The sequence below is a fragment of the Mobula hypostoma genome, chromosome 5, assembly GCF_963921235.1.
Source record: "Mobula hypostoma chromosome 5, sMobHyp1.1, whole genome shotgun sequence".
NCBI classification, from domain to species: domain Eukaryota; kingdom Metazoa; phylum Chordata; class Chondrichthyes; order Myliobatiformes; family Myliobatidae; genus Mobula; species Mobula hypostoma.
Genome location: NC_086101.1, coordinates 6549384 through 6828706, shown reverse-complemented (window position 1 = coordinate 6828706; position 279323 = coordinate 6549384). Strand labels below are relative to the sequence as shown.

The window sequence follows — 279323 nt, the reverse complement described above, 5'->3', positions numbered from 1 at the left end:
TCTCAGATTCTCCTGTCTACCCATCCACACCACACCACCACCCTCACCACGCCCCACTAAAGTGTTTGCTGCATGTGATTCATATCCTTCCATCTCCTGTATATTCAGGAACTTATCTGATCTCTTTGTAATGAAAATAGTTTTAAAATACATTCAGTGTTCTTTTTTTTTAATTCCGATCCGCGTATCCGGGTTATGGGGATAAGGCAGGAACTGGAAACTGATAGTGGATGATCAGCCATGATCACAGTGAATGGCGGTGCTGGCTCGAAGTGCCGAATGGCCTACTCCTCCACCTATTATCTATTGCCTATTGTCTATTATTTACACATGCATTCGCAAACAAAGCAGCCTGCACAAGTTTTGAAACAAAGCACTTTGTTAGAACTCGTACGATGTTAATACAGAAAGAAAAGCAAATATCTACTGTAGTAGCAGTACATAAAATAATACGTATCATTCACTAAACAACCCGATCTCAGTGGTGGAGGGGAAACACAGATCCGACAACGTCACGCAGCCTGTTCTATCTCTCTCTCCCTCTCCCCCTAACGATGTGTCATTCGCTTCACTATCTTTCTCTCTCCTTTACAGGCACACACACTCTCTTTCTCTCTCTCTCCCACACGCCCTCTCCCTTGTGCACTCTCCACCATGCCAACTCCCTCGTGCGCTCTCCCGCGCGCCCTCTTTCTCGCCATGTCTCATTCGCTGTCACTCCTTCGCGCCCACTCCTTCACGATGTCTCATTGACTCTCACTATCTCGCTCTCTCTTTCTCTCTCTGTCTCACTCCGATTCTCTCGCGTGATGTCTCTTTCGTTACCTCCCCCACCGCTATTCCTCTTTCTGTCGCTCTCGCTCGCACGCACCCTCTCCTTCCAGCCCTCTCCCTCGCGCTCACCCTAGCGTCATCTCCATGGCACCCTCTCCCACGTGTGCTCCCCTCGCGCCCTCTTTCTCGCCATGTCTCATTCGGTGTCTCAGGCCTCGGGCTGTCTCCTGCAGGCGCCCCCTTTATCTCTCTGTCTCTCACAGAGCTACAAGTGAGCGTAACGGTACTTTGTCTTCAATTGTAAAAATGATAAAATTCTCTTAAAGGAAGACAGTTCAAGGTGGTAGTGAGAAGGAGAACCTATAGGGAGAGAAGGAGGAGAAAAAGAGGGTGAAGGAAAGGGCCGGTTAAAGCAGGAGCGGGAGTGGTTGATACAGACGAAAGTATATTCCAAGATCAAGCAGTTTTTTTTCGGAAACAGGAAGCCGGGGAAACAGTTCGCCTCAAGCTTCAATTGAACGGGACGTGAGGTGCAAAAGGGATTTTCCTCAGGTGGTGAGTACAGTGATGCCGTCGGGATCCCCTGTAAACAACTGTTTTGTAACATCTAAGGCAACACACACAGAATGGAAAAGAGTAAACAATTGACAGGACTCTGGTGAAGAGCTTCGGCCCTAGACGACGACTATTTACTCTTTTCCATAGCCGCTGCCTGGCCTGCTGACTTCCTCCAGCATTTTGAGTGAGGAAAAGAGTAAACAGTCAACGGCTCGGAGCGAGACACTTCATCAGGATCTGACTTTGGGTGCGTTGTTTTATAGTTCGGGCATTTGCAGATTTTCTTGTGTTTGTTTTGTAACTCTGTTCACATTGTTTCCATTTACCCACAAGTGGGTGGGGGGGGGGATAGAATAGACAGCTTGAAGGCAGCTGAATTGCAATACTTCACATCATTTATTTCTAACGTTTCATGAATTTCAAAATCCGATTCAGTGGGTATTGCACCGCACTCTTTAGTTCCTCTCGGAATTTACTCTGAGTCAGGGCGTAAATACACGTGTTGGTGCAGGAGCTGAGAATCTGCAGCATTGCCGATGTGCGGTCTGCGATGTATCGGGGATCCGTGACCGAATCAACATAACTCATTGAAATCCGTCTATAGATAAAAAATACCACATATGTTCCCCATAGCAATATGAAACTAGCGGTTATGCTGAAGAGCAAAACGATGGATTTGCGTCGGTTCTCCATCTCCCGGTCCTTGTCATTCTCTCCACTCTTTTGTCCCCGGAGCCCCCTGCGGGCTCGACTGGCCGCTAGAATCCGCTTGACAGTCAAAATATTGAACAGCAAAATCAGAATGAATGGGAGACAAGGGACTAAAATGCGATGAAATATCACGAATATCAACCATGCGGGTGAGGTTTTGTAGCTCGGTGTATAAACACAATCCCATGGAACACCATCAATTATTTCTCCAGGTCCGAATGCAAAACCCCAGGGGACAGTCTCCAAACAGGCCAGCACACTCACTGTCCCGATAACCACAGCCGCCGTTCTCTCGGTGCAATATTTTGTTTTCAACTTCTCACAGCAAATAGCCACAAATCGATCGATGGTGAAAGCAACAGTCAGCCAGACTGAGGAAGCAGTGATCGCAAAAACCAACCACATATCGAGTCTGCACACAGGAGTCATTCGCAGGAATGATCGGGGAAAATAGATCTCAGCAGTCTCCCACAGCAGCGGATCCGACATAACGACCAGGAGATCGGCCGCTGCCATTCCCACCAGGTATCGAGTGACACATTTGGAGAGACCGCACTTTCCTCGGGACAGGATTACAATCGCCAACAAGTTCGCTGGAAGAGGGACAGGGAACAGTAAGTTGACAAAAATGCTGAGTAGAAAACAATGCAGCAGCTTGAGGGGATCCTACAAAATTTCCACTTTATCGTTACATTTCGCGGTGGGAGGGTCTAGAGAGAGAAAGGGTCGAGAGCTGTCGGAGACAGAGAAGGAGGTTACACAGTGAAATAAAGTCAAAATGATCTGAATACGGATTCCTTACTGATAACCACAATGTGAAGTGGCAGCGGAAAGCTAAAACTGAGTAACTACCTCTTTAGGTCAATACTGGATGGAATATTATCTATCGGTGCCTTCCGGGTCTCGTCTGGATGAAATGAATAAATCCGGATGCTGATGGCGAGATTCTTCCATTACACAATCATCAACATCCCTGGCGATTGCTGTCAGCGACAGAACAGCTGAACGCAGAAAGGAAATGCTGGAAACACTCATCCAGGCAAAACAGAACATGTGGAAAAACAGATAAAGTGTCTCTTCTCAGAACTGTTCTCAGGCAGACCCCTGACACGAGTGTTAGCTGGTTTCTCTTTGCATACAAGCTGCTTGGGGTTTAATGTTTCCAGCATTCCCCGAGTTTGTTTCCAATTCCAGCATTTGCCACCTCACTGTCTTTACAACAGAACATTGCCTGATTCTAACAGATACAGCGCAATCAGACACAACCTCACAGACACACATGACGCCTCCCACTGAATCCATCTCAGGGAAGCAGGGGAGAGGAATTCAACGTCCAACAGCAAATTCGGTGCCGCAGTGCTATCCATCAACTGCTTGATGTTCAGTCATATCGCACACATTTATTGAAAATCCGCAACAGTTTTTTGTTACAACACAGAACTCCTCACATTTGCTACACTGTTACTACCAGTCAATGGTTTGATAGTTGCAACTAACCCAGAAAAGCACTCACGTGCACATGCAGGCAGTCAATTGGTGTAATCTCCGCCGGCTGTATAAACAGAATATTTGCAAGTGCAGAACAGCTGCTGCAAGACCAGAAGCAGAGCGACCCGAACATCCCATTATTGATCACAAACGGCTGGGAAAACGCTGCCTGACCCGTTCAGTTCCATTGAAGTTTTTGGATGTGCTGAATTCTTGAAGCGGGTTGTATTTAGATCCAGATCCCAGAATGCACATCCCGGTGTTTACACTCCATTCCTGAAATACGGAACACTGGGACTGGGCAGGTGACAGTGGAAAGCACCGACAGAACAGTCAGACCATTTGAATTAAATTTCAACTCCCACCAACGGCAGATGTCACTGAGGCTTACCAGGAATTCCAAAGGCTGAAATGAAAGGATAGTAAACGTCTTCTATCCGCCAGATAACTGGATACACCATTTCAGTGTGAATCCGTGATTTCTGTTGCTCCTGAATTCACACCTCTGGCAGTCACTTCGAACTGATGCATTCTAAGCGGCCCTTATCTATACAGAGGATCAGTCTCCAGAGATCCACTTACACCCCTGACTAACTCTCTTAGTTACGGCCACTTGAACAAACACCTTAATTTAATGCCAATCTTTGATGTAAATAACAAACAAGAGAAAAACTGCAGATGCAGGAAATCCAAGCAACACACACAGAATGCTGGAGGAACACAGTAGGCCAAAAACGTCGACTGTACTCTTTTCCTTCGATGCCGTCTGGCCTGCTGAGTTTTTCCTGAATTTCGTATCGGTTTCTCTGATGTAAATACTAGGCCGATGAAAGACAAATTCTTCGGGATTACCTCAGCAGTGACTCATCGGTTAGAAATAATGCCAGAACTTTCATTACGATGACTGAGCTTTGTCACGGGGCAGCCACATTTACAGATTTCACGTTTCTTTTTGGCTAAATATTCATCAATAAGCGGATTCGGCCGACTATGACCGACCCCTCACTTCTGTCCCAGCAGTTTCTAATTTTGAACTGCCCTTGAGTACTTCAACACCTTACTAGCCGCGCGCGCGCGTACACACACACACACACACACACACACACACACACACACGGGGTCGAGAGAAGGAGGTGGAGAGGGTTCATTCCATATCTTCAAATCTTCAAGTCTGTGGTACACTGTGAGTGTATGGGGTTCATTCTGTACCTGTCAGTCTCTGGTGCAGTGTGAGAGTGTGGTGTTCATTTTGTACCTGTCGGTCTCTGGTACAGTGTGAGAGTGTGGGGTTCATTCTGTACCTGTCATTATCTGGCACAGCGTGAGTGTGTGGGGTTCATTCTGTACCTGTCAGTCTCTAGTACAGTGTGAGTGTATAAGGTTAATTCATTGTTTTGCATTTTGTTCCATAACTTTAGCACTGAGTCGTCATATATAATTACCTGCATTTTTTGTTGAAGCTTCATTGTTCACAACTATATTAAACTAACTCCAGCTGATACTTATTTATTCTACCGAGTGACAGTTTGAATGAAACTAGTTACATTGGATTCGTACTTCAAATATCATTGAGACGGAAATGGAACCATCGACCCACAATGTATTTGCATATAACTGATTACTAATTTACACTATTGGAGTCTATTTAATTCTTCCAGTGACCATGGTTAAAGAAATATTGTACTGAGGTACAGGGAAAAAATGACTTTCAGACTGTGAATGCAGATCAATTCCATATTCCGTTCAATAATAGAAAGCAGAATAAAGTGGGGATTCCTCCTCCTAATTTTAATGTTGGTGCATCTCCATGTCCCTGTGGTGTAGTGACCAGGACTGTATACATTGCTTCGGATTTGGCCAGACTTGTGTTTCTATAGTTGTAGCTGAGCTCCCTGCTCTGGCATTTAGTACCTTCACCCAATGACGTCAAGTGTCCATCGATTCTTAACTGACCGACCGAACTAAGCCCTGATATTCCGAGATCTCTCAGCAAGCTGTCCAGGGTCCTCTGGCCTTCTGTATTTCCTCACATTCCACCATTTGTTATGTGACCCTTGGCCTTGGTTAGATTGTCCGCGTGTATCACTCCACGTCCCCATAGACATGTACCCTCTATATTTAAACAGAAGAGGTTCTCATTATCCATCTATGACCTCCATGAATCTTCAAAATCTCAAAAATCACTTTTACCTTCCTACGCTCCGAGAGTGAAGTCACCCAAAACGATAATTATTAAAATATTAATTCATATCTTAAAAACTGTCAATATGGAACGATCTGTCAATATGTGAGAATGTATTTCATCCCCTGTCCATCACACTGTATACAATGGTTGCACGGCTTCCATCACGTGGTGGTTGCACGGCAACTGAATTGTGGCTTTGTGCATAATGAATAGGTAGAAGCTGGCGGCCACTCCGAATTGATATCGTTTTTGTTAAATAGGGGCCATGCACAATCTTGGTTTGATGGAGACGGACGTGAGAAGTACGGAGGAACATCTGGAGAATCTTCTGAAATGCCTGCTTCGCTGCCGCTGCTACTCTGAGATCGAGAATATCCGGAGGGGAAGGCCCCAAATCCTCGGATTTGCCTATTGACTGTTGCCAGGGTCGGGGTCGAAGCGCTCAGCAGAGATGGTGCTCGGTGCTCGGTGTCGGAGGGCTGGTCGGAGGCTCGAAGTTTTCGGACGGACTCAGAGTCGGACTGTGGTCGGGTGCTTCCAGGACGCTGCATCGGCAAGTTTGCGGCGCTGGAAGCTCATGGCAGGGAGAGTTTTTCCCTTCAACCTTCTGGGTGAGATAATGGGACTTTCGAGAGACTTTGAGACTTTTTTTTTTTTACCGTGCCCATGGTCTGTTCTTCATAAAATTACGGTATTGCTTTGCACTGTTGTAACTATATGTTATAATTATGTGTTTTTTTTGTCAGATTTTATTTAGTCTTGGCTTGTCTTGCGTTTCTGTGATATCATTCTGGAGGAACAAATTGTATCATTTCTTAATGCATGCATTACTAAATGACAATAAAAGTGAACTGCGTGTCCTCAGAATCTTAAAAAAAAACTGCCATTTCCAGTGACCGGGGGTAAAGGGACCCTGAGATTAGCAAAGCAGCGAGTTCTGGTGAAATGTACATGTTGTGTGCGAAATCTATGCACCTCGTTCCAAAGTAATATGATCACTCAGGACTCTCCACGGTCATGGTGCTGTTCTTCAATTGACCAATCAGGAATTATGTATAATTTCAGTTCCACCGAGAGATCCCTCCCAGCCCGAGGACGGGATACAATGACCGAACCGCACTCTCTGTGTGTAATCGCGTTTCGAGTAAAAAGTTCCCACCCATTCACAGTGGAACAACTGCACTGGTCCCGGGATCGGTGAGTGATGCTCCTGGATTCTGGTACTGACTCTTGCTGCTCCTCATCCAGGAACAAAACTTGCATTCTAACAGTGAATTCGGACTTAGTCTAAGAAGGACGTAACTGTCCTGGATATGACCCTGCTCCTGACCACCGTAACTTCCCTGTCTCCCATCGCCTCTTTCCTCCTGTTGTCACCCATGTTCACAAACGACAATATCCAGTGGCCAATCAATGCACCATCCAGCTTGCCTTTGGTCTATGGAAGGAAAACAGTGCCGTCATCTTTTATTCCCCCCATTCAACACTAAGCCTGTGACCTGCTATCGGAGCTCTTCAAAGTCGGAGCATCACAGTTTTTAAGCAAGATCCTCAGACAGTCAGCCAAAGTCCACTGACTATATCGGTGAATTTTACCTGTACCGAATTCTGCGAAATTCTTTAATACGAGACTAAGAAATCCTGATGGTTCCCCTGTGTCCATTCCCCTCAGCAACATGTATACCTCTTTGGGTCCGGGTGACGACCCATCAGGGCACAGAAGCAGCAGCGGCACTGTGGTTGGCTCTGAGGCGCAGCAGAGGGAAAAGTCAGGCAGTGTGGTTGTGACAGGGGACTCAGTAGTTAGGGAGGACCGACAGGAGATACTGTGGCTGCAAAAGAGACACCAGGATGATGTGTTTCCTCCCGGGTATACCTGCAGCTGAATGACATTGTCAAGGGGAAGGGTGAACAACCAGAGGTCCTGGTGCAAATCGGGACCACTGACATTGTGAAAAGAAGGGAAGAGATCCCACACTGAGTATACAGATTCCGAAAGGGGAGGAGCTTAGGAGAATCAATGGCGCCTAACGGCGACTACTCAGATTGTATCTTCGGAAACAGTTCTATTTCTATCTTTAATATCGCTGTTTTCCGCTTTTAGGGTTCTTTTGAAAACCTTGACCTGGAGTTACCGCTGACTTCAATACTTTGTAAGAATGGGATCCGCTGTCGAGGTTTTACGACTGGCCGTTATTCGGCACTGCAAGAGCGCAGGGAAGAGCTTGGATCGGCTTCGGAGGTCCGAGGTTTCGTGGCCCTGGAGACGGGGGTTCGAAGCTCGCTGTCTGGGCTGGAGATCGGTGTGTCGTGGGAGTCGGAAGATCTAAGGCTGTGTACCCGGAGACCAGAGATTACAACTCCTTAACATTCAGTTTAGCTAAAGATAAGGATAGGTATGACACTTGTGAAGGGCTGTAAATTGAAGTCGGGAAAATTATGAAGGCAATAGGCAGGAATTAAGAAGAATTAATTGGGAACACATTTTCTCTGGCAATGGAGGGTGTTTACTGGTTAATTGCACAGATTATAGGAAGGAACTGTTCCTGTTAGAAGGAAGTACAGGGTTGGAAAGATTGGATGTCCAGGTAACAAATGAATGTAGACAAGAAGATAAAAGGAAAAACATGTAAAGAGACGAAAAGCAGGATCAAACAAAGCACATGACAAGTATAAAGAACCATATCAAGTCCCTTAGTGAATCCATATACACGAAATTCACTGCTCTAATTTCATTAATGTGTTTTACATAGTACCATTAATATGTTCATCCTTCTTCAATCCTTAGTTGCATCCATATAGCCTCAGCAGGCAAGTCTCCAGTACGTACTCCCTAAGCACTACTGTGACATTTTTCTTGATGAATTATGCCCCCCCCCCATACAACTCACGAAGAAGAAGAAGAAGAAAGCCCTTAACTCCGAGTGGAGTCATCGGGACGTCGTCGGCTGTATTCGAACTTGGGATCCTTCGCGCTGAAGTCCGGCGCTGCTGCCACTACTCCACCAGCCGGCAACTCACTCTATCATGTCCAAATCATTGGAAACTCAGAACATTGAGCTGCCAGTTCTACCCATCCAGTAATCAAGTCTCATTAATTGATAGCATGTAAAACAATACAGCACAGGAACAGGTCCTTTGACCCACAATGTTGTGCTGAACCAATTAAATTTGTAATAAAATGGACAAAAAAATTAATCCTTTCGGCCTTCTGAATACTTCACACTCCTTTTCCCTCTCCAAGCAGTCACGCGGCTAGCTGGCTTCTGCAACGTAAGTGTGTCTCCCTCCCTGTAACTCTTATCTATCAACCCTTCGGTCTTCTGAATGATCCAAAGGTTATTGAACTCCAGTTCCCTAACACGGTCTGTAAAAAGTTACAGCCGAATGCAGTTTTCACAAGTGTAGCTATCAGGATCATAAGAGGTCTCACTGACTTCCGACGTCCTGCGAGAGGAGCAGAGCAAATCTCTGGGATCCATTCCCACTGTTCTACCTGTGCAATAAAGAATGAAAGAGAACTTAACAGAACCTCATTGCCACTGCCCCGTGAAGCCAAATTCTCAGTTCTCTGATACCGACCCTTCCCAAAATGGCATCTCCGCGTGACTCTAACCTGTTTTACTGGCTACTGCCAATTAGTTATCTAATCAAATTATCAACTAACAATACACAGTTGGTCGTCTTTTACTGCAAAGAAACGGCTTTCCAAACTTACCTCTTTATATGGCTCGGACATCTTGCTCTAAGGTGTAGATTAATTTGATTTCCTGGACAGCACAGAAATCCTGGGCTGAAAGGCCTGATCCTGTGCTGTTCTGTGCTCCACCATTTACTGATGGGAAAAGAAAATCAAAGGAATAGTAAGGTGCAGATTATCAGCAAATTTAATGTCAGAAAGTGAGCTGGTTAAACAAAAAAAATGTAAAAATATCAGAGCTTGGGGGACCTTATCTGAACACAATAAGCATTTGTAACAGGATAGAGGAGTTGACAGCACAAATATTAACAACTGTGTTTGATCTAACAGCGATTTCAGGAAGAAGATTGTAGGGTAACGTGAGGGGAATACAGTATTCTAGGATATTCAATGTTCTGCAAAAGGAAAAGGAGGAGGGAGTTCTTGTTCACTGCATAGTGGAGGGGGTGGATATGGACGTAGGGGCAGTGTTGGAAAATGGGAATGTGTGGAGATTAATGAAAGGCAGGGAAAAGGAGACTTGGGTGAGAGTGCTCTCTTGTCCCGCAGTTGTTCCCTCTTAACGGGGCAAAATGCAATGAGGAAATATCAAAGGAAGGTGAGAGTGTATCTATGTTTGTCATCAGTGATTTAATCTGTACATCGATTAAATTAATCGAAGTGGCAAGGTACAGTAGAAGAGGAATTTGTGGAGAGGTCAGGTACTGTTTCTTCTGGTGCTTTGTTACAGCAGTGATCGAGGAACAGGCTGTTTTAAATGTGTTTTTTTTCCAATGAGTTTGTGCAATTAGTAAGATAACTTATGGTGAAGGATCCCGAGGAGGAAGCAAACACAACGTGGAGAATTCCAAACACAGTTTGATGGTGAACATCCAGGTCCATAACCAATATCCTAAACCTAAATAAAGGCAGTTGCACATGTGCAAAGGTGGAGTTGTTTGGGGTGGACAGTATACACAGGCTCAGCACAGGTCAGTGGCTGAGCAGTGGCAGATGTTTTAACAGCTGTATATAACACTGAGCAGACATTGCTCACAATTAAACTGCGTGATTCAGGGGAAAGATGAACTATCTGTGGTCAACAAATGAGAACAAGGAAAATATCAAATTCAGCCGTATCTGCTGTAAACTGAGTGACCAGAGATGGAGGTAAACCAGAGTTCCGGAAACTTTTCAGGAACCAGCAGCAAGTAATGCAAAATCTAAAGATATCATCGAAATGGCAGATATGGGTAGAAAAATAGATAATTAAGTTTAACAAGGCCAGAAGTGGGACGTTCCACTTTGGGAAACCAAACATAAAAGATCAGTCATTCTGGTACAGAGGGATAAAGGGATCCAAGTCCATAGCGCCCTGACAGAGGCCACATCAATTGATCTGATGGTCATGAAGATTAGTCAAGACACTGAGATCAATAGTCAGTCTGTTGTACAACATAGAAGATAGAAATTTTCAGCACATTACAGGCCCTTTGGCCCACAATGTTGTGCCGACCATGTACCCTACTCTAGAAACTGCCTAGAATTTGCCCAGTGTATAGCCCTCTATTTACAGAGCTCCATGTACCTATCTAAAAGGCTCTTAAAATACCCCATTGTATTGGCTTTCAGCACCGCCGACGGCAGTGCATTCCACGCTCCTACCACTCTCTGCGTGTAAAACTTACCCCTGACATCCCCCTTGTACGTACTTCCAAGCACCTTAGAAAAAGCCTCTGCCTATCCACACAATCAATGCCTTTCATATTCTGATACACCTCTATCAGGTCACCGCTCATCCTCCGTCGCTCAAAGGAGAATAGGCCAAGTACAATCCACCTATTCTCATAAAGTACGCCCTCCAATCCAGTCCACACTCCTCTGCAGTCGCTTTCAATCCTGTGCATTGGAGCCTCCATACCAGACGGTCACGCAGCTAGTCAGAATGCTTTCTGCCATACAAGAGCCATTGCTGATATACCAAATCTCCTCAAACTCCTAAGAAAGTAAACCCCTTGGCATGCCCTCTTCATGATTGCATCAATAAGTTGGACTAAGATGCGTCCTCTAAGATGTTGATGCCCAGGAACTTGCAGCGATTCACCCTTTCCACTGCTGACACCCACCCCGCCACCCGCCCCACCAATGAAGGCTGGTGTATGTTCTCGCAATAACCTCTCCTAGTTACTATTTAGACTGTTGCTAACATGCAAGATTTCCCTCGGTCAACAGAAAATCAGACCATCACGGAAGGATTTGCATTTGCAATCACTGGTACCAGGTCAAAGACAGCATCCTAGTAGCAAACACAGCAAGGTCACACACACTGCGATGAGGTAATGCTTTTAAGATATGCTATCTGTGGGATAACCATTGACGCTGCAGGCTGATAAACAGCCACTGGGGGCTGAAGCCTGCTTTCTGTATCTTAGGTAACCTTTATCAAGCTGTCTCTGACCCTTCATCGAGTACAAATGGAAAGTTTTATTCCAAAGCAGTGCTGAAATACGGCAAAAATCAACTTGTTTAAGTTTGTTTTGTGGTAACTGCATCTGGCTGAGTGTGGATGGAAGGTCATTGACCTATGGTGGAATTTAAATAGTATTCTTGTTCCTCGGGATGTCACAATGTACAATTGTTGTCTATCCATTGGTTCAGATCGCTGCCCTTTGAGTTTCCTCCATCCTGTCTCCTCTACAAACTCCCATTGTTTTAAATAATGTCATCCACCTTCAAATAATTTATGCATTCATCATGCAGATCTCCAAATCAATTCATCCCATTTCAGAGCTCTTGACTAAATGAAATAAAAATAGCAAACCTTTCTTTCCCAGCTCTGATGCAGTTCCCAGGACTACAACATTAAGCGTTTCACTTTTCACAGGTGCTACCTGACCCGATGAGTGGTTCTGGGTTTTGCTGCTGTTATTTCAGATTTCCAGTCCTTGCAGGTTGTAATTTTATTTTCATCAGCCAGCTGTTTCCGAAGAGGGGACAACAAACAAGAATGAGCAGTCATCAGGCAGGGCAGGTGCTGCATAGCCTGGCAGGTTTTAGAAAGGCTATAAAAGCATCACACACACACCGTTCTGTGCATTGTGTTTACGTGTATATCGCTTTGTGATCACATTGATGCACATGCTCTATACGCGGAGCATATTGTGTGTACTCATCAAAATTAATCATTGTTATTTTCAGGAGTATTTCTGACAGCAAAATATCTTATTAATGTTGCAATAGCCGCGATACTTTCTGTTATATTTGTGACCAGTATATGCTTAAACCTCAAAGATGGAGCATGACTCCTCTTTCTAAGAAAAATTATAAGCTCTACTTTGGGTGTAAAGTTAGTGACCAAAACAAAGTCTGGGCTCTCATATTCGTTGTGCAGCATGCGCTGTCTACCTTAGAGCTTGGCTCAGGGGAACTCGGAAGTCAATGCCTTTCGCCGCCCTGATCATATGGCGAGAGCAGAAGGACCATGTGCGAGACTGCTACTTCTGTCTGACCAGTGTGTCTGCTTTCTCTGCTAAAAACAGGAACTCAGTTGAATACTTTAATCTCCCTTCAGCCATGAGACCTGCGCTGCTTGACAAGTCTTCCCGTACTGCAGCTACCAGAGACATGGAGTCTAGAGGAGACGGACGAAGATTTCATGATGCAGGAGCTAGGAATGAAAAACGACACTGATACTGATACAGATTTTGAAACATTTATGTCGAGTGAGCCTCATCTTATAGTCTAATGACATCCTTTCTGTAGCTGGGCGTCCAGAACTGTGCACAATACAGTATGGTCTCACTTTGACTATTACAGTTGTCATATAGACATAGTCATAGTCATAGTCATACTTCATTGATCCCGGGGGGAAATTGTTTTCGTTGCAGATGCACCATAAATAATTAAGTAGTAATAAAACCATAAATACTTAAATAGTAATATGTAAATTATGCCAGGAAATAAGTCCAGCACCACCCTATTGGCTCAGGGTGTCTGACCCTCCAAGGGAGGAGTTGTAAAGTTTGATGGCCACAGGCAGGAATGACTTCCTATGATGCTTTGTGTTGCATCTCGGTGGAATGAGTCTCTGGCTGAATGTACTCCTGTGCCCACCCAGTACATTGTGTAGTGGATGGGAGACATTGTCCAAGATGGCATGCAACTTAGACAGCATCCTCTTTTCAGACACCACCGTGAGAGAGTCCAGTTCCATCCCCACAACATCACTGGCCTTACGAATGAGTTTGGTAATTCTGCTGGTGTCTGCTACCCCCAGCCTGCTGCCCCAGCACACAACAGCAAACATGATCGCACTGACGACCACAGACTCGTAGAACAGCCCAAATCCTGTACTCAATTCCGTGACCAATGAGGACAAATAGACTAATCACCATCTTCACCATCCTGACTACCTGCGTTGTTACTTTCAGTGAATGATGTTCCTGTATTTCATAGACTTTCTCTTCTGCAATCCTCTCCAAGGGACAAGAATTTACTGTGCCGGTTCTACCCTGGTTGGTCTCATAATTCATCACCTCACATTTGTCCAGGTTAACACCTTTTTGCTGTTCCGTGGCCGACATCGACAGATCATCTTGATCGCACTATACTCTCACATAATCTTCACCGTTCACTCTACCGCCAATGTTGCTGTCATCTGCACACTCAGTAATGACGTTAACAACAATGTCAGAGAAATTGATAACATCGAGGTCAAATAACAGTACCAGCACCGATCCCTGAGAACGTCACTGGACAGAGGCCTCCAATCTGATTAAGAAGCTGCCAGGACCACCCTCTGTCTCCTTCATGAACCATTTGGAAATCTGGTATTGGAGGAAGAAGCTGTTCCTAAAACATTGAGTGTGGGTTCAGGCTCCTGTACCTCTTCCCCAATGGTAGTGAAAAAACGAGGGCACATCCTGTATGGTCCAGTGGGCAGACCAGACATGGACCTGACATGGGAGGTTTGAAGGGGAAATTTAATCTATTTAATGCCCTGGTAAAGCAGATGGACTTTGAGATTTGATCAACAGAAGACACGGCCTTTTAGATGAGAGTGATAAAAGGCTCTATCATGTCTGCTTCCACCACCGAACCCAGGAGCTCTTCCCAGGTACCTACCACTCTGGGTAAAACAAAACAAAACAAAACGCACATCTCCTTTAAGCTTGATGCTATGCCCTCCCGTATTTGACATTTTTACCCTGTGGGAAACCCAACACCACTTCGTTGATGTCAACGTGCCCGGACTATTACCAGTCTACACAATGCCCGCTGGATCACCTTTGTCCTTCTCCTTGGTGAATACTGATGTGAAATGCTTGCTTCGTACCTCACCCATATCGTCATGCTCCAGGCACAAATTCCCTCTTTATCCTTGAGAGGTCTGACTTTCTCGTAAGCAACTGTCTTGTTTTGAATGATTGTATAAAATGTCCCAATGATTTCCCGGGAGGGGGGAGAAGATGGCGGCGCGCAGCCATTTCGGTGATGATATCTGTTATCTGTCAAGTAGGGGACCGTGCACAATTCTGATTTGATGGAGAAGGACATGAGAGCACAGAGGAACATCTGGAAAATTTCTGAAATGCCCGCTTCGCTGCCGCTGCTACTGTGTGGTAAACGGAATCTCCGGAGCTGAAGGCCTCGAAATCCTCGGCATTGCGTGTTTCAGCGGCCGGGGAGAGGTCGGAGGCGCTCGTCAGAGGATGGCGCTCGGGAGATTCTATTGGACAGGCTGGTCGGAAGCTCGGAGTTTTCGGACGGATGGACTCAGTGTCGGCTGTGGTCGGGTGCTTCCATGGTATCGGCAAGTTGACGGTGCCTGGAGGTTTATGGCAGGGAGTTTCTCCCTTTTGCCGCCGCTATCGGGGACTCGGGAGTCGATCGACTCGGGACTTTGAGACTTTTTTTTATTGTGCCCATGGTCTGTTCTTCATCAAGTTATGGTATTGTTTTGCACTGCTCTAACTATATGCTATAGTTATGTGGTTCTGTCAGTGCTAGTCTTTGGTCTGTCCTGTTTTCTGTGATATCACTCTGGAGAAACATTGTATCGTTTCTTAATGCATGTATGCATTTCTAAATGACGATAAAAGAGGACCGAGTGTTCTCATAATCTAACGATTTATTTATCCTACTCATCAAGGAGCGTTGAGGAGAAGTGTGAGCAGCCAGAAGATGTTATTTACATTGATACCAATGACATCGTCAGGAATGGTGACAAGGTCCTGCAAAGTGAGTTCAGGGTATTAGGTCCGAAGTTAAAAGATCAGGACCTCCAGAATGGTGACCTCAAGATTACTAAACGTGCCACGTGCGAGCGGACAAAGTAAAAAGAGAGTGCAGTTTAACATATGGCTAAGGAGATGGTGCAAGATGGAAGGCTTCTGAATTATGAATCATTGTGCTCTTCTCCAGGGATGGCAGGGCCTGTACAAACAGGACATTTTGTATCTGAACGGGAAGGGACCAATATCCATATGTGAAGATCTCCTAATGGTGCGCTGAGTCGGAGTTAAAAGTAGAGTTTCGGGAGGTGGGAACTAGAGTTCCGGAGCAGCAAGTGGAGTGGATCAACATTCCCTCACTTTGTTTTTTACAGGTGCGCAGACCAACCATTGCTCTAAGCAGAAATACTTAACACGACACTTTCAATTAATACAAAAGAAAATTCCGGGGAGAATTTCAGTTACTGCATGGCCATGGACCAGCGCAGCTAAGAGAGAACAGTGGAGTGGATGTGGGGAAAGTCGATGTTAGGCAAAGATAGAAATTGACTGGTTGATGTGCTTGGTGGGGCGAATGTTGGAAATATGACGTTCTGTTCATGAGTGAGACTTGGATGCAGAACGGACAGGACTGGCAGATCACTGTTCTGAGATTATAATGATAGAGGCGAGATAAAGGCACAGGGATAGCATTACTAATAAGAAAATGTCCGGTGAGTCTGTATGTCCCTGTGGTGTAATGACCAGGAGTATATGCAGCACTTCATTTTGGCTGAACTTGTATTTCTATAGTTCCAACAGTACTTCCTGCTCTGGCATTTTGCAATTTCATCCAATGAAGTCAAGTCTCCTTCTTAACTGACCCACGAAACTAAGCCCCTATCTTCCGAGATCTGTCCTCATTCTTTCCAGGGTCTCCCTGGCCCTCTGTATTTCTTGTCATTCAACTATTTGTTTGCTATTTATCCCCTGGCCTTCCTTAAATTCTCCTCCTGCATCGCCCGACTTCCCCATGGACATGTACCCTCTAGATTTAAAGAGTTTCCCATTGTCTATCTCTGACCTTCATGAATATTTAAAATCTCAAACATCACTTTTACCTTCCGCCCCTCCAAGAAAATTCAGTCACACAAGACGAATATTATCACAATATTAATTCATATCGTAACAGGAACGGTCTGTCAATATTTGAGAATATCATTCAGCCCCTGTCCACACGCTGTATACGATGGTGGTTGCACGGGGCTTGGATTGTGACCTTGTGCATGATGAGCAGGCAGAAGCTGCGAGTTACAGTGACCGGGATAAAGGAACCCTGAGATCATGAAAACAGCGAATTCTGGTCATTTGTACCAACTGCCAAAGTACGATGACGCTTCAGGATTCTCCACGAACACGGTGTTGTTCCCTAGTGGGCTGCTCAGGAATTAGGTATACTTGCACTTCCACAGTGAGTTACTCCGCAGGACAGGACACAATGGCAAAACCTCACCTTGTGCGTAATCGCACTTCCAGTAAAATATTCCCACCCAACTGCAGTGGAGCGACTGCACTGCTCCCGGGATCGGTGAGTGACCATTCTGGAATCTATTGCTGACTCTGGCCGCTTCTCATCCAGCAGCAAAATATGAATTCTCACCTTGAATTCGGGCTCGGTCTCAGAAGGCCATAACTGTCGTGGATATGCCCTGATCCTCACCACTACAATTCCCTGTCTTCCATCTGCTCTTCCTTCCTGCTATTACCCATACACAGAAAGGACAGCATCAAATGGCCAAACAATGCACCATCCAGCTTGCTTTTTATTCCCACTATCCAACACTAAGTAGGAGGTCTTGAAATGGGAAGGAGAAAAGCCAGAGGCTGTGGTACCTGTTGGTACCAACGACATAAGCAGGAAAAGGGAGGAGGTCCTGAAAGAAGAATACAGGGCGTTAAGAAGGAAGTTGAAAAGCAGGACCTCAAAGGTAGTAACCTCAGGATTACTGTCTGTGCCAGGTGACAGTGTGTATAGGAATAGAAGGAGGTAGAGGATAAATGCGTGGCTGAGGGATTGGAGCAGGGGCCAGGGATTCAGACTCTGGATCATTTCGACCACTTCTGGGACAGGTGTGACCTGAACAAAAACAACGGGTTGCACTTGAATCTCAAGGGAACCAATGTCCTGGGGGAGATGTTTGCAAAGGTTATTGGGGAGAGTTTAAACTGGGGTGGGGGGTTGGGGTCTTCCTACCTTCTGTCCAAGACCTAGTTCAGAGTCGATGCCTCCAGAAGACACGGTACATCATTGAAGACCCCTCACACCCTCTCCATGGACTGTTTGTTCTTCTGCCCTCAGGCAAACGTTACAGGAGCATCAAAACTAAAACCACGAGGCTACTAAAGAGCTTCCTCCCCAAGCAGTCAGACTGCTAAATAGCTGCTCCACCTGACTCTGCTTTGGACACTTTTAACTTGCACTGGACACTTATAAACTTGATTTTAACTGACATGTGGCTGTTGTGTTTTACTATTTATTGTTATGTTTATTATTTAGTATTGCGTTTGTTATGTTATGATTGCACTGCTCCTGAGAAACGCTACCTCATTCTGCCCTGCAGCGCTGATGTACGGTTAGAATGACAATAAAGTTTTTTTTTAAATCTATTAAATCTCTGTATCTTTTGAATTGTTAACCGAACTGAAGTGACGGAGGAAAATGAGGTTGCCTCACGAATAGTGAACGCTGGGAGAGAGTAGAAAACGGAAGATAGGCAGGTGATAGAGAAGACATTCAGATCCATGGTTTGAATGTGACTATTTTAATGTGGGGAGTATTTTGAACAAAGCAAATGAGCTTAGAGCGTGGATCAGCACTTGGAATAATAATGTCGTGGCCATTACAGAGACTTGGATGGTGCAAGGGCACCAAGTGACAGGCTTTGATGTAACAGAAAGGACAAGGGGGGAGGCAAAAGAGGTGGGGGAGTGGCACTGTTGATCGAATATAGCTTCACGGCTGCAGGAAAGGAGGAAGTCATGGAGGAGTTTTTTATGGAGTTTCTGTGGGTGTAAATTAAGAATAGGAAGTGGTCAATAACTGTACTGGGTGTTTTATAGAGAACCCAATAGTAACAGGGACTTCGAGGAGCAGATATGGAGACAGATTCTGGAAAGGAGTAATAATAACACTTATTGTGGTGGGAGATTTTAATTTCTAAAATATTGATTGGCATCTATCTAGAGTAAAATGTTTATATGGGGTTTGATAGGTGCATTCTGGAGGGTTTCTTGACACAGTATGTAGATAAACCAACAAGAGGAGAGGTTGTTTTGATCTGGAATTGGGAAATGAATCTGGTCAGATGCAGGTCTCTCGGTGGGAGAGCATTTTGAAGAGAGTGATCACAATTCTATCTCCTTTACGGTAGCATTGGAGAGGGATAGGAAAGACAAGTTAGGGAAACGTTTACTTGAAGGAAGGGGAAATATGAGGCTATCAGGCAGGAACTTGGAAGCATAAATTGGAAACAGATGTTCTCAGCCAAACGTACGGAATAAATGTGGCAAATATTCAGGGGATATTTATGTCGGGTTCTGCGACGATATGTTCCAATAAGACAGGAAAAGGATGGTAGAGTATAGCAACCGGTGTTTACAAAGGCTGTTGTAAATGTAGTCAAGCAAAAATGAGGAAATGTAGAAATGAAGAGATTATGGAAGGTTTAAAAACTAGGCCATGACAGAGATCTAGTGGATTCTAAGGCACGCAGAAAGGAGTTTAAGGATGAAATTAGGAGAGCCAGAAGGGGCCATGAGAAGGCCTTGGCGGGCAAGATTAAGGAAATCCCAAGGCATTCTACAAGTATGTGAAGAGCAAATGGATAAGACGTGAGAGAATAGGACCAATTAAGTGCGACAGTGGAAAAGTGTGTATAAAACCGAAGGATAAGGCAGAGGTACTTAATGAACACTTTGCTTCAATATTCACTAAGGAAAAGGATCTTGGCGATTGTAGGGATGAAAAGCTTGAACATGTAGATATTAAGGAAAACGCTGTGCTGGATCTTTTGGAAAGCATCAAGTTGCATAGGTCACCGGGATCGGACAGGATAGAAACATAGAAACATAAAAACCTACAGCACAATACAGGCACTTCGGCCCACAAAGTTGTGCCGAACATGTCCCTACCTTAGAAATTACTACGCATACCTATAGCCATCTATTTTTCCAAGCTCCATGTACCTATCCAAAAGTCTCTTAAAAGACTCTATCATATCCGCTTCCACCACCGTTGTCGTCAACCCGTCCCACGCACTCACCATTTTCTGAGTAAAAACCTTACCCCTGACATATCCTCTGTACTTACTCCCCAGCACCTTAAACGTGTGTCCTCTTGTGGCAACCATTTCAGCCCTGGGAAAAAGCCTCTGACTATCCACACGATCAATGCCTCTCATCATCTTATACACCTCTATCAGGTCACTTCTCATCCTCCGTCGCTCCAGGAGAGAAGGCCGAGTTCACTCAACCTATTCTCATAAGGCATGCTCCTCAAGCAACATCCTTGTACGGGTACTATGCACCCTTTCTAAGGCTTCCACATCCTTCCTGTAGTGAGGCGACCAGAACTGAGCACAGTACTGCAAGTGGGGTCTGACCAGGATCCAATATAGCTGCAACATTACCTCTTGGCTCCTAAATTCAATTCCACGATGTACGCCAGGCTACCGTGAGAAACGAGGGAGGAGGTTGTTGAGCCTCTGGCGATGATCTTTGCATCATCAACGAAGAAGGGAGTGGTTCCGGAGGACTGGAGGCTGTTCCCTTATTCAAGAAAGGGAGTAGAGACAGCCCAGGAAATTACAGACCAGTGAGTCTTACTTCAGTGGTTGTTAAATTGATGGAGAAGATACTGAGAGGCAGGATTTATGAACATTTGGAGAGGCATAATATGATTAGGAATAGTCAGCATGGCTTTGTCAAAGGCAGGTCGTGCCTTACGAACCTGATTGATTTTTTCTTTGAGGATGTGACTAAACATGTTGATTAAGGTAGAGCCTAGATGTTGTGTATATGGATTTTAGAAAGGCATTTGATAAGGTATCCCACGCAAGGCTTATTGAGAAAGTAAGGGAGGCATGGGATCCAAGGGGATATTGCTTTGTGGAAAAAGAACTGGCTTGCCCACAGAATTCAAATAGTGGTTGTAGATGGATCATATTTTGCATGGAGGCCGGTGACCAGTGGTGTGCTTTGGAAATCTGTTCTGGGACCCCTACTATTTGTGATTTGTATAAGCGACCTGGATGAGGAAGTGGAGGGACAGGTTAGTAAATTTGCTCATGACACAAAGGTTGGGGGTGTTGTGGATAGTGTGGAGGGCTGTCGGAGGTTACAGCGAGATGTTGATAGGATGCACAACTGGGCTGAGAAGTGGCAGATGGATTTCAACCCAGAAAAGTGTGAGGCAGTTCATTTTGGTAGGTGCATTGGCCTTCATCAATCGTGGGATTGAGTTTAAGAGGGGAGATGTAATGTTGCAGCTGTATAGTACCTTTGTCAGATCCCACTTGGAGTACTGTGCTCTCTTCTGGTCGCCTGACTATAGGAAGGACGTGGAAAACATGAAAAGGGTGCAGACTGAGATTTTCAAGGATGTTTTCTGGATTGGGAGCAAACCTTATGAGAATAGGTTGAGTGAACTTGGCCTTTTCTCCTTGGGGCGACGGAGGATGAGAGGTGACCTGACAGGGGTTTACGAGATAATGCGAGGCATTGATTGTATTGGTATTCTGGGGCTTTTTCCCAAGTCTGATATTGGTATCACGAGAGGGCATAGTTTCAAGGTGCTTGGAAGCAGGTGCAGAGGAGATGGCAGGGGTATTTTTTTTTCCACGCATTGAGTGGTGAGTGCGTGGAATGGGCTGCCGGCTGCGGTGGTGGAGGCGAAAAAGATAAGGTCTCTTAGGAGACTCACCGATGGCTATATGGAGCTTAGAAAAAATAGAGGGCTATGGGTAAAGCCTTGGTTGCTCTGAGGCAGGGATATGTTCAGCATAACTGTGTAGGCCGAAGGGTCTTTATTATGCTGTATGTTTTCTGTATTTCTATGTTTATGTTGCTGGACTTGGGGGCCTGAAGTACGAGAGAATTGTATACTCTCTGGAATGTAAAGGATTGAGGGGTGATCTGATGCTGGTATATCAGATCATGACAACACTCACAACATGCTGGAGGAACTCAGTAGGTTGTGCCGCATCAGATCATGAGTAGCATGGATAAGGTAAAAGCATAGTTGTTTCCCCAGGAAGGATGTCTTTAAAAACAAGAGGGCATCAGTTTAACAACAGAGGTGAGAAGGTTTAAATGTTTAAGAGCTGAGATATTTAATCAGATTACCTTTGTGTTTTAGGATTGCAGATTTTTTTAATGGATCCTGGAGATCTTTCTGTGCCAGCAGAGAGATGGTCCCATTGAGTATTGGTCACGGAGGTATGTAAGGTATCAATGGATGAGAACTTTGGGACTCGTCAGCACAGAACACAAGATGTTTCAAATCAGTTCTGGGACAGGAAGATGGGTAGTCTAGAAATTATGGCTCATTGCGTTATCACAGACAGCATCTGACAAGTGTGGATGAGAAGAAGTTGCAATGCCTTGAAAAAGTATTCAGCCCACAAGCCTTGCTCACATTATTGTGGATTACAACCAGAGATATTGCTCATTTTCACTGCGAATCTTTATTGGTCAATATTATGCTCTTACTTATACAGTAGAGCACAACAACAGGGAAATTGTAAAACATGAGAAACTTTTTTTTAGAAATGAGGTATTAGCTTTTTAAAAGTATTCATCCTCTTTGCTCAGCACCTCGTGGAATCATCTCTCACTGCTATCACAGCCAGTAGTTATTTTAGATAACACTCTCTTTGTTTTACACAACATGATGAAGCATGACCTATCAATTCCTCTCTTTAATATTGCTCAAGCTCTTCCGAGTTAGCAGGACAACAATTCTGAGGTGCTGCCAGAGATATCTCGGTTAAGTTCAGGACACTGACTGGGCGATTCAAGGAAATCAAGCTTTTGTCCATGTGAATCCACTCTATGGTTGCTCTGGCAGTGTGCTTCAGATTATTCTCTTGCTGAAAGACTTACTTCCTCACCAGTTTAAGCATCCTAGCAGGTTTTTTTTTTTATTTTTTATCCAGGCTCTCTCAGTATTTGGCAGCATTTATCTTCCATCAATCCTGACTAGATTTCCTTTCTCCGCAGGTGAGAAGTATCCCCTAGCATGATGCTAACTCCACCGTACTTTACAGTAGGAAAGCTATTACCTGGCTGATGCGCAGTATCAGATTTACATCACACTTACCGCTTAGAGTTGAGGCCAAAATATTCCACCTTAGTCTCATCAGACCAGCATAACGGAGGGCTGGTCGGATGCTCGAATTTTTCGGACGGACTGAGAGTCTGTCTGTGATCAGGTGCTTCCAAGATGCTGCATCGGCAAGTTTGCAGCGCCGGAAGCTCATGGCAGGGAGAATTTCCTTCTTCTACCGTCTGCGTGAGATTTGGGACTTTCGAGAGAATTTGAGACTTTTTTTTTTACCGTGTCCATGTCTGTTTTTCTATCAAATTACGGTATTGCTTGCACTGTTGTAACATTATGTTATAATTAAGTGTTTTTTGTCAGTTTTTCAGTCTTGGTCTGTCTTGTGTTTCTGTGATATCACACTGGAGGAACATTGCATGCATTACTAAATGGCAATAATCTAATCTAATCTAATTTATTCCACATCTTTACAGTATCTTCTAAGTGTCTCTTTGCAAAGTATATTATTTTTTAAACCAGAGATTCCTTCTTGCCATTCTTCCATTAATAAAATATTTCTTCAGAGATAGAGATTGTGAAACCAGGAAATCCATCTTCAGTTGCAGCCATTGACATCTGCACTTCACTCAGAGTGACTGTTAGTGTCACAATGGCCTCATTCTTCTCCAGTGACAAAGTTTAGAGGGGCGGCCTGACGACCGCAGTGTGGCTTGGTTTCATATATTTAACAATTTTTATTTTTGAGATGGTCTTGTACCCTTCCTCAGATTTGTACTTCTCTATCATCATTTGCCTGAACTGGCTTGAATGTTCTTTTATCTTCATTTTGGTTTGGTTCGTTGAAAATCTACCATACCTTGGACTTTACAGAGAGATGAGGTGTTGATGCTTTTGAACTTGCTGCAAGCAGGTGATGCTCCAATTTTCCACATCAGCAAATTGGGTGAGTTGTTTAGTTAAAACAGTATATTGCAGCTAAGGAAAGTTAGTGTTATAATTACATTGGACATGGATACGTTTACAGCTTAAAAGTATTGGTTTTATTGAAAGGTTTTTGGAATTTTTTATTTCATTTTACATAACGAACACTTTTTGTCGATTAGCTCAAAAATCCTACTTCAATATATTGAGAAAATGAGGCAATAACATGTGAAAGTAGCTGGGCAGTCTGAATACTTTTTCAACATACTGTCCCTGCAGGTACATCTACATTGGGGAAATGAGAGCCACTTCAACGTGAAGTACTGAGAGTTTAGGATCACTGAATCCTTGTCAGCAAGAAGGACAAGAAAAGCAGGTCCAGGGAACTCTGGATGTCAAGGGGTGTTGATAGATTGACTGATATAGTAATAAGCATGTGGTAGGGAAAGAGCACTGAAGACTGCAGAGGTCACTCAGTAACATCAAGAGTGTACAGAGAGGTTGAGCGAAGAAATAAGAAGGGCAACACAAGTTACAAATTATCAGTGGCAAATAAGATTCAGGAAATGATCAATAATGATAATGGCATGTAACATGATGTAAGGATTCACTGCTAATGTAATGGCTTTTCTGTAATTTTTCACTACTAAGACTAATTAAATGGCTTCTCTGTAATGTTCACTGCTGAGGTAACGGTTTCTCTGTGGCAGCAATGTTTGGCTTATGGCTGGAGACAACAGGACGGTCGTATGCATGTTAGATAATCAGGAGGTTGCTGCTCTGTCCTGTGAATCTGGAAGGAGAGTTTTTGTGGTCCTCCCGGGGGAGAGATGAGGAGAGAAGACCCGATGGGAGAGATTTGGTAGACCGCCGGACGGGGTAGAGGGCCCGAAGGACAGCGACGATCGGAGGAGGTCGATGGTGAACGATCGACTTATTAGTGAGATCCAACTTTGCACAGCTGTAGAGTTCTGCCGGATTTCGGCGGGACTCAAGTGCGGACCAATGAATACTATTTCACCAGGATTATTATGGAGCACAAAGGCAACAGTCTTTCAAAAACTGAAAGCAGGCACGAATCCAAAATGGCAGGCAGAGGTCTTAACCAGGAAAGGCAGTCAGGCGAGGGCAGGCAGACCAGCGCGCACAGGCAAAAATCAGGTCCAAGAACGGGCAAAATCCAAAACACAGAATCAGGAAAACTCGGTTGACTGAAGTCGCAACGACAGGCTAGAATGACACAGGTCAGAACTGGGACGAACTGGCAGAGAACGCTAGTCAAGGCGGGGGTTAAATGACCAGGGCAATGAGTGAAAATTAGAAACAGCTGGGTGCAAATGAGGAGACAAGCAGGTAATTGGATGAAGTCCAAAAAGGAAAGGGGCTGGGCCAGAACCCACATGGCCAGGTGAAAGAAAACAGAAATTAAAGACTGTCGTGATCCAGAGCTACCAGCAGAGGCTCTTCGACCCAGTGTTCAGGCCGGATCCTTAACAATGAGATCCCCCCTCATTCTCCTCAACTCTAGGGAATACAGTCCAAGAGCTGCAAGACATTCCTCATACGGTAAGCCTTTCATTCCTGGAATCATTCTCGTGAATCTTCTATGAGCCTTCTCCAATGTCAGCATATCCTTTCTAAAATAAGGAGCCCAAAACTACACACAATATTCCCAAGTGTGCTCTCACGATTGCCTTCTAAAGCCTCAACATCACATCCCTGCTCTTATATTCTATACCTCTCGAAATGAATGCCAACATTGTATTCGCCTTCTTCACCACCGACTCAACCTGGAGGTTAACCTTTAGGGTATCCTGCACAAGGACTCCCAAATCGCTTTGCATATCTGCATTTTGAATTCTCTCCCACCTAAATAATAATCTGCCCATTTATTTCTTCCACCAAAGTACATGGCCATACACTTTCCTACATTGTATTTCATTTGCAACTTCTTTGCACATTCCCCTAAATTACCCAAGTCTCTCTGCAGGCTGTCTGTTTCTTCAACACTACCCGCTCCTCCACCTACCTTTGTATCATCGGCAAATTTAGCCACAAATCAATTAATCTCACAGTCCAAATCATTGACATACATTGTAAAAAGCAGCTGTCCCAACAGCGGGTCAGTGGAACTCCACTGGTAACCGGCAGTCAGCCAGAATAGGATCCCTTTATTCCCACTATGTGTTTTCTGCTGATCAGTCAAAGTTCCACCCATGCTAGTAACTCCGCTGTAATTCCAAGGGCTCTTATCTTGCTAAACAGCCTCACGTGTGGCAGCTTGTCAAAGGCCTTCAGAAATTCTAAGTACACCACACCCTCTGTTCTATGTTCAATGTTGGAAATATCACAGTCAGGGACCCAGCAATTTTTTCCCTGCATTCCCATCATGTCAGAGGACACACTGGGTCAGACTCTCGGCATTTATCAGATTTATGTGTTTAAGCTGGCCAGGCTCCTTTGTAGCGCCATTACGTTCCTGAGGATTAATATTCTCCTCCCTGATTTCCCCAGCTTCTCCACAGTAAATACAGATGAGAAGTATTTATTTCAGGCCACACCGTCTGCTATGTAGTTATCTCCAACATTGATGACCTCTCCTTTGGCAGGATCTTTTTTGGAATCTCCTTTGGCAGGATTTTGAGGACCTGAGTGACAGAGAAGTTTGAATATGTGGGGACTTAACTCCCTGGAGCTTAGGTGAATGAGGAAAGATTTGATAGAGATATACAAAATTATCAGTAGCGCAGTACATATCGGGGAAATACATGCAGGCTTTTCCACTGTGTTTGGATGAGACTACAACTACATTTCATAGGTTAAATGTGAAGAGTGAAATATTTAAGGGGAATGTCTTCACAGAAACGAGGAACAGGGAAATCGCCATAGTATGAAATGAGCTGCCAGTGGAAGTAATTCAATTGCAATATTGAAGTTTGGATAACTACATGCATAGGAAGGTTATGGTGACATATTGTCTGCGTAAAGATCAATTTGACCAGGCAGAATAACAGTTCGACATGGACTAGGTGGCTGAAATATCTGTTTCTGTGCTTTAATGCGCTATGTCGGGTTGCAGAAATTGCCTTCAATTGCACATTGATTGCTTGCTGTTCTTCACGTAGATTTTTTCACGAATTACTATTATATTTGTTTATTTTGCTGTAAACATTGACAAGAATTTCAAGGTCGTACCTCGTGACATATACGTAGTTCGATAATACATTTACTTGGACTTTTGAACCTGCCCTTCCTGCAGTACCGGTTCCCAGCAGGAAAGAGAAACTGCTCAGATATTCCGGCTGCTTGTTAGCCCCCATCCGCGGATTGAACGCGGCACAGCCATGAACCGAACTTTCTCACATCCATCAGTAGGAATTGCGGAGTTCTGAATTCAGGACATCAACTACGGTTTTACAGAAGCACCAGAATATCACATCAGGCACAAATGTAGATGTTGGAAACTTCAATAAATTCCCCACTTTCACTTTAATCATAGGCAAGTCATCAGGTCTCACCAATCTCCCATGGTTCCACACAGACACTGATCATTTAGGGGAACTTTTATCTCCTCAGTTACACTTTTGATCTGCAGATCTTTCTAAAATCCTTTCTGGCTCACCTTTACTTTTGCAGACAACTCTGGGCGTCTGCAGGAGAAGGTGTATTTCCCTGTGCGGCCAGTAGGTGGGGGAATTGCTCAAGTTATTCGCTCTCTCACTCTGCTTTCCCCCCGTCGGGACGAAGTGTGTCAACAAATGATAAGTGCGCACTCACTTCTCCCCACTGTCCCGCAGGAGTTGTGGGGAATTACTCTGGTCCACACCCCCTGTCTCCTTACCAGGGAGGGGGCATCACAGACTGAGAGGGTAAAAGGTACATAAGTCTGGGAACACAGTGATTCAGCCGCTGCAAAGGAAACGGTCAACACTAACAACTGACCCTCATCTACAAGCAGAAGGGGGAAAGGGAAGACATTAGAAATTGGAGGCACATCTCTCTCCTGAATGTGGATTACAAGATCCTGTCCAAGGCTATCGCCAACAGGGTCAAGTCTGCTCTGGGACAGGTGATCCACCCGGACCAAACCTGTGCTGTACCGGGCAGGAAGATCTCAGACAGCCTCGCGCTGCTGAGGGACACCATCGCCTACGTGCAGGACAGGGGGCCGGCCGCCTGCCTGGTCATCTTGGACCAGGAGAAAGCCTTCGACAGGATATCACACACGTACATGGCGGACGTGCTCTCCAAAATGGGATTTGGGGAGGGAATCCGGAATTGGATCAGACTGCACTACACAGACATCCGTAGTGCATTCCAGGTCAACGGGTGGGAAACAGACAGCTTCTCCATCAGGTCTGGAGACAGGCAGGTCTGTCCCCTCTCCCCTGTCTTGTCTGTCTGCTGCATAGAACCCTTTGCGGAAGCCATCAGGAGGGATGAGGGCATAAGAGGGGTGACTCTGCCAGGCAGTGGAGGTACCCAAGTGAAAAGCTCCCTGTACATGGACGACGTCACCGTTTTCTGCTCTGATCCGAGGTCAGTTCGCAGATTGATTGGCATCTGCGAACAGCTCGAGCAAGCGTCAGGGGCCAGGCTCAACCGCACGAAGAGTGAAGCCATGCTCTTCGGCAACTGGCCAGACCGATCCAGCGTCCCCTTCACCATCAGGTATGACCACGTGAAGGTGTTAGGGATCTGGTTCGGAGGGGCCGAGGCGTGCAACAAGAACTGGCAGGAGCGGACTGCCAAGGTGAAACAGAAACGGGGACTGTGGGGAGGGCGCTCCCTATCGATAACGGGCAAGAACCTGGTCATCAGGTGTGCGGGGCTCTCAGGGCTGCTGTACTTGGCGCAAGTGTGGCCCGTCACCCACTCCTACAGTTCGTAAATCACCCGAGCTGTCTTCAGATTCGCCTGGAGATCCAAGATGGAGCGGGTCAGACGGGCCGTCATGCACAAGTCCCTCGACAATAGGGGCAAGAATGTCCCCAATTTCACCCTCGCCCTGATGACCAGCTTCGTGTGAGGCTGCATCAGGTTGTGTGTAGAACCCAGGTATGTGAGCACCAAGTACCACTATGTGCCCAGGTTCTACCTGTCGCCCTGGCTACGAAGGATGGATCTGGCCCCACGCCCGCCCAACGCCCCAGTCAGCTGCTCGTTGCCGCCATACCTGTCCTTCGTAGAAAAGTACTTCAGGAGAACGCCTTTGACCACAGGGCCATCAGGCAGTGGTCGGCACGTAATGTCCTGCAGGCGCTGCAGGAGAAGGACATGATGGACACAGTGGGGTGTTTCCCTGAGCAGACACTCCAGTTCATCTGTCAAAATGCCTCATCGCCAGATCTCACCAACAGGCACCAGGACCTCGCCTGGCTGGCAGTGAGAGGGGCCCTCGCAGTCAGATCCCTCCTGTACGCCCGGACCGTCGTCTCCACACCCCACTGCTCACGGGAGGACTGTAGTGAGGAGGAGTCTGTGACCCAACTCCTTGCATACTGTCAGTTCGCAGAGAGGGTGTGGAGGAGGATGGACGGTCTAGTGTCACGGTTTATCCCCAGCAGCTGAGTAACAGAGGACTCTCTGATCTAGGGGCTGTTCCCGGGGACGCACACGGAGACCAACATCCGGTGCTGCTGGCAGATCATCAACTCGGTGAAAGACGCTCTTTGGTCGGCCCGAAACTTGATGATCTACCAGCACATGGAGATGTCCGTGGGAGAATACTGCCGACTGGCAGATTCTCGGCTGCAGGAGTACGTGCTGAGGGACGCACTGAAATTTGGTGCACTCACTGCAAGAACCCGGTGGGGAGGACCACGGTGTAGGTTTCTTCACCCACGGGAGTGGGAGGGATCGGGTGGCGGGGAGTATACCCCTCAACAAGGATGTGGTAAGGTGAACAACTGGAGTGCCACGTGGGTGGCCAAAAGTATGGATATGTACTGACGATAATGGAAACGTATGTAAAGGATGGAAAGTTATTGAACGGTTTATTGTATACAATTTATTTTTGAATAAAGTATATTCTGAAATTTAAAAAATCGCCTGTGCATGTGAACTTTGAGTTAATGAACTCGGGCACAGTTCCTCCAGACCAACACCTTTGACCACAAGTCACCAGGAAGGACTCGATGTACACGGCACAAGACACACAAAATGCTGAAGGAACTCAGTAAGTCAGGGAGCATCCACAAAAAAAGTAGAGTCGACATTTCGGGCAGAGACCCTCCGGCAGGACTGGGAGGAAAAGCTGAGGAGTAGATTTTAAAAGTGGGGGAAGGAGAGAGAAATACACGGTGATAGGAGTAACCTGAAGCGGGAAGGATGAAGTAAAGAGCTGGGAAGTTGATCGGAGAAAGAGATACAGGGCTGGAGAAGGGGGAGTCTGATAGAAGAGACAGAAGGCCATGGAAGAAAGTATATGGGGAGGAGCACCAGACGGAGGCGATGGGGGACAAAGGAGATAAGATGAGAGAGGGAAACAGGGGATGGGGAATGGTGAAGGGCAGGGGGTTGGGGACATTACCGGAAGTTCGAGAAATCGATGTTAATGCCATTAGGTTAGAGGCTACTTAGACAGAATATAAAGTGTTGTTCCTCCAACCTAATCGTGGATTCATCTCAGCTGTGGAGGAGGCCGTGGTAATGCCCCCCACTTCTCCTTCACCATCCCATCCCCTTTTCGCAGCGGTGGGCAAGTTGTTGGAGAAGGTCCTGAGAGGCAGGATTTATGAGCATTTGCAGAGACGTAATCTGATCAGAGATAGTCTGCCTGGTTTTGTCAAGGGCAGGTCATGCCTCATGAACCTGATGGAATTCTTTGGGGATGTAACAAAACACAGTGATGAAGGTGGAGCAGTGGATGTAGTGTATATGGATTTCAGTAAGGCATTCGATGAGGGTCCCCATCCGAAGCTCATTCAGAAAGTAATGAGGCATGGGATCCAAGGGGACCTTGCTTTGTGGATCATGAATTGGCTTAACCACAGAAGGCAAAGAGTGATTGTGGATAGTTCGTATTCTGCATGGAGGACAGAGACCAGTGGTGTTCTGCAGGGATCTGTTCTTGGACCTCTTCTCTTCGTGATTTTTATAAATAAACTGGATGAATAAGTAGAAGGGTGGTTTAGTAAGTTTGTTGATGACACAAAAGTTGGGGATGTTGTGAATAGTCTAGAAGGTTGTCAGAGGTTACAGCGGGACATCGATAGGATGCAGAACTGGGCTGAGAAGTAGCAGATGGAGTTCGATTCAGATAAGAGTGAAATTGTTCATTTCTGTACATCAAATTTGAAGACAGAATATAATATAAATGGTAAAACTCTTAGCAGTGTGGAGAATCAGCGAGATCTTGGGGTCTGTGTGGATAGGACACTCAAAGATGCTGCGGAGGTTGACAGTGTAGTTAATAAGGTTCATCCACTGTGGGATTGAGTTCAAGAGCTGTGAGGTAATGTTACAGCTGTATCAGACCTTGGTCAGACCCCACTGAGAATACTGTGGTCAGTTCTGGTCATCTCATGACAGGAATGATGCGGATACTATAGAGAGAGCGCAGAGGAGATTTACATGGAATTTGCTTGGATTGGAGAGTGTGCCTTATGAGAATAGATTGACTGAATTTGGCTTTTTCTCCGAGGAGCCACGGAGGATGAAAAGTTACCTGATAGAGGTGTATATGCTGATGAGGGGCATTGATTATGTGGATAGTCAGAGGCCTTACCCAGGACTGAAATGGCTAACACAAGGGGACATAGTTTTAAGGTGCTTGGAAGTAGGTAGAAGGGGATGTCAGGGATAAGTTTTTCACACAGAGAGTGGTGGGTGCGTGGAATGCATTGCCAGTGAAGGTGGTGGAGCCAGGTACAATAAGGTCTTTTAAAAATCTTTTAGATTGGTACATGGAGCTTAGAAAAAATAGCGTGCTACGCTGTAGGGAAATTCCAGGCAGCTTCTAGAGTATGTCATATGGGGGGGGGGGCACAACGATGTGGGCCGAAGGGCCTGTAATGTGCTGTAGATTTTCTTAGTTCTATACTGGATGAACTCAGCAGGTCAGACTGCATCTATGGAAATGACATTTCGGGCCGAGATCCTTCTTCAGAACTGGAAAGGAAGGGGGAAGTCCCTAGAATAAAATAGGTGGGAGGAGGGAAAGGAAGATAGCTGGAAACTGATAGGTGAAGCCAGGTAGGTTGGAAAGACAAAGGGTTGGAGAAGAGGACTCTGATACGAGAGCAGAATGGACCAAAGGAGAAGGGGCAGGAGGAGGGGACGCAGGGGGAGATGATAGTCAGGTAGGCGAAGGTAAGAGGCCAGAGTGGGGAATAAATGAAGAGGGGAGGGCGACGGAATTTTTTTCTGAAAGCAGAAATAAAATTCATGCCATCAGGTTGGAGGCTACCCAGACATAATACACGGTGTTTTTTGTTCCAACAAGAGAAGGCCATGGACTGACAGATTGGATTGGGATTGCCAATTGGAATTAAAATGTTTGGCCACCAGGAAGTTCCATCTTTGGCAGATGGAGCAGAGATGTTTGACAATGCAGTCCCCGGTTTACAACAGGTCACATTAATGTAGAGGAGACTGTATCGGGAGCGGCAGACCAAATAAATGACCCCAGCAGATGAAGTGTTGCCTCACCTGGAAGGACTTTTTGGGTCTTTGAATGGAGGTGAGGGAGGAAGTGACTAGGGACTTTGGCCGCTTGCATGGGTAAGTATCAGGAGTGTGATTAGTGGAGAAGGAGAATGGACAAGGGAGTCATGGAGGGAGTGATCCCTGCAGAAAGTAGAGAAAGGAGGAGGTAAAGATATGTTTGAGGACACGAGATCAGTGGGGCAGAAGCACCCAGGAGCAGGGTCGGACAACAGGCCAACTGTTGTCTAGCTTTTCAGGAATTCTCCCTTTCAGTTCTGCTTTACACTGAACCAGGCACCGCGCTACGGGTTCATTTATGTTCAGACCTCTTTTATGTGTTCCTGTTCCCACCCTGACGTGGAAATTGCCGCGATTCCTTCCAGAGAACACTTGCAGCAACGTTATGTTCATTCCCGAGACTGCAGCGCGCCTACTGGACAATAGCGGACTGCAAGGGTTCTGCAGCACCCGAAAGTGAAAGGATCCTGAACCAGGAAGTGCCGTGAATTAATATGGCTTCGAAACGACAGGTCGAGAGTTTAACCGAGGAGGTAATCTGTCTCATTTGCCTGGATTTTTTCACCGATCCGGTGTCACTGGAGTGTGGACACAACTTCTGCCGCTCCTGTATCACACGGTGTTGGAAAAGGGAGGACAGAAACTCCTGCCCGGAATGTAGAGAGGAGATTGCAGACCGCACCCTCAGGGTCAATCGGGCCTTAGCAAATCTGTCTAAGAAAGCTCGAAAACGAAACTTGGATCCGAAAGGGAAGGAAAGTAAACTTCGCTGCGAGAAACATAAGAAAGAACTGAAGCTGTTTTGTGAGACCGACAGGAAACTGCTCTGTCTGATCTGTAGAAATACGCGGAAACACAAGTCTCACAACTTCATGCCGATTAAAGAAGCCGTTGAAGTTTACAAGGTAAAAATAACCCACTTTCGATCGTCTTTTTGTCTGATCCAAAAGTGTCATCTTTTTGCCTAATCCATTCACTCTTTGATTCCCAGAATCGGGTTAAATCTTCCATGGACTCTCTCACAAAAAAGAAATCGGACTTTCAGGAAATGGAGCAGCAACAGCAAGAGAAGATTTCCGGTGTTTGGGTGAGGCTTCCAGAGCAGAATTTCCAATATCGTTGTGTAGTTTTGTTCCCTTTAATGCAGAATAGCAGAGTATCGCAGCTCCAGTGCCCTGGGATCGATCCTGACCTCTGGTGCTGTCTGCGTGGAGTTTGCACGTTCTCTGAGTAACCAGTACCTTCTTTTAGCCGACATTCCATGGTTGAACGGTAAATTGGCTACTGTAATTAACCCTGTGAAGGTGTTTGTATGTGAATCAGGTGGGAGTTAATGGGTCAGTGAGGAAGACTGGGTTGCAGGGAAGTGTGACCGAAGATCTGAGAGCCACTTACTTACTGCCTGTTATGCCACTGGCGTTTAGGACAGCAATGACAGTCCTCCATCTCTGGCCGTGTTCATGTCTTCATTGAACATGTCAGCAGCTACTTCTCGGTTTTCACTACTGTCAGTCATGCAGGTCCTCAGTGGAGACTCAGGAATAACATGACACTCAGATGTAGAAAGACTTTTCACTGTTTCCGTAACAATTCTGTTTTACCAGTCAGTATTGTTAGCCCTGAGCTGAATCCATTAACCTGGAGGACCAGTAGACCACTCTTACTCTGGCCTCTACCCTTTGACCTGTTTGGCATGGGTGACCCCACCAAGAGTCAAAGCATAAAGCCCACATTCCAGCCAATATAGTTCTTTGGGTCACTGAGGCACACAAGCCTCCAAACCCAACGGCAAGTTTGTGGTCCTCTTGGAAGATAATGGGTGGATAGACCTTCCATATCATAAGGAAATACATCAGGGCCAAATAATAAACTAGCCTCTCCTTTCACTTGACAGGAACAGTCACAAAGTGTTCAGTCCCACATCACATCCCAGTTTGCTGAACTGCGCCGGATTATCACCGAGAAAGAGCAGCGCGCGCTCCGAGATCTCAGGGAAGAAGAGGAGAGGATTCTACATCCAATGGAGAAAAATCTTCAAGTAATTCAAGAGAATTTGAATTCCATCCAGGAGGAAATCTCAAAGTTACAGGAACAGATGGATCAACAAGACATTATCATATTCCTCATGGTGAGAGATTTCAGTTTGTTTCTGTAAAAGTTGTCACAAAATGATGTATTTTAACTCAGTGTGCGATTTACAAATACTGTAGTTGTAAACTGATTTAAACCAGACAGATGTTTTGACTGTTCCGGATTGTTGTTGTCCTCAAACTGGCCTCTCACAACATCTGTACATCACAGGACGGGCTGCAACCATCTCGGGAGTGTTCACTCTGATCAGAGCACTGAACCAGTGATCGGTTCTGTGATTCCCACGTATAATATCCCGAGACACAGAGTAACATCCCATTACATTCACAGACTGTGAGTGTGTCTGGTGCAGCCAGTTTCAATTCAGCTGCTAAAGAGGTTTCTTTTCAAAGTGTTTTACTGTTGTACTCCAGGGATGATCGGTTCCTCGGCCTGGCCCATTTTGTCTCTCATCCTTCACTGGGTGGCTTGACGATCAACTTAGCAGGGGAAACTCTGGGACGATGATATTCCCAAGAATCTGAAGTCTCGTCCAGTCCAGACGGGGTTTGGAAGGCAGTTGTCCTCCCTGAACAACATTTGTGAATGTAAATTGGCTTTTCCTGTCACATTGAAACATACAGTGAATTGGGCCGTTTGTGTCAATCACCAACACATTCTGTGTGCTCAGGCCAAGAGTCACCACGCTTCCGGCACCAACATAGCACGCCAACAACTTACTGACCCTAACCTACACATCTTTGGAATGTGGGAGGAAACCGGAGCGTCTGGAGGGAACACACACAGTCACAGGCAGAATCTACAAACTCTTTACAGACAGCAACGGGAATTGATCCCGGACCATTGGCTCTGTAATAGCGTTACTGCTGGGCTACCGTGACACCCAAATTGGGTGAGTTTTTACAACAATCCTGTAAAAATGTCACCGATGCTAGTATTTACTTAAGGCTAGATTTAGTTGATATTACATCCTTAGTCAATAGTGAAAAGGTTCAAACTCTTGTGTCAGATTCTGAAAGAAGAGGCGGAGGACAAGCTTGATCCCAGTTAGTTTTTACAATGCCTACTGAGACGGTGATGTGCCTCTCATGTGAGATGTGGCAGTCTTGGGGGAACTCCCCTCTCCCGCAGAGTCACATCTCCCAGAAGTGCACACGGCTGAACGATCTGGAAGACCATATAAGGAATCTGGAGCAGCAGCTGGATTACTTTCGACTCATAGGGGAGAATGAGGCAGTCATAGATGAGAGCTACAGGGAGGTAGTCATACCTAGGTTGTCGGAAGCAGGTCATTGGATCACAGTCAGAGGGGGGAAAGCGAAGGTGAGCAGACGGGTAGTGCAGAGCATCCCTGTAGCCATTCCCCTGAATAATAAGTTTACCGTCCTGGATACTGTTGGCGGGGACGACCGACCAGGTGTGAGACACGGTGGCAGGGCCTTCGGCACTGAGTCTGACCGGGTGGTGCAGAAGGGTGGGACGGAGAAGAGGAAAGCTGTCGTCATTGGAGACTCTGTAGTCAGGGGAGCAGACAGGAGATTTTGTGGACGTGAGAAGGACACCCGCATGGTTTTTTGCCTCCCGGGGGCCAGGGTCCGGAATGTCTCTGATCGGGTGCACGACATCCTGGTACGAGAGGGAAAGCAACCAGAAGTCGTGATACATGTAGGGACCAACGACATAGACAGGAAGAGGGATAAGGTCTTGAAGTGTGAGTTTCGGGAACTAGGCAGAAGACTGAAGAACAGGACCTCAAGGGTGACGTTCTCAGGACTGTTGCCAATGCTATGTGACAGTGATGGTAAGAATTGGAGGAGAAGGCAGTTGAATGCATGGCTGAGGAGTTGGTGCATGAAGTAGGGTTTTAGATTTTAGTATCATTGGGATCTCTTCTGGGGAAGGTAGGACCTGTACAGATTGGATGGGTTGCACCTGAACTCGAGGGGAATAAATATCCTTGCAGGTAGGTTTGCTAGCATGGTTCGGGAGGGTTTAAACTAATTTGCAAGGGGGATGGGACCCGGAGCAATAGAGCAGTGAAAGAAGTGCATGGAATAAAACCATATCTAACATAAAGAGAGACTTTGAGGAAAGAGAAGCAGAATAAACGGTGTAAAGACAGTAAGGCAGAAGGGCTGAAGTGTGTGTACCTCAATGCAAGAAGCATCAGGAACAAAAGCGATTAACTGAGAGCTTGGATACATACATGGAATTATGATGTAGTGGCCATTACAGAGACTTGGCTGGCACCAGGGCAGGATTGGATTCTCAATATTCCTGGATTTCAGTGCTTTAAAAGGGATAGAGAGGGGGGGAAAGGGGAGGAACGGTGGCATTACTGGTCAGGGATACTAGTACAGTTACAGAAAGGGTGGGTAATGCAGCGGGATCTTCTTTTGAGTCAGTATGGGTGGAGGTCAGGAACAGGAAAGGAGCAGTTACTCTATTGGGAGTATTCTATAGGCCCCCTGGTAGCAACAGAGATAGAGTTGAACAGATTGGGAAGCAGATTTTGGAAAGGTACAAAAATAACAGGGTTGCTATCATGGCTGACTTTAACTTCCCTAATATTGATTGGCACCTGATTAGTTCCAGCGGCTTAGACGGGGCAGAGTTTGTTCAGTATGTCCGGGACGGATTCCTGTCACAGTATGTTGACAGGCCGACTAGGGGGAAAGCCATCTAGTATTAGGTAATGAACCGTGCCAGGTGACAGATCTCTCAACTTTACAGTGGGTGAGCATCTGGAGGACAGTGACCACCGCTCCCTGGCCTTTAGCATTATCATGGCCAAGGATAGAAGCAGAGACGACAGGAAAATTTTTAATTGGGGAAGGGCAAATTATGAGGCTATAAGGCCAGAACTTGCGGGTGTGAATTGGGATGTCGTTTTTGCAGGGATATGTACTATGGACATGTGATGGGTGTTTAGGGATCTTTTGCAGGATGTTAGGGATGAATTTGTCCCGCTGAGGAAGATAAAGAATGGTAGGGTGAAGGAACCATGGGTGACAAGTGAGATGGAAAATCTAGTCAGGTGGAAGAAGCCAGCATACATGAGATTTAGGAAGCAAGGATCAAATGGGTTTATTGGGGAATATAGTGAAGCAAGAAAGGAGATTACGAAGGGGCCAAGGAGGGCAAGAAGGCCTTGAGAAGGCCTTGGCGAGTATGGTAAAGGAAAACCCCAAGGCATTCTTCAATTATGTGAAGAACAAAAGGATGACAGGAGTGAAGGTAGGACGGATTAGAGATAAAGGTGGGAAGATGTGCCTGGAGGCTGTGGAAGTGAGCGAGGCCCTCAATGAATACTTCTCTTCGGTATTCACCAAATAGAGGGAACTTGATGACGGGGAGGACAATATGAGTGAGGTTGATGCTCTGGAGCATGTTGATATTAAGGGAGAGGATGTGTTGGAGTTGTTAAAATACATTAGGACGGATAAGTCCCCGGGGCCTGACGCAATATTGCCCAGGCTGCTCCACGAGGCGAGGGAAGAGATTGCTGAGCCTCTGGCTAGGATCTTTAGGTCCTCGTTGCCCACGGGAATGGTACCAGAGGATTGGAGGGAGGTGAATGTTGTCCGCTTGTTCAAAAAAGGTAGTAGGGATAGTCCGGGTAATTACAGACCAGTGAGCCTTACGTCTGTGGTGAGAAAGCTGTTGGAAAAGATTCTTAGAGATAGGATCTATGGGCATTTAGAGAAACCTGGTCTGATCAGGGACAGTCACCATGGCTTTGTGAAGGGCAGATCGTGTTCTGATAGAGTTCTCTGAGGTGGTGACCAGGCATATAGATGAGGGTAGTGCAGTGGATGTGATCTACATGGATTTTAGTAAGGCATTTGACAAGGTTCCACACGGTAGGCTTATTCAGAAAGTCAGAAGGCATGGGATCCAGGGAAGTTTGGGCAGGTGCATTCAGAATTGGCTTGCCTGCAGAAAGCAAAGTGTTGGGGTGGAGGGAGTAAATTCGGATTGGAGGGTTCTGACCAGTGGTGTCCCACAAGGATATGTTCTGGGACCCCTGCTTTTCGTGACTTTTATTAACGATCGGGATGTGGGGGTAGAAGGGTGGGTTGGCAAGTTTGCAGACGACACAAAGGTTGGTGGTGTTGTGGATAGTGTAGAGGATTGTCGAAGATTGCAGAGAGACATTGATAGGATGCAGAAGTGGGCTGAGAAGTGGCAGATCGAGTTCAACTCGGAGAAGTGTGAGGTGGTACACTTTGTAAGGACAAACTCCAACGCAGAGTACAAAGTAAATGGTAGGATACTTGGTAAAGTGGAGGAGCAGAGGGATTTTGGGGGTACATGTCCACAGATCCCTGAAAGTTGCCTCACAGGCAGATAGGATAGTTAAGAAAGCTTATGGATTGTTAGCTTTCATAAGTCGAGGGATAGAATTTAAGAGTCACGGGTGTTGTTGCAGCTCTATAAGACTCTGGTTCGGCCGCACTTGGAGTACTGTGTCCAATTCTGGTCGCCTCACTATAGGAAGGACATGGGAGCATTGGAAAGGGTACGGAGGAGATTTACCAGGATGCTGTCTGGTTTTGAGAGTATGCATTATGATCAGGGATTAAGGGAGCTAGAGCTTTACTCTTTGGAGAGAAGGAGGATGAGAGGAGACATGATAGAGGTATACAAGATATTAAGAGGAATAGATAGAGTGGACAGCCAGCACCTCTTCCCCAGGGCACCACTGCTCAATACAAGAGGACATGGCTTTAAGGTAAGGGGTGGGAAGTTCAAGGGGGATATTAGAGGAAGGTTTTTTACTCAGAGAGTGGTTGGTGCGTGGGATGCACTGCCTGAGTCAGTGGTGGGGGCAGATACACTTGTGAATTTTAACAGACCACTAGACAGGTATATGGAGGAATTTACGGTGGGGTTTATTTGGGAAGCAGGGTTTAAGGATCGGCACAGCATTGTGGTCCGAAGGGCCTGTACTGTGCTGTACTATTCTATGTTCTATTCAACACTCAACACGCTGGAGGAACTCAGCAGGTCAGGCAGCATCGGTGGGAACGATGAGTCGATGTTTCGGGCCGGAACCCTTCGTCAAGACTGAAGAAAGAAGGAGGGGGAACGATTTGAAGAATGGTTGTAGGTTCACTTGAAAAACCAGTCATTTGAAAGACAAAGGGGTTGGGCGGGGGGCGAAGCAGGGACGTCATAGGCAGGAAAACAATGGGTAGTAGAAGAAGGAAGTGGAACCATGAGGGAGGTGATTGGCAGCTGAGGGAGGGGCAGAGTGACATAGGGATAGAGGAAGGGAGGCGGAGGGAATTAACGGAAGTTGGAGAATTTATGTTCATACCAAGGGGCTGGAGATTACCTAGACGGTATCTGAGGTGTTACTCCTCCAACCTGCGGTTAGCCTCATCATAGCAGTAGAGGAGGCCATGTATGGACATATCTGAATGGGAGTGGGAAGCAGAGTTGAAGTGCGTGGCTACTGGGAGATCCTGTCTGTTTTGGCGGACGGAGCGGAGCTGCTTGACGAAGCGGTCCCCCAGTCTTCGTCGGGTTTCACCGATGTAGAGGAGGCCGCATCGGGAGCACCGGATGCAATCCGTGACCCCAACAGACTCACAAGTGAAGTGTTGCCTCACTAGGAAGGACTGTTTGGGGCCCTGAATGGTGGCAAGAGAGGAGGTGTAGGGACAGGTGTAGCACTTGCGCTTACAGGGTTAAGTGCCGGGTGGGAGATCCATGGGATGGACGTGCGGATAAGGGAGTAGCGGAGGGACCGATCCTTGCGGAGAGCAGAGAATGGTAGAGAGGGAAAGATGTGTTTAGTGGTGGGGTCCTGTTGAAGGTGGCGGAAGTTGCGGAGGATAATGTGCTGGATCCGGAGGCTGGTGGGGTGGTAGGTGAGGACAAGGGGAGCTTTGTCCCTGTTGTGGTTGCGGGAGGATGGGGTGAGGGCCGAAGTGCAGGAAATTGAGGAGATGCGGGTGAGGGCATCATTAATGATGGTAGAAGGTAAACCACGATCCTTAAAGAAAGAGGACATTTGAGATGTCCTGGAACGGAAAGCCTCATCCTGGGAGCAGATACGGCAGAGACGGTGGAACTGGGAAAAGGGAATGGCATTTTTGCATGTGGCAGGGTGGAAAGATTTATAGTTGAGGTAGTTATGAGAGTCAGTGGGCTTGTAGAAGCTGTCAGTGGACAGTCTGTCTCCAGAGATCGAGACCGAGACATCGAGAAAGGGGAGAGAAGTGTCCGAGATTGACCAAGTGATTACTACCTTTGAGGTCCTGCTTCTCAACTTCTTTCCCAACTCCCTGTAGTCTGTTTATCCTCCCTTTTCCTACCTATGTCATTGGTAGCAATATGTACCACCACCTCTGGCTGTTCTCCTTCCCACTTCAAGATATCGTGGATGCGAACAGAAACATCCTGGACCCTGGCTCCTGGGAGGCAATCTGCCATCCGCGTTTCTTTCCTGTGTTCACAATATCACCTGTCTGACCCCCTAACTATAAGAGTCCCTTATCACTCTTCCTTTCCCTACCCTTCTGATCCACAGGGCCAGACTCTGTGCCAGAGATGCGACCATTTTTGCTTCCCCCACGTAGGCCGCCTCCCCCAACAGTTCTCAAGCAGGAATACTTATTGTAAAGGGGGACACCCACTGGGGTTCTCTCTAGTACCTGCTTCTTGCCCTTCCATCTCCTGACTGTTACCCACTTCTCTTTCTCCTGTGGTCCTGGGTGACTACCTGCCTATAGCTCCTCTCTGTCACCTCCTCACTCTCCCTGACCAGACGAAGGTCATCGAGCTGCAGCTCCAGTTACCTGACGCAGTCTCTAAGGAGCTACAGCTCGACACACCTGGTGCAGATGTGGTCGTCCAGGAGGTCGGGAGTCTCCAGGACCTCCCACATCTGACACCAAGCACAGAAAACCGGCCTCACACTCATACTCTCTCTCTTTATTTTAAACAGATAATCTACCTGGCCTCGACCCTTTATCGCCAAAGCCCCGTTGAGCCAAAGCCTTCCTACTCTGTCTCCCCCTGCTCTGTCACCCACTCTGTAAATCTGTCTTCCTTATAAACGCTGTTCTCACTGGTCGACCTCCACACGTTTGCACAGTCGTGCCCCGTTCAAACTGCTGAAGAAATAACCGTCACCTTTTCAACTCTGCTCGCTCTTAAACTCTTCCTGCTGTTCTCAGTGGCCGACCTCCACACGCTTCCGCAGTCGTGCCCCGTTCAAACGGCTGAAGAAATAACCATTGTTATTTACCACCATTAACCACTGTTGATCCGTGGGAACTGAGGTTGAATTCCAGAATGTGACCCTCAGATCAGATTTACCATCTATATCTGGTTTGTATCAGGTTCAGTGTTTTGGAGAATTTTGCACTGTCTTTTGTTTTTCAGAAATATTTTTCATCGGATTATATCCCATTTTCCATCATAGACAGGTCTTTCAGTCCATTCTCTCCTATCAGTTTCCCTGCTTCACAAGCCTCCTCCCACCTACTCACCACACCCAGCAACAGTGCTCCGGACTCCATGGTCCGTCATGTGTTTATCCTGTTTCTCCATTACATTCAATCTCTGCTACTCTCCTTCAACCTCTCCTGTGGCAGTGAGTTCCACATTCTCTTCACCACATTTCTTGTGGGATTTATTAACGACCAACTGTGTTATATCTTTGACTTTTGGTCTCCACACAAGCAGAAATATTTTCTGTCAAATCCATTCGGAATCTTAAATTCCTCCATCTGATCCTCCCTGACATCATATCCAGATAAAAATACACAACCTGGCCAGTCTCTCCTGTGAATTCCTTCTCTCAGTTATGGTATAATTCTCATAAGCATTCCTTGTACTTTCTCCCATGGTTCAATGTCCCTCTTTTACCGTTCGTGTCAGTGGGAATGAGTTTAGTGGGAATTTTCAGCAGCTTGTAGTAACTTGGCTCAGATTCCTGCTGTCGGGATGCCGATGGTCCATCTCAATCAATTGAGATCTGTGTTTTATTTATTTCAGGAGGAAGCTCGTCGGAAGAGGAGGTAGGTCATGGTCTTTACTGAAACACTGTATGAATCTGTAAAATAGTTCAAATATTACTGATGCTCAGTTTATAACTACATGTATAATATTTACAGGATTAGTGATGAAAACGTGACATTGTCAGTGACAGATGGTGCCCTACTTGTTGAAAAATTCGATCACCCCTATTTGCTTGACATAGCGTCGGAAGAAGCGATTGACAGCAATAAACAAGGTAAAACGCAAGATTCATTTTCCTTGTTTATGAGACACAACTAAGTTATAATTAGACACAAAATATGGCTGTAATTATAGGCTGAAAGGAATCTATAGACAATAAGACATAGGAGCAAAATTAGTCTCTTTGGCCAATTGCGTTTGCTCCGCCATTTAATCATGGCTGATCCTTTCTTCCCCTCCTCAGCCCCTCTCCACGGCCTTCTCCCTGTAACCTTTGATGCCACGTCCATTGTGGGAACCTCATCTGAGAAAGATGTGCTGGCATTGGAGAGGTTCCAGAGGAGGTTCACAAGGATAATTCCAGGAATGAAAGGGTTATCATACAAGGAGCATTTCATGGCTCTGGGTCTGCACTCGCTGAAATTCAGAAGGATGAGGGGGGGATCTCATTGAAACCTTTCGAATGTGGAAACGCCTAGACAGAGTGGATGTGGAAAGGATGTTTCCCATAGTGGGAGAGTCCAGGAAAATAAGGCACAGCCTCAGGATAGAGGGGCGCCCTTTCAAAGCAGAGATGAGGAGAAATTTCTTTAGCCAAAGGGTGGTGAGTTTGTTAAATTTTTTGTACATGCAGCTGTGGAGACCAGGTCGTTGGGTGCATTTAAGGCAGAGACTGATAGGTACTTGAAAGGACATGGTTTCAAAGGTCACGGGGAGAAGGCTGGAAACTGGACTTGAGGAGGAGATAAAAAAAAGGATTAGCCATGATTGAATGGCGGAGCAGAGTTGATTGGCAGATGGCTTAATTTTGCTCCTATATCTTATGGTCTTTTAAACTTTCTATATCTGAAGAAACTTTTGTTATCCTTTTTTTTAATACTGTATTTTCAAAATTTTCAAAAAAAAAATACAATGAAACCAACAAGAACACACCAGCTCAAACAAGTGTAAAAATGAAATAAGCAAGAAAAAGGGACATTACATTAGAGGGATGCCTATTGTACAAAGTGCTCAAAAATACGAAACATTAAATCTCAAATGAGAGGCGTGAGAAATCAGCTGGGGGGAAATGGTTCAGGTAGGCAAGAAATGGACCTCAGATAGCCGAATTTTTTTTAATTGAATTGGTTCTCAAGAACCTAAGTTTCTCCATCTGTATAACTGAGATCATGTCAGCCATCCATCTCCGAAAGGAAGGGGGAGAGGGTGAGTTATCCTTTTTAATATTATTGGCTAACTTAATTTTGCAATCCCTCTTTATCTTCTTAATGACGTTTTAGTTGCCTTTTAAAAGCTTCCTAATCCTCTAACTTCCCACTACTTTTTGCTCTGTTTTATGCCCTCTCTTTGGCTTTTATGTTGGCTTTGACTTCTCTTGTTAGCCACATCTTACTTTTAGAGTACTTCTTCTGTGGGATGTAGAAACAAAAAGACATAGAAAACCTACAGCACAATACAGGTCCTTCAGCTCACAGAGCTTTGCCGAACATGTCCTTACCTTAGAACTATCAGGCTTACCCATAGCCCTCTATATTTCTAAACTCCATGTATCCAACCAGGAGTCTCTAAAAAGAGCCTATTGTTTCCACCTCCACCACCGCTGCCAGCAGCCCATTCCATGCACTCACCGCTCTCTGCGTATAAAAAACCAACCCGACATCTCCTCTGTATCTCCTTCCAAGCACCTTAAAACTAGGCCCTCTGGTACGAGCCATTTCAGCCCTGGGAAAAAGCCTCTGACTATTCACACGATCCTCTCATTATCTTGTACACCTCTATCAGGTCACCTCTCATCCGCCGCTGCTCCAAGGAGAAAAGGCCGAGTTCACTCAAGCTATTCTTATAAGGCATGCTCCCCAATCCAGGCAACATCCTTGTAAATCTCCTCTGCACCCTTTCTAAGATTTCCACGAACTTCCTGTAGTGAGGCGACCAGAATTGAGCACAGTACTCCAAGTGGGGTCTGACCAGGGTCCTGTATAGCTGCGACATTATCTCTCGGCTCCTAAACTCAATCCCTCGTTTGATGGAGGCCAATGCACTGTATGCCTTCTTAACCAGAGTGAACCTGCGCAGCAGCTTTGAGTGTCCTATGGACTCGGACACCAAGATCCCTCTGATCCTCCACACTTCCAATAGTCTTACCGGTAATACTGTATTCTGTCGTCATATTTGACTTGCCAAAATGAACCACTTCACTCTTATCTGGGTTGAACTCCATCTGCCACTTCTCAGCCCAGTTCTGCATCCTATCAATGTCCCGCTGTAACCTCTGACAGGCCTCCACACTATCCACAACACCCTATCCTTTATGTCATCAGCAAATTTACTAACCCATCCCTCCACTTCCTTATCCAGGTCATTTATAAAAATCACAAAAAGTAGGGGTCCCAGAACAGATCCCTGAGGCACAGCATTGGTCCCCGACCTCCATGCGGAATACGACCCGTCCACAACTACAAGTAGATGAACTACAAGTTCAGCTACTTTGTTCCGTATACTGCGTGCATTCAGATACAACACCTTCAGACCTTTTCCAATTTTGTCCGCCTTTTACGTTGCAAATATTTCTGTTGAATACAATTTTGCCCTATCAACAGCCTCTCCTCACGATACATTGCCTCTGTTTGTAAACCAGCTCCCTCATCTTCATCACCATTATCCACCTTTCCTACGATACTTCTTGCATTGAAATATATTGAGCTCAGGACACTAGTTGCACCATGCTCAACCTTTTGATTCCTAACTTTGTCTGAGGTCTTACCTCCACAACCTCTCGACTAACTATTCTGACACTCTGGTTCCCACCCCCCTACAACTCCAGTTTAAACTCCACCGTGCAGCATTAACAAACCTTCCCACCAGGATATTAGTCCCCTCCAGTTCAGGTGCAAACTGTCCCTCCTGTACAGGTCCCAACTTCCCTGGGAGGAGCCCAATGATCCAAAATTCTTATGCCCTCCCTCCTACACCAACTCCTTAGTCTCATATTAAACTGTATAATCTTGCTTGTTCTGGCCTCACCAGCACGTGGCACAGAGAGCAATCCTGAGATCACAACCCGGGAGGTCCTGCCCTTTAACTCAGCACCTAACGCCTTGAACTCCCTTTGCAGAAACTCATCACTCATCCTACCCATGTCTTTGGTATCAATATGGACCACGACTTCTGGCTGTGCACCCTCACACTTAAGAATGCTGAGGACTCAATCCAAGATATCCCAGAGCCTGACACCCGGGAGGCAACATCCCATCTGGGAATCTTGTTCTCATCCAAAGAGCCTCCTGTCCTTTTCACCAACTAACAAATCCCCTGTCACCACAGCATCTCTCTTCTCTCCCTTCTCTTCTGAGTCACAGAGGCAGACTCAGTACCAGGGACCCGACCACTGTGACTTTCCTCTGTTAGGTGACCTCCCTCCCCCCGGACAGTATCCAGAGTGATATACCTGTTGTTGAGGGGGGTGGCCACAGGGGTGCTGGAAGGACTCTCTGGGGCCCTGAATGGTGGTAAGGGAGGAAGTGTAAGGTGTAAGCCCCAGACAGTCCTTCCAGATGAGACAACACTTCACCTGTGAGTCAGCCGGGGTGATATACTGCGTCCGGTGCTCCCGATGTGGCCAACTATATATTGGCGAGACCCGACGCAGACTGGGAGATCGTCTTGCTGAACACCTACGCTCTGTCCGCCAGAGAAAGCAGGATCTCCCAGTGGCCACACATTTTAATTGCACGTCCCATTCCCGTTCTGATATGTCTATCCACGGACTCCTCTACTGTAAAGATGAAGCCACACTCAGGTTGGAGGAACAACACCTTATATTCCGTCTGGGTAGCCTCCAACCTGATGGCATGAACATTGGCTTTTCTAACTTCCGCTAATGCCCAACCTCTCCCTCGTACCCCATCCGTTATTTATTTATATACACACATTCTTTCTCTCTGTCTCCTTTTTCTCCCTCTGTCCCTCTGTCCATACCCCTTGCCCATTCTCTGGGTTCCCCCCCTCTCCTCCTTTTCCTTCTCCTTGGGCCTCCTGTCCCATGATCCTCTCATATCCCTTTTGCCAATCACCTGTCCAGCTCTTGGCTCCATCCCTCCCTCTCCTGTCTTCTCCTACCATTTTGGATCTCCCCCTCCTCCTCCCACTTTCATATCTCTTACTAGCACTTTCTTCAGTTAGTCCTGACGAAGGGTCTCGGCCAGAAACGTCCACTGTACCTCGACCTAGAGATGTTGCCTAGCCTGCTGCGTTCACCAGCAACTTTGATGTGTGTTGCTTGAATTTCCAGCATCTGCAGAATTACTCGTGTTTACGTTTTTAGATGCCTTTTTTTTCTCTCTGTGTGAACCCTCAAAGAGCTGAAGCCTCAAGATCACCACTCTGACGATGTCCACTCAGACGATGGCTGCTGTGTTTGCCTGTCTTCCTTTAATTTGCCCTTCCTAATCAATCCCAGTTGCCGATTGGTCACTGGTTGCCCTGTAGCTCCCTTAAAAAACTTTCCCCTCTCACCTTCCCTCTCTGCCTTCTGGTTTTGGATCCCCCTTTATGGGAAAAAGACCGTGAGCCTACACCTTACGTCTGCCCCTCATGATTTTATATACCTCGAAAAGGGGTCAACCCTCAACATTCATCGCTCCAGGGAAATAGCCCCAGCTTATCCAGTCTCTCCCAAGCCCTCCAGCCATTGTTACAGCCTTTTGAAGTTTCCTGACCAGTGTAATGACATCTTCCCATAGTCGGGGAACCAAAATTGCACACAATACTCCAAGTGTGGTCTATGATCAACATCAAAGGCTTTACTTAAGATTATGTGGACAATGTCTCCCACCCTGTCCTGGTCAATGCTCTCTGTCACCTCTTCAACAAACTGGAACTTGTGAGACGTGATTTTTCATGCACAACGCCGTGCTGACTGTCCCTGACCTGTCCTTGTCTTTCCAAACGCAGCAGGCAGGATGCAGGGAGGATGTTTCCCCTGTCTGAGGAGTCGAGGGTCAGGGGTCACAGTCTCAGGATGAGGTGGACCCTCAGAGGATGGCCTATCTGGAATTCTCTGTACCGGAGGCTGTGGGGTCTCAGTCAATCAGTTCATTTAACTTCACAGAGTCATCGTTGTACAGTATTGAAATAGGCCCTTCGGCCCGTCACCTCTGTTCTGACCTATTTACCCATCTACACTCACCTCATTGGCCGGTATGAGACCAGTCTCCTTCTGCGCCTTGTCTATTGAAGTGTCGTCTTCTGAGTGCCTGGTAAACACAGCGTTTGTATTTGATTCCATCACCTCCTCTGGCAGCAAGTTCCAACATCAACCACTCACTGTTCAAATAAATTCACCTTTAAACTCCTTCCTCCCTCCTCAGACCTGTGACCTCTTGTATTTGATCCCCCTCCTGTGGGAAGAAGATTTCAACCATCTGCTCAATCTACACCCCTCCTAACCTTATATGATTCTGTCAGATCAACCGCTCCCCCACCCAGTCCACTTACCTGCATTTTGCCTGTATCCTGATAAATCTTCCCTGTCACCATTTCTCAACTCCTCTTCTGTGCCAGTTCCACGAGGCCCTCAATTCCCCCATGTTACAGAAGATGATCGACCTCATTTTCTACCACATTACAGAAGCAAATGTGCTGCAGGTCCTAAAATGCATAAAGGTCTATAAATCCCCAGGTCCTGATCAAGTGTATCCCAGGACATTGTGGGAAGCTCAGGAGGAAAGTGTGGAGCCCATTTTGGAGATACGTGTGTCATCGATAGCTGTGGGTGAGGGGCCAGAAGACTGGAGGGAGACTAATGTTGAACATTTATTGAAGATCGGCTGTAGGGAAACGCCTGGGAAGTACAGACCGGTGAGCCTAACGTCGGTGGAGGGTACATTAATGGAGAGGATTCTGAGAGACAGGATCTACATTCATTTAGAAAGCCGAGGACTAATCAGGGATACCCAGCTTGGTTTTCAGCATGGACGGTACGGTAGCATAGTGGTTAGCACAACGCTTTACAGTACCAGCGACACGGGTTCATGTCCCGTCACTGCCTGTAAGGAGTTTATAATTTCCCCATGACCACGTGGGTTTATTCCAGGTGCTCCGGTTTCATAGTCCGAACCTGTACCGGTTGGCAGGTTAACTGGTCATTGTAACTTGTCCCATGGTCACGCTCAGATTAAATCAGGGGTTGCTGGGTAGTAGGGGTCATTGTAAATTGTCCCGTGGTCAGGTTCGGATTAAATCAGGGGTTGCTGGGTGCTGGGGGTCATTGTAACTTGTCCCATGGTCAGGCTCGGTCTGAACACTCTTCCTTCAGTTAGTCCTGACGAAGGGTCTCGGCCTGAAACGTCGACTGCACCTCTTCCTAGAGATGCTGCCTGGCCTGCTGCGTTCACCAGCAACTTTTATGTGTGTTGCTTGAATTTCCAGCATCTGCAGAATTCCTGTTTGCGTTTTTAAATCAGGGGTTTCTGGGTGGTGGAAGGTCATTGTAACTTGTCCCATGGTCAGGCTCGGATTAAATCAGCGGTTGCTGGGTGGTGGGAGTCAAAGGGCCGGAAGGGCCTATTCCGTGCTGTATCTCAATAAATAAATTACAGTTGATGAAAGTGCAGTAGACATCGTCTTCATGGAGTTTAGCGAGGGATTTGACGAGGTAGCAGAGAGTTAGATCACATGGGATACAGTACGATCCGGAATAGGATACAGAATTGTCTGGGTGGAGTCCTGTGACCAGCGGTTGTGCTGCAGGGATCGGTGCTGGGTCCACTGTTTTTCATCATTCATATGAATGATTTGCAGAGGATGTAGGTGACATGCTTAAAACGCAAACACAGGGAAATCTGCAGATTCTGGACATTCAAGCAACACACGCAAAAAGTGCTGGTGAACGCAGCAGGCCAGGCAGCATCAACAGGAAGAGGTACAGTCGACGTTTTGGGCCGGGACCCTTCGTCAGGACTAACTGAAAGAAGAGACAGTGAGAGATTTGCAAGTAGGAGGGAGAGGGGGAGATCCGAAATGATAGGAGAAGACAGGAAGGGAGGGGTGAATCACAGAGCTGGAAAGTTGATTGGCAAAAACGATACCAGACTGGAGAAGGGAGATAATCATGGGACAGGAAGCCTGGGGAGAGACAGAAGAGGGGAGGGGAGCCCGGAGGGTGGACCGCAGGCAAGGAGTTATAGTGAGAGGGACAGAGGGAGAAAAGAGAGAGAGAGAGAGAAAATAAAGGGGGGAAAATAAAAAATATCAAATAAATAAATAAATAAATAAATAAATAAATAGATAAATAAATAAATAAATAAATAAGGGATGGGTTGTGAAGGGGAGGAGGGCATTAACGGAAGTTAGAGAAGTCAATATTCATGCCATCAGGTTGGACAGTGAAGAGGTTATTTATTTATTTAGATACAGTGTGAAACAGGCCGTCCCAGACCAATAACCTGCTCAACCCAGCACCCCAACTATTTAAAACTAGCCTAATCACGGGTCAATGTACAATGACCATTTAACCTACAAACCGCTATGTCTTTGTACAGGCGTCACTGAGTGATAGAAACTAACAGCACAGGCCCTTCAGCCCACCTGGTCTGTACCGAAACATTTAAACTACCTGCTCCCATCAACCTGCACCGGGACCATCGTCCTACAACTCCTACCATCCATGTACCTGTCCAAACTTCTCTTAAATGTTTAAATCAAGCTTGCATGCACCACTTGCACTGGCAGCTCGTTCCACACTCTCACAACCCTCTGAATGAAGCAGTTTCCCATCATGTTCCCCTTAAATTATTCATCTTTCACCTTTAACCCATGACCTCTGGTTGTAATCCTACCCAACCTCCGTGGAAAAAGTCTGCTTGCATTTACCCTATCTATACCCCTCATAATTTTGTCCACCTCTATCAAATTTCGCCTCAGTCTTCTATGCTACAGGAATAAAGTCCTAAACTATTCAATCTTTCCTTAGGACTCAGGTCCTCCAGTCCCAGCTACATCCCTGTAAATTTTCTCTGTTACTCTTTCAAACTTGTTTATATCTTTCCTGTAGGTACGTGATCGAAACTGTACACAATATTCCATATTAGGCCTCACCAGTTCTCAACGTAACATTCCATCTCCTGTATTTAATGCTTTGATTTATGAAGGCCAATGTGACAAATGCTTCTTTTTACCTTATCTACCTGTAGCACTACTTTCAATGAATTCTGGACCTGTGTTCCCAGATCTGCTGCAGAACAGAGTCCTCAGTGCCCGACCATTCACTGTGTAAGACCTACACGGGGGTCCTACCAAAGTGCAACAGCTCACACTTGTCTGCATTAAATTCCAGCTACCACTTTTCAGCCCATTTTTCCAGCTGCTCCAGATCCCACTGCAAGTAATGATGGTCTTCCTCACTGTCCACTCTCCCCAATCTGAGGGATGAATCAGGAGCACCCGGAGGAAAGGGACGAGGTCTCGGGGAGACGGTACAAACTCCTTACAGATGGTGTCGGAATTGATCTTTGAATTCCGGAACACCCCAAGGTGCAACAGTATTGTGTTATCCACTACAGAACCTTGTTGCTCATGGTTTATCCAAGATTACAACAAGATCTTGATTAATTGGGTCTCTGGGTCATTGGATGGAAATTGATTTTAATTCAGAGAGATGTGGGTGTTGCATTTTGGAAGGGAAACCAGGACAGGATTTATACAGCAATCGGTGGGGCCCTGGAGAGTGTTGTGGAACAGAGAGACCAGGAGGTGATTGCCTTCATCAGTCAGAATACTGAGTACAGCAGCTGAGACGTCACGTTATGAGTGTACAAGACATTGGGAAGGCCACATTTGGAGCAGAGTAACACACACAAACTGCTGGAGGATATCAGCAGATCAGGCAGCAGCTATGGATATGAATAAACAGTTGAAGTTTTGGGTCATGGTTTTGTGTGTGTTGCTTTGGATTTCCAGCATCTGCAGACTTTCTCGTCTTTATGATTTGGATCACACTGTACAGTTCTGGTGATCTTTCTAGAGGAAGAATGGCATTAAACTGAGAGGGTATGAAACAGATTTACAAGGATATTACTGGTTTGGTTTATAAGGAGAGGCTGGATATTCTGGGTCTTTTTTCCTGGAGCTCAGGAGGCTGCCAAAGGGAACTGTAGAGGTGGGTACAGTTACAATGATTTGAAAGACATCTAGACGGGTATGTGGGTGGGAAAGTGCTAAAGAAATAATGGGCAAATACAGGCAAACACGAGGAATTCTGCAGATGCTGGAAACTCAAGCAAACACATCAAAGTTGCTGGTGAACTTTGCCTCCAACTTTCACCTTGCCCTCCAGATTACCTGGTCCATTTCCGACACCTCCCTCCCTTTTCTAGATCTTTCTGTCTCTATCTCTGGAGACAACTTATCTATTGATGTTTACTATAAGCCTACTGACACTCATAGCTATCTGGACTATTCCTCTTCTCACCCTGTCTCTTGCAAAAATGCCATCTCCTTCTCGCAATTCTTCCGTCTCCGCCGCATCTGCTCTCAGGATGAGGCTTTCATTCCAGGACGAGGGAGATGTCCTCCTTTTTTAAAGAAAAGGGCTTCCCTTCCTCCACCATCAACTCTGCTCTCAAACGCATCTCCCCCATTTCACGCACATCTGCTTTCACTCCATCCTTCCGCCACCCCACTAGGAATAGGGTTCCCCTGGTCCTCACCAACCACCCCACCAGTCTCCGGCTCCAACATATTATTCTCCGTAACTTCCGCCACCTCCAACGGGATCCCACCACTAAGCACAACATTCACCCCCCCCCCTCTGCTTTCTGCAGGGATCGCTCCCTACGCGACTCCCTTGTCCATTCGTACCGCCCCCCCCCACCCCGCCCAACCCTCCCCACTGATCTCCCTCCTGGCACTTATCTTTGTAAGCGGAACAAGTGTTACACGTGTCCTTACACTTCCTCCCTTACCACAATCCTGGGCCCCAGACAGTCCTTCCAGGTGAGGCGACACTTCACCTGTGAGTCGGCTGGGGTGATATACTGCGTCCGGTGCTCCCGATGTGGCAAGATCCGCCGCAGACTGGGAGATCATTTTGCTGAATACCTACGCTCTGTCCACCAGAGAAAGCAGGATATCCCAGTGGCCACACATTTTAGTTCCACATCCCATTCCCATTCTGACATGTCTATCCACGGTCTCCTCTACTGTAAAGATGAAGCCACACTCAGGTTGGAGGAACAACCCCTTATATTCCGTCTAGGTCGCCTCCAACCTGATGGCATGAACATTGACTTCTCAAACTTCCACTAATGCCCCACCACTCCCTCGTATCCCATCTGTTATTTATAAACACACATTCTTTGCCTCACTCTCGTTTTTCTCCCTCTGTCCCTCTGACTATACCCCTTGCCTATCCTCTGGGTTTCCCCGCGCCCCCGTCCGTTTCCTTCTCCCTGGGCCTCCTGTACCATGATCCTCTCATATCCCCTTTGCCAATCACCTGTCCAGCTCTTAGCTCCATCTCTCCCCCTCCTGTTTTCTCCTATCATTTTGGATCTCCCCTACCCCTCCCACTTTCAAATCTCTTACTAGCTCTTCCTTCAGTTAGTACTGAAAGGGTCTCGGCCTGAAACGTCGAGTGTACCTCTTCCTAGAGATGCTGCCTCGCCTGCTGCGCTCACCAAATACAGGCAAATGGAACTAGTTCATTAAAGTGAGATGGTCAGCAGGAATGAATTCTGCCTTACCTTCTCTTTAAATGCCTCCGATGTTCAATCACCCCATCCTCATCTGGATCCAGTTGTTTCTCCAGTACTTCCTCATACCCGTTTCCACTGCTATCTCCCGTCTTTCTTTCCATTTATGAGGAAAGGTCTCGGCTTGAAATCTCCCTTAACACATGCTGCTTGACCCGCTGAGATCCTCCAGAATTTTGTGGGTGTTGATCGGGAAAAATCCGCTCTCCATGTCGAGGAAAAACCTCGGGAAGCTACTGGTTGTCCATCCGCTGTGTTTGGGTAAAATCCCGGGAAAGGGTCCTGTCGGCCACCCGACTGAGCCTGAGGCCCAGCGGCCACTCCCCCGGTCTTGGGGCCGCGCTGCCCGAGTCTCCCCATCGATCTCCGGGGACTCTCTAATTCTCTGCTTCTCCCCCCAGTCTCTGTCACCCTGGATGTGGAAACGGCATATCCGCTGCTCGAGGTGTCTGAGGATCGGAAGAGTGTGAGACCGACCGCGACCTGGAGGGATCTCCCTGACAACGGGAAGTGGTTCACATACTGGGCTTGTGTGCTGGGATCGGAGGGATTCACATCGGGGAGACATTACTGGGAGGTGGAGGTGACGGGGAATCGGTGCTGGAGTCTGGGAGTCGCCGCAGAGTCTGTGAAGAGGAAGGGATTGTTCACACTGAGTCCGGAGACCGGATTCTGGATCATCGGGCGGGTTAATGACGTGATGAAGGTTTACACCTCCGCTGTATCCTGTCTCCCTGCCGGTCCCATCCCCGGGAGGGTGGGAGTTTATCTCAGTTACCAGTCCGGGACAGTTTCATTTTACAACGCGGAGACCAAGTCCCATCTCCACACCTTCAATGGAAATAAATTCACGGAGAAACTTTATCCTTTCTTCGGGCCTTGGGCTGCAAACCAGTGGCTGAGAATCTGCTCCGGTTCCGCTCCGGGTCTGTAAACGGGTCGGGTCCGGGACCGGCGTCAGGAGTAAGTCAGTGTAAATATAAATGTGCGGAGAGTGAAATAAACACTATGTGAGAATTATCAGTCCATTAATTTTAACTCGTTCACCGCGTCCGTCAACAGAACAGAAACACCGCGGATTCAGCAGCAGCCGCGGACGGCGGGTCCTGAGCTCCCCGACTCCCCCGGGTGCTAAAGTCCACCGGGACTGACCGGGTAACTGGGACAAGTGGTGGTGGTGCTGACTGGGAGAGGGAGGTCACGGTGAATGTTGGTAACACGGGACATGTACTGTTGGTAACACACGAAGCGCCGGAGTCTCCCAGAGTGTCAGGTAACATACGTGGAGGGAAATGGACGGGTGATGGGTGGATCCAGGTGAGGGGTAATAGATGAGGGAGGGGTGGAGTTTGGAAATGTGTCAGAAATGGGAGGTGAGAGGTGACAGTGACAAAGGGCTGAAGATTTTGGAATCTGACAGGAGGGGAAAGTGGAGCCCGGAATGGAGAGAAGGAGCTGGGGAGGAGTGTGTGGGTGATGGGCAGATGGAGATGGTGGGGGGGGGGGGAGGGGAAAGTGATAGGGTGATGGGGCTGGTAATCAGCAGGAGAGAGACAATTACATAGTAAATATAACAGGGAAGGACTACCAGAAGTTTGAGAATTCAGTGTTGATGCTGTCAGGTTGACGATCACCCTGACGGAACATGGGGAGCTGTTCCTATAATTTATGAGACAACTGGAGCCGGGATCTCTACGTTAAATCAGATGTTCATTTTGGGACACAGTTCCTCTCAGGAAATGCAGAAAAAACACAGCAGGTTGGTCAGGATCTGTGGAGAGACGAAAAGGCTTCATGTTCCACGTCGGTGACTTCTCCCGAAATTGATTCAAACACTGCCTGCTCTGTTGTGGGTTTCAAGTAATTTCTGTTTGGTTTTACTTCTTCCAGCATCTGATTCAAGAAAAAAATGGGAGTGCAGTGTAATTTCCTCCGGAAAGGGGATAAAGAAGAAGGAATGTGCTCGGAGAGGGAAGTGGACCATCAGAGAAATTGATGCTCAGGCTGGAATTAGCCGGAGAGGTACGGTGAAGGTTAGGGAGACGTGGTCATGATATTTTGGAGCCGGAAGTGTGGCACCACATGCAGGCGGATCCCAGCACAATCCTCGGGCAGACTGTGTTGGTCATTGACGCAATGGAGATATGTAAATGGTGAAGCCCCCTTTGTGTATTTGTGTGTAGTGGAGACAGAGAGAGAGTCTGAGACTTGCTCCAGGCTCCCCAGGTAGATGCAGGGATGATGTTTCTGGTAACGGGGGTGTCAGGATGAGGAGACACAGTGAGGGGACGACCATTCAGAGGTGAATAAATGTATTTACCCAGCTCATAATCTAACAGGGCTCTGCACATTTACACATCAACTATGTTGAAGAGAAACATGGATAGAGTTTTGGATACAAAGGTTGATCCAGATTCTCCTGAAGCCCTTGAGCCCCGGTAACATTCCTGTGACTCTTGTCTGCACAGATTCCAGCTGAATGTCATCCTTTCTACAGCTCGGTGACCAGAACTGTACCCAGTACTCTGAGTGTGGTCTCACCAATGTCTTGTACAGCTGTAACATGACAAACCATCTCATGTACTTAATGCCCCGATCGATGAAGTCCAGCATACCATACACCTTCTTCACTACACTGTCTACCTGTGTCTCTACTCTCAGGAACTATGTACTTGTTCCCATGGGTATTTCTATTCTACAGCACTCCCCAGGGCCCTGACATTCACTGTGTACATTCTGTCCTGGTTTTAACTTCGTGAAATGAGTCACTTTGCATATTTCTGTGTTAAATTCTTTCTGCTATTCCTTTGCCCAGATTCCCAGTTGATTGAGGTCCTGTTGTAATTTTGGACAAACTTCACTGTCCACCACATGACCAATTTCAGTTTCTGTGCCTGTTCGTGGGCTGTACTGTTCTCTGTTCCCCGTTTAGAAGAATGAGAGGAGATCTCAGGGAAACACAAAACTCTTTCGGGGCTCAACAGACAGGATACAGGGAGGACGTTTCTCCTGTCTGAGGGGTTGAGGGTCAGGGGTCACTGTCTCGGGATGGAGTGAACCATCAGTGACTTCACTCGCTCCGGATGTTTTCAATGATTTCAAGTTCCCTGGCCCCGATCATCTTATTTTCAATATGGATGTCCAGTCCCTGTACACCTCCATCCACCAGCAGGAAGGCCTCCAACTCTCTGTTTCTTTCTGGACACCCGTCCCAACCAGTTCCCGTCCACAATCACTCTCCTTCATCTAGCAGAATCTGTCCTCACTCTTAATAATTTCTGTAATTTCCACCATGTCCAAGAGGATCCCACCACCAAGCACATCTTTCCCTCTCCCCCACTTTCTGCTTTCAGCAGGGATCACTCCCTACATGACTTCCTTATCCATTCGTTCCATCCTACTGAACTCCCTCCTGGCACTTCCAGGTGAGGTGACACTTCACCTGTGTGTCAGGTGCGGTCATATACTGTGTTCGGTGCTCCTGGTGTGGCCTTCTGTATATCAGTGAGATCCGACGTAGATTGGGAGTCAGCTTCATCAAACACCAGAGAAAGCTGATTCTCCCAGTAGCCACCCATTTAAATTCCACTGCCTACTCCCATATGTCCATCGAGGGCCTCCTCTACTGTCGCGATGAGGCCACACTCAGTTGGAGGAGCAATATCTTATATTCCGACTGGGTAGCCTCCTACCTGATGGCATGAACGTCGACTAATCGAACTTCCAGTAATGGCCGCCCCTCCTTCACCATTCCCCTTGCACTTTTCCTTCTCTCACTTTATCTCCTTGCCTGCCCATCGACTCCCTCTGGTGCTCCTCCCACTTTTCTTCCATGACCTTCTGTTCTCTCCTGTAGGACTCACCCTTCTCCAGTCCCGTATCTCTTTCACCCAATCACCTTCCCAGCTTCCGGTTTCACCGATCACCTCGTGTTTCTCCGCCCCCCCCCCCACTTTTAACTGTGATTTCTCATCTTTTTTTCTCCAGACCTGCTGAAGAGCTTTGACCTGAAACGTCGACTGTACATTTTTTCATGGATGCTGCCTTCCCTGCTGACTTCCTCCAGCATTTTGTGTGTTGCTTGGATTGAATTGAATTGACTTTATTTCTTACATCCTTCACATACATGAGGAGTAAAAATCTTTATATTACCTCTCCATATAAATGTGCAATCATAGTATTTTATAATAAATAGAACAGTCAGTGTAACATAGAAATACACTCAGATCAGTGTGAGTTAATCAGTCTGATGGCCTGGTGGAAGAAGCCGTCCCGGAGCCTGTTGGTCCTGGCTTTTATGCTGCGGTACCATTTCCCGGATGGTAGCAGCTGGAATAGATTGTGGTTGGGGTGTCTTGGGTCCCCAATGATCCTACGGGCCCTTTTTACACACCTGTCTTTGTAAATGTCCTGAATCATGGGAAGTTCACAAGTACGGATATGCTGGGCTGTGGACACCACTCTATGCAGAATCCTACGATTAAGCGAGGTACAGTTCCCATACCAGTCAGGATGCTCTCAATTGTGCCCCTGTAGAAAGTTCTTAGGATCTGGGGACCCATACCGAACTTCCTCAACCGTCTGAGGTGAAAGAGGTGCTGTCGTGCCTTTTTCACCACACAGCTGGTGTGTACAGACCACGTGATGTCCTCAGTGATGTGGATGCCGAAGAACCTGAAGCTGTTCACCCTCTCAACCCCAGATCCATTGATGTCAATAGGGGTTAGCCCCTCTCCATTCCTCCAGTAATCTACAACCAGCTCCTTTGTTTTTGCGACATTGAGTAAGAGGTTGTTTTCTTGACTCCACTATGTCAGACAGATGACTTCTTCCCTGTAGGCCACCTCATTATTGTTTGAGATTAGGCCAATCAATGTAGTGTCGTCAGCAAATTTAATTAGCAGATTAGAGCTGTGGGTGGTGACACAGCCCTGAGGAGCTCGTGTATTGAGAGTCAGAGCGGTGGAGGTGAGGGAGCCCACTCTTAACACCTGCTGGTGATCTGACAGGAAGTCCAGGATCCAGCTGCACAAGGCAGGGTCAAGGCCGAGGTCTCTGAGCTTCCTGTCGCGCCTGGAGGGAATTATGGTGTTGAATACTGTAGTCCAAGAATAGTATTCTCACATAAGCATCCCTCTTCTCCAGAACTGTAAGGACGGTATGTAGAGCAGTGGTTATTTATTGCATCGCCTGTTGAGCGGTTGTGTCAGTAGGCAAATTGTAGGGAGTCCAGTGTGGATGCTGCTGATGTAGTCCTTGACCAAACTCTCAAAGCAATTGCTTATTATTGAGGTGAGTGCAACAGGATGTCAGTTGTTCTGGCATGTTACCTTGGTCTTGTTTGGTACAGGGACAATGGAGGATAATTTGAAGCAGGAAGGTGCAGTACAGTTCTATCACTCTGAAATCCTGTCTGCCCTCTACCCTGGAGCCCATCAATTTGCCTATCGCACCAACAGGTCAACAGAGGACGCCACCTCCATGGCACTTCACTCTGCCCTGACCCACCTGGACAGCCCCAACTCTTACGTCAGAATGCTCTTCATTGACTTTAGTTCGGCATTCAATACTCTGATCCCCTCCAAGCTGATCGCCAAACTTCGCCAGCTTGGTATCAGCTCATCCCTCTGCAATTGGACCTTGGACTTTCTGACTAACAGACTCCAATAAGTTAAGTTAGACAACCTCTCCTCCTCCACTCTCAGCCTGAACACCGGAGTACCTCAAGGCTGTGTGCTGAGCCCTCTTCTATACACCCATTTCCTCTATGACTGCGTTCCTGTACATGGTTCTAACTCATTAATCAAGTTCGCAGACGACACCACGGTGGTTGGTCTGATCAGAGAGGATGACGAGTTGGCCTACAGGGATGAGGTCCAGCACCTGGCTGCATAGTATACCAACATCAGTCTGGCCCTTAACACCCAGGAGACCAAGGAGATCATTGTGGACTTCAGACATGCCAGGGGTCATACTCACGTCCCCATCTACATCAACGGAACTGTAGTGGAGGGTGTATCAAGCTTCAAATTCCTTGGTGTCCACATTTCTGATCTCACCTAGTCCCTGAACTCCTGCATCCTGATCAAAAAGGGACAACAGAGCCTTTATTTCCTGCGGAGCATGAAGAAAGCTCACCTCTGTCCCAGGATACTGATGGACTTTTACCGCTGTACCATTGAGAGCATGCTCACCAAATGTATCTCAGTTGGTACGGCAATAGTCCCGTATCGGACCGCAAAGCACTCCGGCGTATGGTCAAAACTGCCTAGCGGATTATCGGCACCCAATTGCCCACCATTGCGAACATCTACCATAAACTCTGCCTGGGCAGTTGGAAAAGCATTATCAAGGATGCATCTCACCCTGACCATGGACTTTTTACTCTCCTCCCATCCGGTAGGCGCTACAGGAGCCTCCTCTCCTGCACCAGCAGGCACAGGAAGTGCTTCTTCCCTGAGGCTGTGACACTGCTGAACCTCTCATCATGGCGCTAAGCAGTATTGCATCCGTATTGTACGATCTCGGTACTTTTATATCTGTGTGCTGTAGCACTTTTTTATTCGCAGTTATTTTGTAAATGACACTATTCTTTACATTTCTAGTCAGATGCTAAATGCATTTCATTGGCTTTGTATCTGTACTCGGCACAATGACAATAAAGTTGAATCTAATCTACAGTACTCTACACTGGGAGAGGGAGAGATTAACTATTTCCAGCATCTGCAGATTTTCTCTTGTTTAAAGTTTCACGGTGCAGGATCGCCACCTGCTGCTGGAAACCGGTACTGCAGGAAGAGCAGAAACACAATGCTGTAACTCGGCAGGAATGTGGGCATCGGTAGCAGGGCCAACATTTACTGCCCGCCTACGGCCCAAAAGAAAGTCGAAGTGAGGTACTTGTGGCCCACTCGTACACAGACAGATCGCTAAACCGAGGAAGGAATCAGAATCAAATCAGGTTTATTATCACCGGCATGTGTTAACTTAGCAGCAGCAGTTCAATGCAATACATAATATAGAAGAACAAAAACTAATAAGTAAATGAATAAGTAAATCAATTGCGGTATATGTATATTGAATAGATGAAAAAACGTGCAAAAACAATTATATTAAAAAAGTGAGGTAGTGTTCACGGGGTCAATGTGCATTTAGGAATCGGATGGCAGAGGGGAAGAAGCTGTTTCTGAATCGCTGAGTCTGTGCCTCCTCCTGATGGTAACAGTGAGAAAAGGGCATGCCCTGGGTGCTGGCCGTCCTCGATAATGGACGCTGCCTTTCTGAGACACCGCTGCTTGAAGATCGAGGTACTCTGTAGGCTAGTACCCAAGATGAAGCCGACTATATTTACGACCCTCTGCAGCTTCTTTTGGTCCTGTGCAGTAACCCCCCACCCCATACCAGAGAGTGATGCAGCCTGTCAGAATGCTCTCCATGTTACATCTATAGAAGTACTTGAGTGTATTTGTTGACATACGAAATCTCTTCAAACCCCTAATGAAGTATAGCCGCTGTCTTGCCTTCCTTATAGTTGCATCGATATGTTGACACCAGCTTAGGTCCTCAGAGATCTTGACACCCAGGAACTTGAAATTGCTCCCTCTCTCCAATTCTGATCCCTCCATGAGGATTGGTATGTGTTCCTTCGTCTTACTCTTCTAAAGTCCACAATTAGCTCTTTCATCTGACTGAGTGACGTTGAGTGCAAGGTTGTTGCGACACCACTCCACTAGATGGTATATCTTGTTCCTGTGCGCCTTCTCGACTCCATCTGAGATTCGACAAACAATGGTTGTATCATCAGCAAATTTATAAATGCTGTTTGAGCTATGCCTAGTCACACTGTCATTGGTATAGAACAGTAGAGCAGTGGGCTAAGCACACATCCCGGAGTTGCATCAGTGTTGATCCTCAGTGAGGAGGAGATATTGTCACCGATCCGCACAGACTGTGATCTTCCAGCTGGGAAGTCGAGGATCCAAATGCAGAGGGAGGTACAGAGGTCCAGGTCACCGGCATGCGTCATAACATTTGTATCTTATCGGCAGCGGTACGATGCAATACATGACAATATAGAAAAAAAGTAGATCTGTCACAGAGAGTATATATCTGTATTGAACAGTGAAATTAAAATATTGCAAACGCAGAAATAATATAGTAAAAACTGAGGTGATGTTCAATATCCATTTAGGAACCGGATGGCAGAGGGGAAGGAATTGTTCCTGAATCTCTGAGTGTGCGCCTTCAGGATTCTGTACCTCCTTCCTGATGGTAACAAGGAGAAGAGGGCATGTCCTGAGTGTTGGGGGTCCTTTCTGAGGCACCGCTCCTTGAAGGTGTTTTCAATACCATGGAGGCTAGTACCCAAGATGGAGCTGACTAATCTTACAACTTGATGTAGCTTCTTTTGAACCTGTGCAGTCGCACCCCCCGCACCTTCCCCAAACCAGGCAGTGATGCCGCCTGTCAGAATGCTCTCCATGGTACGTCTATAGAAGTTCTCAACTGTTTTAGGTGACAAACCAAATCTCCTCAAACTCCTAATGAAAGATAGCTGCTGTTCCGGTTAGACCAGATTTGACCTTCAGAGATCTTGACACCCAGGAACCTGAAATTGCTCACTCTCTCCAGTTCTGATCCCTCTTTGAGGACCGGTTCATGTACCCTCGTCCTACCCGGTCTGAATCCACAATCGGTTCTTTGGTCTTACTGACGGTGAGTGCAAGGTTGTTGCTGTGACTCCACTCAACCAGCTGGAATATCTCGCTCCTGTACGCCCTCTGGTCACCACCTGAGATTCTGCCAGCAATGGTTCTATTATCAGCAAATTTATAAATGGCATTTGAGCTACACCCAGCCACACAGAGAAAGTAGAGCTGTGGGATGAGCACACATCCCTGTGGTGTGCCAGCATTGATCGTCAGCTAGGTGGAGATATTATTACCAATCTGCACATATTGTGGTCTTCCAGTTTGGAAGTCAATGATCCAAATGCAGAGGGAGATACAGAGACTCAGGTTCCGTAGCTTATTCATCAGGGCTGTAGGAATGATGGTGTTAAACGCTGAGCTACAGTCAATGAACAGCATCCTGACGTGGGTATTTGTATTGCCCAGGTGATCCAAGGCCATATGAAGAGCCATTGAGATTGTGTCTGCTATAGACCTATTCTGGCGATAGGCAAATTGCAGTGGGTCCAGGTCCTTGCTGAGGCAGGAGTTGAATCTAGCCATGACCAACCTCTCAAAGCATTTCATCACTGTAGATGTGAGTGCTCAAGATCTGAAGGTCGTGGGTTCGAGTCTCGGCCAAGGCAGCGTGTTGTGTCTTTGAGCAAGGCACTCAACCACACACTACTCCAGTCCACCCAGCTGAAAAATGGGTACCAGCAAATGCTGGGGGTTAACCTCACGATAGACTGGCGTCCGATCCGGTGGGGCGGAGAGGAGGAGTCTCTCTCCGTACTCTCAATCGCTTCAAGCCACAGAAACCGGCATAAGCACAAGGCTTGAGACAGACTGACTTTTGAGATGGTCGTCATTAAGGCAGCTCACACTACTCTTCTTGGGCACTGGTATAATTGTTGCCTTTTTGAAGTAGGTGGAAACTTTGCACCACAGCAATGAGAGGTTGAAAATGTACCTGCCAGTTGGTTGGCACAAGTTTTCAGAGCATGACCAGGTAGTCCAAAGGGACCCGCTGCCTTGCGAGGGCTCTCGCTCCTGAGAGCCAGCCTGACATCGGCCTCCAAGACAGAGATCACAGAGTCACCAGGTGCAGCATGGATCTTCACAACTGTGGTTAGATTCTCCCTTTCAAAGCGGGCATAGAAGGCGTTGAGCTCATCTGGTAGTGAAGCATCAGTGCCATTCATACTATTGGGTTTCGCTTCGTAGGAAGTAATGTCCTGCAAACCCTGCCAGAGTTGACGTGCATCCGATATTGCCTACAACCTTGCTCGGAATTGTTTCTTCGCTTGGGAAATAGATCTCCACAAGTCATACCTGGATTTCTTGTACAGATCTGGGTTGCAAGACTCAGATACTACAGATGTAGCCCTCAGCAGACGACATGCCTCCTGGTTCATCCATTGCTTTTGGTTTGGAAATGTACAGCAAATTTTAATAGGCACACTCATCCACACAGGTTTTAATGATGTCGGCATTAAATTGATTATGAGGAACAAGGACATGGCAGACCAGTTGAATAACTTCTTTGGTTCTGTCTTCACAAGGTGGACATAAATAATCTTCTGGAAATAGTAGGGGACAGAGGGTCTATTGAGATGGAGGAACTGAGGGAAATACATATTAGTAGGGAAGTGGTGTTAGGTGAATTGAAGGGATTAAAGACAGTTAAACACCCAGAGCCAGATGGTCTGCATCCCAGAGTGCTTTAGGAAGTATCCAAGAAATAGTGGATGCATTAGTGATGAACTTTTCAAAATTCTTTAGATTCTGGACTAGTTCCTGAGGATTGGAGGGTGGCTAATGTAACCCCGCTTTTTTTTTAAAAAAAAAGGAGGGAGAGAGAAACAGAAGAATTATAGACCGGTTAACCTAACATCGGTGGTGGGGAAAATGCTAGAGTCAGTTATCAAAGATGTGATAACAGCACATTTGGAAAGCGGTGAAATCATCGGATAAAGTCAGCATAGATTTATGAAAGGAAAATCATGTCTGACGAATCTCATAGAATTTTTTGAGAATGTAACTAGTAGAGTGGATAGGGAAGAACCAGTGGATGTGGTATATTTGGATTTTCAAAGGGCTTTTGACAAGGTCCCACACAGGAAATCGGTGTGCAAACTTAAAGCACGTGGTATTGGTGGTATGGTAATGATGTGGATAGAGGATTGGTTGGCAGACAGGAAGCAAAGAGTGGGAATAAACGGGACCTTTTCAGAATGGCAGGCAGTGACTAGTGGGGTACCGCAAGGCTCAGAGCTGGGACCCCAGTTGTTTACAATATATATTAATGACTTAGATGAGGGAATTAAATGCAGCATCTCCAAGTTTGCGGATGACACGAAGCTGGGCGACAATGTTAGCTGTAAGGAGGATGCTAAGAGGATGCAGGGTGAGTTGGATAGGTTAGGTGAGTAGGAAAATTCATGGCGAATGCAATTTAACGTGGATAAATGTGAGGTTATCCACTTTGGTGGCAAAAACAGGAAAACAGATTATTATCTGAATGGTTACCGATTAGGAAAAGGGGAGGTGCAACGAGACCTGGGTGTCATTATACACCAGTCTTTGAAAGTGGGCATGCAGGTACGGCAGGCGGTGAAAAAAGGTGAATGGTTTGCTGGCATTTATAGCAAGAGGATTCAAGTACAGGAGCAGGGAGGTACTACTGCAGTTGTACAAGGTCTTGGTGAGACCACACCTGGAGTATTGTGTGCAGTTTTGGTCCCCTAATCTGAGGAAAGACATTCTTGCCATAGAGGGAGTACAAAGAAGGTTCACCAGATTGATTCCTGGGATGGCGGGGCTTTAATATGATGAAAGACTGGATGAACTAGGCTTATACCCATTGGAATTTAGAAGATTGAGGGAGGATCTTATTGAAACGTATAAAATCGTAAAGGGATTGGACAGGCTAGATGCAGGAAGATTGTTCCTGATGTTGGGGAAGTCCAGAACGCGTGGTCACAGTTTGAGGATAAAATTGAAGCCTTTTAGGACGGAGATTAGGAAAAACCTCTTCACACAGAGAGTGGTGAATCTGTGGAATTCACTGCCACAGGAAACAGTTGAGGCCAGTTCATTGGCTATATTTAAGAGGGAGTTAGGTATGGTCCTTGTGGCTAAAGGGATCAGGGGGTATGGAGAGAAGGCAGGTACAGGGTTCTGAGTTGGATGATCAGCCATGATCATACTGAATGGTGGTGCAGGCTCGAAGGGCGGAATGGCCTACTCCTGCACCTATTTTCTATGTTTCTATGTTTCTAACTGCGGCATACTCATCCAGATTCGAAGATGAATCCCTGAATGCAGTCCAGTCCACCGATTCAAAGCAGTCGTGTAAGCTCTCCCGTGCTTCCCTTGTCTGATTCTTGGTCCTCACTACTCGTGCTGTAGTCTTCAGTTTCAGCCTGCACTCAGGGAGTAGAGGTACAGCCAGGTGATCAGACTTTCCGAAGTTGGGTGTGGAATAGCACGGTAAGCTCTCTTGATCTTCGTGTAGCAGTGGTCCAGAGTGTTGTTCCCTCTGGTACTACAAGTAATTTGTTGATGATAATTATTTAGTGACTTTTACAAGCCGGTCTGCTCAAACTCCCCCAAGATATTGGGGAAAGCTTGAGGTTCTGCTGTTTCGTGCATGTTGATCACATCGTTCAGAACATCTGGAGCCTGTTTGACATTGTCCTGAGGTGGAATGTACAACGTGACCAATATGACCGCTGAGATCTGCTGCGACAGGTAAACTGGCCGGCACTTGATTGCCAGATATTCCAGCTCTGCTGAGCAGGATTGGGACGTTACCCACACAATAGTACACCATGAGGAGCTGATCATAAAGCATACACCTCCATCTCTGTTTAGCGAGACTTGACAGCCCTATCTTGACTATGTACTGTGAACCCGTTAATCCGAATTGCTGAGTCCAGTACGGACCGGACTGTGCTAACCAGGACTCTCTGAAGCAGAGGACGCACATGGTCCTAATGTCCCTTTGATACAGCACCCTAGCTCTGAGATTGTCAATTTTATTTACCGGAAACTGTACGTTTGTCAACAATATAGTTGCTACTGGAATTCGAAAGCATTCGAAAGCCTCGTTTATTTTAATGGACTTGTAGCCCCGAGCAACAGCCGTGCTTCCAATGAGGAGTCCGCCCAGCGAGGATATTGTGGCCGCAGCCAGCGTTATTTTCGTCTGTTTTACACAGCGATAAATTGTACAGTCGTATTAAAAATCCTTTATTAACTGTACAGACCTTGGATGCAGTTGTGATTGTCCGATATAGCGGCTGAAACAGGAATAATTAACCATGTCCATCAAGCTGAGCCGCCATGAGTTTGCCCTTTTGCCGATGCCCTGGAAGACTAGAACTTAAAGCTGCCTCCACACTTCGGACTACAGTCCTTTGTACGGACTCACAGAATCGCAGATATCGAGCTTCAATCTCCAGACCCCACAGTTTCGGCCTTCGACCTTTGGACCTCCACAACCAGATTTGCCAATCCTTGGACTTTGAGCTCTGGTTTCAACTCCAGATTTCGCCGACTTCTGGGTATACAACTCAGGGCTCACTGATCACAGGACATTGACGTTGGGGCACTGTTGCACAGTCGTGGACCTCTGAGCCCAGGACTAACCAATTTGGCCATCATTTGTCGGGTAGCTTCTATGGGAACACGAGAACAGTCGACCAAGTGCTCTCAAATTGCAGCCAGCCCCTGATCCATTTTTTAAACAGCAAGATCTCACTTTACCCCACTATGGTCGGTCCCCAACCCAGCTGCAAAAGGTGGTGGGTTGGAAATTGGGCTAGCAACCCCAGCTTGTAAAATCCCAGTGCAACAGAAACACCTGCAGAAGCTCCAAATACCTTAATTCTGGGAGAGAAACGATCTTCAAAGTTGGACTACACCTGGGAACAGCTTCAAAGACTGTCCCAGGGCAGAAGACTCTGGCAAACTGCTGTTGGTGGCCTCTGCCCCAGTAGGGGTGATGGGCTTCAGAAGAAGATCCCTTAATGAGCATTTCTAACTGAGACAAGAATACTGTCTGGGAGTGCGGTGAGAGCCAACCTTCTCTCCCACCCAGTCAGGAAGTTACCGAATACTCACCTGCACAACCCCTCGGGTTACCTGAACAGATCCCCTTGTCTGAGTTCCTGTTGAATCAACTTCTGTCTGGCCAACAATTTAGCACAGAATCAATTTCTTTCACTTCCATCATTCCCCATCCCCCCATTAAACTGTATACTGGCTGGTCTTCTCATGGAAACTATCCTCTGTTAAACCGCTCATGATGTGAAACTCATTTGTTCACTCCCCCTCATTCTTTCTAGTGCACTTTCTTCACTGCTTTGTATACTTGATGTAGAATTTCAGTTTCCTGCCATTGTCTGATTTTATTGCAACACATGAGCTGCTGGAGATGGTGGGGTGTCTGATTCCTCACCGGGTTTAGGGGTCAGGCAGCATCTATGGAGGGAGATGGACAGTCATCATTTCCCCTCGAGACCCTTCCTCTGAGCAGAACTGGACTGTCTGTTTCCCTCCACTGCCTGGCCGGCTGCCTTTCCTCCAGCATTCCGTGTGTTGCTCTGGACTTCAGCATCTGCAGCCTGTCGTGTCTCCAGACTGTCTCGGTGCCTTGTACACACCACAATAAATTCTGCATAACTTCACTTGATCTTACTTCACTTCGAGGACACCCCTCTTACATCCTCCCCAATCTTTTTGCACAATCAGAATCCCTCACTCAAGTAAACTTCCACAGATGTACTGCAGGGAGCATTGAGTCTGGGTCGATACTGACTGTGCGGAGGTACCATTGCACAGGATCGGAAACCATTACGAAGGTTTGAAAACTCAGCCAGTTCCAACATGGGCACTAGCCTCCCCGCCATTATGGATATCGTCAAATGAGGCTGCCTCAGGAGTGTGGAGTCCATCATTAAAATCCTCGCCATCCAGGACAAGTCCACTGATGCCGTCAGGGAAAGGTACAGGAGACTGAAGACACACTTGATGTTCTCGGAACACTTTGTTCTTTGTGCCATCAGATTTCTGAATGGACCATCAACAGTCTCACTATTCTGCACCACGTATTTATTTTCTTATTCTAACGTACAGTAAAATTATTTACTGCACTCTCCTGCTGCCACAGAACAATAAATTTCACAATATACGTCAATGACAATAAACCTGATTATGATTCTAATCCTTGACCCACACTGGGAAATCCTGTCTTCCTAAAATGCAATGAGTAGAATTGGAGTCCAGTCTCTATCGCCCAGCTGCGGAGACATTCCCATTGTTTGTAATTTCCCCTGCCAGAGTTTCTGTTCACTGCTTTTGCTCTCAGCTTTGCTTCCTTGTTCACCTGTCCTCTCTTTCAGAAGAGATATGACTCACCAATCTCCACCACCCCGTCACACATGGCGCTAATCTATTTTTCTCCTGTCCTCTGTCTCACCTAATAACTTGACATTCTAGTTGTTGATCATTACAGCTTCTTGTGTGGGTTAAGTCTGGTAACACACGACTGTAATTCCATCCCATTGCCTTCTCATTCTGAAACTTGACATCCTTCAAAAACTGTTGACCTAAATTTGCTCTTCACTCTTTGACTGCCAGTTTCAAGTCAGCTGCTGAACAGGTTTCTTTTCAAAGTGTCTTACTGTTGTACTCCAGGGATGATCGGTTCCCTCGCCTGGCCCATTTTGTCTCTCATCCTTCACTCCTGGGTCGGGTGGCTGAACGATCAGCTGAGCGGGGCAAACTCTGGGAAGATGATATTGCCAAGAATCTGAAGTCTTGTGCAGTCCAGAAGCGGGGAAGGAAGGCAGTTGTTCTCCCTGAGCAGGGCAGCAATGGCTTATACGAGGGGACATAATTTTAAGGAGAATGGAGGAAGGTCTGGGGGGTTGTCAGAGGTAGATTACTACACAGAGGTTGGTGGGCACGCGAAACGCTCTGAAAGGGTGGTGGTAGAGGCAGATACATTCGGGGAATTTAAGATACTCAGACAAGCACGTGGATGAAAGAAGAGTGGAGAGCTATGTGGAAGGGAAGGGTTATGTTTATCGTAGAGCAGGTTAAAATGTCAACATTGCATCATTAGCCGAAGCACCTGTACTGTGTTGTATTTATGGAGAGGAATAAAGAGTCGATATTTTGGGCCGAGAACCTTCGTCAGTATTTCAGATTATCGCATCCTGATGGATGGTCTCGACCTGAGAAGCTGACTCTTTATTTGTCTCCATAGGTGCTTCCTGACCTGCTGAGTTCCTTCGTCATTTTGTGAGTTTTACTCTGGATTTCTAGTATCGGCAGAATCTTGTGTGTTCATACATAACAAGCTGAAAACAACCAAAATAGCTCTTTTGTTTGGTGTTGTTTGTGTGATTAATATTGGCCAGGATGTTGGGGATGGCTCTGTGTTGCCCTCAATACCAGTACTCAAATTTCAGTAAAATTCATTGTCAAAGTACCTATTTGTTACCACGTACTACCTCGAAATTCTTTTTCATGCCGGCATTTACGGGGCAATAAAGAAAACAATAGAATTTATGAAAACTGTACATAAACAAAGACTGACAACGAATCAATGTGCAAAAGAAGATACATTGTTCAAATAAAGAAAAATATACTGAGAACATTACTTGCAAAGAGTTGTTGAAGGTGAGTCTGTAGGTTGTGGAATCGGTTCAGAGTTGTGGTGAGTGAGTTATGCACACCGGTTCAAGAGCCTGATGGTTGTAGGGTAACAGCTGTACATGAACCTGACGGTGTGGGACCTAAGGGTTCTGCACGTCCTGCTCGATGGGAGTGGAGAGAAGAGAGCATGGTGTGGATGGTTGGAGTCCTTGATGACGGTCGCTGCTTTCTTGTGGCTGAGCTCCGTGTAAATGGGCTCATCGCTGAGGATTAGAAAATTTGCAGATGATACCAAGATTGGGGGTGTAGTGGACAGCAAGGGAGACTATCAGAGCTTGCTGTGGGATCTGGTCCAGCTGAAACTGGACTGGAAAATGGCAGATGGAATTTAATGTGGACAATTGCAAGATGTTGCACTTTGGTAGGACCTACCTGAGTGAGGAGTGCAGTAGAACAAAGAGATCTGGGAATACGGTCCAACATTCATTAAAAGTGGTGTCTCAGTTTGATCGGGTCGTAAGGAATGCTTTAGGCGCATTGGCCTTCATAAACCAAAATATAGATTACAAGAGATGGGATGTTATGTTGATGTTGTATCAGTTGTTTAACGAGGTCTAATTTGGAGTATTGTATGCATTTTTTCCTACAGGAAAGGTGTAAATAAGTTTGAAAGAGTACAGAAAAAAATTGACAAGGATATCGCTGGGACTGGAGACCTCGGGTAATAAGGAACGGTTGAAAGACTTTATTCCGTGGAACGTAGAAGATTGAGGGGAAATTTGATAGAGGTATACAGAAGCCTGAGTGGTATAGATAGGGTAAATGCAAGCAGGTTTTTTCCACTGTGGTTGGGTGGGATTACAACAAGGTCACTGGTAAGGGTGAAAGGTGAAAAGCTTAAGGGGAACATGAGGGGTCACTTCTTCACTCAGATTGTGAGAGTGTGGAACGAGCTGCCAGCGCAAGGGGTGCAAGCAAGCTCGATTTCAAGGTTTAAGAGAAGTTTGGATAGGTACGTGGATGGCAGGCATATGGAGGGCTATGGTCCTGGTGCAGGTCGATGGGAGAAGGTATTTTGAATTCTCTCCACATCTAAATAGTAGTCTGCCCGAAATTTCCTCAAAGAATTGCAGTAGGTTTGTCAGACAGGATTTTCCTTTCAGGAAATGTTGCTGGTTTTGGCCTACTTCGCCATGTGCCTGCAGGTACTCCATAATCTCATCCCTAACAATCGATTCCAACAACTTCCCAACCACTGATGTCAGGCTAACAGGTTTAGTTTCCTTTCTCCCGCCTCCCACCCTTCTTTAATAGCGTCGTAACATTTCCAATTTTGCAGTCATCGGATACAATGGCAGAATCTATCGATTCTTGAAAGATCATCATTAATGGCTCCGCAATCTCTCCAGCTGCTTCCTTCAGAACCCGAGGGTGCATTCCATCAGGTCCAGGAGATTTATTCACCCACAGACCATTAAGCTTTCTGAGCACCTTCTCAGTCGTAATTTTCACTGCACAAACTTCACTTCCTTGACACTCTTGAATGTTCGGTATACTGCAGATGTCTTCCACTGTGAAGACTGATGCAAAATACGCATTCAGTTCCTCTGCCATCTCTTCATTTCTCATTACAATATCTCCAGCTTCATTTTGTATTGGTCCTATATCTACTCTAGTCTTTCTTTTACCCTTTACACACTTTAAAAAAAGCTTTTAGCATCTTCTTTGATGTTCGTCGATGGCTTCCTCTCATAATTCATCTTTTCCTTCTGATTGTCCTTCTTAGTTTCCTTCTGCATGTTTTTAAAACGCTTTGACCCACAACCGTCAGTAATAGGTGCAGGAGCATCAGGACTAGGACCGCCAGACTGGGTGACAGCCACATTCCTCAGGCTGTGAGACTAATGAATACCCTGTCACCACCAAGGTCTCGTCACTCGGACAACAAGTCGCTTACTGTTCACCTGTGCTGTGGTTTATTGCATGCATTTTGAATTAGATTTTATAAACTTCATTGTAATATAATATTTTCGTTAATGTGCTGTGTGTGATATATGTTTTGTGGATGCAGCGTGGTCTGGAAGAATGTCATTTTTGGTTGTATATATGTACAGTCAGCTGATATGAAACTTGAACTTGAAATTGAAGGGATATGCCAGACTTCTCTGGTCTCCTGAGGAGGAAGAGGCCCTTGGGCACTTTCTTGGCCGTATTCCCTGCACCATAAATACCTTCTACTGATTTCATTCGGTTACAAAAGTTTTCTCAAGCTTGCTTCACCATCTCTGGGGACAGAAATCTGGTTTGTCTGACTCATCCAGCTACTGTCAGTCACCACAAGGGGGCGATGAGGGACCGTTCTGCACATTGTCACGTTGGATTCGGCTCGACAACAGCGGGTCTGGGAGGCGACCTTGAAGGGAAGCCCCCTCCGAGTCTGACTGTGTCTGGGGGTTGAGGAGAGGGTGTTGGGTTTGCACCACAGGAAGTCGGCAATAGCGAAGCACCCTTAGTAAGTCAAGCCTGTCAGTAGGAAACTGCTGATGATGGGTTCCTAAAGTGAGAAAACGAGACGCTGACAACTGCGGATGATCCGCTATGTAGACGATGCACAGGGCAATTACAGTAGATAATTACAAATTCTGGTAATTACTCATCCTTTACTCTCCTCTCATTTTCCACTTTACGCACCTGAAAATTGACTGATTCCACAACCTCGGGACTCACTTTCAAGGAATCGACAACTCGTTCTCAGTGTTATTTATTACATATTTATTTATTAACAGTAATTGTTTCTTCTTGTAATCGCACAGTTTGTCTTCTTATGCACATTGATTAAATGTCTATATGTTTTTTGTTTGTGTGGACTTTTTCATTGATTCTATTGTGTTTCTTTGAGTCTACTGTGAATGCCTGCAAGAAAATGAATATCAGGGTGATGAAAATGTACTTTGGTAATAGTTTTGCTTTGAACTGAGCTCCTCCAGCATTTTCTGTGTGTTGTCAGGATTTTCAGCATCTGCAAGATCTCAAGAACAATAAGACCATGAGGCACAGGCACAGAATGAGGCCATTCAGTCCATCGAGTCTGCTCTGCCTTTCGATGCTGATCCAGAAGAAAGAAGCTGCAAGTCCTCAGGCCACAAAGCCCTACAGAGGATAGTAAAGACTGCCAAGAGGATCACTGGGGTCTCCCCCTGCCGCCGGGTTGTTACATTTACCGGGAGGTTTGAATGGAAAGGGACCAAAGCATTGTTGAGGAACACCACCACCACAATCTCTTCGACCCACGACCACCAGGAAGAAGATGCAGGAGCATGAGGATAGAAATGTCAGAGCGGATAACAATTTCTACCCTCAGTTTGTGAGACTAATGACGACCCTGCCACCACTAAGGTCTTGTCACTAGGACAGCGAGCTGTTCAGTATTTACCTGTGCTCCACACTTGATATGCATTTTGAATGATAGTTTATTATCTTATTTGTGGTAATATTTTGTTTTATGCGCTGTGTGTGATATATGTGTTGTGGGTGCTCCATGGACTGGAAGAACATTGATTCGTTTGTGTATATGAACAGTCAGATGACAGTAAACTTGAATTTGAGCTTGATGATGGCCGATGTACTTTCCATCTCAACCCCCGTTCTTCTGCCTTCTCCCAGTAAACCTGACAAGCTTGTTAACCTATTACCCTCCGCTCAAAATACACCCAACGGCTTGGCCTCCATAGGCATCGGTACCAATGGATTCCACAGATTCACCATCCTCTCCTAAACACATCCCTCCTCATCTCTGTTGTAAATGGATATCCTTTTATTCTTGGACCCGATGGGAAAGTGTTGAACAGCGACATCTATCTTGGAATGTTCTGTGGCAGATGGAACCGCTCCGCATTTCTTTTTTATGCAGAGCAGCGTACGATCTGCTCCCAACACCTGCCAACCTCAGCACCTGGTATGAAGATAAGACAGGCAGATGTGCTGCTTGTGCCGAGAAGGGAACACTTCAACATATTTTGACTGCATGAGAGTCAATCTTTCCAGCGGCATGTACACTTGTAGACATAACAACGTTCTCAAAGTTATAACAGAAGCGGCTGAGCACAGAGTACTGCAGCACAACTTATCTCATGCCCCATGCTGCACAGAACATCGCACATCATTTGTGAAAGAAGGCTCCAAGTCAAGGGTTAACAGCATAGGCTCACGATCAGCATACTTTCCTCAGCCAATGATTGGTGTGTCAAGGCTGACTTGGACGGGAAAGGCAGTTTCCCGGAGCAAATAGCTTTTACAACATTGCGTCCAGATATAATCGTATGGTCTGACACCAGTAGAGAAGCGGTTATTGGTGAACTCACAGTCCCCTGGGAAGACAACATCGATGAAGCCCATGAGCGCAAGTTAACCAAGTATGCAGAGTTGAGATCAGAGCGCAGAGACAGAGGGTGGAAGGTCTCATGCTATCCATTCGAAGTAGGCTGCCGTGGGTTTATTGCGTTCACTCTCCAGAAGTGGCTGCGTGATCTTGCCTTCACGACAAGAGAGATCAAGTCAATCAGCAAGGCTGTAGCTGAGGCAGCAGAGAAAGGATCAGCATGGGTGTGGACCAAGTATGTCCAGAGAGGCAGATAGTCAGACAGTGTACACATATCTTGCAAACCCTTCAGTAGTTGCATAGACACCTGAAGAGCAGACTATCTGTTGGATGGAAGTGACCAACAACTCTGAGAGAGGCAGATGCCAAGTTTTTAAACTCACCAGTGGGAGGTGGTGCTTTAGCACTGCTGGCCCACCACCTCGAGGGAGTCTTGATCATAAGCAAGCCAAAACTCCTGAAGACAGGTGGCAGATCAACTGATGATCCCACTGGTGATAACACAGGACAGTTAACATCTTAGTCCATGTGTATTTTGTAACTGAGGCTGTGCCCTCTGGTCATAGACTCTCCCACTACAGAAAACATCCTTTTTAAGATATGGCACCTAAAACTGCTCCCAATACACCAAATGTGGCCTGATCAATGATTTATAAAGGCTCATCATTACAGTACATCTTTGCTCTTATATTCGAATACCTTTGAGATGAATGCTAACATTGCATTTGCCTTCCTTACTACCGTCTCAACCTCCAAGTTAATCTGTAGGGTATTCTGCATTCGGTCTCCAAAGTCCCTTTGCACATCTGATTTCAGAATTCCCTCCCTTTTAGAAAATATTCTCTGCCTTTATTCCACGTTTCCAGAGAAGATACGAGCAGCTTTTATTTGTCACATCAAAACAGAGATTGAAATGTGTCGTTTGAGTCAATGTGATACCCTGTGACCACACTTTCCACTTTCATGCTGTTTTTGGTTCAAGTGAACGGGAAAGGACAAAGGGAGAAGAAGTTAAGCTGATATTAAGTGTCAACCAAGCCAAGTAGGGCCCAGAGGACCACAATATTCAAATCCCATCCCCAGCTGATCTCAGAAAGAAAAAGTTCAAGTGCGTTCAAATCTCTTTCGGTGAGGGACGACCAGCAAAAATTCTAATTATTTTCCACGTCATCAGACAGTGAAGTGTCAAACATTAAACCACACAGACCAGGAAATAAAATGAGAGTATTTGAGGAAACCATTTAGCCCCTTAAGATTGTCCTCTCTATCTGTGGGATCATGTCCTATCTGGATGCACCAAGGCTTGGCATGGCCACGGCTGTGCCCAAGAATGCCGGAAACTGCAGAGAGTTGTGGACACAGCTCAGTACATCACAGAAAGGCGTCTCGCTGCCTTGGTAATGGAGCGAACATAATCGAAGACCCAAAACACCCTGGACATTCTCTTTCTCCACCCCTTTCCTTGGGCAGAAGATACATAAGCCTGAAAGCACACACCATCAGGCTCAAGGACAGTTTCAAGTCTTATTGATTCTGCCCCTTTCCAGTCCTGATGAACGTTCATGGCCTGAATCGTCAGCTGTTTATTCCCCTCCATAGATGCTGCCTGACCTGATAAGTTCCTGCGACAGTTTCTGTGTTTAACTTGACTTCAATCCTGTTGTTATAAGACTGTTGGATGGTTCTCTTGATGAACTCTTGACTTCACAGTTTACCTAATCAAGGCTTTCCACCTTATTGTCTGCCTGCTCCGCACTTGACATCGCTTCAAGATTCAGGGGAGTAGATTTCGGACGGAGATGAGGAGGAACTGCTTTTCCCTATGGAAGGGGTCTCTTCTTTTATATTACTGCGTAGGCTAGTCAAAATGGCTTCTCTGTAATGTTAACTGCTGAGACAGTGGTTCCTTTCTAGCAGCTTGTTTATATTATTGATGGGGTGGGGGGCGTGAATGAACCAATGCGTGTCCATGTTATTCTTTTTGTGGGTGATATTCTGTCTCACAAGGCTGGGGTGTTTTGGGGGGGGGGTTTCAGGAGGAGACCGGGGAGCAGAAGGACGTGCTGGAAGCGCTCTGGTCGACCACCGTGGTTGGTCCCGAGCGGCGAGTCGGAGAGGATCGCAGGGTGAAGAGAAGACCCCGCTACTTGAGCTCCAACTTGTGTGCACGAAGAAGTTGAACTTTGATAAGCCTGGCGCCTTTTTCTTTCTTTTTTATATTGTTTCTCTATTATCTAACAGTCCCAGTCAGATTTATAAAGTGTAAACTGTAAGGTGTACATTGTGTGCTGTCTGATAATTGATGTGTGAGGTTGTACCAGGTGGCATTACACAGCACCGACGCAAACGGTGAGACACGGTTTGGGGGGCGGACGGGGTTTCCCCGGGATAAACGCGAGCCGATAGAGCTACACCTAGGAGTGGTGAATCTGTGGAGTTCTCTACCCAATGAAGGAGGGGAGGCTACCTCAGTAAATATATGTCAGACAAGGGTGGATAGATTTTTGCACAGTGGGGGAATTGAGGGTTATGGGGAGAAGGCAGGAAGGTGAAGATGAGTCCAAGGTCAGATTAGCCATGATCTTATTAAATGGCGGAGCACTCGATGAGCCAGATGGCCTACTCCCGATCCTATTTCTTATGTTCTTATGTTTATTCTGCAATCTGTTATCGTTTTCCCTTGTCCTACCTCAATGCACTATTGTAATGATTTGACCTGCAGAGGCATCGGGCAGAAGATACGAAAGCCCGTCCCACCAGGGTGAAAGACAGCTTCCAGCCCACTGTCCTCAGACTCTTGAACGGACCTCTTGTGTAAGAAGATCGATTCTCGGCACTTTATCTTTAACTTGCACCGCACTCTTTCAGTAGCTGCGACCCTTTATTCTTCATTCCAGTGAGATGGCTGTGTGTCCAGGTGCGGCGGCCTCTCCGGGGACAACCGAAGGTGGCTTGCCTTTTTTAATGTACTTTTTATGATCGCAAGCCAAGCTGGACATTAAGAACTTCAGGTACTGCACGTCAACCCCATCAGTGAGCTGCTCGTTGGTGGCGGAGCTGGACTTGGTGTGTTATTGTCTGCTACAGAAAGGCATTGGAGTCAGTGCATGAAGGCAGGATGTACTCTGACAGCGAGTGATTGCCTGCGATGTTTTACTTCAGATCACAAGACCCTGTTGGACGTTGGCAGTGTACGACACTGCCAGTCCATTTCCCTTGCTTATTGGTGAGACAGGTGGCAGGGAGCTGTGTGGCCTCCGTTGTAGTGATGTCGAGGCCTCAAGCTGCGGGCTCGCCAGGAGAGGAAACAGCGAAGGCAGTGTCGCGCGGCGTCCCTGGGGTTTGGGGTTGTCCTGCCCTGTCGGTGCTTCCAGCCAGTGTTCAAACATTGTCTACTGCCGTGCAGTGCAGTAATATGGCAGACAGAGTAACGCTTTACTGCGCCAGTGACCGGGGTTCATTCCACACCACTGTCTGTAAGGAGTTTGCATGTTCTTCCCGTGACCATGAGGGTTTCCTCCAGGTGTTCCAGTTTCCTCCCATATTGAAAAGGCAGGTTGGTAAGTTGTGGGTACACGATGTTGGTGCCAGACGCAAGGCAGCATAAGGGCTGCCCACAGCACAATCCTCGGACTGTTGATCATTTGTGTAATTGACACATTTCACTGTATGCTACAATGTTTTGATGTACTCCTGACAAAGTTTAAGATTTCTTTAAAAAATCTTTCTCAGTAAGTGTAAATCTGCAGAGTCATTCTGCAAACTAACCTTTAAGGAACCCGCAGAAGGACTCTCAAGTCACTTTGCAACTCAGTTTTTTGTATTTTCCCTCCATTTAGAAAATAGTTAGCCCTTTCATTTCTTCTTCCAAAGTGCATGACCATATACTTCCCAACACTGTATTCCATCTGCCATTCCTTTACCCACTCTCCTAATCTGCCTGAGTCCTTCTCTACTTCCTAAAAATTGCCTCCCCCTCCACCTATCTTCATTTCATCTGTAAACTTTGCAGCAGAGCCATCAATTCCATCATCCAAATCATTGACGCATAACGTAAAAAGAATCTGTCACAACACAGACCTCTGTGGAGCACCAATGATCACCAGTAGCCACCCAGAAAATGCTCCCTTTGATCTCACTCTTTGCCTCCTTCCAATCAGCCACTGCTTTATCCACACTCGTACCTTTCCTGTAATACCAGGGGCTTGTAGCCTGTTCAGCAACGTCAAGTGTGGCATCTCGTCAAAGGCCTTCCGAAAATTCACGTACACAACATCAACCAATTCTCCTTTGTCTATCCTGCTTCTTAATTAAGACCGTAAGACCATAAGACATACGAGCAGAATTAGGCCACTCAGCCCATCTAGTCCTCTCCGCCATTTTATCATGGCTGATGCAGGATCCCATTCAACCCCATACACCTGCCTATTACCATATCCCTTGATGCTCTGACCAATCAGGAATCTATCATCTTCTGCTTTAAATATACCCTCATTCTCGGCCTCTACAGCAGTCTGTGACAGAGCATTCCACAGATTCACCACTCACTGGTTAAACAATAAATTCCTTCTTACTTCTGTTCTAAAGGGTCGCCCCTCAATTTTGAGTCTGTGCCCTCCACTTCTGGATACGTCCACTGTAGGAAACATCCTTTCTTCAAATATTTCCAACATATTTGTCAGTCAAGATTTTCCCTTGAGGAAACCATTCCGACTGCGGCCTGTTTTATCATGTGCCTCCAAGTAATCTGAGAACTCATCCTTAATAATCGACTCCAACATCTTTCCAACCACTGAGGTCAGACTAACTGGCCAATAATTTCCTTTCTTCTGCGTCTCTCCCTTTCTGAAGAGTGGATTGGTATTTGCAATGTTCCTGTCTTTTGGAAATCATTCCAGAATCTATGATCCTTGAAAGATCATTCCTAATGCCTCCACTATCTCTTCAGCTCCCTCTTTCAGGACACTGGGTTCGACACAATCTGGTTCAGTTGACTGATCTAGCTTCAGGCCTTTCAGTTTCTCATCAACCTTCTGGTAATGGCAACTTCACACAATTCTGACCCCTGACACTCCTGAACTTCCAGCATGCTGCTAGAGTCTTCCACAGTGAAGACTGATGCAAAATACTTATTCACTTCATCCGCCATTTCCTTGCTCTCCCATTACTCCCTCTCCAGCATTGTTTTACAGCGGTCGGATATCCACTTTCTCCTCTCCTTTACACTTTATGTATCTGAAGGAACTTTTGGTATTCTCTTTAATATTGTCAGCTAGCTTATTTTATATTCCAATTACAGCTGAGCAGCTGATGGTACTGAGAGTCCTCTGCCCCCCTCAATACCTGTTGCCCCATCCTGCACTCAATCACACTCAACTTGCTTTGGCCCTTGGAGACCGGTGGATGCTCCATTCTAGCACTCAGAGGCCAACCAGCTCCTCGCCTACTCACACCTTCTGATTCACCGTCACCATCAGCTCTCCCAGCCTCAGACACAGCTGAACACCCCGCCATCAAGCCCCAGAGGCTAATTCAGTCAGGGAGGCTGGACGGGGAGAGATTGATGACCTCACCGATGAAAATCAATGCCACCTCATTTTCCCTGAACCTACGGGGTTTAGTTACCCTGGGTAGGCTGTAAGGAGAGAGGGAGAGGGTGCGGGCGATGGTCAGCGCGAGGGAGAGCGACAGAAGGAGACGTCGCGAGGGGGAGAGAGCACGGGGGAGCTGGCGTGAGGGAAAGGGCGCGAGGGGGAGGACACGAGGGAGTTGGCGCGAGGGGGAGGACACGAGGGAGCTGGCGTGAGGGAGAGGGCGCGAGGGGGAGGACACGAGGGAGCTGGCGTGAGGGAGAGAGCACGAGGTGGAGGACACGGGGAAGATGTCGCGAGACTGAGCGTGAGGGATGAGCACGTGGAAGAGACAGAAAAAAATGAGAGTCACAGCGGTAGAGTGAAGCGTCTCAGATATGGTGAGGGAGAGAGGGAGAGAGCGAGAGAGAGAGAGGAGGGAGGAAGAAGGAGGGAGGGGGAAAGGGGAGAGAGGGAAGAGAAAGGGAGAAAGGGAGAGAGGGAAGAGAGAGAGAGGGACAGAGAGAGAGAGAGAGAGAGAGAGAGAGAGAGAGAGAGAGAGAGAGCTGTGTGACATTGTGACATTGCCGGATTTGTGGTTCCACTCTATCACTGAGATCGGCATGCTTAGTTGATGTTAAGTATTATTTTGAATTATGTACAGCTACTACTGTAGACATTTGTACTTTTTGTTCTATATTAAAATCCTACGATTTCTAAAAAATTGCGTGGTTTCAACACGTGTGCAGTCTCCTTTGTTTGCGAATGCATAAGTAAATGGCCTGAGCTGAATCAAATGTCTCTGAGAAGGTACGGGCCATTCTGAAAGGGTCGGGTGAGCAGCCAGAGATTGTGATCCTTGTTAGAACTAACAACAGAGAGACAAGGTCCTTCAAAGAGAATTCAGGGAGCTGGGAAGAAAGTTAAGAAGTAAGAACTCCGGGGTGATGATTTCAGGATTAATTTCGGTTACGCACGCTTGGTACACAGATGTGTGACTAACAATCTGGTGCAGGAAGGAGGGCATCAGGAATACAGAACATTGGGCTCTCTTCCAGGATGAGTGAGAATGATGTTACACTGAATGGGAAATAATATTCTCACAGGGAAGCTTGCTGGAGCCACCGTGATAATTTTAATCATGTTGCATGTGGAGAGGATGTTGGGATCCAGAGCTACAGGTCAGTAGGTAGCATTGAGTGGAAGGAGGAGATGAGGTCGAGGAACCGCAAAAGGAAGTCAAGATGGGGCCACGTTAATGAGTACAGTGGCACCGAAGGGCGGAAGTGAGTTTATTTCAGAGCAGGGTGTAGAACAGTGAAAGCAGACGTACTTAGAGTCTGGATCAGTACATGGCACGGTGATGCAACCACTACAGAGATCTGGTTAAGAGAAAAGCAAGACTGGTATGGAAACATTCCAGGATTCATATGATTCAGACAGTCCAGAGGGAGGTAAATGAGGTTGGGGAGCTGCATTGCCGATCAGGCACAATGTCACAAGGTTGAGGCTCATCCACTAAGACAATGTGGGTGGAACTCAGAAATATAAAGGGTGCAATCACTGTGATGAGATTATACTGCAGGCCTCCCAATAGCCTGTAAGAGGGAGGAACAGACATGTTAGCAGATTATCAGCTGATGTAAAAACTGCAGGGTAGCTGTAGTTGGTAAATCGTCTCCCCAGAATGACTGAGACTTCCTTACTGCCTGATAATTGGATGGGGCATTATTTCTTCGTTGTGTTCAGGACCGTTTCCAGAAAGTGTATTGTTACGTACCCCGTAACTGGGTTGCCAAGCCAGCAGAAATGGATCACTCAGTTGGAGTCTGGATTACTGGAACTAAGAAAGTTTTATTAAAGAAATAAGCAACATAGTACTCTGATCGAAAGAATAATAAATGCAACAGTTCAGCAATGATAAACACACATGTCCACAGAATTAGGATAACAGGATCAATCAATCTCTATCGTCGTCTAGGGGTAAATGACCAGTTTCGAAGTGACGCAAAGTTCAGTTCAATTGAGTTCAGTTCAGTTCACAGTAATCACTGCCGTGCCGTGGGAGAGAGAGAGAGAGAGAGAGAGAGAATACTCAAAATCGGATTCCAAACAGACCTTCGATATTCCTCACAGTCAGCTTTCGGGCGAGCCCTTCGTAATGTCTTCTGAGGTCACCGACTGTGACCCCTCCGTTTCAGATACGATCGTTCCTCTGCAGTGAACCTGGCACCCAGGCAAAGGCGGACACACACCAGGTTCCCGCCGATCGTACCTTTCCACCCTGTGCGTCTATGGCCTGGTCCCGAGATCAGCCCTCCAAAAACTCCCACCGGCTTGTGGAAGGCGCACCGCTTCCAGGGTCTCGTTACCTCGTGGTGTCGTGTGTGTCCTTCCTTAGCGAACCTGTCCCTTTTTATCCCCCTGCTGGGGTATCGTCTGTCCATCACACTTCAAACAGTTCAGAGTTCAAAAAGGAGCCGATCTTGACAGTTCTCAGACCTAAACATGGCCTGCATATGTGACTACTCTGGAATAGTCAACATTTGACTACAGGGACAGTGAACTTGACCATATGTAGACCTTCACTACCAGGACACAGAACAATAAAACTCACAGCACTGTGCAGAGAGCACACGGTCCTGTACAGCACCGTTAAACACGAGAACAACCACAACACTTCAAGGACAGAGAACTGTACAACCGTGATAACGGACTACAATTCATGGACACTATCTATCCCCTCAATCCCTCAGAATGTAACAGAGAGTTGACAAAGGAGACTCGTGAATGAAACGGGAGGGACGTCCGGGACCGTGACAGACACAATCTTGGAGGAATTTGCTAAACTAAGGGCAAGCTAATGATGACCTTCCACCCTGTACTTCATGCTCACCTCCGACCTTCTTATCCTCACCTCTCGTTTCTTTTTTCCAGTCTTGTTAAAGGGCCTCTGCCCGAATTGTTGACAGTTTACTATTTTCCATAGATGCTGAGTTCCTTCAGCATTTTGTGTGTGTTGCAAGCTGATAAGAAGTATGTTAGGTAGGAACTGGGGAGAGCAGAGACCGGGAGCAGCTGTAACTCACACCTGATCTGTAAAAGTTATTTAATGATGAGTGGTTCGAAATTCAAATGGTTTATATGAGGGGAAAGACAAGAGTCCAGATCTAAGAACATTGCACGATCAGAGATGTTGTAAATGCAGTCAAAAAGGAAAAGCAATGATAAGGAATGTTTACAAAGTGGAAATTAGACAATGCCCTTGATGGATATGCAGCAATATGCATTTAAAAAAATAATCTGCAGTGCTGAAAGATGGTAAGGGACAGGGAATTATTTTGCTGAGCAAGCCTGGAGAGAACATCTTGTACGTACATTAAAAACAAATGGGACACTGCAGAGAAAGCAGGAATATCGCCAACTCAGTAGTGGAGGAGTAAAAGTACGTCTGGAGACAGAATAAGTGACCAAATCACCAAATGAATATTTCACGTCAGTACTCACCAAACAGAAAGTGATGGGGAAATAAGCATCAGGAAGGATACGTTGATATTTCGCGCACATTGCGAACAAATTGCTGGGAACATTGGGACTTTCGAAGAACACGAAGGTGGATAACTCACCAGGATGGCTAGAATTAATTCCAGGTTATTGAGTGAATGGGGCAAGATTGCAGATGGCATGGGCTTTCACAGAGATATTTGAAATCTATTTTTAATTACACATGTTGCTGCAGACACCTGCAGATGACCTAATAATGTTCGCCGTTTAACAAGACCAACCAGGAAACTGCATAATTGACACAAAAATTTGATACCGTTGTGGTTATTGAGGAAGATTGCAAAGGATTCAACAGAATCCTTTGGACAAAGGTGGGAGTTTATGCCCGGAGCCATAGTTATCATGCGAGGAACTCTTCACTCTCTGGATTCACAGTGTGACTTGTTCCTTGCTTCCTGTATGTTCCTCCACAACTCTGTCCAATTTCATCTTCCTCGTCCTTGCATATGACTCCTCTTACATTTTTAAACAAATATAATATTTCTCATCACACCAAAGTCCTGACCATCCCTGTCCTTCTCTACCCTCCTCACAGGGACTAAATTCTGACCGACTGGGCTGTACGTGACTCTCACATGTAAGTCATCAGCTCCATCCAGTAACAACCAGTAACATCAGCTCCCAGACTGCTCTCTATGACACCTGCTCAATTCTTCCACAAACTCACATTCATCCACCTTCAGGTTCAGCCTCATCCTTAATCAATAACGAGCTAAAACCATTCAGAATTATAACCCTTAAATCTTTCCCAGTGAAATTCCAAACATCTCGTTAGGCTCATTTACCAATACTATGTCAAGTATGTTCCCCTCCCTGGTGGACCATCTACGTACACTTTCTGGAAACGTTCCTGAACACAACGAACAAATAATGCCCCATCCAATTATCAGGCAGTAAGGAAGTCTCAATCATTCCGGGGAGACGATTTACCAACTACAGCTACTCTGTTGTATTTACATCAGCTGATAATCTGCGAACATGTCTGTTCCTTCCTCTTACTGACTATTGGGAGTCCTACAGTATAATCTCATCACAGTGATTGCACCCTTTTTATTACTGAGTTCCACCCACATTGGCTTACTGGATGAGACTCAAATTTGCAACATTTTGCCTGATCGGCAATGCAGCTCCCCAACCTCATTTACCTCACTCTGGACTGTCTGAAAGGATTCAACAGATGGCGGGACTGTCATATGTTGAAATATTGGAGCGACTGGGCTTGTATACTCTGGAATTTAGAAGGCTGAGAGGGGATCTTATTGAAACATATAAGATTATTAGGGGATTGGACACGCTGGAGGCAGGAAGCATGTTCCCGCTGATGGGTGAGTCCAGAAGCAGAGGCCACAGTTTAAGAGTAAGGAGTAGGCCATTTAGAACGGAGTTGAGGAAAAACATTTTCACCCAGAGAGTGGTGGATATATGGAATGCTCTGCCCAAGAAGACTGTGGAGGCCAAGTCTCTGAATGCTTTCAAGAAAGAGATGGATAGAGCTCATAAAGATGGCGGAATCAAAGGTTGTGGGGATAAGGCAGGAACTGGATAATGATTGTGGATGATCAGCCATGATCACAGTGAATGGCGGTGCTGGCTCGAATGACCGAATGGCCTACTCCTGCACCTATTGTCTATTGTCTATAGACCATCTGGAAATGTGTGCAGAGGAATGGCATATGATGTGTTGTACCCTAGGACGTGAATTTTTTTCCCCAATCGCTCTCCCTGTTGGAGTAGCAAGAATGGCAGTTATGCCACTGACACGCTCTGCCTCAGGATGTGGGAGATCAGGGAGTCGGTTAGTGACCCCTATAAATAAACATGAGGGACATTCACCAGCTGTATTTCCCGACTGACCGTGGGAAATAAATGGAGCTGGAGATCGACAGACCTGGGCTCATCTAGAACAATGACACCGGATGCTGATAAGTGTAGTAACCACCAGGAGAGATAAGGGAAAGAGTGAGACAGTGCAGGGTCCCCCAGTGGCTGCTGCCCTCACAACACGTACACGTTTTGAATACCGATGGGGGAATGACCTCTCAGGGCACACCAGCAACAGCCAGGCTGCTGGCACTGACAGTGTCTCAGATGCCCAGTCGGGGAGGACGAGGTCAGACTGGACAGTGTTTGAGAGAAGACTCAAGATTCTGTGGCTGTAAAAGAGATAGCAGGATGGTCTGTTGCCTCTTGAGTACCAGAGTCAGGAACTTGTCCGAGTGGCTGCCGAAAATTCTCAAGGGCTCGAGGTGCATATAATTTGGTAAAATGAGGGTTGTGCTTGTACGCTGTGAACAGAGGGAATTAGGAAAGAAATTAGAAAGCACAACTAAAAAACAGTAATCTCTAGTTTGCACTCTGTGCCTCATATTGGTGAGGTTAGAAATGGAATGATGATTCAGATGAATGAGCGACTGATGCAGGGGGAAAGATTCAGGTTCTTGGATCACTGCAATTTCTTCTGTGGCAGGGTGACCTGTACACAAGAGATGGATTGCTCCTGAACTGGAGGGGACCTAATATCCTGTAAATTTTTGAGTTAAGTTAATAAATCAGTTAACAAATTAAGGAAGTCTGCGATTAACTATACAAACCCCTAACAAGTACGTTTTTCAAATTCTGTAAAGTTTGGTGAAATTTTTAAGGACTTGAAAAGTGTTAACGTTGCCCCGGTATATAAGAAGGGCGACTGCACTGACCCTGGTGACTATGGGCCAGTAAGGCTAACGTGTATCGTCGGTAAGATAAGTGAAACACTAATGAAGACCGAGTAGGAAAAACAGCTGATAAGACCAGGCATGTTAGCAGAAAGCCAGCATGGGTTCAGAAAGGTTAAATCAAATTTTACTAATATGTTGCAGTTCTATGGGGAGGTAACTATAATTTATGATAACAATAGAGAAGTTGATATAATTTACTTTGATTATCAGAAGTTTTTTTTATCAGGGTACCCCACAATTTACAGGTTGCAGGTTGAAATATTTCTTCTCAATTTCTTTTGACCGTTGGCTGATTTGAGATGCTCATGGAAGATTATTAGATCAACAACATCACACACAAAATGTTGGAGCAGCTCAGCAGAGTTCCTTGTGTTGCCTCGGCTGTCCAGCATCTGTAGATATTCACGTGTTCATTTGTGACCGTTTTCATCCTGACCTCGATCTCTTCATTGTAGCTTTGGAGATACAATTCTGTGTTTGTGTGTGTGTGTGTGTGTGTTTGCGCGCGCGCGGTAAGGAAGAAACGAATGCACTGAAAGACAATTCAAGGTGGGAAACTGTAGGGACTGAAAGTCGTGCTCTGTCAGAGTCGCTGGCCTCCGGTCAGACATGAGTAATTAGTCAACAGAAAGATAAGATCTGTCCTGCTTCGAGACAAAGCTCAGTATTTGTAATTAAATCTGCTGGCCTTATTTCCACCAGAGACACGCCTGACGTAATTCCAGAGAATTCTGAAGTAATTGCTTTTAATTAGCTCAATATTTACATCAGACGCTATGAGGCTTTGAATTAAAGTGTTTGTTCCAATGAATGTAGACTGGAGACTGATCGTCTGCATAAATCAGCGCCGATTTCAATGCATCAGCTCAAAGTGTCTAACGGAGCTGTGAATCCAGGAAGAACAGAAATCACTGAAATGATGTATCCAGTCATATGGTGTAGTCCAGTTACTATCCTTTTATTTAAGCCTTTGGAATTCCCGGTAAGTCGAAGTTTCAGATACTGTTTTTGGGAGTTGAAGTTTAATTCCAACGATGTGATTTTTTTCTGTCGCTGGTTTCCACTATCACCTGTCCAGTGCCAGTATTCCATATTTCAAGAATTGAATGCAAGCACCGGCAATATAGATGCAAGGGTTTGATCTGAAGACCAGCCGCTGCAGGAGTTCACTGAATCCGCCAACTGCTATGGAACTAAGCGGGTCAGGCAGGTTTCTTCCAGCGGTTTGTGGTCAATAATGGGATGTTCGGGTCGCTGTGCTTTTGATCATGTAGCAGCTGCACTGCATTTGCAAATATTGTGCTTCTGCAGCCCGCTAAGTTTGTACCAATTGATTGTCTGCCTTTGCATGTGAGCGATTGTCTGAGCTACGTGCAACAGTCAGACTATCGACTGGTAGCAAGACTTCAGCAAATGTGAGGAGTTCCGTGTTAAAACACGAAACTGTTATAGATTTTTAATAAATGACTGTCCTATGACAGAATGCAGAGCAGTTGATGGGCAACACAATGAATTCGTTGATGAGTAAATTAACACAACCGACTCGGTGCTTCATAGTTATCAATACTGTGAAACTTATTCTATTATAATTACAACTGACACTGTTACAGACATCTGATAACGGCAGCGAGTTTGCAGCAGAACGATGAATTCCTCTCCCTGCTTCCCTGTGATGGATTCAATGGGAGGCGTCATGTCTGTCTGTGAGGTTGTGTCTGACTGCGCTGTATCTGTTGGAATCAGTCAATGTTCTGCTGTAAATTCAGTGATGTGGCAAATGCTGGAATAGGAAACAAACTGGGGGAATCCTGGAATCACTAAGCCCCAAACAGCTTGTATGGAAAGATAAACCAGATAACACTCGTGTCAGGGATCTCTCGGATAACAGTTCTGAGGCGAGATACTTTAACCGTTTTTCCACATATTGTGCTTTGCCCGGATGAGTGTTTCCGGAATCCTGTTTTTGTTCCGTCGTTCGGTTGTTCTGTCGCTGACAGGGATTGCAATGGAAATTGATTATAGTCTAAGGGAAGAATCCCGCCATCAGCGTCCGGATTCATTCATATCATCCACACAAGACCCGGAAGGTGCCGGTACCAAATATTCCATCCAGTATTGTCTCTGAGGAGGTAGTTACGCAGTTTTAGCTGTCCGCTGCCACTTCACATCAGTATGGAATCCGTGTTCAGAACATACAGACTTTATTAAACTGTGTAATTTCCTTCTCTGACTCCGCCAGCTCTGCGCCCTCTCACGAACCTTCCAACGCTAAATGCAACAATAAAGTGGAAATATTGCAGGATCCCCTCAAAGCATTGGCTTCTGCTCACTATTTTCTCAACTTGCTGTTCCCATTCTCTCTTCCAGCGAACTTGGGTGGTGATTGTGATCCTGTCTCGGAGAAAGTGTGATCTCTCTAAATGTGTCACTCGCTACCTGGTGGGAATGGCAGCGGCCGATCTCCTGGTCGTTATCACGAATCCCCTGCTGAGATTTGTTTTCCTCGATCATTCGTGTTCATCACCCACGCGTGCAGGCTCGTTTTCCGACTGACATTTGCGAGCACTGCGACCTCAGTCTGGCTGACTGTCGCTTTCGCCGTCGATCGATTTGTGCCTATTTGCTGTGAGAAGCTGAAAACAAAACCGAGAGAACGGCGGCTGTGGTTATCGGGACAGTGAGTGTGCTGGCCTGTTTGGAGACTGAGTCCGGGTACTTTGCAAACGGGACGAGAGAAATAGTTGATGGTGTTCCCTGGGATTGTGTTTTCGCCGTGAGCTACACAAGCTGTCCCTCATGGGCGGCATTTGAGATGTTTCACCGCATATTCTACCCTTGTCTCCCATTCATTCTGATTTTGCTGTTCAATATTCTGACGGTCAGAAGGATTCTAACGGCCAGTCGAACCCACAGGGGGCTGCGGGGACAAAAGAGTGGGTAAGGGTTGGGAAGTTCAAAGAGGATATTAGAGGAAGGTTTTTTACTCAGAGAGTGGTTGGTGCGTGGAATGCACTGCCCGAGTCAGTGGTGGAGGCAGATACTCTAGTGAAATTTAAGAGGCTACTAGACAGGTATATGGACGAATTTAAGGTAGTGGGGGGGGGGTTATATGGGAGGCAGGGTTTGAGGGTCGGCACAACATTGTGGGCTTAAGGGCCTGTACTGTGCTGTACTGTTCTATGTTTTTGATCCCCGTTACATCACAGAACACACGTCGGTAATGCTGCAGATTCTCAGTTCCTGCACCAACAGTTGTACTTATGCCGTGACTCAGAGCAAATTCCGACAGGAAATAAAGAATATGGTCAAATACCCACTAAATCGGCGGTTCCGGTGACGTCATCGCTCAGAATGGCAGCTTAAATCAATAGCTCCTCCGGAAAAACGCATATTTTGCCCCATTTATCCATCAAATAGAAGATCTTTTGAAAATATCTGAATTGATTGGGGGGCAAGGATGGGGAAAAGAATGGAGATAAAAAAGCGTCACTGCGGAGCTTATGGGAGAGAAAGGTGAAAGGTGGAGGCGCGGCTGACACGGGGCCTCGTCCGGGCGAAGCGGCAAATATGATAAGGATTTTGGAAGAGATAAGGGAAATCCAAAATGATATAAAACTTCAACTCAATGATATAAAGACAGAGCTCGCCAACGTCAATCAGAAAATAGCGGTGGCGGAGACTCGAATTGAGAAGGCGGAAGATCGCGTGCAAAACGTGGAACAGATACTTAGTAAGACGATAAAAATATTAAATCAACAGGAAAGTAAATTGCTTGACCAAGAGGGAAGCTCGCGACGGAAAAACATCAGGATTTATAATGTACCCGCAGGAGCGGAGGGATTGTCGATGATAGACTTTGTAGAAAAGCTGCTACGGGAGGCGCTGGAGATTCCCCCGACTATGGAGATTGAAATTGAGAGGGTGTGGCGACCCACTTTCCAGCGCACTCGAACCGGCTCACAAAACGCTACGCGCAGGCAGAGAGGCCGGCCCCAGAAAGGCCGCCAGGCCATCTTCACCAGCAGGGGGAAAATCCCGCGCGGAAAGGGTCTGCGAGTATGCATTCCCCACAGTAGTAAGGCTTTAAAGGAGGCCGCGAAGTTTGTATAAATCTCTTATTTCGCAACTACAACTCACCGACTACGTGTCGTTATTCTAGCGCTGTGTGTAGCACACCGCTGCATTTGGTGACCCCGACGGCCCAAACGATATTTGGACCAGAGATGACCGACGCCGCATCTGGTCACGCAGTTTCGTTAAAACTGCCAAGTTTCTGGACGCTGCGAGCTCGCCTATGGTTCGAACAAGCAGAAGCCGAATTCCACATTCGGCAGATAACATAGAAACATAGAAACATAGAAAATAGGTGCAGGAGTAGGCCATTCGGCCCTTCGAGCCTGCTCCGCCATTTATTATGATCATGGCTGATCATCCAACTCAGAACCCAGCCTTCCCTCCATACCCCCTGACCCCTGTAGCCACAAGGGCCATATCTAACTTCCTTTTAAACATAGCTAATGAACTGGCCTCAACAGTTTGCTGTGGCAGAGAATTCCACAGATTCACCACTCTCTGTGTGAAGAAGTTTTTCCTAACCTCGGTCCTAAAAGGCTTCCCCTCTATCCTCAAACTGTGACCCCTCGTTCTAGACCTCCCCAACATCGGGAACAATCTTCCTGCATCTAGCCTGTCCAATCCCTTTAGGATCTTATACGTTTCAATCAGATCCCCCCTCAATCTTCTAAATTCCAACGACAACCTCGGATTCCACTCGTTACTACTACGTGCTGAGCTCCCTCGACCAGGAGACAGCTGCACAAGTTGAGGAGTTTATAGAGTCGCTCCCGGAGGACGGCAGGTACACAGCATTCAAAGGCCTGCTCATAAGGACTTTTGGACTCTCACGGCGCAAGCGAGCTGTCGCTTACTGCACCTGGATGGTTCGGGAGACAGGCCGCCGTTGGCATTAATGAACGAAATGCTGGGCCTGGCTATTAGCAAATAACATTTGCTATTAGGCAAATGTTCAGGGAACATTTGCTTGGAGATCTGCATAGGTATGTTCCATTAAGGCAGGGAAAGGATGGTAGGGTTAAAGACCCATGGTGTACAAAGGATGCAGAAGATCAAGTTAAGAAGAAAAGAAAAGCTTGTGAAAGGTTCCAGAAACTAGGTACTGTTGGAGCTTTAGGAAATTACAAGTTTGCTAGGAAGGAGTTTAAGAATGGAATTAGGTGAGCCAGAAGGGGCCACAAGAAGGCCTTGGTGAGCAGGATTAAGGAAACCCCCAAGGCATTCTACAAGTATGTGAAGAGCAAGAGAATGAGCTATGTGAGAATAGGATCAATCAGGTGTGATAGGGAAACGTGTGCATGGGGTCGGAGAAGGCAGCAGAGGTATTAATGTATACTTTAATTCAGTGTTCACCAGGAAAAAAAAGACCTTGACAATTGTGGGGATTACTTACAGTGGACTGAAAGGCTTGAGCATATAGACATTGAGAAAGAGGATGTGCTGGATGTTTTGAAAAACATTAAGTCACCGGGACCGGATGTGATATACCCCAGGCTACTGTGGGAAGCGGGGAGGAGATTGCTGAGCACCTTGTAATGATTTTATTGTAATCAATTGGAAAGGAGAAGAACCGGAGGATTGGCGAGTTGAAAATGTTGTTCCCTTGTTCAAGAAAGGGAGTCTATAACCCAAGAAATTATTGACCAGTGAGCCTGACCTCAGTGCTGGGGAAGTTGTTGAAGATCCTGAGAGGCAGGATTTATTAGCATTTGGAGAGACATAATCTGATTAGGGATAGTCAGCATGGTCTTGTCAAGGGCAGCTCATGCCTTACGAGCCTGATTGAAATGTTTGAGGAAGTAGCAAAGCACATTGGTGAAGGTAGAGCAGTGGATGTAGTGTATATAGATTTCAGTAAGGCATTTGATAAGGTTCCCCATGGAAGGCTCCTTCAGAAAGTAAGGAGGGATGGGGTCCAAGGAAACCTTACTTTGTGGATCCAGGACTGGCTTGCCCACTGATGACATAGGGTAGTTGTAGGTGATTCATATTCTTAACATGGAGGTCAGTGACCAGTGGTGTTCCACGGGAATCTGTTCCGGGGCCCCTCCTCTTTGTGATTTTTATAATGACCTGGATGACGAATTAGAATGACGAAGGGTCTCGGCCTGAAACGTCGACTGCGCCTCTTCCTATAGATGCTGCTTGGCCTGCTGCGTTCACCAGCAACTTTGATGTGTGTTGCTAGAATGGTGGGTTAATAAGTTTGCTGATGACACAAAGGTTGGGGATGTTGTGAATAGTCTAGAGGGTTGCCAGAGGTTACAGCGGGACATGGATAGGATGCAGAACTGGGCTGAGAAGTGGCAGATGACTTCAACCCAGATAACAGTGAAGTTAAAAACGCAAACAACAAGAATTCTGCAGATGCTGGAAATTCAAGCAACACACATAAAAGTTGCTGGTGAACGCAGCAGGCCAGGCAGCATCTCTAGGAAGAGGTGCAGTCGATGTTTCAGGCCGAGACCCTTGGTCAGGACTAACTGAAGGAAGAGTTCAGTTAGAAGGAAGAGCTCTTCCTTCAGTTAGTCCTGACGAAGGGTCTCGGCCTGAAACGTCGACTGCACCTCTTCCTAGAGATGCTGCCTGGCCTGCTGCGTTCACCAGCAACTTTTATGTGTGTAACAGTGAAGTTGTCCATTTCGGTACGTCAAATTTGAAGACAGAATATAATATTAATAGTAAAACTCTTGGCAGTGTGGTAGATCTGAGAGATCTTGGGGTCCATGTCCATAGGACACTCAGAGCTGCTGAGCAGGGTGACAGTGCTGTTAAGAAGGCGTATAGTGTGTTGGCATTCACCAACCGTGGGATTGAGTTCAAGAGCCGTGAGGTAATGTTACAGCTATATGAGACCTTTGTAAGACCCCACTGCAGTACTGTGTTCATTTGTGTACAGGAAGGATGTGGATACTACAGAGAGAGTGCAGAGGAGATTTACAAGGATTTTGTCTGGATTGGAGGGCGTACCTAATCTGAATAGAATGCGTGAACTTGGCCTTTTCTCCTTGGAGTGATGGATCTTGTGGTAGTCAAAGGTTTTTATCCTAAGGCTGAAATGGCTAACATGGGGGTGGGGGGCATACTTTTACGGTGCTTGGAGATAAGTGGCGAGGGGACGTCAAGGGTATGTTTTCCCACACAGAGAGTGGTGGGTGCGTGGAATGCACTGCCGGCGACGGTGGTGGAATCAGATACAATAGGGGCTTTTAAGATCCTCTTAGATAGGTACATGGAGCTTAGAAAAATAGAGGGCTATGCAGTAGGGAAATTCTAGGCAGCTTCTGGAGTATGCTACATGGCTGGCAAAATGTTGTGGGCCAAAGGGCCCGTAAAGTGATATGGATTTCTATGTTCTGTGCCAAATTTCGTTGGACATCTGAGGAGGAAGAGGCACTGGTGAACTTTCTCAGCCGTTTTCCTTGTACCACAAATAGCTTCCACTGATCTAACCAGTTACTGTTGTTCTCTCAAGCTTCCTGCTTTGTTCACCATCTCCAGAGACAGAAATCTGGTTTATCTGACGCTCCGAATTACTGTCACTCACCACAAGGGGGCGATGAGAGATCGTCTGCCCATTGTTGTCACGTGGGGTTCGGCTCGACAACTGTGCGACCCAGAGGAGTCACTGTTGAGAAGCCCCCTCCGAGTCTGACTGTGTCTGGGGATGTTGGGGTGGGAAGGGTGGGGGGCGGTGGTCACTGCAGGAAGTCAGCAACAGACAAGCGCTTTCGGTAAGTCAAGACTCTCAGTAAAAATGTACTGAGATGCGTTTCCTAAAGTGAGATAAAGGGACATTGACAACGGCAGACGTACAATACACAGGACAAGTACAGTAGAGAATTACAAATGCTGACAACTCTAAATTTCTCAGGGTTAATATTTTGCATGTCCTGTTCCAGGCCCAGCACGTAAATATAATTGCGAAGAAGGCACAACAGGGCCTCCACATTCTTAGGAATTTGCAGAGATCCAGCAGGATATCTAAAACTTTAACGAAGTTCTGTAAATGTGTAGTGGAGAGTATATTGACTGGCTGCATCGCAGGGTGAGATCCAGTGGATCCAGCCCATTCCATCGTGAGTGAAGTCCTCCACTGCATTGAGCACATCGACATGAAACACTGTCGCAGGAAATCAGCTTTCATCATCAGGGACCCCCAACACATTGGCATGCACTTTTCTCACTGCTGCCATGAGGACGCAGGTACATGAACCTCAGGGTGAGCACCACCAGGTTCAAGAGCAGTTACTACCCCTCAGCCATCAGGCTCTTGAACAAAAGGGGATAACCACAGTACCCCATCACTGAATCGTTCCCATTACCTGAGGACTCACTTTGAAATAGTCTTCATCTCATGTTCTTGGTATTTATTGAATATTTATTTATTATTTATTTTGGCTTTTTGTATTTGCAGTTTGTTGTCGTTTGCACACTGGTTAACCGGCCAGGTTCGTGCGGTCTTTCATTGATTATGTTATGTTTGTTATTATTCTGTTGATTTATCGAGTATGCCCGCAAGAAAATGAACACCAGGGTTGTATATGGTGAGGTATGTGTACTCTGATAATATGTTTGCTTTGAACTTTGAACTGCCAGTCACCTCCCTCTGGTTCCCCATCTCCTCCTTCCCTTTCTGCTCTAGTCCTCTGTCCACTCCTGTCATACTCCTTCTTCAGCCCTTTAACTCCTCCAACTATCACCCCCAGCTTCATAATTCACTCCCTCCCCTCTCCCGCACACACACACACCTTTCCTCTCACCTTGTCTCACCTATCATCTGCAGTTTGTACTCCCCCCACCCCACCCCACCGCCTTATTCTGGCTTCTTCCTCCTTTCCAGTCGATGGAGTGTCGCCCCGAAACATCGACTCGTTATTCCCCTCCACTGGTGCTGCCTGACCTGCTATTGTCCAGTTGCACGTACATCCGCTGTGATGAAATGCTTTGAGAGGTTGAACTACCTCAACTCCTGCCCGAGCAGCGGCTACTGTCCAGTTTGCCCACTGTCGTAACAAATCCACAGCAGATGCCATTTCATTGACTCTTCACTCAGCCATGGAACATCCGGACAGTGAAGATGCAGACATCAGGATGCTCTCCACTCAACATTGTCATCCCCTCAAAACTAATCAATAAGCTCCAAGACCGAGGCCTCGATACCTCCTTGTACAACTGGACCCTCGATTCCCTCACTCTCAGACCTCAGTCAGTTAGGATTGGCAACAACATCTCCTCCGCCAGCACAGCGACTCAAGGCTTTGTCCCGAGCTCACTCGCTTTAGGACTCTGAGGGTAAACACAGCTTTGTCACATGGTGGGAGCAGAATTATCTGCAGCTTAATGTGAAAAAGACTAAGGAGCTGGTGGTAGACCTGAGGAGAGCTAAGGTACCGGTGACCCCTGTTTCCATCCAGGGGGCCAGTGTGGACATGGTGGAAGACTACTAATACCTGGGGATACGAATTGACAATAAACTGGACTGGTCAAAGAACACTGAGGCTGTCTACAAGAAGGGTCAGAGCCGTCTCTATTTCCTGGGGAGACTGAGGTCCTTTAACATCTGCCGGATGATGCTGAGGATGTTCTACGAGTCAGTGGTGGCCAGTGCTATCATGGTTGCTGTTGTGTGCTGGGGTAGCAGGATGAGGGTAGTAGACACCAACAGAATCGACAAACTCATTCATAAGGCCAGTGATGTTGTGGGGTTGGAACTGGACTCTCTCACGGTGGTGTCTGAAAAGAGGATGCTGTCTAAGTTGCATGCCATCTTGGACAATGTCTCCCATCCACTACATAATGTACTGGTTGGGCACATTCAGCCAGAGACTCATTCCACCGAGATGCAACACAGAGTGTCATAGGAAGTCATTCCCGCCTGTGGCCATCAAACTTTACAACTCCTCCCTTGGAGGGTCAGACACCCTGAGCCGATAGGCTGGTCTGGACATATTTCACAATTCACTGGCATAATTTACATATTACTGTTTAACTATTTACAGTTTTATTACTATTTAATTAATCATGGTGCAACTGTAACGAAAATCAATTTCCCCCGGGATCAATAAGGTATGACTATGACTATAACGTCATATTTAAGTTTTCTGACTATTGTTGTCGGAATCCAAGGTGGTGACGAGTCGGCATATAGTAGGGGGATTGAAAATCAGGCTGTTTGGTGAAACAACAATAACCTCTCACTCAGTGTCAGCAGAACCAGGCCGACTATCGTCTGGAGGAGGGAATAACCGGAGGTCCATGAGGTAGAACTCATCAGGGAATCGGAAGTGGAAGGGGTCAATGCCTTTAAATTCCTTGGGGTTCTGATTTCAGTGGATTTGTTCTGGGTCCAGCACATTAAGCGCCATTACCAAGAAGCGCCATTACTGCGATAGTACAGAATTTGCGCAGATTCGACATGCCATCTAAAACTTTGACAAACTTCTACAGATATACAGTGGGGATTGTCCTGACTGCTTGCATCACGGCCTGCTGTGGAAACACAAATGCCCAGAGTGAACACAGCCCAGACTGTCGCAGGAAAAGCCTTCCTCACCATTGAGCGCATCTGACAGGGAACGCTGCCACAAGAAACCAACATCCTTAATTAAGGCCATGTTCTCTCCTCGCTGCTGCCATTGGGAGCCGAACGTGCCACAGCAACAGTATCAGGAAAAGTTGCAGAGAGAACGGTCAGAAGGTTATCTCAGAGTCCGGGACAGTTTCATTTTACAACGCGGAGACCACGTCCCATCTCCACATCCTCACTGGAAATAAATTCACAGGGAAATTTTATTCTTTCTTCTGGACTTGGCAAAAAAAACAGTGGCTGGGAATCTGTTCCGGTTCCGCTCCGGGTCTGGTCCCGGAACCGGCGACAGGAGGAATTCGGTGTCAATATAAGTGTGTAGAGAATGAAATAAACACGAATTATAGATCCATTAATTTTAATGTGTTCACTGCATCCACCAACGGAACAGAAATACTGCTTATTCAGTAGCAGCCGCGAACTACAGGTCCGGGGCTGCCCGGGTCCTAAAGTCCAGCTTCAATGCGACGGGTTAAGTTGGACAAGCGGTGGTGGTGGTGCTGACTGGGAAGGTCAAGGTGAATGTTAGGGAATGGGCAGGCAACGTTGGAAATACACAAAGCGCCGGAGATTCTCAGCGAGACAGGCAGGATGGGAATGGGAAATGAACAGTTAACATTTCGGCTCCAGACCCTTCATCGGGGTTGAAAGAAAGAGGGGAGATGGTCGGTACAGAAAGGTGGAGGAAGAGCTGGCAGATGAGGAAGGGGTGGAGTGTGGAAATGTGTCAGAAGCCGGGAGGTGAGAGGTGGCAGTGACAAGGATGATGGAATCTGGTCGGACGAAAGTGGAGTCTGGAATGAAGGGAGGGAGGTGGGGAGGAGTGTGTGGGGGATGGGCAGATGGGGAGTTTGGGGGAGCAGGGGAAAGAGAGAGGGTGATGGAGGCTGATGGATCATGAAGAGAGAAAAATAAAAGGAAAATTGACAGAGGGGGAGCAACTACCGGAAGTCGGAGAATTCAATGTTCATGCCGGCAGGTTTCAGGCTGCTCCAGTGGACGATGAGGAGCGGTTCCTCTAATTGATGAGAAAATATCACAACGGATGCCCACGTGGAATCAGTTATTCTGTTTTCGACCCGTTTTATCCGCAGGAAATGCAGGAACAACAATAACAAGTTAGTCAGGATCCACGGCGAGAGACACGGAGCGTGCGTTCCACGTCCATAACATCTTCATTCAAACGCTGCCTGGCCTCTGCGGAGTTCAAGTATTTTCTGTTTATTTTTAGTTTTTCGAGCATCTAATTCAAATAAACAAACAAGCAAACAACAACAAATGGATGTGACACACGAGAGTCTGCAGACGCTGGATATCCCGAGCCACACAAAATGCTGGAGGAACTCGGCGGGTCCGGCTGCATTTATGGAAGGAATAAACAGACGATGTTTCCCGCCGAGAACCTTCATCGGGACTGGGAAGGAGGGGGGATAAAGTCGGAATAAGGCGGGAGAGGGTAAGGAGTACAAATGACATGTGAAAGATACACCAGGTGAGTCGGGTGGGGGATTGGGGGAGGGAGCATGAAGGAAGAAGCCCTGCAGTACCGGTTCCCAGCAGCAGGTGGGGATCCTCGCCGTGAAACTGATCTTTGCACAGCTCGCTATCCCCATCTCCTGGTTGAAAGCGGTATCGCTATGAACTGAACGTCCAAACATTTATCGGCCGGATTGGCGGAAATCCGCGTTCAGAGCATTAACAACGATGTCTGAGGTTGAGGGTCACATGATGGCGTACCCCTTTCCTCTCTTACCCCTCCTCCCATGTGATCCTCAAACTCAGACCTTTCCCCTCACTCACTCTCCAGCCCTGTCAAACTCACTGGGTGACAAAAGACCCCCATGCAGGTATCAAAGGTCACAAGCGGTTCTCAGTGTGGGTTTCTTTCTGCCCCTCCGTCACTCAGTTTTCCAGTGCCCCTTTCGCCCCATCCATCACTCAGCCTCGCTCACATGATCATTTGGGACAGTTGTGTCACCCGAGCAAGGATTGTGTCACCCACTCGGGTGGGAAGGAAAGCCCAATGCAGGGGTCACGGGAAGGTACCACGTAGCAAACAGGGTGCAGCAAAGGGAGGGGTGGGAAAGTGCTGGGGGCATGAGGTCTGAGGAAGGATGCACAGAAGGTAAGGGGCAGGGGAAATCCCGAGGGAGAAGACAACCGGGATCAAAGTTGAGGGAGGTTCGGATGAAACTGTGTGTAACTGCAAGTGAAGACAAGGCCGTGGATAAAGGTAAATGTCTGAGCTCACGTGTCTGTGCGTGTGCGTGTGCGTGTGGCAGAGAAAGAGAGAGAAAGCCTGAGACATCTTCTCTGCTTTCCAGGTAGATGCAGGCTCAGCACTGGTCCAATTTTTCCATCTGTTTCAAAACAAATAGAAAGATGCTCGTTGGGGCAAAGTCTTCCCCACTGACACATGAAACGCTTTGTCCGCAAAGGTAGTAATCTCGGGACCGCAAAGGTAGTAATCTCGGGATTACTGTTTGTGCCACGCGACAGTGAGAGTAGGAATGCGATGAGGTGGAGGATAAATGCGTGGCTGAGGGATTGGAGCAGGGGGCAGGGATTCAAGTTTTTGGATCATTGGGACCTCTTTTGGCGCAGGCGTGACCTGTACAAAAAGGACGGGTTACACTTGAATCCTAGGGGGACCAATATCCTGCAAGGAGATTAGCGAGGGCTACTGAGGTGACTTTAAACTAGAATGGTTGGGGGGTGGGAATCAAATTAAAGAGGCTAGGCGTGAGGAGGTTAGTTCGCAACAGGGGGACGGGAACCAGTGCAGAGAGACAGAGGGGTGTAAAGTGAGGGTAGAAGCAAAAAGTACAAAGGAGAAAAGTAAAAGTGGCAGGCCGACAAATCCAGGGCAAGCATTAAAAAGGGCCACTTTTCAACATAATTGTATAAGGGCTAAGAGAGTTGTAAAAGAGCATCTGAAGGCTTTGTGTGTCAATGCAAGGAGCATTCGTAATAAGGTGGATGAATTGAAAGTGCAGATTGTTATTAATGATTATGATATAGTTGGGATCACAGAGACATGGCTCCAGGGTGACCAAGGATGGGAGCTCAACGTTCAGGGATATTCAATATTCAGGGGGGATAGACATGAAAGAAGGGGAGGTGAGGTGGCGTTGCTGGTTAAAGAAAAGATTAACGCAATAGAAAGGAAGGACATAAGCCAGGAAGATGTGGAATCGATATGGGTAGAGCTGCGTAACAATAAGGGGCAGAAGACGCTGGTGGGAGTTGTGTACAGGCCACCAAACAGTAGTAGTGAGGTCGGAGATGGTATTAAACAGGAAATTAGAAATGTGTGCAATAAAGGAACAGCAGTTATAATGGGTGACTTCAATCTACATGTAGACTGGGTGAACCAAATTGGTAAAGGTGCTGAGGAAGAGGATTTCTTGGAATGTATGAGGGATGGTTTTTTGAACCAACATGTCGAGGAACCAACTAGAGAGCAGGCTATTCTGGACTGGGTTTTGAGCAATGAGGAAGGGTTAATTAGCAATCTTGTCGTGAGAGGCCCCTTGGGTAAGAGTGACCATAATATGGTGGAATTCTTCATTAAGATGGAGAGTGACATAGTTAATTCAGAAACAAAGGTTCTGAACTTAAAGAGGGGTAACTTTGAAGGTATGAGACGTGAATTAGCTAAGATAGACTGGCAAATGACACTTAAAGGATTGACGGTGGATATGCAATGGCAAGCATTTAAAGGTTGCATGGATGAACTACAACAATTGTTCATCCCAATTTGGCAAAAGAATAAATCAAGGAAGGTTGTGCACCCGTGGCTGACAAGAGAAATTAGGGATAGTATCAATTCCAAAGAAGAAGCATACAAATTAGCCAGAAAAAGTGGCCACCTGAGGACTGGGAGAAATTCAGAGTTCAGCAGAGGAGGACAAAGGGCTTAATTAGGAAGGAGAAAAAAGATTAGGAGAGAAAACTGGCAGGGAACATAAATTCTGACTGTAAAAGCTTTTATAGATATGTAAAAAGGAAAAGACTGGTAAAGACAAATGTAGGTCCCCTACAGACAGAAACAGGTGAATTGATTATGGGGGGCAAGGACATGGCAGAGCAATTGAATAATTACTTCGGTTCTGTCTTCACTAAGGAGGACATAAATAATCTTCCAGAAAGAGTAGGGGACAGAGGGTCCAGTGAGATGGAGGAACTGAGCGAAATACATGTTAGTAGGGAAGTGGTGTTAGGTAAATTGAAGGGATTGAAGGCATAAAGGGGAAGACTTTTAGGACCGAGATTAGGAAAAACTTCTTCACACGGAGAGTGGTGAATCTGTGGAATTCTCTGCCACAGGAAACAGTTGAGGCCAGTTCATTGGCTATATTTAAGAGGGAGTTAGATATGGTCCTTGTGGCTAAAGGGATCAGGGGGTATGGAGGGAAGGCTGGTACAGGGTTCTGAGTTGGATGATCAGCCATGATCATACTGAATGGCGGTGCAGGCTCGAAGGGCCGAATGGCCTACTCCTGCACCTATTTTCTATGTTTCTATGTCCCAGCCTCACTTACTGGGAGGCGGTCATCTGTAATCGCTTCTCCAGTCAAACTATCTACATATATCTTGTCAAAACATTATTCCGTCTGGGTAGCCTCCAACCTGATGGAATGAACATCAGTTTCTTGAACTTCTGGTAATGGCCACAGCCTCACCCTTCCCCATTCCCATTTCACACTCTCACCTTGTCTCCTTTCCTGCCCATCACCTCCCTCTGGTGCTCGTCCACCTCCCCTTTCTTCCATGTCCTTCTGTCCTCTATCAGATTCCTCCTTCTTCAGCCCTTTATCAATGTCACCAGTCTCTTTCCCAGCTCTTTATTCACCACTCCGCCTCTCCCGGTTTCACCGATCACCTACAACCTTGTATTTCTTCTTTCCCTCCCCTCACCTTCTTCCTCTGACTTCTCATCTTTTTTTTCTCCAGTCCTGACGAAGATCTGATCTTCTCTTGCTTGAAGCTTTGGTGAGGTCACGTTTGGAGTGTTGTGGAGACACAAGAGGCAGCAGAGACAAGGCTTTGATGCAGAATCTCAGCCTGAAACATCGACTATCACTTTTCCTGTAGAGATGCTACCCGAACTGCTGAGTTCCTTTATCGGCTTCTTTTTGTCTTTGGAGTACCGAGTATTTTTCTGTGCATTGGGTGTTTGATGGTCTTCTTTCTTTTGGCTTCCATAAGGTTTCTTTATTTTGTGGCTGCCCGTGAGGAGGCAGGAAAAGGGAGGCGGGGTGTGCGGGATATAGAGTGTATGGAGAAAGATGGGGTTAGTTTAAATTGGTCTCATGGTCAGCACAGACATAGTGGGACCAGGTTACTGAGAGAACTGGGAAAATACATTGTGAAGGCTCTGACCACAAAGAGTAAACAGGAGTGGATTCAACTCTCTGTGAGAAATCCCCGGTCAAGCTCTCTGACCCGAGGAGTATCAGACAGAGAGAGGAGTACAGTGAAGAGAGAAATCAAGAGGATAGGAACAGAAGACGCGATACCTCTGCAGATAATTTGAATGATAATTACAATCAGTTCCTGAGGATTGGAGGGTGGCTAATGTAACCCCGCTTTATAGAAAAGGAGCGACAGAGAAACCGAGGAATTATAGACCGGTTAGCCTAACGTCGGTGGTGGGGAAACTGCTGGAGTCAGTTATCAAATATGTGATAACAGCACATTTGGAAAGCGGTGAAATCATCGGACAAAGTCAGCATGGATTTGTGAAAGGAAAATCATGTCTGACGAATCTCATAGAATTTTTTGAGGATATAACTAGTAGAGTGGATAGGGGAGTACCAGTGGATGTGGTATATTTGGATTTTCAAAAGGCTTTTGACAAGGTCCCACAGAGGAGATTAGTGTGCAAACTTAAAGCACACAGTATTTGGGGTAAGGTATTGATGTGGATAGAGAATTGGTTAGCAGACAGGAAGCAAAGAGTGGGAATAAACGGGACCTTTTCAGAATGGCAGGCAGTGACTAGTGGGGTACCACAAGGCTCAGTGCTGGGACCCCAGTTGTTTACAATATTTATTAATGATTTCGACGAGGGAATTAAATGCAGCATCTCCAAGTTTGCGGATAACACGAAGCTGGGTGGCAGTGTTAGCTGTGAGGAGGATGCTAAGAGGATGCAGGGTGACTTGGATAGGTTGGGTGAGTGGGCAAATTCATGGCAGATGCAATTTAAGGTGGACAAATGTGAGGTTATCTACTTTGGTGGCAAGAACAGGAAAACAGAATATTATCTGCATGGTGGTTGATTAGGAAAAAGGGAGGTGCAACGAGACCTGGGTGTCATTGTACACCAGTCATTGAAAGTGTGCATGCAGGTACAGCAGGTGGTGAAAAAGGCGAATGGTATGCTGGCATTCATAGCAAGAGGATTCGAGTACAGGAGTAGGGAAATTCTAATGCAGTTGTACAAGGCCTTGGTGAGACCACATCTGGAGTATTGTGCGCAGTTTTGGTCCCCTAATCTGAGGAAAGACATTCTTATAGACAATAGACAATAGGTGCAGGAGTAGGCCATTCGTCCCTTCGAGCCAGCACCACCATTCACTGTGATCATGACCGATCATCCACAATCAGTATCCAGTTCCTGCCTTATCCCCATAACCTTTGATTCTGCTATCTTTAAGAGCTCTATCCATCTCTTTCTTGAAAGCACCCAGAGACTTGGCCTCCACAGCCTTCTGGGGCAGAGCATTCCATACATCCACCACTCCATGGGTGAAACATTGTTGCCATAGAGGGATACAAAGAAGGTTCACCAGATTGATTCCTGGGATGGCAGGACTTTCATATGATGAAAGACTGGATCGACTAGGCTTATACTCACTGGAATTTAGAAGATTGAGGGGGGATCTTATTGAAACATATAAAAATCTAAAGGGATTGGACAGGCTAGATGCAGGAAGATTGTTCCCGATGTTGGGAAAGTCCAGAATGAGGGGTCACGGTTTAAGGATAAAGGGGAAGTCTTGTAGGACCGAGATGAGGAAAAATTTCTTCACACAGCGAGTGGTGAATCTGTGGGATTCTCTGCCACAGGAAACAGTTGAGGCCAGTTCATTGGCTATATTTAAGAGGGAATTAGATATGACCCTTATGGCTAAAGGGATCAGGGGGTATGGGGAGAAGGCAGGTACAGGGTTCTGAGTTGGATGATCAGCCATGATCATACTGAAAGGCGATGCAGGCTCGAGGGTCCAGATGGCCTACTCCTGCACCTATTTTCTATGTTTCTATGACATTCATGAGGGGCTACAGGCACATTGAGATTTAAAGAGTAATTAGTGAGAGAACAGATTTCCTTAAGCACTGATGTAGTTATCAACCGGTGGATCAGCTCGGGAGGGGAGTGGTCTGATATCAATATTTCCCATCCCTGTTTCCCAGGGAAAACAGCATGGGATCCACGGAATGAAGGAAAATGAACATCAACATCATGGAAAATCTCACATTACAAAAGAGTAGGTGCTGATGATGTGAAAGCCAACTGAGGTGGATAAATCCCCAGAGCCTGATCAAGGGCATGCGAAGACATCAGGAGTAAGTCCACCCTATTACCACAATTTCTGGGTTACCAATGATAGAACTAAACCATTTAACCTCTTCAGCTCATCGGATGATTGCGTTTCTTACATTAATGGCTAGAAGATCCAGTTTGCTGAATTGGAAAGAGATCAATCCTCCCGCCAGGTTTCATTGGTTCTGTCAGACTATGCTGTGTTTAAACTTAGAAAAAATTAGAAGTGTAATTTATGATCCCTCTATTAAATTCAAAAAGACTTGGAAGCCATCTATTCAACACCTCCATATGATGTAATTTGAACTTTTCCAAACCTATTCTATTTCTTTTTAATATATGTCGAGATGAGTAGAGTCAACAACACTAATGGTTCCTTTTTTTTTGACGTTACACAACAGCCCATGTCTTTTTCTTTCTTTAGTTTGGGTGGTTACCATTGTTTAGATTAGTTTTTCTTTTGGGTATATATTATTTTTTTCCTTTTCAATGTTTTTTTTTGGTATATAATATTTGTATCTTGTACGATTCGGAGGTTTAATACCCGTGTGCCAACTGGGTTTATAGACAATAGACAGTAGGTGCAGGAGTAGGCCATTCAGCCCTTCGAGCCAGCACCACCATTCACTGTGATCATGGCTGATCATCCACAATCAGTACCCTTTTCCTGCCTTCTCCCCATATCCCTTCACTCCGCTATCTTTAAGAGCTCTATCTAACTCTTTTTTGAAAGAATGCAGAGAATTGGCCTCCACTGCCTTCTGAGGCAGAGCATTCCACAGAAACACAACCGTCTGTGGAATTTATATTTAAATATGTTGGGTTTCCTATGTTTCTATTAAAAGTGCAGCAAATTCAGAAATCAAAGGTGGAGAGAGAGGGTGCAGGGTGACTCAAGGCCACAACTTGAGAAGGGCTGGAAGGACAATCCGGGGAACTCCAGGCCGCTGAGCCTCACATCTGTGATGGGAAAATTTCTGAGAGACAGGATCAAACTGAGTTTGACCAGAAAACCATAGAACATCAGAGCAGAATCACGCCATTCGGTCCATCAAGTCTACTCTGTCAATCTATCATGGCTGACTTATTTACCCTCTCAATCCTATTCTCCTGCCTTCTCCCGACAACTTGGCACCCTTACTAATCAAGAACCCATCAACCTCAATTTCAAATATACTCAGTGACTTGGCCCCTACATCTCCCTGTGACAATGAATTCCAGTTTCATAATCTAATGACTAAAGAAATTCCCCCTCACCAATGTACAAAAGGGATGTATTTGTATTATGGGTCTGTGCGCCTTGGTCCTCGACTCTCCCACTATTGGAGACATCCTCTCCAACTCCACTCTCTATAGGCTATCCAATATTTGACTGGTCACAATGAGATAACTCATTATTTTTCTGAGTTCCAACAAATGCAGGAACAGAACCATCAAATGCTTCTTCTAACTAACCTCTTCTTTACCAGGAGCATTTTTCACAACGACCTCTGGACCCTCTCCAATGTCACCACATCCTTTCTGATATGAGGAGCCTAAACTGCTCACAATACTCCAAATGGAGTCTGACCAATGCCTTATCAAGGCTCAGCATTACATCTTTTCTTTTACATTCTTGTCCCCTCAAAATTAATGCTGACATTGCATTTGCCTTCCCGACCACTGACTCAGCCTGCATGTTAAGCTTTGGATAATGCTGCACTAAGATTCCCAAGTCTCTCTCCACCTCCAATTTCCCAATTTGCTGCACGTTTAATAGAAACATAGAAAACCTACAGCCCAATACAGGCCCTTTGGCCCACAATGCTGTGCCGAACATGTACTTACTTTAGAAATTACCTAGGGTTACCCATAGCCCTCTATTTTTCTAAGCTCCATGTACCTATCCAGGAGTCTCTTAAAAGATCCAATCATATCCGCCTCCACCACCATCGCCAGCAGCCTATTCCATGCACTCACCGCTCTCTGAGTAAAAACTTACCCCAACCTCTCCTCTGTACCTACTTGAAAGCACTTTTATTCCTTCGATACCTTTATTCCCTCTACCAACGTGCACGAACATGTACTTCCCGACACTATATTCCAGCTACCACTTCTTTGTCATTCTGCAATCTAAGGCCTAATGCAGACTCCCTGCTTCCTCAACACTACCTACCCCTCCAGCTATCTTTGTATTGTCCACAAAACCAGCAATTCTGCCATCTATATTACTGAGAAATAAAATGAAAAGAAGCAGTCCCAACACCAACCCCTGTGGACACCACTCGTCACCGACACCCGACCAGTAAAGGACCTCTTTATTCCCCCTCTTTGCCTCCTGAGAGTCAGTCAATATTCTATCCGTGCTGGTATCTTTCCTGTAATTCCATGGACTCTCAGCTTGTTCAGCAGCCTCATGTGCGGCTCCTTGTCAAATGTCTTCTGAGCATCCGAGTAAACAATGTCTACTAACTCTCCTTTGTCTATCCTTCCTGTTATTTCCTCAAAAAATGCAACAGATTGGTCAGGCAAGATTTTCCTGAAGGAAAAATCATGCTGATTTCAACCTATCATGTGCCTTTAATTACTCTGAAACCTCATCCTTAATAACAGATTCTAGCCAAACAGTGAAGTCAGAAGAAATCGCCTATAATTTCTTGTCTTTTGCCTCCCTCCCTTTTTAAAGACTGCCACTCGAGTGGCATTTGCAATTTTCCAGTCCCCCAAAAACACTCCAGAATCTAGTGAAAACTGAAAGATCAGCACGAATATCTCCACAATCACTTCAGCTACTTCTTTAAGAACCTCTGGGTCTCACTCATCTGCTCCAGGTGACTTGTCTACTTTCAGATCTTTCTGCTTTCCACGGTCCTTCTCCATAGTGACAGTGACAACACTCACTTCTGTGCCCTGACACTCTCAAAATTCTGGCAGACAGGCACAGTCCAGGCTGCAGGAGGATGTGCTGAGGGACACAGTGACATTCAGTGCAGCCAGTGCAAAGTCTCTGGGAGAGGACTACAGTCGAGAATCCTTCTGCTAGCACACAGAGAGGGCCTGGGTCAGGTGGGGAAGCCCCACGAACACTGAAATTTGCAACATCCCCGAGGCGATCTGAGTGACAATGGTTTAAACAGTGTCAACATTACTGACTGTATTGACCATATGACATTAAGAATGTCAAATATCATTTGAACTGTTTTAAACTTTTGTAGATATGTTATTATAAAGAAAGCTTAATTTCTTAAAACATAACTTTACCTTTGCAGCACACACAAAATGCTGGAGGAATTCAGCAGGCCAGGCAGCATCTAAGGAAAAGAGTACAGTCAACATTTCGGGCGAGACCCTTCATCAAGACCAGAGAGAAACAGATGAGGAGTCAGGGTTAAAAGTTGGGGGGGGGGGGAGGGATGAAACACAGGGTGATAGGTGACACCGGGAAGCGGGAAGGGGTGAAGTAAAGAGCTGGGAATTTGATCGGTGAAAGAGATACATGGCTGGAGAAGGGGGAGTCTGATAGGAGAGAACAGAAGGCCACGGAGGAAAGAAAAGGGAGGCGATGGGCAGGCAAGGAGGTTAAGTGAGAGAGGGAAAAGGGGACAGGGAATGGTGAAAGAGGGGCTGAGAAATCGATGTTCATGCCATCAGGATGGAGGATACCCACATAGAATGTAAGGTGTTGCTCCTCCAACCTGAGCATGGCCTCATCGCCACGGATTGAAATGTCAGAATGGGAATGAGAAGTTTAATTAAAATGGGTGGCCACTGGGAGATCCTGCGTTTTCTGGCAAATGGAGCATAGGTGCTTGGCAAAGCAGCCTGCCAATCTATGTCAGGTCTCACTGATGTACAGGAAGCCACACCGGGAGCACCAGACACAGTATGTCACCCCAACAGACTCACAGGTGAAGTGTCGCCTCACCTGGAAGAACTGTTTGGGGCCCTGAATGGTAGTGAGGGAGGATGTGTCGGGCCAGGTGTAGCACATGTTCCGTTTGCCAGGAGGGAGATCAGTGGTGGGTGGCGGGGGGGGGGGGGTGCGAATAGACAAGGGAGTCGTGTAGGGGGAGAACCCTGTGGAAAGCAGACAGCGAGGGGGAGGGAAAGATGTGCTTGGCAGTGGGATCCTGTTGGAGATGGTGGAAGTTACGGAGAATTATGTGCTGGACACAAAGGTTGGTGGGGTGGCAGGTGAAGACAAGAGGAACCCTATCCCTGATGGGGTGGCAGGAGAATGGGGTGAGAGCAGACATCGTGAACTGGAAAAGGTGCGGCTGAGGGCAGCATTGATGGTGGAGGAAGGGAACCCCTTTCTTTGAAGAAGGGGGACACCTCCAATTTTCTGAAATGAAAAGCCTCTCCCTGGGAGTAGATGCGGCGGAGACAGAGGAATTGAGAGAAAGGGGTGGCGTCTTTACAAGTAACAGGGTAGGAAGAGGTATAGTCCAGGTAGCTGTGAGAGTCTGTGGGTTTATAACAGGCATCAGTAAATAAGCTGTCTCCAGAGACAGAGACAGTGAGATCAAGAAAGGGGAGGGAGGATTTGGAAATGGACCAGGAAAAATTGAGGGCATGGTGGACGTTGGAGGGAAAGTTGATGAATTTGAAGAGCTCAGAATCGGTGCAGGAAGCAACACCAATGCAGTCATCAATGTAGCGTAGGAAAAGTGGGGGACAGACACCAGTAACATAAACTGTTCCATGTAGCTGATAAAAAGGGAGACATAGCTGGGACCCTTGCGAGTGCCCATGGTTACCCCTTTTGTTTGAAGGAAGTGGGAGGAGCCAAAGGAGACATTACTGAGAGTGAGGACAGGTTCTGCCAGATAGAGGAGAGTGGTGCTGGAGGAGAACTGGTTGGGTCTGCTGTTCAGTAAGAAATGGAGAGCTTTGAGGCCTTCCTGGTTGGGGGTGGAGGTGGGGGTACAGGACATCCAGAGTGAAAATAAGATGATTCGGACCAGGGAATTTGAAATCATTGAAAAGATCCAGAATGTGTGTGAAGTGCCACTGTTGTAGAGAGGAAGGGACTGGACCAGGAGGGATAAAACAGAGTCGAGGTGTGCCAATATGAGCTCAGTGGGGCAGGAACATGCTGAAACAATGGGTCTACCTGGACAGGCAGGTTTGTGGATCTTGGGTAAGAGGTAGAAAGGGGAGATGTGGGGTGCGGGAACGATGAGGTTGCAGGCAGTGGGTGGGAGATCCCCAGAGCTTATAAAGCCGGTGATGGTGTGGGAGACAGTGGCCTGGTGCTCCTTGGTGGGGTCCTGTTGGAGGGGTAAGCAGGAGGTGTGTGAGAATTGTTGCTGGGTCTGAATGGTAGAGGTCCGTACGCCAGACTACTACAGCACCCCACTTATCTGCGGGTTTGAGGGTGAGTTGGCGGACCGCCTCCCTGAACTGCAGATTTCAGTCCGATGGAAGGGCCGAGTTTGTTCTCAGAGTCACAGGAAGCTCCTGTCAGTGACTTTGTTTATCGCCTGTTAATGTGAACTTTGCGTTAATGAACTTGAGCACAGTTCCGCCAGACCAACACCTTTGACCACAAGTCACCAGGAAGGACTCGATGTACTCGGTGCAACACACACAAAATGCAGGAGGAACTCAGCAAACCAGGCAGCTTCTGTGGGGGGATGGGGGGGGGAGGGGCAGGTACAGTCGTCGCTTCGGACCGAAACCCTTCGGCAGGGCTGGAGAAAAAAAAAGCTGAAGTAGATTTAAAAGCTGGGGGAGGGGAGAGAGAAACACACGGTGATAGGAGTAAACTGAAGGGGGAGGGATGAAGTAAAGAGCTGGGAATTTGATCGGTGAAAGAGATACAGGGCTGGAGAAGGGGGAGTCTGATAGAAGAGACAGAAGGTCATGGAAGAAAGTATATGGGGAGGAGCACCAGACGGAGGCGATGGGCGGACAAGGAGATAAGATGAGAGAGGGAAACTGGGGATGGGGAATGGTGAAGGAGAGGGGGTTGGGGGCATTACCGGAAGTTCGAGAAATCGATGTTGATACCAGCAGGCTGGAGGCTACCCAGACAGAATATAAAGTATTGTTCTTCCAACCTAAATGTGGACTCATCACAACAGTGGAGGAAGCCATGGTAATGCCCCCACCCCCCACCCCCACTTCTCCTTCACCATTCCCGTCCTCTTTTCCCAGTGGTGGGCAATATGATGAGGGGCATTGATCGCGTGGATAGCCAGAAGCTTTTTCCCGGGGCTGAAATGGCTAACACGAGGGGCCATAGTTTTAAGGTGCTTGGAAGTAGGTACAAGGGGATGTCAGGGGTAAGTTTTTCACACAGAGAGTGGTGGGTGCGTGGAATGCATTGCCAGTGAAGGTGGTGGAGCCAGGTACAGTAAGATCTTTTAAAAATCTCTTAGATTGGTACATGGACCTTAGAAAAATAGAGTGCGATGCGGTAGGGAAATTCTTGGCAGCTTCGAGAGTATGTTCCATGTCTGGCATTACGCTATGGGCAGAAGTGCTGTAAATTTGCTATGTTCTATACTGGATGAACTCAGCAGGTCAGACTGCATCTATGGAAATGACATTTCGGGCCGAGATCCTTCTTCAGAACTGGAAAGGAAGGGGGAAGTCTCTAGAATAAAATTGGTGGGAGGTGGGGACAGAACGGAAAGGAAGATAGCTGAAGCCAAGTAGGTTGGAAAGCAAACAACAAGAATTCTGCAGATGCTGGAAATTCAAGCAACACACATCAAAGTTGCTGGTGAACGCAGCAGGCCAAGCAGCATCTATAGGAAGAGGCGCAGTCGACGTTTCAGGCCAAGACCCTTCGTCAGGACTAACTGAAGGAAGAGTGAGTAAGGGATTTGAAAGCTGGAGGGGGAGGGGGGATGCAAAATGATAGGAGAAGACAGGAGGGGGAGGGATAGAGCCGAGAGCTGGACAGGTGATAGACAAAAGGGGATACGAGATAATCATGGGACAGGAGGTCCGGGAAGAAAGATGGGGGGGGGTGACCCAGAGGATGGGCAAGAGGTATATTCAGAGGGACAGAGGGAGAAAAAGGAGAGTGAGAGAAAGAATGTGTGCATAAAAATGAGTTACAGATGGGGTACGAGGGGAAGGTGGGGCCTAGCGGAAGTTAGAGAAGTCAATGTTCATGCCATCAGGTTGGAGGCTACCCAGACGGAATATAAGGTGTTGTTCCTCCAACCTGAGTGTGGCTTCATCTTTACAGTAGAGGAGGCCGTGGATAGACATGTCAGAATGGGAATGGGATGTGGAATTAAAATGTGTGGCCACTGGGAGATCCTGCTTTCTCTGGCGGACAGAGCATACCATAGGAGAAAGGGAAGGAGGAGGGGACGCAGGAGGAGATGATAGTCAGTTAGGCGAAGGTAAGCGGCCAGAGTGGGGAATAGATGAACAGGGGAGGACGACGGAATTTTTTTCTGGAAGCAGAAATAAAATTCATGCCATCAGGTTGGAGGCTACCCAGACATAATATACATTGTTCTTCCTTCACACAAGAGAAGGCTATGGACTGACAGGTTGGAATGGGAATGAGAATTGGAATTAAAATGTTTGGCCACCAGGAAGTTCCATCTTTGGCAGATGGAGCAGAGGTGTTTGACAATGCAGTCCCCAGTTTACACCAGGTCAGACCAATGTAGAGGAGGCTGCATTAGGAGCGGCAGACCAAATAAATGACCCCAGCAGATGAAGTGTTGCCTCACCTGGAAGGACTTTTTGGGTCCTTGAATGGAGGTGAGGGAGGAGGTGACTAGGTAGTTTGGCTGCTTGCAGGGGTAAATGTCAGGAGTGAGATTAGTGGGGAGGGTGAATGGACAAGGGAGTTATGGAGGGAGTGATCCCTGCAGAAAGTAGAGAAGGGAGGAGGTAAAGTTATGTTTGAGGACACGAGTTCAGTGGGGCAGGAGCATCCAGGAGCAGGGTCGGAAAACAGGCCAACTGTTCTCTCGCTTTTCAGGAATTGTCCCTTTCAGTTCTGCCTTACACTGAACCAGGCTCTGTGCTCCGGGTTCATTTATATTCAGACCTCTTTAATGTGTTTCTGATCCCACCCTGACGTGGAAATTGCTGCGATTCCTCCCCAGAGAACACTTGCAGCAACGTTATCTTCATTCCCGAGACTGCAGCGCGCCTACTGGACAATCGCGGTACTGCAGCGGTTCAGCAGCTCGCGAAAGTGAAAGGATCCTGAACCAGGAAGTACCGAGAGTTAACATGGCTTCGAAAGGACAGGTTGAGGGTTTAATCGAAGAGATAATTTGTCCCATCTGCCTGGATTTTTTCATCGATCCGGTTATACTGGAGTGTGGACACAACTTCTGCCGCTCCTGCATCACACGGTGTTGGGAAAGGGAGGAGAGTAACTCCTGCCCGGAATGTAGAGAGGAGATTGCGGACCGCACCCTCAGGGCCAGTCGGGCCTTAGCAAATCTGTCTGAGAAAGCTCGAAAACTAAACCTGAATCCGAAAGAGAAGGAAAGTAAACTTCACTGCGAGGAACACCAGGAAGAACTGAAGCTGTTTTGTGAGACGGACAAGAAACTGATCTGTCTGATCTGTAGAGATGCACTGGAACACAAGTCTCACAACTTCATGTCGATTAAAGAAGCCATTAAAACTTACAAGGTAAAAATAACCCGCTTTCGACCGTCTTTTTCTCTCAGCCAAAAGTGTCATCTTTTTTGTCTAATCCATTCACTCTTGATTCCCAGGACCAGGTTAAATCTTCCTTAGACTCTCTCACAAAAAAGAAATCGGACTTTCAGGAAATGGAGCAACAACAGAAAGAGAAGATTTCTGGAGTTCGGGTGAGGCTTCCTGAGCAGAATTTCCAATATCGTTGTGTAGTTTTGTTCCCTTTAATGAGGAATAGCCGAGTATCGCAGCTCCAGTAACCTGGGTTTGATCCTAACCCCTGGTGCTGTCTGCGTGGAGTTTGCGCGTTCTCTCCGTAACCAGTGCCTTCTTTTAGCCGACATTCCATGGTTGAACGGTAAATTGGCTACTGTAATTAACCCCGTGAAGGGAGGTTGTATGTGAATCAGGTGGGAGTTAATGGGTCAGTGAGGAAGACTGGGTTGCAGGGAAGTGTGACCGAAGATCTGAGAGCCACTTACTTACTGCCTGTTATGCCACTGGTGTTTAGACAGCAATGACAGTCCTCCATCTCTGGCCGTGTTCATGTCGTCATTGAACACGTCAGCAGCTACTTTTCAGTTTTCACTCCTGTCAGTCATACAGGTCCTGAGTGGAGACTCAGGAATAACATGACACTCAGATATAGAAAGACTCTTCATTGTTTCTGTAACAATTTTGTTTTACCAGTCAGTATTGTTAGCCCTGAGCTGAACCCATCAACCTGGAGGACCAGTAGACCATTCTTACTCTGGCATCTACCCTTTGACCTGTTTGGCATGGGTAACCCTATCAAGATTCAAAGCATAAAGCCCACATTCCAGCCAGCAGAGTTCTTTGGGTCACTGAGGCACACAAGCCTCCAAACCCAACGGCAAGGTTGTGGTCCTCTTGGATGATAATGGGCTGGATAGACCTTCCATATCATAAGGAAATATATCAGGGCCAGATAATAAACTAGCCTCTCCTTTCATTTGACAGGAACAGTCACAAAGCCTTCAGTCCCACATCACATCCCAGTTTGCTGAATTGCGCCGGATTATCACCGAGAAAGAGCAGCGCGCGCTCCGAGATCTCAGGGAAGAAGAGGAGAGGATTCTAATTCTAATGGAGAAAAATCTCCGAGAGGTTCAAGAGAATTTAAATTCTATTCAGGAGGAAATCTCTGAGTTACAGACACGGAAGGATCAGAAAGACAATGTGATATTCCTTATGGTGAGAGATTTCAGTCTGGTTCTGTAAAAGTGCACAGTCACAAAATGACGTATTTTAAATCAGTGTGGAATTTACAGATACTGCAGCTGTAAAGTGGTTTAAACCTGGCAGATGTTTTCACTGTTCTGGACTGCTGTCATTCCTCAAACCGGACTCCCACAACATCCGTACATCACAGGACAGTCTGCAACCTTCTCGGGAATGAGTTACTCTGATCAGAGCACTGAGCTGGTGATCGTTTCTGTGATTCCCACGTATAATATCCCTGATACTCAGACTCTGTGAGTATGTGCGAGGGTCTGTCTGCCGATCGGTGGGAACTGAGGTTGACTTGCAGAATGTGACCCACACATCAGGTTTACAATTAATATCAGTTTGTATCAGTTTCAGTGTTTTGGAGAATTTTGTACCATCTGTTTTGTTTTTCAGATATATTCTTTTTCGGATTATATCCCATTTTCCATCAAAGACAGGTTTTTCAGCCCTTCTTCTCCTGTCAATTTCCCTGCTTCACAAGCCTCCTCCCACACTTTCACCACACAGAGCAACAGTGACCCCAACTCCATGGTCCCTCATGTGTTTATGCAGCTTCCCCATTACATTCAATCTCTGCTGTTCCACTGCAGTCACTCCTGTGGCAGTGAGTTCCACATTCTCTTCACCACATTTCTTGTGGCATATATTAGAAACTAATTGATGTTTTGGTCTCTGTCCAAGCAGAAATATTTTCTCCACTCCCATCCCATCAAATCCATTCGGAATCTGAAATTCCTCCATCTGATCCTCCCTGACATCGTATCCAGATAAAAATACACAACCTGTCCAGTCTGTCCTGTAAGTTCCATCCTCTCAGTTATGGTACAATTTTCATAAACATTCCTTGTACTTTCTCCCGTGGTTCTGTGTCCCTCTTTCATGCCTCATGAAAACAGGTTGAGTGTACTTGGCCCTTTGAGGTTGAGAGGCATTGATCGTGTGGATAGTCAGAGGCTCTCTCCAGGGCTGAAATGACTGCCACAAGAGGGCACAGGTTTAAGGTGCTTTGGAGTAGGTACAGAGGGGATGTCAGGGGTAGGTATTTTTACGCAGAGGGTGGTGAGTGCGTGGAATGGGCTGCCGGCAACGGCGGTGGAGGCGGATATGATAGGGTCTTTTAAGAGACTTTTGGATAGATACATGGAAATTAGAAAAATAGAGGGCTATGGGTAACCCTAGTAATTTCTAAGGTAGGGACATGATCGGCACAACTTTGTGGGCCAAAGGACCTGTATTGTGTTGTAGGTTTTCTATGTTTCAATGTTTCTTTCACCGTGTGTGTTAGTGGGAATAAGTGGGAATTTTCAGCACTTTGTAATAACTTGCCTCACATTCCTGCTGTTCGGATGCTGACAGTCAGTCTCAGTCAATTGAGATCTGTGTTTTGTTTATTTCAGGGGGAAACTCATCGCAAGAAGAGGTAGGACATGGTCTTTACTGAAACTCTGGATGGATTTGTAAAATAGTTCAAACTTTGCTGATGCTCAGTTTATAACCAGCTGTATAATATTTGCAGGATTAGTGAGGATACCCTGACATTGTCTGTGACAGATGGTGCCCTACGGGCTGAAAAATTCGATCATCCCTATTTGATGATAGCGTTGGAAAAAGTGTTTGACGGCATTAAGCAAGGTAAAACGTAGAGTTTCATTTGTCCTTGTTTATGAGGCACAGTTTCAAAGGTTCAAAGGTCAGAGAAATGTATACAGTATACATCCTGAAGTGCTTTTTCTTCGCAACCATTTTTCAAAAACAGAACTGCCCTAAAGAATGAACGATAGTCAAATGTTAGAACCCCAATTACAACCCCCCCCCCCCGCTCCCCTCCGTCCTGCACATAAGCGGCAGCGAGCAACAGTCCCACTCCCCCCAGCAGCAAAAGTAAAGCACACCCTCGACCAGCACTCAGCGTGAGCTAAGCGATAGCACAGACACAGACTTGCAGTTACCCCGAAGACTACATCGTTCACCCAGTAGTTCAACACACTTCAGGCTCTCTCTCTCCTAATATGGGAGAGAAAGGTGACTCCATTTTTCCTGCCAGCGGGAGAGAAAACAAACAACTCGCTTTATTACGATGTTAAAAGTCCGTTACGTCACTTTTTCCGAGCTCTGTGCCTGAAGATCACAAAGATCCCTGGTCCCCAGGCACCCAGCAGATGTTCCGACTCCCCCAACGACACACTCCCCCAGTTGACGGGCGAATCAAGGGTCGGTGTCACCACAGGAGACCCGTGTGTCGTTGGGGGAGCCGGAACATCTGCTGGGTGCTGGGGACCAGTTGCTTGGGATCCTAGGCTTCTGAAAAGGTGCCGAGATCATGGGCCGAGACTTCAGTATACTGAATAGCGGCTGATTGTGGAACCCCGAGAGCGGGTTCCATTCTCGCAAAGAACCGTAGTCAGTGTGTAACTCCAGGTCAGGGTCCTCAAAAGAATCCTGAAAGGGAAAAATAGAGATGTTAACGATGGAAATAGAGCTGTTTCCGAAGATGCAAGCAAATGAGTCGCCGTTGGCAGCCATAACAACTTCGCTCTGCCTCCCTGATATAATTGGCTGTAATAATACGACTGAAGGGGAACTATAGACAATATGACATAGGAGCAGAATTATCTACTTGGCCCATTTTTGAACCTCTTTTGAACCCTCTCCAATGCCATCACCTCTTTTCTCAGATCAGGAGCCCAAAACTGTTCATAATACTCAAGGTGAAGCCTCACCAGTACCTCATAAAGCCTCAGCAACACATCCCTGATCTTGTATTCTAGATCTCTTGAATCGAATGCTAACATTGCATTTGCCTTCCTCACCACTGACTCAACCAGCAAGTTAACTTTTAGATTGTTCTGCACAAGGACTCCCAAGTCTCATTGCATCTCCGATTTTTAGATTTTCTCCCCACTTAGAATACAGTCTGCAGATTTATTTCTACCACCAATGTGCATGACCATGCTTTATCCAATATTGTATTTCATTTTCTCCTTTCTTGCCCATTCTCCTAATCTGTCTAAGTCCTTCTGCAGCCTACCTATTTCCTCAACACTGCCTTCCCCTCCACCAGTCTTCATATCATCTGCCAACTTGGCAACAAAACCATCTATTCCATCATCTAAATCATTTACATACAGCATAAAAAGAAGTAGTCCCAACACTGACCCCTGAGGAACACCACTAGTCACTGGCAGCCAACTAGAAAATGGTACTTCTATTCCCAGTCGCTGCCTCCTACCAATCAGCCAACTCTCTAAACATGTCAGCAACTTTCCTGTAATACCATGGGCTCTTAACTTGGTAGCAGCCTCGTGTGGCACCTTGTCAAAGGCCTTCTGAAAGTCCATTTATACAACATACACTGCATCTATCCTATGTGTAATCTCGTCAAAGAATTCCAACAGGTTTATTCATGCAAGAGCTTCCCTGAAGGAAACCATGCTGACTTTGTTCTGTCTTGTCCTGTGTCACCAAGTACTCCATAACCTCAACCTTAACAATTGAATCTAACATCTTCCCAATCACTGAGGTCAGGCTAACTGGTCATAATTTCTTTTCTGCTACCTTCCTCTTTTAAAGAATGGAGTGACATTTGCAATTTTCCAGTCGTCTGGCACCTTGCCGGCTTCCAATGATTTTTGAAAGATCATTTCTAATGCCTCCACAATCTGTACGGCTATCTGTTTCAGACCCCGAGTGTGCAGTTCATCTGGTCCGGGTGACTAATGTACCCTTGAGTCTTTCAGCTTTTTGAGCACCTTCTCCCCTGTAAGTTTAACTGCACTTACTTAGTTCATCTGCCTCCTCCTTGTCCTCCGTTATTATTTCTCTGGCCTCATTTTCTAGCAATCCTACATCCACACTAATCACTCTTTTATTTTTACGTACTTGAAAAAGCTTTTACTATCCACTTTGATATTGCTTGCCAGCTTGCTTTCATATTTCATGTTCTGTCCCCTAATGATTCTTTTAGTTGCGCTCTGTAGTTTTTAAAAGCTTCTCAATCCTTCCTTCCCACTAATCTTTGCTTTGTTTTATGCCCTTTCCTTTGCCTTTGTATTATTTTTCCCTTGTATTATTTTCCCATTTGAGTATTTTTTTTTGTTTTTGGAATACACCCATCCTGCACCTTCTCATTTCTTCCCAGAAACTCGCTCCATTGCTGCTCTGCTGTCATCCCTGCCAGCATCTCCTTCCAAATTATTTTGTCCAACTCCTTTCACCTATCACTGTAAATTCCCTTATTCCACTGTATTACTGCTATGTCAGACTTCACTTTCTCCCTATCAAATTTGAAGTTGAAGTCAATCATTGTGTGATCACTGCCTCCTAACGGTTCTTTTACTTTAAATACCCTAATCACCCCCAGTTCATTCCATAACACCAATCCAGTATTGCTGATCCCCCAGTAGGCTCAACAACAAACTGCTCTAAAAAGCCATCTCACAGGCATTCAGCAAACTCACTCACTTGAGATCCATTTCCAACCTGATTTTCCCAATTGACCTGCATGTTCAAATCTCCCATGACTATAATAACATTGCCCTTTTGTCACTCCTTTTCCATATCCTGTTGTACTCTATGGTCCACATCCCAGCTACTATTGGGAGGTCTGTACAGGTGTCCCCCGCTTTTCGAACGTTCACTTTACGAAACCTCACTGTTACGAAAGACCTACATTAGTTCCCTGTTTTCGCTAACAGAAGGTGTTTTCACTGTTACAAAAAAAAGCAGCACGCGAAAAAAAATCAGCGTGCGATAAAAATCAGCGCGCACCCCAAGCAGCCGCTCTCCCCGGTATTCGGAACGGCATTCTCGCCAGCATTGCTTAAACACGTGCCTGTGAGCAGCCATTTGCAAGATGAGTTCTAAAGTATCGGAAAAGCCTAAAAGAGCTTGTAAAGGTGTTACATTTAGCGTAAAACTAGACATAATTAAGCTTTTCGATCGTGGTGAACGAAGCAAGGACAATGTGAGTTTGGCTTGTGGAAGTTGACGAAGATGATGTTGAAGAGGTTTTGGCGTCCCATGACCAAGAACTGATAGATGAAGAGCTGATGCAATTGCAAGAGGAAAGGATAATAATCGAAACTGAATACAGTAGCAAATGGACCGAGTCGTCCAGGAACAGAACGTGAAGCAACTGTGTGAGATTTTCGCTGCAATGATACAGTATGACTTTATTTTTGAAAGGGTACGTCAGTTTAGGGCATATTTGCAGGATGGTTTGAGTGCTTACAAAGAACTATATGAGAGAAAAATGCACGAGGCTGAGCAGTCAAGCAAGCCTTCCACATCAGCCACAGCAGACGACGAACCTCAACCTTCGACATCGAGGTAGGCAGACATAGAATAAAATGACCTGCCTACCCTTGTATACAGGGGGTACTTTAACTTCCCTAATAGTGATTGGTACCTGATTACTTCCAAGGGTTTAGATGGGACAGAGTTTGTTAAGTGTGTCCAGGACGGATTCCTATCACAGTATGTGGACAGGACGACTAGGGGGAATGCCATACTAGATCTAGTACTAGATAGTGAACCGGGTCAGGTCACAAATCTCTCAGTGGGTGAGCATCTGGGGGACAGTGACCACCGCTCCCTGGCCTTTAGCAATATCATGGAAAAGGATAGAATCAGAGAGGACAGGAAAATTTTTAATTGGGGAAAGGCAAATTATGAGGCTATAAGGCTAGAACTTGCGGGTGTGAATTGGAATGATATTTCTGCAGGGAAGTGTACTCTGGACATGTGGTCGATGTTTAGAGATCTCTTGCAGGATGTTAGGGATAAATTTGTCCCGGTGAGGAAGATAAAGAATGGTAGGGTGAAGGAACCATGGGTGTCAAGTAAGGTGGAAAATCTAGTCAGGTGGAAGAAGGCAGCATACATGAGGTTTAGGAAGCAAGGATCGGATGGGTCTATTGAGGAATATTTGGAGAAGGCAGTCTGAGAATCGGAGCGGGATTGCGGAGGAAGCCATTTTTAAATGTTTTGTTTTTTTCCCATCGGCGTTCAGAGAGGCGGGACTGCACAGGCGTGTGACGTCGGGCAGTGAAGCGCGGAAGATTTGAAAGGAACACAGCCTTATACAGCGGGTAGCGTCGTTTTGCGGGAAACGGAGTGAGCCGGGAGCAGAGTGAAGGCTTAAGGGCTTCGGCTCAACGGGCTTAGGCATAAATGGCGAGGCGAGGAAGGTTTGGTATTCATTTTTGGTTGTTATTTGAGGAGAGGGGCAGTATGAGTGTGAGGGCAGTTTGTTGTTCTCGGTGCGGGATGTGGGAGGTCCTAGAGTCTCACAGCCTCCTGGACGTCCACATCTGCGCCAGGTGCGTCGAGATGCAGCTCCTAAGGGACCGCGTTAGGGATCTGGAGCTGCAGCTTGATGACCTTCGTCTGGTCAGGGAGAGTGAGGAGTTGATAGAAAGGAGTTACAGGCAGGTGGTCACACCGGGGCCACGGGAGGCAGACAAGTGGGTCACGGTTAGGAGGGGGAAGGGGAAGAGTCAGGTAATAGAGAGCACCCCGGTGGCTGTGCCCCTTGACAATGGGTACTCCTGTTTGAGTACTGTTGGGGGGGCGGGACAGCTTGCCTGGGGGAAGCGACAGTGGCCGTGCCTCTGGCACAGAGTCCGGCCCTGTAGCTCAGAAGGGTAGGGAAAGGAAGAGGAGGGCAGTAGTAGTAGGGGACTCAATAGTAAGGGGGTCAGATAGACGATTCTGTGGACGCAGTCCAGAGACCCGGATGATAGTTTGCCTCCCTGGTGCCAGGGTCCGGGATATTTCTGATCACGTCCAAGATATCCTGAAGTGAGAGGGTGAGGAGCCAGAGGTCGTGGTACATATAGGTACCAATGACATAGGTAGGAAAAGCGAAGAGGTCCTGAAAGGAGAATATAGGGAGTTAGGAAGGGAGTTGAGAAAAAGGACTGCAAAGGTAATAATCTCAGGATTACTGCCTGTGCTACGTGACAGTGAGAGTAGGAATGCAATGATGTGAAGGATAAATGCGTGGCTGAGGGATTGGAGCAGCAGGGGGCAGAGATACAAGTTTTTGAATCATTGGGACCTCTTTTGGCGCAGGTGTGACCTGAAATAAAGGATGGGTTACACTTGAATCCTAGGGGGACCAATATCCTGGCGGGGAAATTTGCGAGGGCTACTGAGGTGACTTTAAACTAGAATGGTTGGGGGGGTGGGAATCAAATTAAACAGACTAGGAGAGAGGAGGTTAGTTCACAACAGCAGGATGGGAACAAGTGCAGAGAGACAGAGGGGTGTAAAATGAGGGTAGAAGCAAAAAGTAGTAAGGTGAAACGTAAAAGTGGCAGGCCGACAAATCCAGGGCAAAAATCAAAAAGGGCCACTTTTCAACATAATTGTATAAGGGCCAAGAGTGTTGTTAAAGCAAGCCTGAAGGCTTTGTGTGTCAATGCAAGGAGCATTCGTAACAAGGTGGATGCTTCCTGCACGCATGCTGAGCTCGTAGACTTTATTGCTGCTTGTGCACGCATGCTGAGATCATTGACTTTATTAACTTTGCCTCCAACTTTCACCCTGCCATCAAGTCCATTTCCGACACCTCCCTCCCCTTTCTAGATCTTTCTGTCTCTTTCTCTGGAGACAGCTTATCCACTGATGACTACTATAAGTCTACAGCTATCTGGACTATTCCTCTTCTCACCCTGTCTCCTGCAAAAATGCCATCCCCTTCTCGCAATTCCTCCATCTCCACCTCCATCAGGGGAGGTGCAACGAGACCTGGGTGTCATTATACACCAGTCATTGAAAGTGGGCATGCAGGTACAGCAGGCGGTGAAAAAGGCGAATGGTATGCTGGCATTTATAGCGAGAGGATTCGAGTACAGGAGCAGGGAGGTACTACTGCAGTTGTACAAGGCCTTGGTGAGACCACACCTGGAGTATTGTGTGCAGTTTTGGTCCCCTAATCTGAGGAAAGACATCTTTGCCATAGAGGGAGTACAAAGAAGGTTCACCAGATTGATTCTTGGGATGGCAGGACTTTCATATGAAGAAAGACTGGATGAACTGGGCTTGTACTCGTTGGAATTTAGAAGATTGAGGGGAGATCTGATTGAAACGTATAAGATCCTAAAGGGATTGGACAGGCTAGATGCAGGAAGATTGTTCCCGATGTTGGGGAAGTCCAGAACGAGGGGCCACAGTTTGAGGATAGAGGGGAAGCCTTTTAGAACCGAGATTAGGAAAAACTTCTTCACACAGAGAGTGGTGAATCTGTGGAATTCTCTGCCACAGGAAACAGTTGAGGCCAGTTCATTGGCTATATTTAAGAGGGAGTTAGATATGGCCCTTGTGGCTACGGGGGTCAGGAGGTATGGAGGGAAGGCTGGGGCGGGGTTCTGAGTTGGATGATCAGCCATGATCATAATAAATGGCGGTGCAGGCTCGAAGGGCCGAATGGCCTACACCTGCACCTATTTTCTATGTTTCTATGTTTCTATTTAGACAGGAACATAAATGGTAGAAAAATTGAGAGTTATGTTGGAGGGAAGGGTTAGAAATGTTCCGAGAGTAGGTTAGACATTTGGCACAACATCAGGGCCATAGGGCTGGCACTGTGCTGTAATATTCTATTTTATATGTTCAAATGGATGTGGAGGCCAAGTCAGTGGGTATATTTGAAACAGCGGTTAATGGGATTTAATTTGTAGAAGTGTCAAATGTTTAGGGGCAGGAAAATGGAGTTGAGATAGAATGATAGAACAGACTCAATGGGCTAATTCTGTTCCAATGTCACGTTGTCTTATGGTAACCCAAGACCATAGCAGCTCACCGGAGGGTGAGGGAGAGAGAGGGAAAAGGAAAGGGATGTATAGAAGGAGGGGGATAGGGAATGGAGGGAGGAATGCAAGTTGTGAGAACAGAAGAGATCGGAGTAGAAATAGGCTAATTGGCCTATCGAGACAGCTCTGCCAGCTGATCATGGCTGATTCATTATCCCTCTCAATCCCACTCTCCTGGGAGGGAACGGAGAGAAGGATAGAGGGACAAGTGGTGAGCAGGTAAACGGTGAGGTAGGTGTGTGTGTGTGTGTGTGTGTGTGTGTGTGTGTGTGTGTGTGTTCGTTCACGTTCACAGACAGTCGTGTTGCAGAGACCATGGTCTGACCTTCATCCCTCTCCTCCCAGCCTTACAGAAATATGACAACGGAAGCGTGAAGTGGGGGTCTACCAGGATGGAATCCAGCCTCCAGGGCATGGATTACAAAGACGGATTCATCATCGTTTTGGAGGCAGACCATTATTATGTTTACGCCCAAGTCTCGTTCGTGGGGTCCAACTGCAGTGACATCTCAGAGGTCCTGGAGAGTAAAGTTCTGTACCAGCAGCATTCTAGCCACAATGCCCTGGAACTCATGGAGGCAACCCAGTCAGCCTGTGACGGGTCCAACAAAAGGAGATGGTACCAGTCGATCCGGCGGGGGGGGGGGGGGGGCGTCTTCCAGCTGGCCAAAGGCACACGCCTGTCCCTGAAGATCAGTCCGCTCGGCCGGGCTGAAATGGAATACCACAAGACCTATTTCGGAGCTTTCAAAATCCAGTGACTGCCTCTGTGGGCCGAGGGGCGGGTAAGGAGAGAGGGGACGCTGGCTCCTTTAAAACACAGCCCCTTACCCATCCCAGGCCCCACCCTCCGTGAACATTGACAGCGATGAAGGACTGCCCCTTCGAGGGGCTAATTTGCAAATTATGATCTTCCCCCAACCACCCCCCTTGAACATTCAATCTCAAAGACTGGCTGGTTTTGGAGATCCCACCCCTTTTTTAAAGGGATGGAAGTGTTGAGGGCAGAGGAGAAGTTAATTTCTGTAGACAGTGTAGGTACCGCCGCCTCGATCCCACCTGTGTTCCGATGTTGAAGTGGGGGACATCAGGTGTGCGGAGTTAAAGCAGGGGTGATCTCTCCCTTGTTGGACAGGACGTGGGGAAGTCATCGAGGATCGGGTTAGGGAGGTGGTGGTGCTGGGTTGAGTGAGGGGTGGGGACAGGGCGTCACCACCAATCTGTCCCACTCTCTTCGGATCGGCGGCTGATCCTTCGGCACACCGAATTTGCACTTTCGAGTCTCGGCCCGTTTCTGTGGGAGAGGGGGAGTGAAGGGGTTCTGGTCGCTCGGAATGAAGGGGACTTAGAAACTGCTGTCCAGGGCTTGGATGGCTGAGGACCCAAGACATCTGGGGCCGCGGGATAAGGGCTGCGACAGAAGGATTCCACAGAGCCCTCGGGGAGCACAAAACATAGGAGCAGGTTTAGGCTATTCAGCCGTGGTCTTTTGGATGTGTTCTATCATGGAACAAAGCAGTCCAGCATTTTCCTCCATCCCAGGAATCCACGCTGGGAAGGAGGGTCTGGAATAAGAACCGGACCCACCCACGCGGTCGATTAGACCCCGTGGAGGGGCTGACCCTAGCAATTCTTCAGGTCGAAGTACCTCTGTTACAGTTCTCCCAAGGTGACTTCAATCCCTGATAGAGGTGTATAAGATGATGAGAGGCACTGATCATGTGGATAGTCAGAGGCTTTTTCCCAGGGCTGGAATGGCCAACAAGAGAGGGCACAGGTTTAAGGTGCAGGGGAGTAGGTACAGAGGAGATGTCAGGGGTAAGTTATTTTACGCAGAGAGTGGTGAGTGCGTGGAATGGGCTGCCGGTGGTGCTGGTGGAGGCACATATGACAGGGTCATTTAAGAGACTCCTGGATAGGTACATGGAGCGTAGAAGAATACAGGGCTATGGGTAACCCTAGGTAACTTCTAAAGTAAGTACATGTTTGGCACAGCATTGTGGGTCGAAGGGCCTGTACTGTGCTGTAGGTTTTCCATGCTTCTAATCCCAAGGCATTTCCCCGCCTCAAACTGTTCCCGCTTGAGGGAGAGTCACGAACATGAGGTCTGGAGAAGGGGCTTGTCGTTTGAAAATAGGGACGTGTGGAAATATCTCTCTCCAGGTAGTGAGGATCTGAAATTCTCTGCCTCCGAGGGAGGGCAAGTAGGGAATCATTGCATAGGTTAAAGATGGAGACAGAAATATTTTATCCAACGTGGAATGGAGATGTTTGGGGAACTAGCGCGTAAAATGGTTGAGGAGAGCCATAAAGAACAAATAAAGGGGTCGCGGACACTGGGGGCCTGTATTAAATTAAAACACACTGAAAATCTCAGCGGGCCGAGCAGTATCCATGGAGGCAAAAGGCGTACGTCCACATTTCACGTCGCGATCCCACATCAGGAAAACAGCCATGATCACTTTGGATGGCGGGGCAGGTTTGAGAGCCAACCCCTGAATGTACTGACCGGTGTTTCTGAAATATCAGCTCCCCACAGAGGCTGACTGACCGGCTGAGTGTTACCACTGTTTTCTGAATTTATTTCAGGTTTCAATGAATTGCCTCCAGGAGGCAGGAGCACTTTAGGATGGGGCTCACACCCCGCTCCCCCCTCAAACGAGTGTCTGAAACCATCTGAGTGGGATTGCTCTGAATAATCGGCCGAAAGGTCGTTCTTCATGGGTAAACAAAATTAACTGGATAGGGTTGTGGTGGGAAGCTGGTGTCATTGGAAAGGAGACTCCAGGATTGAACGCAGTCTCATGGCCAACGCTTGCTGCTAGTGTTCTGAAATTTAGTGCCTTTATTTATTACATGCGGGCTTTTGATCTAACTTATTTTAACAGTTATTTTCGGGTGTTAAAAATTTGGTGATGGGATGTTGTGTTACAGAGACAGAGCGAATTCCGCTGTGACACTGGGAAACCGTGTTTAGGATTTTTTTTTTGCACGGGGATTCGTGTCGGCAGATCTCCGTCCCTTGGGTTCAATAAAGAGGAACAGCGGATGCCCGCGGTGTGTGCGTCTCATTCGTTAGCTCATGGATAGCAGGCATTGTCCATGGGTCCCAGTGTGTATTCATGTGTGCTTGGGTCAGCGTGTATCGGGGGAGGGGGTGTGGAGTCCTTAGGTGACGGCGGTGGGGTTAATGTGTGAGGGAGGGTCAGAGCGCGGAGAGGTCGGTACGCCCGGGAGGGGGAGGGGAAAGAGGCTGGTGTGCCGGTAGGAGGTGGGGAAAAAGTCGGTACACTGGGGTGAGGTGGCAAGGGGAAGTGACTGATGGGCTGGGGTGACGTTGGGGAGCGGGTCAGAGTTCAGTTCCAGAGAGAGTGCAGTGCAGGCAGACAATATAGTACAAGAAACACTGTGGGTAAATTGCTGAATGAATTCGGCAAGTCAGGCAGCATCTATGGAGGGGAATAAACAGTCGATGTTTCAGACTGAGACAAAGAAATTTTCGAATGGAAAAAGGATGCAACCGCGGCTGACAAAAGAAGTCAAAGCCAAAGTTAAAGCAGACGAGAGGGCATACAAGGAAGCAAAAATTAATGGGGAGAGGATTGGGAAGTTTTTAAAAGCTTACAAAAGGAAACTAGGAAGGTCATTAAGAGGGAAAGATTAACTATGAAAGGAAGCTAGCAAATAATATCAAAGAAGTTACTAAAAGCTTTGTCAAGTATATAAAAAGTAAAAGACAGGTCAACGTAGATATAGAACCGATAGAAAATGATGCTGGAGAAATTGCAATGGGAGATAGGGAGATAAGGAGATGGCAGAGGGACTGAACAATTATTTTGCATCAGTCTTCACTGAGGAAGACATCAGCAGTATACCGGTCACTCAAGGGTGTCAGGGAAGAGAAGTGTGCGCAGTCACAATTACAACAGAGAAAGTACTCAGGAAGCTGAATAGTCTAAAGGTAGATAAATCTCCCGGACCAGATGAAATGCACCCTCGTGTTCTGAAGGAAGTAGCTGTGGAGATTGTGGAGGCATTAGCGATGATCTTTCAAAAGTCGATAGATCCTGGCATCGTTCCGGAAGACTGGAAGATTGCAAATGTCACCCCGCTATTTAAGAAAGGGGCAAGGAAGGAAAAAGGAAATTATAGACCTGTTAGCTTGACATCGTTGGTTGGGAAGTTGTTGGAGTCGATTGTCAAGGATTAGGTTACAGAGTGCCTGGAGGCATATGACAAGATAGGCCAAACCCAGCATGGATTCCTTAAAGGAAAATCCTGCCTGACAAACCTATTACAATTTTTTGAGGAAATTACCAGTAGGCTAGACACGGGAGATGCAGTGGATGTTGTATATTTGGATTTTCAGAAGGCCTTTGACAAGGTGCCACACATGAGGCTACTTAACAAGATAAGAGCCCATGGACTTACGGGAAAGTTACATACGTGGATAGAGCGTTGGCTGATTGGCAGGAAACAGAGAGTGGAAATATAGGGATCCTATTCTGGTTGGCTGGCGGTTACCAGTGGTGTTCCACAGGGATCAGTGTTGGGGCCGTTTCTTTTTACATTGTACATCAACGATTTGGATTATGGAATAGATGGCTTTGTGGCTAAGTTTGCTGATGAGGGGCCGGTAGTGCTGAGGGAACGGAGCATCTGCAGAGAGACTTGGGTAGATTGGGAGAATGGGCAAAGAAGTGGCAAATGAAATACAATGTTGGGAAGTGTATGATTATGCATTTTGGCAGAAGAAATAAACGGGCAGACTATTATTTAAATGGGGAAAGAATTCAAAGTTCTGAGATGCAACGGGATTTGGGAGTCCTCGTACAGGATACCCTTAAGGTTAACCTCCAGGTTGAGTCGGTGGTGAAGAAGGCGAATGCAATGTTGGCATTCATTTCTAGAGGAATAGAGTATAGGAGCAGGGATGTGATGTTGAGGCTCTATAAGGCGCTGGTGAGACCTCACTTGGAGTACTGTGCGCAGTTTTGGTCTCCTTATTTAAGAAAGGATGTGCTGATGTTGGAGAGAGTACAGAGAAGATTCACTAGAATGATTCCGGGAATGAGAGGGTTAATATATGAGGGATGTTTGTCCGCTCTTGGAGTGTATTCCCTGGTGTTTAGAAGAATGGGGTGGGGGGGGGCCTCATAGAAATATTTTGAATATTGAAAGGCATGGACAGAGTGGATGTGGCAAAATTGTTTCCCATGGTGGGAGAGTCTAGTACGAAAGAGTATAGCTTAAGGATTGAAAGGTGCCCATTCAGAACAGAGATGCGAAGAATTTTTTTTAGCTAGAAGGTGGTGAATCCATGGAATCCATGGAAGGCCACGGTCAGTAGTGGAGACCAAGTCACTGGGTGTATTTAAGACAGAGATTGATAGGTATCTGAGAAGCCAGGGCATCAAAGGTCGTGGTGAAAAGGCGGGGGAGTGGGACTAAATGGGAGAATATATCAGCTCATGATAAAATGGCGGAGCAGACTCGATGGGCCAAATGGCCGACTTCTGCTCCTTTGTCTTATGGTCTTATGGAAAAGAAAGGGGGCGTGAGCCAGAATAGGATAGTGGGAGGAGGGGAAGGAGTCCAAGCCGGCAAGTTTTGGATTAGTGAGACCAGGTGAGAAGGAAGTTGGGTGGGTGGAGGAGCGGACAGGAAGGAAGAAGCTGGAACGGTATAGGTGGAATTGTGAGAGGGCGGAAGAAGGAGGAATCTGATAGGAGAGTGGAGTGGACCTTGGATGAAGGGAAGGAGATATGCGATGGGAAGAAGAGAACGTTTGAGCGAGTAACCAGAACGGTGAATGAAAAAAGGGAAGGGAGGCGGAAAAAGAAATGAATGATCATGCCATCAAGTTGGAGGCTACCGAGATGGAATAAGAGGTTTTGCTCCTCTGACCAAAGCCTGGCCTCATCGTGGAAGTAGCTGAAACCATCAACGACATGACAGAATAGGAATGAGAGGTGGAGTTGAAGTACGTGACCTCTGGGAGATCCTGCCTTTCGTGGCGGGCGAAGCGTAAGTACTCGACAAAGTGCTACATCAATCCACGCCGGGTCTCGCTGATGCAGAGGAGATTCCACCAGGACCACCGGATACAGTGGGTGACACCGACAGGTGTCACTCACAGGTGAAGTGTAACTGCTTGGTCCTGAATGGCGGTGAGGGAAGAGGTGCAGGGGCTGGTGTCGCAACTATCCCGCTTGCAGGGTTAAGTGCCAGGAGGGAGATCAGTGGTGGGGGACGAGTGCACAAGGGAGTTACGTAGAGAGCGATCTCTACGTAAAATGCAGTAAAAGATCTCTACAGAATTCTGATGTTCACCATTTGTGTAAACAATTAATGTATTTGGGAACGTAACCATTCGGGCAATCGCTTTACGGCATCTCGATCACAAAGAGATAGAGGCAAACAACAGGAATTCTGCAGATGCTGGAAATTCAAGCAACACACATCAAAGTTGCTGGTGAACGCAGCAGGCCAGGCAGCATCTATAGGAAGAGGCGCAGTCGACGTTTCAGGCCGAGACCCTTCATCAGGACTAACTGAAGGAAGAGTGAGTAAGGGATTTGAAAGCTGGAGGGGGAGGGGGAGATGCAAAATGATAGGAGAAGACAGGAGGGGGAGGGATGGAGCCGAGAGCTGGACAGGTGATAGGCAGAAGGGGATACGAGAGGATCATGGGACAGGAGGTCCGGGAAGAAAGACGGGCGGGGGGTGACCCAGAGGATGGGTAAGAGGTATATTCAGAGGGACAGAGGGAGAAAAAGGAGAGTGAGAGAAAGAATGTGTGCATAAAAAAGAGTAACAGATGGGGTACGAGGGGAAGGTGGGGCCTAGCGGAAGTTAGAGAAGTCAATGTTCATGTCATCAGGTTGGTGGCTACCCATACGGAATATAAGGTGTTGTTCCTCCAACCTGAGTGTGGCTTCATCTTTACAGTAGAGGAGGCCGTGGATAGACATGTCAGAATGGGAATGGGATGTGGAATTAAAATGTGTGGCCACTGGGAGATCCTGCTTTCTCTGGCGGACAGAGCGTAGATGTTCAGCAAAGCGGTCTCCCAGTCTGCGTCGGGTCTCACCAATATATAAAAGGCCACATCGGGAGCACCGGACGCAGTATATCACCCCAGTCGACTCACAGGTGAAGTGATGCCTCACCTGGAAGGACTGTTTGGGGCCCTGAATGGTGGTAAGGGAGGAAGTGTAAGGGCATGTGTAGCACTTGTTCTGCTTACACGGATAAGTGCCAGGAGGGAGATCATTGGGGAGGGATGGGGGGGACGAATGGACAAGGGAGTTGTGTAGGGAGCGATCCCTGCGGAATACAGAGAGAGGGGGGGAGGGAAAGATATGCTTAGTGGTGGGATCCCGTTAGAGGTGGCGGAAGTTACGGAGAATAATATGTTGGACCCGGAGGCTGGTGGGGTGGTAGGTGAGGACCAGGGGAACCCTATTCCTAGTGGGGTGGTGGGAGGATGGAGTGAGAGCAGATGTACGTGAAATGGGGGAGATGCGTTTAAGAGCAGAGTTGATAGTTGAGGAAGGGAAGCCCCTTTCTTCAAAAAATGAAGACATCTCCCTCGTCCTAGGATGAAAAGCCTCATCCTGAGAGCAGATGCGGCGGAGACGGAGGAATTGCGAGAAGGGGATGGCGTTTTTGCAAGAGACAGGGTGAGAAGAGGAATAGTCCAGATAGCTGTGAGAATCAGTAGGCTTATAGTAGACATCAGTGGATAAGCTGTCTCCAGAGACAGAGACAGAAAGATCTAGAAAGGGGAGGGAGGTGTCGGAAATGGACCAGGTAAACTTGAGGGCAGGGTGAAAGTTGGAGGCAAAGTTAATAAAGTCAACGAGTTCTGCATGCGTGCAGGAAGCAGCGCCAATGCAGTCGTCGATGTAGCGAAGGAAAAGTGGGGGACAGATACCAGAATAGGCACGGAACATAGATTGTTCCACAAACCCAACAAAAAGGCAGGCATAGCTAGGACCCATACGGGTGCCCATAGCTACACCTTTAGTTTGGAGGAAATGGGAGGAGCAAAAGGAGAAATTATTAAGAGTAAGGACTAATTCTGCTAGACGGAGCAGAGTGATGGTAGAGGGGAACTGATTAGGTCTGGAATCCAAAAAGAAGCGTAGAGCTTTGAGACCTTCCTGATGGGGGAAGGAAGTATATAGGGACTGGACATCCATGGTGAAAATAAAGCGGTGGGGGCCAGGGAACTTAAAATCATCGAAAAGTTTAAGAGCGTGAGAAGTGTCACGAACATAGGTCGGAAGGGATTGAACAAGGGGTGATAAAACAGTGTCGAGGTATGCAGAAACGAGTTCGGTGGGGCAGGAGCAAGCTGAGACAATAGGTCGGCCAGGACAGGCAGGTTCGTGGATCTTGGGTAGGAGGTAGAAACGGGAAGTGCGGGGTGTGGGAACTATAAGGTTGGTAGCAGTGGATGGGAGATCCCCTGAGCGGATAAAGTCGTTGATAGTGTGGGAGACAATGGCCTGGTGCTCCTTAGTGGGGTCACGATCGAGGGGTAAATAAGAGGAGGTATCCGCGAGTTGTCGCTGTGCCTCGGCAAGGTAGAGGTCAGTACGCCAGACTACAACAGCACCCCCTTTATCAGCGGGTTTAATAATAATGTTAGGATTAGTGCGGACACCTGTATCACCTGTCCAGCTCTCGGCTCCATCCCTCCCACTCCTGTCTTCTCCTATCATTTTGCATCTCCCCCTCCCCCTCCAGCTTTCAAATCCCTTACTCACTCTTCCTTCAGTTAGTCCTGACGAAGGGTCTCGGCCTGAAACGTCGACTGCGCCTCTTCCTATAGATGCTGCCTGGCCTGCTGCGTTCACCAGCAACTTTGATGTGTGTTACAAAGAGATAGAGTTTCACGGTGAAGGGCCCTACCTGTTGCTGGAAACCGGTACTGCAGGAGGAGCAGAAACAAAATGCTGCAACTCTCGACTGGAACAGAACCAAGAATTTATTTTTTTATGGAATGTGGGCATCGTCAGCAGGGCCAACATTTACTGTGTGGTGAACGAGTTCCCAAATTGTTGCAAGATTTTCACTCTGCGGCCATGAGAGATCGGCCGATATGTTACTCAGCTAGAACCCTTTTCCGGGGAAAGGGAAACCTGAAGCAGAGAGAATGAATTGAATTGACTTTATTTCTTACATCCTTCACATACATGAGGAGTAAAAATCTTTATGTTACGCCTCCGTCTAAATGTGTAACGTGTAATTTAAGGCAATTTGTAATAAATAGTTGTAGTAAATAGTATGCACAACAGGACAGTCAATACAGCATAGAAATTCAAACATATCAGTGTGAATTAATCGGTCTGATGGCCTGGTGAAAGAAGTTGTCCCGGAGCCTGTCGGTCCTGGCTTTAATACTGTGGAACCGTTTCCCAGATGATAGCAGCTGGAACAGTTTGTGGTTGGGGCGATTCGGGTCCCCATTGATACTTCAGGTCCTTTTTATGCGTCTGTGTCTGTAAATGTCCTGAATAGCGCGAAGTTCACATCTACGGATGCGCTGGGCTGTCCACACCACTCTCTGCAGAGTCCTGCGATTGAGGGAAGTACAGTTCCCATACCAGGCAGTGATGCAGCCAGTCAGGATGCTCTCAATTGTGCCCCCGTAGAAAGTCATTAGGCTGTGGGGACTCACGCCAAACTTCTTCACCCGTCTGAGATGAAACAGGTGCTGTTATACTGACCACGTGAGATCCTCGGTGATGTGGATGCCGAGGAACGTAAAGCTGTTCCTCTGAACTCCAGGTCCATTGATGTCAGTAGGGGTCAGCCTGTCTCCATTCCTCCAGTAGTCCACAACCAACTCATTTGTTTTTGCGACATTGAGGGAGAGGTTGTTCTCTTGACACCACTGTGTCTGGGTGATGACTTCCTCTCTGTAGGGTGCCTAGTTATTATTTGCGATAAGTCCAATCAATGTGGAATCGTCAGCAAATTTAATTAGCAGTTTGGAGCTGTGAATGGCAACACAATCTTGGGTATACAGAGAGCAAAGGAGGGCGATTAGAACACAGCCCTGAGGGGGCCCTGTGTTGAGGGTCAGAGGGGCAGAGGTAAAGGAACCCACTCTTACCATCTGTCGGTAATCTGACAGGAAGTCCAGGATCCAGGTGTACAAGGCAGAGCGAAGGCCGAGGTCTCTGAGCTTCTTGTCGAGCCTGGAGGGAATTATGGTGTTGAATGCTGAACTGTAGTCCAAGAACAGCATTCTCATAAAAGCGTCCTTCTTCTCCAGATGTGAAAGGACGGTGTGTGGAGCTGTGGCTATTGTGTCATCTGTTGATGGGTTGTGTCAATAGGCGAATTGTACGGGATCCAGTGTGGGTGACAGCAAGCTGCAGATGTGGTCCTTGACCAGTCTCTAAAAGCATCTGCTTATTATTGAGGTAAATGAGACAGGGCGCCAGTCGTTCAGACTTGTTACCTTGGTCTTTTTAGGAACAGGAACAATACATATCCGATATTAGATATATTTACCGACTGGGGAGCAGCGGCGGTGAGAGGAGCACAATCCAAGATTCTGTTGTAAAGGGGCCGGACGGAGAGCAAACTGACGGGTCGGTGGGAATTTTCACTCTGATTGGGTGGAGAGAAGTTGAGATAGTAAACTGCACTAATAGTAGTGTTCATTATCCAATCACTTCGGCTGTTCAGAGAATATAAATCCCGATGAACTCTATGTAAGATGATTATTCGGGAATTGATTTAAATGGATGACACCAGACGGACTGCAGCCGCTGAAATCGCTCATTTCGACCTATTCAAGGACAGTCACTGGGCTGTAAATGTTGGTCCTTCTGTCGATGTCCACATTCCGTAAACGATAAATTCTGGCCCCTTTCTTTATACTTTGACAATAAATTTACCCAACAATTATGCCTCCTCAACCGGGGTGAATAACTTCACTCACTTCAACTCCGAATTGATTCCACAAGCGACAGACCAGCTTTCAAAGACTCTGCAATTTATTTATTTCTCTTCTGCTTGCCTCTCGGATTGGACGCCTGTGACTAGTGATGTGCCGCAGGGATCGGTGCTGGGGCCATTGTTGTTCGACTTCAACATCAATGAGCTGGATGAGAGTATGGTAGACCGAGTAATCAAATTTGCAGACTGCACTAAGACTGGGGCGTAGTGGGGAGGTATATCAGAGCCTTCCAGCGGGACCTGACAGATGGAATTTAATGCAAACAGCTGAGGTGGTGCCCATTTTGCAGGACAAACCAGGGTAGGACTTTCACAGTGAATGTCAGTGCGCTGAGGAGTGTTGTAGAACAGAGAGGTCTGGGAACACAGATCCGGAATTCCCTGAAAGTGGCGTCATACGTAGAAAGGTTGTAAAGAGAATTTTTGGCATATTGCCCTTTTAGAAATCAAAGTATGTACTAAGTATAGGAGTTGGATGTTATGTTGAAGGCGTATAAAACATTGGGGATGCCTAATTTAGATTATTGTGTGCAGTTCTGGTCACCTATCTACAGGAAAGATATCAGTAAAATAGAAAGAGTACAGTGAAAATTCACAAGGATATTGCCTGGACTTGAAATCCTGAATGATAGGGAAAGGTTGACAGGTCTAGGCAGAATGACAGTTTGACACAGGATAGATGGGCCGAAGGGCCTGTATGCGTGCTGTAGTGCTCTGTGCGCTTATACCTATTAGCAGAAATGATCTCCTTTTGTGCCTTGATTGTTTGCTTTTGATTACGTATATTTTCCCCTATATTCTATTGAATTCCGTTATTTTGCTGTAAACGCTGACCATAAATTGACTTTGAACTTTGACCAAGCTGAGAGTGGCAGCATTTTCCCTTTCCTGCAGTACCGGTTTACAACAGCAGGTGGTGACACTGCGCCGCGAAACCACACAGCTGCTGCTCGTCATCCCCACCCTCAGATTGAAGGCGGCCCTGCCAGGATCTGATCTTTCGAATATCAGCTGGATTGGCGGAGTCCTGTATTCTGGACACTTAAACGATATTCTACCGTTTTACAAAGCAGCAGGACATCAGATGAGACGGGAAAATTCAACAAATTCCCCAGCTTCCACACCCATCTTCACTTTAAACACAAGCAAGTCATCAGACCCGCTTCGTCGAGCGCCTCCGCTCCGTCCTCCACAACAGACAGCATCTCCCGGTAGTCATCCACGTCAACACTGCTTCACATTCCCATTCTGATATGTCCATACATGGCCTCCTCTACTGCCATGATGAGGCCAAACTCAAGTTGGATGAGCAACACCTCATATACCGTCCAGGTAGTCTCCAGCCCCTTGGCATGAACCTTGAATTCTACAACTTCCGTTAATTCCCTTCCCCTCCCTTCCCTATCCCACTTTCACTCTGCCCCCACATCCAGCTGCCTATCACTTCCCTCATGATTGATTCCGCCTCCTTCAACAACCCATTGTGTTTTCCCCTATTCCTTCTTCACCTTTCCTACCTATCACCTCCCTGCTTCCCCTCCCCCACCACTTTATCTTTCCCCTTACTGGTTTTTCACCTGGAACCTACCAGCCTTCTCCTTCCCACCCTCCCCCCAACTTCTTTATAGGGCCTCTGCCCCTTCCCTCTTCAGTCCTGACGAAGGGTCTCGGCCAGAAACATAGAAACATAGAAACATAGAAACATAGAAAATAGGTGCAGGAGTAGGCCATTCGGCCCTTCGAGCCTGCACCGCCATTTATTATGATCATGGCTGATCATCCAACTCAGAACCCCGCCCCAGCCTTCCCTCCGTACCCCCTGACCCCTGTAGCCACAAGGGCCATATCTAACTCCCTCATAAACATAGCCAATTAACTGGCCTCAACAGTTTCCTGTGGCAGAGAATTCCACAGATTCACCACTCTCTGTGTGAAGAAGTTTTTCTTAATCTCGGTCCTAAAAGGCTTCCCCTCTATCCTCAAACTGTGACCCCTCGTTCTGGAATTCCCCAACATCGGGAACAATCTTCCTGCATCTAGCCTGTCCAATCCCTTTAGGATCTTATACGTTTCAATCAGATCCCCCCTCAATCTTCTAAATTCCAACGAGTACAAGCCCAGTTCATCCAGTCTTTCTTCATATGAAAGTCCTGCCATCCCAGGAATCAATCTGGTGAACCTTCTTTGTACTCCCTCTATGGCCAAGATGTCTTTCCTCAGATTAGGGGACCAAAACTGCACACAATACTCCAGGTGTGGTCTCACCAAGGCCTTGTACAACTGCAGTAGTACCTCCCCGCTCCTGTACTCGAATCCTCTCGCTATAAATGCCAGCATACCATTCGCCTTTTTCACCGCCTGCTGTACCTGCATGCCCACTTTCAATGACTGGTGTATAATGACACCCAGGTCTCGTTGCACCTCCCCTTTTCCTAATCGGCCACCATTCAGATAATAATCTGTTTTCCTATTTTTGCCACCAAAGTGGATAACTTCACATTTATCCACATTAAATTGCATCTGCCATGAGTTTTCCCACTCACCCAACCTATCCAAGTCACCCTGCATCCTCTTAGCATCCTCCTCACTGCTAACACTGCCACCCAGCTTCGTGTCATCCGCAAACTTGGAGATGCTGCATTTAATTCCCTCATCCAAGTCATTAATATATATTGTAAACAACTGGGGTCCCAGCACTGAGCCTTGCGGTACCCCACTAGTCACCGCCTGCCATTCTGAAAAGGTCCCGTTTATTCCCACTCTTTGCTTCCTGTCTGCTAACCAATTCTCCACCCACACCAATACCTTACCCCCAATACCGTGTGCTTTAAGTTTCCACACTAATCTCCTGTGTGGGACCTTGTCAAAAGCCTTTTGAAAATCCAAATATACCACATCCACTGGTTCTCCCCCATCCACTCTACTAGTTACATCCTCAAAAAAATTCTATGACATTCGTCAGACATGATTTTCCTTTCACAAATCCATGCTGACTTTGTCCGATCATTTCACCGCTTTCCAAACGTGCTGTTATCACATCCTTGATAACTGACTCCAGCAGTTTCCCCACCACCGACGTTAGGCTAACCGGTCTATAATTCCCCGGTTTCTCTCTCCCTCCTTTTTTAAAAAGTGGGGTTACATTAGCCACCCTCCAATCCTCAGGAACCAGTCCAGAATCTAACGAGTTTTGAAAAATTATCACTAATGCATCCACTATTTCTTGGGCTACTTCCTTATGCACTCTAGGATGCAGACCATCTGGCCCTGGGCATTTATCTGCCTTCAATCCCTTCAATTTACCTAACACCACTTCCCTACTAACATGTATTTCACTCAGTTCCTCCATCTCACTGGACCCTCTGTCCCTTACTATTTCTGGAAGATTATTTATGTCCTCCTTAGTGAAGACAGAACCAAAGTAATTACTCAATTGGTCTGCCATGTCCTTGCTCCCCATAATCAATTCACCTGTTTCTGTCTGCAGGGGACCTACATTTGTCTTTAACAGTCTTTTCCTTTTTACATATCTATAAAAGCTTTTACCGTCCGTTTTTATGTTCCCCGCCAGTTTTCTCTCATAATCTTTTTTCCCCTTCCTAATTAAGCCCTTTGTCCTCCTCTGCTGAACTCTGAATTTCTCCCAGTCCTCAGGTGAACCACTTTCTCTGGCCAATTTGTATGCTACTTCTTTGGAATTGATACTATCCCTAATTTCTCTTGTCAGCCACGGGTGCACTACCTTCCTTGATTTATTCTTTTGCCAAACTGGGATGAACAATTGTTGTAGTTTATCCATGCAACCTTTAAATGCTTGCCATTGCATATCCACCGTCAATCCTTTAAGTGTCATTTGCCAGTCTGTCTTAGCTAATTCACGTCTCATACCTTCAAAGTTACCCCTCTTTAAGTTCAGAACCTTTGTTTCTGAAATAACTATGTCACTCTCCATATTAATGAAGAATTCCACCATATTATGGTCACTCTTACCCAAGGGGCCTCTCACGACAAGATCGCTAATTAACCCTTCCTCATTGCTCAAAACCCAGTCCAGAATAGCCTGCTCTCTTGTTGGTTCCTGGACATGTTGGTTCAAAAAACCATCCCGCATACATTCCAAGAAATCCTCTTCCTCAGCACCTTTACCAATTTGGTTCACCCAGTCTACATGTAGATTGAAGTCACCCATTATAACTGCTGTTCCTTTATTGCACACATTTCTAATTTCCTGTTTAATACCATCTCCGACCTCACTACTACTGTTAGGTGGCCTGTACACAATTCCCACCAGCGTCTTCTGCCCCTTAGTGTTACGCCGCTCTACCCATATCGATTCCACATCTTCCCGGCTTATGTACTTCCTTTCTATTGCGTTAATCTCTTCTTTAACCAGCAACGCCACCCCACCTCCCCTTCCTTCATGTCTATCCCTCATGAATATTGAATATCCCTGGACGTTGAGCTCCCATCCCTGGTCGTTTCTACGGATGCTGCCCGACCTGCTGAGTTCCTCCAACGTGTTGTTCGCTATGACCCTAGCATCTGCAGAGTATTTTCTGTTATCAGACTTCACCAATCGCCCATGGCTCCACACACAGATATTGATCCTGAAGGGACGATTTTCATTCTAGGACGAGGGAGATGTCCTCCTTTTTTAAAGAAAGGGGCTTCCCTTCCTCCACTATCAACTCTGCTCCTAAACGCATCTCCCCCATTTCACGTACATCTGCTCTCACTCCATCCTCCCGCCACCCCACTAGGAATAGGGTTCCCCTGGTCCTCACCTACCACCCCACCAGCCTCCGGGTCCAACATATTATTTTCCGTAACTTCTGCCACCTTCAACGGGATCCCACCACTAAGCACATCTTTCCCTCCCCCCCCCCCCCGCTTTCCGCAGGGATCGCTCCCTACACGACTCCCTTGTCCATTCGTCGCCCCCCCCCCCATCCCTCCCCTCCGATCTCCCTCTTGGCACTTATCCTTGTAAGCGAAACAAGTGTTACACATGCCCTTACACTTCCACCCTTACCACTATTCAGGGCCTCAGACATTCCTTCCAGGTGAGGCGACACTTCACCTGTGAGTCGGCTGGGGTGATATACTGCGTCCGGTGCTCCCGATGTGGCCTTTTATATATTGGCGAGACCCGACGCAGACTGGGAGACCGCTTTGCTGAACACCTACGCTCTGTCCGCCAGAGAAAGCAGGATCTCCCAGTGGCGACACATTTTAATTCCACATCCCATTCCCATTCTGACAAGTCTATCCACGGCCTCCTCTACGGTAAAGATGAAGCCACACTAAGGTTGGAGGAACAACACCTTATATTCCGTCTGGGTAACCTCCAACCTGATGACATGAACATCGACTTCAATAACTTCCGCTAATGCCCCACCTCCCCCTCGTACCCCATCTGTTACTTATTTATATACACACATTCTTTCTCTCACTCTCCTTTTTCTCCCTCTGTCCCTCTGAATATACCCCTTGCCCATCCTCTGGGTTCCCACCCCCCCCCACCCTTGTCTTTCTTCCCAGACCTCCTGTCCCATGATCCTCTCGTATCCCTTTTGCCAATCACCTGTCCAGCTCTTGGCTCCATCCCTCCCCCTCCTGTCTTCTCCTATCATTTTGGATCTCCCCCTCCCCCTCCCACTTTCAAATCGCTTATTCACTCTTCCTTCAGTTAGTCCTGACGAAGGGTCTCGGCCTGAAACGTCGACTGCACCTCTTCCTACAGATGCTGCCTGGCCTGCTGCGTTCACCAGCAACTTTGATGTGTGTTGCTTGAATTTCCAGCATCTGCAGAATTCCTGTTGTTTGCCTTTTTATTTTCCTAGTTATACCTCTGTTCTCAAAATAATACTAAAACCCTCTGTGACTCAGCTTTACAGCCAGCTCTGGGAGACTCCTGGAGAAGAAGGTGTATTTTCCTGTGCGGCCAGTTATTCGCTCTCACACTCTGCTTTCACCCAGTCGGGACGGATTCCGCCAACTTAAGTCAAGTACACACCCGCTGCTCCCCACTGTCCAGCAGGAGTTGTGGGGAATTATTCTAGTCCACACCCCTCTCTTTACCAGGGAGGGGACCTGACATAATAAGGAAATCACAAGGTATTTGCGATTACGATTAGGTCTTTTGAGGGACTTTTCTATAGGTACATGGAGCTTAGAAAAATAGAGGGCGATAGGTAAGCCTAGTAATTTCTAGGGTAGGGACATGTTCGGCATAACTTTGTGGGCCGAAGGGCCTGTATTATGCTGCAGGTTTTCTATGATTCTATATGTTCAGAAGTCTGGGAACACGGTGATTCAGCAGCTGTGGAGGAAACAGTCACCAACTGACACAGACATGATAGACAGTCGGAGTATCTTCATCCTCGGCGTGGGAATGTCAATTACTGCAGGGAGTAACTATAAGGTGAGAGGAGAAGGTTTAAAGGAGATTGTCTGTGGCCTATGTCGGTCGTGGTCGACCATGGGTACCGAGCCTCTGGTAGTCTCTGGAGCGAAGCCGGAGCTGCCTCTCCAGGGCGCAGGCCAGGGCAGACTTGATATGGAGATCCGACTTTTGCCCATGCAGTAGGATCCCCCCGCCCCCACCCCACCTCTCCGTGCTGATGACGGGTCCAAAGGAACGACGAAAGTCGATACAGTTTGGTGCCAGCAGCATCACAGGAGTTGCCGTGCCGGTGCTGGGTACAACAGTCAGCCGCCTTCGGGACTCCGACTCCGGATTTTCCCTCGGGATTTACTCCCGAAGCCTTTCCCGTGAGCGGGTATAGCCGCAAGGCAGCGGACGTTTGAAATCGGAGTTTTCCCTCTCCTAGATGAGCTACCATCCCTGGTTAACGAGCCCCATCTGCTCGGAGCAATTGGTTTTAAGGCGCCAGTGGCCCGCCTTTGCCCCTTCTGCTGTCAGTGAGAACCGCTCCGCCGGGCATAAGAACTATTCCACACATGAAGGCCAGGAGTTGGACCTGGTTGTCAGAGGCTGTTTGAGTCGCACGGCATGAAGAGAATTTGTTTAGCAGTGGGAGCTCGTCCCCACTACCACCCTTCGGCTATGACTACTTTTGGAGACTGATGAGGCAAGTTTTTTTTTACACAGAGAATGGTCGGTGCTGTCAGGGGAGGTGGTGGAAACAGATACAACAGCAACATTTCAGTGACATTTAGACAGACACATGAACAGACAGGGAATGGAGGGTTGTGGGCCATGTACAGGCAGATGGGATGAGATTGAATAGGCACAATGTTCAGCACAGACTTGTGGGCCGAATGGCCTGTTCCTGTGTTGTATTGTTCAATGTTCTGTGTTCAGGAGCTTTGGACGCAGTAGTCAAGAACAACTGGTATTTCGGTACAGTCGCTGTGCAAAATGCAGTAAAGTGTCCCGGGCGCTTACACAGACTGGCTGCAAAAACAATGAATACAACAAACTCTGCATACTGTTACATGCATTGAAGACAGTGGAGTGAATACAGTCAACACGGGGTACAGAGGATGCTCTACACAGAGTGCATTGGTTACCGCTTCCCCGTGTAATCCAACAGAGTGAAGACAAAAAAATTAATAGACACAAAGATCGATTTGTGTTTCAAGAACGTAAGAAACAGGAGCAGGAGTGGCCATTCGGCCCCTTGCTCCTGCTCTGCCCTTCACTCAGAACATGGCTGATCATTAACCTCAGTGACAACTTCCTGCACCATCCCATCATCACTGTTACCCTTAAATACAGAAATCTTTTGTTGAGTGTTCCAAATATTCACCACACACTTGGTGAGGAATTTTTCCTCATCTCAGTCCTGCTGAGGCGACCTCTGATTGCGAGTCTGTGACCCCTGGTTCCACACCCCATCCAGGGGAAACATCATTCCTGCCTCTACCCTGTCAATACCCAGTGAGACTGTGTCTGTGCCAGTGAGACCACCTCTTATTCTTCGAATTATGAGACAGTCTCAGTCAGTGTAATATCCCCGAGGACACTACGTGAAGGGTAAAGCTTTAAAGTAAGATCGTCAAAGTTGAACCGGGATGTTCAAGGAATGTTTTTCGACACAATGAGTGGTATCTTCCTGGAATGCGCGGCCGGGATGGGGAGTGGTGGAATCAGATACGATCATGATGTTTAACAGACATTTAAACCCGGAAATGAACAGACAGGGAATGGAGGATAGGGATCATTTGCAGGCAAACGTGATGACATCATGGTCAGCATAGACAGTGTGTGCAGAATGTTCTGTGTTCAATGTTTGAAATATCACAGCTAGGGGCCCAATAATTTCTTCCCTGGATTCCCACCGTGTCAGAGGATACACTGGGTCAGACCCTGGGATTTATTCAGCTTTGTGTGTTTAAGCTGGCCAGCCTCCTTTGTAATGACGGTATGTTTCAGGACATTCGTATTCTCCTCCCTGAATTCCCCAGCTCCATCACCTTCTCTACAGATGAGAAGTATTTATTTCATGAGATGTCAGGGGTAAGTTTTTTTTACACAGAGTGTGTGGAATGGGGTGGCGGTGGTGGAGGCGGAAACGATAGGGTCTTTTAAGAGACTCCTGGATGGATACAAAGAACTCAGAAAACTAGAGGGCTATGGGTAGGCCCAGGCAGTTCTAAGGTAAGGACGTGTTCAGCACAGCTTTGTGGACTGAAGGGCCTATATTGTGCTGTAGGTTTTCTACAGCATCTTTTGTAGACTCTCCTTTATCTTACCTGTAGCTATCTCACACCCCCTTTTGGCCTCTCGGTTTTCCCTCTTCAGTGTTCTCCTGCATCCCTTCTACTCCGAGGGATTCACCTGATCCCAGCTGCTTTCACCTGACACACAACTCCACCCTGACCGTCGTCGATAATAACCCTCATCAGCCAGGGTTCCCTCATCCCTCCAGTCTCGCCATTCACTCTGACAAGGACAGGCTGATCCTGAACCTTTACAAACTCAGTTTTAAAGCCACTCACTTGCCAGGTGTCTGTTTACTTGGGACCACCCTCCTGTTCTACACCTCTATTCATTCCCCGACCCCTTCTATCCTCCCTCAGTTCAGTCTGTTCACAGCTCTGAACATCAGAAATAGCAGCAAGAGGAGGCTGTTCAGCCCCTCACACCTGCTGTCCCATTGAATAAGATCAAAACCACCTCACTGTGCCACAGATGCAAAGGACGTGACAGAAGTGGAGGTCAGAGAGGAGGGAGAGTTGTGACGTTGATTAGGGAGAACATCACCACAGCACTTAGAGAGATCCTTGTGGGGAACGGCCAGTGAGAGTATATTGGTAGGAGTTATAAATATAGAGATGGTCACTTCGTTGGGATTGTACTATAAGATTCCAAATGTCAGTGAGAATCAGAAGAGCCCATGTGTAGGGAGAATGCAGATAACTGTTGGAATATCAGGGTTGTAATAGTCAGAGACTTCAGCTTCCCTAATATTGACTGGGACAGACATAGTGCTGAGGGATTTGACAGGGTAGAATTTGTGAGTGTGGTCTGGAATGGTTTTACAAGCAATGTGCAGATGCCCAACTGGAGAAAGGGGTCGCACTTGACCTCCTCGCAGGAAGTGAGTCTGGGAAAGTGTTTGACGTGACAGTGGCGGGGTGGAGGGCGCGTTGGGACCGGTGATCATCATTCTGTTAGATGTAAAATAGTTATGGAAATACCTGTGGACTCGTCCTGAATTGGAGCAAGGTGAATGTTGATGGGATCAGACAGGAACGTGATGGTTGTTTGGTCGAGGCTGTCCACAGGTCAAGGCACACAAAGCTGCAGAAAGTTGTAAACTCAGCCAGCTCCATCATACTTTACTGAAATCCATACACACTACATCCACTGCTCTACCATCATCAATGTGTTTTGTTACATCTTCAAAGATCTCAGTCAGGCTCGTAAAGCAAGACCTGCCCTTGACAAAACCATGACTATCCCTAATCAGATTGTGTGTCTCCAAATGCTCATAAATCCTGCCTCTCGGGATCTTCTCCAACAATTTTCCCACCATTGAAGTCAGATTCATATGGGACTCCCCAGCAGCCAGAACATCTTCAAAAGGCAATGCCTCAGAAAGGTGGCGTCCATCATAAAGGGCCCCCATCACGGATGACATGCCCTCTTCTCATTGGTAGCATCAAGGAGAAGGTACAGGAGCCTGAGGGAACACAGTCGACATTTCAGAAACAGCTTCGTCCCGTCCACCATCAGATTTCTGAGTGCACAAAGGACCCATGTACACTTCCTCAGTGTCTTTCTCCCCCTCTCTTTTTGCACAATTTATTTGATCTGTTTTTTATAGAAACTATTTGCAGTAACTTACATGTTTTATCACTATGTATTGTAAGGTACTGATGCTGCAAAATGACAGATTTCACAACATGTGCCAGTGATATTAAACCAGATTCTGATTCAGATTCACAGGAACAGGCCCTCTGGATGGGGTCCCAGGTGAGCTGTCCAACTCGATACTAAATCAGTTTGTGGTAGGAAGCCGAGGGTGGTAGTGAAGGGTTGTTTTGCTAATTGGAGGCCTGTGACCAGTGCTCAGCCGTGGGTTCAGTGCTGTGTCCATCGTTGTTTGTGATTTATATTAATGGCTTGGATGACAATGTTGGTGGCATTGTTAGTCAGTGAGCAAGAGAATATTTAACAGCGAACTAAAGGGCAACATTTTCACACAAAGGCAGTGGGTGTCTATCGAATGAGCTGTCAGGGGAGGAGGTGGCGGAAAGTACAATGACAACATTTAATAGATAAATCGACAGTACAACGATAGGAAATTTCAGAGCAGGGGTTCACAACCATTTTAATGTCATAGACCTCAGGTTGGAAACCCCTGGTTTACAGCGACTGGGGCCAAATACAGACCAATGCCCAGAACAGCATCTGGGTTAGTTTGAAGAAGTGGGGCCAAAGGGCCTATTTCCATGCTGTACATCTCAAACACAAAACAAACAGAATCAATCTGGTCACTCTCCATCACTCACTTGGGAAACTGGGTCATCAGTCACCTCAATGAGGCCAGCATGGTCTCCCAAGTGTGATGGTATGTGTTCTGTGTGCAGGGCACGGTTCGGACCCAGGGATGGAAAGTATAATATTGCAACACCAGCTGGTATAAATAATGCAATAGGAGTGTGTGTTATTTGTACACAGTCTGAATTTTCTACTGAATTAACATCAATGAAGATTAACATTTCAAAAGAAAATCAGGCATTAACCAGCATGTTAACTTTAACATAGTGGAGTTTAGTCCAAGAAAAATCATTTTGTACGTGGGGGTCCCGATGAGACCACACATGGAACACCCAACACAGCCCCACAGGGAATGAATGTAATTCTGGCCTTCAGACTGAGCTTTCAAACTGAAACTCAGAGTAATAATTGGGAAGTTTGAGAGATTCTGGGTATTTATTGCAAATGGAATTGATAGATCTCTTACTGAAATTGTATTCAGCCAGTAATGAATCACATAATTGTATCTTTGTGTCTTTTTCATTGACAATGAAGGTGACATGAGGAGTAAACTGCGAATGGCAGTGAAACTGGTCATGTGGTGGATAGTGAAGATTGTCTAAAGTTACAACTGGACCTCAAACAACTGGGAATGTGGGCATAGGAATGTCAGAAGGAATTCAACACAGAAATCTGCAAAGTGACACATTTTGAGAAGTTAAAACCAGGACAGAATGTACACAGTGAATACCAGGGAACTGGGGAGTGTTGTAAAATAGAAATACCCAGGGGAACAAGTACATAGTTCCTGAGAGTAGAGACACAGGTAGACAGTGTAGTGAAGAAGGTGTATGATATGCTGGCCTTCATCGATCGGGGCATTAAGTACATGAGATGGTTTGTCATGTTACAGCTGTACAAGACATTGGTGAGACCACAATTAGAGTACTGGGTGCAGTTCTGGTCACCGAGCTGTAGAAAGGATGACATTCAGCTGGAATGTGTGCAGACAAGATTCACAGGAATGTTACCGGGGCTCAAGGGCTTCAAGAGAATCTGGATCGACCTGAGCTGTTTTCCCTGAAGCAAAGGAGACTGAGGGTTGACATTATTGTGCTTTATGAAATCCTGCAGGGCAGTGATGAGGTCGATGGTCACAGTCTTTCCCCAGGGGAGGGGAGTCTAAAACTAGAGGATATAGATTTAAGCTCAGAGGGTAAAGGTCAGCAGGGGAGCTGAGTGGCAAATTTTCCACAATGTTGGTGGTCGGTAAATGGGATGAACTGCCAGAGGAAATGGGAGACACTGATTGAACTGAAACATCGTTAAGACATTCAGACAAGTTCCTGTTTGAAAACGTTAAGAGGAATTTTGACCAAATGCTGTCAAATGGGAGGTGCTGAGAAAGCCACCTTGGTTGTCGGGGACATGTTACGCTGAAGGGCCGGTGTGCGTGCTGTCTACCTCCATCAGTCTAATGAGGAAGAGTGGGACCTTTCATCGGGGCAGGTCTGTACAGGAGTGAAGTCAGGAAGTTTTCCTGCGTCCGTGTTTGAGTAATCCCAGTGTATCCGACACCTCACAGTCTTCTGCTGCATCAAGATTCCCCATTTCAGTGTCAAAGACATTCGCCTGATGATTTAAGTAATTGATATTTAATCTCTTTTTCACCTTCCTGCTTTACACCTCTATTTATTCCCCAGACCCTTCTATCCTCTCTCTGGTCAGTCTGTACACTGCTCCGAAGAACATCAGAAACAGAAGCACGAAGGCCATTCAGCCCCTCACATCTGCTCTCCCATTAGACATGATTAATACCACTTCCCTGTGCTAATGCTATTTCTACTGATTCACCTTGTATCCAAAACTCAATCCACGTCTCTCTTCAACATAGTTAATGCGTAAATGTGCAGAGCCCTGTTAGATTATGAGCTGGGTGAATACATTTATTCACCTCTGATTGGTCGTCCCCTCACTGTGCCTCCTCATCCTGACTCTCCCATTACCAGAAACATCATCACTGCATCTACCTGGGGAGCCTGGAGCAAGTCTCAGACTCTCTCTCTCTGTCTCCGCCACACACAAATACACACAGGGGGCGTCACCATTTACATTTCTCCATTGTGTCAATGACCAACACAGTCTGCCCGAGGATTGTGCTGGGATCAGCCTGCATGTGTTGCCACACTTCCGGCTCCAAAATATCATGTCCACGTCTCTCTACCCTTCACCGTACCTCTCCGGGTAGTTCCAACCTGAGCATCGATTTCTCGAATGGTCCACTCCCCTCTCCGAGCACATTCTTTCTTCTTCATCCACCTTCCGGAGGAAATTACACTGCAATCCCATTTTTCTCTTGAATCAGATGCTGGAAGAACTAAAACAAAACTGAAATTGCTTGAAACCCACAACAGACCAGGCAGTGTTTGAATCAATTCCAGGAGAGGTCACCGACATGGAACGTGAAGTCTGTTCCTCTCTCCACAGATCCTGACCAACCTGCTGTGTTTTTCCTGCATTTCCTGAGTGTGAAGTGATGTTGTGGGGATGGAACTGGACTCTCTGACGGTGGTGTCTGAAAAGAGGATGCTGTCCAAGTTGCATGCCATCTTGGACAATGTTTCCCATCCACTACATAATGTACTGGTTGAGCACAGGAGTACATTCAGCCAGAGACTCATTCCACCGAGATGCAACACAGAGCGTCATAGGAAGTAATTCCTGCCTGTGGCCATCAAACTTTACAACTCCTCCCTTGGAGGGTCAGACACAGTGAGCCAATAGGCTGGTCCTGGACTTATTTCCTGGCATAATTTTACATATTACTATTTAAATATTTATGGTTTTATTACTATTTATTATTTATGGTGCAACTGCAACGAAAACCACTTTCCCCCCAGGATCAATAAAGTATGACCATGACTATGACTATGACTATGACTATGACTATGAACTGGGTCTGTTTAGGATGCTGTTGAGGGGGTGACCGCAACAGAGGATGACCACAGCGATCGGGTCTCTGGCACTGAGCCTGGTTCTGTGGTGCAGAAGGGAGAAAAGGAGATGAGGAATGTGGTAGTCATAGGGGATTTCATAGTGAAGGGAACAGACAGGAGGTTCTGTCAGCCTGATAGAGATACTGGCATGGTGTGTTGCCTCCCAGGTGCCAGGGTACGGGATGTCTCGGATCGGGTGCAGAGTATTCTGAAGGGAGAGGGTGACCAGCCAGAAGGCTTGGAACACGTTGGTACCAATGACACTGGTAGGAAAAGGGAAGAGGTCCTGAAGAGAGTGTTCAGGGAATTGGGTAGGGAACTGAGAAGCAGGACCTCCAGGGTAGTAATCACAGGATTGCTGCCTGTGCCAAGTGCCAACGCGCACAAGAATAGCACGAACAGGCATGTTAATGCGTGGCTGACAGACTGGTGTAGCGGGCAGGGTTTCGGGTTCCTGGATCACTGGGGGAGGTACGACCTGTATATAAAGGACGGGTTACACCTGAAAATCCTGCCTGACTAACCTACTGCAAATATTTGAGGAAATCACAAGCAGGGTAGACGAAGGAGATGCAGTAGATGTGGTGCATTTGGATTTTCAGAAGGCCTTTGACAAGATGCCGCACATGAGGCTGCTTAGCAAGATAGCTCATGGAATTACAGGGAAGTTACTAGCATGGGTGGAGCATTGGCTCATTGGCAGAAAACAGAGAGTGAGAATAAAGCCTATTCTGGCTGGCTGCCGGTTACCAGTGGAGTTCCACAGGGGTTGGTGTTGGGACCACTGCTTTTTACGATGTATATCAATGATTTGAACTATGGGATTAGTGGAATTGTGGCTAACTTTGCCAATGATACAAAGATAGGTGGTGCAGCAGGTAGTGTTGAGGAAAGAGACTCAGATCGTTCAGGGGAATGGGCAAAGAAGTGGCAAATGAAATACAATGTTGGAAAGTGTATGGTCATGCACTTTGGTGGAAGAAATAAACGGGCAGACTATTATTTAGATGGGGAGAGAATGCAAAATGCAGAGATGCAAAGGGACTTGGGAGTCTTTGTGCAGGATACCCTGAAGGTTCACCTCCAGGTTGAGTCGGTGGTGAAGAAGGCAAATGCAATGTTGACATTCATTTCTAGAGGTAGAGAATATAAGAGCAGGGATGTGATGTTGAGGCTCTGAGGCACTCGTGAGACCACACTTGGAGTATTGTGAGCAGCTTCTCATCTTAGAAAGCATATACTGACATTGGAGAGGAATCAGAGAAGATTCACAAGAATGATTCCAGGAATGAAAGGGTTACCGTATGAGGAACGTCTGGCAGCTCTTGGGCTGTATTCCCTGGAGTTCAGGAGAATGAGGGGGATCTCATAGAAACATTCTGAATGTTAAAAGGCCTGAACAGATTGGATTTGGCAAAGTTATTTCCCTTGGTAGGGGACTCTAGGACAACAGGGCATGACTTCAGTATTGAAGGACGTCCTTTTAGGACTGAGATGCGGAGAAATTACTTTAGTCAGAGAGTGGTAAATCTGTGTTATTTTTTGCCACGAGCGGCTGTGGAGGCCAAGTCATTGGATGCATTTAAGGCAGATAGGTTCTTCATTAGCCAGGGCATCAAAGGGTATGGGGAGAAGGCAGGAGAGTGGGGATGACTGGAAGAATTGGATCAACCCATGATTGAATGGTGGAGCAGACTTGATGGGCCGAATGGCCTACTTCTGCTTCTATATCTTATGGTCTTAAAATGAATATCTGATTCAACGTAGAGATCCCGGCTCACCCTGACCTCCCTCTCCCAGTCAGCACCACCACCACTTGTCCCAGTTACCCGGTCAGTCCCGGTGGACTTTAGCACCCGGGGGAGCCGGGGAGCTCAGGACCCGCCGCCCGCGGCTGCTGCTGAAACCGCAGTGTTTATGTTCCGTTGACGGATGCAGTGAACGAGTTAAAATGAATGGATCGATAATTCTCACATTTTCACTCTCCGCACATTTATATTTACACTGAATTACTCCTGTCACCGGTCTCGGGACCCGACCCGTTTACAGACCCGGAGCGGAACTGGAGCAGATTCTCAGCCACTCGTTTGTATATACAGTCCAGAAGAAAGGATAAAGTTTCTCCGTGAATTTATTCCCAGTGAAGGTGTGGAGATGGGACTTGGTCTCCGCGTTGTAAAATGAAACTGTCCCGGACTGGTAACTGAGATAAACTCCCACCCTCCCGGGGATGGGACCGGCAGGGAGACGGGACTCAGGGGAGGTGTAAACCCACATCTCGTCATTAATCCGCCCGATGATCCAGAATCCGGTCTCCGGACTCGGTGTGACCGATCCCTTCCGGTCCACAGACTCTGCGGCGACTCCCAGACCCCAGCGCCGATTCCCCGTCACCTCCACCTCCCAGTAATGTCTCCCCGATGTGAATCCCTCCGATCCCAGCACACAAGCCGAGACTGTGAACCTCTTCCCGGTGTCAGGGAGATTCCTCCGGGTCCCGGTCCGTCTCACACTCTTGCGATCCTCAGACACCTCGAGCCACGGACTCAGGCTCAATCGGGTGGCCGACAGGACCCTCTCCCGAGGTTTTACCCAAACACAGCGGATGGACAACCAACATCTTCCCGGGATTTTCCTCGCCATGGAGAGCGGATTTTTCCTGATCAACACACACAAAATTCTGGAGGATCTCAGCGGATGAAACAACATGTGTTAAGGGAGATGTACAGTCGATGTTTCAAGCCGAGACCTTACCTCCGGGTTGGAAAGAAAGACGGGAGACAGCAGTGGAAATGGGTATTAAGAAGGAGTGCAGCAACAAATCGATCCAGATGAGAATGGGGTGAGGACTGGAGGTATTTAAAGAGGAGATAAGGCAGAATTCAGATGGGGAGAGAATTCAAAATGCAGAGATGCAAAGGTAATTGGGAGTCTTTGTGCAGAATACCCAAAAGGTTAACCTCGCGGTTGAGTCGGTGGTGAAGAAGGCGAATGCAATGTTGGCATTTATTTCGAGAGGTATAGAATATAAGAGCAGGGATGTGATGTTGAGGCTCTATAAGGCACTAGTGAGACCACACTTGGAGTACTGTGTGCGGTATTGGGTTCCTTATTACAAAAGGATATACTCACATTGCAGAGGGTTCAGAGAAGTTTCATGAGAATGATTCCATGAATGAAAGAGTTACCGTATGAGGAACATCTGGCAGCTCTTGACCTGTATTGAAAACTGAATACTCCAGTATTCCCTGGAGTTCAGAAGAATGAAAAGGATCTCATAGAAACATTCCGAATGTTAAAGGACCTGAACAGATTAGATATGGCAATGTTATTTCCCATGGTAGGGGATTCTAGGATGAGACGACACAACTTCAAGAATGAAGGATGTCCATTTGGAACAGATAACTGGAGAAATTACTTTTGTCAGACTGTGCTAAATCTGTGGAATTTATTGCCACAAGTAGCTGTGGAGGCCAAGTCATTGAGTGTATTTAAGACGGAGATTGATAGGTTCTTGATTAGCCAGAGCATCAAAGGGTATGGGGAGAAGGCAGGGGATGGGGATGACTGGAAAAATTGGATCACCCAATGATTGAATTGCAGTGCAGACTCGATGGACCGAATGGCCTACTTCTGGTTCTTTATCTTATGGGCTTAAAATGAATATCTGATTCAATGTAGAGATCCCGGCTGTTTGTCTCGTAAATTAGAGGAATGGCTCCTCATGTTCCATCAGGGTGTCCGGCAACCAGACGGCATCAACATCGAATTCTCAAACTTCTGGTTGTCGCTCTCTCCCTGTTACTTTTCCTGTTTAATTGTCTCTCTCCTCCTGATCCACCAGCCCCATCACCTATCTCTTTCCCCTTCCTCCCCACCCTCTCCACCTGCCCATCACCCACACACTCCTTCCCACCTCCCTCCCTTTACTCCGGGCTCCACTTTCCCCTCCTGTCAGATTCCAAAATCTTCAGCCCTTTGTCACTGACACCTCTCACCTCCCAGTTTCTGACACATTTCCACACTCCACCCCTCCCTCATCTACCTGGATCCACCCATCACCTGCCAGCTCTGTCTCCATCCTTCTCTCGACCATTCTGCACCGGTCATCTCCTCTCTGACTTTCAGACCACATGAAGGGCCTCGAGCCAAAACGCCAACTGTCCATTTCCCTCCATAGATTTTATCTGAGTCTCCGGCGCTTTATAACCACCACTACAAGTCCCACATTACCAAGATTCACCCTGACCTCCCCCTTTCAGTGAGCACCACCACCACTTGTCCCAGTTACCCGGTCAGTCCCGGTGGACTTCAGCACCCGGGGAAGCCGGGGAGCTCAGGACCCGCCGCCCGCGGCTGCTGCTGAATCCGCGGTGTTTCTGTTCCGTTGACGGATGCGATGAACGAGTTAAAATTAATGGATCAATAATTCTCACGTCGTGTTTATTTCACTCTCTGCACATTTATATTTACACTGACTTACTCCTGACGCCGGTCCCGGACCCGACCCGTTTACAGACCCGGAGCGGAACCGGAGCAGATTCTCAGCCACTCGTTTGTATTAACAGTCCTGAAGAAAGGACAAAGTTTCCCCGTGAATTTATTCCCAGTGAAGGTGTGGAGATGGGACTTGGTCTCCGCGTTGTAAAATGAAACTGTCCCGGACTGGTAACTGAGATAAACTCCCACCCTTCCGGGGATGGGACCGGCAGGGAGACCGGACTCAGGGGAGGTGAGAACCTTCATCTTGACATTAACCCGCCCGATGGTCCAGCATCCGGTCTCCGGACTCGGTCTGACCGATCCCTTCCTCTCCACAGACTCTGCGGCGACTCCCAGATACCAGCGCCGATTCCCCGTCACCTCCACCTCCCAGTAATGTCTCCCCGATGTGAATCCCTCCGATCCCAGCACACAAAGCCGGTCTGTGAACCTCTTCCCGGTGTCAGGGAGATCCCTCCGGGTCTCGGTCCGTCTCACACTCTTCCGATCCTCAGACACCTCGAGCCGCGGACTCGCCGTTTCCACATCCAGGGTGACAGAGACTGAGGGGAGAAGCAGAGAATTAGAGAGTCCCCGGGGATCGGGGGGAGACTCGGGCAGCGCGGCCCCGAGACCGGAGGAGAGGCCGCTGGGCCTCAGGCTCAGTCGGGTGGCCGACCGGACACTTTCCCGGGGTTTTACCAAACTACAGCGGATGGACAACCAGCATCTTCAAGAGAATTTACTCTACATCATAAACACAAAATAATCTGCAGATGCTGGGGTCAGAGCAACACTCACAACAGGCTGGAGGAACTCAGCAGGTCGGGCAGCAAACGAAGGGTTCCGGCCCGAAACGTCAACTGATCGTTTCCAGGGATGCTGCCCGACCTGCTGAGTTCCTCCAGCGTGTTGTGAGTGTTGAATTTACTCGACACGGAGATCGGATTTTCCCCGATCTATACACACAAAATTCTGGAGGATCTCAGCGGGTCAAGCAGCATGTGTTAAGGGAGATGTACAGTCGATGTTTCAAGCCGACACCTTTCCTCAAAAATGGATAGAAAGGCGGGGGTTAACAGTAGACTGATGTGAGGAATGGATGGAGCAACAGCTGGATGAGGATGAGGTGAATGAACACTGGAGGCATTTAAAATGCAGGTAAGGCCGAATTCATTCGTGCCGACCAACTCAAATGGTTCTAGTTCCATTTGCCTATATTGGCCAATACTCCTTTAAACGTTTCCTACCTACGTACCTGTCCAAGCAACAAATACAAAATGCTGGAGGAACCCAGCAGTCCACGCAGCATCCATTGAAAAAAGTAAAGTCAACGTTTCAGCAGGACTGGAGAGAAAAGGCTGAGGAGTAGATTTAAAAGGTGGGTGTGGGGAGGGAGGGAGAGCCACCAGGTGATAGGTGAGACCTGGAGGGGGAGGGATGAAGTAACAAGCTGGGAAGTTGATTGGCAAGATGAACTGAGAGAGGGAAAAGGGGATGGGAAAAGGAGAAGGGTGGTTTGGGGGCATTTCTGGAAGTTTAAGATTAATGTTCTTGCCATCAGGTTGGAGGCTCCCTAAGTGGAATAAAAGGTGTTGTTCCTCCCACCCAAGTGTGGCCTTATCCCGACAGTGGAGGACATATCAGAATGGGAATGGGAAATAGACACTGGGAGATCCTGTTCTGGTGGACGGAGCGTAGATGCACGGTGAAGCGGTCTCCCAAACTACATCGGGTCTCGCTGAATACAGGAGGCTACAACGGGAACACCAGACACATATGACCCCAACAGACTCAGGTCAAGTGTCACCTCAGCTGGAGGGACTGTTTAGGGCCCTGGATGGTATTGAGAGACAGCGTGTAGAGGCAAGTGTAGCACTTGTTCCGCTTGCAAGGATAAGTGTCAGGAGGGAGATCTGTGGGGAGGGACAAACAAGGGAGTTGCGTGGGACGGTAGAGAAAGATGTGATTGGTGGTGGGATCTCATTGGAGATGGCAGAAGTTTCGGAGAATTATTTGCTGAACACGCAGGCTGGCAGGATGGTAGTTGAGGACAAGAGGAACCCTATCGCTGGTAGGGTGGCAGAGGATGGGCTAAGAACAGACATGCGTGAAATGAAAGAGATGCGGTTAAGGGTAGTGTTGATGGTGGAGGAAGGGAAGCTCCTTTCTTTGAAAAAGGAGGATATTTCTTTCATTCTAGAATGAAAAGCCTCATCCTGAGAACAGAGGCGGAGGAGACAGAGGAATTGAGAGAAGGGGATGGCAGTTTTACAAGAAGCAGGGTGGGATGAGGTATAGTGCAGGTAGCTGTGAGAGTCCTTGGGTCTGTAATAGACATTGTGGATAAGCTCTCTCTAGAGATAGAGACAGAGAGCTCAAGAAAGGGAAGGGAGGTATCAGAAATGGGCAGGGTGAAAGCTGGAGGCAAAGTCAATGAAGTTGACGAGTTCAGCATGGGTGCAGGAAGCAGCACAAGTGCAGTCGTCAATGTAGTGTTGGGAAAGTGGGGGATGGTCACAAGTGTGAGTTTAGAACATAGACTTGGAACATGTAGCCAACAAACAGTTAGGCATAGCTGGGACCCACATGAGTGCCCATGGCTACACCTCTTGTCTAAATGAAGTGGGAGGAGCCCAAGGAGAAATTATTGAGAGTGAAGACAAGTTCCGCTAAGCGGAGGACAGTAGTGGTGGAGGGGAGCTGGTTAGTTCCAGTGTCCAGAAAAAAAACGAGAGCTATGAGGCCTTTCCTGAATGCGGCCAGTGAGGGAGTGGAGCTTTGAGGCTTTGACTCGAGAGATTCTGGCAGTTTTGGCAGTTAGTCTGTGCGATCAAGTCAATCAAGATTTGAATAGATCAGCAGAAAGCTGTTGATTAGACAAACAAGATTTGAATAGCTCAGACTCAGCAGAAAGCAGCTGATTGGGCAGTCGAGGTCAGGTGACCAAGCATTTTGAAAAGCTCAAACAGATAAATAGAGGGATAGCTCAAGCGAAGCGGCCAGTGTGTGAGTGGGCCAGTGAAGGAGTGGAGCTTTGAGGCTTTGACTCGAGTGGCTTTGACGAGAAGAGGCGGAGGACAAGCTAGCTCGCAGTTAGTTTTTACAATGCCTCCTGAGACGGTGATGTGCCTCTCATGTGAGATGTGGCAGTCTTGGTGGAACTCCCCTCTCCCGCAGAGTCACATCTGCCAGAAGTGTATACGGCTGGGCGATCTGGGAGACCGTGTAAGGAATCTGGAGCAGCATCTAGATGACCTTCTACTGATAAGGGAGAATGAGGCAGTCGAATATGAGAGCTACAGGGAGGTAGTCACACCTAGGCTGTCAGAAGCAGGTCGTTGGGTGACAGTCAGAGGGGGGAAAGCGAAGGTGAGCAGACAGGGAGTGCAGAGCACCCCTGTAGCCATTCCCCTGAATAATAAGTTTACCATCCTGGATACTGTTGGCGGTGACGTCCAACCAAGTGTGAGCCACGGTGCCAGGGACTCAGTCTGCAGAAGGGTGGGACGGAGAAGAGGAGAGCTGTCGTCATCGGAGACTCTATAGTCAGAGGAGCAGACAGGAGATTTTGTGGACTTGAGAAGGACACTCGCATGGTTTGTTGCCTCCTGGGTACCAGGGTCCGGGATGTCTCTGACTCGGTGCATGACATCCTGATACGAGAGGGAAAGCAGCCAGAAGTCGTGATACATGTTGGTACCAACGACATAGGCAGGAAGAGGGATGAGGTCCTGAAGTGTGAGTTTCGGGACCTAGGCAGAAGGCTGAAGAACAGGACCTCAAGGCTGGCGTTCTCAGGATTGCTGCCAGTGCTACGTGACAGAGATGGTAAGAATTGGAGGAGGTGGCAGTTGAATGCGTGGATGAGAAATTGGTGCAGGGAGCAGGGTTTTAGATTTTTAGATCATTGGGATCTCTTCTGGGGAAGGTGGGACCTGTACAGATTGGATGGGTTGCACCTGAACTCGAGGGGGAGCAATATCCTTGCAGGTAGGTTTACTAGCATGGTTCGGGAGGGATTAAACTAATTTGCAAGGGGGATGGGACCCGGAGCAATAGAGCAATGAAAGAAGTGCATGGAGTAAAGCCAGATCTAACATATAGAGAGGCTTTGAGGAAAGAGAAACAGAATAAACGGTGTAAAGACAGTAAGGTAGAAGGGCTGAAATGTGTGTACCTCAATGCAAGAAGCATCAGGAACAACGGTGATGAACTGAGAGCTTGGATACATACGTGGAATTATGATGTAGTGGCCATTACAGAGACTTGGCTGGCACCAGGGCAGGAATGGATTCTCAATATTCCTAGATTTCAGTGTTTTAAAAGGGATGGGGGGGGGAGGAGGGCTGGCATTACTGGTCAGGGATACTATTACAGCTACAGAAAGGGTGGGTAATGTAGCAGGATCCTCTTTTGAGTCAGTATGGGTGGAAGTCAGGAACAGGAAGGGAGCAGTTACTCTATTTGGGAGTATTCTATAGGCCTCCTGGTAGCAGCAGAGATACAATGGAGCAGATTGGGAGGCAGATTTTGGAAAGGTGCAAAAATAACAGGGTTGTTATCATGGGTGACTTTAACTTCCCTAATATTGATTGGCACATGATTAGTTCTAAGGGTTTAGATGGGGCAGAGTTTGTTAAGTGTGTCCAGGACAGCTTCCTGTCACAGTATGTGGACAGGCCAACCAGGGGGAATGCCATACTAGATCTAGTACTAGGTAACGAACCGGGTCAGGTCACAGATCTCTCAGTGGGTGAGCATCTGGGGGACTGTGACCACCATTCTCTGGCCTTCAGCATTATCATGGAAAAGGATAGGATTTGAGAGGACAGGAAAATGTTTAATTGGGGAAGGGCAAATTATGAGGCTATAAGGCTAGAACTTGCGGGTGTGAATTGGGATGACGTTTTTGCAGGGAAATGTACTATGGTCATGTGGTCGATGTTTAGAGATCCCTTGCAGGATGTTAGGGATAAATTTGTCCGGGTGAGGAAGATAAAGAGTGGTAGGGTGAAGGAACCATGGGTGACAAGTGGGGTGGAAAATCTAGTCAGCTGGAAGAAGGCAGCATACATGAGGTTTAGGAAGCAAGGACCAGATGAGTCTATTGAGAAATATAGGGAAGCAAGAAAGGAGCTTAAGAAGGGGCTGAGAAGAGCAAGAAGGGGGCATGAGAAGGCCTTGGCGAGTAGGGTAAAGGAAAACCCCAAGGCATTCTACAATTCTGTGAAGAACAAAAGGATGACAGGAGTGAAGGCAGGACCAATTAGAGACAAAGGTGGGAAAATGTGCCTGGAGGCTGTGGAAGTGAGCGAGGACCTCAATGAATACTTCCCTTCAGTATTCACCAATGAGAGGGAACTTGATGACGGTGAGGACAATATGAGTGAGGTTGATGTTCTGGAGCATGTTGATATTAAGGGAGAGGAGGTGTTGGAGTTGTTAAAATACATTAGGACAGATAAGTCCCCGGAGCCTGACGGAATATTCCCCAGGCTGCTCCATGAGGCGAAGGAAGAGATTGCTGAGCCTCTGGCTAGGATCTTTATGTCCTCGTTGTCCACGGGAATGATACTGGAGGATTGGCGGGAGCCGAATGTTGTCCCATTGTTCAAAAAACGTAGTACGGATAGTCCATGTAATTATAGACCAGTGAGCCTTACGTCTGTGGTGGGAAAGCTGTTGGAAAAGATTCTTAGAGATAGGATCTATGGGCATTTAGAGAATAATGGTCTGATCAGGGACAGTCAGAATGGCTTTGTGAAGGGCAGATCGTGTCTAACAAGCCTGATAGAGTTCTTTGAGGAGGTGATCAGGCACATAGATGAGGGTACTGCAGTGGATGTGATCTATTTGGATTTTAGTAAGGCATTTGACAAGGTTCCACACGGTAGGCTTATTCGGAAAGTCAGAAGGCATGGGATCTTGGGATGCTTGGCCAGGTGGATTCAGAATTGGCTCACCTGCAGAAGGCAGAGGGTCATGGTGGAGGGAGTACATTCAGATTGGAGGGTTCTGACCAGTGGTGTCCCACAAAGATCTGTTCTGGGACCTCTGCTTTGCGTGATTTTTATTAACGACCTGGATGTTCGGGTAGACGGGTGGGCTGGCAAGTTTGCAGATGACACAAAGGTTGGTGGTATTGTAGATAGTGTAGAGGATTGTCAAAGATTGCAGAGAGACATTGATAGGATGCAGAAGTGAGCTGAGAAGTGGCAGATGGATTTCAACCCGGAGAAGTGTGAGGTGGTACACTTTGGAAGGACAAACTCCAAGGCAGAGTACAAAGTAAATTGCAGGATACTTGGTAGTGTGGAGGAGCAGAGGGATCTGGGGCTACATGTCCACAGATCCCTGAAAGCTGCCTCACAGGTAGATAGGGTAGCTTATGGTGTGAAAGCTTATGGGGTGTTAGCTTTCATAAGTCAATGGATAGAGTTTAAGAGTCGCGATGTAATGATGCAGCTCTGTAAAACTCTGGTTAGGCCACAATTGGAGTACTGTGTCCATTTCTGGTCACCTCACTACAGGAAGGATGTGGAAGCATTAGAAATGGTACAGAGGAGATTTACCAGGATGCTGCCTGCTTTAGAGAGTATGCATTATGATCAGAGGTTAAGGGAGCTAGGACTTTACTCTTTGGAGAGGAGGAGGATGAGAGGAGACATGATAGAGGTGTACAAGATAATAAGAGGAATAGATAGAGTGGATAGCCAGCGCCTCTTCCCCAGGGCACCACTGCTCAATACAAGAGGGCATGTCTTTAAGGTAAGAGGTGGGAAGTTCAAGGGAGATATTAGAGGAAGGTTTTTTACTCAGAGAGTGGTTGGTGTGTGGAATGCACTGCCTGAGTCAGTGGTGGAGGCAGATACACTAGTGAAGTTTAAGAGACTACTAGACAGGTATATGAAGGAATTTATCCTGGGGGGTTATATGGGAGGCAGGGTTTGAGGGTCGGCACAATATTGTGGGCCGAAGGGCCTGTAATGTGCTGTACTATTCTATGTTCTATGCTCTGTCCTGATGTCTTATAAATCATTGTAACTGTACCCACCTCTAGTTTCCTTTGGCAGCCTCCTGAGCTCCAGGAAAACGTCCCAAAATATCCAGCCTCTCCTTATAACCCAAACCCTCCAGTCCAGTAACATCCTTGTAAATCTGTTTTATACCCTCTCAGTTTAATAACATCCTTCCTGCAGATACATAACCAGAACAGTTCAGAGTGATCAAAATCATAAAGGCAAGAAAGAGTGCGGATGCTGGAAATCCAAAACAACACAAACAAAATCTCAGACCAAAACATTAACGGTTTATGCATTTCCATCGAAGCTGCCTGACCTTCTGAGTTCCTCCAACATTTGGTCTGTGTGGCTTGGATTTCCAGCTTCTGCAGATTTTCTCTTATTTAGAGTCATAAAAGAAAGCTTTTGACACATTATCCTTCATAAATGAAAGTATTCAGTACAGGAGATGGGATGTTATGCTGAAGTTGTGTAAGATGTTGGTGAGACATAATTTGGAATATTGTGTATAGTTTTGGTCACCTACCTGCCAGAAAGATATAAATAAGGATAAAAGAGAACAGAGAACATTTCCAGAAATGTTGCTCGGACTGGAGGACCTGATTTATAAGGAAAGATGGAACAAGTTAAGACTTTATTCCTTGTAAGGTAGTACGCTGAGGGAGATTTGAGAGAGGTATGCAAAATTATGAGGAGAGTAAATGCGACAGGACTACAACTGGAGGTTAAAGAAAAGTTTGGACAGATACATGGATCACAGAGGTGTGGAGGACTATGGTCACGGTGCAGGTTGATGGGAGTAGGCAGTTTAAATGTGATGGCATGAACTAGATGGGCCAAAGGGCCTGTTTCTGTGTTGTACTTTTCTGTCACTCTATGACTCTAGTACAAAAACAAACTGGTTAGGAAGTTAATTGGTCATTGTAAAATCTCCTTTGATTAGGCTAACGTTGAAGAGTGACTGTTGCTGGGTGGAGCAGGTCATTGGGCTGGGACGGCCTGTTTCACACTGTATCTAAATAAATAAATAACCTCTTCACTGTCCATGAAACCACCAATTTTAGAGTCCTTCACAAACCTACTTAACACCTCAGCTACATTCTCGGCAAATCATTCATATGAATGATGAAAAACAGTGGACCCAGCACCGATCCCAGCAGCACAACCGCTGGTCACAGGACTCCACCCAGACAATTCTGTATCCTATTCCAGATCATACTGTATCCCATGTGATCTAACTCTCTGCTACCTTGTCAAATCCCTCGCTAAACTCCATGGAGGCGATGTCTACTGCACTTTCATCAGCTGTAATTTATTTATTGAGATACAGCACGGAATAGGCCCTTCCGGCCCTTTGACCCCCACCACCCAGAAACCCCGATTTAATCCGAGCCTGACCATGGGACAAGTTACAATGACCCCCACCACCCAGAAACCCCTGATTTAATCCGAGCCTGACCATGGGACAAGTTACAATGACCCCCACCACCCAGAAACCCCTGATTTAATCCAAGCCTGACCATGGGACAAGTTACAATGACCCACATCACCCAGCAACCCCTGATTTAATCTGAGCCTAACAACAGGATAATTGAACTGTGGGAGGAACTGGAGCACCTCGAGGAAACCCACACAGTCACGGGGAGAACATAGTAGGGAAGTCCAGTCCGTAATCCGAACGTCAGTGGTGGGAAAGTTTCTGAGAGACAGGATCGAACAGCATTTGGAAAGACGAGGACTGATCAGGGACAGTCAGCATGGCATTGTGCATGGAAAATGACGTCTCACAAATTCCAGTTTGTTGAAGAGGTGACAGAGAGGATTGACCAGGACAGGGTGGTAGACATTGTCCACATGAACTTCACCAAGGCCTTTGATGTTGATCATAGGCCACACTTGGAGTATTCTGTGCATTTCTGGGTCCCCGACTCTGGGAAGGATGTCATTACAGGAAGATGTTACCAGGGCTGGAGGGCTTGGGTTAAAAGCAGAGACTGGATAAGCTGGGGCTATTTCCCTGGAGCGTTGGATGTTGAGGGGGGACCCCTTTTCAAGGTATATAAAATCATGAGGGCAGATGTAAAGTGTATACACATGGTCTCTTTCCCCAGAATAGCAGAGTCCAAAAGCAGAGGGCAGGGATTGAGGAGAGAGTTTTTTAAGCAATCTTTGAGGGAAGTGGGTACAAGTGAAATTTGCTGTCAGAGGACGCCGTAGAAACAGGTATAATTAATATATTGTAAAATAAATTTAGACAGGTACACGGATAGGAAATGGTTAGAGGAATATTGGACAAACACACGGAAATGTGCCTGTTTCCCTGGTGATGTGCCCCACTCTGATGGTGCATTTGGATATTGGATATCTGTCACTGTGTGTGAGTGTGTGTTGGTTGTGGTAAATATCAGTGAGTGTGTGTTCACATTGAAGGTAAGGGTGGATATTGAAGTATTTTATGTTACAGTGTGTCTTCACATGCCCAATGTTTGTTGGCACTGTGTGACATGTGTGTGAATTGTTCAAGTAAAAACCTTCACTGTGTCTGAAGAGAGAGAATAGTTTCCATGTCACTGAGGAAAATAACAATGCTCAATGCTGATGCTCTGACTATAATCTGCCAATGCTTCTTGTGTATGTGTGTGAGGGAGATTCGTCAGACCGGTTATGCTGTGTGAGCTTCTCCCATCATTCACCGAGGTCAATGCTGATCGGTGTGTCCGGGCTCAGTCTGACGATGCTTCAATGTGCTGGTTTGATAACAACAGTGAGACTCGCGAGTCCAGCAGGGGGCAGAGTTGAGTCAATCAGACTGCGGTCACGGACAGGTCAGACACGGTGAGCAGCTCGAAGGCCTGGTGTATTTTTCTGACAATCCTTGTCACCACAGTGGTAACAGATTTTATCCCCTTTAATGTCATTAATGAAATATTAATTCCAGAGCTACTGTGGCAGGATGCAAGCACATGCATTGACATATTTTGTCCAGCATGAATGAGATCAGGACGCTGTGGTTTATCTAACAGTTCCGTGAAGTGGTTATATTTTGCCCCAGTGTTGGTGTGTTCAGGGGTCTGACATCTCCAGATGATCACGTGACGGTGATGCCTCCCTGCAGGTGGGGTTGTTGCCGGAATAAACTTCACTTCCCCTTCAGCCTATTCTTACAGCCAAATTATTATTTATGTCTGAAATAAGGACAAATGTATCTGTATGTTTTACCTCGCTTAATAACATCAAACGCTTCTCCCAACGTTATGTCGAACAAATAGGGGTGATAGAATTTTTCAGCCAGTAGGGCACCATCTGTTACTGACAATGACTGGGCATCATCACTGATCCTGTAAATATTAGACATGCAATTATAAACTGAGCATCAGCGACATTTGAACTATCCAGTAAAGACCATGTCCTACCTTCTCTTCCGACGAGCTTCCTCCTGAAATAAATCAAACACAGATCTCAACTGACTGAGACTGACCATTGGCATCCCAATAGCAGGAATCTAAGCAAAGTTATTAAAAGCTGCTGGTAGCTGAGGAGGACGATGGCGTCTAACGGTGATTGCTTTGCTAGCATCTTAGGAAGCAGCTCTATTTCTATCTTTAGTATCTCTACTTTTCCCTTTCAGGGTTCTTTTGAAGACCCTGACCTGGAGTTACATGCTGACTTCAGTTCTTTGCGGGAATGAGACCCACTCTTGGGGTCTCACGGCTGGCCACTGTTCAATATATCGAGGACACAGCCTAGAAGACTAGCACACCTTCAGAGTTCCAGGATTTTGTGGCTCTGGAGGTGGGCAGACTCGAGGTCGGTGCCTCTGCAGGGAATCGGTGTGTCGTGTGAGATGGAAGATCGAAAGAAACAAGCTGGCTGCTGGCTGTGTGACCCGAGACCTGCGTTCTTTTGGCACAGAGCTTGAAAAAAACAACGCAACACACTTTTAACATCGTAAATCGGTGAGTTGTTTCTTATGTTTCCCCTCTCGCTGTGAAATGGGTCACTTCTTTTTCCCTTTTCGGGGAGAGAGAGCCTGTGTTATGTTGAATCACTGGGTGAGCGACTAGTCTTTGGGGTACTGCAAGTCTTTGTCTTTATTGATGCTTTGCTGCACGCTTGAGTGCTCGGTGGAGGGTGCTGATGTTTTTTTGCTGGTGAGGGAGGGTGGGTGGTTGTTGTCTTGCTACTGCTTATGCGTGGGAGTGGGGAGCTGGGGGGGCTTTGGGGTTCTAACATTTAACTCAATCATTCTTTGGGGCACGCCTTCATTTTCGTAGATGTTTGTGAAGAAAAAGAATTTCAGGATGTGTATTGTATACATTTCTCTGACATTAAATGTACCTTTGAAAATTTGAAAACTCCCACTTAACTCACTCCTACTGACACACATGGAGAAAGAGGAACACAGAATCACGGGAGAAAGTACAAGGAATGTTTATGAAAATTGTATCATAACTGAAAGGATGGATCTTACAGGAGAGACTGGACAGGTTGTGCATTTTTATCTGGATACGTTGTCAGGGAGGATCAGATGCCAGAATTTAACATTCCAAATGGATTTGATGAGGTGGGACTGGAGAAAATATTTCTGTTTTCACAAGACCAAAAGTCAAAGATAAAACATCATTTGATTGTTAATAAATCGCACAGGAAATGTGGTGAAGAGAATATCAGAAGCACACTCACAGCCTGTGACTGTAACTGGGTGTTACTCTGAGTATCAGGGATATTATACGTGGGAATCACAGAAATGAACACCAGCTCAGTGCTCTGATCAGAGTAACTCATTCCCGAGAAGGTTGCAGACTGTCCTGTGATGTACAGATGTTGTGGGAGGCCGGTTTGGGACAATGACAATTCTGAACAGTCAAGACATCAACATGGTGGAAATCAGTTTCCAACCTCAGTATTTGAGATAAAATACATCATTTTGTGACTGTGCACTTTTACAGAAACAAACTGAAATCGCTCACCATGAGGAATGTGATATTTTCTTGTTGATCCATCTGTTCCTGTAACTTTGAGATTTCCTCCTGGATAGAATTTAAATTCTCTTGAATCTCTCGAAGATTTTTTACCATTGCATTCAGAATCCTCTCCTCTTCTTCCCTCAGATCTCGGAGTGTGTGCTGCTCTTTCTCAGTGAGAACCCTGCGCAGTTCAGTAAAATGGGATGTGATCTGTGACTGAAGGCTGTGTGACTGTTCCTGTCAATGAAAGGAGAGGCTAGTTTACTATTTGAGGCTATTTTCTGTATTCCTTTCTGACATGGAAGGTAACCATTCAGCCCATTAAAGTCTCTGCTGGTTCTCAGAACAATCCCCTCCATCACATTCCCCCACGTCTCCCTGAAACATATATTCCTTCTCTGACCCACTAACTCCGACCTGATTCACAGACCACCCACAATCACAAGGTTAATTACAGTCGCCACTTTACCGTTCAACCACGCAGTGTCGGCTAAAGGACGGAACTGGTTACGGGGAGAACATGCAAACTCCACGCAGACAGCTCCAGGGGTCAGGATCGATCCCAGGTACTGGAGCTGCAATACTCTGCCATTCTGCATTAAAGGGAACAAAACCACACAGCGAATTTGTAAATTCTGCTCAGGAAGTCTCACCCGAACTCCAGAAATCTTCTCTTTCTGTTGTTGCTCCATTTCCTCAAAATCAGATTTATTTTTTGTGAGAGAGTCTAAGGAAGATTTAACCCGACCCTGGGAATCAGAGAGTAAAGACATTAGACCAAGATATGTAACTAAGTAAACAGCTGGTCAAAACCTGGTTATTTTTACCTTGTAGATTTCAACGGCTTCGATAACCGGCATGAAGTTGTGAGACTTGTGTTCCCGCGCATCTCTACAGATCAGGCAGATCAGTGTCTTGTCCGTCTCACAAAACAGCTTCAGTTCTTCCTCATGTTTCTCGCAGCGAAGTTTACTTTCCTTCCCTTTCGGATTCAGGTTTAGTTTTCGAGCTTTCTCAGACAGATTTGCTAAGGCCCGATTGACCCTGAGGGTGCGGTCTGCAAAGTCCTCTCTACATTCCGGGCAGGAGTTTCTCTCCTCCCTTTCCCAACACCGTGTGATACAGGAGCGGCAGAAGTTGTGTCCGCAGTCCAGTGTAACCGGATCGGCGAAGAATTCCAGGCAGATGGGACAAATTACCTCCTCGGTTAAACTCTCGACCTGCCCTTTGGAAGCCATGTTAACTCCCGGCTCTTCCTGGTTCAGGATCCTTTCACTTTCGGGGAGCTGCTGAACGCCGGCGGTACCGCGATTGTCTTCTAGGGGCGCTGCAGTCTCGGGAATGAATGTTCCTTTTCAGTGAGCAGGAATCGTGTTCATTTCCACAGCAGGGATCAGAAACACATTAAACAAGTCTCACATAGATAAAGCCGGAGAGAAGAGCTTGGTTTAGTCTACGGCAGAACTGAAAGGGCAAGTCCTGAAAATAGATTCACAAGGGACTGTAAATGCAGGAATCTGGACTGAAAATAGAATGGCTGCAGGAACTCAGCGGATCAGACAGCATTTGTGGAGAAAAATAGACAGAAGATATTCCAGGTTGGGACAGTCCGGATGAAGGTCCTCGAACTGAGATGTCGATTGTCCATTTCACTCCTCTGGTATTTTAAGTGTGTTGCTCTGCAATCTCCACGTCACTGAGTCCGACAGTCTTCATCAGGCAGCTTCCACAGTAGCAGCTCGAGGGACAGAGGGACTGGGGGTTGGGTTGTGGGTGTCGGTCGGGACCAGTCTCCCACTAAAATACGGTTCAGATGGAACTGCACAGAAAGAACCTGCCAGACAACAGTGGTGGGTTTCGGGAACAAGTCAGTTTATTCAGACCCTGTTACAGTGAACATCGGGGAATACTTCCCGTGTCATCGCAAAGAACTCCACTGAGTCAATGATCTTACGGGTTCCTGTTATACAATGGTGACATGTGGATTTCATAAAAATTCATCAGGAACCTACATTTTTCTGTAGTATTCGATCTTTAATTGTTTCTCTGTGGTCTCTCACTATCTCACTGACAACCATTTCCCAGTGCTGTCTGTAATTCATTGTCTTCATTTCTGACCCTGGTTTTCTGCCGAGACTCTCATTATCTGATGATAAACTCTCCTGCCGTGGTCTGCAATCCAACCTCCACCTGTTTACCTTTGATCCAGTGAGCTTCACCTTGCTGACTGAACACATCCACAGTCTAATCACTGTACTGACTGTCATATCGTCACCTCTCAGTGACCTTTTCCCTTGGTCTAATTAATTTAATCATAATTTCCCAGATTGTAAGGAACCTAGTTTAAACATTTTATAAACTTTCCAACTTGTCTTAGATTCCTGAGATCCCTTCCTCAGATATCACTGCCTGACACTGTGTGGTGTGATTGTCACTTGCCACCTATCAGCCCAGGCCTGGATATTGCCCAGGTCTTGCTGCATTTGTGTTGTGGGCTGCTTCATTATCTGAGGAGTGGTAGGTGGTGTCGTCATCAGTGACCATCCCGACCTCTGACCTTACGATGGACAGAAGGTCGTTGGTGAAGCAGCTGAGGGTGTTTGGGCCAAGGATTCTGTCCTGTGGCTGAGATGATCAGCTCCAAACACCACAACCGTCTTCTTTGATTCTCACTGATTACCCCATTATTCCTTCACTTGCTCTATTTATTTTATAATTCATAGTGATGTTATGTCTGTGCACTGCACTGTTGCTGCAAAGCGACACATTTCATATCAGATATAACAGAGATAATAAACCGAATTCTGATTCTGTTTCCGCAGATTAGTCAGGCCCAGTGACCTGTCTGATCCGACCTCTCCTAATCGTGTGTGTCAACCCTCCCAACACCCCATAATCTCTCAGTTCATCCAACAGATCACACACACACACAGCTCTAAACACAACTCCTTCCTTCCACATCAGTGACGTATTACAGAAGGCAGGACCCTCAAGTCAGGCCTGGGCTCCTGCAGGGTGCAATATTTCACTGTCTCTCTGTAAACAAGAGACATTTGACCTGCCGGCCTCAGGGCTGATGTTCCTGTTTCCGGTGAGCTCAGTGACATTGAGTCATTCAGCACGGAAACTGCTGCTAGAAGATCATCAACTCACTGAGAGACGCTCTTTGGTCCGCCCGAAACCTGTTGGTCTCCCAGCACAGCCAGATGTCCGTCAGGGAATGCTGCCAACATTGAAAAGTTGCATCACCTCTGAGACAACCTGAGTGGCAATGGTTTAAACAATGTGAACATGACTGACTGGATTGACCAAATGGCACTCAGAATGTAAAATATTTTTCATACCGTGTTTAGTATTTTGTATACATTTTTATTATAAATGAAAGTCACATTTGAAATGCAAAATTCAGCTCAGATACAGGCCGAATCTCCTCAACCATTATTCACTCTCTTACACTAATCCTACACTGCAGATCCCACATTGGTCTCATCGATCACCTCAGTTCTGGAGTGAAAATGTGTCATCCTCAACTCCGGGAGACACTGGAGAAGGTGCATTTCCCAGTGTAAGGAAAGAGTTAATTGTGATTCCTCCTTGCTACTTGCTGAATTAAAATGGAACTTCAAAGACAAAATAGTGTCAGGTTGGAATGTGGTAATGGTCTGTTTTCCCTCATATTGACCAATGTCTTGTCTCTTTTGAATGCACATCATGAAGATGAAATACCGACGAAGAGTGTTTTCCTCCTTACAGACCTGTTGTCTCCTTCTTCCTAAATTCTGTGTCTGGGCTGAAGGTCGTCAGAGATAATAGGATTCAGCTGGAACCACCAAGCTACAGAAAAATACTGGGGTGATGATTATGGTTATGTTATGCTTTGATGTAATCTTAAAAGGTATAAAAAGGGCATTTTCTTTGTATAATGGGAGAGTTTTGTCTGAGGCTAGATCACCACCGGTGTTAATGTTGAGATTTAGATGAGGGGAGAGGGAATAGGGATGGAGAAGTTTGAGAACAATTGTTGGATCTGTGACACCCTTCTGACATTGCAGAGATCGGCTCAGTGAATGATAAGAATTATTTTGATTCTGTACTGCAACTACTGCAGACTTTTGATTTTTCTATCAGTGTTGCATTTGTGCTGGTTCTAATGAGATGTTTTCTTGTGGCCTTGAACATGTGTGCAGCATCTGCTTTATCTGTGAATGCGTATGTGAATAACCTGAGCTGAATCAGAAAATAACACAATGAATCTTAAATATCGTTTTCTTTATACCCCGTGTGGCCAGTAGGTGGCGGCATTGCTCCAGTTATTCGCTCCACTCTCTGTTTCACCCAGTCGGGATGGAATGTGTCAAAAGATGCCAAGTGCACACCCGCCGCTCCCCACTGTCCAGCAGGGGTTGTGGGGAATCTCTGGTACACCCCCCCCCCACGGTCCTTACCAGGGAGCGAGCATCACAGACTGAGGGGATCACAAGCGAAACCCTCTGGTTTCCTTGTCTGTGTAAGTCTTGGGAAGACACTGTCCGGTCCCGTCAAACTTGTGAGATTGAGACGGCTCTCCCACCCGAAACCCCGGTTTGTGTGGATGCTGTGTAATTTGCTACCCTGTTAGATATTAGTGCCACGGAGCAGCAGACAGGACACTGCATTCGAACGAAGGAAATTTATTTATGATTATTTAACCTAACTAAAGGGTTAGTAAAGAAAAACAAAAAGAGAAAAAGCATTTTAATTAAACAGTCAAATGTTCACAAGTTGGAGCTCAACGTTTCATTATATTCACCGATCCTCAATCGGTCTCGGCACTTGGCTTCATCGAATCACGGTCCCGCACCGGATCGAATCTTACGACCTGTTCTCTCCAGCGTCTTCTCTCTTCATCTGCCGCCGAACAAAAGCTCCAAGCCCAACTTTAGTGTCCCTCACCAGAAAAACCTCCCCCTAGTTCCACCATCCTGACTGGATGACACACATTCCTCATCATCCCTTATCTTGAACAATAACCCAAACAGGCTGAGAGCAGAACTGACTGATCTTACAGAGCTGCTGAATGAAATACCTACAGCAGAACAGTAAAAATGTGACCCCGGGCGTTACACAGGGTACAGAAGTCTGGGAACACAGTGACTCAGCAGCTGTCGAGGGAAAAGTCAGCAACAACTGACACAGACATTACAGACAGTCAGAGTCTCTTTATCCTCAGCGTGGGAATGTCAAATACTACAGGGGGTAAATATAAGGTGAGAGGAGAAGGTTTAAAGGAGATTGATGAGGCAAGTTTTTTTTACACAGAGAATGGTCGGTGTCTGGAACGTGCTGTCAGGAGAGGAGGTGGAAGCAGATTCAACAACAACATTTCAGTGGCATTTAGACAGACACATGAACAGACAGGGAATGGAGGATTGTGGACCATGTACAAAGGCATTAAGGCATTGGTTTTCCCTACCAGGCCATAATCCAACCAGTCAATGCACCTTCCACCATACATCTATAGATGTTTATCAAGGCTTTTGATAACATGACAGAAACACAGAAACATAGAAAATAGGTGCAGGAGTAGGCCATTCGGCCCTTCGAGCCTGCACCGCCATTCAGTATGATCATGGCTGATCATCCAACTCAGAACCCTGTACTTGCCTTCCCTCCATAGCCCCGATCCCTTTAGCCACAAGGGCCATATCTAACTCTCTCTTAAATATAGCCAATGAACTGGCCTCAACTGTTTCCTGTGACAGAGAATTCCACAGATTCACCACTCTCTGTGTGAAGAAGTTTTTCCTCATCTCGGTCCTAAAAGGCTTCCCCTTTATCCTCAAACTGTGACCCCTCGTTCTTCCCCAACATCAGGAACAATCTTCCTACATCTAGCCTGTACAATCCCTTTAGAATTTTATACGTTTCAATAAGATCCCCCCTCAATTTTCTAAATTCCAACGAATATAAACCTAGCTGATCCAGTCTTTCATCATATGAAAGTCCTGCCATCCCAGGAATCAATCTGGTGAACCTTCTTTGTACTCCCTCTATGGCAAGGATGTCTTTCCTCAGATTAGGGGACCAAAACTGCACACAATACTCCAGGTGTGGTCTCACCAAGGCCTTGTACAGCTGCAGTAGTACCTCCCTGCTCCTGTACTCGAATCCTCTCGCTATGAATGCCAGCATACCATTCGCCTTTTTCACTGCCTGCTGTACCTGCATGCCCACTTTCAATGACTGGTGTATAACGACACCCAGGTCTCGTTGCACCTCCCCTTTTCCTAATCGGCCACCATTCAGATAATAATGGTTCATCATTCAGATGATGAATCTCCACAGACTCCTGAGGAAGTATTGGTGCTGCAATTCTTTCTTTGCAGTTAGATTTATATGACAGGACAGGGTCCAGGACAGATTCTCTGAGAATTTAAACTTACTGGCCCTCTCCCCCTCTGATCTTCCAATGAAGATGGACCTCTGGTTTCCTTCTCCTGAAGTTTACAATCAGAAGTCTACAAATATTGAGAACATGAGATGATAGTACTTGGTGTACTTTTCCAGTGTTCTATAGATTAAGGATCAGTTCCTGTGGATTGGAGGGTGGCTAATGTTGTCCTTCTCTTCAAGAAGGGAAGAAGAGAGAAAACAGGGAATAATAGACCGGTTAGCCTGACGTCGGTGGTGGGAAAGATGCTGGAGTCAATTATAAAAGATGAAATTACGACACATCTGGATAACAGTAACAGGATCGGTCTGAATCAGCATGGATTTACGAAGGGGAAATCGTGCTTGACTAATCTGGAATTTTTTGAGGATGTAACTTTGAAAATGGACAAGGGAGAGCCAGTGGATGCAGTGTACCTGGACTTTCAGAAAGCCTTTGATAAAGTCCCACATAGGAGATTAGTGGGCAAAATTAGGGCACATGCTATTGGGGACAGAGTACTGACATGGATTGAAAATTGGCTGGCAGACAGAAAACAAAGAGTAGCGATTAACGGGTCCCTTTCGGAATGGCAGGCAGTGACCAGTGGGGTACCGCAGGGTTCGGTGCTGGGACTGCAGCTGTTTACAATATATATTAATGATTTAGATGAGGGAATTAAAGGTAACATTAGCAAATTTGCTGATGACACAAAGCTGGTTGGCAGTGTGAAATGTGAGGAGGATGTTATGAGAATGCAGGGTGACTTGGACAACCTGTGTGAGTGGGCATATGCAGTTTAATGTGGATAAATGTGAGGTTATCCACTTTGGTGGTAAGAACAAGAAGACAGATTATTATCTAAATTGAGTCAAGTTAAGAAAAGGGGAAGTACAACGAGATCTGGGTGTTCTTGTACATCAGTCACTGAAAGCAAGCATGCAAGTACAGCAGGCAGTGAAGAAAGCTAATGGCATGCTGCCCTTCAATACAAGGGGAATTAAGTATAAGAGCAAAGAGGTCCTTCTGCAGTTGTACAGGGCCCTGGTGAGACCACACCTGGAGTACTGTGTGCAGTTTTGGTCTCCAAATTTGAGGAAGGACATTCTTGCTATTGAGGGAGTGCAGCGTAGGTTCACAAGGTTAATTCCCGGGATGGCAGGACTGTCATATGTCGAAAGATTGGAGCGACTGGGCTTGGATACTCTGGAATCTAGAAGGCTGAGAGGGGATCTTATTGAAACTTAAGATTATTAAGGGATTGGACACGCTGGAGGCAGGAAGCATGTTCCCGCTGATGGGTGAGTCCAGAACCAGAGGCCACAATTTAAGAATAAGAGGTAGGCCATTTAGAACGGAGTTGAGGAAAAACTTTTTCACCCAGAGAGTGGTGGATATATGGAATGCTCTGCCCCAGAAGACAGTGGAGGCCAAGTCTCTGCATGCTTTCAAGAAAGAGATGGATAGAGCTCTTAAAGAGAGCGGAATCAAAGGTTATGGGGATAAGGCAGGAACTGGATATTGATTGTGGATGATCAGCCATGATCACAGTGAATGGCAGTGCTGGCTCGAAGGGCCGAATGGCCTACTCCTGCACCTATTGTCTATTGCCCCCGCCCCCCTTCACTGCAGAAAGGGATCTTGATGATTGTAGGGATGACTTTCAGTGGACTGAAAAGCTTGAGCATTTAGATATCAAGGCAGAGGATGTGCTGGTGCTTTTGGAAAGCATCAAGTTGGATAAGTCTCCGGGACCAGACGGAATCTACCTCAGGCTGCTGTGGGAATTGAGGGAGGAGTTTGCCGAGCCTCTGGCAATGATCTTTGCATCATTAATGAGAACGGGAGAGGTTCCGGAGGATTGGAGGGCTGTGGATGTTGTTCCCTTATTCAGTAAAGGGAGTAGAGATAGCCCAGGAAATTATAGACCAGTAAGTCTTACTTCAGTGGTTGGTAAGTTGATGGAGAAGATCCTGAGAGGCAGGATTTATTAACATTTGGAGAGGCATAATATGATTAGAAATTGTCAGCATGGTTTTGTCAAAGGCAGGTCTTGCCTCACGAGCCTGATTGAATTTTTTGAGACTGTGACTAAACACATTGATGAAGGTAGAGCCATAGACGTAGTGTATATGGATTTTATCAAGGCATTTGATAAGGTACCCTATGCAAGGCTTATTGAGAAAGTAAGGAGGTATGGGATCCAAGGGGACACTTGCCCACAGAAGACAAAGAGTGTTTGTAGACGGGTCATATTCTGCATGGAGATCGGTGACCAGTGATGTGCCTCAGGGATTTGATCTGCGACCCCTTATTCTTCATGATTTTTATCAATGACCTGGATGCGGAAGTGGAGGGATGGGTTAGTAAATTTGCTGATGACACAAAGCTTGGGGGTGTTGTGGATAGTGTGGAGGGATGTCAGAAGTTACAGCGGGACATTCATAGGATGCAAAACTGGGCTGAGAAGTGGCAGATGGAGTTCAACCCAGTTAAGTGTGAGGTGGTTCATTTTGGTAGGGCAAATACGATTGCAGAATGCACAGCTTTAATGGTAATACTCTTGGCATTGTGGAGGATCACAGTGATCTTGGGGTCCCAGTCCATAGGACACTCAAAGCCTCTGCGCAGTTTGACTCTGTGGTTAAGAAGGCGTACAGTGCATTGGCCTTCATCAATTGTGGTGAATGAGTTTAAGAGCCGAGAGGTAATGTTACAGCGAGATAGGACCCTGGTCAGACCCCACTTGGAGTACTGTGCTCAGTTCTGGTCGCCTCACTACAGGAATGATGCAGGAACCATAGAAAGGGTGCAGAGGAGATTTACAAGGTTGTTGCAAGGAGTGAACTTGACCTTTTCTCCTTGGATGACGGAGGTTTGAGAGGTGATCTGATAGAGGTGTACAAGATGATGAGAGGCATTGATCGTGTGGATAGTCAGAGGCTTTTTTCCAGGGCTACAATGGCCAGCACGACAGGGCATATTTTTAAGGTGTTTGGAAGTAGGTACAGAGGAGATGTCAGTGGTAATTTTTTTTAAAATGCATTGAGTGGTGAGTGTCGAGGCGGAAACAATAGGGTCTTTTACGAGACTCCTGGATAAGTACATGGAGCTTAGAGAAATAGAGGGCTCTAGGTAATTTCTGAGGTGACATGTACGCCAAAGCTTTGTGGGCTGAAGGGCCTGTATTGTGCTGTAGGTTTTCTATGTTGCTAGCAGATGCTTATTCTTGTATTCAAACATTCCTTCAACTTTGACACTCTTCATTTGATATAGAACTCAAACAGTGTACAGATAATAGACATACTCAGTGATGAATTTAAAGGGGGTAGGTGTTGCAACATCTCGAGCTTTCCACCTGGCCCATGTACCAAGCTGAAGGAAAATCCCACTGGGCCAGCCACACAATCCTTGTTGAGGTGATTCATGTCCCAACTTATCATTGGAGTGAGTTTGAGTGAAGGAGAGGAGAAAAGGCACGGGAAGACTCGGGGGTGGGGGGCCTGAAAGAAATCGACACTGGGATCAGCGTGTGAAGACCTCTGACCCTTCACTCTGGTGGGGGGGCATTTCTGTTCACAGTGAGGTTCACCGAGCTGGAGACTGAGTGAGTGGAAAGGACTGAGGTGGACGGTCACATGGAGGAGGGGTGAGAGAGGGAAGGGGGTAGTGCTGAGGCCAATTGGCCAGTGATGGGAAGGAGAGGTCTCTGCGGGAGAGTGCCAAGTAGCAAGCAGGGCCCAGTAAATGGAGGGGTGAGGAAGTGTTGGAGGTGAGATGTCTGAGGACGGGTAGACTGAGGGGAAGCAACAGGGGAAAACCCAAAGGACAGGAAACACAAGGATGAGGAGGATCAACAGTGAGAGAGTTCCAGGTGACGCTGGGTGGAAGTGGAGAAAGGTAAATGGCCGAGCCCTCTGTGTGTATTTGTGTGTGGTGGAGACAGAGAGAGAGTCTGAGACTTGCTCCAGGCTCCCCAGGTAGATGCAGGGATGATGTTTCTGGTAACGGGGGTGTCAGGATGAGGAGGCAGAGTGAGGGGACGACCATTCAGAGATGAATAAACGTATTTACCCAGTTCATAATCTAACAGGGCTCTGCACATTTACACAACAACTATGTTGAAAAGAGATGTGGATTGAGTTTTGGATACAAAGTGAATCAGTAGAAATAGCATTAGCACAGGGAAGTGGTACTGATCATGTCTAATGGGAGAGCAGGTGTGAGGGGCTGAATGGCCTCCTCGCTTCTGTTTCTGATGTTCTTCAGAGCAGTGTACAGACTGACCAGAGGGAGGATAGAAGGGTCTGGGGAATAAATAGAGGTGTAAAGCAGGAGGGTGAAAAGGAGATTAAATATCCATTATTTGAATTGTCAGGCAAATATCTTTGACACTGAAATGGGGGATCTTCATGCAGCAGAAGATTGTGAGGTGTTGGATACACTGGGATTACTCAAACACGGATGCAGGAAAACTTCCTGACTTCACCCCTGTACAGCCCTGCTCTGATGTGAGGTCCCACTCTTCCTCATTAGACTGATGGAGGTAGACAGCACGCACACCGGCCCTTCAGCGTAACATGTCCCCGACAACCAAGGTGGCTTTCTCAGCACCTCCCATTTGACGGCATTTGACCAGACTTCCTCTGAACATTTTCAATCAAGAACTTGTCTAAATGTCTTAAAAATGTTTCAGTTCAATCAGCGTCTACCATTTCCTCTGGCAGCTCATCCCATTTACCGACCACTGACTGTGTGGAAAATTTGCTGCTCAGGTCTCCTGCTGATCTTTACCCTCTGAGCTTAAATCAGTATCCTCTAGTTTTAGACTTCCCTCCCCTGGGGAAAGACTGTGACCATCGACCTCATCACTGCCCTGCAGGATTTCATAAAGCACAATAATATCAACCCTCAGCCTCAATTGCTTCAGGGAAAACAGTCCAGGTCGATCCAGATTCTCCTGAAGCCCTTGAGCCCCGGTAACATTCCTGTGAATCTTGTCTGCACACATTCCAGCTGAATGTCATCCTTTCTACAGCTCGGTGACCAGAACTGCACCCAATAGACCATCAGACACAGGAGCAGATTAGGCCATCTGGCCCATCGAGTCTGCGCCGCCATTTAATCATGGCTGATCCTTTTTTCACTCCTCCTCAACCCCAGAGTCCGACCTTCTCCCCGTATCCCTTGATGCCAAGAACCTATCAATCTCTTCCTTAAATACACCCAATGACCTGGCCTCTACAGCTGCATGTGGCAATAAATTCCACAAATTCACCTCCCTCTGGGAAAAGACATTTCTCAGCATCTCTGTATCCAAAGGCTGCCCTCCATCCTGAGGCTGTGCCCTCTTGTCCTAGACTCTCCCACCACGGGAAACATCGTTTCCAAATCTACTCTGTCTCAGCCTTTCAACATTCGTAAAGTTTCACTGAAATCCCCCCTCATCTTTCTGAATTCCAGTGAGTACAGTCCCAGAGCCATCAAACATTCCTCGTGAGATAACCCTTTCATTCCTGGAATCACCGTTGTGAACCTCATCAGGACCCTCTCCAATGCCAGCACATCTTTTCATAGATGAGGGCCCAAACCTGTTAACATTTCTCAAGGTGAGGCCTCACCAGTGCTTCATAAAGCCTCAGCATCACATCCTTGCTCTTGTATTCTAGATCTCTTGAAATGAATGCTAACATGGCATTTGCCTTCCTCACCACCGACTCGACTTGCAAGTAAACCTTTCGGGAGTTCTGCACCAGCACTCCCAAGTTCCTTTGCACCTAAGATTTTTGGATTTTCTCCCCATTTCGAAAATAGTCCATACATTTATTTCTACTACCAAAGTGCATGACCATGCATTTTCCAACATTGTATTTCATTTGCCACTTTCTTGCTAATTCTCCTAACCTGTCTAAGTCCTTCTGCACCCCTCCTGTTTCCTCAACACAACCTGCCCCTCCACCAAACTTTGTACCAGCTGCAAACTTGGCAACAAAGGCATCTATTCTATCATCTATGTCATTTGTATTCAGCATAAAAAGAAGTGGTCCCAACACAGAACATGTGGAACAACACTAGTCACTGGCAGCCAACCAGAAAAGGGTCCTTTTATTCCCACTTACTGCTTCCTACCAATCAGTCAATGTTCTAACCATGTTAAACAACAGGAATTCTGCAGATGCTGGAAATTCAAGCAACATACATCAAAGTTGCTGGTGAACGCAGCAGGCCAGGCAGCATCTATAGGAAGAGGCGCAGTCGACGTTTCAGGCTGAGACCCTTCGTCAGGACTAACTGAAGGAAGAGTGAGTAAGGGATTTGAAAGCTGGAGGGGGAGGGGGAGATGCAAAATGATAGGAGAAGACAGGAGGGGGAGGGATGGAGCCGAGAGCTGGACAGGTGATAGGCAGAAGGGGATACGAGAGGATCATGGGACAGGAGGTCCGGGAAGAAAGACGGGGGGGGGGGTGACCCAGAGGATGGGCAAGAGGTATATTCAGAGGGACAGAGGGAGAAAAAGGAGAGTGAGAGAAAGAATGTGTGCATTAAAAAGAGTAACAGATGGGGTACGAGGGGGAGGTGGGGCCTAGCGGAAGTTAGAGAAGTCAATGTTCATGCCATCAGGTTGGAGGCTACCCAGACGGAATATAAGGTGTTGTTCCTCCAACCTGAGTGTGGCTTCATCTTTACAGTAGAGGAGGCCGTGGATAGACATGTCAGAATGGGAATGGGATGTGGAATTAAAATGTGTGGCCACTGGGAGATCCTGCTTTCTCTGGCAGACAGAGCGTAGATGTTCAGCAAAGCAGTCTCCCAGTCTGCGTCGGGTCTCACCAATATATAAAAGGCCACATCGGGAGCACCGGATGCAGTATATCACCCCAGTCGACTCACAGGTGAAGTGATGCCTCACCTGGAAGGACTGTTTGGGGCCCTGAATGGTGGTAAGGGAGGAAGTGTAAGGGCATGTGTAGCACTTGTTCCGCTTACAAGGATAAGTGCCAGGAGGGAGATCAGTGGGGAGGGATGGGGGGGATGAATGGACAAGGGAGTTGTGTAGGGAGCGATCCCTGCGGAATGCAGAGAGAGGCGGGGAGGGAAAGATATGCTTAGTGGTGGGATCCCGTTGGAGGTGGCGGAAGTTACGGAGAATAATATGTTGGACCCGGAGGCTGGTGGGGTGGTAGGTGAGGACCAGGGGAACCCTATTCCTAGTGGGGTGGTGGGAGGATGGAGTGAGAGCAGATGTACGTGAAATGGGGGAGATGCGTTTAAGAGCAGAGTTGATAGTGGAGGAAGGGAAGCCCCTTTCTTTAAAAAATGAAGACATCTCCCTCGTCCTAGAATGAAAAGCCTCATCCTGAGAGCAGATGCGGCGGAGACGGAGGAATTGCGAGAAGGGGATGGCGTTTTTGCAAGAGACAGGGTGAGAAGAGGAATAGTCCAGATAGTTGTGAGAGTCAGTAGGCTTATAGTAGACATCAGTGGATAAGCTGTCTCCAGAGACAGAGACAGAAAGATCTAGAAAGGGGAGGGAGGTGTCAGAAATGGACCAGGTAAACTTGAGGGCAGGGTGAAAGTTGGAGGCAAAGTTAATAAAGTTAACGAGTTCTGCATGCGTGCAGGAAGCAGCGCCAATGCAGTCGTCGATGTAGCGAAGGAAAAGTGGGGGACAGATACCAGAATAGGCACGGAACATAGATTGTTCCACAAACCCAACAAAAAGGCAGGCATAGCTAGGACCCATACGGGTGCCCATAGCTACACCTTTAGTTTGGAGGAAATGGGAGGAGCAAAAGGAGAAATTATTAAGAGTAAGGACTAATTCTGCTAGACGGAGCAGAGTGGTGGTAGAGGGGAACTGATTAGGTCTGGAATCCAAAAAGAAGCGTAGAGCTTTGAGACCTTCCTGATGGGGGATGGAAGTATATAGGGACTGGACATCCAAGGTGAAAATAAAGCGGTGGGGGCCAGGGAACTTAATATAGATGCTGCCTGGCCTGCTGCGTTCACCAGCAACTTTGATGTATGTTGCTTCTAACCATGTTAGTAACTTTCCTGTATTACCATGGGCTCTTAACTTGGTAAGCAACCTCATGTGTGGTACATTGCCAAAGGCCTTCTGAAAATCCAAATATATAACATCCGCTGCATCACCTCTGTCAATCCTACTTGTAATCTCCTCAAAGTATTCCATCAAGTTTGTCAGGCAAGATTTTCCCTTGAGGAAACCATGTTGACTTTGACCTATCTTGTCCTGTGTTACCAAGCACTCCATCACCTCATCCTCAACAATTAACTCTAACATCTTCCCAACCACTGAGGTCAGGCTAACTGGTCTATAATTTCCTTTCTGCTGCCTTCCTCCTTTCTTAAAGAGTGAAGTGACATTTGCAATTTTTCAGTCCTCTGACACCATATCAGAGTCCAAACTTTTCTGGAAGGTCATGTCTAATGCCACCACAATCTCTAATGCTGCCTCTTTCAGAACCCGAGGGTGCAGTTCATCTGGTCTGGGTGATTTACATACCTTTAGCTCTTTAAGCTTTTTGAGCACCTTCTCTTTTGTAACAGTAACTGCACCCACTTCTCTTCCATCACACACTACAACATCAGGCATACTGTTAGTGTCTTCATCAGCCATCTCCTTGTCCCCAGTTATTATTCCCCTGCCTCATTTTCTAGTGGTCCAATATCTACTCTTATTTCTCTTTTATTTTACACATACTTGAAAAAAACGTTCACTATCCACTTTGATGTTAGCTTTCATAAGTCGAGGGATAGAGTTTAAGAGTCGCGATGTAATGATGCAGCCCTATTAAACTCTGGTTAGGCCACACTTGGAGTACTGTGTCCAGTTCTGGTTGCCTCACTATAGGAAGGATGTGGAAGCACTGGAAAGGATACAGAGGAGATTTACCAGGATGCTGCCTGGTTTAGAGAGTATGCATTATGATCACAGATTAAGGGAGCTAAGGCTTTACTCTTTGGAGAGAAGCAGGATGACAGGAGACATGATAGAGGTGTACAAGATAATAAGAGGAATAGATAGAGTGGATAGCCAGCACCTCTTCCCCAGGGCACCACTGCTCAGTATAAGAGGACATGGCTTTAAGGTAAGGGGTGGGAAGTTCAAGGGGGATATTAGAGGAAGGTTTTTTACTCAGAGAGTGGTTGGTGCGTGGAATGCACTGCCTGAGTCACTGGTGGAGGCAGATACACTAGTGAAGTTTAAGAGACTACTAGACATGTATATGGAGGAATTTAAGGTGGGGGCTTATATGGGAGGGAGGGTTTGAGGGTCAGCACAACATTGTGGGCCGAAGGGCCTGTACTGTGCTGTACTTTTCTATGTTCTATGTTCTATATTATTTGCCAGTTTGCTTTCATATTTCATCTTTTCCCTTCTGATGATTTTTTTTAGGAGCTCTCTGTAGGTTTTTAAAAACTTCCCAGTCCTCTACCTTTCCACTAATTTTTGCATTGTTGTATGCCCTTTCTTTTGCTGTTACAATAGCTTTTACTTCCCTTGTCAGCCACTGTTGTCCTATTTTACTATTTGAGTATTTCTTCATTTTTGGAATACACATGCCCTGCAACTTCCTCATTTCCCCAGAAACACAACCATTGCTGCTCTGCTGACATCCCTGCCAGCAGCTCCTTCCAATTCACTTTGGCCAACTCCTCTCACATACCACTGTAATTTCCCTTACTCCACTGAAATACTGCTACATCAGATTTTACTTTGCCCCTATCAGATTTCAAGTTGAACTCAATCATATTGTGATCACTGGTTCCTGACGGTTCTTTCACCGTAAGCTCCTTCAATTTCTCCGGTTCATGACACAACACCTAATCCAGTATAGCTGATCCCCCAGTAGACTCAGTGACAGTCTGCTCTGAAAAGCCATCTCTTAGGCATTCAGCAAACACACTCACTTGAGATCTATTACCAACATGAATTTCCCAATCCCCCTGCATGTTAAAATCTCCCATGACAAACATAACATTGCCCCTTTGATACGCTTTTCCTATTTCCTGCGGTACCCTGTGTTCCACCTGCTAGCCATTATTGAGAGGCCTGAATACAACTGTCGTCAACGTCCTTTCACCCTTGCAGTTTCTCAACTCAACCCACAAGGATTCAACGCCTTCCGATCGTATGTCACATGTTTCTACTGATTTGATGCTATTCTTTACCAGTGGAGCCACACCACCCACTCTGCCTACCTTCCGATCCCTCCGATATAACATAGAAACATAGAAAACACACAGCACATTACAGGCCCTTCGGCCCACAAAGCCGTGCTGAACATGTCCTTACCATTGAACTACCTGGACTTTACCCATAGCCCTCTATTCTTCGAAGCTCCATGTAGCCATCCAGGAGTCTCTTTAAATACCCTATCATTTCCGCCTCCACCATCACCGCCGGCAGCCCATTCCATCCACTCACCACTCTCTGCGTAAAAAACTTACCCCTGACATCTCTCTGTACCTACTTCCAAGCACCTTAAAACTATGCCCTCTCGTGCTCACCATTTCAGCCCTGGGGAAAAGCCTCTGACTATCCACACGATCAATGCCTCTCATGATCTTGTACACCTCTATCAAGTTACCTCTCATCCTCTGTCCTCCAAGGAGAAAAGGCCGAGTTCACTCAACCTAGTCTCATAAGGCAGCGGTGCCCAACCACCGGGCCGTGAGGAAATGATACGAGTCAGCTGCACCTTTCCTCATTCCCTGTCACGCACTTGTGAGGGGATCCAGGAGTGCCCCTATTAACTGTCTGAAGAGAGACAGAGAGAGACATTCATCATTGATGGGTTGTTTGGAAAGGAGAGAGAGACGAAGATTAACGTTGGACTGTCACTTTAAGGCATTGGAAGTAACTTTGGATTTCTACTGAGTTTGGAGGTGGAGACAGCACCGAGCAGCTCGAACGTTGCTATGGTGACCAAAGGCGGGTTGTTGATATTACTTTCAAGGACATTTCGCCTGCTTGTGCATTTCTGAGCCCGGCTAGCTCAGTCGGTAGAGCATGGGACTCTTTGAATGACAGGTGATGCTCAGCGCAGAGAAATAAATGGGAGGTCAGATGATACAGAGCTCAGACACATGATCTGGACACTGAATGAACATCGTTGTGCCCGCAGAGAAAGTGGGTTTTGGAGGATCAATCAGGTGGATCGATCCAAATTGCTATTCCAGCAGTGAAGAAGGGGTTGACTGGTGGGGAGTTGTCTATGTGTCCACGTTTGCCGGGGTGATAGCTCCACCACAGCAAAACCGGTCCCCCGGTTAATGTCACAGTCGGTGACTTGTAAAGGATTTCAGAGGACGACAAGAAGATCGACGGCATCAGCTTATCTGAAGACTAAGCTCACTCTCTCTCCCCATCGTTATTCATCTAAGTACCACGAACTGAACTGAATTGAACTTTACTCAACATCGTAAGACTGAATCTTTTTACCCCTAGACTTAAAAAAGCTTGGTTTTCACTCATATATATTCCACACTTACTTTTATATATAATCATTGCTAACCTGTTTGATTTATCTACATTTACTTTACTGTATTGCGTAGTTACTAATAATTATTAGTAGTTTATAGCAATACTGGACCACAAGTGTTTTCCATCTCTGCTGGTTGTTTATTCCCGTCACAGGGTACGTGACACACTGTTGAACTTGAACATAGGGTTGCCAACTGTCCCGTATTTGCCGGGACATCCCGTATATTGGGCTAAATTGGTTTGTCCCATACGAGACCGCCATTGCCCTGTATTTGCCCCGCTAAGGTAGAGCATTCCTATGAAACCTTTCGTGCCGAAATGGCGTGAAGCGAAGAAGCAATTACCACTAACTTATATGGGAAAATTTTTTGAGCGTTCCCAGACCCAAAAAATAACCTAACAAATCATACCAAATAACACATAAAACCAAAAATAAATAACACTAACTTATAGTAAAAGCAGGAATGATATGATAAATACACAGCTTATATAAAGTAGAAATAATGTATGTACAGTATATTCAGGAAGATGAAGGCAAAACCAATTTGTGGAGGAAAAATTGGCTCGTACACGGCGTCACATATACGCACGTCACGCATGCGCACACAGGTGCCTGTGCAAGGCTTCATAGTCATGGTAGTCTTTTCCCGGGGTAAAGTGTCCCGGGATTTGACTGCTACTTTTGTCCGTTATTTGGGAGTGAGAAAGTTGGCAACCCTAACTGTAAAAGACATGTTGAGGTGAGTTTAACCCTACTTGAACACCCCCCCACTGCCCCCCCCCACCCCAGTTGGCCGGCCCGCAAGAATATTGTCAATATTAAAGCGGTCCGAGGTGCAAAAAACTTTGGGAACCCTGGTCATAAGGCATGCTCCCCAATCCAGGCAACATCCTTCTAAATCTCCTCTGCACTCTTTCTGCTGTTTCCAAGTCCTTCCAAAAGTGAGGTGACCAGAATTGAGCACAGTACTCCAGGTGGGGTCTGACCAGGGTCCTATATAGCTGCAACATTACCTCTCGGCTCTTAACCTCAATCCCACGGTTGATGAAGGCCAATACACCGTATGCTTTCTTAACCACAGAGCCAATCTGCATAGCAGCTATGGACTCGGACCTCAAGATCCCTCTGATCCTCCACACTGCCAAGGGTCTTACTATTAATACTGTATTCTGCCATCATATTTGACCTACCAAAATGAACCATCTCACACTTACCTGGGTTGAACTCCATCTGACACTTCTCACCCCAGTTTTGCATCCTATCAATGTTCCGTTGTAACCCCTGACATCCCTTCACACTATCCACATTGCACCCAACCTTTGTGTCATCAGCAAATTTATTAACCCATCCCTCCACTTCCTCATCCAGGTCATTTATAAAAATCACAAAGAGCAGTGTTCCCAGAACAGATCCCTGAGGCACACAACTGGTTACCGGACTCCATGCAGAATATGACCCTTCTACAACCACTCTTTGCCTTCTGTGAGCAAGTCAGTTCTGGATCCACAAAGCAATGCCCCCTTCGATCCCATGCCTCCTTACTTTCTTAGTAAGCCTTGCATGGGGTACCTTATCAAATGCCATATACACTACATCTACTGCTCTTCCTTCATCAGTGTGTTTAGCCACATCCTCAAAAAATTCACTCAGGCTCATAAGGCACGACCTGCCTTTGACAAAGCCATGCTGACTATTCCTAATCATATTATGCCTCTCCAAATGTTTGTAACCTCTCAGGATCTTCTACATCAACTTACCAATCACTGAAGTAAGACTCACTGGCCTATAATTTCCTGGGCTATCCCCACTCCCTTTCTTGAAATAAGGAACATCACCTGCAATCTTTCAATTCTCCGGAACCTTTCCCATCCCTATTGATGATGCAAAGATCATTGACAGAGGCTCAGCAATCTCCTTCCTCGCTTCCCACAGTAGCCTGGGGTATATCCCATCTGGTCCCAGTGACATATCTAACTTGATACTTTCTAAAAGCTCCAGCACATCCTCTTTCTTAATATCTACATTCTCAAGCTTTTGAGTCCACTGCAAGTCATCCCTACAATCATCAAAATCCTTTTCCGTATTGAATACTGAGGTAAAGTATTCATTAAGTACCTCCACTATGTCCTCTGGTTCCATACACACTTCCCCACTATCACACTTCATTGGTCATATTCTCTCACGTCTTATCCTCTTGCTCTTCACATACTTGTAGAATACCTTGGGTTTCCTTAACCCTGTCCACCAAGACCTTCTCATGGCCCCTAATAGCTCTCCTAATTTCATTCTTAAGCTCCTTCTTGCTAGCCTTATAATCTTCTAGATTCGTATCAGTACCTAGTTCTTTGAACCTTTCATATGCTCTTCTTTTCTTCTTGACCAGATTTACAACAGCCTGTGTGCACCATGGACCTTCTACCCAACCATCATTTCTCTGTCTCATTAGAATATACCGACTCAGAACCCCACGCAAATATCCCCTGAACATTTGCCACATTTCTTTGGTATATTTCCCTGAGAACATGTTTCCAATTTATGCTTCCAAGTTCCTGCCAAATATCCTCATAGTTCCCCTTACTCCAATGAAACATTTCTCTAACTTGTCTATTTCTAACCTTCTCCAATGCTATGGTAAAGGAGAGAGAATTGTGATCACTATCTCCAAAATGCTCTCCCACTGAAAGACCTGACACCTGACCAGGTTCATTTCCCAATACCAGATCAAGTACAGCCTCTCCTCTTGTAGGCTTACCTGCATATAATGTCAAGAAACCTTCCTGAACACACCTAACAAACTCCACCCCATCTAAACCCCTCACTCTCAGGAGATGCCAATCAATATTTGGGAAATTAAAATCTCCCACCAACCCTGTTATTATTACTCCTTTCCAGAATCTCTCTCCCAATCTGCTCCTCGATGTCATGTTACTATTGGGTGGTATATAAAAAACACCTAGTAGAGTTAGTCACCCCTTCCTATTCCTAAGTTGAACCCATAGACACTCCATAGACAATCCCTCCATGACTTCCTCCTTTTCTGCAGCCGTGACACTATCTCTGATCAACAGTGCCATGCCCCCACCTCTTTTGCCTTCCTTCCTATCCTTTCAGAGACATCTAAAGCCTGGCACTTGAAGTAGCCATTCCTGCCCCTGCACCATCCAAGTCTCTGTAATGGCCACAACATCATAGCTCCAAGTGCTTATTCACGCTCAAAACTCATACACTTTATTCATGATTCTCCTCGCATTAAAATAGACACATCTCAAACCATCGGACTGAGCGTATCCCTTCTCTATCACCTGCCTCTCCCTCTTTTCGCACTGTCTCCAAACTTTCTCTATTTGTGAGCCATCCTCCCTTTCCTCCTTCACTTCAGTTCAGTTCCCAACCCCCAGCAATTCCAGTTTAAACTCTCCCCAATAGCCTTAGCAAACCTTCCCGCCATGATATTGGTCCCCCTCGGATTCAACTGCAACCTGTCCTTTTTGTACAGGTCATACACACCCCAAAATAGGTCCCAATGATCCAGAAATCTTAATCCCTGCCCCCTGCTCCAATCCCTCAGCCACGCATTTATCCTCCACCTCATTCTATTCCTATACTCACTGTCATGTGGCACAGGCAGTAATCGCGAGATTTCTACTTTTGAGGTCCTGCTTCTCAACTTCTTTCCTAACTCCCTGGAGTCTTTTTTTCAAACAACTTCCCTTTTCCTACCCATGTCATTGGTACCAATATGTAGGACGTCCTCTGGCTGTTCTCCTTCCCACTTCAGGATGTTGTGGATGCGATCTGAAACATCCTGGACCCTGGCTCCTGGGAGGCAAACTACCAGCTGCTTTTCCTTCCTGCGTCCACAGAATCACCTATCAGACCTCCTTACTACAGAGTCCCCTGTCACTGCTGCCATCCTCCTCCTTTCCCTACCCATCTGAGCTACAGGGCCAGACTCTGTGCCAGAGGTGCGACCACTGTTGCTTCCCCCAGGTAGGCCATCCCCCCCCCCCAAACAGTGCTCAAGCAGGAATACTTATTGTTCACGGGGACAACCACTGGGGTACTCTCTAGTATCTGCTGCTTGGCCTCTCCTCTCCTGACTGTTACCCACTTCTCTGTCTCCTGTGGTCCCGGGGTTATTACCTGCCTATAGCTCCTCTCTATCACCTCCTCACTCTCCCTGACCAGATGAAGGTCATCGAGCTGCAGCTCCAGTTCCCTGATGCGGTCTCTAAGGAACTGCAGCTCGACATACCTGGTGCAGATGTGGTCGTCCAGGAGGCCGGGAGTCTCCAGGACCTCCCACATCTGACACCGAGCACAGAAAACCAGCCTCACACACATACTCTCTGTCTTTATTTTAAACAGATAACCTACCTGGTCTCGACCCTTTATCACCAAAGCGCCATTGAGCCAAAGCCTTCCTACTCGTTCCCACTACTCCGTCGCTCGCTCTTCTGATGCCAGCTCTGTAAATCTGTCTTCCTCTTAAACTCTTCCCGCTTGTTGCGTACCCCGTAACGGGTTAAAAGAACCAGCAGAAATGGAATACACCTGAAGTCTGGTTTTGCTGTTTAGTAACTACGTAATAAAGTAACATAAAACCAGATAAATCAAATAGGTTAGCAGAGATTATGCATATACATAGGTGTGTAAATATAGAACCCAGACTTCTTCAAACTTAAGTGGTAATTGATACAGTCTTACGATGGGAGGTAAGCGAAGTCAGTTCAGTTTGTGAAATTGAGCTGAGTAGAACTGAGGAGAGAGAGAGGTGATTTGTTACCCAAGTAAGCCGATGCTGTCGATTCTTCCAGTTGTCCTCCGAAATCCTTTAACGTCACCGAATGTGACCACACTAAAGGTAACGTCTTCACGTGGTAAAACTATCAACACAGGCAAGGGTTAAACACACTGATAGCTTTCCACCGGTCACCCCTTTTCCACACTGCGAGAGCCACTGATCGATTCTCCTGATCAATCCACAAAACCCTCCCATTTGTGGGCACTCAAAGCTCATCCAGTGTCCGTTTCTTGTGTGTGCCAGTGTGTCCACCAAATCTTCCAAGTTAGCCAAACTTGACCAACTTAAGAGCACCGTCTACAAGAGATAATCTACCAACCCAGGCAAGGGTTAGATGCACTGGTAGGCTCCACAGGGTCGCTCTTTCACACTGTGACGGGATCCTGAAATACCCCCATTAACTGTGCTTTCAAAAACATAGAAACATATAAAATAGGTGCAGAAGTAGGCCATTCGGCCCTTCAAGCCTGCACCGCCATTTATTATGATCATGGTTGATCATCCAACTCAGAACTCTGCACCAGCCTTCCCTCCATACCCTCTGATCCCCCTAGCCACAAGGGCCATATCTAACTCCCTCTTAAATATAGCCAATGCACTGGCCTCAACTGTTTCCTGTGGCAGAGAATTCCACAGATTCACCACTCTCTGTGTGAAGAAGTTTTTCCTAATCTCAGTCCTAAAAGGCTTCACCTTTATCCTCAAACCATGACCCCTCGTTCTGGACTTCCCCAACATTGGGAACAATCTTCCTGCATCGAGCCTGTCCAATCCCTTTAGGATTTTATACGTTTCAATCAGATCCCCCCTCAATCTTCTAAGTTCCAATCAGTACAAGCCTAGTTCATCCAGTCTTTCTTCATATGAAAGTCCTGCCATCCCAGGAATCAATCTGGTGAACCTTCTTTGTACTCCCTCTATGGCAAGGATGTCTTTCCTCAGATTAGGGGACCAAAACTGCACACAATACTCCAGGTGTGGTCTCACCAAGGCCTTGTACGACTGCAGTAGTACCTCCCTGCTCCTGTACTCGAATCCTCTTGCTATGAATGCCAGCATACCATTCGCCTTTTTCACTGCCTGCTGTACCTGCATGCCCACTTTCAATGACTGGTGTATAATGACATCCAGGTCTCGTTGCACCTCCCGTTTTCCTAATCGGCCACCATTCAGATAATAATCTGTTTTCCTAATTTTGCCACCAAAGTGGATAACTTCACATTTATCCACATTAAATTGCATCTGCCATGAATTTGCCCACTCACCCAACCTATCCAAGTCACCCTGCATCCTTTTAGCATCCTCCTCACAGCTAACACTGCCACCCAGCTTCGTGTCATCCGCCAACTTGGAGATGCTGCATTTAATTCCCTCATCCAAGTCATTAATATAGATTGTAAACAACTGGGGTCCCAGCACTGAGCCTTGCGGTACCCCACTAGTCACTGCCTGCCATTCCGAAAAGGTCCCGTTTATTCCCACTCTTTGCTTCCTGTCTGCTAACCAATTCTCTATCCACATCAATACCTTACCCCCAATACCGTGTGCTTTAAGTTTACACACTAATCTCCTGTGTGGGACCTTGTCAAAAGCCTTTTGAAAATCCAAATATACAACATCCACTGGTTCTCCCCTATCCACTCTACTAGTTACATCCTCAAAAAATTCTATGAGATTCGTCAGACATGATTTTCCTTTCACAAATCCATGCTGACTTTGTCCGATGATTTCACCGCTTTATAAATGTGCTGTTATCACATCTTTGATAACTGACTCCAGCAGTTTCCCCACCACCGACGTTAGGCTAACCGGTCTATAATTCCCCGGTTCCTCTCTCCCTCCTTTTTTAAAAAGTGGGGTTACATTAGCCACCCTCCAATCCTCAGGAACTAGTCCAGAATCTAACGAGTTTTGAAAAATTATCACTAAGGCATCCACTATTTCTTGGGCTACTTCCTTAAGCACTCTGGGATGCAGACCATCTGGCCCTGGGGATTTATCTGCCTTTAGTCCCTTCAATCTACCTAACACCACTTCCCTACTAACATGTATTTCGCTCAGTTCCTCCATCTCACTGGACCCTCTGTCCCCTACTATTTCTGGAAGATTATTTATGTCCTCCTTAGTGAAGACAGAACCAAAGTAATTATTCAATTGGTCTGCCATGTCCTTGCTCCCCATAATCAATTCACCTGTCTCTGTCTGCAGGGGACCTACATTTGTCTTTACCAGTCTTTTCCTTTTAACATATCTATAAAAGCTTTTACAGTCAGTTTTTATGTTCCCTGCCAGAAAAGAGAGAGAGAGTCATTTACCACCGACATTTTGTTTAGAAAGAGAGAGAGAGATGAAGACTAACTGTTGGACTGTCACTTTAAGGAACAAGAAAGAACTGGTTAACTTTTGAACTTCTGCTGAAGAGGGACAGCACTAAGCTGCTCGCAAGTTACTATGGTGACTGAAGGTGACGTTATTTAATGGACACTCGATGTTATGATTTTCGGCAGATTGTTGATACTGTTTCAAGGACCTTTGCCTGCTTGCATTTCTTCACAGACAGAGGAAGGAGGAGTTATGTGAATGACAGTTGATGCTCAGCACGGGATGATAAAATAGGAGGTCAGGTGATAGACCTCAGGCACATGTTCTGGACACTGAATGAGCATTGTTGTGCCCGCAGAATAAGTGGGTTTTGGAGGATTGATCAGGCGGATCGATCCATCGCTCTTGCAGTGGAAGGAAGGAAAAGGGGTTGACTGGTGGGGAGTTGCTATGTGTCCACCCTCGCCTGGGTGATAGCTCCACCACAGAAAACCGGTCGCCTTTGTTAAAGTCACAGTCGGTGACTTTTAAAGGAGTTCGAAGAACAACGAGAAGACCGACGGCATCAGCTGACCTGAAGACTCAAATCTCTCCCTCTCTCTCCATCACTACTCAACTCAATACCACGAACTGAACTGAACTGAACTTTACTCATCATCGTAAGACTGTATCTTTTTACCCCTAGACTTAAAGAAGCTTGGTCTTTCATACATATATTTCCACAGTTACTGGTTTACTTGCTAATATATATAATCATTGCTAACCTGTTTGATTTATCTACATTTATATTACTGTATTGCATAGTTACTAATAAATATTATTAGTTAATAGCAATATTGGACTCCAAAGTGTTTTCCATCTCTGCTGGCTCTTTATTCCCGTCACGGGGTTCGTGACAACGCACTAACAATCACAGATCGATTCCTTTTAATCGATCCTCATTCCCACACTTGTGGGCATCTAAAAGTGTAGTGGTAATTTCGCCACACCTTCGTGCGTCTGTGTCTCCTTCGAAACAAGCAACCACACTGGTTTAAATATTGTTGTGCTGAACACCAGCTGTCCATCATGTAGCCCCGCCCTTCTATCACCATAGCAACTTACGAGCTGCTCGGTGCCTCTCTCTCTCTCTCTCTCTCTCTCTCAATCAGCACACACTCTCTCTCTTTTTAAAGGCACAGTCCATAATGAATAATCCTTACGATTTCGTCACACGCTGTTCTCATTGTCCGATCTCCACGCGCTTGCGCAGCCGTGCCCCGTTCAAACTGTCGAAGAAATAACCGTCACCTTCTCAACTCAGCTTGCTTTCAACCTATAACCTTGGACATTCAGCTCCCAACTACAACCATCCTTCAACCATGATTCAGTGATAGCCACAACGTTATACCTCGCAATCTGTAATAGTGCAACAAGATCATCCACCTTATTTCTTATGTTCCATGCATTTAGATACAATATCGAGAGAACCGTATTTGCTATCCTTTCTGATTCTGCATCCCTCATGTTCTGATAGTCAGCCTGTTGGCTGCAACTAAGTCCCATCACCTGAATGCCCTTCCTGACAGACTGACTGCACGCTGTCTTTACATTTTTACCATCCATCCTATCCTGAGTCCCTTCACTCCAGTTCCCACCCCCCGGCAAATTAGTTTAAACCCTCCCCAACAGCTCTAAAAAACTTGCCCGGGAGAATACGGGCCCCCCTCGGGTACAGGTCATACCTCCCCCAGGAGGATCCCAATGATCCAAGAACCTGAAGTCCTGCCCCCTGCACCAGCTTCTCAGCCACGCATTTATCTGCCAAATCTTCCTGTTTCCACCATCACTGGCACGTGGCACAGTCAGCAATCCAGAAATTACTACCCGGGCAGTTCTGATTCTCAGCTTTCCACCTAGCTCTCTAAATTTTCTTTTCAGGACCTCTTTGCTTTTCCTTCCTATGTCATTGGTACGAATATGCACCAAGACATCTGGCTGCTCCCCCTCCCTCTCCAAAATGTTGTGGGCGCGATCTGAGACATCCCTCACCCTGGCACCTGGGAGGCAGCATACTATCCGAGTGTCCCGTGCACATCCACAGAAAATCCGGTCTGTTCCCCTCACTATCGAGTCCCCTATCACTACAGCTCCCTTCCTCTCTCCCTTTCCCTTCTGCACCACGGACCTACGACCAGTGCCTGTATCCCGTTCTCCGTGGAATTCCCTTGGAAGGTCATCCCATACAAAAGTATCCAAAGCGGTATAGTTGTTTTTGAGGGAAATGGCCACAGGGGTGCTCTGCTCTAACTGCCTGTTTCCATTTCTCCTGACAGTTACGCAGACACTGACCTTCTGCACCTTTGGAGTGATTTCTTCCCTGTAACTTTGATCAGTTTTCTCCTCACTCGCCCGTACAAGCCGAACATCACCCATGTTGCTGCTCCAGATCCCTAACACGGTCTTCAAGGAGCTGCAGCCGAATGCACTGTGCACAGATGTAGTTCCTCGGGAGACTCTAGGTCTCCCAGTTCTCCAACATCTGGCACGAATAGCATACCACAGCCATTTAAATGATACAGTAACAGAAAAAACACAAAAATGAAACGTTAACAGACGCTTTACCCAAAGCCGAAGTCTCTTTTGAGCCAAAGCCTATCTCTTCTACTCTCAGCACTGGCCTACTCCCGCCAATAGACGCTCCGCTTATCCCTTCTGTACTTTTATTTAGTTCACAGCGCTCTGTTGACGCCGCTGATCGGCCCCGTACAATGGACAAACGCCCACGAAACTCTCATCTATCTTCTCTATACAACTAAAACTCTCATGCTCTGTTTGTGACCTCCAATGAGCGCAAACGGTGCATTACAGCGGCACTATTTTTTGCTAAATCGAGTTAAAATGCGCGAACTTACAGAATGCAGGCGAGGATCAGGGTTATAAATTCGTATAAAATTGTTCACTCGCCGAAAACAACAACCCCGCGTTCACCCGAGAGCCGATGTCAGCCATCATACATCAAAGTTGCTGGTGAACGCAGCAGGCCAGGCAGCATCTATAGGAAGAGGCGCAGTCGACGTTTCAGGCCGAGACCCTTCGTCAGGACTTGATGGGAACCGCGACTCGACACCACGACGCATGCGCACGGCCAGCCTCAGAAGCGACTCACGATGGTCACAGCAGCGACCCCTACCGGCGTAAAAGGGCAGGGCAGCTCTATTTCCAGCGGTCACTTTCTGCTAATCACCATCAGCATGTGCAGGATTGGGACAGATCTCTTCAATAAGAGATAATTAAATCTCATTGTAATGACGTACTTCGAGACATCCATCAAACCCTTTGCTGCAGTCGAAGGACAGCGGTGACTATATCGCGTCCATTTAGGAGAGCATCCTGGAGGCTCTGGTGTTACTGCTTTGTATCTTCTTTCCAGCATTAGGGTAAAAAATATGGTCAACCGAATTATGCCGCGTGGAAAGAGCAGGGCGACAATATGGTCAAGAGATGACGCCAAGCAATGTCGGGAAGCAACAAGGAGACCGAGAGAACAAGAATCGGATGTGGCCAGGGCCACATGACTCCAGGATCAAAGAGTCAGGACAAAAAAGATGAGAGAAGAAGAGACAGAGGAGGAGAGGCATGCACGTCTCCAAAATGACAACAACTGGCACAGAAGGAGGAGAGAGGAAGAGACAAAGGAGCTGAGAAATGCACCTCTCCAGGATCAGAGACAAAGAACAAACAACAGAAGCGATGAAGAGATGGTGGATGAAAGGACTGCACGTCTCCACAATGACAATGAGAGGCGCAAGGATGGCAGATCAAGAAGAAATGATGCCATCAAAAGTGTCCTTCGTTAAATGAGGAGGAGCTATATTTGCCTTGCTATGCGCCGTTCTTCTTTAGTAAACTGAGTTTTTCTTCTTCAATTTCCAAAGCAAAGTGATACCAATAGCATTCAGGAAAATTTAATGTTCATTCTGGTTACATCAGACTGCACTACCCTTCGCTCAAAGGGTGCCCCAACAGGTCACCCGTTGTCTAGTTTTAAATAACCGCTGCCGATACCACATCGAATGCAGAGCAGACTCAATAGGCTGAATGGCCTAATTCTCTAGAGGGTGGATATCCTGAGCAACACACATACAAAATGCTGGAGGAACTCACAATTCAAAGTAAAATTATTATCAATGTTAATTTTTGTTCACCATACACTACACTGAGATTCATTGCTACTGCACTGGCATTCACAGTAGATACAAAGAAACACAATAGAATCAATAAAAAAACTACACACAAACAATCAACAGGCAGACAAATAACCAAAATGCATCAGAAGACAAACTGCGATAACAAGAAAAAAACAATTATTATTAATAATAATAAATTAATATGTGATTAATACTGAGAACATGAGTTGCAGAATCCTCGAAAGTGAGTCCATAGGTTGTGGAATCAATTTAACATTGAGATCCATGAAGTTATCCACACTGGTTGAGGAATCTGATTTTTGAAGGTTAATAAATGTTCCTGAAACTGTACCTGGAACCTACCAGCCTTCACCTTCCTGCCCTCCCCCCACCTTTCTTTATAGGGCCTCTGTCCCTTCCCTCTTCGGTCCTGATGGAGGGTTCCAGCCCGAAACGTTGACTGATCATTTCCACGGATGCTGCCCGACCTGTTGAGTTCCTCCAGCGCGTTGTGAGTGTTGCTTTGACCCCAGCATCTGCAGAGTATTTTCTGTTTACGTCATCAGTAATGTACTTTATAGTTTATTGTCGCCAAATAATTGATACCAGAGCGTACAGTCATCACAGCGATATTTGATTCTGCTCTTCACGCTCCCTGCAGTACAAATCGATAGTAAATATTAAAATTTTAAATTATAAATCATAAATAGAAAATAGAAAATGGAAAGTAAGGTAGTGCAAAAAAAACCGAGAGGCAGGTCCAGATATTTGGAGGGTACGGCCCAGATGCGGGTCAGGATCCATTCAGCAGACTTATCGCAGTTGGAAAGAAGCTGTTCCCAAATCTGGCCGTACGAGTCTTCAAGCTCCTGAGCCTTCTCCCAGAGGGAAGAGGGACAAAAAGTGTGTTGGCTGGGTGGGGCAAGGAGAAAAGGCCAAGTTCACTCAACATATTCTCATAAGACATTCTGTCCAATCGAGGCAATATCCTTGTAAATCCCCTCTGCACTCTCTCTATAGTATCCACATCCATCTGTAGTGGGGTGACCAGAACTGAATACAGAACACAAGTGGAATCTCTACTCCCTTTCCTGAACAGGGAAACAACATTTGCAACCCTCTAATCCTCTGGTACCTTCCTGAGCATACCTGACAAACTGCACCACATCCAAACACCTTGCTCGAAGGAGATGCCAGTCAATATTAGAAAAGTTAAAATCACCCATCATAACAACCCGACTATTATTGCACCGTTCCAAAATTTTCCTCCCTGTCTGCTCCTCGATGTCTCTGTTACAATTGGTGGGGGGGGGGGGGTGATAAAAAACACCCTGTAGAGTTATTGCCCCCTTCCTGTTTCTGACTTTCATCCACAATGACTCAATAGACAGTCCCTCCATGACTTCCTCCTTTTCCGCAGCCGTGATACTATCTCTGATTAGCAATGCCATGCTCCCACCTCTTTTTCCCTCCCTCTCTGTTCTTTTTGAAACATCTAAAGCCTCGCACACTCAGAAGCCATTACTGCTCCTGAGACATCCAAGTCTCTGTAATGGCCACAATGTCATAGTTCCACATATTGATCCGTGCTCTAAGTTCATCTGTCTTGTTTATGACACCCCTTGCATTAAATTATACATATCTCAATCCATTGGGCTGAGTACATCTTTGCTCTGTCATCTGTCTATCCTTCCTCACAGACTCCCTACAGACTGTCTCTACTTGTGTGCCAACTGCCCCATCCTCTGCTTCTTCACTTCGGTTCCCAATCCTCTGCAAATCTAGTTTAAACCCTCACTAATAGCATTAGCAAACCTCCCTCGCAGGATATTGGTCCCCCTCTAGTTCAGGTGCAACCTGTCCCACTTGTACAGGTCACCCCTTCCCCAGAAATAGTTCCAATGATCCAAGAACTTGAAACCCTGCCCCCTGCCACATCTCAGCTACTCATTCATCTGCGCTATCTTCTTGTTCTAGCTTGTTGCACCAAGAGTAATCACCATGGAAGCCCTGATCTTCAGCATCCTTCCTAACTCCCTAAACTAACTGCACAGGACCTCTACCCCTCCCCTGACTATGCCATTGGTACCTAAATGTACTATGACCTCTGGCTTCTCACCTCCCCCGTTTCAAGAGTATTCTGCAACTACTCAGAGACCTACTCGACCTTAGCACCCAGGAGGCAACACATTCTCCTGGTGTCTCTTTTGCTGCCACAGAATCTCCTATATGTCCCCATGACTATTGCTCTGTTTGACTTCCCCTTCTGAGTCTCAAAGCTGACCACTGTGCTATTGGTCTGGCTGCTGCTGCCTTGCCCAGATAGGTCCTCCCCCTCAGCAGTATCCAAAGGGGTATACCTGTTGCTGAGGGGAATGGCCACAGGGAGACCCTGCACTGACTTCTTTCTCCCTTTACCTCTTTAGGTGTTCACCCATCTACTGCCTGAATTTTGTACTCTGGGTGTAACCACCTGCTCAAAAGTCTTATCTGCCAATTGTTCTGCCTCCCGGATGTTCCTTAGTTCATCTGACTCCAGCTCCAGCTCCTTAATGTGGTCTTTCAGGAGCTGAAGTTGGCTGCACTTCCTGCAAGTGTAGTCATCAGGGAGACAATCAGGTGCCATGGATTCCCACATCCCACAGGAGATACATTCCACTACCATATCTACCATCCACCCTGCAGTGTACTATGGGCAACCAAGACCAAATCGGCAATAACAAAAGGAAAAACATACCCTTCTTACCTGTTTCTTGGGCTCAACCTCTTCTCGCCGAAGCCTCTTGAGTCAAAGTCTCTAAGTTCCCACTCTGACATCAGCCCCATTCCGATGATGGCTGCTCCGCTAGACCCTATCTTTCTTTTATGGTTGAAGAGATAAGAAAAATCCCACACAAGGAGCAATAACTCAAGGTGTTTGGTGGTGCTCACCCTGCCATCTACTGGAGTGGGAGTGTCCAATTTTTTGAGAAGTCCAGGTAAATGGAAAAGCTCCCAGCCCCTCTCCCAATCACAACCTCGCAAACGATCCACCACCGTCCACCACTTCAACACAGAATGGAAAATTTAGGTTGTTTGCAGCTTGTTTTGTATGAACACGAGAGATTCTGCAGATACTTGAAATCCAGAGTAACACAAAATGCTGGAGGAAATCAGCAGGTCAGGCAACATCTATGGAGACAAATAAAGAGTCAACTTTCATTCGTAAGGCCAGTGATGTTGTGGGGATGGAACTGGACTCTCTGACGGTGGTGTCTGAACAGAGGATGCTGTCCAAGTTGCATGCCATCTTGGACAATGTCTCCCATCCACTACATAATGTACTGGTTGGGCACAGGAGTACATTCAGCCAGAGACTCATTCCACCGAGATGCTGCACAGAGCGTCATAGGAAGTCATTCCTGCCTGTGGCCATCAAACTTTACAACTCCTCCCTTGGAGGGTCAGACACCCTGAGCCAATAAGCCAATAAGGTCCTGGACTTATTTCCTGGCATAATTTACATATTACTATTAATTATTTATAGTTTTATTACTATTTAATTATTTATGGTGCAACTGTAACGAAAACCAATTTCCCCCGGGATCAATAAAGTATGACTATGACTCTGGCTTTTCACCTCCGAGACCCTATATCCAGATTCTAGAGTCTTTATTCCTCTCCATAGATGCGGTATTATCTTATTATGCATGCACAGGTCGGTTGTCGTGTACGTGTCCAAATGTCTTTTAACTAGAACACACGACATTGAACATACATATCACCAATGATGCAGTGCTGACCGTTTAGCCTGCTCTGTGATAAACCCTTCCCTTCCACGTTGCTCTCCATTTTTCTTTCATCCACGTGCCCGTCTGAGTATCTTAAATGCCCCGAATGATCTGCCTCGACCCACCACCCTTGCAGAGCGTTCCTCGCACCCACCAATCTCTCTGTAAAACTCTACATCGGACATCCCCGCGAAACTGTTCTCCGATCTCCTTAAGGTTATGCTCCCTCATACTAGCTGTTCCCACCCTGGGAAATACTTCCTATGGCTTATACTGACCACCCTACGTGTGAAAAAATTTATCCCTGACCCCTGTTAGATCTTTCCCTCGCACTTTAAACCGATTAGTTCTTCAGTCCCCAGTGCTGGGAAAGAGGTCTGGGCAATTAAGCCTAAAACAAGGGTTCGAAAAAATCACAGTTGATTCTGGATGTAACTTCAAACGTCACGTAAATAGAGCCTTAAAGTAAATACTTGCAAATTTAGGTCAATTGGTTTCATAAGAAGACAAGATTACGAATCAGAAGGCAACAGGATAGAATTACAGACGTGTGTTAGCAGACTCAACCCACACAAGAAGCTGTAATGATTAACAACTGGAATGCCAAGTTATTAGGTGAGACAGAGGATAGGAGAAAAATAGATTAGCAGTATGTATGGGGGTGGGGGAGACTGGTGAGTCATATCTCTTCTGAAAGAGACTGCTGGCGAACAAGGAAACCCAGCTGAGAGCAAAAGCTACAAACAGAACCTATGGCAGGTCGCCCCCTGGAGGGGAGATTACAAACTACAGGAACATCTCCACAGCTGAGCGATAGAGACTTGGCTCCCATTCTGGGCGCCACACTTTAGGAAGACAAGATTTCCCAGTGTGGGTCAAGAATTAGATTAGATTAGATTATGAGGACACGCTGTCCTCTTTTATTGTCATTTAGTAATACATGCATTAAGAAATGATACAATACTCCTCCGGATTAGAATCAGAATCAGGTTTATTATCACTGACGTATGTTGTGAAATGCATTGTTCTGCGACAGCGGGAGAGTACAGTAAATTATTTTACTGTACATTACAATAACAAAATAAATACGTGGTAGAAAATAGTGTGGGACTGTTGATGGTCCATTCAGAAATCTGAAAACACATTGACGCATCCAAACCAGAAAGCGATACAGCGATTCTGAAAGCTGTCTACGGTACGTCTGTAGAAGTTGGTTTGATTGAGGGATTGTGATTGTGTATAAGACGGGGGTGGGAGGGTGGGGGAGACGGGAGTGAAGAGGGCTGTCCTCCAAGCGAAGAAAGATCAAGTGAAGTCATGCCGAATTTATTCTCGTGTGTACAATGCTCCGTTACAGTCTGGAGACACGAGAGGCTGCAGATGCGGGAATACAGAGCAAGACACAGAATGCTGGAGGAAAGTCATTGAGCCAGGCAGAGTCTGTGGAGGGAAACAGACAGTCCCGTTCTGTTCAGAGCAAGGGTCTCGAGGGGAAATGTTGATTGTCTCTCTCCCTCTATAGATGCTGCCTGACCACTCCCCTGGTGAGAACCCAAACGTCCTCCCCTCACCTCCTCGCCAGCAGCTCGGGTGCTGCAATGAAAAACTTGCCTGCAGCAGCATCACAGGCTCAGACAACGGCAGGAAACTTAAATTCTACATCAATTATACAAGGCAGTGAAGAGAGTGTGCTAGAACGGATGAGGGGAGAGTGAACGGAGGAGTTTCATATCATGAACGGTTTAACAGAGGATAGTTTCCAGTAGAAGATCAGGCAGTAAACAGTTTAATGAGGGGAAGACGGTGGAAGCAAAACAAATGGTTTCTGCATCTGTAATTCTCGGTCAGATGGAACTCTGTCAATGGGATCTGATCAGGTAACTCTTGTGGGGCTGTGCTGGGGAAGAAGCTGGGGACTGTAACTACGTAATCAGTATCTTCCCGATTGAGTGGGAGAGAAGGTTGTCTCTCACCACACTCCCGGATAGTATTCCTGTCTCAGATGGAAATGCTGGGTCTCACACTGCAGTTAGTGGGATCTTCTTCAGGAGCAAAAATTAAATTGCTGAGAGAACTCAGTGGGTCAGGCAGTATCAATGGAGACAAGCAGGTGGCCAAGTTCAAGATTCAGGAAGAAATTAGGCTGCACTGCCGGAATCCAGCAGCGAAGTACATTTCTTATCAAGGTATGTTGTAGTGTACGACCCTGGGATCTGACTTCCCGCAGGCTGCCAGGAAATGAAAAAATACCATGAAACATGTTTAAACAAAACAAACGGCCAATGTGCGAAACAAATAAATTGTGGAAACAAAAAAAAAATATCAAATAACACACAGAATATTAAACCTCAAAAACCGCAGAGTCTAGGAATGTTCAATGTAATTCAGTTCCGTTCAATTTAGTACAGTGCCATCATCGACTGCAGGCCACATCGTAGTGCCCTGGTCAAAATTGCTCAATCTGTCAATTTAATAAACTAAGAACTAAAAACCAGAAACACAAGTAGGCAGTTTCTAGAGTAGGTTACATGGTTGGCAGAATGTGGGTCAAAGGGCCTGTAATGTGCTGTGGATTTCTATGTCTATGCTCTATGAAGGTGCAGAGTCTTGTGCCTCAGGCATTGTTTGGTTGACGTGGCTTATGGATTGGACTCATTTATAGAGGACTCTGGCACCAAAATAGCATGTCCACGTCTCTCTAACCTTCACCGTACCTCTCCGGGTAGACCCCAACCTGAGCGTTGATTTTTCTAACGGTCCACTCTCCTCTCTTATCGCATTCCTTCCTCTTTATCCCCCATCAGGAAGAAATTAGGCTGCACTCCCATTTCTTTCTGAATCAGATGCTTGAAGAACCAGATCAATACTGAAAAGTACCTGAAATCCACAGTAGGACAGGTAGCTTTTGAATCAATTCCAGGAGAGATCATCGATGTAGACACAAACTCTGTTCCTCTCTCCACAGATCCTGACTGACCTGTTGTGTTTCTCATGCATCTCCTGGGTATAAACTGGGTCCAAAACTGAGTATGCAGTTATAGAATAGGCAGTTAAAGCAGAGCACCCCTATGGCCATTCCCCTCAAAAACAAGTATACTGCTTTTGATACTTTTGTGGGGATGACCTCCCAGGAGAATGCCACGGCGACTGGGTTACAGTCACTGAGCATGGGTCCCTGGTGCAGAACGGAAAGAGAGAGAAGAAAGGAGCTGTAGTGATAGGGGACGCAATAGTGAGAGGAACAGGCAGGAGATTCTGAACGGGTCACCCGGATGGTATGCTGCCTCCCAGGTGCCAGGGTCAGGGAAGTCACAGATCGCGTCCACAACATTCTGGAGAGTGAGGGGGAGCAGTCAGATGTCTTGGTACATATTGGTACCAACAACATCAGACGGAAAAGTAATGCGGTCCTCAAAAGATAATTTAGAGAGCTAGGTAGAAAGCTGAGAAGCAGGACCTCCCGGGTAGCAACTTCTGGATTGCTGCCCGTGCCTTGCACCATTGAGGGTAGAAAAAGGATGATTTGACAGATAAATATGTGGCTGAGAAGCTGGTGCAGGGAACAGGAATTCAGGTTCTTGGATCATTGGGATCTCTTCTGGGGGAGGTATGACCAGTGCAAAGTGACTGGTTGCACCTGAACCCGAAGGGGACCAATATTCTCAAGGGCAGGTTTGTTAGAGCTGTTTGGGTTTAAACTAATTTGACAGTGGGGTGGCAACCAGTGTGAAAGGATTCAAGATAGGATGGATGGTAAAAAAGTAAAGATAGCATACAGTCAGACTGACAAGCAGGGCAGGCAGGTGATGGGACTTAGTTTCAACCAATAGGCTGCATATCAAAACATTAGGGATGCAGAATCAGAAAGGACAGCAAATACGGTATTCAAGGTGTTGTATCTAAATGCATGTAGTGTAAGAAATAAGGTGGAAGATATTATTGCAAAATTACATATTGTTGGGTATGATGTTGTGGTCATCACTGAATCGTCGCTGAAAGATGATTGTCGGTGGGAGCTGAGTAGAACCATAGAACATTACAGCACAGAAACAGGCCTTTTGGCCCTTCTTGGCTGCGCTAAACCATTTTTCTGCCTAGTCCCACTGACCCGCACCTGGACCATATCCTTCCATACACTTCTCATCCATGTACCTCTCCAGGTTTTTCTTAGATGTTAAAAGTGAGCCCACATTTACCACTTCATCTGGCAGCTCATTCCACACTCCCACCACTCTCTGTGTGAAGAAACCCCCACAATGTTCCCTTTAAACTTTTCCCCCTTCACCCTTAACCCATGTTCCTCTGTTTTTTTTTCCCCTAGCCTCATTGGAAAAAGCCTGGTTGTATTCACTCTATCCATATCTATCATAATTTTATATAATTCTATCAAATCGCCCCTCATTCTTGTACACTCCAGGGAATAAATTCCTAACCTATTCAACCTTTCTCTGTAAGTCAGTTTCTCAAGTCCCAGCAACATCCTTGTAATGTCCAAGGTTACACATTTTATCTGAAGGGTAGAAAAGTCTGCAGAGGGGATGGTGTGGCTCTGCTGTTAAAGAATGGCATCAAATCAGTAGAAAGATGTGACATAGGATCGGAAGATGTTGAATCCTTGTGGGTTGAGTTAAAACTGCAAGGGTAAAAGGACATTTATATACAGGATTCCCAACAGTGGCTGGGAGGTGGAACACAAGTTACAACAGGAAATAGAAAAGGTGAGTCAGATGTGCAATTTTATGGTAGACATAGGATATTTTAACATGCAGGTCGAATGCAAAAATCAGCTTGGTAATAGATCGCAAGAGTGAGTTTGTTGAATGCCTAAGAGATAGCTTTTTAGAGCAGTTTGTCGTTGAGCCTACTAGGGGATCAGCTATACTGGATTAGGTGTTAGGTAATGAACCGGGGGTGATTAGGAAGCTTAAGGTAAAAGAATCCTTAGCAACCGGTGATCACAATATGATTGCGTTCAACTTGAAATTTGATAGAGGGAAAGTAAAGTCTGATGTAGCAGTATTTCAGTGCAGTAAGGGAAATTACAGTAATATGAGAGAGGAGTTGGCAAAAGTAAATTGGAAGGAGCTGCTGGCAGGGATGTCAGCAGAGTAGCAATGGTGTGTGTTTCTGGGAAAAATGCTGCAGGCCATGAGTATTCCAACAGTGAAGAAATAATCAAATGGTAAAATAGTTCAACAGTGGTTGACAAGGGAAGTCAAAGCTGTTAAAAAACAAAAGAAACGGCACACGACAAAGCAAAAATTCATGGGAAGGTAGAGGATTAGGAAGTTTTTAAAAACCTGCAGAGGACACTAAAAAAAAATCATTAGAAGGGAAAAAAATGAAATATGAAAGCAAGCTCGCAAATGATATCAAAGTGGATAGGAAAAGTTTTTTCAAGTATGTTAAAAATAAAAGCGAAATAGGAGTGGATATAGGACCGCTAAAAAATGAGGCAGGAGAAATAATAACACAGGGGACAAGGAGATGGCTGATGAACTAAATGAGTATTTTGCATCAGTCTTCACTGGAAGACACTAGCAGTATGTTGCATTGTGTGAAGGAAGAGAATTGGGAGCGGTTGCTGTTACAAGAGAGAAGGTGGTCAAATAGCTGAAAAATCTAAAGGTACATAAGTCACCGGGACCAGAGGAACTGCACCCAAGGGTTCTGAATGAGGTAGTGTTAGAGACGCTCTTTTAAAAATCACTGGGCTCTGGCATGGTGTCACTCCGCTGTTTAAAAAAGGAGGAAGGCAGCAGAAGGGAAATTGTAAACCAGTTAGCCTGACCTCAGTGGCTGGGAAGATTTTAAAGTTAATTGTTGAGGATAAGGTGATGGAGTACTTGGTGACACAGGACGAGATAGGTCAAAGTTAGCATGGTCACCATCAGCGAAAACCCTGCCTGACGAACGTGTTAGAACTCTTTGGGGAGATTACATGTAGGATAGATAAAGGGGATGCAGTAGAAGTTGTATATTTGGATTTTCATAAGGCCTTTGACAAGGTGCCACATGTGAGGCTGCATACCGAGTTAAGAGCTCATGGTATTACAGGAAAGTTACTAACATAGTTAGAACACTAGCTCATCAGTAGGATCCTTTTCTGGTTGGCTGCCTGTGACTAGTGGTGTTCCGCAAGGGTCATTTCTTTTTATGTTGTATATGAATGATTTAGATGATGGAATAGATTGCTTTGTTGCCAAGTTTGCAGATGATATGTAGATTGGTTGAGGGGCAGGTAGTTTTGAGGAAACAGGCAGGATGCAGTAGGATCTAGACAGATTCGGAAAATGGGCAAGAATGTGGCAAATGAAATAGAACATTGGAAAATGCATGGTCATGCAATTTGGTAGTAGAAATAAATGTGCGGACTATTTTCTAAATGGGGAAAAAGGTCCAAAAATCTGAGGTACAAAGGGACTTGGGAGTCCTTGTGCAGAACACCCTGAAGGTCAACTTGCAGGCTGAGTCAGTGGTGAGGAAGGCAAATGCCACGTTAGCATTCATTTCAAGAGGTCTAGAATACAAGAGCAAGGATGTGACGCTGAGGCTTATTAAGGCACTGGTGAGGCCTCACCTTGAGTACTGTGACAGTTTTGGGCTCAGAAAAGATGTGCTGGCGTTGGAGAGGGTCCAGAGGTTAGAAACATAGAATGCCTACAGCACAATACAGGCCCTTCGGCACACAAAGCTGTGCCAAAAATACCCTTACCTTAGAATTTACCAAAGTTTACCCATAGCCTTCGATTTTTCTAAGCTCCATGTACCTATCCAGGAGTCTCTTCAATGCCCTATTATATCGACCTCCACCACCATCACCGGCAGCCCATTCCACTCACTCACCACTCTCTGCATAAAAAATTTACCCGACATCTCCTCTGTACCTACATCCAAGCACCATAAAACTGTGACCTTTTGTGCTAGCCTTTTAAGTGCTGGGAGAAAGTCTCTGACTATCCACACAATCAATGTCTCTCATCATCTTATACACCTCTATCAGGTCACCTCTCATCATCTGTCGCCCCAAGGAAAAAGTTCACTCAACCCATTCTCATAAAGCATGCTCCCCAATCCAGGTAACATCCTTGTAAATCTCCTCTGCACCCTTTCTATGGTTTCCACATCCTTCCTGTACTGAGGCGACCAGAAAGGAGCACAGTACTCCAAGTGGGGTCTGACCAGAGTCTTATATAGCTGCAAAATTACCCCTTGGCTCTTAAACTCAATCTCACTGTTGATAAAGGCCAATGCACCATATGCATTCTTAACCACAGAGTCAACCTGTGCAGCAGCTTTGAGTGTCCTATGGACTCGGATCCCACGATCCCTCTGATCCTCCATACTGCCAAGACTCTTTCCATTAATACTATATTCCGCCATCATATTTGACCTACCAAAATGAACCAGCTCACACTTATCTGGGTTGAACTCCATCTGCCACTTCTTAGCCCAGTTTTGCATCCTATCAATGTCCCACTGTAACCTCTGACGGCCCACCACACTATCCACAACACCCCCAAACTTTGTGTCATCAGCAAATTTACTAACGCATTCCTCCACTTCCTCATCTTATTTATAATTTACAATATAATGAATATAATATATTCATCCTCATTTATAGTAGAGGTCCCAGAACAGATCCCTGAGGCACACCACTGGTCACTGATCTCCATGCAGAATATGAACCATCTCCAACAACTCTTTACTTTCTGTGGGCAAGCCAAATCTGGATCCACAAAGCAATGTCCCCTTGGATCCTATGCCTCCTTACTTTCTCAAGTCTTACATGGCATACCTTATCAAATTCCTTGCTGAAATCCATATACACTACATCTACTGCTCTATCTTCATCAATGTGTTTAGCCACATCCTCAAAAACTTCAATCAGGCTCATAAGGCACAACCTGCCTTTAGGAAAGCCATGCTGACTATTCTTAATCATATTATGCCTCTCCGAATGTTCATAAATCCTGCCTCTCAGGATCTTTTCCGTCAACTTACCAACCACTGAAGAAAGACTCACTGGTCTATAATTTCCTGGGCTATCTCTACTCCCCTTCATGAATAAGGGAACAACATCCACAACCCTCCAATCCTCCGGAGCCTCTCCCGTCCTCATTGACGATGGAAAGATCATCGCCAGAGGCTCGGCAATCTTCTCCCTCGCCTCCCACTGTAGCCTGGGGTACAAGTCATTCGGTCCCAGTGACTTATCCAACTTGATGCTTTCCAAAAGCTCCAGCACATCCTCTTTCTTCATATCTATATGCTCAAGCTTTTCAGTCCGCAGCGAGTCATCCCTATGATCACCAAGATCCTTTTCCATAGTGAATACTGAAGCAAAGTATTCGTTAAGTACCTCTGCTATCTCCTCCAGATCCATACACACTTTTCAACTGTCACATTTAATTGGACCCATTCGCTCACGTCTTATCCTCTTGGTCTTCATATATTTGTAGAGTGCCTTGGGGTTTTCCTTCATCCCGTACACCAAAGCCTTCTCATGGCCCCTTCTGGCTCTCCTAATTTCATTCTTATGCTTCTTCCTGCTAGCCTCTCGATCTCCATCTTTACCTAGTTTTTTGAACCTTTCGTAAGCTCTTCTTTTCTTTTTGACTGGATTTACAACAGCCTTTGTACACCACGGTTCCTGTGCCCTACCATCCTTTCCCTGTCACATTGGAACGTACATACACAGAATTCTATGCAAATATCCCCTGAACATTTGCCACATTTCTGCTGTACGTTTCCCTGAGAACATCTGTTCCCATTTTACGCTTCCAAGTTCCTACCTGATAGCCTCATATTTCCGCTTACCCCAATTAAACGCTTTCCTAACTTACCTGTTCCTATCCCTCTCCAATGCTATGGTAAAGGAGATAGAATTGTGACTGCATCTCCAAAATGCTCTCCCACTGAGAGACCTGACACCTGACCAGGTTCATTTCCCAATATCAGATCGAGTACAGCCTCTCCTCTTGTAGGCTTATCTACATATTGTGTCAAGAAACCATCCTGAACACACCTAACAAACTCCATCCTATCTAAACCCCTTGGTCTAGGGAGATGCCAATCAATATTTGGGAAACTAAGATCTCCCATCACAACAACCCTGTTATTATTACACCTTTCCGGAACACATCTCCCTATCTGCTCCTCGATGTCCCTGTTACTATTGGGTGGTCTACCAAAAACACCTAGTAGAGTTATTGACCCCTTCCTGTTCCTAACTTCCACCCACAGAGACTCCGTAGACAATCCCTCCATGACTTCCACCATTTCTGCAGCCGTGACAATTTCTCTGACCACCTCCTTTGCCACCCTCCCTGTCCTTTCTGAAACATCTAAAGTCTGGTACTCGAAGTAACCATTCCTGCCCCTGAGCCATCCCAGTCTCTGTAAGGGCCACAATATCATAGCTCCAAGTACTGATCCACACTCTAAACCTATCCGCTTTGTTCATAATACTCCTTGCATTAGACACATCTCAAACCATCAGTCTGAGCACATCGCTTCTTATCACCTGCCGATCCTCCCTCTCAAACCGTCTACAAGCTTTCTCTATTTGTGAGCCAACTACCTCTTCCCCAATCTCTTCAGTTCGGTTCCCACCCCCCAGCAATTCTAATTTAAACTCTCCCCAGTAGCCTTATCAAACCTCCCCGCCAGGATATTGGTCCCCCTGGTATTCAAGTGCAACCCGTCTTTTCTGTACAGGTCACACCTACCCCAAAAGATTCCAAATGATCCAGAAACCTGACACCCTGTCCCCTGCTCCAATCCCTCAGCCACTAAATAAGTTCACAAGGATGATTCCAGGAATGAAAGGATTATCATACGAGAAACGTTTGATGGCTCTGGGTCTGTACTCGCAGGAATTCAGAAGGATGAGGGGGGAATCTCACTGAAACTTTTCGACTGTTGAAAGACCTAGACAGAATAGATGTGGAAAGGATGTTTACCATGGTGGGAGAGTCTAGGACAAGAGGGCACAGCCTAAGGATACAGGGGCGCACTTTCAAAACAGATTCAGAGAAATTTCTTTAGCCAGAAGATGGTGAATTTGTGGAATGTGTCACCGCCTGCAGCTGTGGAGGCCAGGTCGTTGGGTGTATTTAATGCACAGATTGATAGCTTCTTGATTGGACATGGTATCAAAGGGAGAAGGCCGGGAACTGGGGTTGAGGAGGAGAAAAAAAAGGATCAGCCATGATTGAATGGCGCAGCAGACTCGATGGGCCAGTTGACCTAATTCTGCTCCTGTGTCTTATGGTTTATCTGATTCAAAGCAGGGATCCTGGCTCTATTTGTCTCGTAATGTTCTGCCTGGGCAGTCTGCAACCTGTTATCATAAACATTGAATTCTCAAACTTTCAGTGGTCGTTCCCTCTCTGTCAATTTTCGTATTTAATTGTCTCACTCCTCCTGATTCACCAGCCCCATCACCCTATCTCTTTCCCCTCCTCCCCCGCTCTCTCCATTCCCCATCACCCACACACTCCTCCCCACCTCCATCCCTTTATTCCAGGCTCCACTTTCCTCTCCTGTCACATTCCAAAATCGTCAGCCCTTTGTCACTGACACCTCTCACTTCCCAGTATCTGACACATTTCCACACTCCACCCCTCCCTCATCTACCTGTCACCCCCTCACCTGGATCCACCCATCACCTGTCTATTTCCCTCCACAGATGTTACCTGTCACACTGGGAGATCCCGCCGCTTCGTGTGTTACCAACACTACATGTCCCGTGTTACCAAGATTCACCCTGACCTCCGTCTCCCAGTCAGCACCACCACCACTTGTCCCAGTTACCCAGTCAGTCCCGGTGGACTTTAGCACCCGGGGGAGCCGGGGAGCTCAGGACCCACCGCCCGCGGCTGCTGCTGAATCCGCATTGTTTCAGTTCCGTTGACGGATGCGGTGAACGAGTTAAAATTAATGGATCGATAATTCTCACATCGTGTTTATTTCACTCTCCGCACATTTATATTTACACTGACTTACTCCTGACGCCGGTCCCGGGACCCGACCCGTTTACAGACCCGGAGCGGAACCGGAGCAGATTCTCAGCCACTGGTTTGTATATACAGTCCTGAAGAAAGGATAAAGTTTCTCCGTGAATTTATTCCCAGTGAAGGTGTGGAGAATGGATTTGGTCTCCGCGTTGTAAAATGAAACTGTCCCGGACTCGTAACTGAGATAAACTCCCACCCTCCCGGGGATGGGACCGGCAGGGAGACGGGATACAGGGGAGGTGAAAACCCACATCTCGTCATCATCCCGCCGGATGATCCAGAATTCGGTCTCCGGACTCCGTCTGACCCATCTCTTCCTCTCCACAGACTCTGCGGCGACTCCCAGATCCCACCACCGATTTCCCGTCACAACCACCTCCCAGTAATGTCTCCCCGATGTGAATCCCTCCGATCCCAGCACACAACCCCGGTCTGTGAACCTCTTCCCGGTGTCAGGGAGATTCCTCCGGGTCCCGGTCCGTCTCACACTCTTCCGATCCTCAGACACCTCGAGCTCCGGATTCGCCGTTTCCACATCCAGGGTGACAGAGACTGGGGGGAGAAGCAGAGAATTAGAGAGTCCCCGGGGATCGGGGGCAGACTCGGGCAGCGCGGCCCCGAGACCGGGGGAGAGGCCGGCAGGACCCTTTCCCAGGGTTTTACAAAACACAGCGGATGGACAACCAACATATTCCCGAGAATTTCCTCGACATGGAGAGCGGATTTTCCCCGATCAGCACACACAAAATTCTGAAGGATCTCAGCGGGTCGAGCAGCGTGTATTAAGGGAGATGTACAGTCGATGTTTCAAGCCGAGACCTTTCCTCAAAAATGGAAAGAAGGGCGGGGGTTAACGGTAGATAGATGTGAGGAATGAGTGGAGCAACAGCTCGAAGAAGATAAGGTGAATGAACACTGGAGGCATTTAAAATGCAGGTAAGGCCGAATTCATTCGTGCTGACCAACTCATTTTAATGATCTAGTTCCATTTGCCTATATTGGGCATTACTCCTTTAAACCTTTCCTACCCACATACCTGTCCAAGCAACAAATACAAAATGCTGGAGGAGCCCAGCAGTCCAGGGAGCATCCATTGAAAAAAGTAAAGTCAACGTTTTGGCAGGACTGGAGAGAAAAGGCTGAGGAGTAGATTTAAAGATGGGTGTGGGGAGGGAGGGAGGACCACCAGGTGATAGGTGAAACCCGGAGGAGGAGGGATTAAGTAACAAGCTGGGAAGTTGATTGGCAAGATGAGCTGAGAGAGGGAACAGGGGATAGGAAATGGAGAAGGGGGAGGGTCGGTTTGGGGGCATCATTGGAAGTTTAAGATTAATGTTCTTGCCATCAGGTTGAAGGCTCCCCAGGTGGAATAAAAGGTGTTGTTCCTCCAACCCAAGTGTGGCCTTATCCCGACAGTGGAGGACATATCGGAATGGGAATGGGAAATAGACACTGGGAGATCCTGTTCTGGTGGACGTAGCATAGATGCTCGGCAAAGTGGTCTCCCAAACTACATCGGGTCTCGCTGATATACAGGAGGCCACACCAGGAACACCGGACACAGTATATGACCACAACAGACTCAGGTCAAGTGTCACCTCAGCTGGAAGGACTGTTTAGGGCCCTGGATGGTAGTGAGAGAGAATGTGTAGAGGCGAGTGTAGCACTTGTTCTGCTTGCAAGCATCAGTGCCAGGAGGGAGATCTGGGGGGAGGGACAAACAGACAAGGGAATTGCATGGGGCAGGAGGGAAAGATGTGATTGGTGGTGGGATCTCACTGGACATGGCAGAAGTTTCGGTGAATTATTTGCTGAACACAGAGGCTGGCGGGATGGTAGTTGAGGACAAGAGGAACCCTATCCCTGGTAGGGTGGCGGAGGATGGGGTAAGAGCAGACGTGCGTAAAATGGAAGAGATGCAGTTGAGGGCAGTGTTGATGGTGGCGGAAGGGAAGCCCCTTTCTATGAAAAAGGAGGATATTTCCTTCATTCTAGAATGAAAAGCCTCATCCTGAGAGCAGATGTGGTGGAGACGGAGGAGTTCAGAGAAAGAAATGGCATTTTTACAAGTAGCAGGGTGGGAGAAGGTATAGTCCAGGTAGCTGTGAGAGTCCGTTGGTTTATAATGGACAGCTGTCTCTAGAAATAGAGACAGAGAGATCAAGAAGGGAAGGGAGGTATCAGAAATGAACCAGAAATGGGCAGGGTGAAAGCTGGAGGCAAAGTCGATGAAGCTGATGAGTTCAGCATGGGTGCAGGAAGCAGCACCAATGCAGTCATCAGTGTTGTGTGGGGGAAGTGTGGGATGGTCACCAGTGTGGGCTTGGAACACAGACTGTTCCATGTAGTCAATTGTCTAAATGAAGTGGGAGGAGCCAAAGGAGAAATTATTGAGAGTGAGGACAAGTTCTGCTAAGCAGAGGAGAGTGGTGGTGGAGGGGAGCTGGTTAGTTCTGGTGTCCAGAAAAAAAACAGAGAGCTTTGAGGCCTTTCCTGCCCCGATGTCTTTTAAATCATTGTAATTGTACCCACCTCTACAGTTTCCTTTGGCAGCCTCCTGAGATCCAGGAAGAAGTCCCAGAATATCCAGCCTCTCCTTATAACCCATACCCTCCAGTCCCAGTAACATCCTTGTAAATCTGTTTTATACTCTCTCAGTTTAATAACATCCTTCCTGTAGATACGTAACCAGAACTGTTCAGAGTGATCCAAATCATAATGAGAAGAAAGAGTGCGGATGCTGGAAATCCAAAGCAACACACACAAAATCTCAGACCAAAACATCAAAGAGTTTATTCATTTCCATTGATGCTGCCTGACCTGCTGAGTTCCTCCAACATTTTGTGTGTGCTGTTTAGATCTCCAGCATCGGCAGATTTTCTCTTGTTTAGAGTCATAAAGAAAGCTTTTGGAACATTGCCCTTCACCACTCTCTGACGTTGGTGTCTGAAAAGAGGATGCTGTCTAAGTTGCATGCCAACTTGGACAATGTCTCCCATCCACTACATAATGTACTGGGTGGGCACAGGAGTACATTCAGCCAGAGACTCATTCCACCGAGATGCAGCACAGAGCGTCATAGGAAGTCATTCCTGCCTGTGGCCATCAAACTTTACAACTCCTCCCTTGGAGGGTCAGACACCCTGAGCCAATAGGCTGGTCCTGGACTTATTTCATAATTTACTGGCATAATTTACATATTACTATTTAACTATTTATTACTATTTTCTATTACTATTTCTATTACTATTTATGGTGCAACTGTAATGAAAACCAATTTCCCCCGGGATGAATAAAGTATGTCAATAAACAATAAACAGTCAATAAATGAAAGTACTGAGTACAGGAGATGGGATGTTATGCTGAAGTTGTATGAGATGTTGGTGAGGTCTAATCTGGGGTATTGTGTGCAGTTTTGGTCACCTACCTTCCAGAAACATGTAAATAAAGATGAAAGAGAATAGAGAACATTTACAGGGATGTTGCTTGGACTGGAGGACCTGATTTATAAGGAAAGATTGAACAGGTTAAGACTTTATTCCTTGTAATGTAGAAGGCTGAGGGGAGATGGAGAGGTATACAAAATTATGAGGAGAGTAAATGCAAATGGTGGGTAGGACTGCAACTGGAGGTCATGTGTGAGGGTGAAAGGTGAAAAGTTTAAAGGGAACATGAGGGGAAACGTCTTCACTCAGAGGGTTGTGAAGAGTGTGGAATGAGCTGCCAGTGCAGGTGATACATGTAAACTCGATTTCAATGTTAAAGAGAAGTTTGGACAGATACATGGATCACACAGGTGTGGAGGCCTATGGTCACGGTACAGGTTGTTAGGAGTAGGCAGTTTAAATATGATGGCATGAACTAGATGGGCCAAAGGGCCTGTTACTGTGTTATACTTTTCTGTCACTCTATGACTCTAGTACAAAAACAAACTGGTTAGGAAGTTAATTGGTCATTGTAAAATCTCCTTTGACTAGGCTAGTGTTGAAGAGCAACTGTTGCTGGGTGGAGCAGGTCATTAGTCTGGGACGGCCTGTTTCACACTATCTCTAAATAAATAAATAACCTCTTCACTGTCCATGAAACCACCAGTTTTAGAGTCCTTCACAAACCTACTAAACACGTCACTTACATTCTTGGCAAATCATTCATATGAATGATGAAAAACAGTGGACCCAGCACCGATCCCTGCAGCACAACCGCTGGTCACAGGACTCCACCCAGACAATTCTGTATCCTATTCCAGATCGTACTGTATCCCATGTGATCTAACTCTCTGCTACCTTGTCAAATCCCTCGCTAAACTCCATGGAGCCGATGTCTACTGCACTTTCATCAGCTGTAATTTATTTATTGAGATACAGCACGGAATAGGCCTTTCCAGTCCTTTGACCCCCACCATCCAGCAACCACTGGTTTAATCCGAGCCCAACCATGGGACAATTTACAATGACCCCACCACCCAGAAACCCCTGATTTAATCCGAGCCTGACCATGGGACAAGTTACAATGACCCCAACCACCCAAAAACCCCTGATTTAATCCGAGCCTGACCATGGGACAAGTTACAATGACCCCCACCACCCAAAAACCTCTGATTTAATCTGAGTCTAACAACAGGATAATTGAACTGTGGGAGGAACTGGAGCACCTCGAGGAAACCCACACAGTCATGGGGAGAACGTACCAGGGAAGTCCAGTCCATAAGCCGAACGTCAGTGGTGGGACAGTTTCTGAGAGACAAGATCAAACAGCATTTGGAAAGACGAGGACTGATCAGGGACACTCAGCTCGGCGTTGTGCATGGAAAATCACGTCTCACAAATCCCAGTTTGTTGAAGAGGTGACAGAGAGGATTGACCAGGACAGGGTGGTAGACATTGTCCACATGAACTTCACCAAGGCCTTTGATGTTGATCATAGACCACACTTGGAGTTTGTGTGCATTTCTGGGTCCCCGACTCTGGGAAGGATGTCATTACAGGAAGATGTTACCAGGGCTGGAGGGCTTGGGTTAAAAGCAGAGACTGGATAAGCTGGGGCTATTTCCCTGGAGCGTTGGATGTTGGGGGGGTAGGGGACCCCTTTTGAGGTACATAACATCATGAGGGCAGTTGTAAAGTGTATACACAAGGTCTCTTTCCCCAGAATATCAGAGTCCAAAAGCAGAGGGCGGAGATTGAAGAGAAGGTTTTTTAAGCAATCTGTGAGGGAAGTGGGCACATGTGGAATTTGCTGTCAGAGGAAGCCGTAGAAACAGGTATAATTAATATATTTTAAAATAAATTTAGACAGGTACATGGATAGGAAGTGGTTAGAGGAATATGGGACAAACACACGGAAATGTGCCTGTTTCCCTGGCGATGTGTCCCACTCTGATGGTGCATTTGAATATCTGTCACTGTGCGTGAGTGTGTGTTGGTTGTTGTAAATATCAGTGAGTGTGTGTTCACATTGAAGGTAAGGGTGGATATTGAAGTATTGTATGTTACAGCGTGTCTTCACATGTCCACTGTGTGTTGGCAATGTGCGACATGTGCGTGAATTGTTCAAGTAAAAACCATTCACTGTGTCTGAAGAGAGACAATAGTTTCCAGGTCACTGAGGGAAATAACAATGTGCAATGCTGAGGCTCTGACTACAATCTGCCAATGCTTCTTCTGTATGTGTGTGAGGGATATTTGTCAGACCAGTTATGCTGGGTGGGCTTCTCCCATCGTTCACCGAGGTCAATGCTGATCGGTGTGCCCGGGTTCAGTCTGACGATGCGTCAATGTGGTGGTTTGATAACAACAGTGAGACTCGCGAGTCCAGCAGGGGGCAGAGCTGAGTCAATCAGACTGAGGTCACGGACAGGTCAGACAGGGTGAGTGGCTCGAAGGACTCGGTGTATTTTTCTGACAATCTCTGTCACCACAGTGATACCAGATTTTATCCCTTTTAATGTCATTAATGAAATATTAATTCCAGAGCTACTGTGGCAGGATTCAAGCACACGCATTGACAACACACATCAAAGTTGCTGGTGAACGCAGCAGGCCAGGCAGCATCTCTAGGAAGAGGTACAGTCGACGTTTCAGGCCGAGACCCTTCGTCAGGACTAATTGAAGGAAGAACTAGTAAGAGATTTGAAGGTGGGAGGGGGAGGGGGAGATCCAAAATGATAGGAGAAGACAGGAGGGGGAGGGTTGGAACCAAGAGCTGGACAGGTGATTGGCAAAGGGGATATGAGAGGATCATGGGACAGGAGGCCCAGGGAGAAAGAAAAAGGCGAGGTGGGGGGGAAACCCAGAGGATGGGCAAGGGGTATAGTCAGAGGGACAGAGGGAGAAAAAGGAGAGAGAGAGAGAGAGAAAGAATGTGTGTATATAAATAAAGGATGGGGTTCGAGGGGGAGGTGGGGCATTAACGGAAGTTAGAGAAGTCAATGTTCATGCCATCAGCTTGGAGGCTACCCAGACGGAATATAAGGTGTTGTTCCTCCAACCTGAGTGTGGCTTCATCTTTACAGTAGAAGAGGCCGTGGATAGACATATCAGAATGGGAATGGGATGTGGAATTAAAATGTGTGGCCACTGGGAGATCCTGCTTTCTCTGGCGGACAGAGCGTAGGTGTTCAGCAAAACAATCTCCCAGTCTGCGCCGGGTCTCGCCAATATATAGAAGGCCACATCGGGAGCACCGGACGCAGTATATCACCCCAGCCAACTCACAAGTGAAGTGTCGCCTCACCTGGAAGGACTGTCTGGGGCTGTGAATGGTGGTAAGGGAGGAGGTGTGAGGGCATGTGTAGCACTTGTTCCGCTTACAAGGATAAGTGCCAGGAGGGAGATCAGTGGGGAGGGATGAGGGGGACGAATGGACAAGGGAGTCGCGTAGGGAGCGATCCCTGCGGAAAGCAGAGAGAGGCAGGGAAGGAAAAATGTGCTTAGTGGTGGGATCCCCTTGGAGGTGGCGGAAGTTACGGAGAATAATAAGTTGGACCTGGAGGCTGGTGGAGTGGTAGGTGAGGACCAGGGGAACCCTATTCCTAGTGGGGTGGCGGGAGGATGGAGTGAGAGCAGATGTGCGTGAAATGGGGGAGATGCGTTTCAGAGCAGAGTTGATGGTGGAGGAACGCATTGACATATTTTTCCAGCATGAATGAGATCAGGATGCTGTGGTTCATCTAACAGTCCCGTGAGGTGGTTATATTTTGCCCCAGTGTTGGTGTGTTCAGGGGTCTGACTTCTCCAGATGATCATGTGACAATGATGTCTCCCTGCAGGTGGGGTTGTTGCCGGAATAAACTTCACTTCCCCTTCAACCTATTCTTAAGCCAAATTTTGTGTCTAATTATTAATTGTGTCTGAAATAAGGGCAAATGAATCTGTATGTTTTACCTTGCTTAATACCATCAAACGCTTCTCCCAACGTTATGTCGAACAAATAGGGGTGATAGAATTTTTCAGACAGTAGGGCACCATCTGTCACTGACAATGTCTGGGCATCATCACTGATCCTGTAAATATTATACATGTAGTTATAAACTGAGTATCAGTAATATTTGAACTATTTTAGAAATCCATACAGAGTTTCAGTAAAGACCATGTCCTACCTTCTCTTCCGACGAGCTTCCTCCTGAAATAAATCAAACACAGATCTCAGCTGACTGAGACTGACCATTGGCATTGCAATAGCAGGGATCTGAGCCAAGTTATTAAAAGCTGCTGGGAGCTGAGGAGGATGATGGCGACTAACGGCGACTGCTTTGATCGCATCTTCGGAAACAGCTTTATTTCTATCGTTAGTATCTCTACTTTTCCCTTTCAGGGTTCTTTTGAAGACCCTGACCTGGAGTTACACGCTGCCTTCGCTTCTTTACGGGAATAAGACCCACTGTCGGGGTCTCACGACTGGCCGCTGTTTGATATATCAAGGACGTGGCCTGGAAGACTAGCACGCCTTCAAGTTCCGAGATTATGTGGCTCTGGAAGTGGGTGGACTCGATGTCGTTGTCTCTGCGGGGAATCGGTGTGTTGTGGGAGATGGAAGATCGAAAGAAACAAGCTGGCTGCTAGCTGTGTGACACGAGACCTGAGTTCCTTTGGCACAGAGCTTGAAAAAAACAATGCAACAGACTTTTAACATCGTAAATCAGTGAGTTGTTTGTTATGTCTCCCCTCTCGCTGTAAAACGGGTCACCTCTTTTTCCTTTTTCAGGGAGAGAGAGCCTGTGTTATGTTGAATCACTGGGTGAATGAGTAGTCTTTGGGGTACTGCAAGTCTGTGTCTTTATTCGTGCTTTGCTGCACGCTTGAGTGCTCGGGGGAGGGTGTTGATGCTTTTTTGCTGGTGGGGGAGGGGTGGTCGTTGCCTTGCTGCTGCCTATGCGAGGGAAGGGGAGCTGGGGGGTTTTGGGGTTCTAACAGTTAACTCATTCATTCTTTGGGACACGCCATTGTTTTTGTGGATGTTTGTGAAGAAAAAGAATTTCAGGATGTATATTGTAAACATTTCTCTGACATTAAGTGTACCTTTTTGAAACTTTGAAAACTCCCACTAAACTCACTCCTACTGACACACATAGCGAAAGAGGAACACAGAATCACGGGAGCAAGTACAATGAATGTTTTTGAAAATTATACCTTAACTGGGAGGATTGAACTTACAGGAGAGACTGGACAGGTTGTCTATTTTTATCTGGATATGATGTCAGGGAGGATCAGATGAAGCAATTTAACATTCCAAATGGATTTGATGTGGTGGGAGTGAGTCTGTTTTTACGAGACAAAAAGTCAAAGATAAAACATCATTTGGTTGTTAACAAATCCAACATGAAATGTGGTGAAAAGGATATCAGAAGCACACTCACAGCCTGTGACTGTAACTGGGTGTTACTCTGAGTATCAGGGGATATTATACGTGGGTATCACAGAAACGATCACCAGCTCAGTGCGACGATCAGAGTAACTCATTCCTGAGAAGGTTGCAGACTGTCCTGTGATGTACAGATGTTGTGGGAGGCCGGTTTGGGACAATGACAATCCTGAACAGTCAGGATGTCCACATGGTGAAAATTAGTTTCCAACTACAGTATTAGCAATAAAATGCATCATTTTGCGACTGTGCACTTTTACAAATCCAAACTGAAATCTCTCACCATGAGGAATGTGATATTTTCCTGTTGATCCATCTGTTCCTGTAACTTTGAGATTTCCTCCTGGATAGAAGTTAAATTCTCTTGAATCTCTCGAAGATTTTGTTCCATTGGATCCAGAATCCTCTCCTCTTCTTCCCTGAGATCTCGGAGTGCGCGCTGCTCTTTCTCAGTGAGAACCCTGCACAGTTCAGCAAAATGGGATGTGATCTGGGACTGAAGGCTGTGTGATTGTTCCTGTCAAAGAAAGGAGAGGTTAGTTTACTATTTGAGGCTGTTTTTCGTATTTCTTTCTGACATGGAAGGTAACCATTCAGCCCATTAACGTCTCTGCTGGTTCTCAGAACAATCCCCTCCATCACATTCACCCACGTCTCCCTGAAATATACACTCTGTCTCTGACCCACGAACTCCGACCTGATTCACAAACCACCCACAATCACAAGGTTAACTACAGTAGCCAATTTACCGTTCAACCACGCAATGTCGGCTAAAGGAAGGTACTGGTTACGGAGAGAACATGCAAACTCCACGCAGACAGCTCCAGGGGTCAGGATCGACCCCAGGTTACGGGAGCTGCAATACTCTGCTATTTTGCATTAAATGGAACAGAACTACACAGCGAATTTGAAAATTCTGCTCAGGATACTCACCCGAACTCCAGAAATCTTCTCTTTTTGTTGTTGCTCCATTTCCTCGAAGTCTGATTTCTTTTTAGTGAGAGAGTCTAAGGAAGATTTAATTCGGCCCTAGAAATCAGAGAGGTAAGAAATTAGACTAAAATATGCAACTAAGTAAACAGCTGATCAAAACCTGGTTACTTTTACCTTGTAGATTTCAACGGCTTCGTTAACCGGCATGAAGTTGTGAGACTTGTGTTCCCGCGCAGTCGCACAGATCAGGCAGATCAGTGTCTCGTCCGTCTCACAAAACAGCTTCAGTTCTTCCTCATGTTCCTCGCAGTGAAGTTTACTTTCCTTCTCTTTCGGATTCAAGTTTAGTTTTCGAGCTTTCTCAGACAGATTTGCTAAGGCCCGATTGACCCTGAGGGTGCGGTCTGCAAACTCCTCTCTACATTCCGGGCAGGAGTTTCTCTCCTCCCTTTCCCAACACCGTGTGATACAGGAGCGGCAGAAGTTGTGTCCGCACTCTAGTGACACCGGATCGGTGAAGAAATCCAGGCAGATGGGACAAATTACCTCCTTGGTTAAACTCTCAAGCTGTTCTTTCGAAGCCATGTTAACTCCCGGTACTTCCTGGTTCAGGATCCTTTCACTTTCGGGGAGCTGCTGAACGCCTGCGGTAGCGCGATTGTCCTCTAGGGGCGCTGCAGTCTCGGGAATGAATGTTCCTTTTCAGTGAGCAGGAATCGTGTTCATTTCCACAGCAGGGATCAGAAACACTTTAAACAAGTCGAACATAGATAAAAGCCGGAGAGAAGAGCTTGGATCAGTCTACAGCAGAACTGAAGAAGCAAGTCCTGAAAAGATAGACACAAGGGACTGTAAATGCAGGAATCTGGAAGGAAAAGAGAGCTGCTGGAAGAACTAAGCAGGTCAGACAGCATTTGTGGAGGAAAATAGTCAGAAGATATTCCGGGTAGAGACAGTCCAGGTGAAGGTTCTCGAACTGAAGTGTCGATTGTCCATTTCTCTCCACAGATGCTGCCTGACCCTCGGTGTTCCTCCAAAAGCTCGTTTTGTTTAGCTCCAGGACTGAAGATAGTCAGAATGAGGTGTAAAAACAGTGATTAATGTAAATTTAGAGCAACTATTAAATCAGTTAATGGTATGGAACATGGGATGTGGAGAGAATCTGCTGTGAGGAGACTGATACTGTGGCGATGACAAAGATGTGGCTGCGGGAACAACCACAGGACTGGACATTGTACATCACAGTGTGGAAAACATTCAACTCCTGATTTCCATTTCCCTTCTTGACTTCACCACATAAGGCCCGGCTCCAAAGGTCCGGTCTCGCTTGTTCTGAGCAGGACCCACGTGTGGAAATGATTTCCCCCTGCCTGTCTTCTAAACCCCGTCAGACCCAGAGAGCAGGGGCACTGGGCTGGAATCTCCACTCACAAACACAAGAGATTCTGCAGTTGCTGAAATTCCAGAGCAACACACATAATATACCGGAGGAACTCAGCCGGTCAGGCAGCATATGGAGAGAAATAAACAGCGTTGAAGGTTCTCGGTCTGAAACGATGACTGTTCTCCTCTCCACAGCCCCTGAGTTCCTCCAGCGTTTTGAGTGTGTTGCTCTCTGACAGTCTTCATCCGGCAGCTTCCACAACAGCAGCTCGAGGGACAGAGGGACTGGGGGTTGGGTTGTGGGTGTGGGGACCAGTCTCCCACTTAAATATGGTTCAGATGGAACAGCACAGAAAGAACCTGCCGGACAGCAGTGGTGAGTTTCGGGAACAAGACAGTTTATTCAGGCCCTGTTACAGTGAACATCGGGGAACACTTCGAGTGTCATCGCAAAGATACTCCACTGAGTCAATGATCTTACGGGTTCCTGTTATACAATGGTGACATGTGGATTTCATTAAACATCATCAGAAAGCTACATTTCTCTGTAGTATTTGACCTTTGATTATTTCTATGTGGTGTCTCTCGATCTGACTGACAAACATTTCCCAATGCTCTCTGTAATTCTTTGTCTTCATTTCTGACCCTGGTTTCCTGCCGTGGCTCTCCTTATCTGATGATAAACTCTCCTGCCGTGGTCTGCAATCCAACCTCCACCTGTTTACCTTTAATCCGGTGAGCTTCACCTTGCTGACTGAACACATCCACAATCTAACCACTGTACTGACTGTCATATCGTCACCTCCCAGTGAACTTCTCCCTTGGTCTAATTAATTTTACCATAATTTCCCAGATTGTAAGGAACCTGGTTTAAACATTTTATAAACTTTCCCAATTCTCATGATTCCCAGAGATCCCTTCCTCAGATATCACTGCCTGACACTGTGTGGTGTGATTGTCACTTGCCACCTATCAGCCCAGGCCTGGATATTGTCCGGGTCTTGTTGCATTTGTGTTGTGGGCTGCTTCATTATCTGAGGAGTGGTAGATGGTGCTGAACATTGTGTCGTCATCAGTGACCATCCCGACCTCTGACCTTACGATGGACAGAAGGTCGTTGATGAAGCAGCTGAGGGTGTTTGGGCCGAGGACTCTGTCCTGGGGAGTTCCTGCAGAGATGTCTTGTGGCTGAGATGATCGGCTCCAAAGACCACAACCATCTTCTTTGATTCCCACTGATTACCCCATTATTCCTTCACTTGCGCTATTTATTTTATAATTCATAGTGATGTTAGGTCTGTGCACTGCACTGCTGCTGCAAAGCAACACATTTCACATCAGATATAACAGATATAATAAACCCGATTCTGATTCTGTTTCCGCAGATTAGTCAGGCCCAGTGACCTGTCTGATCCGACTTCTTCCAATCATGTGTGTAATCCCTCCCAGCACCCCGATAATCTCTCAGTTCATCCAGCAAATCACACACGCACACGCAGAGCTCTGAACACAACTTCTTCCCTCCACAACAGTGACGTATTGCAGAAGGCAGGATCCTCAAGTCAGGTCAGGGTTCCTGCAGGTTGCAATATTTCACCTGCAGAGACATTTGACCTTCCGGTCTCAGTGCTGATGTTCCTGTTTCCGGTGAGCTCGGTGACATTGAGTCATTCAGCACGGAAACTGCTGCTGGAAGATCATCAGCTCAGTGAGAGACGCTCTTTGGTCCGCCCCAAACCTGTTGGTCTCCCAGCACAGCGAGATGTCCGTCAGGGAATGCTGCCAACATTGAAAAGTTTCATCACCTCTGAGACAACCTGAGTGGCAATGGTTTAAACATGACCGACTGGATTGACCAAATGGCACTCAGAATGTAAAATATTATTCACACCGTGTTTAGTATTTTGTATATATTTTTATTACGAATAAAAGGCACGTTGGAAGTGCAAAACGCAGCTCAGGTACAGGCCGAATCTCATCAACCGTTATCCACACCCTTACACTAATCCTACACTGCAGATCCCACATTGGTCTCATCAGTCGCCTCAGTGGAAATGTGTCATCCTCAACTCCGGGAGACACTGGAGAAGGTGCATTTCCCTGTGTAAGGAAAGAGTTAATTGTGATTCCTCCTTGGCACATGTCAAAATAAAATGGAAGTTCAAAGACACAATGGTGTCAGTTTGAAATGTGGTAACGTTTTGTTTTCCCACGTATTGACCAACGCCTTGTCCCTTTTGATTGCACGTCATGAAGATGAAATACTGATGAAGAATGTTTTCCTCCTTACAGACCCGTTGTCTCCTTCTTCCGAAATTCTGTGTCTGGGATGAAGGTCGTAAGAGATAAGAAAGTTCAGCTGCAACCACCCAACTAAGGAAAATACTGGGGTGATAATTATGTTATGCTTTGATGGAATAATGGTATAAATGGTATAAAAAGGGGCATTTTCTTTGTGCAGTGGGAGAGTTTTGTCTGAAGCAAGATCACCACCGGTGTTAGTGCTGGGATTTAGAGAAGATATACGAGGGGATGGGGACTAGTGATGGGGAGCTGTAAGAAAAATTGTCGGATCTGTGATGTCCTTCTGACACTGCAGAGATCGTCTCAGTGAATGATTACTGCACCTATTGCTTCCTCTGGGGTTTGTGAACATTTAGCACAACATCTAAAACCTTGACAAACTTATACAGGTGTGTGGTGGTGAGCATATTGACTGGCTGCATCACAGTCTGGTATGGAATCACCAATACCCCAGCATTGAGCACATCGACACAGACCATTGTGGCAGGAAAGCAGCACAGCCCCACCGCCCAGCTCAGGCTCTCTTCTCACTGCTGCTATCAGGACTCACATGATCTGGTTCAGATAACTTCCAATTCACTCGCCCCGTCACTGATCTGTTCCCACAACCTATGGACTCACTTTCAAGTACACCTCATCTCATGTTCTTGATATTTATTGCTTGTTTATTTATTTATGTGTAAGGGGTTTCTTCTGTTCTGTTACTGCGTAGGCTAATCAAAATAGCTTCTTTGTTATGTTAACCGCTGAGAAAGTTCTCCAGCTAGCAGCTTGTTTGGGTTATAGAGAGAGTTGTATTCAGTTGCTAACCAGTTGGGGTAGATGTTATTGTTCCTTGTGTGTCTGTAAGCGATTGTGATGCGCGGGTTTTTGGGCAGGAGGCGCGATGGGGACAGAGAGAGTGGACGCGATGCTGTGAGCTGGCCGACGGGACGGACTCCGAGGTCCAGGGTCTTCGGCGAGGAGAGGAGACGAAGACAGACTCGTGTGGAGTATCTGGTCGACCACTGTGGTTGGTCCCAGGCGGCGGGTCGAGGTGGTCGGAGGGGATCGAATGGTGTAAAGATGACCCCGTTACTAGAGCGTCAACTGTTGTGCACGAAGAGGTTGAACTTTGATAAGTTTGGCGCATTTACTTTCCTTTTACATTTTATCTCTTTTAATTACATAGTTTCAGTAAGATCTATAAACTGTAATCATTTAATCATATATGGTGTATTGTCTGTTATTGGGCGGGGTGGGGTACAATCACACAGCATCCACACAAACTTAATTACCCAGTTTGGCGGGGCCGAAGGCTGCTCCCCCTAGACGACAGCGAGCCCGAGACTTACCAGGGGAGCTACACTTACATCAAGTAGAGTGGGTTAAGAAGTCGGCACAGCACAACGTCGGGAGCTAAAGGAGCTGTTGGTTTTACATTGACGGCCGTAGGCTGCCGGCAGCAACTTGATTGTTCAGTCCTCTGTCCTGCCCCGGCCCATTTAGAAGGTTAATCGTCCCTGTGGCTTCCACAGAACCTTGCGATTTTCAGCCCATGACTTCATCCTTGCATGTCAAGTTTCGGATGATGGAATTGATAGCTTTGTTGAAAAGTTTGCAGACGATAGGTGGAGAGGCAGGTAGTTTTGATGAAGTCGAGAGGCTACAGAAGGACCTGGACAGATCAGGATAATGGGCAAAGAAATGACAGTTTCAGGAAGTGCTTTAGTAGATGAAATGGAGGGGGTGACTATTTTCTAAATGGAGAGAAATACAAAAAACGAGGTGCAAAGGGACTAGGAGTCCTTGTGAAATTCCCTAAAGGTTAGTTTGCCGGTTGAGTCTGTGGTGAGGAAGGCAAATGCGATGTTAATATTTATTTTTTCAAGAGGATGAGAATATAAAAGCAAGGATGTAAAGCAGTGGTGAGGCCTCGCTTGGAGTATTGTGAGCAGTTTTGTGCCCCTTATCTTAGAAAGGATGTGCTGAAACTGGGGAGGGTTCAGAGGAGGTTCATAGGAGGTTCATGAAAATGATCCCAGGGTTAAAGGGCTTGTCATTTGAAGACAGTTTGATAGCTCTGGGCCTGTATTCTCCGGAATTCAGAAGAATGAGGCTGACCTCAGTGAAACATCGAATGGTGACAGAGAGGATATGGAGAGAATGATTCCACTGCTGGGAGTGTCTAAGACCAGAGGACACCGCCACACAGACAAACCCCGGGACCACCACCGTGACCACCTTCGATAGCTCCTGAGGCGAGGCAGGCGCACTCCTGGAGGAAGGTCACGTCGGCCTTCACAGTGGTCAAGTACCGAAGTGCGCTGACGAAACGCCCAGTACTCCTCATACTGCGATAGGAATTATAATCTGTCATTTGTATCAGAAATCAGGGGAGAGCGCGAACGCAGTCCCCCACTACCACAAATGTTGCAGTCGAGTATCCCGCATTTGGGGACATCGCAGGCCTCAGCTCACCCGAAGTGCAATGGGATAGCCTCATCCTGGGAGAACCTTTTTTTTTAATCAAAAATACTTTATTCAGAAGTGTTACAAAATAAAATTAATTACATACAAGAAAAAAACATTCGTTGACTCTGAGTCCTTATTCAATTAGATTATTAACAATAAAAATTATGCGTTGACTCTCTGTTTATTTACAAATGAAAGATGTTTACAATAAACCATGCATTTACACTCAACCCTTGGTCAAGAGTTAAGACTTATTAACAATCAAATTATCAACAATAAAGGCAGGCAATGGCTCTAATACTTTCCCAAATTAACAATTCCACCCACTCCTTGGGCACCATGTTGATTATCTGTCCACACCGGTGATGAGGGTAGGTCTCCTCCCCACCCAACCCCTCCCATTCCCACGGGTGATAAACCTTAAACTGTGGTCCTTCCCCACCGGGCCTTCGCGGTGGCCGCACCAAGTTTGAGTGCATCCCTCAGCACGGACTCCTGCAGACGAGAGTGTGCCAGTCGGCAGCATTCAATCAGGGACATCTCCATCTGCTGGCAGACCATCAAGTTTCGGGCCGACCAAAGAGCGTCTTTCACCGATTTGATGATCTGCCAGCAGCACCGCATGTTGGTCTCCGTGTGCGTCCCCGGGAACAGCCCGTAGATCACCGAGTCCTCGGTAACGCAGCTGCTGGGCATGAATCTTAGTACTGTCCCTTCCATTCTCCTCCACACCTTCTTCGCGAACCCACAGTGTGCAAAGAGGTGAGCCCCCGACTCCACCCCATTACAGTCCTCCCGTGGGCAGTGGGGTGTGGAGGAACCGTTCCGGGCGTACAGGAGGGATCTGACTGGGAGGGCCCCTCTCACCGCCTGCCAGGCGAGGTCTTTGTGCCCGTTGGTGAGATCTGGCGATGAGGCATTTTGCCAGATGAACTGGACGGTCTGCTCAGGGAACCACCCCACTGTGTCCATCACGTCCTTCTCCTGCAGTGCCTGCAGGACATTACGTGCCGACCACTGTCTAATGGCCCTGTGGTCAAAGGCGTTGGCCTTGAAGAATTTTTCCACGAAGGATAGGTATGGCGGCAACGACCAGCTGACAGGGGTGTTGCGTGGGAAAGGGGCCAGACCCATCCTTCGTAGCCAGGGCGACAGGTAAAATCTGGGCACATAGTAGTACTTTATGCCCACGTATCTGGGATCCACGCACAGCCTGATGCAGCCACACACGAAGCTGGCCATTGGGGACGTTCTTGCCCCCATTGTCCAGGAACTTCTGCATGACGGTCCGTCTGACCCGTTCCATCTTGGATCCCCAGACGAATCTGAAGACAGCTCGGGTGATTTCCGAGCTGTAGGAGCCGGGGACGGGCCAGACCTGCGCCAAGTACAGCAGCCCTGAGAGCACCTCACACCTGATGACCAGGTTCTTGCCCGTTATCGACAGGGAACGTCCTCCCCACAGTCCCAGTTTCTGTTTCACCTTGGCAGTCCGCTCCTGCCAGTTCTTGTTGCACGCCTCCGCCCCTCCGAACCAGATCCCCAACACCTTCACGTGGTCAGACCTGATGGTGAAGGGGACGCTGGATCGGTCGGGCCAGTTGCCGAAGAGCATGGCTTCGCTCTTCGTGCGGTTGACCCTGGCCCCCGACGCTACCTCGAACAGTTCGCAGATCGCAATCAACCTGCGAACTGACCTCGGATCAGAGCAGAAGACGGCGACGTCGTCCATGTACAGGGAGATTTTCACTTGGGTCCCTCCACTGCCTGGCAGCGTCACCCCTCTTATGCCCTCATCCCTCCTGATAGCCTCGGCAAAGGGTTCTATGCAGCAGACAAACAAGACAGCGGAGAGGGGACAGCCCTGCCTGACTCCAGACCTGATGGGGAAGCTGTCTGTTTCCCAACCGTTGACCTGTACTGCACTACGGATGTCTGTGTAGAGCAGTCTGATCCAATTCCGGATTCCTTCCCCAAATCCCATTTTGGAGAGCACGTCCGCCATGTACGTGTGCGATATCCTGTCCAAGGCTTTCTCCTGGTCCAAGCTGACCAGGCAGGCGTCCACCCTCCTGTCCTGCACGTAGGCGATGGTGTCCCTCAGCAGCGCGAGGCTGTCCGAGATCTTCCTGCCCGGAACAGCACAGGTTTGGTCTGGGTGGATCACCTGTCCCAGAGCAGACTTGGCCGTGTTGGCGATAGCCTTGGACAGGATCTTGTAGTCCATATTCAGGAGAGAGATGGGTCTCCAATTCCTAATGTCCTCCCTTTCCCCCTTCTGCTTGCAGATGAGGGTGATGATGCCCTTCCTCATGGACTCTGACATACTGCCGGCCAGAAGCATAGCGTTGTACACTTCCAGCAGGTCTGGGCCCATCCAGTTCCACAGAGCCGAGTACAACTCAGCCGGTAGGGCGTCGCCTCCGGGGGTTTTACCTGACCCAAAGGAACGGATGGAGCCTGTCAACTTGTCCAGGGTCAGTGGCTGATCCAGACTCTCCCGCTTGCCGTCGTCTAAGACCTGCGTGATAGACGACAGGAAGTTGCGGGAGGCTGTGGATTCTGTGGCCTTTTCGTCGTACAGACCGGCATAGAAGGACTTGCAGATCCTCAGTATGTCGGTGTGCGAGGACGCGACTGAGCCGTCCTCTTCCTTAAGGTTGTGGATCACAGAGCTCCCCCTGTGCACCTTTTGGAAGAAGAAACGTGAGCACGTCTCGTCCTGCTCCACGGTTTGGACTCTTGATCGGAAGATGATCTTGGAGGATTCGGCGGCGAGGTGCCGGACTTGCCCGCCCTTCGCCTCTAGCAATTCCTCCCTGACATCCACCCCCTTCGACTGCAGAAGGAGAAGTTGCTGCAACTCTGTCTGGAGTTTACGCAGTTCCCTCTGCTCCTGCGTTGCTTTCTGGGTACCCTAGCGGATGAAGAACCTCCTCATGTACTGTAATTGAGAACAGCCTTTTTTTCCCCCCAAAAAATACTTTATTCAGAAATATTACAAAATAAAAATAATTACATACAAGAAAAGAAAACCATTCGTTGACTGTAAGTCCTTATTCAATACAATTATTAACAATAAAATTTTTCGTTGACTCTCTGTTCATTTACAAATGAAAGATGTTTACAGTAAATCATGCGTTTACTCTCAACCCTTGGTCAAGAGTTAAAACATTAACAATCAAAATTTTCAACAATAAAGGCAGGCAATGGCTCTAATACTTTCCCAAATTAACGATTCCACCCACTCCTTGGGCACCATGTTGGTTCTCTGTCCACACCGCTGATGAGGGTAGGTCTCCTCCCCACCCAACCCCTCCCCCTCACCCAACCTCTCCCCCTCCTACGGGTGATGAACGTTAAACTGTGGTCCTTCAGTTATAACAGCAGTTATAATGGGTGACTTCAATCTACATGTAGACTGGGTGAACCAAATTGGTAAAGGTGCTGAGGAAGAGGATTTCTTGGAATGTATGCGGGATGGTTTTTTGAACCAACATGTCGAGGAACCAACGAGAGAGCAGGCTATTCTGGACTGGGTTTTGAGCAATGAGGAAGGGTTAATTAGCAATCTTGTCGTGAGAGGCCCCTTGGGTAAGAGTAACTATAATATGGTGGAATTCTTCATTAAGATGGAGAGTGACATAGTTAATTCAGAAACAAAGGTTCTGAACTTAAAGAGGGGTAACTTTGAAGGTATGAGACGTGAATTAGCTAAGATAGACTGGCAAATGACACTTAAAGGATTGACGGTGGATATACAATGGCAAGCATTTAAAGGTTGCATGGATGAACTACAACAATTGTTCATCCCAGTTTGGCAAAAGAATAAATCAAGGAAGGTAGTGCACCCGTGGCTGACAAGAGAAATTAGGGATAGTATCAATTCCAAAGAAGAAGCATACAAATTAGCCAGAGAAAGTGGCTCACCTGAGGACTGGGAGAAATTCAGAGTTCAGCAGAGGAGGACAAAGGGCTTAATTAGGAAGGGGAAAAAAGATTATAAGAGTAAACTGGCAGGGAACATAAAAACGGACTGTAAAAGCTTTTATAGATATGTAAAAAGGAAAAGACTGGTAAAGACAAATGTAGGTCCCCTGCAGACAGAAACAGGTGAATTGATTATGGGGAGCAAGGACATGGCAGACCAATTGAATAATTACTTTGGTTCTGTCTTCACTAAGAAGGACATAAATAATCTTCCAGAAATAGTAAGGGACAGAGGGTCCAGTCAGATGGAGGAACTGAGCGAAATACAAGTTAGTAGGGAAGTGGTGTTAGGTAAATTGAAGGGATTGAAGGCAGATAAATCTCCAGGGCCAGATGGTCTGCATCCTAGAGTACTTAAGGAAGTAGCCCAAAAAATAGTGGATGCATTAGTGATAATTTTTCAAAACTCGTTAGATTCTGGACTAGTTCCTGAGGATTGGAGGGTGGCTAATGTAACCCCACTTTTTAAAAAAGGAGGGAGAGAGAAACCGGGGAATTATAGACCGGTTAGCTTAACGTCGGTGGTGGGGAAACATAGAAACATAGAAACATAGAAAATAGGTGCAGGAGTAGGCCATTCGGCCCTTCGAGCCTGCACCACCATTTATTATGATCATGGCTGATCATCCAACTCAGACCCCAGCCTTCCCTCCATACCCCCTGACCCCTGTAGCCACAAGGGCCATATCTAACTTCCTTTTAAACATAGCTAATGAACTGGCCTCAACAGTTTGCTGTGGCAGAGAATTCCACAGATTCACCACTCTCTGTGTGAAGAAGTTTTTCCTAACCTCGGTCCTAAAAGGCTTCCCCTCTATCCTCCCAAACTGTGATCCCTCGTTCTAGACCTCCCCAACATCGGGAACAATCTTCCCGCATCTAGCCTGTCCAATCCCTTTAGGATCTTATACGTTTCAATCAGATCCCCCCTCAATCTTCTAAATTCCAACGAGTACAAGCCCAGTTCATCCAGTCTTTCTTCATATGAAAGACCTGCCATCCCAGGAATCAATCTGGTGAACCTTCTTTGTACTCCCTCTATGGCAAAGATGTCTTTCCTCAGATTAGGGGACCAAAACTGCACACAATACTCCAGGTGTGGTCTCACCAAGGCCTTGTACAACTGCAGTAGTACCTCCCTGCTCCTGTACTCGAATCCTCTCGCTATAAATGCCAGCATACCGTTCGCCTTTTTCACCGCCTGCTGTACCTGCATGCCCACTTTCAATGACTGGTGTATAATGACACCCAGGTCTCGTTGCACCTCCCCTTTTCCTAATTGGCCACCATTCAGATAATAATCTGTTTTCCTATTTTTGCCACCAAAGTGGATAACTTCACATTTATCCACATTAAATTGCATCTGCCATGAGTTTGCCCACTCACCCAACCTATCCAAGTCACCCTGCATCCTCTTAGCATCCTCCTCACTGCTAACACTGCCACCCAGCTTTGTGTCATCCGCAAACTTGGAGATGCTGCATTTAATTCCCTCATCCAAGTCATTAATATATATTGTAAACAACTGGGGTCCCAGCACTGAGCCTTGCGGTACCCCACTAGTCACCGCCTGCCATTCTGAAAAGGTCCCGTTTATTCCCACTCTTTTCTTCCTGTCTGCTAACCAATTCTCCACCCACACCAATACCTTACCCCCAATACCGTGTGCTTTAAGTTTGCACACTAATCTCCTATGTGGGACGTTGTCAAAAGCCTTTTGAAAATCCAAATATACCACATCCACTGGTTCTCCCCTATCCACTCTACTAGTTACATCCTCAAAAAATTCTATGAGATTCGTCAGACATGATTTTCCTTTCACAAATCCATGCTGACTTTGTCCGATCATTTCACCGCTTTCCAAATGTGCTGTTATCACATCCTTGATAACTGACTCCAGCAGTTTCCCCACCACCGACGTTAGGCTAACCGGCCTATAATTCCCCGGTTTCTCTCTCCCTCCTTTTTTAAAAAGTGGGGTTACATTAGCCACGCTCCAATCCTCAGGAACTAGTCCAGAATCTAACGAGTTTTGAAAAATTATCACTAATGCATCCACTATTTCTTGGGCCACTTCCTTAAGCACTCTGGGATGCAGACCATCTGGCCCTGGGGATTTATCTGCCTTCAATCCCTTCAATTTACCTAACACCACTTCCCTACTAACATGTATTTCGCTCAAGTTCCTCCATCTCACTGGACCCTCTGTCCCTTACTATTTCTGGAAGATTATTTATGTCCTCCTTAGTGAAGACAGAACCAAAGTAATTATTCAATTGGTCTGCCATGTCCTTGCTCCCCATAATCAATTCACCTGTTTCTGTTTGCAGGGGACCTACATTTGTCTTTATCAGTCTTTTCCTTTTTACATATCTATAAAAGCTTTTACAGTACGTTTTTATGTTCTCTGCCAGTTTTCTCTCATAATCTTTTTTCCCCTTCCTAATTAAGCCCTTTGTCCTCCTCTGCTGAACTCTGAATTTCTCCCAGTCCTCAGGTGAGCCACTTTCTCTGGCTAATTTGTATGCTACTTCTTTGGAATTGATACTATCCCTAATTTCTCTTGTCAGCCACGGGTGCACTACCTTCCTTGATTTATTCTTTTGCCAAACTGGGATGAACAATTGTTGTAGTTCATGCATGCAAAACTGCTGGAGTCAGTTATCAAGGATGTGATAACAGCACATTTGGAAAGCGGTGAAATGGTCGGACAAAGTCAGCATGGATTTGTAAAAGGAAAATCATGTCTGACGAATCTCTTAGAATTTTTTGTGGATGTAACTAGTAGAGTGGATAGGGGGTAACCAGTGGATGTGGTATATTTGGATTTTTAGAAGGCTTTTGACAAGGTCCCACACAGGAGATTAGTGTGCAAACTTAAAGCACACGATATTGGGGGTAAGGTATTGGTGTGGGTGGAGAATTGGTTAGCAGACAGGAAGCAAAGAGTGGGAATAAACGGGACCTTTTCAGAATGGCAGGCGGTGACTAGTGGGGTACCGTAAGGCTCAGTGCTGGGACCCCAGTTGTTTACAATATATATTGATGACTTGGATGAGGGAATTAAATGCAGCATCTCCAAGTTTGCGGATGACACGAAGCTGGGTGGCAGTGTTAGCAGTGAGGAGGATGCTAAGGGGATGCAGGGTGACTTGGATAGGTTGGGTGAGTGGGCAAATTCATGGCAGATGCAATTTAATGTGGATAAATGTGAAGTTATCCATTTTGGTGGCAAAAATAGGAAAACAGATTATTATCTGAATGGTGGCCGATTAGGAAAAGGGGAGGTGCAACGAGACCTGGGTGTCATTATACACCAGTCATTGAAAGTGGGCATGCAGGTACAGCAGGCGGTGAAAAAGGCGAATGGTATGCTGGCATTTCAGTGTGGCCTCCTGTATATCGGTGAGTCCCGATGTAGATTGGGAGACTGTTTGGCCAAGGACCTATAATTTGTCTGGCAGAAAAAGTGTGATCTCCCAGTGGTCAGCCATTTTAATTCCACTTCCCATTCCAACATGTCAGTCCATGACCTCCCCTACTGGCACAATGAGGCCACACTCAGGTTGGAGGACACCTTATCTTCTGCCTGGGTAGACTCCAACCAGATGGCATGATATTGATTTCTCAGACTTCCAGTAATGCGCGGTCCCCTCCTTCACCACTCCCCATTCCCATTTCCCTCTCTCACCTGATCTCCTTACCTACCCATCGCCTCCCTCTGGTCCTCCTCTCCCTTCCCTTTCTTCCACAGCCTTCTGTCCTCTCCTGTCAGATTCCCCCTCCCAGTTCCACCCATTACCTACTACCTTGAATTTCTTCCTCCCCTCCCCCCACCTTCTTACGCTGACGTCTCTTCCATTTTCTCTCCAGTCCTGATGAAGGGTCTGGAGCTGAAATGTCGACTGTTCTCTCTATTCCATAGATGTTGCCTGGCCTGCTGAGTTCTCCTGTGCAGAACCTTGTCAAATGCCTTACTAAAGTCCATGTAGACAACATCAGCTGCCCTGCCTTCATCCACCTTCCTGGTAGCTGTCTCGAAAAACTCTGTAAGATTGGTTAGGAATAACCTACCACACACAAATCCATGTTGACTATCCTTAATCAGTCAATGTCTATCCATTTATATGTTTGTTCCCTTAGGATACCTTCCAATAACTGACGTCAGACTCACCAGCCTAAAATCTTTAAACAGTGGAACAACATTGGCTATCCTCCAATCCTTTGGTACCTCTCCTGTCACTAAGGATCTTTCAAATATCTCTTCTAGGGCCCCGGCAACTTTTTCACTTGCCTCCTGTAGGGTCCGAGGGAACACCTCAACAGGCCATGAGCACTTATCCATCCAGATTTGCCTCAGGGTAGCAAACACTTCCTTCTCTGTAATCTGCACTGGCTCCATGAAGTTAATGCCACTCTGCCTGATTTCTATAGACTGCGTACCTGTCTCCCGAGTTAGTATACAGATGCAAAGAATTTGTTTAACATCTCCCTCATCTTCTTTGCCTCCATACATGGATTACCATTCTGGTCTTCCAGAGGACCAGTTTTGTCTCTTGCAATCCTTTTGCTCTTAACATATCTGTAGATTCCCTAAGGATTCTCCTTCACCTTGTCAGCTGCAGCAACTTTGTGCCTCCTTTTAGCCCTCCTGAGTTATTTATCAAGTGCTCACTTGCATTTCTTGTACTCCAGAGGAACCTCATTTCTTCCTAGTTGCTTATACCTGCTATGCACCTCCTTTATTCTCTTACCCCAGGGCTTCAATTTCTATTGAAAACAAATGTTCCTGAACTTGTTATCTTTACCTTTTATTCTGACAGGCTTTGTACTCTCAAAATTTGTTTTTGAAAGCCACCCACTTTTCAAGTACATCTTTGCCAGAAAATAGCCTGTCCCACCCACACTTGCCAGATCATTTCTGGTGCCATCAAAATTGGCTTTCCTCTGATTTAGAATCTCAAACCGAGGACCAGACCTATCCTTTGCATACTTACTTTAAAACTAATGGATTGTCGTCGCTGCATGCAAAGTGTTCCCCTTTGATGCACCTGTGACAAATAAAGCTAATCTTTATCTTTATTTTAAATACCACTCCCCAGGTCTGTCTCCCCAACTGAGCTATGTTTCTCAACACCGATTGTACCTCCGTTTGCAAAAGCACATGGAGGGTAGAACAGTACTTTTTTTTATTTTAACTGAGGAGGCCGAGGGGTGTATAAATTTTGAGACGGCAAGACGAAGATTTTTAAAAAATGGCATGCACTTCACTTCCTGTGTAACGGTGATGCTTTATTCTGCATTCTGTTACTGTTACTTTGTACTACCTCAATGCACAGATGCATCTGTACTGAATGCTTGCAAAAGGCCGGCACAGTATGTTTCAATGTACTTGTGATAAATAAATCTAACCTTTGTTTACCTCCTAACAATCAATTATCTATCCTCATTAATATATTGCCCAGAATTCCATGTTCTCCTATCTTTGGTGTATGACCTAATTGAAAAAAATTCTGTAAATTCAACTTTGCGCCTTTAACAGCACGTTGTCTGTCGGCTGACCGAGTGTTAATCGGCATTTTGTCTGGTTTCAGGCCGGCAGATGCCCCGAACACGGCACCAGGTCCTCTGGCCAAAGAAGACCCTGCAACCCGTTGCATCAAAATAGAGAATCTTTTGGGAAAGAGATGATTATTTACATTTCTTCTCTCTCTTGTCACCTTTTCTCCTCTTGTCCAAACCAGCTGAATCATCAGATCACTCAGAGCAGTTATATACACTGGCTCTATCCATATCAGCGTGGTCATCGTCAATCCTTGAAGATTCCTTTTTCCATTTGCTGCTGAATCCCCCTAGATTGATTTTTCATGGATACCGTCTTTGACCTGCATCATATCAATTGCAAGGATGTGGCAAGTGTGTACCCGGCCCATTGACTGTGGAGTGAATCAGTTGGGCCTCCTACTCTCGCAAAGCTCTCTCTCTCGTTTTTACTCAGGTTTTCAAGTACATATAGTTTTGTCTTGGTGGGCCAGGTGCATCACTTCCATAACACGAATAGTGGATAACATAACTCAGCAAAAACCTTTAATCCTTCTGATATGGTGTCATTTTTACTCTGCGTATCTGCAGCATTCTTCTCAATTTTTCCTCTTCAATTCAGCAGCTTGAGTCCTTTTGCTTTTCTAGAGTGAGGGGTACAGACAGAGGACTCCCAGCTCAAGACAGATGAAGTCAAGTTAAAGACGTTTATGGGCATATTCATAACTACACATACAAACAGGTGTAATGAAAGACATTTGCAGCAACATCACAGACACAGAGCATTAAATACCCATCACTGATAATGAAATAAAATAAAATAACAGGAATGCACACACTCTTACAACTCAACCACACTTTATTCTACTTGTGCATAAGGAGAACAGTATAGTCCCTGTTATCCACACTCCTCTGAAGCCAGGACAGAACACTGCTGGTTTTCTACAGAATTGGCTTATCAGTTACGGATATTGACCATTTGGTAAATTGTATATGGTTCAATTCCTTACTTGTAAGATCAATTGCCATTCACAATGGAGGTGTTAAAGTCAATAGAAGCTACAAGCTGGCAACCGATGACACTTTAAAGTTAGAGAAGCAAGTTTCACATCCTTCCATTATTCTTATCTCACCTGTCTCCAGCACCCTCTATTGTGTACAGTAAGTCCTCACTCATCTGGCTTCGAGTACAGACTGCCGCAGTCACCCCTGCCTATCTTGTCCGTGGTGAGCAGAGGCGTCTCCGGCAGTCTCACTTCAAAGCTCTCCCTTGTCTGGTTTTGAATACACACTGCTGTAGTCATCTTCGCCTGGACATTGTCTTTAACCCTTGCTTTGCTGTATCTCCCACAGACCCAGCACTCACATGAAAAACATCAATTATACAAAAGGCGATGGTATGGATTGAGTGAACGAGGCAGGGAGCAAATGACAGTAGAAGAGGCGTGGGAGAATTTATTCATTTACTTATCATTCTTCTGACCTTTGTTTTCTCGCTGGTTTTATTTACAGACTTCACTGGGACTTATTTGTGAAATGGGACCCATTCAACGCCATCTTGTTTTCAAAGGGGTTTCTGCCCCTACAGCCCATGAGCCCCACTCCCGACATTGGTTCTGCAACCCGACCCGCTTACAGACCCAGAGCGGAACCGGAGCAGATTCTCAGCCACTTATTTTCATCCCCAGTCCAGAAGAAAGGATAAAGTTTCTCCGTGAATTTATTCCCAGTGAAGGTGTGGAGATGAGACTTGGTGTCCGCGTTGTAAAATGAAACCGTGCCCAGCCCGTAACTGAGACGAATCCCCAGCTTCTCCGGTATGGACTCAGCAGGGAGAGGGGACCCAGGGGAAGTGTTCACATAAAATCTGGCACCAACCCGTCCGATAGTCCAGAATCCATTCTCTGGGATCAATCCCACCCATCCCTTCCTCTCCACAGACTCTGCAGCAATTCCCACACTCCAGACATAATTTCCCGCCACCGCAACCTCCCAGTAATGTCTCCCCATTGTGAATCCCTCTGAGCCCAGCACACCAGCCCAGTCGGTGAACCTCTTGCCGGTGTCAGGGAGACTGCTCCAGGTCCCGCTCAGCCGCACGCTCTTCCGATCGTCCGACACTTCCAGTCTCGGATTTGCCGTTTCCACATCCAGGGTCACAGAAGCTGAGGAAGGGGTGTGGGAACAAAGAAAATACTGATTGAACATAGAACAGTAATGGCCCACTGTACTGTGTCAATCTTTTAACCCACTCCAAGATCAATCTCACCCTTCCCTCTCGCACAGCCCTGCATTTTTTCTTTCACCCATATTCCTATCTAAGAGTCTTTTAAATGCCCCTAATGTCCCTGCCTCTACCACCACCAATGGCAGACTTTAAGTTGATTAATGGCTACAACGTATTGCTGTGCAGTGTGGTTTGCCAGCTGCACAGAACAGAACAGGAAAGACTTGCAGTGGGTGGTGAGGGTAGCAGAGCGGGTTATTGGCACAACATTACCCTCCCTCAGAGACATTTATACTGGCAGACTTCAAAAGGCGGCTACTTGTATTTCAAAGGATCCCACTCATCCTGGACATCACCTGTTTTCCCCTCTACCTTCTGGGAAGAGATGCAGAGCATTAAGGACGAAAACAGAGAGATTCCTTAACAGCTTCTATCCACAAGCAGTGAAATGTATAACACCCCCTTCCCTTCTCCTGCCCCCCTCCTAAGACAGCGGCAGCTAAATGCATCACACTTCCAGGAATGGCAGGTGTGCAATAGTCCTACCCCGCCATCCATATATTATTAACTTTGGACTGCACTCCTGAGGTTTTAGAGTTTATTTTATGTATATATTCTTTGTCATGCTGCAAAACGTTGAGCTGCTAAACTGTGTTTCATTGCTCCACAACAATGACAATAAAGATATTCTATTCTATTCTAAACTTATATTAAAAACTAAATACTGGTTCTGAAACTGAAGACATAGAGTGGGTTACCACTGCCCCCGCATTCCACACATCCAGCACCCTCTGTATAAAACGCCTACTTCTGACATCCCCTCTATATTTTCCTCCAATCACCTTAAAATTAGACCCCTTGTTCAGGTATATTTTGGAGTTAGGGTATATATAGATCATTAACTTTAGCAACCAACCTTCAGATCTGAATATGGATTGTAGATTGAATTTAAAATACAGCTGGGAATGGTAAAATGCAGACCAGGAATCAGAATGAGTCATCCAGAACTAAATGCAATATTCAAAGTGTGGGATTCTATACACGATATTGTGGGGACATACTTGTCTATGACTGTTTTTATGAAGTCTATGACAGCCACGGTGTATTCATTCAGATCCACAGATGGGTCCTTGAACATGGTTCCGTCCACTGACTCAGGGAATACCATATCCACTCCTCTGCCTCCCACAACCACCTCCTTGTTGTCCTCATCACTGGAGCTCTGCTCCTTGGCCTCTGCGCAGGAAGACAGCCAAATGATCTGATTTCCTGAAATGCTGTCTGGGAATGGAATGGTAGGCACTCCTTATCTTCGTATAAGTGGTCTAATGTGTTGGGACCCCTGGTGATACAGGTTATATGCTGATGATAATTGGGCAGGGATTTCTTCAAACAACCCTGATCATGCAGTATCTCAAGCGCTTGATTATAATCGGCCACTGATGTTATGTAAACTGCGGCCAGGATCACGGAGGAGAACTCCCTTGGTAAATAAATACAGTAGCATGGTTGGCATTTGATCTTTAGACCTTCAAAGTTGGGGGAACACGAGTTTGACAAAACTGCCACGTTGGAACACAACCGAGAGTCTGTTGTGAAACACGCAATTCTACCTTTTGCCTTTTCCAAATCAGCAGTTTGGTCCATCCTGTGTATCGAGAAGTCATTGGGTCCATTGCTAGATGTTATCCATGCAGTAAAGATAATCATCATGTATCTTTTTAATATGGGTAGTGTTTAAAGAATTGAGGGGCAGCACTGCATGCTGCGTGCCAACAGACGTTTTGCATGTGCCATCTTGGGCACACGTGCCATAGGTTTACCAGCACTTCTCAAGGCACCAGCTGATTTAACATGCCTGTAGTAAGTGTAAATGATATTCTATTGGTTTCATTCTGAGACACTTCTTGTTAAATAGTTATAGGCCTGGTAGGGAGAGGGTGGTAGACTATATCTTCATCCCTCTGAACGTTGGAGAATGAGAGATTTAAATTATGAGTGGCAGAGATAAAGAGGATGATAACAGTCTTCTCCCCAGGGAGCTCAAAAGTAGATTCAAGATTCAAGACATGAGAAAGTCTGCAGATGCTGGAAATCCAAAGCAATACACACAAAATGCTGGAAGAACTCAGCAGGTCAGGCTGCATCTGTGGAAAAGAGCCAACAGTCGACGTTTCGGGCTGAGACCCTTCATCGGGATTGTGTAATGTTGCACAGACGTAAAGGAGAACAAAATAATTGTTACTCTGGATCTGATGCAGCACAAAAAAACAATGAGATAAAGAACACAATAAATATAAATATATAGAAATAATAAAAGTAAATAACTGTAAATCAACAATGGCATTAGAGAGCTGCTTCTTCGAGCTTAATTAATAAGAGAGCTTCTGTGGAAACAGCTTAATTTCTACCCTTAATGTCGTTTTTTCCCTTTTCAATGTGGATAGGATTCTGTCAGTGCTCTAGACCTGCAGCTGCACACAAACTACCATTCTTTACGGTGATGGCTTCCGCTCTTGGGGCTCACTGACCGGCCGCTTTTCAATAAACCAAGGGTGCGGCCTCGAAGGGAAGTGCACCTGTGGGGTGCTGAGGCTTTGCGACCCCGTGGATGAGCCAGTTCTATGTTAGTGTCACCGACTGAAGTGTCACTGGAGAAAAGGGAATACCGGGAACAGCGGATCGGCTATCAGAGATCTCTGTGCTCACTGAACCACGCGCGCTCTCTCTTGCTCTCACTGGTGGGGGAAGAGTTTGTTGCCCATTCCCAAGTTATAGAACTCAGGAAAAACAGCAACACGGCAGACTTTAACATCAATCAGTAGTTTTTATTATTTGTCTCCCTTCTTGTTGTGTGCCACCTGCCTGCTCCTTTGTCAGGGAGAGAGAGAGAGAGAGCCTGTGGCATGTTGAATGGATTGGGTGAGCAATTAGTTTTTGTTGTACTGCAGATCATGGGGGCTTTGCTGTTGCTTGCTTGGTGGGTGCTAATGCCTTTTGCTGTAGTAAGTGTGGGAGGTTCGATTGTTGCCACTGCTTGTGTGTCGGAGGGGGAGTAGGGGGCCTTTGAGGTTACTGTCACTCATTCTTTGGGGTACAATTCTCTTTTCATGGATGTCTGCGAAGAGTGAGAATTTCAGGCTGTGTATTGTATACATTCTCTGATATTAAATGGAATTATTGACAACATTACACAGCTTATACACATGGAATGATTGTATGTTCATAAAGTGATGCTCAGCACAGAAGTGACTCTGACAGGAAATGATGAAGTAGTGGTGGGGGGGGGTATGGAAGGATGGGTTAGTGAGTGGAGCCATAGGTTTAGAGTGAGAGGGGAAAAGTTTAAAAGCAACCTAAAGGGCAACTGTTTTCACTCAGAGGACGGTGGGGGTCTGGAACAAGCTGTCAAGTGGACAGTCTGAGGGAGATACGATAATATCATTTAAGAAGGACTGGGTGGGTACATGATGGGGCCTGGAAGGATATGGACCGATCACAGGACATTCAGACCAGCTGAGTGAGCACCGTGGTCAGTATGAGCTGGTTGGGCTGAAGGGCCTTTATCCACTCTGCATTGCTTTATCTCTCTAAAGATTAATGATTTTCAAATATTTGCTTTATTTGTCACACGAACATCGAAACATAGAGTGACAATGTGCTGTCTGTGCCAATGACTAACAGTCTCAGGATGTGCTGGGAGGAGTCAGCAAGTGGCACCAAAGCAGAATGCCCACAAAGTACTAACCCTAACTCACACATCCTTGGAACATGGGAGGAAATCAGACCACCAACACGAGCATAGAAACTCCTTACAGACAGCGGTGAGAATTGAACACCAGTCACTGCCACCCCATGACTCTTTGACTCTAGTTTGAACTGATACTTTACTAAGCCTATACAGAAAAGAAGCTAGATTTGGTATATGAATGAAATTTCAAAATGATAGACACAACAAGAGATTCAACAGATGCTGGGAATCCAGAGTAACATGCACAAAATAATGTATGCACAAAATGCTGGAGGAGCTCAGCAGGTCAGGCAACATCTGTGGAGGGGAAGAAACAGTCGATGTTTCAGGCTGAGACCCTGTCAGACCTGTCCTGATGAAGGGAAACAGCCCTAAATTTCAGGTGCTTTACATCTGTCATCTACTCTCGTCTTTGCATCCTCATCTACTGTATAACGATCTGATTTTATTTGTCAAAAGAGTAATGAACAAATCAGGGTAAAAGGAAGCTGAAGTTTTACCAGGATTAAAGGCATCGAGGATCTCCTTCCACACTGTTTCCAAGAAAGGTCCTTTGAATTTTTCCACATTCAGAAAGCCGTCCTTGACTGACAGTTCCTGGTGCTCATCATTTCCACTGTAAATATTAAACACAATCCCAAATTAGCTATCAACACGTTTCTGAGCAATTTGTACACACCTTGGAGAGCCTCAATAAAGAACACATCCTACCTTGTATTACGCCAAGAGTCCTCCTGAAATATAGAAGCACAGATGTGAATTGATCAGGAATGGCTGTCTAATCTGTAACAGAGATTACATCAGACTTGCTGCCCGTTGAGCTTTATAAAATTGCAACAAAACTTCCTGGCTCTTGAACTCAGTGCCTCCACTAATGAAGGCAAGTGGAGAATACAGCCCAGCCCATCACAGGGAAAACCCTCCCCACCATTTACACAGTGGCTCAAGAAAGCAGCAGCCTTCTCCAAGGACCCCCACCGCCCAGGCCGCGCTCTCTTCTCATCAGGAAGGAGGTATGGAAACCTCACATCCCGCTCCATCAGATTCAGGAACAGTTATTACCCTACAACCATCAGGTTTCTAAACCAGAGCCGAAAACTTCACTCACCTCAATACTAAACTGATTCCATAAGCAATAAGCTCACTTTCAAGGACTCTACAACTCGTATTCTCGTTACTATTTATTTATGTTTTTTTTTGCACAATTTCTCTTCTGTTGCATGTTGGTTGTTTGTCAGTATTTGCATGAAGTTTTTCAATGGTTCTATTGTACTTTTTTGTTCTACTATGAATACCCGCAAGAAAATGGATCTTGGTATAGTATGTGGTGACACACACTTACTTTGATAATAAATCTACTTTGAACTCTGAGGATGCAATACGCTTTCTTTATCCCCTTATCAACATGTGCAACCACTTACAGAGAGCCAGATACCTGGAACTGAAGATCCCTCTGTTCATCAACACTGTTTTGAAGATCCAGCCATTAACTGTGTACTCTCACTTTATGACAGACCTCCCAAACCTCGGCATCTCACACTGCCCTGGGTTAAACTCCATCCTCACCTGCAACTGATCAGTATCCCACAGTTGTCCTCGCCCTGGTGACCAACGTTGTGTGTGGCTGTATCAGGCGGTGCATGGAACGTGATTACGTGGGCACCAAGTACCGCTCAGTGCCGAGATTCTACCTGTTCCCGGTGTTGTGAAGGATAGGCCTGGACCTGTTGCCGTGCAACGTCCCAGTCAGCCGGACGTTGCCGCACTGCCCATCATTCGTGGAGAAGCTCTTTGACCACAAGTCCATCAGGCAGTGGTCAGCACACGGCTCCTGACCCCACGATTAGCATTGAGGATCTGGTTATTGCATTGTCAGCACAAGTCCAAAAATAAAAACTACTATTACATTTTAAAATAAAAAAATATAAAAAATAAAATAGTGCAACATGTGAGCAAAATAGTGAGGTCGTGTTCTGTCCAGAAATCTGATGGCAGAGGGGAGGAAGCTGTTCCTAAACCAGTGAGGGTGTGTTTTCCGGTTCCTGTACCTCCTCCCTGATGGTAATAATGAGAAGAGGGCTTGTCCTGGATTGTGACTGCCCATCATGATGGATGCTGTTTTTCTGAGGAATCACCGTTTGAAGGTGTCCGCGATACTGGGAAGGGGTGTGCCGATGATGTAGCCGGCTGGAGTTTACAACCCTCTGCAGCTTTTTTCTGATCCTGTGCATTGGTTCCAGTCGGCGACACATTAACAACATTTAGAAGGGACAGGTACATGGATAGGGAAGGTTTATTGGGATATGGGGCCAAACGCAGGCAAATGGGGCATCCTGGTCGGCTTGGGGATGAAGGGCCTGGCTCCATGCTCAGTGACTCTAGAACATTCCCAGAAAGGTTATTGGCAATTCGATGATACATCTATCCAGAAGAGCTTAAACAATCAATTAATTTAAGTGTGATGTAAATTATTGGAGAAACTTGGCTTTATGATTAAATTGGAGCCCAATATTTAGTGGCGCTTTCCATACTTATAAACGTAAATAGGAGCACTATGTGGCTAATAAGACAAAATACATCACTTCACCTTAAGAGTTTCTTCCCCCGGGCAGTTAATCTGATCAACCATTCCAGTTTGCCCCCCCCACACCCCCTCTATCGACTAACCCTGGCACTGCACTGTAAATGCTTCAAACCACTTTTACATTGCTATTTACATTATAAATATATGCTGGGATTCATGTTTTATGAACATTTTATTCCATTATCTGTGCTTTAATCTTTAATTTTATTTTAATATAATGATTTACAGTGGTTGAATGTTGTTTTTGGTTGCATCTTGCACTTTGACCCACTCACCACCTCAAATTCCTAAAAATACACTCCGTGGCCACTTTATTAGGTACACCTTTACTCCAAATATCCAATCAGTCAAACAACTCAATGCATGAAACATGCCGATGTGGTCAAGATGTCCAGTTGCTTTTCAGACCAAATATCGGCATATGGAAGAAATGTGATCCAAGTGGTTTTGACCATGGAGTGATTGCTGGTGCCAGAAGGGATGGTTTGAGTATCTCAGAAACTACTGATCTCCTGGGATTTTCATGCACAATTATCTCTAAACTTTACAGAGAATGGTTGTGAAAAACAAAAAAAAAGTCCAGTGAGGAGCAGTTCTGTGAGCAAAAATGCCATGTTAATGAGAGAGGTCAGAGGAGAATGGCCAGACTGGTTCAAGCTGACAGAAAGGTGACTGTATCTCAAATAACCGTGCATTACAACAGTGGTGTGCAGAAGACCATCACTGAATGCACAACACACGGAACATTGACAACACACACACACACACACACACATGAGACGCATCATCATGACTGGAAAAAGAAGGTAAGAAGTCAGAGCGAGAAGGTGAGGAGAGGGGAGCAAGAAATACAAGGTGGTGGGTGACAGGTGAAACCTGGAGAGGGGGAAGGTTGAAGCAAAGAGCCAGGAAGTTGACTGGTGAAAGAGATAAAGGAGCAGAGAAGGGGGAATCTGATTGGAGAGTGTATAAACCATGGAAGAAAGGGAATGGGAGGAACACCAGCCGGAGGTGATGAGCTGATAAAACAGGAATGGAGAAATTTGAAAGAGAGGGGGAACAATTACTGGAAGTTTGAGAAATTGATGCTCATGCCATCAGGTCAGAGGCTACCCAGACAAAATACAAGGTGTTGTTCCTCCAACCTAAGTGTGGCCTCATCATGGCAGAACAAGAGGCCGTGTCAGAATGGGAATGGGGAGTAGAAATGAAATCACAAGATCACAAGACAAGACAAAGGAGCAGAAGTAGGCCATTCGGCCCATCGAGTCTGCTCCACAGCTCCCCCATGAGCTAAACTATTCACCCATCTAGTTCCAATTTCTGGCTTTTTCTCCATATCCCTTGATACCCTGACTAATTAGATACCTGTCAATCTCCTCCTTAAACACCCTCAATGATCGGGCCTCCACAGCCATATGTGGCAACGAATTCCACAAATCCACGACCCTCTGGCTAAAAAAATTTCTCCTCATCTCTGTTTTAACTGGGTACCCTCTAATTCTAAGACTATGGCCTCTTGTCCTGGACTCACCCACCAAGAGAAACAACCTTTCCACACCTACTCTGTCCAACCCTTTCAACATTCGAAACGTTTCTATGAGATCCCCTCTCATTCTTCTATACTCTAATGAATACAATCCAAGAGCTGACAAACGCTCCTCATATGTTAGCCCCTGCATTCCAGGAATCATCCTCGTAAATCTTCTCTGAACTCTCTCCAACATCAGTATATCCTTTCTAAGATAGGGGGCCCAAAACTGCACACGGTAATCCAAATGAGGTCTCACTAATGCCCTATAGAGCCTCATCAACACCTCCTTACTCTTATACACTATTCCTCTTGAAATGAGTCGCCACTGGGAGATCCCATTACTCTCAGCATATCTCAAATTCCTCACTGTGCCCAGGTTGATTATTGGTAAACAGACCAATAAATGGAAGTGGAATCTTAATATCTAGTCTCTAACTCAACGAAAGTTCTTTCTGTTAACTATTTCCAGACTTAGTGTATAATGGGCCCAGTAGTAATCCTCACCTTCAGAAAGAGCATTATGTCTTTTTGTTCCATCTGTTCTTGCAACTTGAAGAGTTTCCGCTGAAGAGATTTTAAACACTCCTGGATTTCTAGAAGGTTATTCTGCATCTTTCCCAAAATCTCCCCCTTCTCTTGTTGGAGATCGGCGATCAAAGCTTTCTCCTTCCCAGTGAGAAACTGGTGCATTTCGGAGAACTCTGACATGATGTGCTTCTCCAGAACCTGTGACTGGTCCTGTGGGAATGAAACAGGTGAAATAAGAAGGTGGTATGATCGAGGGAAGAAAGCAAAACACTGGCACTGGTAGCGGAAGACTTTACCCTGATCTCAGAAATCTTCTGTTTCTGCTGGTGCTCCATTTCCAGAATCAGTGATTTCTTCTCTGTGGCAGAGTCCAGGGAAGATTTCACCAAAGCCTTTTGGAAAAACGAAAACAAAGTTAGAGCGTGTAAATCACAATCAAATTGTAAGACTTCCAGCACGTTACCTTAAATATTTCAACAGCTTCGTTAACGGGCATGAAATGGTGCTCCCGGTGTTCCCGCGCATCTCTGCAAGAGTAGCAGATCAGCTTCGTGTCGGTTTGGCAAAACAGCTTCAGTTCTTCCTGGTGTTCGTCGCAGAGAAATTTGTCCCCCTTCTCTCTTGTCTTCAGGTTCAATTTTCGAGCTTTCTCGGACAAGTTCGCCAAGGCGCGGCTGGCTCTGAGGTTTCTTTCTGCAAACTCCTCGCCGCATTCCGGGCAGCAGATCTTCTCCGTTGTCTCCCAAGTCCGGGTGACGCAGGAGCGACAGAAGTTGTGGCCGCACTGCAGTGTCACCGGGTCGGTAAAGAAGTCAAGGCAAATGGGACAAGCCAGATCTTCCGACAAGCTCTCGTCCTGTTGTGTGGAAGCCATTTTCGCACTCAGCAATCTGCGATTGGGCGGGAGAGGAAAAACTTCTTAGTCTCCGACTGCTGATGGATTGCTGCAGTTCGCCGCTTGTCCGCTGAACGTATTGTATTCCCGGGAGGGGGAGGGAGGTGGGGGTGCTGGGGAGAGACTGAGAGAAAGAACCTGAAATAACAAACTGCCGGAGAAACTCAGCGTGCGGAGCAGCGGGGGCGGGGGGACAATTCTTTTCCCATCGCAAGAGCTGTCCCCACTCTTGAGTTCCTCCAGCAGATTGTGTGATGTTCCCGATTCCACTGTCCGCAATCTCCTGTGTCTTCACGAATTCACGGCAGTCCGTCATTAGCCAATGTAACAGAGACTTTCAGTCAGCCTCAAGACTCCCCCCACCCATTGCTTTTCACCAGTATCCAAGCGAAGATCATTTGTCGCTTTAATTGAATCACAGGTTCAAATCCGGAACGGAGGAGTAGAGAAAGTTCGGAATGGGAGAGGAATAATTCTCTGCGTTTAGTTATCGCCACATATTCGCCGGGATTTGTTTTTTTCATCGTCGGACACGACACTGATCACGTCCCCGCCCGCACCCACCCACCTTCCCCCCTCATCTGGCATCACCTATCACCTTGTACTTCTTCCCCACCCCACCTTCCTATTCTGCCTTCTGTCCCCTTCCTTTCCAGTCCTGATGAATGGCCTCGGCCGACAACCTCCACTGTTTATTCCATTCCATAGATGCTGCCTGACCTGCTGAGTTCCTCCAGCATTTTGTGTGCGTTGCTCGGGATTTCGTGCATTTGCAGAATCTCTTGTGTTTAATAGTCGCCTAGTGTTTTAAACTGATTCCAGCTCTGGTCACCTACCTAGAGGAAAAGAACCGATGTGATTCAGAGTAGAGTGAAAATTTACAAGCATTTTACCAGGACTCGAAGACCTGAGTGTTGAAGAGGTTAGGACTTTATTTCCTAGAGCACAGGAAAACGAGGGGAGATTTGAGAGAGGTATACAAAGTTATGAGGGGATGCAGATAGCGTAGATGGAAGTAGACTTTTTCCCACTGAGGCTGGGAGGGACTAGAGCTAAAGGTCATATGTTAAGGGTGAAAGGTGAAATGTTAAGGGGGGACCTGAGGGAGAATTTCTTCACTCAGAATGTGGTGCTAGTGTGGAACGAAATGCCAGCGGAACTGGTGGACGTGGATTCGATAGTAACATTTAAGAGAAGTTTGGACAGGTACATGGATATCAAGCTATGGTCCACGTGTGGCTCGATGGGACTGGTTTCAGCACCACTGGACGGGCCGCAGGAACTGTTTCTGTGCTGCAGCACTCCAGGACTGTATGAATGGTGGCAGAATACAGACGGTCCCACCCCAGCCCTCCTGTTGCACGGGGGGTCACATTGACAAACTTATTCTCGTGATCCGGCAAACGCCGAACTGCAGATGTGGAATGCAGGTGGAATTTCTCAAGTGGACATCACAGTGTCCAGTACTACAGGAGAGGGAAGCCCGAGATATGTTTGTTTAATCCTGATCCCCTTGTGCAGGAATTTGCCCCTTCCATCGTCAGAATGTGGCCCTGATCTCCCTGCAGTACTGATTCCCAGCAGCAGGTGGGGACCTTGAGTCCTGACACCGCATGGACCTTGGCCTCTGCTGTACTTGGTACGTATCTCAAGAGCATGTGGACAGATTGACATCTCAAAAATCACAAGGGCCGGACATTTTAAACTAAAGCAGAAAATAAATGCAGTAGATCAGCAGGGGAAGAAGAGTACAGAGTTACTATAAATGCAGATAAGAGGTTCTGGAGATGATGGAAATCTTGAACACACAAAGTACTGGAGGAATTCTGAAGGTCAGGCAGTGTCCATGGAGAGGACTAAAGAGTCAACATTTTGGGCTGAGTCGCTTCATCAGGCTCTTCTGTAAATGGCATAGATTGTGAAGAATATCAGAGTCACAGAATAGCATAGCACAGACAGACCCTTCGGCCCAACTCATTCATGCTGCCCACTGTGCCAATTAAGCTAAACTGGTCCCATTTACCCATATTTGACCCAATGCCCTCTAATACTTTCCTATCAATGTACTTATCCAAGTGTCCTTATTGCACTTGTCCCAACCACTTCCTCGGGCAGCTCCTCCACATATGGACTACACTGGAGTGATTCGGTTGCTCCTCAGGACTTTAGTAAAATTTTCACCTTACCTTAAACCTGTGCCCTCCAGTTCTTTATTTCCGAACCATTTGCCCATCATGATGAGCCCAGCTCAGCTATGAATGGTCCCAAGTCTGGCTGTGAAGGATTGGGCATGGGGCAAGCAGCCCCAACCCATGAAAATGCCAACGGAAGCTGCAAATATGTCATTCCTGGGGGAGAGCGGATCTTCAAAGATGGACTACACTTGGGGACAATTTGAAAGACAGGCCCAGGTCAGAGGATGTTGGCAAGTTGCTATAGGCAGAGGTGACAGGCTTTAGAAGAATAAGATCACCCTTCATTCTCCTGCGTCTACTCCAGCGCTGAAACAGGCCCTTCGGCCCATCCAGCCCATGCTGCCTGATCTTCTGCTCAGTCCCACCTACTTGCACCACAAGCATATCCCTGCAGACCCCTCTCATCCTACCCAAACTTCTCTTGAACCCCCATCATCTTTAATCTTAGCTTTTGGTTCTATTTGCAAGGGAAAAGACTACAGATGTTTGATTTGGAGGCACCAAGTTGCAGACTCAGACAGCTCCATCACGGGCACCAACCTCCCCGGCAACGTGAACATCAAAACTTGATGCATCAGATCTGGAGTGGCTCTCCTTTACACTTGAGTGCTGGAAATGACATTCAACAATCTCGAATCTTTAGAAAATGATGCCTCAAAAAGGCAGCATCCATTACTAGGAACCCTCACCACCCAGGACAGGCCCTCTTCCCATTACAACCATTAGGGAGGAGAGGTACAAGAGCATGAAGACACACGCACAACATTTTAGGAACAACTTCTTCCCCTCCACCAAGTTTCTGAACCCATGAACACCACCTCACCATACTGATTCTTTTTAAGATATACATTGTGATAATTTTACTATATTCTATGTATTGCTCTGTACTGCTGCCTCAAAACTGCAGATTTCATGACATTTGTCAGTGATGATAAACCTGATTCTGAATCTCAAAAAGACTTATGAAGATAGGTTGAGCGAGCTGGGTCAGACTCCAGTCATCTGTGATACTGAAGGTCAAAGACTGAAATCAGTGAGTCCGGGGGCCAAGGCCCGAAGGTTGGACTACTGGTCTGGTGTGTCTAGAAGCCATAACCTATCATCTAGGATTTCAGGGCTTAGGAGTGGAAAGCAGAGGCCTGTCCTGTGGTTCGAGGCCTGCCTCTGTGTCTGAGAGGACGGGAGGGTGGGAAAGGTTTTTTTCTGCTGCCACACATGCAAAATGCTGGAGGAACTCAGCATGTCAGGCAGTATCTATAGGGAGGATAAAACAGTCAATGTTTGGGGTGAAGATTCGGACAATTTATTGTGGAACAGGACTTGTTTTGCTGCTTCTTGTGTTGTGTTCTGTTCCGCTGGGCATTGTGGACATGCTATACGGGCGCTGGAATATGAGGTGACACATGCGGGCATCAGGTCTACGCATGCAGGCTCCGCCCAACTAACAGGATTCACCTGCCACTCGTTCCAGACTCATCACCTGCAGCCTGTTTAACCCCACTTCTCATGCACAGTCCTCGTTCACTCATTGAACCAGTGGCTTCAAACAGTTGCTCTTAGCTTTCCGGTCTCCCTACCCGAAGTTGACCTCATTGCCTGTTGGGCATGGTTTCAGTTCTCTCTTGCTTTAGAGCCCCTCGTGGCTGGTTATTTTGTGGCCTATTATTAACCATTCACCGCTGAATCGTCTCCACTGCCCTGCTTCTGGGCCAGCCCCCCACATTTCCTGACAGTGGGCTGCCCCCACTACACTGAGGATCAGTTCTTGGAGAGCAAATATGCGATTTCAATCCACACCCGTGTTCAAAGTACACTTATTATCAAAGTACGTACCACATTGGGATTCATCTTCTTGCAGGCAGCCACAAAACAAAGGAACACACAATCGAATCCACGAAAAAGCCCCACACAACAAGGAACGCAGACAAGCAAAGTGGAAAGAAAGAACAAATCCTACACAGGGAATGTGGACTGTAGAGTCCCCAAAAGTGAGCTCACAGGCACAGGGGGCATTCGCACCGAGGCAAGAGCCAATGGCTGCAGCTGCAGTCACTTCAGTGCCCAGGTGCGTAAAGCCCAATGGAGGAGAGAGCTGATCACCGGTTTGTCCTTGGCTCTCAGCCTCGACGCTTTAATATGGCTCGACGCTTAAATCAGCTAAACTTTGGTTTGACTTTCCGCTCTCACGTCTGGGTTCTGCCACGTACATCTAGCCTGAAGTCCGCTCCAGCGATGGCTGCCCCGGCCATACCTGCCGTTCCTGAGGGTCCAGTTCGGCGATTCATTCAGGATACTGCAAAGACGCCAGGTCGTGCAGACGGGTCAAAAGCACAACTCCCAAAGACAAATTACAGGCTGCAGATTGCAGTGATTGCAGTCCAGAAAAAAATACCTTTAAATAGAATCATTATTAGTTTTGTTTGCGGCCTGCAAAACATCACTGTGTCTCACCAGCGCCATATGGAAGGACATTCAATACATGGAAGCTTCAGAGAGGCTGCAGAGGAGGTTTACCAGGAGGCTGCCTGGATGAGAGCACATGCCTTTTGATCATACAGTAGGTGAGTGAATTACAGCTTTTTTCTTTGGAGCAAATGGAAATGAGAGGTGACTTGCTAGAGGTGTAGATGATAAGAGGCATAAATCGAGTGGACAGTCAGAGACATTTACTTAGGGCAGAAATGACTAATATGAGCAGAAATATATCAAACCGACTGCAGGAATTTATAGGGGTAATGTCAGAGATAGTTTTCTTTTGCACAGAAAGTGGTGGGTGTGTGGTAGATGCTACCAGGGGTGGTAGAAGAGGCAGTTACACTAATGACATTTAAGAGACTCTAGATAGACACACAGATGAAAGAAAAATGTAGGAGGAAAGGGTCAGATTGATTTTAGTAGAATAAAAGGTCAGCACAGCATCATGGGCTGAATGGCCTGTACTGTGCTGAAGTGTTGCATGTTTCAACAAGGAATAAGAAAACGATGTGTGTTACGTAATAAGATCATCCATGTGTTTTTCTGTATCTTTTTTGATTAAAAAAATTGTAAAAATCCATTCTGCAACCCAGAGTGTTGACACCAAATGGACTATTGTCTTATCTGCAGCTTTGCTGATAGTTTACAGAGGAGTATTTGAGATGAGATGCAACTCGTTCAGTGCCGACCTGTTATCAGTAGGGTTTTCCACTCCACAGCCTCCGAAACCTGTTCCGGAGGGTGCCCCTGGAACGTGGCTCTTTATGCAAATCCAGCACAGACCCAGAGGACACCTTCACCCAATTGTCAACGTGGCTGGTACTGATGAAAGGATAAAGTTTCCCCTCGAATTTGTCTACAGTGAAGGTGTGGACACAGGTCTTTGTAGGCAAGCTGTGAAACGAAATTATCCCGGACTCGTAGCTGAGATATATTCCCAGATTCTCGGGGACACGCCTGGTGCTGAGGGCGATGGGAGTAGAGTCGTTTGCGTGAAACTCGTCTCCCACACGCCCAATGGTCCAGAATCCATTCTCCGGTGTCAGTTCAACACTCCCGTTCCTCTCGGCAGTCTCTGTGGCAACTCCCAGACTCCAGTTCCGATTCATCCCTACCTCCACCACCCAATAATATCGCCCTGATTGGAATTCGTCCAGCCCCAGCACGGATTCCAGTTCTGTGAAGCATTTCCCGGTGTCCGGGCAATTCTGCTCGGCCTCGGTCAGTTTCACACTGTTCTGGTTTTTCAGTCCAAGTTTAGGATTTGCAGTTTCGCCATCTAGGGTCACAGAAACTACAGGAGGGAAAAAGACAGAATATTAGAGTCACAAAGGACAGAAAAATTGTACCTTTTGGATGACATGTACATCGTCTCACACAGTGAAAGGCATCGTTTGTGTCAACAACCAACACAATCCGAGGATGTGGTGGGGGCAGCCCACAAGTGCAGTGCCTTTACTTCCTTAGGAGTTTGCAGAGATTTGGCATGTCATCAGAAACTTTGACAAACTTCTGTAGACGTGTAGTGGAGAGTGTTTTGACTGGCTGCATCACGGAAACACCAATGCCTTTCAATGGAAAATCCTACAAAAGGAGGTGGATTTGGCTCAGTACATCATGGCTAGAGCATTGAGCACATCTACATGAAACACTGTCGTAGGAAAGCAGCATCCATCATCAGAGATCCTCACCACCCAGGTCATGTTCTTTCCTCACTGCTGTCATCAGGCAGAAGGTGCAGGAGCCTCAGGACTCGCAGCCCCAGGTTCAAGAACAGTTACTACCCCTCAACCATCAGGCTCCTGAACAAAAGGGGATAACTACACTCACTTGTCCATCCATTGAAATGTTCCCACAACCAATGATCTCACCTTAAGGAATCTTAATCTTGTTATCTCATGTTCCCATTATTTATTGCTATTTACTTATATTTGCATTTGTAGAGTTTGTTGTCTTCTGCACTCTGGTCGGTCGTACTATGGTTACTGCTCCATAGATTTGCTGAGAATGCCCGCAGGAAAATGAATCTCAGGGTTATATGTGGGTGACTCTGATAATAAAATGGACTTTGAACTTGGAAGTGCCACCATACTTCCATGCCCACAGCTTACTAACCCGGACCTTTCTGCCTTTGGGACGTGGGAGGGAACTGGAGGATCTGGAGGAAACCCACGTAGTCACTATGGGAATGCGTAAACTCCTGACACGGACAGAACCCAGGTCGGTGATGCTGCAAAACGTTGCTGGCCACTGCACAACTATGCCACCCTGTAAACAAGGTATTGACAGTGGCTTCGAGTGGGGATGGGGAAGAAATTGTCTAGAGATTCAGAAGGAAAGTGACAAGAGGTCCAGGAGAATTTACTAGGAGAAGGAAGGGACGCTGAAGAACATAACTGTCTAAAGAGGCTGCAGTACGTTCTAACAAACACTGTCTCCCTACTTCTCAATTAATAACATTGGAGATTTTGCAGATGCTGGAAATCCAGAACACACACACACACACACACACACACACACACACACACACACACACACACACACACAAACAATGCTGGAAGAACTCAGCAGATTACATTATGGAGAGGGTTAAAGATGATTTGGCCCAAGAAGAAGATAACATGTTCTTCCGCTGATTAAAGTCATTCCACACCTTCTTTCCACCGAGGCTGGGTGAAACTAGAATTACAGGTGGTGGGTTAAGTGTAAAAGGCGAAATACTGAGGGGGAACTTCTTCACCCAAAGGGTGGTGAGTGTATGGCACAAGCAGCCAATGGAAGTTTTGAATGTAGGCTCAACTGCAACACTCAAGAAAATTTTGGATAACTACATGGGCAGGAGGTGCATGGAGGACAACGGTCCAGGTGTGGGTGGATGGGATTAGGCAGAATAACATTTTGGCATGGACCAGACGGGCCAGAAGGCCTGTTCTATGCTGTGGTACTCTATGTATCAATATCCCCACCCGTCGTCATCGCTTGAGATACATCCAGCCCTACTAACCCAAGATCAGTGGCCTCTTGGGCATTGTCACTTTTCTCAGCCCACCAGAAGAAGCCAAGCCTGCTATTTTGCTGGCTCCTGAATCCTTCACCTAAACATTAGGAATCATCTCTCTCCATCCTCCTTTCAAATTGCCACAAATTCAACCACTTTGGTGAAACATTTGGCAGTTTCTCTTTACAGGAAGTATGGAAGCCTAAAGACCCAAGTCTCAAGGTTCAGCAATAGTTTCTTCCCCGCTGCCATCAGGAACAACCTTTGACAGCTCCAGATCAGTACTTGCTGGAGTTCTGAAAAATTTCTGGGGATCTCATTGAAACCTAGTGAATATTGAAAGGCTAAGATACAGCAGACATGGAGAGGATGTTTCCTATAGTGGGGGTGTCTAGAACCAGAGCGCTCAGCTCAGAGTACAAGAATGTCTCTTTAGAACAAAGATGAGGAGGAATTTCTTTAGCCAGAGGGTGGTGAATTTATGGAATTCTTTGCCCTGGACAGCTGGAAAATTATAGCACTGGCTGTTTACTGTTTATCAGTGTTGTGCACTACATGCATTCTAAATTATATTTTACTGACTTATTTGTGGTAATACTTCGTTTCTATATTGTGTGTGTGATGAAAGTTTTATGGGTGCTCTGTGCTACAGGGGAACATTATTCTATTTGATTGTACATCTATATATAGTCAGACAATAATAACCCTGAACTTGATCCTCAGACTATATTTTTTTCTCTCCCAATCTTGCACTAATTCATTACTTACTTAACTCAACTTTTTAAAAAAGATATATATACTTCTTACTGCGATTTACAGTTTTTATGTATTACAGTGTGCTGCTGCAGCATAACAACTGATTTCACAGCATATGCCAGGGGTGGATTTATTTAACCTAATTCTGATGTAATTCTCCTTATTTTGTTTATTTTGCACATATGTAAATTAGGTATAATTTATGTGAATGTAAGTTCCATTAACTTGTACTTGTAGGGTATTATGCTGCCTTTTCAAAAAGCTAATTTTTGTGGCAGTAATGCCCTGTGTATGTGAAGCAATTAATCCCTCGGTATCACAGTTCCTCCCTGGCTATGTATGGCTGTTAGACCTTGGCTATGCATGCCCGTTATATGCTGGCTACGTACAGCTGTTACACCTTGTGTATGTATGCCAGCTATACTCTGGCTATGTACGCTAGTTACACCCTGGCTGTGTACAACTATTATTACAGGGTATGTATCACAGTTACATACTGGGTGAGTATCCCTGTTACAGCAATAAACCTGAATTTGAACTCCTTTGGCCTGCTGAGATTTTCCTGTGATCTCTCCTTTAACATTTCAAGCCAATATTTATTGTCATTCAACATACACATGTATACAGCTAAAAGAAACATCGTTCCCTTGGAGCCAAGGTGCAAAACACACTCGGCCACTTTATGAGCTATACCTGTACACGTTCTCATTAATGCAAATATTTTATTTTAATTTAGGGATACTTCGGGCCCTTTGAGCCACAACACCGCAGCAACACCCGACAACCCCAACTTATCCCAGGCCTAAACGTGGGACAACTTACAATGACCAATTAACATATCCAGTACATCTTTGGACTGTGGGAGGAAACTGGAACATCTGGGGTAAACCCATGCATTGCATAGGGAGGACGTAGACACTCCTTACAAAGGACTCTGAAATTGAACTCCAAACTCTGTCGCTCCGAGCTATAAGGGCATCCCACTGACTGCTACGCTACCAAGGTACCCCCGCATCTGATCAGCCAATCATGTGCCAGCAACTCAATGCACAAAAGCATGCAGACATGCTCAAGAGGTTCAGTTGTTGTTCAGACCAAACATCAGAATGGGGAAGAAAGAAATGTGATCTAAGTGACTTTGACCACGGAACATTTACTGGTGTCAGAAGGAATGGGTTTAGTATCTCAAAAACTGCTGATCTCCTGGGACTTTCCCTCACACACACACACAACAGTCTCTAGAGCTTACAGAGAATGGTGTGAGAAGCAAAAATATATCCCGTGAGCGGCAGTTTTTGTGGGCTAAAACGTCTTGTTAATGAGAGAGGTCAGAGGACAATGGCCAGACTGGTTCAATCTGACAGGAAGGCAACAATAACTCAAATAACCATGCATTACAACAGTAGTGTGCAGAAGAGGCAAGACAACGGCTATATTTCATTAGGACTTTAAGGAGATTTGGTTTGTCACCTAAAACACTAGAAAACTTCTACAAATGTACTATGGAGAGGACTCTGACTGGTTGCATCACCATCTGGTATGGGGGGGCGGGGGCAGGCTACTACACAAGACTTCTCCGCAGATTGTCACCTTGTCGCGGTGGAGAAGCTTGTGTGGTCCTGAGATCCCGAGGGCGATGCCGTCTGGAGCTATGCTCCTGGTAAGGTCACCCATGGCAGTAAGGTCGAGGGTGAGGTCCCTGACAAAGAACAATCCAACCAAGACCTCAACGGTGGAACAGGCAGCGAAGTTACTTTGAACTCAACGGCTGTGAAGGTGGATGAAGGCTGCAACAAATCCATCAGCTCTAATCGTCGTGGTTTCCATGCCATTGGAATCAGTTGGTTGATTTGTGAAGTATCGTGTGCTTCTTGGAGTGCAACATCAAGTACACGTTAAACAAATACACGCACAGGCGTCTTCGCTCTGTGGGCCACTTCTTCAGAACGAAGACCATCATCCTCGACCTCCAGGGATAGCCACGACAACGACTACACAAGATTGAAATAAATTGCAGAAACTTGTGAAATTAGTCAGTACCACGATGGGTACCAAACTCTGTATCCAAGATAACTTCAAGGAATGGTGCCTTCGGAAGGCAGCATCCATCATTCAGGATCCCCACCACCCAGGACATGCTCTCTTCACAATGTTACCTTCAAGAAGGACATACAGAAGCCTGAAGGCACACACTCAGTGATTCAGGAACAGCTTCTTCCCCTCCGCCATCCAATTTCTAGATGGACAATGAACCCATGAACACTACCTCACTAACGTTATACTTCTGTTATTTTGCAGGACTTATTTTAACTTAACTATTTGATAGATAAATATATACTCAATGTAACTCTGTTCTTTTTCCCCCTCAATATGTATTTCATTGTACTGCTGCCATTAACAAATTTCACGACTTATGCCAGTGATATTAAATCTGATTCTGGCATACACACAGTGATCACATTACTAGGCACAGGAGGTCCTGATAAAGTGGCTACTGAGTGTACAGTCACACACACCTCAGATATGGTTACCATTCAGCACCTGCAGTCAGAAATTAACATTAGTACACGTCCCTGAGTGGCATGGCCCGGAGATTGACAGGATGGCAGAAAGTACGAGTTCCATGTTTCTGCGAGGCAGTATGATGTTACTGGCACTGTTATAGTAACACAAGCAGTCATATCAATAAGTGAAACAGCAGCAACAAAACAATGACAAGTGACCAGTGCAGGACGAGAGTGTGCCTGTGGTTGGGGAGCGGGGGCAGCAGGGCATCCGGACAAGCTTCACGTGTGCCAGGGGCAGAAAGCTGTTGAGAAGTGCTGGATACCACGACAGAGAATTTGTAGAACGCCAACAAGATGACTTTTTCAGAGCAGCCTGTGGTTGAGCCCACGAGGGGAAAGGCAATTCTGGACTGGGTGTTGTGTAATGAACCAATCTTGCTTAGGGACCTTAAGGGAAAGGAGACCTGAGGAGGCAGTGATCATAATAAGATCACAGAATATAGAGTGAGAATTAAGCCATTTGGCCCATCGAGTCTGCTCCACCATTTTATCAAGGCTGATCCAATTTTCCTCTCAGCCTCAATCTCCTGCCTTCTCCCCGTGTCCTTTCATACCCTGACTAATCAAGAATCTATCAACCTCTGCCTTAAATATACATAAAGACGTGGCCTCCACAGCTGCCTGTGGCAAAGAGTTTCACAGGTTCACCACTCTCTGGCTAAAGAAATTCCTCCTCTCTCCGATCTAAAAGGATGCCCCTCAATGGGGAGAAAATTCAGAACTCAGAGGCGCAAATGTACGTGGGAGTCTTTGTGCAGGATTCCTTAAGGGTTAACTTGCAGGTTGAGGTGTTGGTAAGAAAGACAAATGCAATGTTAGCATTCATTTTGAGAGAGCTGGAATACAAGAGCAAGGATGTAATGCTGAGGCTGTACAAGTCAGTTGTCAGATCGCACTTGGAGTATTGTGAGCAGTGTTGGGCACAGTACATATATCACACCGATATCAAATAATATTCACACAATGTTATTAACAGGTAACAGAAAAGTGATTCTACAGATATACAACAAACACACACAACATGCTGGAGGAACTCAGCAGGCCAGACAGCATCATTAGAAAAGAGTCAACAATTGACGTTTTGGGCGAAGACCCTTCATCAGGACTGTAGATGTACAAGTTGACACAATGTGCATTTACAATTTATAGTTAAGTATACAACAGTACAGTCGGCCCTCCTTATCTGCAGTGGGTTGGTTTCTGGGACACCCCCGCCCCCCGCGGATACCAACAAATGCGGATGCTCAAGTCCCGTATATAAAATGGTGTAGTATTTGCATATAACCTCCGCACATCCTCCTGTATACTTTAAATCATCTCTAGATGTAAATGCTATGTAAATATTGTTTAGGGAATAATGACAAGAAAAAAAAGTCTGTATAGCACACGTGAGGCAAACAATGCCGCCAGGGCCAGGACTTGACTTGGTGCTTGAATGCCCCCGGTTGAACTTCCAGGTTTTAGAACATAGAACATAGGACATAGAATAGTACAGCACAGTACAGGCCCTTCGGCCCACAATGTTGTGCCGACCCTCAAACCCTGCCTCCCATATAAGCCCCGACCTTAAATTCCTCCATATACCTGTCTAGTAGTCTCTTAAACTTCACCAGTGTTTCTGCCTCCACCACTGACTCAGGCAGTGCATTCCATGCACCAACCACTCTCTGAGTAAAAAACCTTCCTCTAATATCCCCCTTGAACTTCCCACCCCTTACCTTAAAGCCATGTCCTCTTGTATTGAGCAGTGGTGCCCTGGGGAAGAGGCGCTAGCTATCCACTCTATCTATTCCTCTTATTATCTTGTACACCTCTATCATGTCTCCTCTCATCCTCCTTCTCCCCAAAGAGTAAAGCCCTAGCTCCCTTAATCTCTGATCATAATGCATACTTTCTAAACCAGGCAGCATCCTGGTAAATCTCCTCTGTACCCTTTCCAATGCTTCCACATCCTTCCTATAGTGAGGTGACCCGAACTGGACACAGTACTCCAAGTATGGCCTAACCAGAGTTTTATAGAAATGCATCATTACATCGCGACTCTTAAACTCTATGCCTTGAATTATGAAAGCTAACACCCCATAAGCTTTCTTAACTACCCTATCCACCTGTGAGGCAACTTTCAGGGACCTGTAGACATGTACCCCGAGATCCCTCTGCTCCTCCACACTACCAAGTATCCTGCCATTAATTTTGTACTCTGCCTTGAAGTTTGTCCTTCCAAAGTGTACCACCTCACACTTCTCCGGGTTGAACTCCATCTGCCACTTCTCAGCCCACTTCTGCATCCTATCGATGTCTCTCTGCAATCTTTGACAATCCTCTACGCTATCTACAACACCACCAACCTTTGTGTCGTCTGCAAACTTGCCAACCCACCCGTCTACCCCAACATCCAGGTCGTTAATAAAAATCATGAAAAGTAGAGGTCCCAGAACAGATCCTTGTGGGACACCACTAGTCACAATCCTACAATCTGAATGTACTCCCTCCAACACCACCCTCTGCCTTCTGCAGGCAAGCCAATTCTGAATCTATCTGGCCAAACTTCCCTGGATCCCATGCCTTCTAACTTTCTGAATAAGCCTACCGTGTGGAACCTTGTCAAACGCCTTACTAAAATCCATATAGATCACATCCACTGCACTACCCTCATCTATATGCCTGGTCACCTCCTCAAAGAACTCTATCAGGCTTGTTAGACACGATCTGCCCTTCACAAAGCCATTCTGACTGTCCCTGATCAGACCATGATTCTCTAAATGTCTATAGATCCTATCTCTAAGAATCTATTCCAACAGCTTTCCCAACCCCAGACGTAAGGCTCACTGGTCCATAATTACCCGGACTATCCCTACTACCTTTTTTGAACAAGGGGACAACATTCACCTCCCTCCAATCCTCCGGTACCATTCCCGTGGATAACGAGGACATGAAGATCCTAGCCAGAGGATCAGCAATCTCTTCTCTCGCCTCGTGCAGCAGCCTGGGGAAGATACCGTCAGGTCCCGGGGACTTATCTGTCTTAATGTATTTTAACAACTCCAACACCTCCTCTCTCTTAATATCAACATGCTCCAAAGCATCAACCTCACTCATATGGTCCTCACCATCATCAAGTTCCCTCTCATTGGTGAATGCCGAAGAGAAGTATTCGTTGAGGACCTCGCTCACTTCCACAGCCTCCAGGCACATCTTCCTACCTTTATCTCTAATCGGTCCTACCTTCACTCCTGTCATCCTTTTTTTCTTCACATAATTGAAGAATGCCTTGGGGTTTTCCTTTACCCTACTCGTCAAGGCCTTCTCATGCCCCGTTCTTGCTCTTCTCAGCCCCTTCTTAAGCTCCTTTCTTGCTTCCCTATATTCCTCAATAGACCCATCTGATCCTTGCTTCCTAAGCCTCATGTATGCTGCCTTCTTCCACCTGACTAGATTTTCCACCTCACTTGTCACCCATGGTTCCTTCACCCTACCATTCTTTATCTTCCTCACCAGGACAAATTTATCCCTTACATCCTGCAAGAGATCTCTAAACATCGACCACATGTCCAGAGTACATTTCCCTGCAAAAACATCATCCCAATTCACACCCACAAGTTCTAGCCTTATAGCCTCATAATTTGCCTTTCCCCAATTAAAAATTTTCCTGTCCTCTCTGATTCTATCCTTTTCCATGATAATACTAAAGGCAAGGGAGCAGTGGTCATTGTCCCCCAGATGCTCACCCACTGAGAGATCTGTGACCTGACCTGGTTCATTACCTAGTACTAGATCTAGTATGGCATTCCCCTGGTCGGCCTGTCCACATACTGTGACAGGAATCCATCCTTCCATCCTGGACACACAACAAACTCTGCCCCATCTAAACCCTTGGAACTGATCAGGTGTCAATCAATATTAGGGAAGTTAAAGTCACCCATGATAACAACCCTGTTATTTTTGCACCTTTCCAAAACCTACCTCCCAATCTGCTCCTCTGTATCTCTGCTGCTACCAGGGGGCCTATAGAATACCCCCAATAGAGTAACTGCTCCCTTCCTATTCCTGACTTCCACCCATATTGACTCAAAAGAGGATCCTGCTACATTACCCACCCTTTCTGTAGCTGTAATAGTATCCCTGACCAGTAATGCCACCCCTCCTCCCCTTTTTCCACCCTCTCTATCCCTTTTAAAGCACTGAAATCCAGGAATATTGAGAATCCATTCCTGCCCTGGTGCCAACCAAGTTTTCCTGGTCCGCGGTTGGTTGAATCTGCGCATGCGGAACCCACGGATAAGGAGGGCCGACTGTATAATACTACTGGTGCTGTCCTAAACAATATGTACCAGGTGGTATCACAATGTTCAGACATCTCACAGCCTGGCGGAAAATGTAGTTACCCAGCCTAACGGTCCTTGTTCTTAGACTGCAGGAGGTCAAAGAGATGGTGGGATGGATGGGAAGAGTTAGGTTTTGGTACTGGGTCAGATTGAAAAGGTTCGGGGTGTCAGGGCTGGAGAGGAGGGATGGGCGGTTTCAGCTCACTGCTCCGCTCAGTTTACTCATCTCTGCGCTGAACTCAGGTTGTGGCCTGGAACTAACCCGCTCTTGAATCGGCTGCGGTGATGACTGGCTTCCTGGCTGTGGACTCGCTTTCCAGAATGTTATTTGCTTACTTCTGTTGTTTTCATGACTTTTTTCTGCACACTGTGTGTTCTCTTGCGTTTCTTTGTTTTGTGGCTGACTAAGGAAGTGAATCTCAAGGTTGTATATAGTACACATCAATAATAAATGCCTTTGAACTTTGTTATTTTGTATATAAATGGTCAAATTCAGTACTTACCATCATTTATTTCATGGTCATTATAACCTGTTAAGAAAATAAAAAAGTTTTTAAAGTTTTCGTCTTGTTATTTCACATTTCATACCCCACCCCCCCCCCCCACCACTGAACACAGCTACGTGAAGCACTGTCGCTGGAAAGCAATACCCATCGTCAAGCTCCACCACCATCCAGGGCACGCTCTCTTCCCGTTGCTGCCATCGGGAAGAGTGTACAGGAGCCTCAGGACCCACACCAAGAGGTTCAAGAACAGTCATTAACCCTCAACCAGCAGGCTCTTGAACCAGTGTGGATAACTTCCCTCACCCCCAGCACCAAACTGATTCCACAACCCATGGACTCCCTTTCAAGGCCTCTACAACTCATATTATCCATAATTATTGCATGTTTAATTATTATTTAGCCAGTTTTTGTTTTTGTATTTGTACAGTTATCTTTTACACACTGGTTATTTGTCCATCTTTGTCAAGTGTAGTCTTTCATTGATTCTGTTCTGTTTCTTTGTATGTACTGTGAATGCCCACAAATAAACAAATCTCAGGGTCGTACATGGTGACATAAAGAACGTGTACTTTGACAATAAATTTACTTTGAATCATATCAAATTAGAACTGGTTACATTTTTCGAGCAATAAATTCAGAATAAAGTGAGTCTTTCTTTACTCGTCTCCACCCTGTGACCTATAACGAGGGAAGTTTCCCTGCTGGTGATGCATTTTGCTCTGTTTAATTCGCATGTATCCACCAAGTCCAGATAGAAAACAGGCCATTTGGCCCACAAGGTCTCTGCTGACCATGATGTCAAATAATCTAAACTGAGGCATTGGCCAGACCACATTTGCAGCTTTGTGCACAGTTTTGGGCCCCTTATCTAAGAAGGAAATACTGGCGTTGGAGAGACTGATCTCGACTGATCCATAAGACCATACCACACTGGAGCAGAATTCGGCCATTTGGTTCATTGAGTCTGTCATCATGGCTTCTCCTGCCTTCTCCCCATAACCTTTGACACCCTGATTAATCATCTCCACTTTAAATATACCCATTCACTTGGCCTCCACAGTCGTCTGTGACAATGAATTCCTCAGATTTACCACCCTCTTGCTGAAGAAATTCCTCATCATCTCTGTTATAAATAGACATCCCTCTGGAAAAAATCCAGAAAATGTGTCGCTTGGGTGGTTGATGGTTGGTTTGAGTTCTCCAATCTTGGCAATTTATTTGCAAACATTTCATCACCATGCGAGGAGACATTGTCAGTGCCCTGCCAGCAGTAGTATGTCCTCTGAATGCTTGGCCTGTATATCAATCAGCTGATTAGACATCATTTCAGAAATTCAGTTGTGATGTGGGGAGGAAATCTCGTGGTTGATTGGCTGTGTGACAAACTCCGTGCGTTGTGGTCAGGAATTTTGTCTCCACGGGCTCATAAAAAGGATGTTTGTTTACAGAACTGTTCATGGAAAATCGCTTCCAGGAATTCTAGTGCATGCTGCGTGTTCACTTGCGCCATGATTTTCACCGATGCCCAGTCGAATTTGTGCCCCTCTCGATCTTCATAGGGACTAGGAATAAGTTGGTCATGCAACTTAGCAGTTCTCCATTCTGAGACTGTGCGCTCTGGTCCTCGACTACCCCACTATCGAAAACGTCCTTTTTACATCCACTCTATCATTCGGTCGGTTTCAATGCGATGCCCTTTGTGTTAACATATAGGGAGTGTTTGACGACTCTGGGCCTGTACTCGCTGGAGTTTAGAAGAATGAGGAGGGAGCCATCTCATTGAAACCTTCCCAATATTGAAAGGCAGAGATCGACTGGATGTGGATAGGATATTTCCTGTAGTGGGAGAGTGTAGAACCAGAGGGCACAGCCTCAGAGAGCAAGGACCTCCCTTTATAACAGAGATGAGGAGGAATTTCTTTAGCCAGAGGGTGGTGAATCAATGCAATTCACTGCCACAGTCAGCTGTGGAGGCCAAGTTATTGGGTATATGAGGTTGATTGGTTCTTGATAGTAAGGGCATCAAAGGGTATGGGGAGAAGGGAGGAAAATGAGTTTGAGACAGATAATAAATCAAATGGCGGAGCAGACTTGTTGAGCTGAGTGGCCCAATTCTACTCCTGCCACTTATGGTCTAAACTGACCGCCTTCATATGATCAAATCCGTCCATTTCCCGCAGCACTGTGTGTCTGAAAGGCTGAAAAATACCATCATTTCTGCTTCCACCACCATTCCCGACAGCTTATTCTATGCACCTACACATTGTTAAAAATTTACTTCCCCCGCCCCCAGTAAAGCAAACCCTCCAGTATATGAAGTGTATATCCTGAGATTAAGATTCTGACCATCTAACCCATCCATGCCTCTCACAACTTTGTAAACTTCCACAAGGCAGAAGCTAAACACCTCCTGGCCTCTTCTACTGCCACGATGAGGCCATTCTCAGGCTGCAGGAGCAACACTTCAGATTCCATCCAAGTGGTTTCCAATCTGACAGCATAAACATCGACACGAGGAATTCTGCAGATACTGGAAATTCAAGCAGCACACATCAAAGTCGCTGGTGAACGCAGCAGGCCAGGCAGCATCTCTAGGAAGAGGTGCAGTCGACATTTCAGGCCAAGACCCTTCGTCAGGACTAACTGAAAGAAGAGTTAGTAAGAGGTTTGAAAGTGGGAGGGGGAGGGGGAGATCCAAAATGATAGGAGAAGACAGGAGGGGGATGGATAGAGCCAAGAGCTGGACAGGTGATTGGCAAAGGGGATATGAGAGGATCATGGGACAGGAGGCCCAGGGAGAAGGAAAAGGGGGAGGGGGGGGAAAACCCAGAGGATGGGCAAGGGGTATAGTGAGAGGGACAGAGGGAGGAAAAAGGAGAGAGAGAAAAAGAATGTGTGTATATAAATAATGGATGGGGTATGAGGGGGAGGTGGGGCATTAGCGGAAGTTAGAGAAGTCGATGTTCATGCCATCAGGTTGGAGGCTACCCAGACGGAATATAAGGTGTTGTTCCTCCAACCTGAGTGTGGCTTCATCTTTACAGTAGAGGAGGCCGTGGATAGACACACGACGCTGCGGGAAATGGATGGATTTGATCATATGAAGATGGTCAGTTTAGACCATAAGTGGTAGGAGTAGAATTGGGCCACTCAGCTCAACAAATCTGCTCTGCCATTTGATTTATTATCCCTCTCAAACTCGTAGATTTCTCTATCTCCCAGTAATTTGTACGCCCTACCAACCCACCTCCTTCTCTCTTTTACCATTCTGCCTGCCCTCTCACCACTTGTTGGGCACGTGGCCAGGTGGTTAAGGCATTCGTCTAGTGATCTGAAGGTCGTTAGTTCGAGCCTCAGCTGTGGCAGCGTGTTTGTGTCCTTGAGCAAGGCACTTAACCACACATTGCTCTAGTGTCTGTGTGAGGAGTGGCGCCCCACACAGACTTCCAATCTGCACCTTGTAAGGCATGAAAATGCCCGACGTAGGCCTCTCATGGTCTGAGTCGACATTCCCTCCTCCACCACTTCTCTTCTCCTCACCTGCCCATCACCTCCCTCTGGTTCCTCTCCTCCTTCCCTTTATGCCACGGTCCACTTTCCTCCCCTATTGGATTCTTTCTTTGTCAGCCCTTTATCTCTTCCACCTATCACCTGCCAGCTTCGTAGTTCAACCCATCTCTCCCCCACCCACCCACTCATCTGGTCTCAAGTATCACCTGCCAGCTTGTACTCCTCTCTCGCCCACACCTCCCCAACTTTCCCACTCTGGTTTCTTCCCCCCTCCTTCACAGTCCTGATGAAGGGTCTCAGCCGGAAACGCTAACTGTTTGTTCCCCTCCACTGATGCTGCCTGACCTGCTGACGTCCTTCAGAATTTTGTGTCTGTTGCTGACACTCAGCTTCAACTTCAAACCATGGGTCCATTGTTCTAATCTCTGTAACCCAAAAAATACTTTCAGTCTATTCAACCACTTCCTACCATGTTGCTCTGTTCACCGCAGTATCAGCTGGTTAAACTTGACTAGCAAATTCTGCTACACATCTCCAAATTAAGGTCACCTTCAAGCATAGCTTACTGTCATACACACAAAATAAGAATTACTGCCCAATGATACACTGAAGGTCAGTGCAAAAGCTTCGCAGCCTAAAGTTCTGACGCCAATAGTTCAAACACAACCTACCTTCCAAAATGCAGAACAACTTCAGTTCTGTAAATGAAGACCATAAAGGTTTGTTTAGTGGCAGAGAATCTGCAGCAAATGGCAAACTTTAAGATTAAGTAGTGTGGAGGAGCAGGGGGATCTGGGGATACATGTCCACAGATCCCTGAAAGTTGCCTCACAGGTGGATAGGGTAGTTAAGAAAGCTTATGGGGTGTTAGCTTTCATAAGTCGACGAATAGGGTTTAACAGTCGCAATGTAATGATGCAGCTCTATAAAACTCTGATTAGGCCACACTTGGAGTACTGTGTCCAGTTCTGGTCGCCTCACTATAGGAAGGACGTGGAAGCACTGGAAAGGGTGCAGAGGAGATTTACCGGGATGTTGCCTGGTTTAGAGAGTATTCATTATCATCGGAGATTAAGGGAGCGAGGGCTTAACTCTTTGGAGAGAAGGAGGATGAGAGGAGACATGATAGAGGTGTACAAGATAATAAGAGGAATAGGTAGAGTGGACAGCCAGTGCCTCTTCCCCAGGGCACCACTGCTCAATACAGGAGGACATGGCTTTAGGGTGAGGGGTGGGAAGTTCAAGGGGGAAGGTTTTTTTACTCAGAGAATGGTTGGTGCATGGAATGCACTGCCTGAGTCAGTGGTGGAGGCAGATACACTAGTGAAGTTTAAGAGACTACTAGACAGGTATATGGAAGAATTTAAGGTGGGGGGTTATATGGGAGGGAGGGTTTGAGGGTCGGCACAACATTGTGGGCTGAAGGGCCTGTACTGTGCTGTACTATTCTATGTCTATGTCTATTATTTTGTACTCAGAGAGCAATATACACTTTGTGGCCTTTGTATTATGTGTCGACCATCCACTTTAAGGTGTGGGGTATTGGGCATTCAGAGATGCTCTTCTGCACACCACTGTTGTGCATGGTTATTTGAGTTACTGTGGCCTTCCTGTCAATTTGAACCAGTCATGCCATTCTCCTCTGACCTCTCTCAGTGACAAGGAGTTTTCACCGACAGAACTGCTGCTCACTGGATATTTTTCATTTCTCACACCAGATTCTGTAAACTCTAAAGACAGTTGTGCATGAAAATCCTAGGAGATTGGCTGTTTGGATTCAGAACTGGCTGTGCATCGATGACAGAGGGTAATAGTTGAAGGGACTTATTTGAACTGGAGGTCTGTATTTAGTGATATTCCACAGGGATCTGTGCCGGGACATCTGCTGTCAGTGCTAGCAGGTGTGTTAGTAAATCTGCAGATGAGACCAAGATAGGTGAAGTTGTGGATCGTGCAGAAGACTGGCAAAAGAATACAACACAGTATCGATCAGTTGCACACATGGGCTGAGAAATGGCAGACGGAGCTTAACCCGGATAAATGTGAGCTGTTGCACATTGGTAGGGCAAATGTAAGGAGAGAGTACAGCGTTAAGAGCAAGATCCTTAACAGTGTGGCTGAGCAGAGAGATCTTGGGATCCAAGTTCTCAGCTCCTTGAAAGTGGCTACACAGGTCGATATGGTGGTTAAGAAGGCTTATGGAATGCTTGCTTCTGTTAGTCTGGGCATTGAGTTCAAAAGTCAAGAGCAAATTTATAAAGCTCTGGTTAGGACACATCTGGAGTACTGCACACAGTTCAGATCGCCCTGCTATAGGAAGGATGTTGAGGCTTTGAAGAGGGTGCAGAAGAGGTTTACCAGGATGCTGTCTGGTTTAGAGAGCATGTGCTATCACAAGAGGCTGGATAAACTTGGGTTGTTTTCTCTGGGGCGTTGGAAGCTGAGGGGAGATCCGGTAGAGGTTTACAAGATTGTAAGAGACATAGATAGAGTGGACAGAGAGTATCTGTTTCTCAGGGATGGAATATCTAATACCAGACAACACACATTGATGGTGAGAGGGAGGTTCAAAGGGGATGTGAGGGGCACCTTTTTCACTCAGAGTCCTGGAGGCCTGGAAGGCACTACATGGTATGGTGCCAGAGGCAAATACACTGCAGAATCTTAAAGAGCTGTTTGGAGAGGTACATGGATTTAAGAGGATGGATGGATGAGGGCATGGAGTAGGTAGGAGGGATTAGTGTCTGGGTGTTTTTCATTTGCTTTTTAGCTAGTTTGGCACAACACCGTGGGACAAATGGTCTGTTACTCTGCCGAATAGTTCTATGTCCTATATTCTTTGAGATCAGCAACTTATGAAATAATTAAACCACCCTGTCTGGCACCAACAATCATTCCACAGTTAAAATCATTTAGGTAATATTTCTTCCCCATTCTAATTCTTGGTTTGAACAACAAGTGAACCTCTGCATGCTTCTATGAAATGAGCTGCTACCACATGATTGGCTGATTCAATTAGTGAGCAAGTGTATGGGTGTAGCAAATGAACATAGAAAATCGACAGGACAATACAGGCCACTCGGCCCACAATGCTGTGCCGACATGTACTTACTTTAGAAATTACCTAGGGTTACCCATCGCCCTCTATTTTTCTAAGCTCCACGTACCTATCCAGGAGACTCTTAAAAGACCCTATCACCAGCAGCCCATTCCACGCACTCACCACTCTCTGCGTAAAAAACTTACCCTGACATCTCCTCTGTACCTACTTCCAAGCACCTTAAAACTGTTCCCTCTCATGATAGCCATTTCTGCTCTGGGAAAAAGCCTCTGACTATCCACACAATCAATGCCTCTCATCATAAGGCAAGCTCCCCAATCCGGGCAATATCCCTGTAAATCTCCCCTGCACCCTTTCTATAGTTTCCACATCCTTCCTGTAGTGAGGTGACCAGAACTGGTCTCAGCTTTTAAACTCAATCCCACAGTTGATGAAGGCCAATACACCGTATGCCTTCTTAACCACAGAGTCAACCTGCACAGCAGCTTTGAGTGCCCTGTGGACTTGGACCCCAAGATCTCTCTGATCTCTGCCAAGAGTCTTACCATTAATACTATATTCTGCCATCATATTTGACCTACCAAAATGAACTATTTCACACTTATCTGGGTTGAACTCCATCTGCCACTTCTCATCCCAGTTTTGCATCCTATCAATGTCCCACTTTAACCACTGACAGTCCTCCACACTATCCACAACACCCCCAACCTTTGTGTCATTGGCAAATTTATTAACCTTCCCTCCACCTCATCCAGGTAATTTATAAAAATCATGAAGGAGAGGGGTCCCAGAACAGATCCCTGAGGCACACAACTGTTGTCCAACCTCCATGCAGAATATGACCCATCTACAACCTTCTGTGCCTTCTGTGAGTAAGCCAATTCTTGATCCACAAAGCAAGGTCCCCTTGGATCCTATTACTTTCTCAATAAGTCTTGCATGTGGTACCTTGTCAATTGCATTGCTGAGATCCGTGTACACTACATCTACTGCTCTACCTTCATTAATGTGCTTAGTCACATCCCCAGAATTTTCAGTCAGTCTCATAAAGCCCAACCCTAATGCATGACCTTTGACAAAGCCATACTGACTATTCCTAATCATATTACGCCTCTCAGGATCTTTTTGATCAGCTTAACAACCACTGAAGTTAAACTAACAACACACATCAAAGTTGCTGGTGAAGAACAACATCTGCAACCCTCCAATCCTCTGGAACCTCTCCCATCCCCATTGGTGATGCAAAGATTATTGCCAGAGGCTCAGCAATCTCCTCCCTCGCTTTCCACAGTAGCCTGAGGTACATTTCGTACGGTCCCAGTGACTTATCCAACTTGATGCTTTCCAAAAGCTCCAGCGTATAGTCTTTCTTAATGTCTCTATGCTCAAGCTTTTCAGTCCGCTGTAAGTCATCCCTACAATCGCCAAGGACCTTTTCCATAGTGAATAATGAAGCAAAGTATTCATTAAGTATCTCTGCTATCTCCTCCAGTTCCGTACACACTTTTCCACTGTCACACTTGATTGGTCCTATTCTCTCACGTCTTATCCTCTTGCTCTTCACATACTTGTAGAAGTAAAGTGGCCACTGAGTGTGTTTTTCATTGTGCACATACCTGATCCTAAACCCATAACCTTACACTTAAGTACATTTGCAGATGTACAATTGGCACATTTGCTATAAGTGGGACTGGAATTCTCTGGCTTTCTCAGGCTTCAGAGCACATAGAGCCCTTCTGAAGTTATGAAAATTGCAAATAAAATAAGAGCCTTTCTTTTTTGGGTTTTACATTTCTCAAAGAGTATTCTCTGAATTGCATTGGTAGTAATAGAAGGAAATTACATGCACTAATTTCAGCTTATTAACTAGATTCATAGGACAAACAGTTATTTCTTTTTGCAGGTGGTTGGAGAAGCCACACCTCATATTCCAGCTGGGTAACCTCCAAACATGAACATCAATTTTGCTAACAGCCAGTCAGTACTCCTCCACTCCTGCTTCTCCATTCCCCATTGTGGTTCTCTCTCACCCCATTTAAAATGCAAAGAGTGCACTTCACTGTATATTTTGATGTACACATGTTAAAGAGCTTAAAGATATATTTATTTTGGAGTGTGAGAAGAATTTGTTTGCCATCAAAGATATTCACAAATTTCTACAGACAAATCGCGGAGAGCATTCACCGTACTACGTCACAGGAGGCTTCCACAGAAGACACCCACTCAACATGTCTTCCCCTTCATCATCAGATTTCTAAATCGATCCATGTATGTATACCACCTCACTAGTTTTTACTCTCTTTTTGCCCTACTTGTTTAATTTAAATATATTATTGTGATTTATAGTTTATTTTTATCATTATGTATTGCAATGTACTGCTAGCACAAAACAACAAAAAGTGAAATAAAAAGGTAGTGAGGTTGCATTCATGGACTCAATGTCCATTTAGGAATCGGATGGCAGAGGGGAAGAAGCTGTTCCTGAATCTTTGCATGTGTGCTTTCAGGCTTCTGTGCCTCCTTCCTGATGGTAGCAATGAGATCAGGGCATGTCCTGGGTGCCGGGGGCCCTTAATAATGGACGCCACCTTCTTGAGGCATTGCTCCTTGAAGATAACCTGAATAATACAGGCGAACACTCATGATGGAGCTAAGTTTATAACTCCCTGCTGCTTACTTTGATGATCCTGTGCAGTAGCAACCCACCCCCATATCAGACATGTAGCCCCAATTTCAGCCAGTTAGAATGCTCTCCACAGTAGATCTGTAGAATTTTACGAGTGTATTTGGTGACATACCAAATCTCCTCAAACTGCTCATGAAATACAGGAGTCTGATGCATCCTTTGCATCAAATTCAATCTGTAAGAACCATCACAACGCTTCCAATCCCCCAACACAGCATTTCACTAACCCTAACTGCACATCTTCTGAACGTCGGAGAGAACCAGAGGAAACACATGTGGTCACAAGGTGTAGATACAAGCTCCTTAGAAACAGCAGAGAGCATTGAACCCTGATCTTACAGGTGAACTGTAACAGCATTACACTCGCTGCCGGGTTACCGTGTCATCCGCTATCATTTGCACCAACCTTTAAACTTTTCACGCTTTCCTCTGTGGCGAAACACTTCACAAATAATGGCAACAATCACAAGAATTAAAAACACGATGAAAGCTACCATCCAAGCATTGGTCTTGCGAAAGAATACATCTGTAAAATAATATGAAAAGCATCATTGTCTGTGCCGTACTCCCGCCATTGTCTAATGCAACCAATGGTCCCAAATTTACTGAAAGACCCAAATCTGAAGCGACCCCAGAACACCAATTAAAAGCTCTTTCTAACAGCCCAACAGGTTCGAGGGAAATTAAATTAAATTTTTAAAAAGACAGTAAATGCACTTAACTATAAAGAATCACGTTTGTCCAGAAACTTGTGTGCATCCAAAAAACCATCAAGGATAACTTTATTCACCATTAGGAGTTTGCTGTGGTGTGGACAGCATGCGGCATGCAGCAAAAAACAACAACGTTCAACAATTATAAAGAATAAAGAAATACATAACATACAAACCCACAAACACTACCTCACTATTCTTCTTTTGCATTATTTATTTTTATTGTAACGTATAGTGATTCATTAAGCCTGCCACAAAACAACACATTTCATGTGATGTCAGTGACAGCAAGCCTGGATAATTTGTTGTCCATGGTGAGGTCGTGGGACCCTCAGGAAGGTATTCCCAGGAATTATATTGTGAAACACCAGCGACTTGGGTTCAATTCCCAACACAGTCTGTACGCTCTCCCTGTGAGTGTGTGGGTTTCGTCCGCGTGCTCTGGTTTCCTCCCACATCCCAAACTCATGCAGCTTAGTAGGCTAATTGGTCACATGGGTGTAACTGGGTGCACTTGATCGGACCAGAAGGGCGTTTTACCATGCTGTATCTCTACAAACAGAACACAGAACATACTATGGTACAGCACAGGCCCTTTGGCCCACAATGTCCTGCTGGCCCTCTAACTAACTCTAAAACCAATCTTAACCTTCTCTCCACATATCCGTCCATTTCTCTATCATCCACATGTCTACGTAAAAGTTTCTTACGTGCCCATAATGTGCCCGCCTCTACCACCACCCATGGAAGCATATTCTATTCTCTGTGTAAAAAAAATACCTCTGACATCTCCCCATATTTATATACCATTTTTACTGAGAGAAATCTTATTCATTGAGAATCCCCGTAATAAAATGAATCTCATGATTGTATATGATAATATATATACTTCGATAATGAATTTACTTTGAACTTTTAAGATACAGTGCAGAACAGGCCTCTCTGACCCACTGAACCACACCACCAGCCAGGAACTCACCAATTTAACCCTGGTATAAACACAGGACCATTTGTAATGACCGATTAACCAACTAAGTGATACATCTTGGACTGTAGAAGGAAACCGGAGCACCTGTAGGAAGCCCAGACTTTCACTGGTAGAATCTACAAACCTTCTTACAGAGGAGGCCAGAATTGAACCGGGAACGCTGACACCCCAACTGTCATAGCGTCACGCTAACCACTACAATACGGTGCAGTCTCAATCACAATACTTTCCTCTAGTCATCTAAAATTACACCCTTTTGAATTAGCCATTTCAGCCCTGAGGAAAAGTCTCTAGCTGTCTACTGGATTTTTGAATATAAATATAAATAAATAAATAAAACTATGAAAAGTTGCTCTCACACCTGACAATTGGATTTGGGCCATTTTCTCTTCATTCAGTACATTGTTTCTCATTATACAGGAATACTTGTTCACAGAATCACTTGTCACATCAATCTGACTGAAAACAGCGAAAAGGCCACTGGACTGGTCTTTTCGTGTCGTCACAGATTGTCTCGTCACATTCTCCTCATTCCCGTTCAACCGGTACACAGTTGGTACAGGGTACCAGCCGTCAGATTTACACACAAGACGAACTCCGTGATGATAGGTTCCTTCCAGGTCAATCCAAGGCTGTTGTCCCACACCTGAAATTTAAATATAATTATCAGAGCAGGAACTTTCACTGTCAGCAAAACCAAAGAGCTGATTATTGTCTGTAGGTCAATGAGAAAACTGAAGGTCCATGAGATAGTCCTCATCGGGGTGTAAGGGATTTCTTCTTTGATGTTACTGCGTTATGTTAATCAAAATGGCTTCTTTGTTATGTTAAATGCTGATAAAGTCTCTAGCTAGCACTTTGCTTGGGTTATAATATAGATAACAGAGTAAATGAACCAATGGGTGTCCATGGTATTCTTTCTGGGGGTGATATGCTGTCTCATATGGCTGGGAACCAGGGGGTTTTGGCGGGGAGTTGGAGGAGAGACCGTGAGGACGACGGACGTGCGGGAAAGCTCAGGCTGATCGCTCCGGGTGGACCCGAGCTGCGAGTCGACAGGGTTCGGGTGGTCCCGAAGAGGTCCCAAGCTCCAACGTGTGCACGAAGAAATTGAACTTCGATAAGTCTGGCGCCTTTTCCGTTCCTCTTTTGTATTGAACTTCTATTAATCTCATAGACTTAGTAATATCTATAAAGTGTAATTGGTAAAACGTACAGTGTGTGCTGGCTGATGATTGATGTTTGAAGTCGAATCAGGTGGCATTTGTACAGCAACCGACGTAACCGGGAGACCAGGTGGGCAGCGGACGGAGTTGCAGCACAGCCTGGTAATAGAAACATCCAAGCCCTTAAACGGAAAAGCCTACAGAGGGGCAGTGGATATCGCCCAGGCCATCACAGGTAAACCTTCCCCACCCCGACCACGTCTACATGGAGTTTTCCTGCGGGAAAGCACGATGCATCATCATGGGGCCTTGCCGTCCAGGCCATGCTCCTAGCTCGCTGCAGCCATCAGGAAGGTGGTACAGGAACCTCAGGACCCACACCACCAGGTTCAGGAAGTTACTACCCCTCAACCATCAGGCTCTTGAACCAGAGGGGATAACTTAATTCACCCCAACACTGAACTGATTCCACAACCTACAAACTCACTGCAACTCATGTTTTTCACACTTATTGCTTATTAGTTTATTTATTTTTTTCTTTTTTTTTGCATTTGCACAATTTGTGGTCTTTTGGCACATGGGCTATTTGCCTGTCTTTGACAGGTGCATTTTTTCATTGATTCAAAGTAAATTTATTACCCAAGTACATACGTGTGGCCAAACACAACCCTGAGATTCATTTTCTTGCAGGCATACTCAATAAATCCAATAAAACACCGCCCCCCCCCCCACCAACCCATAATAGAATCGATGAAAGACCGCACCAACAGGGTGATCAACCAGTGTACAAAGGACAACAAACTGTGCAAATACAAAAAGAACAAAATAATAAAAGTAAATAAACAATAAAGATCGAGAACGTGAGATGAAGTGTGCTTGGAAGCGAGTCCATAGGTTGTGGGAACAGTTCAGTGATGGGGCGAGTGATGTTGAGTGAAGTTAGACCCTCTGGTTCAAGGGACTGATGGTTCACTGCTCCTGAACCTGGTGGTGCTGGTCCTGAGGCTCCAGTTCCTTCTTTCTGATGGAGGCAGTGAGAGAACAGCACAGCACGGCTGGTGGGGGATACGGCTTTCCTGCAACAACATTTCGTGTAGATGTGCTCAATGGTGGGGAGGGCTTTACCAGTGATGGACTGGACTGTCTCCACTACTTTTTGTAGGATTTTCCATTCAAAGGTATTCGTGCTTCAATACCAGGCTGTGATGCAGCCAGTCAGTATTCTTTCCACCACACATCTACAGATGCTTGTCGAAGTTTTTGATGACGTGCCAGGTCTAGGGAGAAGAAACGCTGCTGTGCTTTCTTCATAATAGTTCGCGGGTGCTGTGCCCATGACGAGTCCTCCCAAATAATAACACTGAGAAATTTAAACTTGCTGATCCTCTCCACCTCTGATCGCAAGGACTGGCTCACGGACCTCCAGTTCCTTCCTATTCTGTTGCCATCTTGCTGTTCTGTTTCTTTGTATTTACTCTGAACACCTGCATAAAATGTATCTCGGGGCTGTACATGGTGACATACTTGTACTTTGATAATAAATTTACTTTGGACTTTTCACGAACAAGGAAAGGCACTCAATGTACAAACAAGAGATTCTGCAGATGGTCACCTCACTACAGGAAGGATGTGGAAACCACAGAAAAGGTGCAGAAGAGATTTACAAGGATGTTGCCTGGATTGGGAAGCATGCCTTCTGAGAATAGGTTGAGTGAACTCGGCCTTTTCTCCTTGGAGTGAAGGAGGATGAGAGGTGACCTGATAGAGGTGTATAAGATGATGAGAGGCATTGATCATGTGGATAGTCAGGGGCTTTTTCCCAGGGCTGAAATGGTTGCCACAAGAGGGCACAGGTTTAAGGTGCTTCGGAATAGGAACAGAGGAGACATCAGGGTAAGTTTTTTTTTACACAGAGAGTGGTGAGTGCGTGGAATGGGCTGCTGGCAATGGTGGTGGAGGTGGATACGATAGGGTCTTTTAAGAGACTTTTGGATAGGTATCTGGAGTTTAGAAAAATAGAGGGCTATGGGTAAGCCTTGTGATTGCTAAGGTAGGGACATGTTCAGCACAGTTTTGTGGGCTGAAGGGCCTATATTGTGCTGTAGGTTTTCTATGTTTCTATGCGTGTGGGCACATGGCCAAGTGGTTAAGGCATTCAACTAGCGATCTGAAGGTCGTGAGTTCGAGGCCCACCCGAGGCAGCGTGTTGTGACCTTGAGCAAGGCACTTAACCACACAGTGCTCTGTGATGACACTGGTGCCAAGCTGTATCGGCCCTTGCCCTTCCCTTGGGTGTCGTGGAGAGGGGAGACTTGCAGCATGGGCAACTGCCGTTCTTCCATACAACCTTGCCCAAGCCTGCGCCCTGGAGAGTGAAGACTTCCAGGTGCAGATCCATGGTCTCGCAAGACTAACGGATGCCTTTATGTTTCTATGAAATCTCGAGCAGCACACACAAAAATGCTGGAGGAACTCAGCAGGTGAGGCAGCATCAGTGGAGGTGAATGAATGGTCGACATTTCAGGCCAAGACCCTTCACCAGGGATGGAACGGGAGGGAAGAGAAACCAGAGATTGGAGGAGGAGGAAGAGTACAAACTGGCAGGTGGCAGGAGACAGGTGAGAGGGAAGGTGGCTGGTTGTGGGAGGGTGAATTAAGAAGCTGGGAGGTGTTAGGCAGAAAAGATAAAGGGCTGAAGATGGAATCTGATAAGAGAGGACTGATCCACGGGAGAAAGGGAAGCTGAGGGGCATCAGAGGGAAATTTTGGGCAGGTGAGGAGAAGAAATGGAGTGAGTGGGCAACCAGAACGGGGAACAGAGAAAAAAGGGAAGGAGGAGGGCAGAGATATTCAAGAGGGGAGGCTACCCAGACAGAGTATGAGGTGCTACTCCTCCAACCTGAGAGAGGCCTCATCACAGCCATGGAGTGACATGTCAAGAGTGGGAAAAGCAATTAAAATGGGTGGTCACTGGGACATCCTGCCTGTTGTGGCAGATGGAGTGAAGATGCTGTGAGGAGGGGTGTGGACACGGGAAGTCATTGAGGTGAGGTTTAAACCACTGGTGAACTGTGCACTAATATGAAGAGAAGGAAAGATAATCCTGGTAAACATACACTCCCAAACCAACCACCAAAACAGATTGTGAATTGAATATCAAAGAATAGCCATGATATATTTGCCATTACTTTTCAGTTTTGGAGTTGGTCTTCGGTTAGTCCAAGTTTGCTAACAAATTAGTTATACGTTTCTATTTTTTTTTAAATCTTTTTGAAAGTTGTCTGACCTCCAACTGTTAGTAAGATCTTTGTTTCATCGTAGTCATCTTTGTAGTCAATGAAGCACCTATATTCCCCACTGTCATGTGCATTTACATTCTTCAGTTTGAGAGAGGCATTCCCACGAGGAAACTCTTCTCTGTAAAGCTCCGTCCTGCCTTTGTAAGCTGCGTCCTGTACGGTGGGCTGATCACGGCCAGCGGTGTACAAATGCACTGGCGCTGAAAAGTCACTTTTAAACCACCGAACCTCCATGCCCATCAGAGACACGCTTGGTTCCGTTCTGCACTCCAGCATGACATCTTCACCCACTGAGACGACAGGGGAAACTTCTGGTCCCACGACATGAATCTTCACTAGTAAAATATAAAAGATTTAAAACCGATGATTATCTTTATTTGATACATGTACATGGAAACACGCAGTGAAATGCACCGATTTGTGTTAACCACCAACACAATCCAGAGACTGCGATGGGGCAGCCCACACGTGTCGCCGTGCTCCTGGTGCTGACACAGCATGCCCACAATACACTTACCCTAACCCGTGTCTTTGGGATGCGAGAGGAAACTGGAGTACCCATAGCAACCTCACGTGGTCACGTGGAGGATATACAGACTGGGTTGGGGTGAGAACTGTCAGGAAGAGGATTTTGGATCTGAGAGGCCAGGGTCAGATAATTTAGAGAGAGCACCTTCACAACACAGCCAGCTCCATCACGGGCACCCGCCTCCCCAGCAACCAGTTCAACAGGCGATCCCTCAAAAAGAATCATCCAGGTCCCCCATCAACCAAGGCACGCCCTCTTCTCATTGCTACCATCAGGGAGGAGGTACGGGACCCTGAAGACACACACTCAACATTTCAGGAACAGCCTCTTCCTGCCCGCCGTCAGATTTTGGAATGGGCAATAAACCCATGAACTAACCGAGCCACACAGACAAAATGCGGGAGGAACTCAGCTGGCCAAGCAGCATCCATGGAAAAAAAGTACAATCGACATTTCGGGCCTTTCTATCCTTTTTTTTTTGGTATGCTACAATCCTTTATTTTCTGCTTTTTTTTTGTAAGTTGTATGGTTTTTTGTTGTGAATTACACTATACTTTCTTTTTTCTTATATATATTTACAGTTCTCGGGGGTTGAATGCTCTGATTATTTTTTTTCTTTTACATACAGAAATAGTTGGTCTGGGTTTTTTTTCCCAGCGGGAGGTTGGGGTGGATACTAATTTTACATAATTCTCTTTTGGGTGCTTTTTCTTATTGTTATGAATTACATATTGGATTTGTTTGTTTCACACTGTATAAATCTCCATTTCGTTGTTTTTTTTTCCTGTAGTTCTATGTAGAAATGTATAAAAAAATTAATTAAAAAAAGACATTTCGGGCCGACACCCTTCAGCAGGACTGGAGGCAAAAAAGACGAGTAGATTTAAAAGGGGGGTTGAGGGGAAAGGGAAACACCGGGTGATTGGTGAAACTGGGAGGGGGAGGGTTGAAAAAGCAGGGAAGTGGATTGATGAAAGAATTACAGGGCTGGAGAAGGGGGAGTCTGAGAGGAGAGGACAGAGGCCATGGAGGAAAGAAAGAGGGGGAGAGGAGCACCTGCGGGGCGGGGCAATGGGCAGGCAAGGAAATAAGGTGAGAGAGCGAAAAGGGGATGTGGAACGGTGGGGAAGTGTGGACTTTACCAGAAGTTCAAGAAATTGATGTTCATGCCATCGGTTTGGAGGCTACGCAGATAGAACACAAGTTGTTGTTCCTCCAGCCTGAGCGTGGCCTCATCGTGACAGTAAGGGCCATGGATGGATATGTCCGAATGTGAATGGGAAGTGGAATTTCAATGGGTGGCCACTGGGAGATCCTGCTTCTTCTGGTGGCCGAAGGATAGATGCTCGCTAAAGCTGTCTCCCAATCTATGTTGTGTCTTATACAGGAGCACGGGACACGGTATAAGACCCCAACAGACTCACAGGTGAGGTGCTGATGAACTGTCTTATATATTTTTCCCTCTCTTTTTGAACTACTTATTTAATTTTTAAAATATATATACACTTACTGTAATTTATAAGTATCAATCTTATGTATTACAATGTACTGCTGCTACAAGGTAACAGATTTCATGACATACAGTGGTGATATAAGACCTGACTCTCATTTCCTTGTACTTACCATTTATAAAGTTTAATAAACAAGTGTCATATCTAACTTTCTCACTTTCAAAATGATTATAAAAATCTATCAGTTTATGATCACTCTTGCAATGAGATCCCACCTCTCTGGTTACAAATGCTCAGATCTAAATAGCCTCATCCTTGGTTCCTTCTGTAAGATATTTTTCTACAAAACTGTCCTAAATACACACTGTGACCTTGTCCTCCAAGCTACGTTTGTTTATTTGTTTTGTATACTTTTTCCACAGCCCACATTCTGTCCATTCTCAGCACTGTACTGTCGCTGCCTTTCGAGACCTGTAGATCACGTGAATAGGACACCACGTTTTATGAGGATAGGAGTCAGAGAAATTTACTATCGCCGATTAGACATAACCGAAGACACAGAATCCGATATTCCGTTTAATTACTTTACTACGTGATCATGGACAGCCAATTAGGATTCTGCGGAAGTGAGTACAATCTTAGTCTTTTATACCATTAA

The 279323-nt window shown here is 46.4% G+C and overlaps 6 protein-coding genes and 1 non-coding gene across 7 annotated transcripts; 2 read left to right on the top strand and 5 right to left on the bottom strand.

Moving 5' to 3' along the window:
* Positions 1–1734: 1734 nt before the first annotated feature.
* Positions 1735–9455, bottom strand: LOC134346429 (probable G-protein coupled receptor 139). Its single transcript, XM_063047799.1, has 3 exons — positions 9435–9455; positions 7901–8009; positions 1735–2636 (listed from the first exon to the last, which is right to left on the bottom strand). Exons 1-3 carry the CDS (start codon positions 9453–9455, stop codon positions 1735–1737), a joined length of 1032 nt encoding a protein of 343 aa, XP_062903869.1.
* Positions 9456–33004: 23549 nt separating this feature from the next.
* LOC134346535 (zinc-binding protein A33-like) lies at positions 33005–57754 on the top strand. Its single transcript, XM_063047946.1, has 8 exons — positions 33005–33439; positions 33526–33621; positions 34429–34662; positions 42639–42661; positions 42758–42876; positions 53974–54845; positions 55463–55594; positions 57560–57754. Exons 1-6 carry the CDS (start codon positions 33029–33031, stop codon positions 54504–54506), a joined length of 1416 nt encoding a protein of 471 aa, XP_062904016.1. The 5' UTR covers positions 33005–33028; the 3' UTR covers positions 54507–54845; positions 55463–55594; positions 57560–57754.
* A 54799-nt stretch (positions 57755–112553) lies between these two features.
* Positions 112554–126073, top strand: LOC134346532 (nuclear factor 7, brain-like). The gene is made up of 6 exons (XM_063047943.1): positions 112554–112966; positions 113053–113148; positions 113957–114190; positions 115624–115646; positions 115743–115858; positions 123388–126073. Exons 1-6 carry the CDS (start codon positions 112556–112558, stop codon positions 123801–123803), a joined length of 1296 nt encoding a protein of 431 aa, XP_062904013.1. The 5' UTR covers positions 112554–112555; the 3' UTR covers positions 123804–126073.
* Positions 126074–150018: 23945 nt separating this feature from the next.
* Positions 150019–219115, bottom strand: LOC134346428 (uncharacterized). The gene is given in 14 exon segments (XM_063047798.1): positions 150019–150439; positions 152909–153020; positions 162702–162820; positions 162896–162918; positions 164453–164686; positions 165103–165198; positions 165277–165800; positions 208454–208496; positions 208498–209009; positions 215840–215958; positions 216055–216077; positions 217600–217833; positions 218250–218345; positions 218424–219115. Coding segments are annotated over 14 exon segments (2967 nt in total). The 5' UTR covers positions 218835–219115.
* Positions 219116–224308: 5193 nt separating this feature from the next.
* On the bottom strand, positions 224309–224469 carry LOC134347385 (U1 spliceosomal RNA). Its single transcript, XR_010018141.1, has one exon. It is a non-coding gene; the product is annotated as a U1 spliceosomal RNA (small nuclear RNA).
* A 10311-nt stretch (positions 224470–234780) lies between these two features.
* LOC134346427 (zinc-binding protein A33-like) lies at positions 234781–245419 on the bottom strand. The gene is made up of 6 exons (XM_063047797.1): positions 245009–245419; positions 244842–244937; positions 244522–244755; positions 240611–240633; positions 240400–240515; positions 234781–236086 (listed from the first exon to the last, which is right to left on the bottom strand). Exons 1-6 carry the CDS (start codon positions 245417–245419, stop codon positions 235554–235556), a joined length of 1413 nt encoding a protein of 470 aa, XP_062903867.1. The 3' UTR covers positions 234781–235553.
* Positions 245420–250805: 5386 nt separating this feature from the next.
* Positions 250806–276919, bottom strand: LOC134346426 (butyrophilin subfamily 1 member A1-like). The gene is made up of 3 exons (XM_063047796.1): positions 276673–276919; positions 272582–272866; positions 250806–251404 (listed from the first exon to the last, which is right to left on the bottom strand). The coding sequence occupies exons 1-3, from the start codon at positions 276917–276919 to the stop codon at positions 250806–250808; spliced, it is 1131 nt and encodes a 376-aa protein (XP_062903866.1).
* Positions 276920–279323: the final 2404 nt, after the last annotated feature.

Coding starts and splice junctions, on each gene's coding strand:
- LOC134346429 (XM_063047799.1), bottom strand. CDS start 9,455: ATGTCCGAGCCATATAAAGAG. Junction 8,010..9,434: donor TGTCCGAGCCATATAAAGAG/GTAAGTTTGGAA, acceptor ACCGATCTCCAG/CCCAGACAGCGAGCTTCGAA. Junction 2,637..7,900: donor GTGCCGAATAACGGCCAGTC/GTAAAACCTCGA, acceptor TCCCTCTTCCAG/CGAACTTGTTGGCGATTGTA.
- LOC134346535 (XM_063047946.1), top strand. CDS start 33,029: ATGGCTTCGAAACGACAGGTCGAGAGTTTAACCGAGGAGGTAATCTGT. Junction 33,440..33,525: donor AAGCCGTTGAAGTTTACAAG/GTAAAAATAACC, acceptor TTTGATTCCCAG/AATCGGGTTAAATCTTCCAT. Junction 34,663..42,638: donor ACATTATCATATTCCTCATG/GTGAGAGATTTC, acceptor TATTTATTTCAG/GAGGAAGCTCGTCGGAAGAG.
- LOC134346532 (XM_063047943.1), top strand. CDS start 112,556: ATGGCTTCGAAAGGACAGGTTGAGGGTTTAATCGAAGAGATAATTTGT. Junction 115,647..115,742: donor GAAACTCATCGCAAGAAGAG/GTAGGACATGGT, acceptor TAATATTTGCAG/GATTAGTGAGGATACCCTGA. Junction 115,859..123,387: donor GTTTGACGGCATTAAGCAAG/GTAAAACGTAGA, acceptor CTCTCCTCCCAG/CCTTACAGAAATATGACAAC.
- LOC134346427 (XM_063047797.1), bottom strand. CDS start 245,419: ATGGCTTCCACACAACAGGACGAGAGCTTGTCGGAAGATCTGGCTTGT. Junction 244,938..245,008: donor AAGCTGTTGAAATATTTAAG/GTAACGTGCTGG, acceptor TTTTTCCAAAAG/GCTTTGGTGAAATCTTCCCT. Junction 236,087..240,399: donor CCTCGATGCCTTTAATCCTG/GTAAAACTTCAG, acceptor CCCCTTCCTCAG/CTTCTGTGACCCTGGATGTG.
- LOC134346426 (XM_063047796.1), bottom strand. CDS start 276,919: ATGGAGGTTCGGTGGTTTAAAAGTGACTTTTCAGCGCCAGTGCATTTG. Junction 272,867..276,672: donor GATCTTACTAACAGTTGGAG/GTCAGACAACTT, acceptor TTTAAATTTCAG/GTGTGGGACAACAGCCTTGG. Junction 251,405..272,581: donor GGCCCAAATCCAATTGTCAG/GTGTGAGAGCAA, acceptor TCCCTCCTGTAG/TTTCTGTGACCCTAGATGGC.